The sequence below is a fragment of the Drosophila elegans genome, unplaced genomic scaffold, assembly GCF_018152505.1.
Source record: "Drosophila elegans isolate 14027-0461.03 unplaced genomic scaffold, ASM1815250v1 contig_149, whole genome shotgun sequence".
In the NCBI taxonomy this organism is placed as follows: Eukaryota; Metazoa; Arthropoda; class Insecta; order Diptera; family Drosophilidae; genus Drosophila; species Drosophila elegans.
In genome coordinates, this window is record NW_024545513.1 from 18399235 (window position 1) to 18627909 (window position 228675).

A 228675-nucleotide genomic window follows, 5' to 3' on the forward strand; every position below is an offset into this window, starting at 1 on the left:
CGTTCTGTGGTGTGCGGCTGCGTTGGCCTTCAGCGATCAATGCCATTTCGTTTGATTCCATTAAAGTGCGGCCCCATCTGAGTTTGAGCGTTTGAGTTCGAAATTGCCGACCCACTCTACGGAGCGTTCCGATGGCAGTTAGTTGGTCAGAAAGGGTTGGGGAACAGGGGCCCCGCTGGCGCAGGTGCGCCAGTTAACAGCTCCATTGACTACAGCCACATAATTTATCTTATTTTTAGCCAGCACCTGACATTCAGTCCCCATCTCCCAACTTTTTCGCTACCCCATGGTACACAAATTTTCAGGAAACGCTTTGGCATAACTTTGACTGGCTTATAAATGTCGAACGATTTATTTGCGGCTGTTTATCGGGGGAGGGAGGGGCAGGAGTTTAGCCGAGTTCGGGTTCGGGTTCAGGTACAGCCATTGCCATGGACTAACCAAGATTGGTTGACTACCCGCGAACGCTTCTCAGCCATCAAGTTGAGCGGATATATCGCTTTTAACCGGACAAAAGTGGGGCAAAAATAAAGGGGAAAGCGGTAAGCGGTGGGCGAAAAAATGACGTCGCTAACAAAGTGCTTCAAATTTGTTTACTACAAAAAGTGGATTGCTTTTCTGGCCAGCTTACAGGTATGTGGCCATGGCCAGGTAATTGGGCGTGGCCCACGCCCCCGCAACCGCCCAATACAGCAAGGGGGTGTGGTAAGTTTCGGCTGGCTTGGATGGGTCCATTGATAGCTTTTGTGGCTTTTCAACTTTGCCATCAAATGGAGTGCGAACAGAGCGCTGTTGACTCACCGACTTTGCGGTAACTTTAAGTGAGACAGACACCAGCCGTGAACTTTGGACTGAATGTGTATATTTTATGTGCTACCAGCATAACTTCATCTTAAGTCGACATGGAATTGGAATAGTTATTGGTCCACTGATTCATGGCAACTCAAGAAAACACAAGCAATGTCTACAAGACTGAGTTAAAAGGGTATAATCAAAGGTTATACAGTATAAACTTTTGGTATAATTAAGCAAAGTATCAAAACTTTAACTGGTTTTCTCTTATGCTTCTTTTAAGTCTTAATAAAAGGTTTATTCTGAAACTTGCGAAACACAAAGTTCAATAATAAAGTATTCAAAGCTGTTAGAACTTTTTAAAAAGTAAGCATTATTCAATTATAAATCCTTAAAGAATTTTCAGCTTGTTAAAATCTGCTAAGCAATTTGTTGTTCCTTGAATAATAAATGAGTATTTTTGTACAATTATGTTTATCAATATTTTATTGCATTATACTTTATTGGATTATCAATTATTATTAGCTTAAAGAAGATGAAACGCAAGTTTTCGTGTGTACGTCCCATAATTAAAATGAAACAATTTATATTCATAAATTAGGTGTTTAATTATACTTCCTCTCTCTCCACATGTCCATATAAAATCTAGTATTAATCAGACTTATGCTATCCAAAAAAAAAAAGGCTTAATTAGATACACTAGTTACTCGAAGTAATTCAAAAGCGTACACTGGACGCTGGTACAGTCGGGCAGTGACGTAAATAGCACACAGGATAACTTATAATCGTAGATGAACTCGCAAGTGGGGAAGCTGCAACAATATATTGTAAGCAAACGTGAAATTTCCGTAGGAATCGGAACAAAATAACAGGCGAGAGCAGGACTAACCTGACGGTGAAGAACCAGGTGCACTTAAAGTTGCACAATATGCCATAGGGCTTCTTCAGCTGCTCCTTTTTGTTGACCACGGTGTTCTGCAGATTGTAGCCATCGTAGCGGCGCCAGCAGTGGTTGATGTTGCCTGTAGAAAATCAAAAACTTATCACATAACATATAAACGACTATGGTTTCATTAAAGGACACAAAAAGCTAGCTTTAATATAGAGTACTAATTATAACTCAAAGTATTGGCAATCAGTTTTTACGGGATCATAGGTAAACACAAAACATACAATTTTAAATGCTGTTTTTGTTTTTTTTTTAGATTTTTCTTAATAGTCAACTATATGTTTGCATTTTTTTGCTCTTACTTTTAAGACTTTTTTTTTAAATTGTAAATGATCTCTGCTTTTAAAAAATAACATGTAATTTGTTCGAAAATTAAACTTCTTACAAAATGGAATAGCATAGCAAGTTCACTTTCAGTTTTTTAAAAACACTAATACTACTAAAAACACTTTCTAAGCTAAGATTAATTATTTTACTTTTTTTTGTTGATAGGTTAAAGTTTTCGTCTTAGTTAAATTCCTAATAAAATAGGAGCTTTTGTACATTTAGATTATTTACTTGGTACTATCGTTTTTTGTCTGCAGTTCGAGGTTCTAATTGAAGTCTTTTCTCGACACACTTTAGAGACAATTTTTCATGGACTTTAGATGAGTTTTCCTGATGTGAGATTGCATTTTTTTCACGTGTGTACTTACGGCGTATGTGGTGGCTGCCGCCGTGGTGATGAAAGTCGCGTCCCTCCAGCTGCCCCCCGTGCCCGTTGGTGGCCTCCACGCCCATGCCGCCCATGCCGCCTCTGCCTCCAAAGAGAAGGAGGTACCAGAGCACCAGCGAGCTGGCGATGAAGATGTAAGTCACTAATTTGGCCATTTCCGGGGCACACTATCCTTTCTATTCCTTCTTGGCCACTTTCCTTTTGCTATCTCCTCGATCTGCTCGGTATGTGTGAGTGTATATACGTGTGTGTGTGTGTTTAATGTGTGCGTGTGTGTGTGAATGTTCGTATCTGCGGATGTGCGGGTGTGCGGGTGTGCTATGGCTGTCGCTTTCGTTGCCGCTGCGAATGTCGCCCCTGCACTGAATACATTTTCTAAATAAAAATGCGAAATGTGAATTCGAGTGGTCGCTGGTCGCTGGCTGCTGGTCGCTGGCTGCTGGTCTCGCTAGTCTCGCAGTTCGGCGGTCCAACAAAGCACTGCCGATTTGCTCGATGGTCCGATTTGCTTTTGCCTTTGGCTTTGGCTTTGCCTTTGCTCCAGCTTCACAGCTCTCCAGTCCCCACTATGACATTTATTTTTGGATCTCTTCGGACATCGGCCGCACAAACTATTCAATTTGAGCGCCATTCCGCCATTCCGACATTTGCCTCCATTGCCTGCCTTCCTCTGTCTGTCACTCATTTCGCTAATTTAAATAATCAAATGCGAATTAGCTGCGGCCAAAGGGGGTGCCCACATGGCGACATGCCGAAATGCCCAAATGCCCAAATGTCCAAATACCCAAAAAAGGGGCTACGAACCCACCCATCCCACAATTTGTGACCACTTGTCCAAGTACCCATCCAACGCATGCAGTTGCGACTTTGGTGACCAGCGAGCAGACCGAACAAAGTGGGTGATTCGCGCTTTCGAGAAGACCTTGAGCTATCGATATTTAAGGTATTATCATTTCCATTTTCCAGGATAACAATCTGCTTCAAACATACAAAGCAGAGTTTTGCTAAAAATACTTACTAGCTTACGCTTATTTTGGTTTTATAAGAAAATTTAAAACATATTTAAACGTGTTTGATGGGTTCTGTGTCTTGGAATTACAAAAAAAATTTTGATTAAGAAGGCAAAATGGCAAAAAAAAACCGAAATTACAATTTATGATATACAACGCTTGTTAAAAATATGAAATTTTGAAAAATTGTATTTAATCTTAGAAATATGTTAATCTTTCATTAGATTAAAACGAATCACACATAAGAAAACTTTTATAAAAAATCTAAAGATTTAAATAAAGCTAATTTTATATATATTTTATATTTTATTTATTAAGTTTCCTTTTCTTCCAAAACATATTTATTATTAAGTGCACTTCTCGCAAGTAAAGACGTTTGTCGCTTTTCTATAAGCCAAAGCGCCTTATCATTTGTCTTTGTACCTTATTCGAATATCAGTTACCATTTTAAATTATATGTAATAGCATATGCATTGACATTGTCTTATTCATTACTTTATACATGGTGTACTGCCATTTCATATCACAGAGCTCAATAAATATTTAGAGCATTCAAACGACAAAGGAAATCTTTCTTCCGTTTCAATTACTTAGATGGTTTTCAGCTGCATTCACCTTTCTTGGGGCAATATCCCCTAGCCATTTTCCCCCTCGGTCCACCCATTGCACAATGAATGCTAGTCAAACCCGTTATAAATTAAAATTTTATTTAGCTGCAGTTGACAATTTATTTGCATTTCATTTGCCACAAAGGCGAACAGAAAAGGCACAGTATGCAGCAGTTAAGTTAGGTTCGAATTTTCATTACCCTTTCGTTTAGGTATAAAACCTCACAGTTTCTAAAAATGTATCAATATTTGATTTGAATTTTTCATACCCTTTTTAATAAGATGAGTTGAAGAAGTTGTTAATTGCATTTATATTTTATTTGATTCAATTAATCACATAATGTCAAAGGTTTTTTTTTTTCGAAAAACTACAACCCTCAGAAATTCGTTGTAAATACAATAATGACTTTAATGACTTTAAGATAATATTTTTGTTTAATTTTATGGCTTAATAAAAATTTAAAGTTTAATATCTTTTAAAATATTAATAATGATGTCCTTAGAAAAAAAGATAATAATTTCCAGTCTTAAAATGCATAGCTTTAAAAGTTTTGTGGCCGCTTAATTTAGTGCAAAATTTGAAAGAGGCCTGTTATGCTCAACCTGTTAAGAGGAAGCAGCGACAAAAAAGAAAGCGGCAAGGAAAGCCTTACATCATAAAGGGGAACACGAACAAGTGTCCACAGGGATTGGCGGCAGCCAAAGGAAGTGGGTGGTGGGCTGAGGGTGGTGTTTGGTGGGTGAAAAGGCGGTTCCTACAATGCGGTTATGGCACTGTGGTGTGTGGTGTGCGGTAGGTTAGTGGGTGGGTGGGTGGTTGGCTGGTTGCTGCATGCAGTGGGCCATCCATATGCCATGGAAAGTTGTAAGAAAATGCAATGAAACGAAATGAATGTCGCTGAATGAACGAATGAATGCATGCATAACTAACACGACACCAAATGAACGGAAAAGAAGGTCGAAGGGGAGTGGCAGTGGGAGTTCGCGGTGGGAAAACAGGAGTGGGAGCGACAAGTTACATGTTCCCATATCACCACATACTATATATCTGATATCCCTAGGTCGTCTGCCTGCTGTTTCTGTTTCTGACTGCCACCAAAATGGGAACTCCGATGGGGGCTGGCTGGTTGAATAGAACTGGCTGAACTGGCTGAATGAAGTGTTTGACAACACTTTAACTTGATTAAAAATTTAATAGCCAGCAGCATGGCAAACATTGTGCGAAGGAACCACTGTCGAAGAACTCGTCTCAATTGGATTTCACAAGTTGCCACAACATTTGTCTGCTCTTGTGTGCGGGTTAAGCTAACGAATGCATTTCATTAAGATTTGCCACTGAACTAGTTCCTTAAATGCGCAAATTGAGTGTGACCAATACATTCGTCGAATTTGTGATCCCCTTAATTGAAGAGTGCCGAAAAACGGCTTAATTTAAGTAAAAGATTTTATTTGGCTTTCTAACCAGCAGAGAATAAACCAAAAATGTTGACAAAGTGGCTAAGTAAAATTGCTTCTTTGGAACATCTGTCATAGGGAAATCTTTAATTAGAGCTAAACAATATTCAATTTATAAAAGAATATGCTAATTTTTAAGGTTTTCTGAAACTATAATGATAAAACAGAAAAATATTGTACGGTCAATATTATATAAAATATATAAAAAAAATTGTATTTTTAAAATTTCACTTAAACTAATAAGTTCTAAACAAATTTAACGAATGTTTAAGAAATATTAATCTTTGCTAAAACTTTACAAAGTATTTAAACAATATGGAAATTTTAATGTTTTCTGACACTATATTGATAGATATTGTACTTAAATCAGTTAAATCAGTTTAAAGCAGTCAAAAATAAAATATAAATTATTAAAAAAAAAGTAGGTTATTTTTTACGCTTCCCTTAAACGAATGAGTTCTAAATAAATTAAAAGAACTTTTGAACGAATTGTTCTTGCTAAAAAAAAATACAAAATAATTTACATTACATGAATGATTATTCTGTGGCATACTAAAATAGAATAGCTTGTATTTTGCCAGCCCTAGATTTACCGATTTGTGATACACTTCGCCTAGTTATCTCCGGATCCCATTTCGCCCCGTATCTGTCCCGCTTTTGCCATCAATTGTGCAAACATTCTAGAACAATTTGAGGCAGAGTAAAGTGCTGTAATGAAATGTGGCCGATAAACCGCCTGACCTCCGCCGATCTCGTCAGAATCGAGAATCAAGAATCAAGAGACGCGATGCCGTTCGGAGTGGCGTCTTCAATTAAATAGTAATACACAATAATCAACGGACCCGAAAACAAAAATACAAACGAACCCAATCGGTCGGTGACTCGACTGTTGAATACCCACTTAATGGTGGGTATTCCTAATGCTATATTTATTTTATAATAGTTTCATTAAATGTTCAAGGCATGCTCTTAGAATTTATCAAAGAAAGAGAATAATTGGGGATAGGGTATTTCGAGTACAAATAGACCTCATTGCAGGAAGGGCAATTATAATTCATATAATTTTATTTTTATTTAAAATGTAATCTTAAGCTTAAGGCCTACTGCTAAAATTTTATATACAAGATTTCAATTTGATTTAACTTATTTGGGAATCGTGCTCAAATAGACCATACTCCCCCAGTAATAGGTATGGCATAAAATCAATTGATATGAATCTTTCTTCGTCATTTCAGTGGAAACGGGACGGAGCTACGACTCACTCGGCAATCTCTATTGAGTATGTACTGTATGCGGAGTGGACAACAACGCAACAACGATCGGAGTCCGGGTCCAAGTCAGTCGAGTTTTGAACACGAACGCGGTCACAATGTCCACGGAGCGAAACTCAAGTCCGCTGATCCCATTGGTAATCGCAGGCACCCTGCTTTCGATTTTGTTCGGTCAGGTGAGCGGATATTCGGGCCTGATACCGCCGGATGCAGGTAAACGAATCCCCATCCATTTACCTACACTATATATACATATATACATGAATTTATTCAACATCCGGACCGAACAGCTAATCCGGGCAAATGTATTTACCGCGGAGACATCCTGGAGCTGGGCGTCAACAATAACAATGGCATTTCGCCCTGCCAGCAACTGACCTGCCACAAGGATGGCTCAATACTTATCGAGGGGTGAGTTCAGAAGTTTAGAGTGCCTTGACCCGGTCATTAAACCATTCTCAATGAAGTGTGAAAAAACTCATAGCAAAACATTCCTAACAAACAAATATGTTAAAGTACTGGTTTTCTGCATCAAAAAAGAGAAGATAAAATCGCATAAATTTTTTCGCAGCAATGTAAAAATTACTTGCAAATGACTATAACTAGTCAACAATCTTTTTGAATTAATAAATCCATGCATAAATGCATTTATTATATAAAGATCACCTTTTAATATCAGCTATTATTTCAAAATAATTGAAACCTTTTTATAGTGACGTTGGCATGGTATTCGAAGATGGAAATCAAAAATACGTTTTTCTTAGGTTTTTTGCTGGAAAACTAATCATTTTAAAAAGTTAAACATTACAACTATCAATAAATAGAAATTCAGAAATGCTTAATATAAGATTAAGATATATTGTTCCGTTTTGCAGATTTCTAATATACATATTTACATGTTTAGCTTAGGAAAACCTAGAAAATCGAATGGATAGACAATATTATTTTTAAACTAAAATTTATAAAGTAACCAAATGGTAAAGTTTGCTTAACAAAATGCAATATTTTTACATCTCCGTAGCTAATTTTCCTAGCTTGCTATCATAAAAAAACCAAAAGTTGCATATGTAAGCTCAGCAGCTGGGGCAACCCAAACACTTTACCCTGAAATATGCATTTTTTTTCTAATTTTTCCCGAATTAAACAGTTTTTGTTAGTTGTATTTCATGGCACTGAATCACTGATAAGACGAACGAACTAACGCACATCCAACGAAACGCCGAAGATGACGCGTTGTCAACCATTTGCCACTGCAACTGTGACTTGCCGCCAAGTTTCTAGTTTTACTTTCGAGTTCGCCAAGTAGCGCAGAAGATGAGACCGTAATTTCTAGGTCAAGCTAAAGAGCTGAGAGCTAAATGAATTTCGAGGGGGTGTCCCCGCCTCTGACATCCTTTCGTTTGCGGCTTTTCATTCGTGGGGAGAGGGGAGAGGTGGGTTGACTAAAAACTAAATTGAGGGAAACTAAAAGTTTTGCCCCAGATCTGGGATGGAATTTGCTCTTCAGGTCTTAAGTGTTTTTTCGGTAGCATATTTTCGCTATGACAAAGTTTTTAAGGCAACGAATTCCTTTGTTCAAAGTCAGTTGCAATCTTCGAAACTCAAAGGCTTTATTTCTCTTAATGTGGCACGTTTCCCATAGTCATAATCAGATGGATAACTTTAGTGTGTTCTCAACGTTTGGTCGGTTAAATCTTTATTTTCCTAATAAAAGGAAACATTAAAAACATTAATCATTAAAAAGAAATGAACATAAACCCAGTAAGACGATGAACAAACTGATGAGCAACTTAAATTTTCATTAAAATTAACATTTATTTCTTGTGCAGCTTTCTTTAAACATTAATTTTCATTTTATATATGAAAGAAAGGGCTTTCCTAAGCCATGAACTACCTACTTCCAGTCCTTCTATAAAACATTAAGTATAAAAACAAAGCAAACTACATAATTACAAAGCTAAAAACTTTCGTGATTCACGATAAAATTAAGCCGATTTTTTAGCTGACTTGACTGATTTTTCTTTCCTAAAAATAAACTGTCAACAAAACCTCTGCGTCTGCAAAAAAGTAATCATATATAATTAATTATATGTAAAGATTTATTTTATAAAGCATATATGATTGATATGTTTATGTTGAATTATATATAATATATTTTAATTAATTGACGTTTAATTAAGAATTGGTAGAATTTACTTCACTGCCATTGGTAATATGTAAAATTTAAGAGTGGCTTATTCTGATTAAGCCCTAAATCAGCCATATAACTATTTTAATGTTATTACGAAAAACGTTATAAAAAATATTCAATTTTTCTCCTGTTTTTATCCCTATATTAAAATTTAAATTTTCCTTGTTTTCTTTTTTAATTGCATTTTGATTTTGTTTGCTGAGTACATACATTCATCCCCTTAATCAGCTGGGCTTATGTGGACCTAATTTGCTTGTTGGTTGACTAGTAAATTAAAACAAGAAAAAAAGCAACCTTTATTCTTGATTAATTGGAATATTTAAATGATTTTTCATATTCCTTGCAGATGTGGTAAGCTGCGGATCGAGAACTGCAATCGCGGAGAACGCATATCCCCGGGCGAACCCTTTCCGGAGTGCTGCAAATTGAGATACAAGTGCAAGGAGATCGGGGTGGCGCCCTACTACATCGAGCGGAATGCGGCGGAGAAGGTCTAGGACTTACCCGGAATTAGCCACCGGAATGGACCCACCAAAGCCAAGGACGCCTTTAATCTCTCCTAGATGCAACCTAGAACGCATACATATGTATAATCATTAATTTGCTAATTTATTTGTTAACGAGTATTTCTCAATAGGCATTTGATTTGATTTTTTTTTTTTAAATTGGTGTTTTTTTGTGGGTGGCTTTCACGTATGCCTTTTAGCCAACTCGCTACTTGGCGCCGTTAGTGAAACTGTTCTGCGCCGGGCCAAAAGAAATTGTTTAATTACTGGGCCAACCCGCTCATAAACAGCAATTAAGGCGAAACACGCCCCTTAAGTGGTCCTCAAGTGGCAGCAATACCCGTAGCAGCAGCACTACACCGACAAAAATGCTACGAATATGTCAACGGTGTATCGGTTTTTTTTGAGTTCCCCAATTCATGATTTGGAATAGAGTAATTTAGAAAATATCTTTTTTATATTCTCACATTGTTATAATGCTTAGAAATTTTTGTAGGTCGCATGTTCCTTATCTTTATCTATTTAAGACAACTAATTTTTGTTTAACTGTAAATAGTTTAGCGCAGTCTCGGTGTGCCTTTTGAATATTAAAGTACCACGGATATTGATTGAATACTATTAGCTAGATTTGTTTAAGCAGACAGGTAATATTACACGAACAATTGTATTTATTATTTTTGTCGATATTCTCTATTTGCTAAAATGTTCTTAAATAGAAATTTAGATTTATATTTATAACAACTCTTTGACAATTTTTGATGACAGTTTATAATAAATATATATATATGATATAGCTTAAGTATTTTGCAAATTCTTTGCAAAACTACTTATCTTTTTGTTTTTTTTTTTCTAAAGAATCTATTTGATGTTAAGACAAATTTTCTTGCAGTGTAGCAACTGTTGCAGCAGAGGAGCAACAGTAAAACGCAGTTGCAGTTGTAAAAAGAAAGCGCCACCTTTTGTCGCGAAACGTTAATTAGTGCGAAATAATGAAGGAGCAAATGGCGGTGCAAGCTGTGTATGTGTGTGTGTGTGAGAGAGAAAGTACAAGCGAATGTCCTGACAACCACACATACGTAGATGCATACATGTAACTTCCCTCGAAAGCAATCAAGGTGAGCAAATTACTCAATTAGTTCGAAAGCTTCTAATGACCTCCTTGCTAGACAATTGATTAGAGCGAGGAGGTCTTAGTGCATGCCATCTCTTTTTATGCCCACTTTCTGTGGTGACCTAATTGAAATGTTCAACATTTCCATTTCTTGATAATTGCGACTTGAGGTTGAGCAATTTCTACTATTTACGTGACTCATATTTAACAAAGATTTTATCTGAATTAAATAAAAAAACTAAAACAAAACTTTTAGCCTGCGAATTTTAAAATCGGGAACCTTCTTTGAACAAACTATACCTTGTTCACTAAATATATGTACCTCAATTACAAATTAGTGAAATTAAACTATACAAAAATAATATTTCAGCCTGGCAATTCTAAGATCAAAACTAACTTACTTGATTAACTAAAACTGATAATAAGCCTTCTTGCAAATTTGAACAAAAATAGTATAAGATAAATGATTGTTTCGTTGTTTTTAACTTTAGTTCTGTACGAGTATCCCTATTAATAGACTATTATTATTTGTTGCCTATTTTGTTCCTTTTGCTCTAATTTTTACTAACAATGTGCTAAAAATATTTTCATTTTTCGGTACTAGTACATTAAATAATAATTTATATTTGCTTGGATGCTAGGATGTCAAATAAATAAAAAATAATACTTACTATTGATCTCTCAATACCCAACTTTTAAGAATATCAATTTTAAATTTCCCGAATCGCGGAAACTGCTAGAGAAATAATATATAAAGCATTCCCAGCAAGTGAGTGAAACGCATTGTTAAAATACTTGGAAATACTTTTGGGCGTTGGATTCCCTCAAGAAAAATCGGAAAGCAATTGCAACACATCCTGATGGCCCTCAAAGTTGCCCTCTTTTATTATTATTTTCGAACTGCTTGTGCGAGGGAATTTCTGGCGCGGTTGCCTCTCAATTTATTTCTGGCTCGTACTAGTTGACTCTTTTAATAACCAATTTGGCACAAAGTCGGTGGCAACTTGAGGGATATTAGCGTTGCCCGGGCCGGAGTTCGCAGTTCATACTCCGTGGTCCGTATTCCATATTCCGTAGTCCACAGTACGGAGCTGGGAGGAGTAAGAAGCAAGGGGCTTGAGCAAACTTTTCCCAGGTAGTTGTGGGTATCGGGAAATGGGAAAAAGGGGAAACGGGGAAAACGGGGAAATCGGGGGAAACAGGGAAAACGGGTCCAACTTAATGGAAAACGCACACGCTCACACATCCAAACATCCAAGCATCCGAGTAGATGGCTGACGAGGGAGAAGTGCGGCTTAGGTCTTGTATTATGAAAAGCTCATCTAATTTCAATCAATTGGGCTAGTCGAAGGGGGGCGGGCGAAATTTTAAATGGTGAGCTGGTGAGCTGGTAAGCTAAACTTTCAAGGTGTATGAAGCAAATCAAATGAAATCAAATCAAATCAAATCGAAACGAATCGAATCAAAATGAAGTTTAAAGCGACCCATTAAAGGTAAACATTTTTGACAAATATGAAGCTGACTCACATGCACCATCAACTGGCAAAAGCCGGGCCAAATCAGGACCTCCTGTTTCTCCCGAAAGAATCCTGCACTTGTCATAAAGCCGGAGCCAGCGAACCACTTAATCATATCAGCACAATAAGTCAACGGGGCGACGCTCCCGGGGGCCATAAAATTAAATCCTTGCCGCGCTCTAAAGCTCAAAGAGCACCTTGCAGCACAAAAAAAAAAAAAACGTTAAAAAAAGGTAAAAAAAAAAGGTAAAGGAAATAAAGCACAAAAAAAAATCTGCCATAATAATAAGCGAAATCAATGGCAAGTCACCTTGAAGCCAGTTCCCGCTTCACTGCGGGGAAATTTCCGGGGAGTGGGTGAAAGTTAAGGCACGCAAAAGGCAGTTACTGGAAAAAATAAACCAAGGAACCAACCTTTGTTGGCAAATAAAGCAGGCATTCAAACCAAATTCGCGGCCCCTCAAATGCTCTATAAAATAGAAGAAAAACAAAGGAAATACTAAAAAAAAATTGCTATTTTTAACAAAACTTTATGTTATTTATATACAAGTAAAGGTATCTTACCAAACACTACAACATTTTCAATACCCATTTAATATTTAATACCTTTCAGCAATGTAAATGCATGTTACCTACATTTTAAATTATAAAATAAAACTAATTAAATAAATATTTTATTAACTTGTTGTATTTAATAAGTTTTTTTTTCAAATAAAATGGGTTTGGCTATACATTTTTTCATTTAGTATTTAGTAAAAATAGTACGAAAACATTTTTAGTCAATTGCTTGTAATAGTTTTAAAAGAAATCAATTTCTTTGAACTTTTAACAGGTAGGTAACATTTTTAAAACAAAGACACTTGTGATTGAGATACAAATTTTTAAAAAATCATGTAACTTAGAGATAGGGTATTGGAAAAGGTAAAGCTGCTTATTCGCATATTAAAAATGGTTTATTTATGTTCCGTTCTTCGTGGGTTAACGAGAGCCTGGCAAGGTAATCGATTTATGTGCTGCTATTTACAATTTTTGATTTATCCACCGCATTTTGCTTTTCTGAGCTCAGGCTTTTGTGTAATGCGATGCGGGGGAGGAAAAGTTTGTCAAAACATTTGACAAATCTGCATGTTTGTAAATGCGTGGTTGCGGGTGTGGGTGTGGGTGTGCGTGTGGGTGTGTGTGTGTGTGTGCGTGTACATGTGGTAGGCACTGTGTGCGTGCGTGTGTTCAAGAAAGAAAGTTTGTCAGGTGGTTTAATTTTTTTTTATATTATATTTCGCTTTGGGGGTGGTGGCTCCTTTTTCTACGCTGATTAGTTAAAGGACGACCTTCAAGAACGGTACCCAAACTCAGCTCTATTTATAGCCCTTCCAAAACCCTCACATCCCCGATTCATAGTATCGTCAAACTTTTGCACCAACGCTCACATTTAATTTGATTGTATTTTCCCAGATGAAAGCCGCCCTAAAAGAAAACGCAAAGAAAAACGATGAAAACAAAAGCCGCCGAAGGAAACTTTTTCTGGCCAAGTCACATTAAAAACTCGGCAAATTCAATAAAATTAAGCATAGTCTTGAGTGGAATTAGATTGGGAATTACGAATGAAAACGAGCGCTGAGAAAAACGCCTGACCCTCGATATATGGAACTTAAGAAAAATCACTTTTAAGGGCTGCAACTTTAAAAATATTAAGCTATTTCTAATTTCATAAAGCTTAAGTTTTTAAGATTATCAAAATGCAAAACCCCAATAAACATACCATATCTGAATTTATTAAAAGTCAAACATTTTGAAAGCTTAAAATCTGTATATCAAAGCAAAAAAAATATATATTATGCCATATATAACAAAAAAAATTGATTATTTAGCTTAAGCAAAAAATATACATATAACATACTCAAAAAAAGTTTTTTTTTATTTCAGTTTTAATCAGTAATCCTTAACCTTAATGTTTACGGAGTTCGTTTCGAACTACTCATTTTTGGAATTCAGCATTACCATATGTTAAAAATAGAAAACAGTGACGTATTCGTAGGAAGGTCTTTCTGAAGTAATAATATATTGAAATATTACAAATAAATTAATTTGTTGCATAATCTATATGGCAATGGTTCCCCAAAACTTTCGTATTCGAAAATAGTTTCTTAACTCAAAATTGAATGCAAATGTGACATTACAATGGCTTACAAATTAAAGCTGGCTTAGATTAATCGGAAAACTAGTTAGTGGTTATAAATTTGACCACTTCGCTTGAGACATTTGTTGTGAAGATTGAGGAGGTCCCCTTTTAAAGCCGGGAGACGCCTTCGTTGGCATACAGTTGTTTATCCTTTAGCGGAATGGAATCCCCGCCGGGAGATTCCCGCAGCGAGAGATTCTCCGACTCTAGCTGCTCCTCTTCATACTTCTGATCCTTCTGCTCCTTCTCCTCCGGCGGCTCTCCATCGAATCGCACTCTAAACTCCGGCTTGGAGCTGCCGACCGAGTCCGTCGTACTGGATGCGGATGCCATTTGACTGCGCCGCAGATCGGTGCTGATGGCGTGGAGTGTGTTGTAGCAGCGCCGGAAACTGGGCCGCTCCCACGGATCCGTTCGCCAGCAAAGCAGCAGAAGTCCGTAACTAGAGAGGCATTCGTTCATATATTCATTAAAAATTTTACAACAAAATATGGGACATGTAAAAAATGGTTTAATTGTTTCAGTTTTCTCACAAACCAAATACATATAACTATTTTATTTGGACATTGAGCGAGCTTATATTAATTTACCTTTCAAAATGTATATATTTTGTAACCCCTTGTAATTATGGTATTGACTAAAAAGTTTTAATCTTGTGGCATTACGTTAACCACCTATAAATAAAATATAAGCCCTAAATATTTAGTTTTTTTTTTTTTTTTTGTAAAATATAACAAATTTGATTTGATAGACAAATATTTTTTTTCTGTAAGTGGTAACAGTGATACAATAAATTAAAAGAACCAAAACAGAAAAGGCAATTTAAGTACCAAAACTATATCCAGAAGTTAATTTTAATGTTTTGAAAATTGTAATATTAATTTTATACCAAGAAAATAAGATTTAACAAGTCTTAGCAGAAATAAATAGTGATAAATTGTGAGAAAAAGGCAGATATATTCTTAAAAAGAAGAAAACCTCATATCGTATGAAATGATTCAGTGTTTCAGTTGGCAACTTACAGCTTTTCCGGGCACATGGGCGGCTGATGGAGCCGTCCGCCCTCCTTCACGTGGGCCAGCACCTCGAAGTTGTTCCTCGCCGCATACGGCTGCTGCCCCAGCGTGAGGATCTCCCAGCACAGGACCCCGAAGGCCCACACGTCCGACTGCGTGGTGAACAGTCCGTCGACGAGGCTCTCCGGCGACATCCACCTCACGGGCAGCAGTCCCTCGCCCTCCTTCCGGTAGTAGTCGCTCTTGTAGATGTCCCGCGCCAGTCCAAAGTCCCCGATCTTCACCGTGCGCCGCCGATCCGTGCCGCCCGACGACTCCGTGACCAGACAGTTCCGACACGCAAGGTCGCGGTGCACGAAGTGCATGTCCTCCAAGTAGCTGCACCCGTTGGCCACGTCGATGCACATCGCCAGGAGCTCGGACAGCGAGAGGCCTGCGGTGGGTTGCGGTTCCTTTAAAAAAAATATATATGATATTATCATGAAAATTTAAACATTTTTACTGCGATTTCTTTAGTATATACTTTTTATCAAGAAAACTGTGCATTTTGCTTGATTTTTTGCAAAAAATTACCAAACATATATTTAAATAAATAAATAAATCGATTGTTAAGTTTATGACGAATTCAACGATGATATTACAAGTTTTGGTCATTATTTTCCAGGATTTTAAAACAAAAACATTGTTTTTTTTCTCTTTTAATTTGACAATCATTATCACATATGTTAAAAGAAGAACGTAAATAAATAAGTACAAAAATAAATAAATAAACAAACAAATAAATAAATTAAAAAACAAATAAATATATAAATAATAAAATAAATAAACAAATTAATAAATAAATAAATAAATTTAATGGGACTGCAGCGATATCCTACATTAAATACCACTAATACGAACTTAAATTACCTGAGTGCTGGTGGTCCGAGCGGCTCGTAGGTAGCTGAGCAGATCGCCGGCCTCCATGTGCTCCATGATCAGGGAGATGGACTCGGTGTCGAAGCAGATTCCCACCAGACAGACGATGTTCTCGTGCTTGAAGTTGCTCATCAGCTGAGCCTCCTGCAGCAGCTCAGCAAATTCACTCGCTCCCTTGCGCAGGCTCTAGAGGATTCGGATCGAGGGAGTCATTGATGGAATGATTGTATTTTCGGCCAAGATGACTCACCTTGATGGCCACCCGCTGCGGCTCCTCGGAGTGCTCCGTCTGCAGCTGACCCTCGTAGACCTCGCCAAAGGCTCCGCTGCCCAGGAAGCGCAGCAGCTTCAATTGGCTCCAATTGATCTGCGGCAGCAGGGCAATGTCCGCATCACTCAGCGTTGTGGAGAAGGCGCGATTCCGGGCGGCCATCAGTTGCTGTTGCGTCTGCAGGGTGGACAGATTGCTCCAAATGCTGGGACGGCTCTGCTGGAGCAGTTTCTTGGCTCGCAGGCGACGCTTCTGCACTGTTAGGGATGAAAAAGCGCATTCGAATATAGTAAAGTATAAATTAAACATAAGGCATTATATTGGAAAAAATTAGAAATTTGAAATTTAATTTAATTGAAATTGAAATTTAAAGTTTACTTTAATTTGTTTTTAGTTTAAAATTGGTAATTGCACTTTTGAGCACCGGGCGCTGTTGCATGCGCATCATTTTTAAGCTCCTTCATATTTAAATTAAGAATAAACTCATAATAATAAATGGAATTCATGCTAAAATAAGTAATATTGAAAAATATTAAATCTAATGTGCAAAATATTGGATTTTACCTAATTTATTAAGGTAATATGTTTTGAATTTTAACTCAATTTTTAGATATTAAAATCGAATTTGAATATAGTCAATTGCAATGAAAAAATAACAAAATTGAGCACAAATTACCTGAATTTACTATAAAAAAAAATGGAATAGACAAAATACACATAAATTTACTTAATACATATATTAAATACAATTCATATTAAATTTATGATTTAAGATTCAAATATTAAGATTACTTTTTGAAATATTAAAATCAAATCAAAATCAATTGAAATAACTAAAAACCGCAAAGAATGGAAATCAAATCGATTCAAGATAAAATACTTGTATTTACTACGTATTTTGTAGCAGTGTTGTGGCTCACCTTTGCGCACGAGAACCAGGGCGAGGACGCAGCTGGAGACGATGGCCGCCGGCGCAATGATGGCCAGGACCAGAGAGCCGCGCTTCTCCGGCGAGACGAAGGGCTCGGCCACCCGCTCGCTCTCCTCGCTGTACGGCCCCCAGCCGTGCTCCACACTGCGGGCCCGCACCCGGAACAGGAGCAGCCGGCTGGTGTGCAGACTCTTCACGATGCAGCTCAGCTCGGTGGTGTTGCAGAAGTCCAGCCACTGGTCCTCCACCACCGGCGGCTCCTCGGCCCATGGCAGCCGCTCAACGGATCCCCCGCTGTCCGCATTCGCATCCCCATCCCCATCCGCCCGCCTCCTCCTCCGTCGCCGTCGACGTCGACTCTTGCGCCGCGCCTGCAATGCCTCCAGATTGTATAGAGCAATGGCGGCTCCATTGCCCCTGGCCGCCGTCCAGGTCACCCGGAACACCTCCTCGGCGATGTGCTCCAGCTGCGGCCTGCCCGGCTGGCTGGGTGCATCGCCCAGCGTCTCGTACTCCTCGGCCGCACCGTGGTACAGTGGAGCCCCCGGCGTGGCCGCATACCCGACGAGCAGGCGGCACTGGTAGCGTGTCCTCGGCTGCAGTGGCTCCACCACCATGCGCGTATAGTTGCCAGCCACATTGCGACGCAGTTGCTCCGCCGACGAACGGCACTCCAGCAGCAGCGATCCCAGCGGATCGGTGGTGCCGGCCCAGGTGAGACTCAGCGAATAGGGTCCCAGTTCGAGGAGCTGTAGCTCCGGCAGATCAGCAAAGCTGCGCACATGCACCTGGCCACTGGCGTTGCTCTTGCTGGCCGTGGCATGGGCTTGCACCCAGAGGCGATAGCCTGATCCCGGCTTTATTCCCGCCAGGCGATGTGTGCCCGCCTTTTCCAGACGACGCTCCTGTGGCTCCTTCTTAAGGCCTCCATTCGGGGCATCCTCGCCATCCTCGCCATCCTCGCCATCCTGCTCCTGCTGCCAGTGCAGCATGTAGTAGACACTATTGCTGCGCAGCTGCTCCGGCGGCAGCCAGCTGACCTCCAGTTCGCGCGGACTCAGCACACGGACGCTAAAGTTACGGGGGGCGGAGGGCGTGGCCGAGGCAGTGGTCAGCTCCAGCGGTGGCATAACCAGACTGGCCAATCCCAGCCTCCTTTGGTAGTAGTTGCTGAGGCTGCCCTTCAAACGATACCGGGTAAAGGGCTGGAGTTCGGTGATGTTTAAGTCATCTCCGGCACTGAGCAGCCACTGGAACAGGGGCTCCTCGCTAGGGGATGATACCTCCACCTCCTCCTTATCGCTGGCCAAAGTGAGATTCAATTGATACCGTACCCCGGGCACGGGCAGTGTGCAATCCTCGTCACCCTTTGGCAATGGCAAGTGCAGCAGACATTGCCGCTCCTCGCAGACGGGCTCCGCTGGAGGAGATGCCATAGCCGGTGGCAGGATTAGGCACTTTTTGGCCGGATATGCCTGATAGTTGTGGGCCCGCAGCAGACGCACTTCGTCCGGCTCCAGTTCGACCATATACTCCAGCTGCTGACGGCGTCGTCCGTAGGCGCGTATGCTTACGTTCCTCAGGGCATACAGGTAGCCCGAATCCTGGGCCAGCTGTCCGGCCGCCGCGTCCTCGCCCAGCAGACTGAGCTGCGCCCGCAGGGCGCTGGCCGTGCACAGCTGGCGGGCCACATCGTAGACGCACAGTTTGCCCTGCTGATCCACCAGGTTGAGAGTCTCGGCACCGGGCTCCAAACTGCCGGCATACAGCCGGCTGATTGGCTGCACCGTGTGCAACTGCAGGGCGGAGCCATCGGTTAGATTCCGACCACTGAGGGAACCGTTGCGCGGTGCACCCTGGTCGTACTCCAGCCAGAGGAGAGTGCGTGCCTGGGGCAGGGCCACCAGATCGCGCAACAGACGACCCCGGGCGGTGCTCCACACACGTTGACCCTGCAGGATGCGGCCCTCGAAGTGGCACAGATCCAGGCGATGGATCACTGCCGCCTGTGCCGTTCCGCTGCCATCCAGTTCGGCCCAGTAGACGATGCGCTGCACCCAGTCGACGGTGAGGGCCAACACCTCGGCCCGCATGCGGGCCAATTTGGCGGGCGGCGAGCCGGGGACATGGGTCAGCAACTCCACATGCTCGTTGACCCACAGCAGACGCTGTTCGCCTTCGATGCCGACCAAATGCTCCACCGGACTGGCTGTGTGCACCAAACGGCGGCGACTGCGCGTGTCCAGATCCAGTTGGCCAATGAACTCGGCATTGGCGTAGAGTAGGCGTGGCACTGACTGCACCTCGGGCGCCACATGCAGGGCATGGCTGGCTGCCCCCGCAGCCGCTCCAGTGGCCGCCACCCGTGCCTCCACCTGAAAGTGATAGGTGTGGTCCGGCTGCAGTTGCTCCACTCGCGCCTCCAGGGCGCTCTGGTTGAGACGCATCTCTGCGTGCAGTTCGGTGCCCAGCCAGCAGCTGATGTGATACTCCAGGGCCTGCACCGGCACCGCCATCAGCACCTCCTGGCCGCCCTGGGTCTCCGGGGCATCCCAACGGAGCAGGGCACTCACATTGGCCTCCTCCTGCAGGGCGGTGGACAGGCGCTCCACAAAGACCCTGAGGCGACGTGGCTGCGTCGGTGCCGCCGGCGGGGTGGTGAGCTGCACCCTGGTGGTGGCACCACTGCGCCAGGCGGTGCGCGGCGTAATGCTGATCTTCAGACGCAGTTGGGCCTGCGGCAGTTGGGTCAATCGGGCATAGGGAGTGCTCAGATCCAGGGTCTGTATGCGTTGGCCAAACTCCAAGAGCAGGCGATAGGAGACACTGTGATTCCCGGACGTCGTCGAGGGCAGCCAGCGCACATGGAAGTCATCCCAGTGGCCATCGTCCAGGCGTATGCTGTCCGGGGCGACGGCCAGGGGTACGACACCCTCGTCTGGCGGCGGCACAGCCAGGCCATCGAGCAACTGGAGGGCAGAGGCTGGCGAGACTTCGGCCGGCGTCGGCAGCTCCATTACATCTTGGGGGGCAGTGAGGCGGACTAGGCGTGCCCGCCGGCCACTCCCCTCCAGCCAGAGGAGGGCGCCCAGGGGACGCAGCAGCTGCAGACTCAGTGGCACTGCCTGAAGGTCAGCTCCCACCTGGTGGAGCAACTGCAGTGAATCCCCGTCAGCTGGGCTCAATGGAGCACGATAGAGACGCAGGGCGGCAGCTCCGCTGACCAGCCAGTAGAGCTGATCCAGCTGGGTGTCCAGCAGGAAGGATGAAATGCTGCCCTCCAGTCCGTTGACGCGATAGTAGGTGACCTCCTCATCGGACGTGGCGCCATGCCGCACGAGATGCGACCCGGTGGCATAGTACAGGTGACCCTGGCGCGGATCGAGGGCCAGGGAACGGGCCTCGAAGATGGGCAACAGTTGGCGACTGCCCGACCAGGGATCCATGCGCACCACACACTTCCTGGCCAGATCCGTCCAGTAGATTCCGCCGCCCCGCCAATCGTAGGCAACGGCGCCCACATGCTGCACTGGCTCAGCCAGCGGACATCCACCCTGGCCGTGCCGCAGGCGGATGCAGTGCAGCCGCCCCCCGCCGCTCACATAGTAGGCCACGCTCTCGTTAATCCTGGTCAGGGGTCCGGCTGATGGCTCCAGTTGCTGCTCCTGCAGCACCTCCAGTCCCTCGCCCAGTTCGTTGGTGGTGCGCATAGGTCCTCCTCGTCCACTCAGCCAGCTCAGACGATGTGGTCCGAGGGGCCAGGTGCGGGCCGCCAGTGGAGCCGTCCACTCGCCCGGTTCCCCATCCACATCCACACCACTGGGCATGGCCCGCACCCGCAGCTGATAGAGATTGTCCGGCTGCAGACGCTGCAGCCCGAAGAATGGCCCGCGAATGTTGCGTATGCTGAAGGCACTTTGGCTGGCCACGTCCAGCACCTCCAGCTCATAGCTCCAGCTGCGAGCGGCGTCCTGCGATTGATAGGGATTGCGAGCGGGTTCCCGCCACGAGATCTTGGCCGCCTGGGCGCCCAGCTGGGCCTTAAGGCTGTGGGGCCGGCCTCCGCCCAGGGTCAGTGGCTGACCTCGAGGGTCGAGGAGTATGGCTGCCCAGCAGTCGGGCAATTGCCTCAGCGGCCACGTGCCACTCACTGAGGCCTGAGCCTCCTGTGACTCCTCCTCCTCCGGCACCAGCAACAGTTGGCTAGCCGTTGGCAGAAGCAGCGAGTGATCCACCAGGGCAAAGGTCTGCCAGGCAGCTGACGAGCCATCGGGATGCTGGGGCAGGGGAAGGTGCTGCCTGAACCCACCATCGTAGCTCAGCAGCAGGCACTTAGCTTCGTGCGGCAACATCAGGCGGATGAGGAAGTGCTGCGGCTGCACCACAAACCAGCCCGGCTGTCTGATCCTCACCAGACGATGGCGCATCCGGCCATGAAGGTCCTCACGCCACAGGGTCTCCTCGTCGCGCCAGAAGAGCCAGCCATTCAGGGCATCCACTTCAAGCTGCTCCACCGGCAGTTCGAGGGATTCACCCTCAACGGCAGCATCCACCGCTCCGCCCTCCAAATTCGTGCTGATGAACTGCCACTTGGATTTGGCCTGGCTGGGGTCCAACGATTCCACGGCCAGGTACAGGCGTTGGCGCAGCCAGTCGAAGCTCAGCCTCCGGGGTGTCATCCACTGGCCACTGGAGATGTTGGCCAGGTCCAGCGTCAGCTTTTGCACCGGACTCACCATCTGTCCCGAGTCAAATTTTAGGCTGCGATTTTGGGATTTAAGAAACATAACTAAATTAAATTAAATTAAAAAATAATTGTTCTTAACCATTAAATAATTTCAAAACTTTTGAGACTGTTAAGAACTTTCAGGATTAAGGGGGCATTCTGGTCAGGAAGCCTGAATTTTGGGCATTTCTTCAAATAAGGTAAAAAACAAAAATGAAAATTAAAAATTTCAAAAATTAATTTTTTAACATACATTTTTCTATATTTGTTTTTTATTTACATTTTGAGAATATAATAAAACAAAACTAAAAGAAAAAGAAAAAGAAAAAGAAAAAACAAAACAAAATTTCGAGAAAAACGCCTTTAAAGTTTAGGAAACAATTATACCTTTCTTCGAAAATAATTAGAATTTTGAACAGTCCGTTTATAATCATAATTTTGAAAGTCAAAACATTCAAAATATGCAAACAAAATAAATTTTTTTTAAATTTATAGAGCAGAATACCTCCTTAAGTTATGGCTATTGAATAAAACATTGTATAATAAATATTTAATTTCTCAAGTAAAAGGCATATTAATTGAGGTGAAAAATATTAAATTTTTCAAATATTAAAATCAATTATAAAAAATTTATTTATTTATTTAAATTGAATATAAAACACTTGCATTTACTACGTTTTTTGTACCAGTGTAGCCAAGACTCACTCGAATTTCCCCAGTTATAAGAATTTTACATAGCTCATAATATTTATTTAACCTTAAATAATAAGAACGCCGAAATATTGTGTAAGTTGATAACGATTTGAACTGAAACCAGCTTGCCCGCTGTACAATTTTGTAACATCTTTTCCATCCAGTATCCCTATTAATTCAGGTCTAACCTAACCGTTAGGTAATAGCCCTGGTATCGAAGCTGACAGGAGTTTTTAAGGATAAACTCAGCGCTCTCCACATCGACATAGGCATAGATGTCATAGTCGTCGCTACGGATGCAATTGTAGTCGAGTGGAGCTAACTGCCACGGTATCATGCTTATGACACACCACTTGCTGGTATTCAGTCCTGGGTTGTCATCCTCGAGAGTCTTGAAATAATAGGGGTAATACGGTTTGCTCACTAATGGCCAAAATAAAATGCATCGTATCGGATTGTTGCTATGCAGTGCGTCGACTTGGGCCATCAGATCCTCTGGATCATCCACATCCATGGGCTCCACAGCGTCGCCGGACATAACGAATACTGTTTGTTTACTTCAAATTGTAAGAGAAATTTCTACGAGAACAATTTCCTTTTTAGCAAATATGCTTGTGTAGCTTAAAGCGGAATATGATCGACATACTGCGCTAAGTTATTTTGTTTCTTTGACTGAGGGATCGCTTTAGAGACAAGGTAGTGAATCAATAGTCAATCTAAATATTTTTATAACCAACTTAATTGGTTAGAGAATAATTTCCAATATTTATTCCTAGAAGTCAAATTTTTCTCCAATATAATATGTTAATATACTGCATATTTTGTGAATAAAATATGACAAATCCAAATGGTGGTTTTCTGGCTGATTTTTGCAGAATTTTAAAAGCAAGAATCCGAACAATAATGGTTTTATTATCTCAGCTATTAACACTGGTAAAAAATGCGACGTAAATCCAAATATTTTGTAATCAATTTTAATTTATTTTGATTTGATTTTCAAATTAAGTTATATTTATATATGTATATATATTTTAGTTATATTAAATAGGAAAATATTAAAAATTTTTAATTTTTCACCCAGAGAAATATCACGATAATTCCCAAATACTTTCTTTGTGTTTTAAGTATGAAAAAATGTAGTTTAAAATTTAAAAAAAAAAATTAAATCTACAATGTTCCTATTTGATAAACCAATTAAATATGTTTATAATTACATTATAATGTTTTTAGTTTATTTTAAGTAAGTTTATATTTTGGAAAACAATGTTTCATTCAAATATTTTAATGTTTTATTTTACTATGTTTTCTCTGGGTGTATATAAAAGCTTTATAGCATGCTGAAATATTCACCAAAATGATGCTCATTACCTGCTCAATTCCCCATGGACGTTTAGCAGCCACAACTGCTGATCTCGCTGTGACCAGGCCACATCGGCCAGTTCCTCCTGGGACTGATAGATCATCGAGCTCTCACCGGCCGGTTCCAGGGACTGCCACATGACAGCCCTTCGTCCTGCCAGCAGGACACCCCCAGTCAGATCCTTTACAGGTCTATCACTTGGGGAGGCATGCGTTTCCACAAACCCCGTGGCCAGTGGACCCTCGCCCTGTTTGTTGATCATCGCCAGTTCCAGCGTGTAATTGGTTCCCGATTCCAAACGGGAGAAGATTAGGCTACCTCGTCCCGCAGGAACCAGCTGAAAGTAGGGAATTTCAGAACATTTGTGTACTAATTCTTTTACACTGGTAAAAAAAAAAACAATTAAAATATAGTTATTTTAAATATTAAAATTTCTTAAATTTTTAATTGTCTATATACGGAATAAGTTTTAATATATAAAAATCTTTTCTAAATTGAACTCAAATAATATGAATTTAAATCAAATAGGAACAATTTTAAAATCAATATACTCAAAATTTATTAAAATATTTTAATATTCAATCATGCAGTTAAATATGGATTGTATTTAATTTAATTAATTTATTTAATCAGTGTAGAGAACAACATTACAGTTTTATTTATATATCGCATAAATTTATAAAATAATAGATGGCTAACCTGCTCAGCTGTGAAGTTTCCTTGGGAGGATCTCATGGTCAGGCGGTATCCTTCGAGGGGTCCATTGGTGAATCGACCCGGATGCCAATGGACTGCCACGTGGGAGTCGTCCAGGCCCAACAAGTGTTCGATGACCGGGGCCGAGATGGGCGCGCCCTCGGGGGGCGTTTGGTAGGCGGGCGTGGCCGGGGAGTAGAGCACCTCGTCAGTGTTCTCGCCAAAAGGCAGCTCGAAACGGAACTGCAAAACGAAATAAAATTAAACGAAGCCTATCATTAGTAAATTATAATCATAGTTCCTTTTAGTTTCAAGGTATTTAAACTATCGACATTTCTAAAATAACCTTTTCTGCTTAAACGTTGTAATTTGAAGATTTAATTTTGTGGCCCATCAAAAGGTGTATTTTTTTTTGGGCTAAGGTCAATAAATGCACATCAAGGGCTTTACCTCTACAATTACTTAAAACAAGTACTAAAACTTTAAGGATACACATTTTTTTAAGTATTTATGTTCCTTACCTAAAGTATAAAAAACGTAAAAAATAACAAATTTTTGAATTACATTTTTTTTAATTTATCATTTTGAGGTCAATAGGTTTTTTGAAATTGCAGTTTTATAATTATAACATATTTTAAACGCTTTGGCAACTCTGGTTGTAGAAACCGTAAAAAAACAACGCAACAATATTATGCATATCATTTCAATTAACGAATCTCTAAGTTGCAGTGAAATTTTCATATTTTATTTTAACATAAGGTGGCGAAAAAAATATAAATTGAATTTAGTGGTATCAAGTTATTAATTTACCCAAGTGAGGTATAAGGTACCAAAAAATGTGCCTAGATACACCCCAACACTGCAGATGAGTGGCTTATATGTAGGCTGTATATGATTCCAAGGTAACTCCATTCACAACTTACCCTGTACTGGGTGTAGGGTATGAGGGACTCCAGTATCTCGCAGACGTAGTACTCATCGCAGTCATAGTCCGCCAGGTTGAACCAGGCACTAGCCACTGGTGCATCCTGCGAGCGATCCTGATCGTCCTGCTCGAGGTCCTGCTCGAGGTCCTGCTCCTCGCCGTGGTGGTCCACGTACTGGTACTGGATGTTGAAGGGTCGGCTGGCCAGGTACTGCTCCGGGAAGTGCATCGCCCAGCGGATGGTGAGCGGCATGGCCTGGCCGTCCGCCCGTGGAGCCCGCTCCAGCTGCGGCTGCGTCCGCTCCACCAGGTGACTGATGGCCAGTCGCTGCAGGTGCCAGTAGTCCCGCTGGGCCATTTCGCAGGACGAGATGCAGGGCATGTCGAACGGGTAGAACTGCAGCGACAACTGCGGACGACAACGGGTTAAAAGGGGGACACAACGGGGTCAGCGATTGGATGTGGATAGGGGTGATCTTTGACGGAGACGGATTAGGACTGGATGGGCTACTTACGCAGGCCTCCTGGCAGGACTCCAGCTCCTTGAGGGCGCGATACCACTGGGCACAGCCCTTGGTGCACTGTGAAAACGGAACAAAATATATACGTTTTCAATCTGTTTGAATTCAATTCATTTAATTTAGACATTGGTGAAGGAAGACATTTTTTGAGTTTACAATTTGAAAGAATATTATACATATATTATATAAAAAAAAATGCATAAGAATGAAGTCAAGAATACAAGTCAATTGATAATCTATTTATTTATAAAATGAAAAAAATATCACAGACCGATTTAAGACTTCAAACATTTTCTGATATACAAAAATAATGCACATATATAAATTTGTTTTAATTATAACTCGATTTTTATTTAAATGCGTAACATAACAATTTCCCAATTGTAAGTGTAGGCCACTTGTTCTTAATGAATAACACATTGAGCATTGTTCAATATAGATAACATGTCTATTATTCCGTAAATGCCACAAATTAAGAGCAACAAATATAGGTACATACATTTATAGTAAAGTGTAATAAACAGACGCTATTAAATTTATAACAATAAAAAAGTTTCCTCTGCTATTAAGCGGAATTCATTCTAAAAGCCATGTTTACATAAAAATGCAAAAATAATTATTGTCCTAAGGCATGGCAGATACAGTAACTTGTTTTATTTATATATTTTTAAATCATATTAAAGTAAAATAAAATTCTGGGTTGCAAAGATTAAGGCATCTTAATATTATTTATCACTTAATCTATTGATTTATTATAAAAACATATTTAAAGTATCCAAGAAAGAAAGGCCATTGTTTTGTAGAATATTTTAACTAAACAAACAAATTATGCAATTTTAAACTAATCTATGGATGTCGGATTTCCACTATGCTACCATGAAATATGCATATAAATTTTACTTCTGATAGAAAAGCCACCGCAAAGGCAACAAAAACTGTCTGATAACTACACTAACATGTTTTTCAATCCGAGCGCCATAAGTCAGTTACTTAAAAGTCTAACGTTACACATCTAACTAAAGTATAAATTCTTTTTTTTTTACTAGACTACTGCTCAGAAGCAATGCAAGCAGCTGGTAAAATTGATCGTAAAGTGTGAATTGGCCCGACTGGATAGTCCAGTCATGAGCAGCATGATGCAGGCAAGTAATCCGCTGAAGAAACGGACGGACAAGGAGCCCAGGACCAGGGCAGAGACCATCCGTAGGGAGCCCCTGAAGCTCCTGTTCGATGGCTTCATCAGTGGTCTGGAGAGGGAGAACGACTGGCAGCGGATAATGCACTTTGAGTTCGTGTCCAATTGACCCTGAATGTTCTGAGTGTACTGCCAACAGAAGTGGTTAGCCCGGAGCGAGCAAAGAGGTGTCGGGTTACCCCACATCGACCCACCACATATCCACATATCCCATATCCCATTTCACCACTGGCTCCCTGAAGTCTCTGACTTACCCGTGTTTTGTAGCACTTGTCGCTGTTGTCCGCCTTCTCGCACTGTATCCCATACTCGTCCAGAAACAGATCCTCCTGAAAAAAATCAAAAATGTGAAAGCCAATTAGTTTCGAGTTTTTTTTTTGTTTATTTTGGGCCCTTGGGAACGGAAGTTGCGGCAAGTTTGTATGGGAAAACAGTGCCGAATGAGACCACATTTATAACAATAGCAATGACAATATAAATGCGAATTCTGTGCCAATGCCAATGGCTCAATTATTTCGATCAATTATCATTGGGGAGCAGGGAAAGACTTCGGACTTCGCGCATAACATAAACATAGAAATATACTCTTGATTAAATGTGCTTTGTTTACATATACATATCTATCTATATATATATTTATATATATATATGTATATATATTGATATTATTTTTTGCATTGACATACGATTTTCGAGAATCGCTGATGCTGCATAAATTTGATAGAAACAAGTTTGCCACGTGAGCCATGGAGATCTCTTGAGAGCCGAAATCTATTTGCATACCCTTGACTTTGGCCTGCCAAGGGTTAAACGTACCGGCTCAAAACGGGGTCAACTAAGCAAAACTCAAAGATGATAGATGGAATGAAAAACAAAACTATTCGCAAGACATTAAAAAAACAAACTGGCCTGAGAAACCATTAAAAAAAGGCATTTTAAGATGATAGTTGGAATGAAAAAACAAACTGTTCGCAAGACATTAAAAAACAAACTGGCCTAAGAAACCATTAAAAAAAGGCATTTCAAAATTAATAAACTGGAACAGAAAACATATTTGTGCCCAAATTTTTTTGTAGCCTTTTAATAAAAAATTAATATACCAAGAAATACGTAAATAAAATTCGCAATTAAAATGAACTTATTGAATCATTATTTATTTCTTAATAATTTTATTTTGTAATGGTTTTAAATCTATGTATGTTTAAATAAGTTTGTATCAACAAATTCAACGTGACTAGCGCTACAAATATAAGTGTAAAAAATTTTATAAAAAGGCATCGCAAACATTATTAAAGTAAATTAAAAATGCCATTAAGTGTATCGTTTAAATTTCGTGTGAGAGAAAATTAATATCTACTTAAGCTTTGGCCCACAAAGTGCACAATCCGTTGAGTTGTTCCCCAAAAGAGAAAGCAAGCACTTAAAGTACAATTTAGCGCTTTTGGAGCTGCCCCCTGCACCAATTACAAACTCCTTAAAATGGCCAACTTTGTTAATTGTGTTGCTTCGGCTTGGCTTGCTAAATGGACTAGCAATTACCAAGGGATTTTCCCTCACGCACACGGATTTTCCGCATTCAACCAAACACACACATGCACACACACACACGAAAAGTATTTTTCTGGTGCTTGTACTTTCCTTTTTTTTTCGCACACGCGTCAATTTAATTTAGAATTCTACGTAATATAATATTAATTTAGCTTGATTGGCTTTTTTCACAAACAGAAATAGCTCTTGAGAACGAGAGTTCTCTCGTTCTGCACAAAAAAAAAGGGAAAGAGGGAAAGCTTCAGACCATGAGCGGATCTAAAGGGGATTAGAGGAGCGGGGGCTTAAGTCCCCCCCTTTTTTGGGATAAAAAGCGATAGAAAACAGTGGTATTTTAAAAGTATGTAACTAATCATTTGAATAAGAAACAAAAACCCCTTAAAATCAAATCCTGAATGCACCACTGCTCGAGACTAATTGGCATTGGGGGTTTTCATGTCGTCATTGCTCATCTTTTGTTGTACAATTTCTATTACATTAACTCGGAAACCTACCCACACACACACACACACACACACTGAAAGGTGGGCGGGACGGGGGGAAGGCCACCAGACTGGGTTGGTGTGTTATTGACACCATTATTGTGCCATTGTTGTTGCTGCCATCAGGCTCTGGAAAAGCAAGCCAAAGAAATTACACTTGTGCGCTGATGAACAGGCGGGCACACACAGCATCGCTTAAAATTATAGTACTTACAATTGAAGTACAAGTAAATGATATATTCAATAAGTCTGACAAGGGCTTAGAAACTAAACCACCTCAAGACTGCACTTTTCTTAACTGAACCAATCATTGTTTTCAAATTTTTTCATTTTTCAGTATCCATTAAAAATTGCTAATTAAATATGGGAAAATAACCTTGAAAAGTGATTTTACGAAATTAAGCAAAGTTTAATATTGGATAATTTTAAACTATATGCCACCCCCAATTATTTTAAAAGCTTTAGTTTGTTTTAAAACAAAGATAAATCAAGGATCAATAATTCAATAATTCAATCAACAAAACAAGAACATAAACAACTAAATAGATATTAATTGATTACAAAAATATGTATAGTACTTTGTATTATTCATTTGCAATAAATCTGCTCACCACAATGTTACAAAGTTTGCTCAAATTTTGTCGTTCCTCGAAACAGACTCTTATTAATTGGGCCTCGATTGTAGGACTACCTACACATAAATTGACTAAACATTTAGCTCACTCTCGAATTCAGCAAGGCAAAACATCTTAATAAAATTTCTTTTGTTCGCATTGGCGTTCTAGGTTATGCGAAATCCAGTTACCGGATGAGTATTGAGGTTTGGTCTAGTTTGGTCTGGAGAAGAATGACCAGCTGAAATGATTAGCTGGAGTTATAGTAACAACTCAAAATCTTAATTGAAATTTGGACTAAAACCTCAGTTTATAATTTGAAGTTGAGCTTGGCACAAATATGCAAATTAAAAAATAGTTTAATAATATTTTATTTAACAAAAAATGCATAAAAGATAATAAAATCGTTACCTTAACAGCAAATTTATCTTACAATATTTGTGTAAATGTATAACTAAATCACTGATACCTACATAAAAATATATGCAAGATGTGTTGTTGGAAAATGCACAAATAAATAAAGCTGTAGGCTTGAGGTTCAATCCGTTCCCATACTGTTGCGAGCAAATTAATAGGAATCCCAGATATCGCTCAGTTATCATTAATTTTAATTGGCGTTGGGCTGGTGTTACTCGAGTGTCGAATTGCGGATTACTAAAATGGCGCATTGCTAATGAATGAAGTGCAAGCCGAGCAACTGATTACCATGCAGCCTACTCCTATTACACACTCTCCAATAATATAGTAATTACTGTCCGTACATTTCGTACATTTGCACAGGGAAATATATGGATGCTGAAATGCCGACTCACTGCCACGCACATTAGCGTATACTAGTGCATTTCAGTAAATGAATCGAAATATTGTGGAACTTGACGTAATCACTATCCCAAGCCCATATTTTGTTATTTACAAAAATCATCTCTTATTTATCACCTGATATTAACGTTGGTAAAGGCTTAATATTCAATTATAAATTATTTTTCGGACCCACAGCGATATATTTGAAATCAGTATTATTTGCCTAGACCTTATATTGTTTGTAAACATTTATTTCGATATGATTGTCTATACGACCGAAAATAAACAAGCACCTCAAAATATGACACCAAACTGAAAATCGCTTCTGGTTTATTTTAGTTTTTCATATTAAGTTACCATTCTTGTAACAAGAAAAGTAATACCTCTCTATCTCTAGTAAATCTGAAGGAACGATGAAAAATAAATAAATTTCAATCGTTAATTTAACAAAGCATTCAGACAATTAAATCACGCTTTGGAAACCCATAGCATTTGTAATTATGTGCATAATTTAAGAGTATAAAGTTGCACTTGTATTTAACACCTCATATAGTAAAACACATCAATCCACCTGCAATTAAAACATGAACACGAACATGCATTATTAAGCTTTTTAATTAAACTCCCCAAAGGATTCAACCAGGAGCGCATTAATAATAAATGTTTATTTAAGAGGGAAATGAGTGAAATATAAAATTGAACTAAATTAAATATCGGGTGCCATGGTGTAGCTGTACAAACGGGCGACATCGCACAAATGCCAGTTAAACACACATAAACCCACTCAGAATGCAAATTGCAATAAAGCCGAGGAGCTGAGGTAACCCAAATAATGAGAAAGATTCTAATCCCGATCTGGTGAGCGAGTTGGTGCTAAATTGAAATGTCAACTCTGGCATGGCATTTCATCCACATTCACATCCACATCCACAATCGTGGGATGGATCCAAATCCACATTCACAACCACAACCACGCAATCACCGACTTGACGATCTTCAATTATACATATCATTTAATTAGCCGTTGCAGCGCGTGCAAGTGAGCGATTAACGGCCACTGAATGTGAATGCTCTAGAAATTCATTCAACCCAACTGAATAATCTGGCCAGTGAATGTCTGAAAAGAGTTGACCTTTTTTATTTTTACACATTTTTTGCTGTGGGCCACGTGACTTCGCCGCATTGCACTTGTTCAGATTGTTTTCTGATTATATCGTTGACATATGCAAAACTAGAAGAAAACATTACGTACTCCGAGTGTCGCTTTCTTTGCTGACAAATGATGGATGGACGTTGGAGTAGCCCTGAGGCATTGCCTGTTTTTGTTTCATATTTTGTGCAAATGCCACATATTTTGACACTGTCACGCAATAAGCAAAATAATACATCATAAAAACCGCCTGGGATATGGCAAAAAAAAATGGATAGTTAATATCAAACACATTTGAAATATTTTCATTTCAAAAATGTTGTTATTACTAAATTATGATTATAAAAGAGGTTGCCGACTCTAATGTTATGAATGTTTGCAAAAACACTATCAGCAGAAAAGATATTCTATTAATAACTTGAAAAGATAAGAAAATGTATTGATAAATAACAGAGATAAAGTTTTTTAAACGCAAATCTATTCTGTTTACTCTAAAAACTCTCACTCAAAGAAGACAAAAATATGGAATAAAGAAACTTAAATGAAGTCACTACAAAAATAAATATAACAACGCAAATAAAAAACTTTTTTAAGTAACAAACATATTTAAAATGATCAAAAATGCATATAAACAATTTAACAAAACTGTCCAAATTTTTGGACTGAACATCCTGACAAAATCTCTCCCTCACATAAAAACGTGGAAAAAAAATGATAATCATTTTGATGAAATTCCATACAAATTTATTCTTAATTCTAAGCATTTCACTTTCATATGTTTGCATGCAAGAAAAAAAATTACCGTTTCATAATATCAATAACACATTGTTAAATGGTAAAAATTTAAAGTATTTGTTGACCTGTGAGTAATTAATTTATACTAACTCTTCTTTTTTTATTGTTTTTTGTTTAATTTTATAAAAACTTTTCTTTGGGTTAGTTAAAATCCTAAAAAATTAATCATAATAGCTAACAAATACTCACCTCAACGATGCATCGCTGGACACAGTCACGAGTGACCCGTTCAAGGACTACCCGCTCGTCGACTCCATGATGCTCCTCTGGGGGATTCGGATTCGGATTCGGATCCGAAACTGGAGCCACGGAGGTCTGTGCCCTACTGCTGATGGCAATTCCCTCAACGATGCTCGGCGGTGCTGCTGCGGCGTGCTTGTGCCAGATGGCTACCTTCTCCACCACATCGCTGTCCAGTTTGGGCCGCAACAGGCCGATTTGGTCCTTCATGCCGGGTTCCGGACTCTGGTGCACCGAGTAGTTGTGCGATCGGCAGACATCGCAGCAGATGGAGAGGAGAATGAGCAGCAGGAGGTTGATGATCAGCACCGTGGATATGCCACCGTGACCATCCTGACCGCTGGTCAACTGGCGACCCAAACGGGCCAATTGCTGGCGAAGATCGAGTGTGCTGCTCTGCTGATGGACCACTATTTTGCTGGGTACGGCGGGTGCGGATTGTACATTGGCTGCCGGTTGATTTATGTGGGTGGTGGTCATCTTGGTGTTCACATTCACCGCGATCTTTACATTAAAGCTAATGTTCAGTCTCTTCATGGGACCTGCATTATTTTGCTGTTTGTTCTCCTGATCCGCCGATTGATCTACATTTTGATGCCAAAACATAGTCATTGAAGTCGAGAGTCGAAAGTTCTTATCGCGAACTACTCAATTACTGTTCTTTCTCCGTTCGAATTTACATTTTAGCGCCGCAATTGACTGAAAACGAAACTGAAACCAAAACATAAACAGAACCAAAGTCAGAAAAAGAAAGAGAGTAAAAGAGAAGGTGGAACAAAAACACACACAAATACTATAAAAAATCAAATCTCAAAGTCAAAAAACCAATTCATTGGGATATGTAAAGTTCATCAGGTAATTTTCATGTTATGTAAATTTAAAAAATAACACAGAACGAGAAAGGGACTAACAAAGTTTATTAAAAGTAACTTTCAAATACTCTATTCCTCACTTTTCTATTTTATAAGAAATGTAAATATACATGTACATGTAACATGAGAGATCGAAAATAATGGAAATTCATTTAAGAACTAAACTAAAATTTGTTCTAACTAAAAAAAAATATCATACATTCTACATACATGTTATATAATTAGTTTCCCTCAACTGATTTATACGAATTTTGTACATCTGTTTCATTTGAAATAATTGATTTATTAGGCATACAATTCGTCAGTTCGATATTTTAAACACAACTACAACAAATTCTGTCTAATAAATAAAAACGCAAGTACTGTAATTACAATGTGCGAATTTTGCCCTTACAAAATGCAATATGACAGTCATACTTGTCAAACCCCAAATCATAATAATTTAGATGATGAAATGTTACAAAGACTAGCAATTAGAAAATATTTTAATTTAATAGTTGCTTGCTTATACTATATGCATAAAATTAAGAACATATAAATTGGTATTTACTTAACATTTTGATAAGCACTACTTTGTAAACAAATTAATTTTTTATCTACGATGCATACGTTTTTAAAATCACTAAGAACTACAAAATACTTTCCCGAGCTGATATACCCAAACCAAAAAATTAGATAAATCGCAAACAACTCATTTCAAATGCGGACAGCTCAAAGGTTCAATGAACAATCGCAACGCCGATCGATAAGCCAACAATCCCGATGATCTCAAATTGTGTTTAGGGGAACTTCGCCCTCCACCAAAAAAAAAAAAAAAAAACACATCCAGTTCGCTGTTTCTCATACACAGGACATGGCCAGGGTCCAATTAATATTCAGTCTGCATAATCAGCTAGCCAAGCGACAAGTTTCAATTAACATGGCGTAATGCATGGCCAATAAGTCACGCCCCCTTTGTGGCCGCCCACAACAACTAAAACAACAGCTTGAAACAAGAATAACAAAAACAATAACCACAACCCACAACAAGGGGAGCGGCCATAACAAATTTATCCTCATTAAGATGCAAACACATTGGCCGGACGGAGAATAATCGACCGGAGTCTCTTTCGAAAACGGAAATCCCTTTCCCAGCCGCAAGTTCAACGCACACAGCGCACAAAAAATATTAGTTAATTGCACTTTAATTTCATATTTACCAGGCAACAACAACAACAACAACAACAGCACTGCTCACTATTAAAATGTTAATTAAATAGCTCGCCGAACAGACTAGACCGGAGAGAAGAAAAAAAAAAAAGACAAAAATAAATTGAAAATAAAATTGAATAAGCCGAGCGAAAATAGCGAAAACATGAAAGATCACAGCGGATTAATTGCATCAAAGTATGCAAATGCCGGCCAGCGGTTCACCATTAATTAGTTAACGTGGTTGGTGGGTGGTTCGAATGTATATTAAATATAATATAATATTAATCGACCACATTGGAAGTCAAAATGTCACCGGAGAGAAGCAAAGAAACCGGAGTGATTGAGCCCCTAAACTCTTCTCACCCACATTTCGTTCAGCTCGTTGTTGAAGTTGTTAAGCGCAGTTGACGCGGTTTAATTCAATTTATTGTTGATTTGAGCAGCTTAATTGCATTTTATTGTTGCATTTGTTGCCTCGACTTAACTACAGACACTTCACATTCACACACACACACACACTGCACATTGCACACGAGAAAAAAAATACGATCGATTCGGACGGATATGGCATTAAAATATTCAAATTTCATTTGTACTTTGGGTGTACTTTCTGTCAAACATTTGTCATCGTTGAGTGTGTTTAAGTGAATATATATATATTGTTTGAGGGAGAATAAGAGCGCATCGTAAACTCACTCGACGAAATGTCGCAGATATCTGAATATCTGATTATTTGAATATCTGAATATCTGAATATCTGAAAACAGAAACAGAAACAGAAACTGAGAATATGAGCGGCGACACGTAGTGCGCAGTGGCGCGATCGGAGCAGAACTGATTTGCCGGCGAGCGGCGGGCTTTAACCAAGCCCCCCAAGCTTGAACCGCGAACCGCGAACCTCGAAGCCCCAAGTCCAAGTCCAGTCCAGGCCGGTCCAACCCCCAGTTTGAGAATCGGAAACCGAATGCAACCGAAACAATACAAATGAAACCGAAACTGAAACCGAAACCGAAACCGAAACCGAAACCGTAACCGAGACGAGCTGTGAAAAAACCATGCGAACCCATTGATCTTCGGCGCTCTTTTTTTTCTTCTTTTGGTGACGCAGCCACGGTCACGATCACGTCATGGGCATGGGCAACCCCTGAAACTCTTTTTCTCTTTGGGTCAAAGTTCAACAATTAGTCAATTGGCATTAAACATTAAACACACTTATGAATAACCATTTTTACTTTTATATAAGATCCAAGCTCTATTTTAACTCTATAAATATATATGTTATACACATATATATTTATAACCGTTGTAGAGTAACGAATACAATATCGTTAAAAAGTATGTAAGAGGTAGAAGGAAGCGTTTCCGGCCCTATACTATACATAGTATATACTTGATCAGGATCAACAAATAACTTGAACTATAAAAGTCGAGATCTTGGAAACTATAAAAGCTAGAGATTAGGGATTTAAAATGTAGTTTTAGCTATGCCCAAGCAGTGCAAATTTATTTCAAAATGGGGCCACGCCCAAAAACACGATTATTTTCAGGGGCATATTTTTTCTTTTCTTCTAATTTTACATATGTTTAATTGTAAGAGTAAACTCCAAAAACTTTTAAACTGATTACATTTTTGATAAATCGAATTCGGTAATAGTTTATGAAATGAAGATTAAAAAAAAATCTGGGCCACGAATTAATTTTCGGTAACATAAATCTTCTTTTTATTTTTCCCACATATAAAACAATGTCGATTTTCTACCGTTGGCAAATCGACTTGCTTGTTCGCTTTTTGCAGTTATATGTCCCAATAAATTAACGTGATGGCAAATTTATTTAAATGGCTCAGCTGATTCACTATGAACACAATTAACTAGGCCCTAACATTACTTTTAAATTGATTATTGAAGCTAATTGATCACATGCAACAGTTGACGCTCACGAATAATTAAATTCAATCACGAATGAACCTCCACAAAAGAGAATATAAGTCTTCCAAAGCTTTTTGTGAAATAAATTCCTTGGAAAAATGATAAAAAAGTAAAAGCTTTAAACGCAGAAAGAATGAATACATTCTTAAACACTTGCTTATTTTAAGTAATTAATAATGAATTTAATGGATTAATCATACATGCTTGAATGACATTTTTCTCGGAATTAATTAATTAATACCTACTTCAAAACATATTTCACATTTACTATAATAGACCGAAATATTAAATTTCAGAGAAAAATGAGTATCTACATATATAAAATTTAATCAGGCGCATTTAATTATAATGACAACCTGCGAATATTTACTTCAAAATACAAAATAGGTCGAAAGCTTTTTGAATCAGCCAAAAGATCTTCATTTGTTTAAACTTGTTGAGCCAATAAATATGCAATATACCGAATTGCCAAGTATTTTAAACGCCAACAAAATATGCAACCTTTTTAAACACAAGTTTTTGCAAATGACGACTCACTCCGTCAAAGCTGGAACCTGTTTAAATTGGACCGAGAAAGGAATGGAATGTAAAGGGTTTCGTGACAGTCTCCGTTTCCGTTTCCGTTTCCGTTTCCGATTTGAAGTTCAAGTGGCGTGCTTACGGATTTTTCAGCCGGAAAAGATGTCCCACAGACATCCAAGATGCAATCGTGCGCGCATTTCTTTACAGAATTTCATCCGCGGTCGTCGAGGTCATCGAAATCGCTCTAATCGATTGAAAAATTCTAGAATTGATAAGACGACGCACTGATTAGCCACTTGGGATGAAATGAGGGCTTATCTCCCCCGGAGATTCTCAATGAATCCGCTTACCGGTTATGTGTTATACATTTAATTAGACAGCCGTCACAAGTGAATCAAATTGCCGTTTATTCGAAATCGGGAAAATCCCGGAAAAGTCTAATGAACTGTATGTTAAATGAATTTCAATCTGAGCACTGGCTTGTATAATGGATATTAACTTTATTAAAAACAAATTCAAACTGCTAATGATGATAACAAGTAACTCTTTTCTTTAAACAACTGTATGAGAACACAGTTTTTTCCCTGCGCTGGTAAAAATAATGTTTTTACTCAAACCGATAAGCTACCATCAAAATATACATAAGTAATATTAAAATTTGGCCATATTAATAAATTCGAACTAAAAGCACCTTGGGAATGCTTTATTTCTAGTTGTGAGTCATTCGTGCCCCAGTGCCCGACTGTCTGCATTATGGCTTTAATGGCATTGGATAATCGGCCGGAGCCAGCGGTGGAGCGATCCAAATCAAAACATAAACAAATTCTTAAAATTGAACTTTAAAATGCCAAAGCATGTAGAAATTTACAGCAGCGGTCGAATTAATAAAACCCTTTTAGGTTATTATTTATCAGCAATTAAATCATATCCGTATAATTCCATTAAATTTGTCTATATTTTTTTTTTAATTGTTGAAGACTAAAAATTTAAAATATAATTACAAATTATTCTTAACTAAAAAAATTAATTTTAATAATAAAGTTAAACATTTTCATTGAAAAAATAATATTTTTTCAATTGGAGCTATTTTTCTGAACACAGCTGTTCATGGGGGATATAAGTATTCAGGCTGATAGACAATAGGTCAGACGTCCATTCGTACTTCACACACACACACACACACACACTCACTGTGGGCCTATATTTGTTTCTTTTTGCATATTGCTATGAATCGTTGTTGTTGTTATTTTCTTAATTACCGCGAGGCGATAAGCACAGCATTGTAAAGTGCGTTTCATAGGTGTAAGCCCTATTATAATTTTAATATTATTAAAAAATTCTAAGTATTTACTGATAACATGAATGGTACTAAAAAAAACCAATGAACTTAATTTTTGAATGACTACCACTTTCTTGAAAGACATTTAAATTAATAGGATTTTTTTTATTAAAAATTAAATGAAACTAAGTAGATATACCTAAGTATATTGATGTAATTCTTCTTTTTTTTCGCATTTCTCACAGAAGGAAATGGCGATTTGAAAACACTTTAAAAAGTATTTAATTGTATGCCCCAAAAATCACGTCAATTTATTTCAGTTTGTAGATAAAAAAAAAATCTGAATGATCGTATAAATATCTATGAAACGCACTGTTAGTGGGCCAGTACGCATAAACATTCAGCAGATTCGAGTAAAAATTGTTACATTTATTGTAGAGAAAGCGCGCAAATGTCGTAAGTGTGTGATTTCATACAAATAAACACTGTACAATGTGTTTTTTAATATAAAAATGAAGAAAGATTAACTGCACGGACCTCAGTTGTGCGCCAAACTTTGCAAACGTCGGGCTACTTTTTTCTGCCGATCTGTTAATATATCGAAAATCCTCCAAAATGGAGTCACTCAACAAAGTGAAATATATAGTCCTGCTGACGTCATTGATCATTGCGGGAAGCCAAGCGGCATTGCCCTATCGCCGTAAGAAATGACTATTCTATTTTAGGACTAGTTTTTTAAATACATAATACATAATTTTACATTGACATTCATTTGTGGTTGCTGGAATAATGGTTGCTTTTCCCTTTGGCCAGCATATGTGTACGATCAGCAGTTCTGCATGGACACGCTGACGGGGCGGCAGCTTTACATAGGCGAGGTCTTCACGCGACAGGGCCAGTGCGTCCGTGTCCAGTGCCTGGAATCGCAGCAACTCTGGGAGGACAGGTGAGTTGAAAACATATCCTGCGAGTCAGAAAGCCACAAATTTAAATGTAAACCATTTTTGTAATGTTTTCGACGGGCCATACATACATATATCTTTGTCAAGAAAAGTCTGGACATAAATATATGACAAATGCCTAGAATTTTTTTTTTTAATTAATGAGATTTTGGGTTTTTACCAAAGGTTGTATTTTTATAGCCGGTAAGGATGTATTTAAAAAGTCAGACATCAATATATGACAAATGCCCAGTTCTTTTTTTTCAAAATAAGTGTTTTTAGGGTATTAAACCAAAGAATGTATCCGGTAAAAGGAGTTTATTTTTGACCCTATAAAGGTTTGTACTTTACTTTACTTTGTAAATCTGTGAATTTTGTTGCCACCGCAAATGGAAAAAATTCCTTTTTCTGTAGAAGCTGCAGTTTAACAGGTGTAGATTTATATCCTTAAAAATAAAGGTTGCGATAATTAGAGTGAATTTGGTATGATCGTTAAAAATAACCATAATTATTTGTGATTGATATGTTGTATCCCACAAAATTTAAAAAACATAGCATAAATGTTTTTCTACTACTCCCAGTTGCCAGGTGCCGAATCTGACTGAGGGTGATTGCCGACCAGTTGCGCCCCCGGGATCGAGTACGGAATATCCCCGCTGCTGCCCACTGTACGAGTGCAAGAGCTACGAGTCGTATGCCGGGGGAACCATGGAGAAGACCAACACATACGATCACTACGGAGCGCCGCGGGACTCCCGTATCACCGAGATGATAGTGATCGGACAGCGATCACCGGGTCCGTCGGAGCAGATTCCCGCAGCACCTGTGAAAAAATATCAGGTGTGAAAAGTGCCACGGAAATACCACTTAATGCCCACTGTGCTTCGCCTTGGTGTTGTGATTGTGTGAGCTTAGTTAGATTTAATACAGCTGTAATAGCTATGTTGGATGAATAAAACGAAAATTATTACAGAATAACCACTTATTAAGTATTTTTATTAAATAATAATAAATAATTTAAATTTTTGATTTTATTGAAATCAGGGTAACCATAACTCTTATTTTGACATTACATAACCGAATCGAGATTTAATAAGTCAACTACGATTTTACAATAAAATTTCTTCTGTAAAAAATTTTTAAACTGAAATGTGAAGTTTAAAACAATGTTTTTGGTGAATAGATATTTTTTAAGCGATTAAGCTCAGAACTGAGTTTTTTAAGGAAATAAAATCTACAATTTTTAAATTGTCGAAAATAGCGTATAAATATAGTATTTATTATGAATGAGAATTTGATAGCATGAATAGCATTTGAACTCAGCGCCCTATCGTTGCCCCTGTCGATTGTTGACAGCACTTATCGATATATTGCGTCACTCATCGATACTTTTTTCCCCGCACGCCAGCTGTCATCACTAAAACCGAATTGCTAGAAATTGCTACGAAACAACAAAGTATAAAAACGCATTAGCGGGAAACAGGCACAGTTATTTGGATAACACACAAAGGAAACAAGTAGAACAGCCCAAAATTCAAGCTAAATAGATAATCAGCCGAGGAGAATCAGTTGAAGTGCAACCGAATTTCATCACAACACCAGAATGTTGCTGCGTCTGGCACTTTCCGCCGCCCGTCCCGCCGGGAGCCTCAAAATCCTGGCCCAATCTCCGGCCCAGCTGCTCCGGCCCAATCCCAATCTCTCCGTGGTGCGCACCTACGCGCGCGGCCCAGTTCGCACCCGTGCTCCCGTGGAGCAGCAGCAGCTGAGGACTCCTTCGCTCAAGGAGAAGCTGATGGGACCACCGAGTGCCAATGGTAAGGTTATAGGTTGTCCGTTCTTGTGTAACCAATTCTAATCCCTCGCTGTCCGGATGTTTCAGCCTACTCCATGGGCAAGGGCGCTGCCGCCGGAGCAGCCGCCGTGGGACTGGGCGCCCTCTGCTACTACGGCGTGGGATTGGGCAAACACACCAGCATCGCCGACAATGCCATGTGAGTGGGTCTTGCATATGCAATGTTAACAGGCACCAGACCAAATAATAGTGCATATATTCAAGATGATGTCTTTCGAACCATTTTCATGAAATACCACAAAGCCTCAGATGCCGCAGTTTAAGTGGTAAAGATTTCATCCTATGGAAATATGTACATCTACATAGATGTGTTCTTTTAAAATATGATCATTTGCATGTCTTGCATGTACAGTGTCATAAAACATACATTCATGATAAAACTTTGTTTATGAAATACTACCAACATAATTCGAAACCATAGCTTTCATCAACTTTGGTCTATATGTATATGCACTCAAAACTTTACAAATTTTTTAATTTAATTTTTGTTAAGTCAATATGTTTTGCAAATCATTAGAAAGTTGGTTGATAAATGTTAACTTTAAATTTGTTATGGCTATTTATTTTTTTAATCTGCTATCCAATTTATTTGATAATTTCTTGAAATAGCTGTTTGTATCTGATACTAGACACATAAAATGTTGTTATATTGACAATTAATATTAACAGTTAACTGAAATAGTTTCCATTTCAGTCAAAACGTTGTTATATAAGCTCTTTATTTGATGTACATTGATATCTGTTTACTTTTCAAAATGCCTGAATTTAATTAAACCAAATTTTGAGGTCTTGCTAAAATTAATAGCGCTACCTAGATTCTAAATTGTCATAAAAAAATTGATTAAAATGATTAATTTATGGCATAAATACTATTTTCTCAAAACGATTTAGCTGCGTATTAAACAAAAGGATTATTAGATTTAGGTCTGTCGTAGTTTATACTTAAGAAGATAACATTTTTTGTAACTTTATACTTTATATTTACACTTTATATACACAACTTGGTCAACTGCAATCTTTGATCATTGTTAATCTTTCAATATGTCTAAATCCCAGCTTGTAAAACTGCAAAGCTTTTTGACTTTTTCGGTAATGCCATAAGCAGTATCTTAATTCACAAAAATAACTATAAATGTTAATTTATGGTATTCGCTTTTGTTTATGAAGAACAAGAAATCCATTTAAATTGTAAAAATGTCAAACTTACCATTTCCATCTTGCAGCATGTGGCCGCAGTATGTGAGGGATCGCATCCAGAGCACCTATGCCTTTTTCGGCGGCTCCTGCGTCCTGACCGCAGCCGCTGCTGCGGCCGTCTTCCGTTCGCACCGCCTGCTGGAGCTGGCCTCTCGTGGCGGCATTGTGGTGAGTCTCTCAAAACATCCTGTACATTCCACACCGGACACAACAGAACATAACGCAACCTTAACCCGAATAGGCGACCATTGCTTCGCTGGCGCTGGTCATCGGCAGCGGGGCGGTGGCCCGCTCCATTGAGTACCAGCCGGGCCTGGGGGCCAAACACCTCGCGTGGGCGGTGCACTGCGCCATCCTGGGCGCCGTTATCGCACCCCTCTGCTTCGTGGGCGGACCAATTCTCACGCGCGCCGCCCTCTACACGGGTGGCATTGTCGGTGGCCTGTCCACGATCGCCGCGTGTGCCCCCAGCGATAAGTTCCTGTTCATGGGCGGTCCACTGGCCATCGGCCTGGGCGTCGTCTTTGCCTCCTCGCTGGCCTCCATGTGGCTGCCGCCCACCACGGCGTTGGGCGCCGGTAAGTCTACAAATTAGTCGATAAATAAGCGAATTTCTAGTAGGGGTTTACCACCATTTTTGATTTCAAAATTTTGTTAACTAAAATGGGATGCCTCTTTTGGATGCTTAACTAACTTAAAGTACAATTTTTAACATTTCCTGTCGATATTTTTGAAAACTGACTCAAGAAATATTTTAAAACAATTTGTATATTTTTTAGGGACCTAAAAATAAGAATTTTTTTAAATTTACACATTTGTAATGATCCTAGAAAAGAATGCGTTACACCAAAATCATTTTTTTTGTGTCTAAACAATGCATACAAATAACAATGCAATGGTAAATCATTTTCTATATTCTTTAATGCAAATAAAGATTGATGAGTCATTTAAAAAAAAACAAAATTAAACACAAAAATAATGATTATTCAAGATTTTTATTTTATTGGACAAAGTAAAATTCAATTGTACTTCACTTCTGTTTTGTTAGATTTATCAAAATCGTTTCATAGCCTTGTAAAGAGATCACTTAGCTAGTAGCAAAGAATTCATATTAAAGACCAATTTTAAATTAAAATGCTTATAAAATATGTTATTTTAGATGATATATTGATAGTATAAAATAGCTTTTATAGCTTAAAATGTATAAAAATCTGCCAATTTTGGCTTTGCAAGTGGTGGTAACCCCTTAAACTTACTTTCCGCAGGTCTGGCCTCCATGTCCTTGTACGGTGGTCTCGTCCTGTTCAGCGGATTCCTGCTCTACGACACCCAGCGGATGGTGCGACGTGCTGAAGTTCATCCCCAGTATAGCTACACTCCCTTCGATCCCATCAACGCGTAAGTTAATAACTCGTTTTTGCCATGCTGAAATCCATTTAAATGTGCCAATTTCTTTCAGCTCAATGTCGATATATATGGACGTGCTGAACATATTCATCCGCATCGTCACTATTCTGAGTGGTGGTCAGCGCAGGAAGTGAGCACTGAACGATAACATGTGATGCAAGCATATATTGTATATTTATACTGTTGTTAAAATAAACCGACCGAGTTGATAAGCAGCATGTAAAACCTTGTGTTTTTCTAGCCAAATTTGTATTATGTTGGGCTAAACAAAGCTGGATTTTTGATTTTATTTGAAGTCCTATAAAATCATATATTCTGACTCTTCAGATTGAAAATAAAGACAAATTATTACAAAGCATATTTTTGTATATTATTTTTAAAGATAGTTTTGAATCAACCTTATTTGGAAAACACCTTTTCATGTAAATATATATATATATATTTTCATATAAATCCAAGTAAGGGGTATTTTAGTTTAATAAACAGTCCTTAAATATTGTACTTGGTTCTTAAATAAGACAAATATCATATATTTTCAAAAGTTGCCAGGTGTGAAAATGTCTTTTTCGTAATTATTGAGCTTTTAACCGATATTTACCATTATTAGAGCTGGAAAAGCTGTTATCGATAGCTGAAAGATAACATAGATAATAAGATACTAGTTAATAATTATTTTTAACTTGTTCATATGATAATTTGGCAAACTATTTTCTAATATTTAAACTTCGATGGCAGAAGAAATTTGTAACTGCGATTCATCGATAACATATCGATATTTCATGCAGCTTTTTTTTTTTGACAGGACCAAGCATATAAAATGCCAGGAATTATTTAAATTTTTCAAGTTGAGCAGCTTGGCAGTTGTAAATCAGTTGTCCAAGTTTTCCGCAATCCAAGTGGCTGTGAGGAAAGTGTCGCACCAATTGACCAAATCTAAACACTTGACAAACATTCTCCTGCCTTGAAAACACAGCTCACATTTTGGTAATAAATAATAATACAATATAACGAAAATAGTGCAAGTAGTTTATACAATATTGGTTAATTTTCAGGTTCAATTGATTGCCAGGAGGTATTCAAATAAATCTCGATTGCCGTTTCCACCTGAGACAGGTGAGTTTTCCTATGGGGATGTGTTGCAGGAGAATGAGGAGGAGGAGGTGGAGGTGGTGGCCAGACACATGGCCGCGCCCTTAAAGCCGGCAAATCGATTTCTTTATAACTCACTTTAAAACACAATAGATTAATCAACATTACTTACCCAAAACAGCTGCCATTGGAAGTCCAGCGCGAGGGGAACAGAAGCAGACAGGTCAACTGATTAGCAGGGCCAATCCTGGCCAGAAAACCGACATGGAGCGTCGCTACCTGAAGAATCCCTTTGCCGATTTCGCCGGCGGGGAGAACACACCGTTTGCCAGCGACGAGGAGCATCTGAAGAACCTGATCTGCACCTATGTGGACGCCATTCTGGAGCACTGTCATCCGAACAGCGATGAGGAGGACAACCGTGGCGATCTGTATGTGGGCAATGCGGGCATAGCCTTCATGTTCTGGAAGCTGAACAGCTGTGAGCAGACGCGCGATCTCTATCCGGCCCTGGAGCATGCGGCCGCCTTCATTCGGAACGCCAAGTCGAATGCCAAGCGGTACAAGAAGCGCTCTGCCGAACGCTACTCCTTTCTGTGCGGCAATGCCGGGATCTATGCCGTCTCTGCGGCCATCTCACAGGCGGTCAAGGACACCGAGGAGCTGTCCAACGATCTGGCCAACTTCAAGTCGGGCATCCCGTCCAGCAAGGAGTTCATGCACACCAAATACGGCTGCGACGAGGTGCTGGTGGGCCGGGCTGGCTATCTATCCGGTTGCTATTGGCTGAACGATGTGCTGCCCGAGAAGAAGATCACCGACGACGACCTGGTCTCCATTTGCCAACTGATCGTGACCAGCGGGCGGGAGTACAGCAAGCTGAACAATTCGCCATGCCCGCTGATGTACCAGTACCACGGTACGGAGTATCTGGGCGCCGCACACGGACTGTGTGCCATCCTGCACATGCTGTTGGACAGCCCCTGGTTCCGCACCATACCCATTTCGGCACCGGCTGCCGAGCTGCGTGACATTAAGCGCTCCATTGACTTCTTCCTGGAGCTGCAGGACGAGGATGGTAACTTTCCGGTGGCACTGGAGGATCTGCGCTCGGGACGGGACAAGCGCCTGGTGCACTGGTGCCATGGGGCACCCGGCGCCGTCTATGTGCTGGCCAAGGCCTATCTGATCTTCAAGGAGGATAAGTACCTGGTCTCGCTGCGCCGCTGTGCGGACCTGGTCTGGAAGAAGGGATTCCTGCGCAAGGGTCCGGGCATCTGTCACGGCGTGGCCGGCAATGGCTACGTCTTCCTGCTCCTCTTTCGGCTGACCAACGAGATGAAGTACCTGTACAGGGCGCACAAGTTCATGGAGCTGCTCACCGATGCGGAGTTCAAGTTGCGAGCCAGGACACCAGATCGTCCGCACAGTTTGTATGAGGGCGTGGCCGGCACTGTCTGCTTTCTGGTGGATCTCCTTGAGCCGGAGCAGGCATACTTCCCATTCATGGACGTATTTCACTAGGTGACAAGGACCAACACACACACACCCACACACACACACACCCACACAATGCTCAACAGCAGCAGCACCACCATGCGACTTTCAAATCAGGGAGAGTTACTCATCATTTCTAGTCACTTGTTTGCCGATTCTTCATTGTTGCCTTTGCATTAACGTTGGAGTGGAGGATGCTAGATGCTAGTTACTAGTGCTTAGCAGCTAGATCCAGTTGAAGTCCGATACCGCATGCAGGATTGTTTTTAGCCATTCTCATATCAAAATTCTCTGTGCTTTACGCTAAGCAATTAACTTAATACATTGATACTTATATACACAGACATATTACATATACATTATATTTATATACAATTTATATTATATATATATATATATACATATATTAATATATATATATATATATATATACATACTTGCGCTGACATCTATATACAGACAAAAACATAATACTTAAAATGCATAGTGTGCTTTATACCTACGAGTAATCCACGAAGAGCTCCAAATCTATTGTCAATGAGAATCAAATAAATCATTGTGCTATTTTATACAGATATGTACAATCCTGTGGCCACGTTCGATGGTTATACGGGTGAATACCCCAGAAACAAGGCTTTTATTTCATCCCTCTCGAGTTGACAGCTGTATGATGGATTGGGAATTCCATGGGGGAACTGCCATTGAAAGCAGAGAAATTATAGATGAAAAAAGGCACTTTCACTGATTAAAAAACTCAAATATTCACCTCATTGAAACGTAATACTTTTAACGTTTCAATGAATTCTTTATTTTGTATACGTTCTTTACTTAGTTTTCATAAAGATGAGATAATAAATGGAACCTTGAATTTTATTTAATAAAATAAGCAAACATCGGTTACATCCACTAAATTATATTTTCATTGTCTTAATTATCTATAAAGTAATTACCTAGAGTTTTAGTATTTATATATAAATATATATATTTACACTGGACAATATTTATTTTGATGGCATACAATAATTATATTAATAGTAATTTAGAAATGCTTTGGTTGTACATAGATAACATTTAAATATTATAAAATTAACGAAACAAAAACTTATATGACTATCACTACGATGGCCTTAAATATTGATGCAATTTTATATACATATTCTTATTTTATCATTTGTTCCGTTTAGTTATAGCTATTTGCTGGCTTATACAATTGTCAAAATAACTATTTAGAAACCTCATTTTGTGCAAATCAATAAAATTTCGTTGTTCATTTCACATTTTTTAATCGTGGCAAACCGCAAAACAGAATTATCTGTCATATCTGAAGTGCCTTGGCTATAGCCCAAGAACTGATTAAAATCTGGTTTATCAGCGCCTAACTCACCTGATATGATTCTATATCTATATCTTACTTCCATCTTTGATTAGCGACCTTTCAATGGGCTGTGCTGATTGCTTGATGGGTTTTCAAGTGAACCAACTCACCGATCGGTGAGACATAACTTTGGCCTTAAGTAATCCCTTGGCAATACTCATAATCTAAATGTAACCTTGAATCTTGAGTGCGTATAATGGGATTGGAAAAATCCAAAGGGGGGTGGAGTAGATACTATGATTATGGGATTGAAGTGGCGATAGAGGATATTGTGGCCATATAGCCCAAATCATATACCTAGATAGCGCAAGGATAAATGGGTTTCGTCTGCCGCTTAATTTGTTTTTGTGGTTAACCATCAGGTGTAATAAACCAAATCGGTCAGCGACTATATCTATATGGCTGAGCCAGAGCCAGAGCCATGAGGTGCCTCCGTCCAGGTCCCACGTTCATATATTTTGTGTGTGCCAGAACGTAATAAAAACACGCGGTTCGGATGCAGCTGGAGGATTAGGAGGAGGTTGGGGGCTCATGGCCCACTTGAACCCGTAAGTGGCAAGCATGTGTAACATGTGTCAGTGAGTGAGTATCACCGGAGTAGCACCCTCCGTATCCGTTTCCTCGTATCTCGGCCATACGGCTTATCGGCGATCAATGAGTGCATATCATTAAGTGCCCCATACACTGTACGTAGTTTATTCAACTTTGGGAGAAGTAAATGTGGAATAAACCTTGTTTCTAAAAATAATTTAAAAATTAAGTACTGCAACGCAGAGAAAAATCTGGTAAATTCAAATATTTTCACTTTGAATTAAAAAAAATATTTAAGCTTCAATTTAATTATTGGAAATTATTGGGTGTAGCTATAATAATTTCAAGCTAATTGCAAACTGTTTTGCACAATTTATGACTATAAATTAGCCAAAGCTCATATTTTAAAGTTTTAAAATTAGAGGTTCGCACACTTACAATGTGTAAGTGAAATAAATTAAAGCTTTTTCTATTTTTATTTACATGATGAAATCGTTACTCTGCATATTTTGACTATTTTGTAAATTGTTTGTTAAGCAAAGACAACATGACGTATGAGTAATATACATACAAGCCTTTCAATAGAATTCATTTATGTGATTACTGATCTCAATAAATATAGATACTGAGATTTAAGTTTTAATAAAATGTATTAATATATTTAAATATTAATTTTAAATTGCAATATTTTTTTAAACTGACTAAAAAGTTTTAAAGCAACAATATTTTACTCAAAAAGGCAATACATATTTACTTTCCAAAGCAAAAAGATTTGAAATATTTATAATTTATATTAAATTAAGAAAACAAAAAAGACAAAGTTTTAGAATTATACTTTTAAAGTGTGTTCATTGCATTGATTATTGTAATATATCATTTCTTCGTTGCATGAAAAATATTTGAAAATCTAATTTGGAACAATTATAGCATTAATTAGTCCTTAAATTTTTTTTGGAAACACTTCTCGAATCAATGGGCCGTATCCGGCGAATGCAGGCCGAGAATGAAGTACATTTTCGGCTTATCAGAGAGAGGGGCACCGTACCGTTGGCCAGATCTCCGATCTCAGGGCCCGAAATCGAAATCTAAAGCGAAACCCACACCGAAACCCATTCAGAATTCGCAGGCGTCGCATTGCTGGCGTTTTTGGCCATTCAGTTGCCTTATCGACGGCCATCGGGCTGGGTGTACTTACACCTGAATATACTTTTCATTGTTTTTTTTTTTGTCGCCCCCCCCCCGGTGAATATTAATTCGAAGTGCGGTTGGAGAAATGGCAGCCCGAATCGTTTGCTTGTTGTTGGCCGTGATTTTGGTGACGGTGGCACCTTTGGAGGCTGCCAAAAAGGAGGGCTTCCCCGTGTCCATCATTCACATTAACGACCTGCACGCTAGGTAAGGCGAAAAACCCCCGTAGCCTGAGCAACTACACAGAAGAACATTTTTTGTCTTTTTTGTTTTTTTTTTTATTAATCAAACAAAAACACCTCTAAGCGAGAAAATAAGTCGTGACGATCGCACCTTCAACATATAAAATAACTGATATCAAATTTTGTGACAAAAAATGAATAAGCATTCGACTAAATAAATATAATTTTCAATGTTTCCTTTCGGACCGCTTCATCCAGGTATTTTGCCTACACAGGAATTTTTTTATGTCAGCGTGACGAATGGGAATAAAATTTAAACTGTGTTAAAAAAGTGGACTATTTCACCAACCCAAGCCCCTTCTCCTCAACCAATCAATACTCCTAAATTAATATTAATATTATCGGGCCATCACAGCAAATTTTCAAATCTGCGGCTTTATAATAGTTGTCTTGGTGCCTTTCGTCACTACATGTTCTGTCGTCCATAGAGATATTGTTTTATTTAGAATCTGTCCTCCAATGGGATAAACACTAAATTTGAAGTAAGAAATAATACTCGACTTGATGAAATTCCGTATTAATTTGGTGTCTTACTGTGATACCCTTACGTAATAAAAACTTTACGTTGTTCAAAAATACAAGTGATACACGTTTGTTGTCCTCTGAGAATCTGAGAATTGTTACTTTCAATTTTTCACTGTGTAATCAAATTGAATCGAAACGGTTTATGGTCAAGACTGGGCCGTAAACCATGGCGTATCAGGCCCACATATTGATTCCGATTCCGATTTCGATCCTGATAACGATACATGGGCCACGAGGCCACACGAGCCCACTCCAGAGTTAATCCCCGCTTGCGATTTCTTTGATTCTCGATTGCCAACATGATCATGATCATGATCATCATTATCCGCAGGTTCGAGGCCACCGACACGTCAGGCGGAACGTGCGACGAGGGTGAGGAGTGCATCGGCGGATACCCGCGAACCGTTCACACCGTGAGGCGACTGCTCCGGGAGCAGGCGGAGCTCAATCCCATCTACATCAATGCTGGCGACAGCTTCCAGGGCACCCTCTGGTACAACATCGGTCGGTGGAACGTTACCCAACAGCTCCTGAACCTCCTGCCCGCCGACGCCATGGTAGGTGCTCCTCTTAGTCACCATGGCATAGTTTAAATATCAAATATTCTGAATATTAATTCAAAAGTTATTTCAATTAACATTAAAGTATATAATATCATATATATTATTTAATATTCAATTATTACAAATTATGTGGTACAAATTTGCTGCTATTTGTTTAAAATGCCTTAAATTAAGCAAATGAGTCATCCTGAATTTTAGAGACACGTAATTGAATTGACTTCAAGTAGAATGACTCGGTTAAGCTGATAATAAGCATTATTTTTATGATACTATTTATAAACAGATCGACCAAACAAACAGGTGCTGTGACATTGAATTCCCAACCTGAAAATGAAAAACATTGGATTTTGTGTAGCTTAATTTGTATTAGTTAATAAACATAATTTAATTGATTTTATATATAATGCAATGAAAAACAATATTTTCATCAACAATTTTTTGTTCATTCAATGCGCAATCTTGTGAGCAAATGTACTAAACTTATTCTTAACTTTGAGTCAGAACTAAGCAAATGTTTCGAAAACCATTTCAGACGCTGGGCAACCACGAATTCGACCACGGAGTGGAGGGCGTGGTGCCCTTCCTGGAGGCGGTGGACACCAACATGCTGGTGGCCAACATGGACTGCGCCCACGAGCCCACCATGGAGGGCAAGTACAACAAGTCGATGATCATCGAGCGGTCGGGTCGCAAGATTGGACTGATTGGCGTCATCCTGGAGACGACCTACGTGAGTAGAGATCCCTGAAAGCGGCACAATGACTTAACCATATGGTGCCCTCGACCAGGATCTGGCCAACACCGGCAAGGTGATCTTCCGCAACGAGAGCGACACCATCCGCGAGGAGGCACAACTGCTGAAGTCCCAGGGCGCCAACATAATCATCGTGGTCTCGCACTGCGGCTACGACGTGGACAAGGAGATCGCTGCCAATGCCGGCGACTGGATCGACGTCATCGTGGGCTCCCACTCGCACACCTTCCTCTACACGGGCACACCGCCGGGTCCGCACCGCCCCGTCGGCGACTACCCCACCGAGGTGGTCCACAGCTCCGGCCACCGCGTCCTCATCGTCCAGGCGTCCGCCTACGCCCGCTACGTGGGCAACCTGATCGTCTACTTCGACGACAACGGCGACGTGCTGGACTTCGAGGGCGACCCGCTCTACATGGACCACTCCGTGCCCGAAGGTCAGTACACAGAAAGAAATGGCAATGTTTCGAATCTATATTTTCATATCAAATCACAAAGGCAAAAAAGGTCATTCTCAAATAACACAATAGTCAAAAGATTAACAGAAAAATTGCAGTCCCTTTAATATTATTATTATTATTATATATTTTTTAACATTTACCCACATTTTAAGTATACCAAATTCAATAATATTAATACAATAAAATACAATAAAAATGTAATTTCTTAAACTACGTGATAAAAGTAATTTAAAAATACTGTTCAGTTAATTGCACCTTTTATTTTATAAATAATTATTAATTCACATTTTGAGCAAATCAAACTAAAAGTTCAAATTTATTATTTTTTAATCTAAAATTTCTGCGTGGGGTATTGTTTTGGCATAATCATTTGCTTAAAATTACTCAGCATTTCAAGTTGACACAATAATTTTTCACCAGTCACGCCCGATTAAGGCCAATAATAATAGTGCCTACAATTAACATACGTTTTCAAGTACATAAAAATAAGGCTATCAGTCAATAAATTTGTACCGAGGATTTTCCAATTTTATAGAACGAAAAATCTTATCCTTAACTGCTTTATAATTCTTAAGTGGTTATTATGCTGGCTTCTTTGTTTATGCGTTTGTGCCTATCTCAAATATATTTGTATTTAATTTTTTTTTTGTGTTTTATGTTTTTATTTGTTTACTTATGAGCTTGTTTTTTTTCTGTGTTATCCAAGTGAATGGCAAGGAGTGTACTTATAATATATAATACATATAATATGTTGTGATTATCGTTGTTTGTTTATTTATGTTGTTTAAAACCAAGCTTTTTAAACGTGTTTTATGTGAAAGTCCTTCGACAAAATTGTTTTACTGGAGTGTCTTGTGTGTTTGTGCGCAGATGAGGAGGTGCTGGAGGCCATGCAGCCGTGGAAGTTGATAATCGACGAAAAGGGCAAGGTGGTAGTGGGCAGCACGAAGGTGGACCTTACAAAGGACGACTGTGCCGCTGGAGAGTGTAACCTGGGCAACTACTTCTGCGACGCCATGGTGCACGCTGTGAGTTGGAATCCCTGCTCTAAAATTAGTTATAAGACAACACTTTACATCCCTTGTTTTAGTTTGTGGGAATGGCTCCATATGACCAGAAGGCCTGGACAAATGTCTCCGCCGGACTCATGAACATCGGAGGACTTCGCGTGCCGCTCCTAAGAGGCAGTGAGTGCAATAATAAATTATATTAAATTTTTTAGGCAGACACTTTTCCTTTTTTAGTTGATTTACAAGTCAAATCTTAAAGTAACAATCCAAATTTCTATTCATCTAAATTTTCAGTAACTTAAGCATTTATATATACAACATTCTTATGGATTAACTAGTTTTTTATATAAATTCCAAAATGTATAGTGCAATGGCAAAATGCTTAAAAAATTGTTTGGTTTTCAAGCTAAATTTTAATTAAAGACTAGTTTTGAGCCATTTACTTTTCAACTATACTGAGTTTTTTTATAATAAATAAAATAAAATATCCTTCAAAATGGTTAATTTTGACCACAAAAAAATATTCGACATTTTTTCATTAACAAGACTAGATTTCTAAGGATCAGCACTAAACGATGTAAACTGAAATGTAATCGGTTTTAATCACACCAATTTGCATACCTTCCACAGACCTCACCTATGCCCACATAGTCAGCATGTCGCCATTCGAGAACACGCTAGTGGCCTACAATCTGGCGGGCAGCAAAATAGTGGAGGCGATGGAGTGGGCCGTTGGCAAGGTGGACCTGGAGAACGGGGTCTCCGGATCGTACATCAATCTGCAGTTCTCGGGCATTCGGGTGAAGTACGATTACACCAAGCCAATCGGATCGCGAGTCGTCTCCGTGGCGATGCGTTGTGCGGACTGCGAGGTGCCCAAGTACGAGCCACTGGTATCCAACAAACTATATCGCCTCGTCTCGCCCAACTTCCTGCAGGCGGGCGGCGATGGATTCACCATGCTCGCCGAGGGCACAGACCTAGAGTACGTACAACCCAACTAATCTCAAGATCGTATGAGACCTAAAAATGTATTGCTTTAAATTCAAATATTCGACACTGGTTAAACAAAATGTGGTAAATCAAGCTCAAATATCAGCTTTTGCGGTTTAAAGTTATTTTAAATATGGAAAAATCCAAACCAAAAAAATTAAACCTTAATTTGACTATTCTTTGGATATCTAAAAATATATTTATATTTAATATATTATATTAAACCTTAATTAATTCATGTATTCGTTTTTAATCATTGAATTCATTTAAAACAAATAGGACCCAAATTTAAATCTAACATATTTTAGATTCATTAATAAATATTGTTATATATATAGTCTTACAATTTGCTATGCATTCGATTTAATATTATTATTAATTTATTTAATTAACTTAAATTTACTTTATGAAATTAACAAATTGGATTCAATATCCAGATATTTATTTTCATAATTTTCACAATTATATTCCTAGAAATTTCGATAGTTAAAAAAAAAAAAAGGTAATTCCACTTATTGTTATGTTTTGCTTGCAGGTGGGGAGTCACTGACTTGGATGCCCTGATCTCGTATGGCCAACACACCAATCCCATCTATCATGGTCGCGAGGGACGCATCACTGTGCTTAACTGATCACGGAATTCAAAATAGCTTTGTTCTGCCAATTTGTTGCATTTGTCCCCCAATAAACTTTCCACAAAAATTTGAAAACTTTCTTTTCTTTGGGTACACTAAGTTAATGTTACTAAAAAGATATTAATTACTTTATAATTATATTTTAGGAATTGGGTTCCCATGAATTTGGTTCTTGAAATCTGATTGAGTTGGTTATTGACATGATCTCGAGTCGGCCAAACTCTAAATTGAAAATTAAATTACATTTTACAAAATATTGCTTTAATCCTAATATTCTTCAAAGATGAAGACGTTCTGCGGGCTATGGTGCCGTGGCAAGATGTGATGGAGCCCCTAGCCAATCGAGTCGTGGGTCAGAGTAGGGTCTTCCTGGAGCAGAGCACCTGCAACCGTGGAGAGTGCAATCTGGGGAACTTCTTCACCGATGCCACTCTACATGCGGTAAGTGGGGATAGTTTGTGCGTATTTGTTAAACTAAATCCCCGCGAAAATCCCCAGTTCATCAAAGATGCATCGTACATTGATGGTAACTGGAGTAACGTGACCATGGCCCTGACATCGCCGGGAACCTTCCGAGTGCCCATTCCTGCTGGCAGTGAGTTTGAGCTACTTAAGTCTTTAAAGATATGTATATCATTAGTTTATGAATGGGAATCGATACTTGGTTAATAATCGCTGTTCGCATAGTAAAAGGAAAACGAGAAGAAAAGGTTTTCGACCATAAGAGTATTTAATATGAATATTAAAGGCTCTCGTTTCAACACATATCTTATGGAAATTATTTCATTAGCTGCCTGAATATAGACATTCGCGGAAATCCAAATTAAGTATTGATAATCAATTCAAAATTAAAAATAGGCTTTATAATTTCTACATTTCTAAATAATTATTAAGAGTGGGAGATTATTGGAAAATTTTGTAAGTAAAGTTAAAATATTTTTATAGAAGTATACTTTTTTAAAACTTCTATATTCTGTGATTAAAGGATTTAATTTGTAATTTTAGTTGTTTGAAGCTTATTTTCATTGCCCATCCTAGAGCTTCCATATGTTCAATTATATATATACTACCACTTACATTCAATTTTTCTTATTCCTTTTATCTTGCTGATATATGAGCTAATCAAATCATACAGAAGAATTCTGTACTTTAAACATACATATGTAATTGTAAAAGTTCATGTTACGATTAAACATAAGTTTAGAATTAATTTTTTTTAAATGTTATTAATTAATTTATTTATTCCTTACCACAGACATTACCTACAAGCAGTTGTTTGCCATGTGCCCTTGGCAGAATCGATTGATTGCCCTAACTCTTCGCGGAGAGCACATTCTGGAGCTGCTGGAAAACGGTGTGGCGTCCATGAATGCCAGCTCGCCTTCGCCATGGTCCTCCCGATTTATGCAGGTTTCCGGACTTCGAATCATCTTCGATCTCAGGGCCAGCGTTGGTCAGCGCGTCTCCAGTGTCCGAGTTCGCTGCTCCAAGTGCCAGGTGCCCGGCTACGTGCCACTCGATCTGAAGGAGAAGTACCGCGTGGTGGTCATGGACTACCTGGCGAGTGGCAAGAACGGCTTCAGTGTAATCAGCGACAATGCCGAGGATCTTGAGTAACTATTACACTTAAAGTACAATGGAATTTAAGCCCTGATTAACGAACTCACTTGTTTTCAGAGTGGGTCCTTTTGATTTGGACGCCTTAATGGACTACATGAGCGCAGTGGGACCGATTACCACTGGAATCGAGCATAGGATTCAGATTGTCAATACGTAACTTTGGTTCACCAATGTCCGTTGTTTCAGCAGTGTAAATGTGTAATATATTAAGGGGTATGGTATTAGCTAGCTTTTAATTAAAGCCATTACCATGTTTTTATTTTTAGGAAAACAATTGTTTTTTCCAAATAAAATCAAATTAATAAATAATTACTAAATATAATTTGTTTTAATGCAAGTAATGATAGCTGATAATTTATTTAACATTTTTCTTAATCGCCGTCGAAAAACCCCTACATCTAAAGGGAAAGCCCCTAATTTAAATTCAAACTATGGTGACTAAAGTGTGACCGTTCATGGACAGGCTCAAATTCCGTTCAATTATAATATATACCGAATGTACTAAGACGCCTATTGTTCCTTAATTGTTCTAAAACAATCGATAGTCACTTCATAGTTCGAAATTCAACATCGTCGTTTTTGTAATGGCAATGTTAAACCTTCGTTTACTAACAGAAATCTTAAGTCGTAATTTTCCGAACATAAATGTAAGGGCACTCTGTAAGGAAAACTATTATTTAACATTTCTGTTAGGAAATCGATGATGAGAGGTGGGGAACATCAATGTAACCGATGATTTGAAACATCGATGACTCGATTGTGGCATCGAAGTTTCTATCGACGTTCCCCCATCTCTACTGGCCATCTCTAAGTCACATTAAGGTTAGGATTGTGCGCACATTTCGAAGCGAGTGAAGTGAGCTTGTTGTTTTACATCAAATAGAATCGGAAGCATTCGTTTAACTGTCTTGTTAATATTTCGCAGTACCAGTTTAATTCACAGTAAGTTTTAATTGACTTCCAGCGCCTGCATATTTCCCGTTTTCCCACCTGCGGTTTAAGTTTGTGTGTGGGGTGTGTGCGTTTGTGTGTTTGGCGATTATATAAGAGGGGACAATCTGGCAGATAGCCGGCAAACCGTGTTTCCAGAAAGTTCTACTCATTGATTAATGGAAAGAGGATGATTTCTTCATCCTATTAACTTGTTAAATCTTAATTTCTCGTAATCACCTTAATGCACACACACAAACGCACTCTGGAAAGTAAAGTAAAAGTCCAATAGGAAAGCGCACATGTTTTCCACTGCTTGCCGGCAATCGAAAGCAATTTCACATTTATCAGGGGCATTGCATGTGCTGCCCTTCTCGGGAAAACTTCCCCTCGCCTTGGCCCATCTTGGGATTATTGAATAACAGTCCCTCCGATTTGGGTGTATCTATTTTTCCCTCGGCTGGTTACATAAATCGTTTCTTCTGGAATGCTCGGTGTTGAGATGCCTTTGTTGTTGCCACCGTCGTTCGTTCCAGCGGGAACTGGAAGGGGGCCTGGCCGGTACAGAGGAACCTCGTTGATAAAAAAATAAAGATGATTAGATCTCTAGAAAACAGTTTATAGAACATTAATTTTAATTTATTTATATTTCATAGCGCGACAAGTGAGTACTCAAGTACATTGAGTAAAACTAAATTTCATTTTATAAAACAAGATGTTTTGTTGTTATCTTGTAGTCTAGAAAAGTTCTTTCTTTTTTTATTTAAACAAAACTGCTTAAAAATTGGAAACATTTATTACATGAAAAATTTCATCATTATATCAGATAATTAAGCAGTTATGTATGTTCCCATGTTTACAATACCATTACTTGTATGTGCACGTTTTTTTTTGTTTTAAAGTTAAGTAATGTGTTTACACATATTAACCAAATTTAAGTGTGTGAATTTTGAATTTTGGAATATATAAACCTTTGAGTATGTAAATTTTAACTAAACTTATGTAATTTCCATAATTTTTTCTTTCTAAATTTATCTGTTTTAAAATATTTTCAATAGAACTTGCTTTAGTTAATCAATAATTTTTTAATAATATTTTTAAGAATACAAGTCTAAATGATTTATAAATTATTAAAAAAAAAAATTAGCTAACTCATTTCAAATTTCAAATAGTTTATGTAACTTTGTATAATTTTTATGAACAATTCAGTCTTTACAGCATTGCCAAGCTATTTTTAAACTAAATAGTAGCAGTTGAAATAATTGTCAAATATTTGAGAGCATTACAGCTAGCATTTTGGTAGAAGCAAGTACAATCCGTGTGTAAAACATCGATTTTTCCAAAAAGATTTTTACTTATTTTTTTCAAAAATTTTCCATTTAACAAAGACGAAGAGAATTTAGTTTCGTACTTTGACCCACTTAAAGCGCTTCCCTTGCTTATCAACTATCAACTGAAAAGGTACGGGGTAAACAAGACAAAGACACCAAATCTTTGCGGAACTCTTGGTCGGAGCACGTGCTCCGTGTCGGCCCACGATCCCAATCTGTTGAACCTGACTAATCCCTAATTTGCTTCTTACCCGCAGATGTTCCGTTTGCCTGTTTCGCTTGCTCGCACCTCCATCAGCCGCCAGCTGGCCATGCGCGGCTATGCCAAGGACGTGCGATTCGGTGCCGAGGTGCGCGCCATGATGCTGCAGGGCGTCGATGTGCTGGCCGATGCGGTGGCCGTGACCATGGGTCCCAAGGGCCGCAACGTGATCATCGAGCAGTCGTGGGGCTCGCCCAAGATCACCAAGGACGGCGTGACGGTGGCCAAGTCCATTGAGCTGAAGGACAAGTTCCAGAACATTGGCGCCAAGCTGGTCCAAGATGTGGCCAACAATACGAACGAGGAGGCTGGCGACGGCACCACCACCGCCACCGTTCTGGCGCGCGCCATTGCCAAGGAGGGCTTCGAGAAGATCTCGAAGGGCGCCAATCCCGTCGAGATTCGTCGCGGCGTCATGTTGGCCGTGGAGACGGTGAAGGACAACCTAAAGGCCATGTCGCGCACGGTGAAGACACCCGAGGAGATCGCCCAGGTGGCCACCATCTCGGCCAACGGCGATCTGGCCATCGGCAATCTGATCAGCGAGGCCATGAAGAAGGTGGGACGCGATGGCGTCATCACCGTCAAGGACGGCAAGACCCTCAACGACGAGCTGGAGGTGATCGAGGGCATGAAGTTCGATCGCGGCTACATCTCGCCCTACTTCATCAACTCGTCCAAGGGCGCCAAGGTGGAGTTCCAGGACGCCCTGCTCCTGCTGTCCGAGAAGAAGATCTCTTCGGTGCAGAGCATCATTCCCGCCCTGGAGCTGGCCAATGCGCAGCGCAAGCCGCTGGTAATCATTGCCGAGGACATCGATGGCGAGGCCCTCAGCACCCTGGTGGTGAACCGCCTGAAGATCGGCCTGCAGGTGGCCGCCGTGAAGGCTCCCGGATTCGGGGACAACCGCAAGAGCACCCTCACCGACATGGCCATCGCCTCCGGCGGCATTGTCTTCGGCGATGATGCCGATCTCGTTAAGCTGGAGGACGTGAAGGTCAGCGATTTGGGACAAGTGGGCGAGGTGGTGATCACCAAGGATGACACACTGCTGCTGAAGGGCAAGGGCAAGAAGGAGGATGTGCTGCGTCGCGCCACCCAGATCAAGGATCAGATCGAGGACACCACCTCGGAGTACGAGAAGGAGAAGCTGCAGGAGCGCTTGGCCCGTCTGGCCTCGGGCGTGGCCCTGCTCCGCGTCGGCGGCTCCAGCGAGGTGGAGGTCAACGAGAAGAAGGACCGCGTCCACGATGCTCTGAACGCCACCCGTGCCGCCGTCGAAGAGGGAATCGTTCCCGGAGGCGGCACCGCTCTGCTGCGCTGCATCGAGAAGCTGGACTCCGTGAAGACCTCCAACGAGGATCAGGTGAGAATCATTTTTTTTCCCCCACCTCCCCCTTTTTATACCTTTGCAGAGGGTATTATAATTTCAGTAAGAATTTAGCAACGACCCAATAAAGTATAAGTATATATCCTTGATCAGCATCACTGGGATATAGTTTGTCAGTCCTTCCGTCCGTAACGAAAGCATATAGCTCCCATAGGAACAATCGGGAAAAATAAATGAAAAATACTATATCTGTTCTTTTAAAATTTTTTTTTCTGTACTTCGAGTTATATTATTAGTTTAATATTTGCGAATTCCGATATAAATTACATTAAAATCGCCCGAAAAAAGCTCCCCTGGAAACAAAATATATATAAAAAAAACAAAATTATTTTCAACATTCGTAGTAATGGTTTTAAATTTCAGAATTACGCTTTTAATCTTATTAAAACCGAAAAACGATATCATAAATGAGCTTTTTAAGCATATACTCATATAATTCGAAATTGAAATATTTCAATGAGTATTTTAGTTTTGAATATAGCTGCAAGGGGGTATATAGTCTTTTTTCTTGATTAAACTATATTTTATTACAACTCGAATCGCCCACAGAACCTCGGCGTGGAGATTGTGCGTCGTGCGCTGCGCATGCCCTGCATGACGATCGCCAAGAATGCCGGCGTGGATGGCGCCATGGTGGTGGCCAAGGTGGAGACCCAGACCGGCGACTACGGCTACGATGCGCTGAAGGGCGAGTACGGCAACCTGATTGAGAAGGGCATCATCGACCCGACCAAGGTGGTGCGCACCGCCATCACCGACGCCTCCGGCGTGGCCTCGCTGCTGACCACCGCCGAGGCTGTGGTGACCGAGATCCCCAAGGAGGACGGAGCTCCTGGCATGCCCGGCATGGGTGGCATGGGCGGCATGGGAGGCATGGGCGGCATGGGTGGCATGATGTAAGCCAGCCAAAGCCCCAGCCCCATGAGACTTTGAAGCCAGCGTACTGTTTAAGTCATGATGCGGAGCACGGCGGCGCAGAGGAGGTCCAGCGAACGGAGCCCCAGTTGAGGCGAGACCCACCAATATCTCTTACATCGGTGCATCCAGAGCCAGGTTCACACTACACACTACACACCCACCACCACCAGCAGCACCTCTGTTTTGAGTCACATACACCACACACTCTAATCCTCTGATGAAATATGGTTTTGCTTCGCATTTATACTTTGGCAAATAGCAAACATGCCACACACAACAACAACAACAACACATAAACATAAACATCGGTCTGGATGTGAGCTCGCCGAGACTCCTGCGTTCGCTCCGCCCCGCGCCCCCGCTTCCATTATGTTCTACGTTTTTTTAACTATTCCTTAACTCTATTTTTTTTACATGTTATATATGTAAAGATACCGTTAGTTGTAAAATATAAAATAAAACAGAAGTTAAATTGAGGAAAAACACGCTATTTCTTTTCTTATGGCAGACTGAAATGTGGAATATAATATATAGCAATAAGTCCTGATCCTGATTCTGTATGCTGGTTAGATCGAAAAAACCTTTTCAATTCTCCTATGGCAGGTTGAATATTGGATATATATATATATATATATAAATATGTCCTGATCTTGATTCTGATATTTAATATATAATATCTCCTGATTCTGAGTCTTTATGCTGGTTAGAAATATCTCTAGATTCCTATTTTAACTGAAAAAATAGGTTTTAATTTTACTTTAAATAATGCCGCACACTCAAACAAAAACGTGAAATTTATAAGTTTATAACAAAAAAAATCAAAATACTTAATAAATGTTAATAAAGAAAAATATTGGCATCTTGAAATAGTTCAAAATCAACAATGATCGATACTGATTTATAAGAAAATAAAGGGATTGACAGTTTATAATGCCGCAATATATATTAAAATTAAACCTATAGTTTGTCCAATCAAAAAAAAAATCATAGTTTAAAATTATGATTAAGTTCCTTAACTTTAAAACTATTTCATTATTAAAAAGGATCAACTTTAGTTTAAAAATAAAAAACCAAATCATTTATTATATGATTTTGTATTTTAAAAACTTGGATGAAAGTTAGGATATACTTTATAGGGTTGAAAAGCTCATTTTCTTTGCCTTTTAAACATCTGAAATTGTAAAGATTATTTTTACCCTTAGCAATGGTTAAATATGCAAAATCATTAGTCAGCTGGTTTAATTGTTGTGCTCAAATTTATATTTGTTGCTTTTTCGCTTTTTTGTTTGTTTTGTTTATTAATTATAAATACATTTAATAAAAAAAAACCTAAATAATGTAACGCTTAGATGTTTAAAAGAAAAAGAAAAATATGTTGCATATACTCCGCATACGGTTAATGGGAACCAGAGGGCCAGGAGGCGTCTGTTCTATTCTGGTTTGGATTGGGTTGGCTCCAGCTTTAGCTTCAACTCCAGTTAATCCCCTCCTGGCGCTGGCCTTAACGATTAACGATGACACAATGGCAGTACGTATGTGATCGATGGCGTTGATGGATCGTCGGCTGCCCGCGCCGACGTCGCCCTCGAAGCCTATGGCTATGACTTGTCTGGCATGAGGATGGCATCCACCATCACCTCCTTCTCCTCCTCCTCCTCCTCCTGATGCAGATTCTCCGGGCGACGCTAGCACTTGCGCTTGGGCGTGCGCCGTTTGACACCGCTGGAGTTGTCCACCTTCTTGCTGCCCTTGGCAATGGCCAGCAGCTTCACTAGCTTCTTGTGCGAGTCGCCCACGATCCAGCCGTGCTTCTGGTACGGCTCGTTCTCCTCGAAGTGCTTGCCGGGCGGCGATGGCGAGGCGGCCTCCTCCGGCTGCAGTCGATCCAGTCGGTCCAGGCGATCCAGTCGATCTAGACTATCCAGTCGATCCCCATCCCTCTGCTCGCCGCCGGCTTCTCTGGCATTGGCCAATGCCTCGCCCTCATCCTCGTCGTCATCGAGGCGTCCGAACTCATCGTCGCTGGAGCTGCTCCAGTAGTAGAGTTGCTTTTCGCTTGCCGGTCGCTTTCTACGCGCCGGCGATTGACGATTCGTCTGGGATTTCCGCTTGGCCTTTAGGTTCTTGTTGCTGCTGCTGCTGTTGTTGTTGTTATTGGTGGTGTTGGTGTTGGTGGTGTTGGTGGTGGTGTTAGTGGTGGTGCTGCTGCTGCTGGTGGTGGCCACGGAGCTGCTCCTGGGATGCGGTTGCGTTTGCGTTTGCTGCGACGGCGGCGGCGGTGGCGGTGGCGGTAGCTGTTGTTGTGCATTGCCATAACGCGCCTTGTTCCTTTCTTTTTGGGCAGGAGCAGGTTCTAGTGGTGGCTCTATCTCTGGCCCAGCTTTTCCCCTGGGCTGCTGATGCTGCTGCTGCTGCCTAGAGCTGCGCGTCCTGGTCGGTGGCTCCACTTCCACTTCCACTTCCGCTTCCGCCGCTTCGTCCTCCTCCTCCTGCTCCTCCTCCCGCTGCTTTTGCTGTCCGCGCTTTTTCCTGTTGCTTGTGACCTTGGCCGCTGGCGCTCTACTCTTAACCGATGCCTTGGATTTACCCTTTGAATTGGTCGTGATCTGGTCTGGTGGCTGAGTATTGGCGGAGGCAACAGAGGGTGCAGGTGGCACTGCTGCTGGTTGCTGCTGCTGGTTCCTTTGCCTGGCCCGCGACTTTGGCTGCTCCACCACTTGCTCTGCCACTTGCACCACTGTCGCTGCCTTCTTCTCACCGCCGCGATTCTTGCGCTTGGCTGGAGCCGCTGCCGCTGCCACCTGTGCCGCCTGTGGCGTCTGTGCCTTCTTCGCGACCAGCGGTGGAGCGAGTGCCTCCGGCTGGGTGGTGACCTCACTGGTCTTGCGCTTGCGCCGCTGCTCCTGCTGCTCCTTTTGCTCGATCAACGCTATGATGTCCTTGGTGGACAGGAACTCCTCGTACTCATCGGAACTCCAGGTCTCCACCAGCTTCTTGGGTCGATTGGTGGCACAGCGGCGCTTGGACTTGCGCTGGCCCTCGTCGATCAGCTGCTCGATCTCCTCGTGGCTCATGCCAAGCTCCGATTGCAACTTGGTCAGATCCTTGCGTGGCTTGCGATTGGACGCGGCCGTTGAGGTGGCAGCTCCAGAGGCGCCCCCTCTAGATTTACCCTTGGCCTTGGCCGGCGTGGCTTTGTTGATGGTGGCAGCGCTCTTCTTGGCACTGTTCGCTGTGGCCACATTCTTCGGTTTTCTGCCCGGCGGCAGGGCACTGGGTGCTGGCATGGCCGCTGGTGCTGCCGGAGCAGCTGGTGCCGCCATGGGCTCTATCTGGTGGTGGTGGTGGTGCTGCTGATGCTGCTGATGCTGCTGCTGCTGGTGGTGATGATGATGATGCTGGTGATGCTGCTGATGCTGCTGATGGTGGTGATGATGTGCCTGCTGCTGCTGCTGCTGCTGATGCTGCTGATGCTGATGCTGCCTCTCCCAGCTTTCAGGGAGCAGAGAAGGCGGTGTGTCCATTTCCGAAGACTTGGCTGTTGGATGACCGCCACGCAACTCGTCGAAGATCTGGTCGAGATTGGCCTGGTTCTTGGGCAGCGCCTTGATCTTGGCCAGGCCCGCCGCCACACTGGGCCCGGGCAGCATAACCGCCGATGTGGCCATCACTGCCGTGGCCTTGGCGCTGCTGGCATGCTTGAATATGCGACCCATGATCAGCGACTTGTTCTCGAACGTTTTGGCTGTGGCCCGACTGGAACTGCTGCTGCTGCTCCGACTGCCACTTCTCGAATGCTCCGCCGCCGACGACGAGGACGAGGAGGACGATGAGCTGGAGGTTGACACGGCTGCTCGTCCTCCTACGCCAACTTCTGCTCCCTGGGTCAGCACCACTCGCCCGGTAGTTTGACCACCTCCACCGCCACCGCCACCGCCACCGCCATCGCCACCTCTGACCACTGATTCTGGGTCCGGTTCCACGTCGCCGTCGCAACTTAGGGTGCCGAAATCATAGTCATCCCGATCCGAGTAACTGGCCGTGGAGACGCTGTTGTTGTCCTGCTCCTGCAGCAGATTGACGCACGTCTTGGGCTTCTGGAACGTGATGGGCGCCTTCTCCTCGAGTCCAATGTTCTTGAACGGCCTGTCCGGAATGATGATCCGCCCGGAGACCGGCGGCAAAGTGGCCGAGCTGGCCACACCCGCCGCCGCCTTGATGATGGAGGCATGCATGATCGTCTTGGACGACGTGGAGCTCTGCTGCTGTGCTTCCAGCGGACCCGTTGGCGTCACCGTCGGCGTCACCGTCGTCGTCTGCTGGATGGCCATCTGCTGCATGGCATTGGGCGGCAGAGTGGCCGGCATTGCTGGAGCTGCTGCGGCGGTTGGAGCGGGCGGCAGATGGGGCAGGAAGTCGCCGCCGGGCTTCTCGCTGCCCAGCGCAATGTCCGCCAGCTCGGTCAGCTTGCACACACCCCGGCCGCCCGACTTGGCCAGCTCCAGCATGTCCAGCTGCATGTTCACGTTCTCGTAGCCCTTCATGGCCGCCTTCGTCTTGAAGCGGGACGTGGTGGTGGTGGCCGAGAACTGCGACACCGCCGAGTAGCTGGGCGACAGCCTGTTGTGGTTGCTGCAAGCAGAGAGGACAGAGGAGAGAGGAGAGAGGTGGGTCAATTACTAATCAGTCACCTGGTGTTGACAGTGTTGTGGTCATATAATCAAGGACAAGTTAAATATAGTCAAGGAATCAAATGTTTTATTTCATTTTTATATTATTAAGCATTTGGTTTGGGAAACATACAAAAAAAAATAGGGGTTGTATTGTGTTTAATTCTTTGTATTTTGCACATGTACCTCAACCTAAAGCTAATTAGTAATTTAAAAATAAAATTAATAGTGATTTGGAAAACATAAAATATTATCTTACAAAATATGGTTTCATTTTGTATTTAAATTTCAAAAAAAAAAAAAATAAATAGAATTAGATTGTTATTTACAAAATGTAAAGTAAAATATATAAATTATAATATTTGTTCTGTCCCAATAAAATTTATAATAGCAACTGATTATTTAGTAACTTTCTGCTTGTTTAATTCTTTTGATAAGAGCACTAAGGTCTAATTTTTTTATTCTTAATTATAAACTGTATATACGTAAAGTGAATCACTATAACATCAAAATCAAAAGAAATTCCTTTCGAAGGTGTCACAGAAATGAGTTTTTCGAAAGGTATTTAAAATTTGCAAAAGAAAGTTAAACATTCAAAGAAAAGCTTTTTTTTTCAATTTTGAATTTAAAAGGGTGTTTTTAATAGTGCAAAAATATGCAACAGTTAAAAAAAGAAGCGTTTTCGATCCTATAAACTACATTTATTTCTACAATATCATTTGTGTCATAATTAAAAAATGTTAAATTGGAAACATTAGATTTAAATGTTTTTTTTAAATTGTAGTTTATTTGCTTGCTAAATATGAGGTCATGGTTGGTTACAATATTACAAATACAAAATGTTTTTATTCATTATATATACAAATATTATAAACATGACCCCTTGTTTACCAAGCATTTAAACTTATATTTATATATCTATAAAAAGTTTACTAATTGTGCTTTTAATCGATTGGTTAAAATTTTGCATATACAATAACATTTAAAGAATATTTTATGTTATCTGTCGTTCTTTTTTTTTTAAATTTAGTAATTTTATAACTTAAGTATCTGTAAAAAAAAAGTTAAGGCAAATCCAAAAATGTGATTTATAAAATTGTGTTCGTTTTGTAAAATAACGACCCATTTGGCTGATTTGTTACCATTTTTTCCCTTAACATAATGGTTTCATATAACTTATTTTCAGTTACTTGCTTATAAATGGTCTCACTTACGTGGGCGTTGTGGTGGGCGTGACCGCGGGCGGGTTGCGGAACAGCTGTTGGATGACCGGCTGATGGCACACGGCAGGCACTGGCTGAGGACCAGGATGCGGATGCGGATGAGGATGCGGATGAGGATGAGAAGCAGGTGGCTCCGCAGGTGGCGGCGGCGAGGGAGATGGCGACGGCGATGCCGGCGGAGGCAGCGAGAGCGACGGTGAGGCAGGAGGTGGCAGCGATGGCGATGGCGAAGCTGGCGGAGGCAGCGATGAGGACCGGGATGGTGATGGCGAAGCTGGCGGCGGTGGCGGTTGCTTTCTGCCCGCCGTCACTATCACCGATGTGGTGGTGGCTGGACCGCCTACGCCTCCGCCCCCGCCCCCACACCCTCCTCCGCCGGTAAGGGGGCGTGGCGTCTCGGCACTCTTCAGGATGTTGCAGCACTCGTAGAAGAGACGCTCGTCGGGATTGAGATTGAGGCGAGAGGCGGTGGGCGGTGGCGCTGCCTGCGGACTGTGCTGGTTATCGTGCAGCCGCAGGCTGGCCTCAGTAATCACATGATGCACTTGCTCCTGCTGGTGCTGATGCTGCTCCTGCTCCCGCTCCCGCTCTCGCTGCAGCTGGATTCTCTCGTGCTCCTGAATCCGCTGCAGATCTCGTTCATGCTCCCTTTCCCGCTCCCGCTCCCTTTCCCTTTCCTGATGGGCCATTTGGTTGGGCAGCATCAGCACCGAGGCTCTCATCTGCTGCGGCGGAGGAGCTGCTGCCAAGTGGTGTTGTTGTTCCTCCTCCTGCCGCTGATGCTGATGCGGCTCCTCCCTCCTGTTGTTCTCCGCCAGCTGCCCATCATTCAGTTGGACATCCTGCTGCTGATGCTGCTGCTGCTGCTGTGGACTGGAGGGAGCCGTCTGCGACTGCAGGTACTCCTGGGCGGACAGCTTGGACACATGGGCCAGGGTCATGTTGTGCTTGGACAGCGAGGTGGCGGTGAAGAAGCTCTTGCCGCACAGCTGACAGCCGTACTTCTCGGCATCCAGTTCGCTGCGCTGCGTCCGCTTCTTGGGCCGCCGTGTGAGCAGAACGCTTCGGCGGCGTCTCCGCCGGCGCCCACGACCGCCACGTCCCAGATCCTGGGAGTAGCTGGTATACACACTCATCTCGTCGTCCAGGTCCATGTCCATCACCTCGGTGTTGGTGTTGTCGTCGCACATGGAGCCAAAGTTTGAGTGCTCGTCGTTCAGATTGGGCGCACTGCGCACACTCATCGAGGTGGGCGGGCGATAGTACTTGTCCTGGTCGTGATCCGGATCCCGATCCTGATCCTGGTCGGGATCCCCTTCGCCGTCGAACTCGTCGTGGGCAAACTCAAAGTCCTCGTTGGTGGTGGCCGACATGATCTTCTCGTTCACGTTCTTGGCAATCTCCGTGAGATAGTTGTCCTCCTCCTCGGCATTGTCGTTGTTGGTGGCCACATGCTGCTCCCTGACCAACTCGGACCTTTGCTGCTCCGACGCCTGCTCCTTGTGTATGTTCTTGTTCAGCCGTGGATCACGACTGAAGGTGGCTGGTATGTGCTCCTGTTTATCCTTATCCTTATCCTTGCCCTTCTCCTTGTCCTTCTCCTTGGAGTGCTGCTGTTGTTGCTGATCCCGGGCCACTGCGCCGCTGAGAATGCTGGGACGCAGAATGGAGCCGACTGGTGGCTGGCTGCCAACGGTGTTCCCCGGCTGTGACTGCGACTGCGACTCCTTGGCCTCGCGCGCCTCCTTGGCCTCGCGCGCCTCCTTGGCCAGCAGCTGCTTCTCGATGCCAATGGAGAAGGACTCCAGCGAGGATTTGAGCAGACTGATGTTCTCGTTGGTGGCCTTACCCGGGCCAGTTCCTCCTCCACCTCCACCTCCCCCGCCTCCTCCTCCTCCGCCAGCCTTGCCCCTTCGGTAGTAGCAACTCTGGCGACGCTTAGGCCTGCCGCGTCCTGGCGGATTTGGTGGTTCCGCCGCTTCCGTCTCCGTCGCCGAGGGTTCCTTCTTCGCCAGCTTGGCGGCCGCAGCGGAGGACGTGCCCAGGGCGGCATTGCGCTTGGTGCTGGACATCAGGAGCATCCCGGTGAGCAGCAGGTCCTCGCTCTTCTCATACGCCAGATTCTCCAGCTTCTTCAGGTTGTCCCTGCGTGCGTTGTCGATCTTGAAGCTCTCCAGCAGCTGATCGGCCACAATGGCCGCCAGTTCGTTCTTGCGCCGGCGACGTTGCTTCTTCTTGGCGGGCAGTTCCTCCTCCTCCTGTTGTTGCTGCTGCTGCTGCTGCTGCTGCTGCTGCTCCTCCTCCTCCTTCTTGGGCGGTGGCGCCGTAGACTCCTCCACTGGCGTTGCTGCTGCCGTCGTGGACAGGGGCTGCTCCGATTGCGCCAGACTGTGGAAGCCCGAGGAGGTGTTGTTGTTCAGGTTGCTGCTGTGCTCCTCCATCAGCGAGCTGCAGTTCGTCTCGGCCATTGTGCTGGGCGGAGGCGTGGCACTGCGATGTGGTGGCATCTGTGGCAAGGCGGGAGCCACTGAAATGACGGAGACGGGCACGGGCACAGGCACGGGAGCACAGGACTCGGCACATGTCTCTGGTTGGGCAATCATTTCTGGAACAGGAACAGCAACAGGAACAGGAAGAGGATCAGGATCAGGATCAGGAGATTCCGGAGACTGATGCTCCACTAATGGCGATGTTGCTGCAGCAGTGGTCACAGTAAGAGCTGCTTCCTTAGCACTCGTTAAGGGAACTGGAACTGGAACGGGTGCAGCTGGAGGAGGAACCGATGGAGGAACTGCAACTGGAAGAGAAACTGGTAATGTGGGCATCTCTCCCCTTGCATCACCGTTCACTGGCAGCGGGATAAACTGCTGCAATGGCGCCACCGGAAGAGTCTCCTCCAGGGCAAGCAAGGCGGAGCGACAGTCGATGGTGCGCGAGCGCATGGAGCGCTTCTTGGGCGTCAGATTCTTGGCAGGCACAGGCTGCAGAGCAGTAGTGGGTGTGGGAACAGAAGCAGCTGATGAAATAAGCACGGCGGGAAGAGGATTAACAGCCAAGGGCAATACCGCAGAGCTGGGCAGCGACAAGATGCAGTTGCTCGGCCTGGGCAGCGGTTCTAGCTCCAGTTTCTCCTTTTCCCTCTCCCTCTCCCTCTCTCTTTGTTCTCGTTGCCTCTCCCTCTCCTTGTCTTTCTTGGCCTGCTCCTCCTTCTCCTTCGCCTTTTCCTTCTCCTTTTCGTCCTCCTCGTCATCCGGCAAACTGGCTTGGACAGCCATAATGACCGAGTTGATGGCATCGTCGATATGGTTGTTGACCACCTCGTCCATGCGCGGACACACCTTGGCCTGGCCCTTGCCATGGTCCTTCTTGGAGCTGCCCGTTCCCTCCAGCGAGCGCTTCTTGCCGCCCGAACTCTTGACGGGATGCACGTGAGCATGGGTCGCGGTGGCCACCGATGTGGGCATGATGCTAACTGGCGGCGGAACACCGCTGGTGGGCACCACAACACCAGCAGCTGGATTGCCAGGATTGCGCACCTGCGGTATCTTGAGCAGATCCAGATTGGAGTAATAGTGCGAGGCCAGGGGCAGGGGCAGGGGCTGGCCGGGAATGGGAGGAGCAGCACCTGGCTGCTGTTGCGGTGGCATCGTTGCCGTCACCATTGGCGGCGGCGGCGGCACCGGCGATGCCTTTCTGCTCGACTTCTTGGACAGATCCAGCGGCTCCATGTCCATGTCCAAACCCATGAGGTTTCGGGCCTCAAAGCCACAGATCGTCTGCCGTCGGGCGGGCATTCCGCCCGAGCGATGATGCGGCAGTCCAACCAGGCCGGGATCGCCCGTGGTGCCAGTGAACAGCGGCTTTGGCAGCACTCCTCGCTGGCTGGTCAGGTTCAGCGGTTGATGATCCATAACGAACATGGTAGTGGGCGTGGGCGTCGGATTGGGATTCGGATTGGTAATGGTATTGGTATTGGTATTGCAATTGGGATTCCCTTGCAACTGCGGCATATAGAGTGGCATCTTGGGCAGCATGTTAACTGATCCCACCGCCAGTGAAGCGGGCATTCCCTGCATTCCTTGCATTCCCAGCGGCACAGCAACGGGCACAGGTGGCGCATTGGTGGCCAGCAGCGCCGGCGATGATGGCTCCATGGGAGGATACTGCTTGAGGGCGGCCAACGAGGCTGGCTTCGGTGGTGGGGCAGCCATCTGCTTGGCAGCCGCCTTGGTGGGCGTGCGCCTTGGAGGCGGAGGAGCAGGTGCAGCCACGGGCGGAGGATGAGCAGGTGCAATGACTGGCGGAGGCGGAGGAACAGGCGCAACGACTGGCGCAGGAGGTCCTGGCAAACTGTTGAACACAGGAGGCGGCAGGGCAGGAGCAGGAACTGGAGCAGAAGCTGGAGCAGGAGCTGGCGTCTCCACCAAAGTGGCAGGCGGAACTGCAGTCGGTGGAAGTGCAACAGCAAGCAAAGATCCTTCTGGTGCCTGCCTCAGTGGGAGCGACTCCAACGGGGGCTCTGGTGTGGCATCCATTTTGATGATTCGACGCGACACCGCTTTGCGTTTGGGCGTCTTTGGCTGCACTCGCTCCTTGTCGCCAGTTGGTGGTGGAACAGGTGTCTCCACCGGCTGCCTTGACCTCTCCACCTTCTCTGCCGCCTTCTCCTGCTCCACACTCCGACGCTCCATTTGCAGCGTTGCAGCAGGCGTTGGCACTTGCTCCGTCTTGAGCTTCTCCTCCAGTTTGCCCGTGAGCATGGCTATGCAGTCGCTGATCCGCTTGCTACGCTTCACACTCGAATTGGGCGTAGCCAGGCGAGTGGTGGCTCCAGCGGAGTAGGACGGCGGAGCAGCTGCCACAACAGCAGTAGCAGCAATAGCTGGCGGGGATTTGGTGGCCGGCGCCGGCGTTGTGGGCGGTGTGGGCATTAGCTGCTTGCTGGGAGTGGGCGATGCGGGCTCCGATTCCGGAACGGAGCAGGCGGGTGGAGCAGGTGTTGTGGCCTCCGGAAGGCTAAGTGCTGGTAACTCCAGCCGCAGCGATGGCTTCTCCTCAGCGGGAGACCTTGATGACTTGGCAGTGACTGTGGGTGTGGTGGGCAGCTTAACTGGCTCATCCTCCATTACAACTTCAGTTGGCGTTTCTGGCGGGGATTTGGCTTTGTCCAGCTTGGCCTTCTGTTGTTGCTGCTGTTGCTGCTGCTGTTGCTTCTGTTTGCGGCGACTGCGGTGCTGCTGGGCGGCAACAGCGGCCGCCGAGGAGCCGGTGGCCACCACCGATGATCGCGAGCGGGAGCGCGTGGTGCGCAGCATGTGCTGGTTGTAGATTCGCTTGGTGCTGCTGCGCTGCTGCTTGGACTTTGACTTGACCAGCGACTTGGCCATGGACTTGGCCATGGACTTGGCCTTGGCCTTCGCCTTGTTCTTCGCCTTGCGCTTGGCCTTGTTGTCCACGGGGAAGATCTTCTTGCAGATGCGCTTGGCGGGCAGGTTCTCCAGCATCTTGCGTATGGATTCAGCTGGAAATGGAACATTGACTTAATACATTTGCTTTGGAATTCAATCTATAGAGAGCACCACTCACCATCGCTGGGCCTTTGGCGCGGCGAGTTCTTCAACTTGGACGAACTGGAGCCGCTCTCCTCGCCCTCGGCCTCTGCCTCCGCCTCCGCCTCCCCGTCGCCATCTGCCTCGGCATCGCCCTCATCCACTTCTACTTCCGTCTCTAGCTTCTCCTTCTTGCGGGCGGACAGCTGCTTCAGCGGCTTCTTGGAGAAGGCGCGCCGCTTCTTGGTGCCGCAGTAGTAGCGATACTTGCGCTTCTTGGCCAGCGACCACACATAGTCGCCGGAGCAGTCCAGCATGTGGCGGTAGAGATCCATGAGGCCGCTACACTTGCGGCCGCACTTGGTGCAGCTGGAAGGAGCGGACGATGTCGTGGTCGTTGTGGACGATGTGCAGGTGGAGTGTGAATGCGAATGCGAATGCGAGTGGGAGGACATCACGGTTGGGGCGGTGGACATGAGGGTGGAGGCGGAGGATGAGCTGGGTGAGCACGAGGAGGTCGATCCCGATCCGGAGGCCGGCGATGGCTGCTGTTGCTCCAATCCCGAGAGCGGAGTGGGCGTGGACACCTCGTACGAGGAGCGCGAGGAGGCCGACGACGACCTGGTCTCCTCCTCCGGCTGCACACTGTTCCGCTCCTGCTCCTGCTTGGGCTGCTGCTGCTGCTGCTGCCCTGACCCGATCTGCGGCCACCGGATGCAGTTGCTCGAAGCGGCGGCGGCGGCGGCGGAGGTGGCGGCAAAACGACCCAGCGCCCGCTTGGGGATGAACAGATGGCGCAGCAGATTGCCGGCCAGCAGTTCTCGGCCCACCACCTCGTAGTGCGTGGCGTAGATGTGCGAGTGGCGGAAGGTTTTGTGCTCCTCCAGCGACTTGCGCTGGTCGAACTTGGCGCCGCAGCAGATGCACAGGTAGAGGCGTGGTCGCGCCCACTCGCCGCTGAGCACAACGGATCTTCGCTTTCTGTTCCTCAACCGCTCCTGTTCCTGTTCCTGTTCCCGTTCCCGGTCCTGATCCTGCTGCCTGTTCCGCTCCTCGGTTCTCGGCTGCAGTTGCAGCAGGGAGAGGAAACTCTCGTCGGCGAAACTCTGGGGCAGCAGATCATCACCCGGATGTGTGCTGTCCACACCCGAGGGATCGTCATCCTCGTCGTTCTCGCACTTAATCACCGCCTGCTCGTTCTGCTCGAGGATGATGTGCGGCAAAAGGCGTTGGTCCAGGATGAGATTGAGCTGCTCCAGCAGGCGGCGCTGCTGCTCCTGGTCGTGCTCCTCCGCCAGCGACAGGGAGAGATCGTGCTTCTGGCGCATCGTCAGCTGCGTCCACATGTCCAGCTTGGAGAGATCGCGCAGGCCCAGGTAATGGGGCTGCTTCAGCTTCTTCACCAGCCGCCCGCCCTCGTTGATCAGGGTGAACTTCTTCACGTAGTCCCACTTCCACTTCCAGCTGTGCTTGGTGTGCGGTCTCCGGCGGAACTTGGCCAGCGGCAGCAGTTCCCCCGTCCCGCCAAACTGCTCGGCGGTCAGCAGCGTGGGATAGGAGGCGCCGCCAGGACCCACCTGGCTGGGACCATGCAGCATGATGAGTTCCGAGGACGACGCCACCGATGATGATGCCGATGATGTTGGGGAGGTGAATAGACGACCGTCCAGGTGATTCTGTAGATTGTGACGCACATTGAACACCACATCCTTGTAGAACTTGTCGTCGAACACTGAGTTGGCGGCAGCCGCGGCGGTGGCGGCGGCGGCTGCTGACGATGACGAGGCGGAGGCGGAGGCAGAGGAGGAGGAGGATGAGGAGATGCAGGCCAAGCTGGCGGGCAGTCGAAAGACTGCATCCGGATTGACTGCATCCTGTGGCGATTGCAGAGCCTGACTGCCGGCCGGAATGGCTTGCTGCGACTGCAGCTGTTGCCGCTGCGCCGCCGCCCGACTGCTGCTCCGCGACTTACTGCCACTGCTGGGCGTGGCGGCCAGGGGCGGCGGTTCCTCCTCCTTGCGCTGGCCGCGATTCCGATGGCTGCTGGGTAGCCGGTTCTGGGTGAGACCCAGACGAAAGAGCACCGGCTCGTCGGCGCCCATCAATCCGGGCTTGGCGGCATGTCCATGGCCATGGGAAGCATGCCCATGGCCATGGGATCCATGGGCATCCTCCGGCAACGGATGCTGCTGCCGCTGGTGCGACGACAAATGATCCGCGTCCTGAAAGCGCAGGCGACACGGCTGGCAGCCAAAATACTTGTCCGCATGCTGCTCGCTCAGGTGCCGGAACAGTTGCTCCAGATGCTTGGCCGGCAGGCAGATCTGCGGTGGAGGCGTGGCCTGGCGCCGATTCGAGTGCTGGCCGCACCACTGGCAGCCGGGGAAGCCGCCGGAGGCGGCGGGATGGGAATTGGAGCTGGTGGAACGGCCGCTGCAGCGCCGCTCCTGCCGTTCGGTGTGGAACTTGTCCACATGCTTGGCCTGCAGCTTGCCGGAGGCGAACTTTCTATCACAGTACAGACACAGGACCTTCGTCGAGGAGTGACCCGCTGATCCCGCCAGCCCATCCCGCTCCCGTTCTCGCTCCCGTTCTCGCTCGCGTTCCCGCTCCTCCGTCAGCTGATGCAGCTTCTCCACCAGGCGGGGCAGCCGGTCCAGCGGCAGGCTGCAGATCAGGGAGATCGGTTCCTGCTCGTGCTCCGGCTCGGGCTCATCGTGCGGCTCTGGCTCCTCCTGCTCTACGTCCAACTCCTCCTGCCTGGCCTGCCGCTTCTTGCGCGGATTGGGGGCAGTGGCAGCGGGCGCTGGGGGCGTGGCCGGCGCTATTGCATTCTTGCCGTTGACCTGCTCCTCCGAGAGCTTAAAGCCACGGCGCAGGCCGAAACGCGACATGGTCTTCATGTGGAGGCTACTGGGTCGTCAAACAGTTCGTTGCACAAGTTCACTGCTTCGTCGGCACTCCTGCAAGCAGTGCGAAGAAGGCAATAACAAATTATTACTCTGCTTTCTTCCTTCTTCTTTTTGTTGACAAATAAACCACAAGAAGAAGCAGCGAAAAAACAAAAACTACTCACACACACACACACACACACAGGTGCATGCACACACACACACACACACACAAGCACACCTGCTCAATAGGAAATTATACAATAAACATTTTCGACTCCTCCTTGGGTTTTAAAATAACATTCTACCCACTTTCCACTCCACTTTGATTTATTTGTGAGTTTGTCTCTCTCCTGGTTTTCGTTTCGTTTGGTTTCGCTTCGATTCTGGTGTATTGCACTTTTCTGGCTGGGATTTGGGGGGATGCGGACCAGCCCAGGACCGGATCGGATCAACGGATTGCACGCGAATAGCCAACGCACGGCATTGCAGTTCATTTATCGAGTGGCTAGTGGCCAGTGGCTATATGGTGTGTGGTATTATTTTTTCTCCTTGTATATATTGCCTTTCCACCCTAACAACTGCGTTAGGAGGTATCTAACGTTTAGCCCAAATCGATGCGTGCGTACGGCGCAGAGGGGGCGACGACGGAGGGGGCGGGACGGGGGGCAGGACGACGACGACGATACTTTGTGGTACTCGTACTCGCACCCGTACTCGTACTCGTTCCCGTTCTGACACTAACGATGGCCAAACGATTTTTCGGCGGCGGCATTATCAGCCATCGATGTGCTATATAAACACTAATTCAATTTCACTGTCCTCCAGCTCATGTGTATATATTTGGTTCGTTCACACACACATAAAAAACACAGCAGCAGGAGCGCCCGAGTTAAATGTGTGTTTTTTTTTATGAGAAATCGAAATCGCGTCAAAATGGTCGGGTTTGCCAGTGTGTACACACTGTCTGCTGGGCCGTCGCAAGGGAAGTGATCGATAGTAATCGATAGGTTAATGGATAACTGCTTGTTGAAAGTCATGATTATGATTTTATAAACTGCTATTTTATTAATAATCCCATACCATCAAACAATTTAATTTAAATAAATACCAGAGCTACAAGTTTTTATTGGTTTTCAACGCGTCTAATTTTATTAGTTCAATTTTGTATTCCAGAGTTTCTTATTGTCAATACAAACTTGTATACAAAAAATAATACAAATTTAGCAAAATATACATTCTTTTAAATCAACCAGTGATACATTATGTAAGCCCTTGTAGGAAATGACACCATCGCCCAACATATTATTAATTTTTGGATCATCAGCTGCATAAAACAGTCGTTATTGGATTGTGCTACTTATTTTGGCCAGGTTAAAATTAAGTTTTGTACATTTTTCTATTCCTTGAGAATGTCCCAATACTGACAAAATTATATTTCTTTGCGCGGTTCGATTAGTAAATCTCCGATTCGTACGATAGTTTGCTTACGGCAATATACTTTCCGATAGGCAACTGCCGACTATCGACTGCAGCATGACAACCGGGAAGCGTTGCCACCTCGTTGCATTGCTGGCTTGTTTTTGACGAGTCATTTTCTCGTCTTGTCTTGCAACTAAACTAAACCAATTTAAAACTCACTGCTGGACGGAAACAATGCCGTACAACATGGACATACTGATGCCGGAGAAGGTGCGTAGTTGGGTGATTGACTGGGTAATATCCGTGCTAACATCTCCTTTCGCCAGCAGGACGAGCTGTCCGACATGAAGCCAAAAGATGCGCACAGTTCCCTAGACGAACTGGACATTGATGATCTGTATGTGCGCTACAAGGTAAGCAATGTGGTGCTCCCATCTAGCCAGCAGCCAGCTAATCCCCTTCACAATACCCTTCAGAAATTGCAAAAGACCCTGGAATTCATCGAGGTGCAGGAGGAGTACATCAAGGATGAGCAGCGTAACCTAAAGAAGGAGTACCTGCACGCCCAGGAGGAGGTGAAGCGCATCCAGTCCGTGCCGCTGGTCATTGGCCAGTTCCTGGAGGCCGTCGACCAGAACACAGGCATCGTGGGCTCCACCACCGGCTCCAACTACTACGTGCGCATCCTGTCCACCATCGACCGGGAGCTGTTGAAGCCCTCCGCCTCGGTGGCCCTGCACAAGCACAGCAACGCCCTGGTGGACGTACTGCCGCCGGAGGCGGACAGCTCCATCTCCATGCTGCAGCCGGACGAGAAGCCGGACGTGAGCTATGCGGACATCGGTGGCATGGACATGCAGAAGCAGGAGATCCGGGAGGCCGTCGAGCTGCCGCTGACCCACTTCGAGCTGTACAAGCAGATCGGCATCGATCCGCCGCGCGGCGTCCTCATGTACGGTCCGCCGGGATGCGGCAAGACCATGCTGGCCAAGGCGGTGGCCCATCACACCACGGCCTCGTTCATCCGCGTGGTCGGATCGGAGTTCGTGCAGAAGTATCTGGGCGAGGGGCCGCGCATGGTGCGCGACGTATTCCGGCTGGCCAAGGAGAACGCGCCGGCCATCATCTTCATTGACGAGATCGATGCCATTGCCACCAAGCGATTCGATGCCCAGACGGGCGCCGATCGCGAGGTGCAGCGCATCCTGCTCGAACTGCTCAACCAGATGGACGGCTTCGATCAGACCACCAACGTCAAGGTGATCATGGCCACCAACAGGGCGGACACCCTGGATCCGGCCCTGCTGCGTCCCGGTCGGCTGGACCGAAAGATCGAGTTCCCGCTGCCCGATCGCCGGCAGAAGCGTCTGGTCTTCTCCACCATCACCTCGAAGATGAACCTCAGCGAGGACGTCGATCTCGAGGAGTTTGTGGCGCGGCCGGACAAGATCTCCGGCGCCGACATCAATGCCATCTGCCAGGAGGCGGGCATGCACGCGGTACGCGAGAACCGCTACATCGTCCTGGCCAAGGACTTCGAGAAGGGCTACAAGAACAACATCAAGAAGGACGAGCAGGAGCATGAGTTCTACAAATAGATTAAGCCTTACCCCCCTTCCACCCAATGTCGCCCATACACAACACTCTCGTTTGTACTCCTAAAGTTATATCATTAATAAAAAAACAAAACAACTCGTATTCGTAATCCTGCCGGAATGCTTTAGTTTCTTGGAAATATTTACTTTTGCTTTACTCTATTTCCCTCAACTGTGCATGGGAGCTTTAATGTGTCAAGATTTCTTCTATAAGTCAGTTATTTCTTAGGTAAATTAATTAATTGAACTATAATACTCTAATACGACGAAGTTTTCAAATTTACTCATTTTTCAATTATAATATTTTTGCAAATACCTGTAAAGGGTGGTCGTTAAAAAATAACAATTATTTGAACTAAGTAGTTAATTATAATTACATTATTATTAATAAGAAAATAATCATAATTTTTAAGAAAAATAATTAAAAAATAAAATAATCAATATGGCTGTTATTTTTTTTGATTTGCCCTTTTAAGTGATTTGCTGTCCTTAATAAATAAATAGACCGCTTTAATTTAAGTAGAGGTAACTCTTTAATTTCAACTTGACTATAAGTTATAGTTCCAGTGACTTTAACTCTAATAAGGTTGTGATTTACTGGGTTTATATCTTACTTAAGATGGGCGAAAAGAAAAAAGATGGTTATATACTGCAAAGGTTATAAAAATATATCATACAAATTTTACTATATATAAAATTGAATATATTTATATTTAAGAGGAAAATGTCACATTTTTGTATTATTTTTTTATGAATTAATAAATGAATCTAAAAGCCAATGTTATATTATAGTATGACATTTAAAGAACAATGGTAATATTAAACAATAAGACAATGACAGCAATGAGCGTTTTGGAAAAAAGTTCAAATGCGTTGCCCATCATCATTTGAAATCAAAACTATATCGTTAGATAAGGTAGTTTGTATTTTTTTTTTTTAATTTAAATTTTTCACTCTTTAAAAAAATGTAAAAGCAAAATCCTCGGTTGTTTTCAAAAGAAATATGTTTATTTTGTATTGTAAAATAAATTATACATTAACATATAAAAAATAGTGTTCAATATCTCAAAACGAGAAAACAGCTTTTAAGTTTTGAACATTAATCCAATCTAACTTGTAATTTTGCTCTGATCCCTGCGAGATTTAGACAGCAATCTAGACATACATATTATGCATTCATTTAATGTTTTTCCCATACAAATTCAACAGAGGTCAGTTTTCACTTGAACCGATCTCCCATTGCATCCATAACCACCCAAAGACAAATCACATCATCACTTACTCAACAACAAAATAGACAAAAGCATTGTATTTGATTCGGTCAATTGGACATGCAAACAAGGAGCATTGGAAAGGAGACAGATGGAGAGGTGGACAGGCGGTGGTGCATGGATATGGAGGGGGCTACTTCATCAGCGAGTTGACCACAGCGTTCACATTGATGGCCTTGAGGTCGGCGTACGTCTGGCCGGTGCCCACGAACACGATTGGCTGGCCGGTGATGTAGGTCATCGAGATGGCGGCGCCCACCTTGTCGTCGATGGTGTCGAATTTGGTCAGCACGATGCCGTCGATGATGTGCGGGTTCTCGTTGGAGGAGTAGTCGGCCAGCGACTGGTTGAATTTGACCAGCTGGTCGACGGCCTCGTTGCCCACCAGTGCCTCGCCCACGAAGAGCACCAGGTCGGGATTGTTGACCTTGATCAGCTTGGATAGGGAGCGCATGAGCGGCTCGTTGTCCTGCATGCGACCGGCGGTGTCGACCAGGACCACGTCCACGCGCGTGTCGTGGGCGAACTTGATGGCCTCCATGGCAATGCCGGCGGCATCCTTGCCGTAGCCCTTCTCGTACAGCTGGACCATGGTGCGGCCATCGTGCTTGGCCGCCGGATGCAGTGCGTTCAGGTGGCGGGTGTGTGTGCGCAGCTGCTCCACGGCGCCGGCACGGAAGGTGTCACAGGCCGCGATCAGCACATTGAAGTCGTTCTCGATCAGCCAGAAGCAGATCTTCGCCAGATTGGTGGACTTGCCCACACCATTCACGCCGCAAAAGATTATCGTGTACGGTCGACCGTTGCGCTTCGACTCCAAGGCATCGCGAATGATGTCGATGCGGCGTTTCGGCGAGAGAATCCTCACCAGCGACTGGGTCAACGCCTCCTTCACCTGGCTGGCGATGCTGTCGAAGGTGCCCATCTGCTTGCCATCCAGACTGGTGGCCACCGAGTCGCACAGCTTGGCCGCTATCTCCGTGGCCACGTTCTTCGATATCAGATGGTCGCGCATCTTCTCCAGCGCCGGCTGCAGATCGGCCAGCGACATGGTCTTGGCGCCCACAATGCCTTTGAAGTAGGAGAGCAGGCCGCCGCGCTTGCTCTTCTTGGACTGCATCTGCTGCTGCTGCTCCTCCTCCTCGGAGGTGGACCCTTCGCCATCGTTCTCCACTTCGTCCTCACTCTCCACGTCCAGGTCGCGGATCACGCCCTGCATCGTGCCCACCAGCTGTCGCCATAAAAAGATAATGGTAAATAATAGTGGTTACAAAAACGTATTCAAAAATAAACAATAAATAAAATTAGAACTAGAAAAGCTATCTTCAAAATCCATAAATTCTTAAGTGTTTATGTAAATCTGATGGCCCAATTATTTCATAAATGTTGGTTTACAAAAGTATTCGGACATGAAGAAAGCTGTTTAACAAAATCCGTAAATTAAGGACAAAATTCTAACTTTAAGTTAATGAATAAGTTTTGGTCAAATTTTTATCTTTAAACTGGATAAAGGTAAATGGTGGTCTAGAAGCTTGTGTGAAAATAAAGGAAGTTTAAACTGGTTTTTAGAATAATGCTGCAATTGCCAACGAGTTTTTGTTATTTAATTTCCCCTAGCCATAATTTTTTAAATGATATTTAATTAACATTTTTAACAAAATATTAAAAAAACAAATATATTGGTAAATAAAAGAGAGGTCGAACTTGTGGTCTCTCGTTTTACTATAAAATATATAATAAATGTCACAACAAATAGAAATTTGGATTTCATAAAATAAAACTAATTAAAAATTTAAATATGTGTCGGCTAAGAAATAAAATATACAATTAAAAACATGGAAATTGGATATTTGCTTGTACAAATCAAATGCTGATTTCAGTCAAATTCGGTTGCCTGATGCAGAAACTTTAATTTTGACCAACTTGTTCCATTTCCCTTTGCATTTATTTAGGCCAATTAAGACAGTTGCTATTGTAGGACCTGGTCAAAAGGTCTGCTCCCCAAATAACATCGGTTTAGGGACAGAAATGGCCACTATTTTATCCCACTTTCCAGCCAACACTCACCTCGCTGTTAATGTTCTGGTACTGGACATCCTCGGGCGCATCCTTGGAGCGATCGAGCATGACGGCGTCCTTGGAGTTGCCGCCCAGGTCCCAGACACGTGGCTTCTTGCCGGCCTTCTCGGAGGCACTGGACTTGCTGGGCTTGGGATCACCGGGCGAGGTCTTCTTGGTGGGCGTGAGCTTCTCGCGCAGCTTGCGCCGATTCTCGCGGATGATGTCGTCCATGGAGGCGGGCGGCGGCGAGGATTGCTGCTTGGACGGCGGCTGGGCGCTCTCCTGGATGTTGACCCGCTTCTCCGACGGCTTCTTGTCGTCCTGGATCATCGAGGCGACGGTCTTCTTCGACTTTTGCGACTCATTGTAGGAGCGCATGGCCTTGGGAGCCTTCACCTGCTTGGCGGATGCCTCCTCGGCGGCACTGAGCACGCGTCGGTACTCGCGGTCGAAGTCATAGTCGCCGGCCAGTCGCTCAGCGGCGGGAATGCCGCCGAACTTGTCCTTGAAGGCCACCTGCATGTCGGAGAGGAAGCCATCCAGGTAGGTCAGCTTGATTACCTTCTGGAAAATGGCCGCGTAGACCAGGTCCAGTTCGTTGTCCAGCTTGAACTGGACGGCCAGGTTGTCCTCCTCGAAGTACTTGGCCTCTGTGTTGCGGTCCTGCGTTCAATGAAGTGAAGCATTACTACCCAGTCGATTGCAACTCATACAGAGCCACATGATTGGATGATCCTGTCCACACTCACCTCCAGGATAACGCCACGTATCAGACTGTTGATGCACGAGGCGAAGCTGCTACTGGACGCATTCGAGTGCCACAGCACCACGCCGCCCTTGGTGAATATCACCACAAAGTCCAACATTTTAGTAACGGATGCGGCAGTACAACGCGTCAAAGTTTATTGCATTTCATTTGCATCAAAACCGTTCCACGTCAAACTGGTGACCGCGCCGAAAAACGTTCGAAAATACCGAAATACCAAACAAATTAAATACCAGTTTCAGGAAATACTAACTATATACCGTTAAGTTTCTTTTCATACCTTCATTCAAATAAATTACAAATGTAATTCGTTCAAAATAACTAAAGGTAATACTATTTTTTTATAAATCGAACCGTAATTAATTCAATAATTACTATGCATGTTTTTTGTGCCCCATGGTATTTAAAATACCGTTAATTTAGGGAATTCCTCACTCAAATAAATTAAGAAAGTTAATCCAATCATACTTATTATTTCTCAATTAACCCGTACATAATTAAAACATTTGCTTATTGTCCATAAAGTATTTAAAATACCATAAGGCCAATCGATAGTTTATTGTGGATGACAAAAATAAATGAAATTAGAGATGGCAGTTTACGATACTTCAATTTCAATTATGGAAATTAAAGCGCACATTTTGAAATTTTAAGCTATTCATTTTGTTTTTGAGTTAATAAATAGATTTATAGATTTATTTTAGTTATCCAACAAGCGAAGTCCATTATGTACATTATTAAAAAGCATGGAAGAAAACAGAATTCGAAAACATGTTATTTTGTTTTCGAATTCTATTTTATTCTTAGCCTTTTAATAGGGATTTCCATTTTTCCCTTCAATGTGTATTTTAAGACATATATTTAAGGTTTTTTTTTTATTATTTTTTAAATTTCCCTTTGCTAGCTAGGATCACCAATAAATAAAAATACCTTGTTTTTGCTTTACACATCTTTAATGTTAAATTTAGTTGTGTATGTTCACGTTTTATTACAATATAATTTATTATTTATATTTAATAATACATTATTAGAGTTCAAGTCCTAACACTTTCATTATTTTATTTATACCGCATAGTATCGAAGCACTCATTCAGTTGGTTTTTCCATATTAACATTGTTTTAAAAACTCGCATTTGGTGGATTATAAAATTGTTATCATTCGTCTGCTTTGGGAGGGGGTATTTTTTATAGTGCTCTGAAGAAATGCAATAACAAAATGATTGGATAAATACTTTAGGAGAAGCACGTGAGTATGTTTTCAATTTCTTTCTTTATCTTTTTCTTTTTCGATTTTTGTTAAGTTTGCTTATTAGTTTTGTTTTGTGTTGTGTTTTTCTTTTGTTTCGTTTAAGGCTAAGTTACTATGTATTATGTATGTTCTCCGCTATTTGGAACCGATCGATCTGTGTTTCTTATCAACGCAGTACAAACAGTGTGTGGAAATCCATGATTTGGTTAAGTTTCGTTTGATTTGCTTTCGATAGTTTTTAGTCGTGTAAACGTAATTAAATATATGTAATAAATATTAGTACAAAATGAAATGCAAATCATCTTCAAATAATAATAGCAAAGACAGTTTGCACTTTAAATTCTTCACCGAAGTCGCTTAGATTGACACATAAAAAAAAATATAATGTAAATTATATATAGTATAGATCAGAGAAGAGCGAACGAAAGAAAAGGATTAAAAGTATCCAAAAACACTCGCTGGCTAAATATCTCTCAGGCAGAGACTGCAGTTCGGGGATCGCATAGGATAGTCATAATCAATTATAGTTACGGGGGAATACGTATGTAAATTGGATTTGGTGCAATAGTAATTGAATAAATTAATACAAATTAAATACAGTTTTGTGGCCTTTAAATAAATACAATGCGCGATTAGTTCGTAGTTGTAAAGTGTAATAGATAGATTTGTGCCGCGGCATGAACAAACTCTGGACGAGCATTTAAAACGACGAAAAATGAAGGGAACAAATCGCATAAGGTAATTATATTAAATGGAATCTCATATCATATTTAGAGTAAGTAGTAATTATAATATAGTAAATGTCTTTTTCTTTTACAAAAGTATAGTATCGACTGCGCAGAAATCATTATCATAATCATAATCATATAATCATAATCGAAAGAGAACCCAAACAAAGGTCATGGCCTGTTTTTTTTTAATGGGCTTTGCTATTATTTGTTATTGGTGTGTTGCTGTCATTGTAAATCTGTGTTCCCGTGCTTAGTTCATAAAGTATATATTTTAACAGACTTTCAACAGTGCGCCTCCTCGATTATGAATGTAGTTTAAAACTTAATAAAACCAGCGCGCAGCGTTATCGAGTTCGACAGAGAATTAAAGATAGGGGGCTGTGACAAGTCTTTCTTTTGTTTGTATCAATAATTGAACATTTAAGTTTCTTAGAACGGATGCAGAAATTTTTATTATTAATACGTTAGACGACGACATCATCGTTAAAAATGCCAAAGCAACCGGGATAATTGGACTTACACATGCTTTATGCTTTGTATATAATAACTTGGGTCCGTTCAAGTTTTTGTGTAGGAGTAACTCGCCACCAGCCACCTGACCCCCACGCCAAATCCTCCATGGCTGACGTTGGATACCAAACTGCGAGGGGGCCAAGAGCGAGGTTGCAACAAAAAAAATATAAAATTCTAGTGAGAGTGCATATTTTGCATTCAATAAACAATGATGGGAAGCCAAAGGGGAGGGGCGGGGGTTGTGTTAAAAAAGAAAGGGGTGAAAGTTGGGTGCGGGAAACTAACGCTTGCCGTTCGGCGAATTGAAACTGCACGAAAGCATCTCCTCCTTGGCCAACTTGGCGCGATACTCGGCCATCATGTCCCGGCACTGAATGGCGATCTCCAGCAGCTGCGAAAACATCGATTCGCCCCGTTTGCAGTACGAGTCCTGGTCGTAGTCCACATAGTTGGTCAGGTTGTACAGCGCCTTCGACTCGGAGAGGAATGTCTCCAGTGTGGCGTTTACGGTGCGGTGATACTCCACCACCATCTCCTCCGTCTGCTGCAGGTCGTCAATAGCCTGGTGCTGTACAATCAACTCATCGGACATCTCGTGTTCCTGCAGATAATAATGGATTAAGTCTTTTAATCGATAATCGCTCCGACAAGTATATATATTTAATTACAAATATATTGCATTTAATTGAATTATTCATGGAAGTTTTCTTTTTAATTTGTCAGTTTTCAAAACTAATAAAAAAAAAAACAATTTTGAAATGTCATTAAATAATGGTTAGATTTAAGAAAACAAAAAAACTTTTTTGTGTCTGGATACTTATGACATATGGACTGAATATAACAAACAATAACTGACCTCTACCATATCTTACAGTGACATGACAGAATTTAGCGATTTGTGGGCGTAATAACATTTTAAAAAAGCTCGAGCTGTGTGGGCGTTACTCGAATCTCTAATGTTTATAGTTTTCCAGATCTCGACGTTCATACGTAGGGACAAACATGCCTACATAACGACTCGGCTACTCTACGAGTAACGGGTATAAAAACAATCTAATGCTTCTTGTTAATACAAATGATTTATTTAGTCGACGCGAGGCCATTTCATCATCATTCGAGAAAGGCATAGACTTGAGTGAGATATCGAAACAATTAACGAGAGCATTCAGCTAATAACAAAATATAAAACATAGAGAATGCCATTTAGATCTTCGCAGAATACTAGAGTGACGGGACCATGTCCATCTTCGAGCGATTGGCATCGGGATTCACCGGACTCCGGACATGGGGCAAATGGGAGGCGTACTTCAACAGCAATTCATCGCAGTCCAAAGTGGAGAAGAGCGTCTGTGTGCGGGAGCGTTGGAGTTGTTGTCGCCTTTTGGACTCCTCTGTATCCTCGGCAAACTGTGGCGGCGGCGGCAGTGGCATCACATTCTCCATGGTGCCTTTCCCTTGGCGCATCTTCACCTCGTTAATCAGGGCTTCCATCTCACTGACGTTCAGCACATGACGTTCTCCTGCTGGCCGCAATTGCTTAAACTGCTCGGAATTCGGAAGTTCATTAACGTCATCATGCTTTTCAATAGCTGTCTCTGACGGCAAGGTCACATAGAAGAATTCGTAATTGCTTGGCTTTTTACCAATTTTCCCGTCGTCCTTTTCCTTTTTGGCACGATTATCTGGAGTCGGGGGACGCACCGACTGCTTGAGGTTCGCATTGGACGTCTCTACTTTCCCCTTCGATGAACTAGTCTTCTGCTTGGCATAAACGTTGTAGGTCTTCTTTGGTGGTTTTGCAATCTTGGGTTTGTTGCAGTTCCAGACGCGAGTAGATTCACTGTTCTGCGCCACATGATCGCCGCCTTTGGTCCGGATTGCAGTCTTGCTGGCTCCGGTGGCGTCACTGGCTCCTCCTTTTTTTTTTGGCTGCTCATCACAGCAGCAGGAGTCTTGCTGTAAACGGATTGCAGACCCCGAGCAGTGGTACTCTTTGCGATTTTGATCGTGTTGTGGCTATCACGAGCAGTTGGTATCGATTTGGACATTGTGTTTCGTCGTATGGTTTGACTTGTACGGAAAACTAAAATCTTAACCGAAAGGGTTGTGAACTGATATAGTTGTAAAGTAAAACGCAAAGCCTTCTTGTCAAGTATTTTGGCCTTCTTAACTTGGTAACTAAACTAAAGTAAAACGCAAAGCCTTCTTGTCAAGTATTTTGGCCTTCTTAACTCGGTAACTAAATAAAAAAAAAAAGCGAAAGTCTAACGATAGTTCATAATATGTTCACAAACGGATTTAGCTTAATTTAATCAAACACCATTTAAGGCTCGTATTATTGTCGAAACGGACTTAGTTCAGAGGACCTACCTACTAAGAAATATTTCTTAAAGTCTTAATAAAGCATTTATAACCCAGCGTTAAATATATATTAATTAGATAGCTATCGTCGACAGATTATTAATTTTTCATCGATTTAGGATCCAGCTTCGCTTGTTTTGTCCGTTTTTTAAGTATGGTTCATTTGCGTTATCGTTTGTTTGTGATATAATTATAAAACCGTTTCCTTATTTAGTTTTTAGCCTAAGATTTGTTAGCATTTGCTAAATTATATATGGAGGTATGTGGATATAGTACTCACACTCAGTGAACTCAGCATGGCCAGGTCCATGTTTCCAGCGTTTCCGTTCTTGTTGTTGTTGTTATTATTGTTGTGAATACTGGGGCCCGAGTGATGTGAGCCTGGAGCGCCGACACGTTGGTTGTGCGACTGGGAGGCCGGCGCATGCGTGTTCTGGTGCAGCTGGTGAGAGTGCGGATGCACCAGGTTGAGCTCCTCCTCCTCGTCGTCGTCCATGATCTCGATGGCCTCGCTGTCGCCACCAGGGCCGATTTCGGCGATATCCTTAACCACCAGCTCCTTGACACGATCCGCATAGCGCAGCGTGTTGAGCGTGTGCTCGCAGGAGCTCAGTCCCGGCGAGATCATGGCGATCATGCAGGTCTTGCTCTTCTCGCCAATGAACGAGTCGCGCAGCACCTGGGTCAGTTTGGAGACACGGAAGGGCAGGTGGGCCGACTGTTTGCCCAGCGCCCGGATGCACTCCTTGAGGGCCAGCAGCGATTTGTTGATCTCGGCACCCTCCATGCGTGTCTGTCGGTCGGCCGACGAGGTGTCCACCCCACGTTCATTGCCCGCCAGATCGATGAACGAGAATTTGCCGTGGATCTTGGTGGAGCCCATCGGTCGCAACACAATCTGGAAGACGGCATGCGAACGCGACGAGTTCGAGTTGGCCGACGTCTGGCCGGAGGTGCGGGCAGCATTGCCGTGCTGGATGAGCTTCAGCACCTCCTCGACACTGTCCACCACCTTCTCGGTGAGGCCGACCACCTGCACCTGCTGTTTGCCGTCCTCTAGGACGCGCAACTTTTGCTTATCGGCCAGAAGATCGAAGACCTGTTTGTCCAAGAAGGGGAAGATGGATGGATGGATGGATGGATGGATTAGTTCTGCGACTCAGAATGTATGCCGGCATTCCATACACACTCACCTTTCCGCTGTAGATCTCAAAGAAGCTGGCCGAAACGACTAGATTCATGGAGCGATAACGTGGCATATTTAAGGTCACAAAAACGTCCTTGGCCGCCATGGCATAGATGCCGTTCTTGCAGTCCTGCACCTTTCCGTTGAACTCGCCTCCCATGGTGTGCGTCTTGCCGGATCCTGTCTGGCCGTAGGCGAAGCACGTCGCCATTCCGCCCTCGAAAATGGTTTTGACCAACGGCTTGGCTGTGTATCTACGGGTGTGATGTGAAAGTTGTTTATTATTATTGAATTTAACGTTAACGTTAACGTTAACGAGCTCTAAAGCTTAAGTTAAAATTGGATGTGTAGTTGAACTTAAAACAAACACCAAAGATACTCACGATACACTGTATATTTGTGCTAGAAGCTATATCTTAAACAGTTATATCGTTTAAAGTTAAACATTATTAGCAAGTAACGTATAATCATGTTTATATTTTATCTGCATTGTTATGTTATCTGTATAAATAATATATGGTTTTATAAACCAAGCCAAGAACAATGTAAACTGTAAGTTTGAAAAGAAATCTAAATTCGACTGATCAAAGACCCCAGAAAAAGAAAAACCAATTTAAATCATATCCGGTTATTTAAAGTATTGGCGTATTGATAATGAGTATGATTCTGCTACAATCAGCTGTTGTTTCATTAGTTCGTTATCATAAACCTAAAGCAGGTATTAAGGTATTAATTCCGGCCATTACTCATGGGGTATACTTTAGCGTCCGTCGTGACGCAAACGGCTCGTTTTGAATGGCGTTACCAATTCCCGGTAGCCATATAATACACTAAACTAAAGCGCAAAAACAGGAAGGAGAAGTTGGGAAATTAGCGGGAGAAATGGGAAAGAGGAAATGGTAAATGGGGAAAGGGGAAAGGGGGACAGGCGAATAAACAGAGCCGCTTTAATTCAATTGAAGGCAAACGCAAACAATTACTAATGGACAAATGCTGGGCCAAAAGGCAGTTACTTTTCGAAATCTCTTTTGCTGGCAGAATAAATTGTTTAGAGAGTTCGAGTTCGAACGTAGATCGGCCAACGAGGGGAAGTGGAAGTGGCTGGCTTGCTGGCTAGCTGACTTGATGGCTTGCTGGCTTTTCAAGTTAGTCATACAATACAACGCAAACGAAAAAGTATAAAACAAACTTGGCTATTTCGGGAACGACCGCTTTCAGATGCATGCTTTTGTTGCCGTCTCTGTCGGTATGAGTCAATGAGTAGCTCCACCAGAGATGCGCAAGCGTTTTCCATTCACACCATCGCAAATGTTTTATTTTAAACAAATATTTGTGTAATTGGAATGTGAAAAGGTGCATGTTGAATCCTCAAGATTGCAATTTAAACAAACTAAGATATATTTAAAGCGGACCCTATCCTTTATGGGTATAATCAGGTTTAAATACCTCAAATTTATAGTGAGTGGAAATCGCTAGTTCAGAACGTGTCCCATTTTAAATAAATATTTACTTAATTGGGATAGGAATATTTGGAAATCAAACATAATCTAATATATATTAAAGCCTCTTTTAACATTATACAAATTAAATAAAAAATAATACAGATAAAAATACCATAAATACTATATTAGATTTCAGTTTAAATATGTTTTATTTTATTATTTTAAAGGCTTTAAGCAAACTCATGACGTATGCTATTAAATATTTGTAGATCTTTTTGTAAAAATAGCTATCTAACTAGTCTGCTAATTAGGTTTCAGTAATACAAAAAGTTTAAATAATGCATTCATATTTTAGCTTTCTACGTTGCCTAATTAAAAAAAAATAATAAAATAGTTAATTTATTTCGATCTATGCCAGTATTAAAAACACATTAGTGATGTTCAGTGATTGAAAAGATATTAGCAAAAAGCTGAGAATATTGACAGACAATGGAATGTAGAGACGCCATATAAAGAACATGACCCGATGTTTGTTTAATCGCGCTAATAATTCAGCGATGTAGCACTCTTAACTGTACGACAGCTGCAAATAGTTCTCAACAAAATCCTTTTATGCTCGGTGCCAAACAAACCGAAGCAAGCAAAGCTTGTACCAGCCATAAATGGTATGGTAAGAGGTTCTAAATAGAAATTCTACAATCTAGATGGTTGAAATACTCACTTGTATACCATGGCATTGTCGCACGTGTCGTTGAAGGCGTAGTCGAAGCGAAACTTGTGATTCTCCAGGAACTTGGTGAGGTCGACCTTGCTGCGCGGCTCGTGCACGATGAGCATGTCCTTGCGCGGCACCGATATGACGTCGATCTCCTTGCGATTGACCTCCTTGCGGCTGATGGGTCGCTTCCGCACGCACACGGTGATCTGGTGGTCATCGACGGCCTGGCCATCGAGCAGCGGCACGAACTCCAGTGTGCTCTGGTACTCGCGTATCATCTGCGCCGTCTCCCAGTTGGGATTGCCCGGATCCTGGTTCATCAGGGCCACCTTCTCCTCCTTCATCTCGGCCTGGCGAGCACGTCGCTTCTCGCGGTTCTCCTTCAGACGTTCCACCTCCTTTAGGGCATGCGATCGGCGAGCTCCTCCGCCGGCTCCTTGGGTTGTGTTGCTGGCCGGAGCAGCAGCCTGGGCTGCTGGAGCTGCTGCCGCTGCTGCCGCCCCTGGATTGGGCAATGTGTTGTTGGGCACTGCCGAGGCAATCCTCGTCTGCTGCTGGCCGATTGCAGCTTGCGAGTAGCGCGGTCGCTGCAACCCGGTGGTGGAGGAGGCTCCGCCGGCTGTGGTGTTCGAATTGCTATTCGTATTGGCGCTATTGCTGTTGCCCAGCGGATGCGGAATCGATTGGGTCTCCTGGATCTTGTTCAGCATGTTGCCGGTAATGGTCATGCGGCTGGTGAGATTGCCACCAATTGCCGATTGAGTGGGATTCCGCGAGAGGTTCATCGGGGCGGTGGCCTGTTTCTTGGGCTCCGGGGCGGCATGCTGCTCCACGGTGTCCTGCATCAGCTCCGGATTCAGCGTGAGTATGGCGTCCAGTTCCACCTCCTTGCCCTTGGTTTCGCCCCGCTCGTACCATTCGACTGTGATGCACTTGCCCGACTGATTGATCACCGCCACCACGGCCATGTGGACACGGCCGTCCGTGCGCTTGATCTTGACGCTCTGCCCCACCGTGATCATATCCATTTTGGGGTCGATGATCTTGTGTAAAGAAGGTCCGCTTTTACTGGAAGTCCTTTTAGTATGTGATTCTCCTTGCACTGCTTCACGGACCGCGACTGCTTGGCGGTTGGCGAGAAGTCCCGTTAGTCGTAGAACTACTTGTTTCTGTTTATATATTTGCAATGCAAAATATGTCTGAGGTAAAACAAAAATAAAAACAGAGAGTAAAAATATGTGTCACGCCGATAAGAATAATGTTCTATTCGAAACTAATTACTGAAATGAAATGGCAGCTCCCCACAGAATTTGAGGCAATAATGGCTAAATCGCAGGGAACTGCTTGTCGAGGTCGCCGACAGCGTCTGTTTCGTTTCTGGAGTATGTGTGCATGTGTGTTTGCGCTTGGTGGCCTACGCCAGTGTGTGTGTGTGTGTGCTCAAAACGAATTCAAATGCCAACTGTCGTTTTCGTTGCGTCTGGCAACGGTAAACAAAAAAAAAAAGTGCAGAAGGAACAGTAGGGAAATGGGGAAAAGTAATAGGGGAACGAGCGTAGGATCGTTGTTCTGCCAACCCAAATCCCGTTACTGTCGTTGTTGTGCGCCCATTTTGTGGGCAATCGGTCTCGGAACTGTGCAACACTGACAGCCGTGCGGCACACACATAGCGACACATATGCATCTGCGGCGGCCCTTTTGGACACAAAAAAAAACAACAATCTGCAGCATACGACAACTAATCAATGCTTCGGGCTCTTAATTAGATGCACAAAAAAAACACTCACAAACGATGCGAAATGGCGTTTGGCTTATCGTTTTACGTCATACACGGGGGCTCCTGCTCCCACACACACAGCATAACACTCAAACGCACACACCGATGCAGAAAACAGACGGTCGCGGAAATGTAATTTAGTTTTTCGCAATCTGCTAGCTTTTTCTCACCTTTGCTGCTGTCTTCCCAAACGCTACACTTCGTTCGCACTTTCCATTAAAAAAAACTTAAAGATTTATCGACCGATCACAACGAAATATCACAAAATCTATCCGAAATAGTTTTACAAGCGACCAGATGTCAGCAACACAGTTTTGTAGTTTCACAGTTTCTTCGCCATTGTTTTTTGCCACACTGTCATGACAATGGCACGCCGTTGCCCAGCACTGGACTGCAGGCCGGCCAGTGCTGGGAATCAGCCGTTGCGTTTGAAATGAGCAATTGAGAGTGAGTGAAAAGGTGAAAAAATTTATTTTGAAGCTGGAGTTGCCTTGGGTTAATGGCTTATAGGAGGCCCCCAAGTCCGACCACCACCCAATTGGGCAGTTTTTATGAGTTTACTAACCTTCGAGCATTAGCCAACACTAGTCGAGAGTAACGTCTCTAGAGGTCAGCTGTTTTTTGAATATCTTGCGCCTACAAAACATCTTAAGAAAAAATATTAAACAAAAGCATAAAACAGTTGTTGACCTCTTCCTGTAATTATAAATGCAAAGAAGGTAGAAACACCTTCGAAAAACCCCTTGCTCTACATACTATCGATAGCATGAAAACAATCGATTGTGTGCCAGAGCCGAACAATCAATTGTATCGATAGCTGGGTGCATTTGTTTGTGCGTAGAAAGTAAATTGGCGAAACGAAACGAAAAAGCGAGTAAAAGTTAGCAAACTGCCAAAGAACTCACGGGTTATTCGCTGGACATAGTCGCCATATCAAGGGATCAAAAAAAGGGAAAAGCCCATAGCCAAATCCACGCCACGCCATGGACATCATGGACATCCAGGCCGTCGAGTCCAAGCTGAGTGACGTCACGGTGACACCGATACCGCGCAGCCAGGTGCAGAATTTCTACAATTACCAACAGCAGCGGGAGCAGCGCGAGCAGCAGCCCCAGATCCAGATATCGGCCATCCACCACTCGCGTGGTGGTACCGGAGGCTCGGGCTCGGGATCCGCCTCCTCAGCCACGGACTACTCCACGGCGGGCAGCGGGGGCAAACGGGAGCGGGACCGTTCCGGCGCCAGCGACTACAGCAGCTCCGCCGGCAAACAGAGCTCCGCTGCTGCTGCCAATGCAGCAGCCGCCGCCGCTGCCGTCGCTGCCCTCCAGTACTCCCCGCAGTTCCTCCAGGCCCAGTTGGCCCTCCTGCAGCAGCAGTCCAACACCACGGCCACGCCGGCAGCAGCTGCTGCTGCGGCCCTCTCCCTGGCCAACATGTGCTCCTCCACGTCCAATGGCGGGCAAAGGAACTCCGTTGCCACAGCCTCAGCATCCTCCTCCAGCAATGGCCAGAGCATGGGCCTGAACCTGAGCTCCTCGCAGCTAAAGTACCCGCCACCCTCCACCTCGCCCGCGGTGGTGACCACCCAGACGTCGGCCAACATCACCACGCCGCTGACCTCCACGGCCAGTCTGCCGTCCGTGGGACCCGGCAACGGGCTAACCAAGTACGCCCAGCTGCTGGCCGTCATCGAGGAGATGGGTCGCGACATCAGACCCACCTACACGGGCTCGCGCAGCTCGACGGAGCGGCTCAAGCGTGGCATTGTCCATGCCCGCATCCTGGTGCGCGAGTGCCTCATGGAGACGGAGCGAGCGGCGCGCCAATGAGAGGAGGAGTCGCTGTCGCCGCAGCTGGCGTCGTTGGAGTGAAGAGGACTCCTCATCCGACGACTAGGTTAATTCCCCTCCCCGCACAGATAGGATGGGTCGAATTTACGGACCAGGCATCTAAGGAGCATTTAGAAATCTTTGCACGATTGTGAGCCAATTCCGCTTGAATATCATAGAACTAATGCTATTTTGTAAACTTCCCAATGGGAAAAGAGTCTGCTCAAGAAGAGCAGCCCCAATTGCTTTTCCTGAGCGCCTTTTTTTCTGTTCTTTGCTATGGCATTCCAAATTTGGTATAATGAATCGGTCCACACTTAGCTTGCTGAAACACACCAGCCTGGACAGATCTCAATGACAAACAAGAATTAATATTTTGATGAAATTTAAACCGTAATTCTAAAATACTTAACCATTACTACAACTTTTGGGAATGATTCATGCAGATAGCTTTAAATTGACTGAAATTATAATACCCTCTGCTAGGGTATATGACTATAAATAATTACACATTTCTTTGGTTAACACATCACAGAGATCAAATTGTCTGGTTCAGCTATGATTGCATTACATTTAACTTATCCAGCTGGTTGCAGCACATGTAACATGGAAAGATGCTCACAACGCTCCAAAGATTGCTCATAGATTATGCAAAACCCATCCTATCCCCCGAATATCCCCGTATTATGCATTAAAAGTAGCAATTTGTATTAACTTGTAAGTCTCCATCAACTTAATGGCCCTCGGGCCGCCGGACCATAGTTAAAGAATGTTTAGACTAGCTCAGGTTACAATCGGTTAAATCTACATTGCTAAAGCTGCAACACAAGTTATGATATACATATATTATTTCTCTTTACCACATGACTAACAATCTGTATCCGTAATTGTAATCGATTAAGACTAAGATGCACCTGCTGATCCCGTGTGCTTGTTGTCCCCCAAACTGTGTGTCTGCGTAGCGAACTGTGTGCGATTAGTCTTATCTAATGGGGACTTCTTAGGCGAAGGAAGAGGAGATCCGTCCACGGGCAGAATTTGAATATGAATATGAATATGAGTATGAGTATAAGTTCGCCACTGCCGGGATCTCCTCGTTATTTTAGAGAACTATACAAATTCATATATGTAGTTAAGCAGAGATATATGTATACATATATTTACTTGTTATGCAAGCAAACAATGTGCATGTCCAAGTGAATGGTGAATTAGTGGCAATTGACACGAGAATATTTATATATGTATACACATAGAACACAACTTGTATATTTACTATATGTATGAGCAAATACGACTAAGTTCAAGCCTGTATACCAAACCGAAATCGAAATAAATGCGCAATTTTGGTTTTTGTAAGCGATTTTCACGCCTTACTTTTCAGAGATTTTCCATTTTTTGTTTGTCATAGTTTATCATTACCCTTCTTAATTCAAAGGAACATAATTTTTGTTTTAAACTTTATTTCATAATTTCGGGTTTGTCAATATCAATTAAATTCAGCAGCTCGTTTCTAGCAGTTTATCAAACTCATAAACACCACGTAATTTAAGTTTATATACTTATTTTTACAAGGTTTAACAATCGTATTTAGGACAACATCCGGGATATGGCTTGCTCAAGTCACTCGTCAACAAGCAGGGTTTCAAAGAGGCTATGGTAGGGCATCTGGGTGAGACAATTAAGAAGTGGGTATAATGCGGATATATCTATACGATCCGGTGCAACTTACGTTAGGGCTGATAGTTTCCTGGGTCCTTGGCATTTGTACTGCATGCAACGACCTTCCGGACTGTATGTCTCTCCAGTTTTAAACTTCTGACCGCCGACCTCACAGTCCACTAAAAGGAATAAAAAACGCAGACAATCGAGATGGAGGTGGAGGTGGAGGAGCAGGTGACCTTCCAGGGGCCTTCTTACCGGCAAACACCAGGAGTGAGTGGGCGCCCAGCACCAGCAGGCAGAGTACGAACGTGACCGATTTCATATTTTTCAGCAAACTGATCCGAGTGTTGCCTCGCCGCCTGACTATATTTTGTTATTTGGTGTTTGGGGTGCGCCTGCGATTAGAATCATTAGATTGAAAGGTCAAGATCCCAGTGATCTCGCGATTGCGTCTCCGGGGTCCACGGGTGTATCAAAAAGGTGGAAAATTCTTGTTACAAACAGATCAAGACTTTAAACTGGCAAACACAGCTACAGTTCAACTTATAGCACGATTGGGTTAGCGTGTCAAAGTGTTTCGTTTTGTATTAAGCAATTTAATTCAAGAAAGATTCAGTACACCGAAATCTAATAGAAAAGTATACATTTGTGTTAATTTAGTTTTAAGTGTATTAAAACATTCAGAATTTATGTTAGGTAGTTACACAAAATTTCAAACTAATCTAGTACAAACTATTCAAGCTAAATCACTTAAAAACAAGAAAGAAAGCAAACTTCGGCAAGCCGAAGTTCATATACCCTTGCAGCTATTGCATGAATTAAATACTTTTGAAAACATTTAAATTATGATTTACTTGAGTATATGCTGAAAAACATTGAAACTATGATGATTTGCAGCTCAATTATTAGATAGTTATTTTATATATTTTTATTATTTCTATGGGAGCTATATGCTATAGACGTCCGATTTTGATAAAATTTAAAACATAATTCTGAAATAATTAAACATTGCTATATGTCGAAGAACTAAACAAAAAATTAAAAAACAGAAAAGTTATATTTTTTTTTCATTTATTTTTCCGATTGTTCCTATGGGAGCTATATGCTATAGTCGTCCGATTTTGATGAAATTTAAAACATAATTCTGAAATATTTAACCATTACTATATCTCGAAGAACGCAACAAAAAATTAAAAAACAGCAAAGTTATAATTTTTTTTCATTTATTTTTCCGATTGTTCCTATGGGAGCTATATGCTATAGTCGACCGATTTTGATGAAATTTAAACCGTAAATCGGAAATATTTAACCATTACTATATGTCGAAGAACTAAACAAAAAATTAAAAAACAGCAAAGTTATAATTTTTTTTCATTTATTTTTCTGATTGTTCCTATGGGAGCTATATGCTATAGTCGTCCGATCCGGCTCGTTCCGACTTATATACTACCTGCAATAGAAAGACAACTTTTGGGAAAGTTTCATGCAGATAGCTTTAAAACTGAGAGACTAGTTTGCATATAAACGGACGGACAGACGGACAGACGGACGGACAGACGGACAGACGGACGGACAGACGGACAGACGGACATGGCTAATCCGACTCTACTAGTGATGCTGATCAAGAATATATATACTTTATAGGGTCGGAAACGTCTCCTTCACTGCGTTGCAAGCTTCTGACTGAAATTATAATACCCTCTGCAAGGGTATAAATATATTATTTTTTCTTATATTTATTTTTCGAACATATATGTTATTTGTTTAAAAAGTTATACAGAACAAACTTTACTAAAAACACAGAAAAAAAAAGGAAAATATTTAAGAAAGACAAGGTTTCTAGTTCTATTTTAATTTTGATTAACTTAGGCAACATTTTTTAGAAGCTATGAATGATGGAAAATATATACACATTTTAAAACTATAAAACATTTATATATATTATATCATGTTTTATTTAGTATATTTACTATAAAAATCACGCAGAACTATTATTTTAAAGGGAACTGTAAGCACATATATCTAGAGCCCACTGGAACACTCTAGCTTGGGGCAGCAATCCGGATATTGGAGGTCATAGTTGCTGGCGGAGAAGTGGCAACCAGGTCCGGGATATGGCATTTTCTCGCAGCTGGAAGAGATTACGAGAGATTTAGCTATGTTTTTTCTTTGCCTGATTTTGAAGACTCACTGTCGAATCAATAGCAGGTAGTCGTCGGTGCACTCCAGTCGGATGCAGTAGCCATGTTGTCCGGCGGGCAGAAGGTAGCCGTGCAGCGGCACGGCCAAGTCCAGCTCCTTGTAGAGACAGTGCTCCGGAATGGTTGGGTGCTGCGTGTGACCCTGGTACTGGGTGCTGAAGCCATTGGCCGCCACCGATGAGACCATGAGGCAAGCCACGAAAGCCACGAAAGCCACGAACGGTGCTCCGGACATGGTTGCTTTTCTATTGTGGAATGGGATGACCCAGTAATGGAGGCATCTCTTATAAGGGGCTGGGGCCCATCCGACGGGGCCTGCCTTATCAGTTCGCTATCACCGCTTCCGTGCCCTGCGATTGATTCGCTTTCGATTGGATTGGCCCGGGTTTGCCTTGCTCTCGAGCTGGAAATGGAGGAAGTTAGGTGGCACCTAGACCTTATCGAGTCTGGGAATCCGGACCTCTTCAGGTGGCAATTAGGAAGTGGTAACTTTTAGTGTTTGATCACTGGAGGGATGTTAAAATAATAGTTATAGCTATCATACCAAGTGTGTCTTATCAATAACAATTTAGTTATCTGCTTTCCGCTTTTATACAAATAAACAATAAAATAATTCCAATAAATATTTATCACAACTGTTAAACAATTGGCGAATTACTTATTGTTTGGTTAGCATCCTAATCAATTTTAAGAGTGTAAAAAAATAAAACATTATTCTTTGCAAATATTTTTAGTTGTATTTTTTTATTTATTTAATATTGATAAAATTAAATAATTTTTCAATCATGTGTAGATTTTGTTATAGTCTAAGCTTTTGAAGGGAATCGTGGAATTGATAATCATAATTAACTGATCCCATAACTAACCATCAAAGTAAGAGGAAGATGATGCTTAGAAAAGCCATAATTACAAATTGTAGTGGAAACCGTGGTCTTCACTCTATCCAATCTATTCCAAATCAAATCACATGGTTTATCCCCCTTCCCGCGATTAGAATTAATTAATGCAAATACAGCCACAATGCACTTGCACTCGTGAGTCTCATCAAATTTGCATAAATGTATCTACGTAAAACGTACCCGGGTATCTTGTGGTGTGGGTACAGAGTACACAGAAAGAAAAAAGTGTATATTTATTAAGTATTAAATATAGTTAAGTAATTTAACATTTGATATCGGAGCAAATGGTTAAAACAAAAAAAAAACGGTTAAACTAAAATTTTTAGGCAATTTCTACACTTTTTGGGCTTTAAAATATAATAAAAGTTAAAAAAAATTATTTTATTTATTTTATACAAATTCGTTTGTAAAATGGAATTTTGTTTTAGATTCTAATTTTTTGGTTTTGAATAAATATTATTTACGATCCTTAAATTAAATTAAATATAAGTTATAAGCTGAGAACATTTTTTTTTGTGAGCTGTTATATTTGAACTTGGGTTTCGGGTAGAAGAGGAATTGACAATATATCTTAAAGAGTGAACAAAAAAGAAATATTTATCTGAGTATAACATCATTTGCAAATCAAAGCTAAATGATAATATGCTGCTTTATTTTCTGTGTATGTGGCCGAAATTTGACTTTACAAAAGAGTTACTTTGTGTGCTTTTTGATTACTTTTCGCGGCGCAGCAACCTTGCCACAGTTTTTCGAACCGTGTCACTAAACTGTCAGGGATTTCCATTCACCTCCCCCTTCACCCATTCCACAAGCCAATCGCAATCGCAATCGCGATCGCAATCCCCGCCAGATCTCACTCTCACTTTCAGGGCTGGCTTAATTAATTTAAACTAGAGCTAGAGCGGACGCCTTAAGTCGTCGTCAAACAAAAGCCACAGCGCAGATGCTATCTGCGTATGTGAATGATATTGTATGTACCATATGCTATACCCATGTATGTACATATGTGCTCACATACTGCACAATGTTTATTATTAATTTTATATAAAAGCAACAACAATTAATTGTAATTGACTCAGTCGCACGGTTAGCGTACAACAGCCAAGTCGGATTTGGACTTGGATTTGGATTGGGATTCGGAATCGAAATCGAAATCGGCTTTGGCATCGGAATCTCAGACACTTAATTTTCCCCCCATTTGTCGATTATGCGAAGAACCGGAGTTGCCTGTCTTTTGATGCTCCTGGGCATTTGTGGTGCAGCACGGGCGGATCTCACCTATCGCGGAAATGCGGTTCACCCAGGTGAGCGGCGGATATACGCGATATCTAATAGTTAAGAGTATGAAATTATCTCTGTTTAATCTAAAAGTTCAAGTTGAAAGGCGAAAACCCTATAGGTGTGATTTACAGCATTCATTAGCATGCCTCACAGAAATAACAATACAGGAAGATGAAAGAAAAAATTCACTGTACAACAGTGGGAATTGAACCCGTCATCCTATCACCAGTGACAGAATTTTTTTTATTATTATTGTGTTAATTATTCAATCCAAAAACTATTAATTCGTGTAAAATCGATAAGTTTTATTACATATTTCTCTTGAAACCTTTAAAATATATTAAATTAGTGCCAGAAAAGAAGAAATAGGAAAATTTAAAACTTAGTTGGAAATAGAATAATTGTAGCACTAAAGTTAAAATTAAAAAAGGAAAAATAAAGCATATTCATGACCACAAGCACACAACCACTTTCCTATTTTAATTAAATTGCTTTATTTATTTTATTTCTAATTTTTCGGCTTATAAAAAAATAAACAATATTTTATAATCATTTTTTTTTTTTTTTTGACATTCTAGCACTTTAAGAATAACTTATTATTTAATTTAAAAAAAAGGAACAAAATAGGAAACAACATTTGAGGAAATTATAATTGTCAAGCAATTTACTAATCTATCAATGAGTACTTAAAATGATTTCTTTTATTATTATTGTATCTCAATAAAACAAGCGGTTTCGTAAGTGAACATATATATATATATATATATGAATCTATGTATACATATATTTTATTTAATGGATTGTTACCAATTCCCCTAGATTATCCTGGGCAGTGTTACTATGAGGAACTCAACCAGGCTATTCCCAAAAAGCAGTCCTACAAACCGATCAATCGCGAAGGCTATTGCCAATCGATCTACTGCCGGCCCGATTATGTCCTAGAGATTGGCTAGTAAGTTTGTTTAAATTGTTAAAAAAGTATTTGTTAATAGTGATTACCTAATGATTTTATAATACAGCTGCGGTCGGCACAATTTGGTGCCCACGGACAAGTGCAAGATCGCCTCGGATATGAGACGCACCTTCCCCGACTGCTGTCCCAAACTGGTTTGCCAGGAGTCGGAGAGCAACTACATCTAGGCTGGATCTGGATGCTGTGGATGCTGTATTTAGCCCTTTAGTATAAGCTTCATTTGCCACGTGGCTTTTGGTGTTCAATTTATTGAATAGCTCTTCATTTAGTGACTGGATTGGTTGGTCAACGAGTTTTCTTAATATTTGTTTTTAAAATCTTTTGCGTTTATTTTTAAGTTTTTTTATGGATTTTGTTTTTTTTTTTAGAGATATGCCTTACATACATATACAAAAATTAAAAAAAAAAAAATATACATATACTTAAAAAAATAAAAAAATCTTTTATTTTTTATAAATATAACTGAATTATTTTTGACTTTACCTCATTTTCAGTTTGGAATAGGTGTTGTCATGTAAACAATCAGCCCAAATTGTCACAGGTACAATGTGGTGTAATATTTTATTCCATTTTGGTTACAAGATCCAAACATTTTTAATAAAGTTTCAATTGTAAGGTTTAATTTTCTAGGGAAACTAAAAAAACAATATCAAATTTCAATTTTTTTTTTATTCTATTCTTAAACGTTATCATATGGATTTAAAGCTTGAAAATGTTTTCTGAAATATGTACTTATCTGTAAATGAAATATTTTATGGTAGTGAGTGTTACTTACAGGGCATGTAATTATTGTTCCTAGATTTTAAAATATTGAAACTTTTGGGGAAACTACGCATTTGACCCCTCTCGGGCAATTAAACAATTAAAAGTGCCACCATAATCCCTCTCAATCAAGCTGAAAATGCAAATCACGGCTACTAATTTGCACACAAACACCAAGTGTGCTCAGAAACTATAAATAGGAAACAGGTTGGCCGGCGGTCGTTTTAGTCTCGTCTCCACATTCCGAAGATGCACAACAAGAGAACCGTATCCGTGTGGCTGGTGTTCTCTGCCGTGCTGGTGGCGCTCCTGCTACCGGAGGCACTACTGCCCACCGCCGATGCCGGTGAGCTGCCCATGGACCCCTTTGCCACTGTCCAAACTGGAATTTAAACCCAATTCACGATCCCATCACCCATCTCCCATCCCATTCCATTTTCAGTCAGCGAGCCCGTGTGCTCGTACCGCAACTCGGAGGATGAGACCATCTTCCTCAAGTACCTGCCGCTCCTGAGGCGCGGACAGGACTACGTGGACTTCGGGAAGGACGGCAAGTGCCTCAAGCGGGCCATCTGCACGGACACCTTCAAGACGATCGTGGAGGAGTGAGTATATTGGTTCTAAGCTGTTTAAATTCATATACAGCGCGGTAAAGTAAAGTGCTAAAAAATAAGACATACATTTACTTCTCTTTAAGTTTATCAGAATGCCTAACTTGCCCATAAACAAAATGAGGTTTAAAAAACATTGATATCAATTTAGCTTTACAAGAAAAATAAAAATTTCTTTAGTTTATCATATTAGCTCTACAAAAATGTAAAAAAACTGTTTTTCAAAAGTTGCTTCCAAACTATTTTTGATTGCTATATTCGAAAGCTTAAAAATTACTATTATTTTCAAAGTAAACAAATTGACATTGTAGTAATTTTTTAATTAAATGTTTGCAATCATTTCAATTTCAATTTTAAATTCATTTGGAAATTTGTACATATCAAATTGAAATACTGATATCAAAATGAATTTCATATTAATTGTTGTCTCTATTAACATAGAAATATAAAATATATTGTAAAGTAACTTTTAATCAAGATAAAATCCCTATTTTTTTAAAGCAACTGCTTCTGGGAGAATAGACCCATTTTTTAATGTCTTTTTTAGTTTCAAAAACATAATTGTAATATGTTGATATCAAATAAATAAATATTCATATGAATCGTTTTGCATACAAAATTTAAATGATCAACTTGTCAAATAATGTTGCTGTGAGGCAAATCAAATACTTACCAAGCTGACAATGGGTTTCCAAAGAGCATATATATTTACTTAACTCTATCACAATATCATTTCAGCTGCGCCCAACACAAAATCACGTGTGCCAACAAGGATCGCTTTACGGGCGTATTTCCCGGCTGCTGCCTCAAGTGTCCTTAAAACGGAGAAGTTCAGCTGCTTTAACGCTCCAAAAATAAAAAGCGAAAAATACATAAAACGAAATTCCAAATTGCTACTATGATTTGAATTTCAATATTTGGATAAGACTTTGTGCTTCATTCAAGTTTGGGGTGTTAAAATGCCTTCATTTTCGACAATGAGAAAGTGTTTGATATCCAACTTAAAGTTTTAAAAAAAATAATGTACATGATAATTATACAAAATACAAAAAAAAAATGCTACTATTTAAAGCAGGAAAGATGATTAAAGATGCACAAATTATCTAAGACCAATATAAAATTATTCAATGCCTATTTATGCCTGTAACAGTAACACACAGCAATAGGCGAAGTGATCTGCCAATTATACAGATGATTTTGCACGATATTTTCAAATGTAGCTTAATCGAATAATAATTAAAACATTCAACATACATTATATACTTTATGGAATCACAAGTTTTAATGCCCTTGAAGAGAAGGGTATGAAAATACCCTGATCCGCCGACTGATATTCCACTTTATTAGTCATTTCTGATTAGTTACAATTAACCAACTTTATAGCAAACCGAATTGTTTTAAATAGATTTTTTCACGTTTATTTTTTGTATTTCTTAAGTTTCTTAGATTAATAACATGTAGATGTGATTTCGGCGGCCTTCCTGTAATTTTCTGTTTTTTATTTATATTTTTTTGGGCTCAATTTTAGTTTTTACTTCCGTTGCGCTCTCGCTCGCTCCCGTGTGCACAGAGCATGCCGTCTCCTTCTTTTTAGCATGCACACCGTTGTTGTTGTTATTGTTGTTGTTGCAGTTGTGGAAAAGAACATAGCTGTTTGCAAGTTTTAAAAAAATACGTGTTTCGATTTTTTATTTTACTTGGTTTTCGGGTATGTTTTGTTTCGTTTCTCTACCATTAGAACAATTTCAATATCTGCCAAAAGCAAACGAAAATGAAACAAACAAAAAAAAAAATCATGTGTAACCGACTTATCAAAGAGTGGATCTAAAAATATATATACGATCGACGGCAGAAGGTCTGCAGGGCTTGCAGTTCTAGCAGGGCTGGCAAATTTGGTCGCTCGTTTACGTTTGCTAGCAATCCGATAGATAGATAGTATATAGTGAGTGGATAGTAGATGGTAGACTATTGCTGATGCTCCTATTCGGTAGTGGTTGCTGCTCCAGTTTTCTATTCTTTTGATCTCCCATTTTATCCTGTCATTTGCCAGTTATCCTGTTATCCTGTTGCACCGGCTCGTGACTGCGACTGTGTGTGTGTGTGTGTGTGATTCTGGTGTGTGTGTGTGTGTGTGTGTGCAAAGCCGGCCATCTCTCTCAGTTAACTATAAATAGGCTTATAGATCCTCGTCCTCGTCGGGCAGGGCGGTCGCCTGGGCCTCCTGCAAGTCCCGCTCGATCTGCGCCTGCCAATCCTTGTCCATCTTGACCTCGGGCGGCAGCAGGGCTGGCATGGCGACGAACTCCAGGTTGGGGTCACCAACCAGCTTGCGCGCCAGCCAAAGGAATGGTTTCTCGAAGTTGTAGTTCGATTTGGCAGAAATATCGTAATACTATACGGAAAAGAGGTGAACAATTTTAGTTTTTAGAGTTTCTAGAGATTAGAGGATAGACAAGTTGAACTTTACCAAACTATTACCACACATTATAACATCAGAAGGAGTTTTCGGAATGATATCGCGATATCACATACAGCCCAAATTAACTTAAAAAAAAAAACTTTGAGAGGGAAAGTCTTAGCTTGTTCATATATCCTATAAACATTGTATTTCTCTTGAGTTTTGGCTTCACTTAAAAGGAATTTTCGGAATTCTTATTTCTAATATAAAAATGCTACCTAGTAAATTGTCTTGAAAAGAAACAATCAAGCAAGCATTAACTTGTGAATCTATCTTGTGAATCTAAAACATATTGTATTTCTCTTGAGTTTCAGCTTCAGTTACTCGACATAAATGTGATGTTAGGTGAGGATGTTTCTTCGTAAATAAAGGTATCAAACGTACCAAAAATCATGATTAAATGCAGACTGTTTGGTAAAGTTCCCCTCGCTTTTCTGGCTTCTGGACCAAACACTCACCTGCAAGTTCTTCTTTCGGTGGAAGACGATGCTCTTCGCCTTCACCTTGCGGTCCTTGATGTCGACTTTGTTGCCACAGAGGACGATGGGGATGTTCTCGCAGACGCGGACCAGATCGCGATGCCAGTTGGGCACGTTCTTGTAGGTGACACGCGAGGTAACGTCGAACATGATGACGGCGCACTGGCCCTGGATGTAGTAGCCGTCGCGCAGGCCGCCGAACTTCTCCTGGCCGGCGGTGTCCCACACATTGAAACGGATGGCGCCACGATTGGTGTGGAAGATCAGCGGATGCACCTCCACGCCCAGTGTGGCCACGTATTTCTTCTCGAACTCGCCGGTCATGTGGCGCTTGACGAAGGTTGTCTTGCCGGTGCCGCCATCGCCGACCAGCACGCACTTGAATGTGGGGATATCCTGTCCTTCCTGAGCCATCCTGCTAAGCACTCTTCGCTTCTTTTACTTTTTGGACCTTTGACGTCGGAACAGTGGAGCTGTTTTTTGTGTAAAGTAATATTGATTGTAGTTGTTTGGCGTTAGTTGTCTTCTCAGTAGGTCTGTTAGGCTGCCAGCAAAGAAGCAGGAATGCAGGAAAACGGATGTTATTGGTTCGGCGAGCGCCAGGCGACTGACTATTGACTACTGACTACTGACTGCTGACTACGAGTCCTGCGAATCAAACGCCTAAAACGTGACGTACGAATGGAGTGTACAAAGGATGCGTCAAAGCCCGCCAAGGACAGCAAACAGCTGTTCGGAACAGAAGCGAATGAGCGAGAGCAGGACGACAAGAAAGGGAGAGCGACGCACGAATACTGCAGCTGCTGCTGCTCCTGCTCCTTCCTGCTGGGCCAAGGGATAAGGAGCAAGGGAGACGGCCACAGAGGCTCGGCTGCTGCCTGCGAATATGCAGGTAAAGGAAAATTCTTGGCGCACCAAATACCGGCAGCAACAACAGCAACAGCAACAACAGTAACAACAACAAGGACAACTGGCAAACAACAAATGTAGGGAGTTCGCAAGGATATTCGTTTCGTTGCAGACACAAATACCATGCGAAAACATTTTTTTTTTTTTTTTGACACACAAAAGAAACCCACAAAACTCGGCTAAGCTATCCGACCCATAATTGTCTTAGGTATACTAATTTAAATGCGGAAATACAGGGTAATGGTCGGAATCTGGAATCACAGACCAAAAAATAATTGTGACTAATGCAAAATACATTAGTTACAAAATTTGGCGCTACAATATTGAAAAAAAAATCATCAAAACTGATCAATTTGTTAATAAAAAGAAAATTAAAAATTAATTTCAAGAACAACACAAAACCCATAAACGTGCAACCTAATAGTTGTTTTAATAACATTGCCTAAGAATTCAAAAACACAACAAATTATATTATTATGTGCCGTAGATGCACGGTCAAAATAAGAAAATTAACAAAAAGTTATTAACAAATGGTAGTATGTTTGCCAAATGTTCAGCAATTCAATTTCCTGCACGTATCAATACCAATTGAAGTACATGTTGGATGTTTTAAATCTAAATTAATAAACAAGACCAAGGAATAAGGATAAATTGAAAGTAGGGTATTTCTGGACTTGGTTTCTCCATGATTAAATGTGAGCAAAGCCAAATTTTATGAGACCCTGAAAATGCCCAACGTGTGAGTCATAATTTGCTTATTTGTTTTTGCATATTTGTGATTTTCAGGATGTCCGGCAATTGCCAATATTGCGAAATTCCTGCGCCTGCGCAACTGTCGGCCAGTGCTGCCCATAAATGGCCGCAAAACAGGAAATAACGTCCACCAAACAGAGGGCGGCCTGTAACGCCGGCGGATTACAGCTATGTATATACATACATATGTATGTACATATACTGCTGTTGCAGTAGAAACCTGTGGACGCTGCAAAGCGCGCCAAAAAACGCCGCATGCGAGTGCACAGCCAGTCGCAATTCACGTGAAAAAAGCACATTCGCATTTAATTCTAAATAACAAATCGAATTCTAGCACACACACGCAGACAGACGCCGACGCCGACGTCGCTGCCGGCAGAAGAAGAAACATGAAGCAAATTTCATCGCATTTTTTTCTTTTTTTGCGATTCATGCCTAACCTCACAAAATGCGAATGGCATGGCAATCGGGGGGAGACCATTTGACTTCCAGGAAATATTACCAGTTTTCCAAGTTGGGACTGGGTGTCCTAGGTAATCCTGGCTGGGTTTGAGCCCAAGGATTGGGATTTGGTCTGGAACTTTTGGGAGCAGCACACGAGGCGGCACCACGTCGCTTGGATAGGGAAGGGAAGTCTCTAGAGTCTAGACCTTTTTTAGTGCAGCATGTGCGGCTTAGCCCGGCTTATTGGACGGGTGGAAACGGCAAGGCCAAAGAACGTAATTCCCAATTGAAAGCCAGATTTACCAAAATAAGCCACACAGTACCGCGAAGCGACGCCGTCGTCCATATTGCGGCCGCAGCCGCAGCCGGGTCAAAGGCGTCGAGGAAAGCACTTACACTCTAGCAACACCACCTTGTCACACACAAAACCCCTAAGGCCACGCACCACGCACCTTTTTCACAACATAAAGCACACATCGACTCGGGGTTTACTTACATGTTGCTGCTCAAATTTGCTCGCTCGAATTTCCTCGAAAATCAAAACTTTTTTTGCGAAGCGCAGTAGAGGTGGAGAAAGTTCGATGAAAACAGAGATATAGAGATGGAGAAACATTGATGGAAACATCGAAACATGTATCGATGTTTTTAAAAATGTTGTCAACATCGATGTTTTTTGGCGACCGATCGATCGATGTTTTTACCGCATCTCTAATGTAAGGAAAGCTCAAAAGTTATGTGGGTAAAATCAAGTTCTTAAATTATATTAATAAGTGTATTGAGATATTTTTAGATATTCTCCTAGTGGTGTCTTTTGTCACGGAGAAATTGTTTTTGTCTACCATTATAAGAATTCAAAAATCCAAAACACCTTTAATAATCGATTGTCCAACCGAAATGTTACATAACGGAAATATCGATAATATCGGTGTTACCATCTCTAACTGTTAAAATACATCGATTTCCCTCATAGATGTTCAAATTCACGACGTTGCTTGCGGTGTCACGACGCTCCTCTGCGTATCGATAAAATGTATCTTCCCATCTTTATGGCGGAGTATGTATCCGCTATTTGTGGAGTAAGTCCCCGCTATCGAATTTCTCGACTTACAACTCTGTTTTGTGAAAGCAGTTGTAGCCCTGGTATTTAAATGGCTGTGAAATTTTACAGCACTTTTGGCGCCAAATACAAATAATACCAGAATATTGTAAATATATACCTTTAAAATTTTTGTAAATATATATTTAACTGACGAAAAGCTAAGACTGGCCATGCATAAAATATAACTTTTTATACATTAAGAAATGTTTTTACTATTAATATAACAGCTATAAAACAGCCAACTATTATTTAATTTTAAAACTAAAATCCATTTTCTCAAACATTTATTAATTCAATTTTTTAAATTGACAGCAAGAGCAGTTTACCTAACATCTTGATATTAATAACACAAAGCCTGCGAAAACCAATTAAAGAGGTCACAATTGTAAAAAGATTAGCTTAATCCCAACGATTTCATTGTGAACATAGTGATTCAGTAGGCAATTGACTCAATCATAATATTGGGTCGATAACATAGGCAATATGCAAACTCGACAATTTTTTTTGCATCACACTTCGTTTATTTACTTTGCTATTTGCAGACGTGATGACGGTGTTATTGAATGCTGGCGTATTTGAAATATTTAACCGGTTTTTGCTCTCTCAACATTGCCTTAAAGGTTGATTGCACCACAAACTGTAAATAAATGCCACACCTGAGCACTGTGGGATATATTGTATACAAAAACGATTTAAATTACAGAGATTTTGCCATAAAATCCGACTTTATACGACCATTTCCACGTAGAATTATTCATATTTTAAGGTAATCATGTTTTCGGGAGCACCCAAATATCGTGGAAACGAACAATTGAACCCAAACACTTTTGCGCCTCTTTGGATGATTCATTTTGAAAACAAACAAACAAACAAAATTTCCAAGTACCTGATTCACCAAAAATTAAGATCAAGTCGTAGATATAACAGAAAAGAGAACACAAAGCAATTTTCGAGATTTTTCAAATAACAAATATACATATGTCAGAACAAAATGATTGAGATTTGAGATGTGATTTGATGGTAGGTAAGTTCCTGAAATTATAAGATCAGCTAAAAGAAATTGGCTTTGACCCACTGTGCCTGTAGATCATTTGCATACAAAAGGGGAAGAGTTGACAAACTGCTGGAGGCGGCGATAGAAGATTGCGGTTCCAGTCCCACGTCGACAAAGGTTTTCAGAGGCATCCGCATCTGAAGTGGGTCACAAAAGCGATCACCACAATGCGGCAGGAGGACGACCCATGAGATGAGATGCCCGCGCTGGCGACAATTGAAAGACATTGGGCTTTTTCTGGTTCTTTGTTTGTTTAGTTTCATTGATATTTTTGCCAAAAAGCTTTATTGTTGTACGGTAAATATGTATAAATAGTTTAGTGGTTGCTTGGTCAATGGCAACAATTGCCATCATCATCATCATCGTTATTTGTGTAGTGTACAGTATTGTGCGGGTGTATTGTATGAATATTGGGGACTGTATCTGTGTATATCTATTCTATATAGCTGCACATTTATGCCAAGTTTCAGTTTCGGTTTCATTTAATTGCCTTTTTCAGACAATTTTTGTTCCGCATGTTTATCTATAAAATGTTCCCGCTCTGCGCCATAAATTAATAGCGAGGAGGCGGCGGTGGAGAGGCACACACGCCTCCAAAAGCGAATTATTGATATATTCCTCATGAATGCCTGCCATACATTATATGAAAATTATCGTTAAAATACTCTTGATCTCGGGGGAAATCGTTCGAAATTCGCTTTTGAGGGCGAGGAGCAACTGACTAAGTGGGTTTTGCAGACTTCTTCTTCAATCGCTTTCGATTTAGTTTTAGTTACAGGTTTAGTTAACAACTGTTTGTATAAACACAGGGACTTAGCATCGATATATGGGCTAAAACTTATTGGCTATTCGTTGTGGGGTTACATGGATTCGAGCAAGGTTGGACAATTTGTCAGTCAAAATGTAAATATTATTTATATATAAATCGCTTAGCAAATGGGGTGTACAAAATATCTTTATATACAATAGTCAATAATTAGTATCAAAATTACAATCTATGTTGGTTTAAAGTTAAAAATGAAAATTTGAACCCTCGGACGGCACTATGTTGTCCATTTCTCAGATGTATTATTCCCGATTATTGCTAAAAAAAATAAAAGATTTTTCTTTTTTGTATGAATGTCGGGTTTTAAAATCTTGTTCCTGATATTATGGCAGGATATTCAAATCAACATAGTGCCCAGGACTTCAGATATTTCATTTTCTGATGAAAAAAAAAAAAAGTATTCGCTGCCTTTGTCTCAGTCATTCGATAATTTCGTATTCGATTCGTTGCTTCGCTCAAAAAGTACAAACTACATGCAAAAGAAAGCATAATATTTCCACGTCGATTATAATTATATACAATTAAACATATAAAAAAACACTCGACCGCTCTTTAGTACGGGGAGAATTACTTTTGGCCTGAACACTTTGGAAGTTCTACTACATAATACAATAGTTACACGCACGTTAAACGTGCAAGCGTAACTTGAGCAATAAATTAAGATTAGTTAATTACAAAAGAAAAAAAAAAAGGTTAATTATTTAAATAAAAATATAAAATAATAAGAAATAATAATTGTACTGCATTGTAGTTTCTGCGTTTTCAATACCTAAAATACGTGGGGGATGGGAATACATTTGAATTTGGCGCCACAAGCAGGATCAAGGACAACGGAACTGCTTGCCCTTTAAGTTTCAGTGAAGTGAGTGTGTCTGTGTACTGCTTTGCCGTTGTTTAATTAAGCGCGCTTTCTTTTCCACCATTTAACCTTGATCGATAAATATTGTTGAACTTTCGATGATCAATTTGATTGTTTGATTGTCATTGTGTGTGTGTGTGTGTGTCTGGGTGTAACGTTTCTGTTTATGCCTTGAAGTAAATAAATTTCGTTTGTTTACTTTAGACATAAGAAAACACACAGAAATGTTTCGATGAAAAACGATTATGCGGCAAACATAAAAATAGTTCCAGTCAGCACTGTTCTTTCAGTATTGTATTCCAGTCAAAAAAACAAAAATTATATTGGGAAATGGAAATGTCAAAAGCACAGACAAACTGGATGCAATGCAAGCAGTGTGTATCGAGTCAATGGAAGTCGAAGTTTACCAATCAGAATCAGCTAATTTAAATGTTTAACATCTATTTACATATGTGTTTGTGTGCGGTGGCTGCTGTTTTTCTCACACTTGAGATTTGAGTCGGAAAAAGCAGAGCAGCGATCTTAACTAAACAACAAAAGTGCCTCAACAGCAAATTCCTTGTGGTTGCCACACACATACACATGCACATGCACAGTGTCGATGCTTGTAAGTGAAAGAGCAACAATAGCTCTGCTTTGTTTTGTCTATTGTGAATTCCTGTTTGGCTGCACATTCCATTGCCAGCAGCAAGCATTTCGCAACACTGACCAGAGTGTCCAATTAGAACGTGTTAATGTGACCCGAACTGCTCTACCGTTATTCTGCTCTTACTACTTCTTTTTACTGCTTTTGCGCGTTGCTTTGCGTTGATGATGAATAAAAATAAAATAATACGTTCCTTTTGTGCTGGCTCAAATTGAAGTTGAATACTAGCAAGCTGGTAAGCTGGCAAACGGGCAAACGGGCGTACGGAGTACTTTTTGTTCCACAGCGGTTGTTGGCCGATTTCAAAATCACGCGCAAGACGCTTACACACACACACAACACACTCACTCACACAATTAGCTGGTCTGGTCAGCTCGCTTTTGTTGCTGCAATTGCGCAAGTGTGTGCCTCGTCTCGAAACTCCAGCTTTTGCTGCTTTTTTTTTTATACATTTTTTTTTCCTCTGCTGAGCTGCCCATTGCCATTATTACGCTCGTTCGGGGTCTGGACTTTTGTATCCGGGCCTGACTTTCGCATTGTCGCTCGTCTCAGTTGTCTGCAAAAAATATAAAACGAAAGAAAGGGGCACAAATAAGTACAAATTTATATATGGAACGTGTGCGTATGTAAGCACTAAAGTACAGTACAGTGCTCTCAAGATATTAGCACTAAAAAAAAGTGTTGGAAAGGGCTTAAGTAATAGGTTTTTGGGCCATGTACAGCATTAATGTAGCACAAAAGTTAAATTCTAACGATTGAAATAAACTTACTAACATACCCATGTTTGTCTTACATAATCAAGTATTTACGTTTAAAAAATAACTGAATTAGCTCTGAAAAATAGCTATTATTTTAACCACAATTGTAAGTGCATGACAACAGTTTCCTCCCTTTTACTTTCCCTCCCCGACGAGGAATCAGATGACGACCGACGTTGCAGGCACAAATTAAAAAAATAATGCCCTGCGTAAAATGTAAATGGGCCACAGTGCAATTATAACTTGAAAAAGTGCAGAACGCTCAAATTAAAAATTGCCGCTAAACTCAAATTAACGCAAAGCATGTGTGCGTGTGCGATCTGGAGATGGACATTTAGCATTCTTACAGAAAGTTTTCTTTTCATTTATTAATCTCTTTTTTTTTTTTTTTTTTTTTTTTTTGTTGCCAATTTGTGGAAAAGTCAACAGGAAGGAATTCATTATGATGCCAAGTGGCTCACCGCATGTACAGTAGAGAAAACTTCACATAATCATGGGAAAACTAAGAAGATAAAAGCTGACCTAGATAGAATATAAAATTTTGAAGTTTCGGAATTCTTTCCGTCGATTAGATAATCCACAACGAATCAGCTGTGGCTCATATTTCACTTTTTTATGGTTTAATTTCAGGGGAGGTATCGGTCACGTTCTGGGTTTTGCAAGCAAATAAGAATTATTGGACATTCACGGAAAACAAAAAAAAAAATGAGAACAAAATAAAATAAATTAGCCAAACGGAATTTTGTCGTAATTGAAAAATTCTTTGTAATTATATTAGTAATTATCCTGTGTAAACTCTCATGTCAAACATGTGAATCTAAGGCAATTATACGATTCTTTTTAATAGAATCATAAACGAAACAACTAAATTATCAAGTGCTGAAGGGGATAAAAGGTGTTACTCAAGCGTAGCCAAGCTATTAGTTCTCACTACAAGTTGGGCATAGCTTATTTTACGCTTTTTGATCATGAGCTCCCCATTTACACATCATGATTACTGATCCGCACAAGATAATCATACAAATTAGCTATTATAGAAAGTATACTTTTGGTGATCCCAAAAATTTGTGTAGGAGAACTGCTGTTTTCACTTCAAATTGGCAAGGAAAAAACTCTTTTCAGAGTATTAAAACTATAATTTGGAATGTCATATATTAAAGACTTTTGGGTTTGCTCAAACAATTGCTAAGAATGGCAATGTAAACTTAAAATTTGCCATGATTTGTTGTCTATGCAACAAATTCTCTCAGAAAGATAGTAAACTAGATACAAAGTTATCTAATAAATTGAGGAAATATCCGATGTTTTTTAACATCATTTTATAATAGTTTTAAAAACCTGAGTTTAAGACAGTTTATTTTCTTATTAAATTGATTTGTTTATCTATAGTTTGTCCTTACATTTTTGTTAAAAAAAAATAGTTTTTGTAATGATTACCTATTACAACCGCTGACTAAATCCTATAGCTGTGCAAAAATCAATCGCTTGACCACTGGCAAATGGTGAATTTAAGCAGCATTCACTGTACTCAACGGGCTGCGACCACTTGGCACTGATTTGAGGGCAGCAATAGCACGACGCACGCCGCACGACGCACGCCGGTAAATGCAATTTGTTCAGGGGGCCTGTGCATTGTGCATCTGTGCAATTTGGCTGACAAACGAAGCCCGTAGACCGCACATCGCAGATCGTAGAGATCGCAACTCCATTTCTGCAGCGGTGTGATGAGATGAGGATGAGGATGAGCGTGACGGGGACACGCTACTCTGGGATTATGCAGACGCACACAAATGGCACGGCAGCTGCACTACCAGTTGCAGTGTATTTTCAGAGCATTTTCAGTTGCCACATGCAGGTCACATCACAGACTGGTTTCCCCCTGTTGCCCCCTGCCCCCTGTTGCCCCCTGTCCGTGCCACTTATTGCGTGCGAGCCACGATTTAAGGGGCCAAATAAGTCGGTTGCGTAATCCCCGAAATGCGAATGGGCCCATGGGCCAAAAACCCAGTGTTTGTTTTGTTTTCTCTTTCGCTGGGCAAAACCTCGAAATCGGAATCGCAATGCGAATGGGAATGGGAATGGCAATCCAAATCGGACTCGGACTCGTACACGGACACGGACACACACTCATCATCACATCACATCACATCATATCTGTTTCCCGGGACCAAGACCGATGAAGGTTCCGAAAATAATGACGCGATCAGGGCCCAAAATAAAAGTAACAAACAAAATAACACGAGAGGTAGGAAATACAGTCGTACAACAATAACTTGTACCACCAGCTGCCATACACAATAAAAGGCTACACATTTTCTATGGACCTCAAATAAATTTGGATTACAAACTTGGGAATAAAATAAAACTTTTATTTTTATATTTTTACCATAAAATGAAAAAGAAATATATTAATTTTGTGCAAATGAAAATATAAATGTTGGTATTCGTTTCTTGATTTCTTAGAATATTTACTGAAATGGTTTAACTATAATGGTTTTAACCAAAGATCAATAGGAACAAAATATATTTATATATAGGTATAAAATTAGCATATTAACCACTATTTAACTAGGTTATATTTTAAGTTGTATGTAATAATTAGGCTCTATTATGATAAATGAATAAGTATTCTGTGTTTGTGGAAGACTTCTATTTTATTTTTGTTTTTAACATTGAACTAATCCTTCTATATATCTATCTATATACGACTTAATCCGATCAATAGAACAACTAAAATACTAATTCACAAATTTAATACTGTCCTGACGTATTCTATACATATAAAAAACATGAAAATGCACATTTAGTGGGTGGAATGGAAATCCAGATTGCAGAACTCCACTTTCCTTATCGTGTTGAGCTACGGTGTGTTTACGAATGATAGCAACAGTGCCGAGTTTTCACGGCTTTTTGTTTGCAAGTGCCGAAGCCCGACTGTAGTTGGCTTGGATTGTGTAGTTTTGGATGTGTCAAAACCACTTGAGAGGCAACAGCAATACCGGCAAACCAACAAACTAGCAAACTAACAGAGTAACATGGCAACAAGGGAAATTAAACAGATAGAAACACAAACAAGACAGCGATGAAGATGAAGATGAAGACGAAGACGAGACGATGCCGGTGCGCTTATCACACATTGCTGCTCGTCGTCGTCCAATTTAAACTCAATTTTCCCTTTTTGGATTCAGATACGGATGCCAATAATGCCCAGAAAGCAAACGTAAAACGTAAACGCAACGATCCGGACCCGGTTTTCCATTATCTCCGCTTGCGTGTGTGTCAAGGGTTGCGCTGATTACTTTATGGCCATGTGGAAATCGACAGGAAATCGGCCGACCCGGCGTCAGAGTTTTCCGATGAAAAACGAAAAACATACATATAACGGCACGGCACATTTTCGTCTTTATGGACATTCTCGAACTCAAGTACTAGTGCTACACGCGAAATCGTAAACTTGGCGCATGTTGTAAAGCATTTGGGAAATGGTCATGCAAATGGAACTGACCAACCGGATAGTCCTACTTGAAATTTTCCCAAAACCATAAAAACAGGACGGGACATTGTAGCGGAAAAAAAAAAACAACAAAAACAAAAAACGTTCCGGCGCCTATTGTGAAATCACTTCAGGTAGCCAGGAAATCTTCAAGTTTATCTGTGAATCTGGATGAAAATACGTCCGTCTGGGGCGTGAATGTCGATATATAAAGGGTGTTTTCCAAAGGACATGCCATGCTCCTGGGGTAACTAACCCTGTTGAAGCAAACTCCAAAGGTTTTGTTGGCTGATTTTCCCCCTAGAAACCCCGAAACCCTAGATTACCCTGGATAACCAAACTGGTTTTGGCTGTCAGCACTTGAATGCTGCATGATCTACACAGTGTTAAGCACAACACACACTCTTTTTCATGACAAATTCCGGATTTTCCATTTGCTTCCAAATCTTGTAAATACATCTTTGGTATTTAGGTTAAATAAATAAGTAAATAAGCAATTATCACACAAGTGAACCTCTAAGAGAGAGAGAGAGAAGTGAGAAAATTTCATTAAGCGGAAAACCCAGCTTATGATGTGTTGATCCATCCAATTATTCATAATTTCGTTGTTATATTTTGGTTCCATAAAGTCTAACGAACGAAAAGTATTGTGATTCTTTGAGAATATATACTTGATGTGAGCAATTTAATGTAAATTTAGGAATTATTGAATTTTAGGAGAAATATCTTTTATTAAAATTATACATAAAATTCTATGATTCCGATTTGTAGTTTAACAAAATAGTATGATTATAGTTTTGAAAACCTCTAAAGAGTTTTAATATTAGTTAAAACGCAAATATAAAACCGCCCTTACACTGATCTTTGTTATTAAATGAAAATGTTTCTGTTTTAATATGAATGCTGGGTGGTTGGTAGATTTAAACTAGTGATTAAAATAAATAACTATTGTAAGAAAGCGAGTATAAATTTGTAATAATCTATGATATCCAAATTCATTTAGATGAAATAATTGCTTTTGAGAGCTGTAACATTACCGCACCTGTACGTGTGCTTTGTAGGACTGAACTTTCCATGATGCATGGCATAAACCAACTCATTGAGACACTTGGCATTCCTGGCTACGGACCTGGAGCTCTTTAAAGCCGATAAGTCTATCAGTAAGTAGCGGGGTGTGTGTGTGTGTGTGTGTGTGTGTGTGTGTGTGTGTGCTTAAAGCCCTATTTCGTAAGCCACTTGGCAGGCAAAGCGCTTTGTTTGTTCTGGCAAACAGAGCTATCTGTGTGGAGCTGCACTCGCTATCGGGTGTTCAACTTACGTTTAGCAAACGGTTTCCATTTTAACGGCCGGAGTGGGGGGCATTGGTGGCTTCTCCGGCAAATCCTCCGGCCGTCCGCTGTCCGTGGCCGCATTGCAGGCTGGCATGGTGGCGGTGTTCTGGGTGATCTCCGTGCCGTTGGCCAGCGAGGGCAATCCCTGCGAACTGCTCGAGTGCTGCACTCCATTCGTGGTGTTGGTGATGTCGTGGCGCAAGCGCGGGCAGAAGATCCGGCGACAGGCGGTCCACACCTGCGGCTGGCAGCCCACCACAATGAAGATGAACACGCCCTGCAGGGCGTTGATGAGGTCGGTGAAGAACCAGGCGCCATGCGGTCCGCCCACCAGCCAGGACAGTATATCCGCTATCCAGGTGACGCCCATCACGACCACCAGCTTCAGACAGACGCGGCCCAGAGCGGACTTCTCCGTGGAGGACTTGACATCGTCCCGCTTCCACAGGCCGCAGGTCAGCTGGTGGGTGGTGGACACGAAGAGCGCTATATTGGCGCACAGCAGCAGTCCGATGGGTCCGTAGAAGTAGGCGAAAATGGAGAGATTGCGGTTGTCGTACCAGCAGTACAGTTGTCCGAATCCCGGCCGCAGCAGCGTCGTCTCCGGCAGCTGGTCCACACAGGCGGCCACAAAGGTGATCAGCAGCGGACCGCCCCAGGCGTACAGCGAGTAGAGGAACAGTCGCAGTGCCTCCTGGTTGCGCTCCAGCGAACTGGGTCGAAAGTCGCGGAATGTCCACCAGATATTGAAGCACATGGTGTTTAGCCAGAAGAAGGCGGCCAGAAAGAAGAACTGCATGGCGATGGCCAGCAGCAGGCAGCTCACACTTCCCGGCTGCAGGCTAGAGCTCAGCTCCTCGATGGCCAGCAGCACTTTGCCGAGCAGCAGGCAGGAGACATAGCAGATTTGGCAGCGCCAGTGCAAGGCATGATGCACGGCGGGCAGCAGAAAGCCGGCCACCAGAGTGGCGGCCAAAAAGAAAATGGACACAAGTATTCCGCCCGTGAGCACGGCCTTCTGCAGGTTCTGGCCATTGATCTCGTGTGGAGCAGCCCGTCCGGGTGATCCCGCCTGGCTGCCCAATCCTGCCTCGGCGCTGAACAAATGCTGACAGGCTATGATCTTCACCTCGCCCAGGCGCTGTGTGTGCTCCAGGCAGTATTGTTCGGCGCTAAGATTCTTGTGCGGCAGCTGCAGACCGGCCGTCTGCCGGTCCAGCCTGGCCTCCTGCCAATCCCCGGCTATGGAGTAGCCCCCCTCGAGAGGCCGGCGCATTCGGGCAGGCCGTAGCTGGTCAGGTAACTGCCCTCCGGTAGCTGCGGTGCCAGACGGAGCAACCCGTCCACCGGGTGACTGGGCTGCAGGTCACAGTTCTGCAGCTGGGTGTTGTAGCTGCCCCACTTGCCGCAGCACTTGCGCAGGCGCAGCGTGGGCTGCTCCTTCAGCAGGGCCGTGGGCTGGTGTCCGCCCAGATCCTCCAGAGCGTCGGCCGTGTGGTTGAGGCACACCAGAGCCACCTCCCAGTCGACGCAGTAGTCGTGCGGCCGGACCATCAGACCGCGCTCCCGCACATAAAGCGTGCCGTTGGGAAAGAGCATCACGTTGGCGCCGCGACTTCGGAACAGCTCCTGCGTCTGGTCCGGCCGGCAGGTGGGTCGGCTCTTGGGCAGGAACTTGAGGAAGCGTGGACTGGCGCCGTGGGGCTCGAAGAAACGCTGCTGCTGCACCAGATACACCATCGGCAGCCACAGGGCCTCGCTGCCGGCAATGCAGGCGCCACTGGTGCCATTTAGGTACTCCCCCGAATGGCAGCACTTGTTCAGCTTCACGGTGGGCGGCGGCGAGGGGCGTGGCTGGGACTCATCGCTGGCCAAATTCAGGGACACCGCCAGCAGCAGAAGAACGCCTGTGAGTAGGCCACGATCCATCGTGCTGCGTTTTTGTTTGTTTTTGTACGCTGCTGCCTAGCAAAAGATCTCTAGTTTCACAGGTTCTCCTCTTGTCGTCTTGGCCTCAATCTGCAATTTATGCGCTATGTACACATAGCTTATTCGTTTTTTTTTTTTTGCTTTTCTCGCTTTTCACGCCTTCCGTTTCGCCTCGTCGAGTAACACTTTTCGTCGCTTTTCTTTTCACTTTTCCTTTTTGTCAGCAGCCAGCGTAAACAAATGGAAAATGCAAGATTTCACCGCCGTTTTGGCTCACGTAAGTTGGCAAACAAACAAACAAAATCGGGGCGTCAATGGAAAATCGTCGAATCGGAATCCAAATCGCATAAATAAACACACCACAAATAGCGTTTGTTGTCAGTTATTCATATATGTATATCACAGTTTCATTAAACTCGTTGGTCAGACGGCAAATACCAATTTGTGTGATATTCCACCGATCTTTTCTGTCTAAATTTTCAGTCGTAAACGGCGCGCGTTGTAAAAAAAATAATGGGATCGCGATCGGGTTTTAAACGCGCAGCAGCCTTTTCCTCGCGTTTTTTTTTTTTAAATACTCTCGTTGACGAGGGAGGGGGAACTTTTATATGGGTCTGCGCCAGTGTGACCGTCGCGACGAGCCTACAAAATACCCAGGCGCCGTAGGGTCACACCACTATACTATCGTCTGTATGCCTGTCGATATTTTTAAAACATTTTATTTTATTTTCCATATAAATTTGTCATGCCTATTAAAAAAATTAAATAAATAAAAAGTCCGCTTTCGAAGCTTTTTCATTATATCCCATTTTGCTTTATTATAACTTAAACAGATAATCGTACTTATTTATATCATGTAGTTCATGTCTAATAGTTTTTAAACATAAATACAAATATAAATAATAAAGTCAAAGTTTTTTTCAAATCATAGAAATTAAAACAGTTCTTAGATTTTATCCTTACGGATAAACTTACGAAAAGTTGAAACGTCTGATCGGTTTTAAATTTTCAGGATCCATGTATTTTGGGGCGCTGTTTACGAAGAAATAGGTCAAAGTTTGCGACAAGACCGATTTCTCGGATAATAACGGAAATTATTATTTTTTTGTTTTTTGTCAATATGTCCTATCATAAATCCATTGAGATCTACGTATAATACACATTTCATATTAAGATATTGTCATTAGACAGATTGTAAATAAAAATTAAATTAAAAAAAAAACAAAAAAAAAAATTTTAAGTGACTTTTTTGCGTAAAGCTGATAGTTTACGAGAAAAATGCAGATAACGAAAAAAGTCACTCAACAAAAAATGTGTATTTCAAATAGACCTTGAACTTTTGTTTGGAAATGATTTTTGATAAAGGTCATACTTTGGAAAAAATTGTCAAAGAAAATCAGAAAAAAAAACAGTTTTTACCAATATTTTCTAAGAAATTGATGTTGTCGCAAACTTTGACCAATTTATTTGTAATCAGGAGCCCAAAGTACATGGATCCTGAAAATTTGGAAGTGAACGGGCGTTGGGGCTTTTCGGAAGTACAGCCCAATAAAGTAAAAAGTTTGAAAGCAAAAAAATAACATTTTCGAATTAAATTTATTTAAATGCTCTCAATAATTATTTTATTAGATATAAAATTGAATACAATGTAATTGAAATGTGGTAGGTTCTAGAACATTGAATAATAATTTTTCTTGTGCCTTTTTTCAAGTTTTTAATGTGTAAACAGTTTTGTGGGCATTGGTACTGGACCAAACAAAAGTGTTGAAAAACGGTGGAAGCAAAGGAATACCCCTTATGCGCCAGATCAGTGTGACAGTATTGCATTTCATTCGATAGATTGAAAGCAATCGATAACAGCAGTCCGCATTTTTTACTTGGTTTTCGCGTTTTTAGCAAATTAAAGCAGCAACATGTCGAAAGCCCATCCTCCAGAGCTGAAAAAGTGAGTGAAAATGGGCGCTAATCGTATAGTAGTGTATATATCATATGATGGAAACAATTTCAGGTACATGGACAAGCGGATGATGCTGAAACTGAACGGAGGACGCGCCGTGACCGGCATTTTGCGAGGTTTCGATCCCTTCATGAATGTGGTCCTGGACGACACGGTGGAGGAGTGCAAGGACAACACGAAGAACAACGTCGGAATGGTGGTAAGATGAGCTTCATTCAATCTAAATTTGGTTTCGTTAAATGCCTAAATGATTTCCCCTTCCGCCACCAGGTAATCCGCGGCAACAGCATCGTCATGGTGGAGGCTCTGGACAGGGTTTAGCACCCGCCTCGGAACTAGGATCGCCATCTGATCCCCTCAAGCACCTAAATCGTTAGCCGTAGTGTCTAGTCTTAAGGCTCGCGAACATTATTGCGCTGTACACCGTCAGAAAATAACACAAATTCGTAAATAAATAATGTTCTCGAGAGGAAATGTAGTTTCTCGCAATAATTTCTCTAATAGGTTTCCTGCTTTTCCCAACTATTTAAATAAATAAATAGTAACCAGCAAGCTTCAAACCTATAAATTAAAAGATGTTTTTAAGTAAACAATTTGAGAGCTATTTAGACTGAATGGCTAAGCTGCCAGGAAGACAATCATTCAGGATTGGCAAAACTTCTTTTTTTTAATTAGCATTTCCGTAGAGGTTTAATCTTCTTTTTCAATTTTGGGAAAACCGTTTAAAATTCTATAAATTTGGACGACTTATGCCATGTAACACTATAAATTACATGAAACAGGAATTATGGTCGTTATATACCGTTTCAGTTATTCCCGCAAAAATTACTATAGTAAGTTTTATTGTAAAATTGTGGATAACAATTTTAAACCAGAATACTATATGTACAATGTAGGATCCTAGAATTTTTCATACAAAAAGAAACCATCCCAATGCACATGTTGAATCTAACGTAAATCATACACTAGACATTGAACTAAACAGTTTGCAATAAACAAGCTTTATTAATAATAAAATAAGTGTCGGCTCAGAAATTTACAGCCATAATTTAACTAGCATACGTAATCAATACTCTTCTCTAATCCTATATCTCATTAATTCTGGTCTTTTATCTCACTATTTCATATAATTTTTTAGCAAAATTTCTGTTCTGTTCTGCAAATTCCGGAGAATGAAATATAATAATATACATATTTCATTTACAAAGACGGATTTGCATTGCAATGTATGAAATATAAATCTTTTTGGGTCGATTAAATGCTATATTCTGATTTCCTAGGCCACGTTTCTACACTCCTTGTCGGCATATTTATGATTGTACATACATAAGTAAGATCCTCTATGGAATATCTTTACAATTAGCTCATGTGGGCTTTTAAGCTGCCCGATCCCCGACGTCGTCGTAGTAGAGTTTTGCTGTACAATAATCTCTGATAAGTACTCGAGGCATTGGGATTCGAAAGTGGTGCCAATGAACTTGGTGCCCGTATTCTCAAGACAATTACCTCAGCCCACAAACCAGCTTCTAGAGTTGTAACCTTCTCAGCATTGCCATATTCTGCAGGGACCTCTCTGTGCCTAGCCTTAAACAACCTGATGCCCCCTTGGAAACTCAGCCAGCTTTTGTATAGCCGCAGTTCCTCGAATTCCAGATTGCCATTCGGTTCCAAAGCAATGTCGCTAAAAACCAGGAATGTCAGATTGGTTAACAGATTTCACGGTTTTAGAGCTCAAGAACCTCGCCTCCAAGACCAGCGCTATACCGACCTAATTGAGGCAATACACCGTGGTCCTTAAATAAACAACTCATTTTCTGTGCATTTTAAAGATCCATTAAATGCACAGCTGCAACAAAAGTATAATTTCGAGAAAGCAATCGCTATTGTAGTGAAGCAAATCGGGAAAAGTAAAAGCACTCACATTCAAAATTGCCTGGACACCCAAATTATTAGAAATTTCAGTTAAATGTTTGGTTTTACTTTATCAATTCTGCCGAGCAAACAAAACACTAAGTTAAAAATAAAAATCTGTTGTAGGTTGCAAACATGGTCTGCTTGGCAGGTTATAGGATAGACAAGTTGAGTCTTGCCCGATTGGTTTGCTATGTATTAGAAGACATGCAGAGTCCTGTTCTGCCCTTTTTGTTACATGTGCAAAGATAGACAGACAGCGAAACGAATGCGATTTGCAGACTTTTGTGAATTTGTTGGTTTTATTTTCTCATCTCTCTCGTGCAAACAAAAAAGCGCTTACAGTAGAAGTCCAAAAAATGCTATTTTAGAGTTCGAATGGGCGCCGTTCTCGCGATTTACTTGGAAATAACAAGGGGGCCGGTCTGCTTGGCGGCGTCGCGCTGCTTGACCACGATCTGGTTGGCAATGCGATCCAGATCCCGCTGGCCAATGGAGCTCAGCTTGCGGCCGCCGTCCGGGTGCTTCTCGACCAGGCGGGCGTGCTCCAAAGCCTGCAGGGCCTTGCGGGCACAACCGTCAGCGGCACGGCAGAAATGGGACGGATGGACGCCGTTGCGCTTGCGTCCTCCGTAGATCTTGGTGATCGAACCCACGCCGGCGGGACTGCGGTGATACAGGTGGCGCAGGATCGAGGCGCAGCGCACGTAGAACCAGTCGGGATCGTAGGGGGCCAGCTCCTTGAATTTGGCAGTCTTCACGATGTCCATCTGGTCGGGCACCTTCAACTTGCCAGTCCTAAATTTTTAATTTTTTGGGTGATAAACAAATCGGTTGTGAGGTTATGTGTGTTTGGAGTTTATGCCCTGTCTATGGCGAATACTCACTTCTTGAGGAAGACGGCGACCGCTTTGGTAACCGCGTGCTGGTCAATATCCTTCACTGTAACGCCTGGCATCTGCGGGGAAAATGAAAACGTTAAAACTTTGCCAAAAAAAACACGTTGTTCCCAGATTTGCGACTCTCTCTCACACACACACACACACACTCTCGCTCTGGCGCACACATACGCAGGGGCACAACAAAAACGCTTGTCTGGGGTTTTTCCCCTGGAAAATCACATTTCCCGGGCCTCAAGCCCGCCCACTTAATCAGCTGCCGCTTAACGATTGCTGTTTCATTTAGTTTAAACCAATCGGAACACAAAAAAAAAATAGTTATTCACTTGAAAAGAATTCGAGCACAACCTTTCTCGTTAAAGTCAACCGGAAAAAAGAACAAGGCGCGTGAAGTTGGCTGCGGTTATTAGGGCTGGCCTGGTGAATCGATATATCGCATGGTGGTTTGGCGTTGCCACTTGTCCGGCCTTTGGTATTTTTTAGCATTTTGGCCGAGCCCCGATTGGGTCACTCTGGAGCGCAAGCGTTGGTCACACAGCGCAGTGGCCACTGCGATATTTCACCTTCGATATGTAAACATACTGCCATCTCTACCCAGCACCAAAAAACCGAAAGAAGAAGTGCAACGCGCAGCGTCTAATTAAAACCAAATTGATCGATTTGGCCGCGGCCGAAACTGGACATTCGCAATTTGGGCGGTCAGCCGCCCCCGTCCCGTACCGCCCCGCCCCCCCGCCGCGCGTTTCCCGCTGCCATCGAACAGTGTCCGTCGGTGTGACGCACGTCGGTGTGTGTGTGTGTGTGCGGGCCTTGTTATTGTTGTTGTAGCTCTTGCTACGTTCGCCGTTCGCAGAGTGCGCTGGTGTGCGTGTGTGTGAGTGTGTGCAGAGAGGTATCGTTGGAATTAACAAAAAAAAAAAAAAATCAGAAAAAAAAAAAAAAAAACAAGATTGGAAAAAACCTAAAAGCCAAGAGAAACAAAGCTACTCTTTAGCCATCCATCCCCTTTTGGCCAGTTTGTGTGGTGTGCCACAAAGTGTTCACCCAACTGTTGCATGCCGTGGAATCCCACTGGCCCACTCCACTGTTTACCCACCAACACATCCTGGTCATCCTTGTGTGCTCCCTGCAAAGCGGCATTTTCCAGGGATTGATAGCAGTTCCTGTCCCTCCCCCTGCCCCTGCTCCTGCCCCACCCCTCTGGAAACACAAGCACCTGGGAACGCCCGGGTGCTCGACTGCGTCCGCATGTGGCGTTGGCGGCACTCCAGCACAAGAAGCCAGCGCCAAGTGCCAAGTGCCCATCCGCATTTGAATCCCATTCAGTGGCAGCGGTTTCACAGCACCAGCAGCAGCGGTAGTTAGCCAGAAAGCAAGCCACGCTCGTGACCTCATCGCCGGAACAACAATAACAACAATACCAAGAACAACAACAGCGCTTGACGCGTGCCTCCTCATTACCATTACCATTATCATTAACATTCCCACAGCCATAGAAGACCATCTCCTGGCAGGTAAATATACGTCTGCTTCAGCCAGCACTTCGTTAATCTTGGCATTTTTTCGCTTTTTAGGAGCAGCAGCTGACCACCAACCGAACACCAGGAAGCAAGCTGCAACTGCAACTGGTTATCATCTTGCATTTGCATGCCACCTGAACTAGAACCTGTGACCAGCCAGCGCAGCATGGATGTGGAACGAAGGCGCCGGTGAGTGATCTCGACGAGATCGACGAGATGGTGGCCCAAAAGCGACTGCTCCACTCAATTAATTGTCAACCGAATGGCGGCAGCATCGCATCGCATCGCATCGCACAGATACGTGCGATTTGTACAGACAGATTTGTGATTTGTTCAACTAGTAGGCAGCAGTTAGCAGGCTAGGAGCTAGCATCTAGCAGCTAGCAGCTAGCAGCCAGCAGCTAGCACTATTCAGCGCAAGCCAAACGGGCCAGACCAAAACAAATCAAAAAGTAATACACCGCCTGGCAAACACCTTCCATATCTCATGTTCAAAGCGACAGCGCGGCAATCAAATTGACAAGCGAGTGAACAAAACGGGGGGCGACTTTATAATAAATTTGCCATTTTCGCATTAAAATTTGTAACCAAACCAAACTGAAACGAACGCAGTAGCTGTTGCCGACGGCTCATGCCGTTTTGTCAGTTGCAGGCGTCGCGTTGCATTGGCTGCATCGTTTTGGGCCAAAAAAAAAAAAAAAAGTCAAGCTAACTGCAGGGATTAAGAGAAGAACAACCCGCAGCCACATTACCACATTGGACAGAAGCGACAGTATCGAGGGTATCGGCGGTATAGGGCATGTGGCCATGGCTAATGCCCGCCGCCCTCCATTCGAGGGAGCCGGAACGGTACGTTGCTCGTCCTGCTCCGTTTCCAAATTGCCAATGGCAAACAGCAAACAGCAGATTTGCAATTGCAATTTTCAAATTCCGTATACTGGCTAAAAAGAATTCCGTGGTCCGTGGCTTTCGACTATGCATATAAATTCTTTAATTTTATTACCCATCCACTCGGTATCTGTTGTAAGCACACATTAGCGTAAACGGAAAAGTATTTGCGTACTAACAAAGGCCAACAATTGCAATGCGCATTTGGTCATAAAAGCCAGCAGTTCCTTTGTGCTGGGCAAGTTAATTAGAATTAATAAGGTGTGCAAGAGATTCTGCAACGCAGATGCAGATGCTCCACTCAAGTCTCAAATATAAAGCATTCAATTGGTTAGCTGGACGAAACTAAAACAAAAAAAAAAAAAAGGCAACTGCTTTCCAGATCAAATTTGGCGACGTGTTGTATAAATTAAATTGAAAATTATATTGTCTATAGGTGACGATAATGTTGTCATCGTTGTTGCCGCGGTTATTATGTATTGTATTATTATTGTTGTTGTTGCTGCTCTTGTTGTTTTGGTTGTTCATAATTATGTTGTTGTTGTTGCCATTGCCGCTTTGGCCAAATCGAAATCAACAGCGGCAACGAAAATTCATCGCAGCATTTTTGAAAATTCCACTTTCCCAAGTTGTTTGCGTTTGCTATTGCTATTGGTATAGCTATTGCTATTGCTATTGCTATTACCCGCTGTTTAAACGTTTTGTTTTTGGCTTTTCTGTCATGCCGTAAGTGGCGATGATGAAATCACAACAATTCAAACACCTTTTAGTATCAATTTTTAGCGCCGACTGTCATCGGTGCTTGGCAGAGTTTAGCTCGCTTCGAATCCAATGGCTGACCGAGTCCAACTCCGACTCCTTCGACTCGTTGTTGAGTTTTGGGGCAGTGTAAATATTTGACTCTCAGCCAGCTAATTGCATATAAATGTCGATTTCTTTGGGACTGCAGCCATGCACCCTTTGGTTGGGAGTTGGTTGGCAGCTGGTTTCAAATCCCTTTGAAATGCCTTCAAAATGCGTAATCATCCAACCACTCGCCTATCCCCAATTTAATTGCCTTGTTCTTTCCCGAATAAGTAGTTTAATTCTTCCAGATTTTCCATTTTCAAAGCCATTTTTCCATGGTCCAGTAGTCTTGTACGCAAATACTTATTTGGCCTAATTAATGTAGCATCGCATTGCCTTTTTCCAAGTATTTCACATTGTTGGCACAAAATTGCCGGCAATAGAATTTATTTTTTAATAATTATTTGATTTCTTCGAATAGCCTTTTAAATACAATTATGTTTGTATGAAATAAATTATATCTCGTTTCATTTTATTTAAATTGAACAATATTTATAGATCGTATAAATATTTAATATTTTCATTTTTTAATGCCAATTATATTAATTATAAATAAGCAATTTAAAAGTCTTATTTCGTTAGATAACACATTTTCCATGTTTTTATTTTATTGTTCCTATCGTTAAATATGGCAGTCAATGAATAGTTCTTTGCAGTTATCGGAAATTTAAAATGTTTAAGTCATTTTTACTTACATCATTTGAAAGCCCATGCTTTATGATTAGAGAATAAAGCATTACAGTAAATATAGTATTACTATTACTATACTATATTACGCTTAAATGTTTATGATCACCATGTTCATTCATTTAAGTACAAAGCTGAGTGTTTTGATGTTAAATATTTATGAAACTTTGAATCTGAGTACATCCTTTGTGTAGCATTAGGTAATAATTTCTTTTTTCAATGACCCACTTAATGTTCTTGGAAGCCGTAATTAATTTGTTTTTAATATTAGTCTTGTCACACAAACAAGAGCACTATCTTCGCTTGGTTTTCTCTTGGCCACTTCACTGTCCATATTTGTGTGCATAAGTCTAGTTTTTTACATCGGTGTCAGCCCGAAGGTGGCTGAGGTACGGTGTACCATTCAAAAAACAATGCAGTTTGTAAACCGAGAGGAAAACAAAAAAAAAAAAGGCGGAATGCTCATCATCATGGCAGCTCCAGCGGCTCAAGTGGGCCATATCGACTGCAAGTTGCTGTCACTGGCCTGCACATGGCTTGCATTCCCATCCACAATTTATCAAAGTCAACAGAGTTGGGCGATAAAGTCAAGTCCTCCTCCTCCTTGTCTCCTTGTCGGCGGCTGCGGACTCCCCGCGTTTCCTGCCCGGAAGCTCTATTGGCTGCCAGGTTCTCAATGAAGCGCACTGTTCTAATTGCGATAACGCCTCACGCCTCTCACATATCACACATCACATATCACATACCACATAGCACATATATCAGATCTATGATCACAAATGTCCGGGCATGTGCCGCCCATTTGTCTGCCACCGAACCACCGGATTGGGCTAAATCTCCGGGGCATTCTGTGTCCACTCCTCTGACTCACCGCCACTCAAAACTCCATGCTCTGAAATCCCATGGAAATTTCGACAGCCTAGTTGTCACTGCTTTTTGTTTAGATTATCGATGCGCAACAGACAGTTGCGGTCAACTGTATAGCACTTAAAAAAATACATTCAATTAATTCAATTACGTTTTCTGCTTTTTGATAGAAAGGATCTTTAAGTTGTTTGTGCTTAAGTTTAATACAAAAACCATAAATTTTAAATTTTACTGAAATCACATAATTTTAGAAAAGCAATTAAATTCATTTTGAGTGGAAAAACCTATTATAATGCTGGGAGAAAATAGGTGAATTAAAATGCCAAAATTGTTTACTTCTAAGACCATGGCCAATTAAATTCACTGTAGCAGGGAATAATAACAAATCATTCATGTTGAGAATGTGCGAAGTTATTAAGGTCATTATTGGGACCGCAGCTGTAGGATTTTTTGGATGTGGGTACCGGGAAGTGGTGTTTATACGTCCATGAGTAATCTGCGCACTTTTCCCTCATAGTTCTTTTTATTTTTTTTTATTTTCCGTTTTGGTTCTTTTTCTTTTTTTTTGTTTGTTTGTTTATGCGAGCGATTTGCATGACGAGCAGCGGAAGAACAGTTGAACAATCAAACACTCATCGAAAGTAAACAATGAAACGAATCGCAGATGATTAATTTGGGTCGTACAATACCTGTAATTTCCTATTTGCAATATTTTTCCTATTTTTCATATTTTTCATATTATTCATATTTTTCCGCTTTATTTTTCGTTTTCCCTTCTCCAGGGCGAATACGCTCGAGCGCAAGATGCGCGATCCGACCAGCATCTGCAATGTGGACTGCCTGCTGGACACGGTTTCGGCTTTGGTCAGCGACTGTGACCACGATTCCCTGAGGCGGCTGAAGAACATCGAGCAGTATGCGGCCAAATGTGAGTTACACCAGGGCATACCACTTAACACACCGCATCACACACAGCATAACACACCGCCCAACTAAATCACTTTCACCTTGAATCGCAGATAAACCCCTGGCCCTGCAGATCAACCAGCTGCGGATGAACGTGGAGGACTTCGACTTCATCAAGCTCATCGGCGCCGGCGCCTTCGGAGAGGTGCAGCTGGTCCGGCACAAGTCCTCCAGCCAGGTGTACGCCATGAAGCGGCTGTCCAAGTTCGAGATGATGAAGCGACCGGACTCTGCCTTCTTTTGGGAGGAGCGCCACATCATGGCGCACGCCAACTCCGAGTGGATCGTTCAGCTGCACTTTGCCTTCCAGGTGAGCCATCATACCATACATTGCCCAATCCCAATGCAATCCCCTCAAGGGTTTCGTACCCTCAAACTATAAATGGAAAACAATTAAAATGTTATCTGACTAGTATTTTAAGCTATGGGCACTATAGTATTAACCATTGTTAATGAATCAGAATCAGAATTCTATTCAACATTTATGCCTTTTTTTGAGGGATTTTGGCATTGTGTACAAAAGTCTAAACCCATAAAGGCTAAACGCTATTTAACTTAATTTTAATTTAAAATTGTAACTACCTTGTTGTAAATACAAACTTCATTCTTTGGTTAAATTATAATAGCACTAGACTGTACTATATCAAAAACATATATTATTTGGTGTGTTTATCAACCATCAGGCGTATAAATATAATAATTTTAACTGTTTATAGTAATTCTTGCAACACAACAAAAATATTTCACTAAAAGTCGCCTTGTACCCTTTCTTCTATTAAGCCAGCTGGCTTTGCTTAATACTTTAAATCAATTTTTGTCTAGTAGTTCCACGACAACACAATTTAAAAGCAAAAAATAGTCATAAAATAAAATGTTGTGAAAAAACCTTCGCATAGCTGAAGAATATATGGTCATAATGTACCATATTAAAAAAGGTCCTGCACTTCTTGAGATTCTTAAATGCCTAATTTTGGAAATATAACCGAGATGGAGATCAGCGATGGTGCTGACAATTTGGCAAAACACAAAGTACAGTATAACTTCGGGCCGATGCCCCGGAATTTGTGGATTTTGATGAACTAAAGAAAATGTTCGAGTCTCTGGATGAACAGAAGGCGCATGGGAAGGATTTCCCCAGAGACCCGAAATACGTAATCGAGATATATTTACCTTTGGATAATTGCATTTGGTACTTTCCGTTTTAGCGGCTAGCGGTGCCGAGATGGTGTTGTTCAACGACCTGAACTTAATGAATGTTACCCTTTCTATCAACCAGGATAGGAGCATGGATAATCCTACACAGATTAGTGTTTTCACCACTCCTTCTTGTGTCCCTGTGGATTCTCCACCGCCGGTGGCAAGGCGTTTCGTTTCATAAGGAAATGCGTCGCGAACAGAAGTGAACTAGAGCTGTGGAAGCTTTAAATTTGGCGGAACAAAGATGCATGTGGGGTCATTTGGTTACCTGCCCGGAGCAAGGCGATGAAAACTTGGAGCCAGCCCAGCCAATTGTGCATCTCTCTCGTTCGCCTATAAGATTTACGACGGAGGAGATAGTACAAGTTGATCGCTTCAGAGCCGCCAAAAGGGAGCAAATCGAGGAGAGTCTTTTGGAAATGGCCAATGAATTGGAGGAGCAGGAGGGGGAGGACTATTAACCCATCGAGCCATGGACTCCAAATGAACCAGAACAGTCAGCCACCATGATGGAGCAGACCATTAAGATATATACCCACTGTCAAGCAACGGGACGAGCAGCGTCGTGCCAAACAACAAAAGGCCATAATGGAAGATCAGCCAGCTGAAGCTTGGCGTGATTACACAAACTCCCAGGGGACCAACAGCATGTTCTTGGCATCCTCTGTCGACGGGGAGAAATGCACCGGAGACCTCACTTGTTTCGAACAGCTCAACAACCAAAACCCCTTTAAAGTTCAAATCGTACCGCGTTATAGTATTAAACAATTGCTGGACCTCAAATCGCAATCTGAGGAACTTAAAGATCCCAATTTGTACTTCTGTCCCATTAAAGCTAATACCATTTTGTTCTCACACTTTATTTGCTTCGATTTTGTTTTCAAATTTCAATTTACCACAGTTATTTGTATTGTGTGCGTTAAAAAAACGGAAAATAAATACAAAATAATATTGAAAAATATAGGTAGGATTCGATTAGAAAGGACACCGAATCGTTTTCGTTTTTTTTTTTTATGTGCATATACTCCATATATATTTCCTATATACGAATTATGATAAAGATATACATTTAAACAGGCCTAATCATAATTTCAACATTACCAATCTCATGGTATTTTCCATTGAGCGAACTGAAATTGAAACTCATTTGATTAGAATGCCTTAATTAATGATAAAGTATGTTTACCATTTGCAACAGTTTTCGTACCACCAACCACCATTTCCATCGGAAGCACAATTTGTAATATAGCGGCCATTAAACTGGTCAAATGTGCTGAATTTCTGATTCACACTGTCGTGCAGTATGTCTTCGACTGAACCAGTGAACTTTCCCAGCGATTTTAGTTCGTAGAGTTCATTTTCGCTGCCAATCTGGAAATTATCGTAATGTGCGTAGCCAAAGCGTCCAGTAGTAAAATTGCCAAATTTAACAGAGAGTTCATATCGTTGGGCAGCAGTCAGTACGTAAAGTTTCTCCAGGCCGATGAAAAATTCACCAGCTATAGATCCGAATCCATACTTATATTCCAGCCAGTTTCGATTAAAGTTCACGGAGCCGTCATATCGTCTTTGAATGGTCATCCATCCACTTGCATTGCAGGGCACTTCGAATGTCTCAATGCCGCGCAACTTGAGTTTGTGGGTGGCATAAAGACCCGATCTGGGACAAGTTTCTCCCCTGTTGCACTCCCGTAGTTCATTGGTTACTGCAACCAATTGTCCCGAATCCGAACTTGCCCGATTTTCGAGGTCAGCAATTTGCTTGTCTTTTGATTCCACATCATGTTTAGCAGTTTGCAACTTACTCCGCAAGTCTTTAAGATCTTCTTTTAAAGTTTTTAGTTCTTCAGTGAGATTTTTGTTTTCATTGTTTTTTATATCAATGTTTTCATTCAAGTCTTCAATGGTTTTTGTCATCTCACCTATTTGGTAATCTTTACCTCTGAGCCGTTCTGTTTGGTTTCGATTGATTTGTGTTATTTCATTATTTTGTGCATTTATTAAATCGACATTTTGCTTGATATTGATATTCGCCGAATCTAGGCTGCTTTGCATATCTGTAATAGTTTTATTTAGTTCACTGATTTGGGCATCCTTAGCTTCGATTGTCTTATCAGTAAGTTTTGAGTGATTCATCAGTTCTTTATATTTTGAATCTACAATTTCTTTATTTTTTTTTAAGTTTTCAAGGGTTTGTGTTAATGTTTCACCTATTTCAGTGAGATTTTTTGTGTTACCATTAGCAATACCAAGTTTATCATTCAGGACTGCAATGGTTTTTGTCATCTCACCTATTTGGTAATCTTTACCTCTGAGCAGTTCTGTTTGGTTTCGCTTGATTTGTATTATTTCATTATTTTGTGCATTTATTAAATCGACATTCTGCTTGATATTGATATTCGCCAAATCTTGGCTGCTTTGCATATCTGTAATAGTTTTATTTAGTTCACTGATTTGGGCATCCTTAGCTTCGATTGTCTTATCAGTAAGTTTTGAGTGATTCACCAGATCTTTATATTTTGAATCTACAATTTCTTTATTTTTTTTTAAGTTTTCAAGGGTTTGTGTTAATGTTTCACCTATTTCAGTGAGATTTTTTATGTTACCTTTAGCAATACCAAGTTTATCATTCAGGACTGCAATGGTTTTTGTCATCTCACCTATTTGGTAATCATTTTCTTGGAGCAATTCTGTTTGGTTTTGCTTGATTTGTAGCAGCACTTGAATATTTTCATTTTTCTTTTCGATTTCTTCATTTGTGGAATTTCTTAAATCGTCAATCTGCCTTTGTAGCACTTTAATATTTTCCGTTTTGTCCAAGATTTCTATACTCTTTGAATCTAATAATTCTTCATTCCTTTCGATTTCGCCAGTTTTATTCTGAAGTAGAACCTTTTGATCCTCGATTTCTTTATCTTTTTGTTTGATTTGACTATCCCAAAATTTAATTATATTTGAAATGTCCTTGAGCCTTTCTTTATACTTCTCTATTGTTTTATTTTGTTCCAAAATTATTGCACTTTGATTATTTATATTATTTTCTTTTATTTCGATTTGAACATCACCAAGTCTTTTTTCAATCAGTAATTTATTAATAGTTTCGTTCATGGATTTTACTTCGACTCCTAGTTTATAGTTGTCCTTGAGGACCGGGGTGCATTCATTATTGGAATGAGAAGAAGATACTTCCTGCAAAACCAATGTCGACAGAAAAATGATTAAAAATTCCGACCTCATAATGTTGAATAATGTGCTGAGTGCCTCGTTGGCTCCTAACTAAACTAAGCTCAATGGCGAACCTTTAAGCAGTATATATAGCAAAAGCCCACTTGAGATAAGGGATGACAAAAATAATCTATTGTAGTATATAATATTTTCAGTGGAAGTTGTCATTGGTTTTCGCAACACAGAATTTAAGAACATAAAAAAGTGGACCCAGACCCCATACGATTGGGATTTAACAAGACAGCACAATATAGTAGCTATAGATTATCTCAGCTAATAAAGTTCCAAAAGTCGGGTCACTTGATTATAAAATTTCTCCGAATCAAAAAAAGGCATTGGCATTAAATTATGTTTCTATTTATTAGTGTTGAAGTAAACAGATTTATTATTTGTTAATATATTTTATGTGCTTCCAATCAGCCACAAAAATCAAAATGAAATCTATATTTCTCTCTCTGTATCCAATAAGACATTGGCATTTATTTATGTTTCTATTTGTTAGTGTTGCAGTAAACATATTTATTATTTTTTCGAATTTTAAAAGTGCCTCCAATCAGCCACTATATCCTAAGCCGTTTAGCCAATCTTAAACTTGTCACTAAACGAGTTTGCATTTCTCTCTGCATCAAATAAGGTATTATCATTAATTTATTTATTTATTGGTATTGTAGTGATGTAATATGTGTTTAAATTTTCTAAAAACAAAATGAATTGTGTATCCTAAGCCTTTTAGCCAATCTTAAATTTGCCACTAAATGAGTTTTTCTGTCTCTCTCTCTCTCGCTCTCTCTCTGTTTAGGATGCCAAATACCTGTACATGGTGATGGACTTCATGCCCGGCGGCGATATAGTGTCGCTGATGGGCGACTACGACATACCGGAGAAGTGGGCGATCTTCTACACGATGGAGGTGGTGCTGGCCCTGGACACCATACACAACATGGGCTTCGTGCACCGCGACGTGAAGCCGGACAACATGCTGCTCGATAGCTATGGCCACCTGAAGCTGGCCGACTTTGGTACCTGCATGCGGATGGGGGCGAATGGTCAGGTGGTTTCGAGCAATGCGGTGGGCACACCCGACTACATCAGTCCCGAGGTGCTGCAGTCGCAGGGCGTGGACAATGAGTATGGACGCGAGTGCGACTGGTGGTCGGTGGGCATATTCCTGTACGAGATGCTCTTCGGCGAGACACCGTTCTATGCGGACTCACTGGTGGGCACCTACGGCAAGATCATGGATCACAAGAACTCGCTCAGCTTTCCGCCCGAGGTGGAGATTAGCGAACAGGCCAAGGCCCTCATACGGGCCTTCCTCACCGATCGAACGCAGCGATTGGGCCGCTACGGCATCGAGGACATCAAGGCGCATCCGTTCTTTCGCAACGACACCTGGTCGTTCGACAACATACGCGAGAGTGTGCCGCCGGTGGTGCCGGAACTCTCCTCCGACGACGATACGCGCAATTTCGAGGACATCGAGCGGGACGAGAAGCCGGAGGAGGTGTTCCCCGTGCCCAAGGGCTTCGATGGCAACCACCTGCCCTTCATTGGTTTCACCTACACGGGCGACTATCAGCTGCTGTCCAGCGACACCGTGGATGCCGAGTCCAAGGAGGCCAGTGTGGCGAATAGCGGGGCGGCCAGCAATAATCACGGGCATGGTCATGGTCATGGGCCTGGGCACAACCATCGCCATCGGCCGTCGAACTCCAATGAGCTGAAGCGGCTGGAGGCGCTACTAGAGCGGGAACGTGGCCGATCGGAGGCACTGGAGCAGCAGGACGCGGGACTGCGGCAACAGATCGAGCTGATAACGAAACGGGAGGCGGAGCTGCAACGGATCGCGTCGGAGTATGAGAAGGATCTGGCATTGCGGCAGCACAACTACAAGGTGGCCATGCAGAAGGTGGAGCAGGAGATCGAGTTGCGCAAGAAGACGGAGGCGCTGCTCGTGGAGACGCAACGCAATCTGGAGAACGAACAGAAGACGCGGGCCCGCGACCTCAATATCAACGACAAGGTCATCTCGCTGGAGAAGCAACTGCTCGAGATGGAGCAGAGCTACAAGAGCGAAACGGAGCACACGCAAAAGCTGAAGAAGCACAATGCCGAGCTGGGCTTCACGGTCAAGTCGCAGGAGGAGAAGGTGCGCGACATGGTCGACATGATCGACACGCTGCAGAAGCACAAGGAGGAGCTGGGCCAGGAGAATGCCGAGCTGCAGGCCCTGGTCGTCCAGGAGAAGAATCTACGCTCGCAGCTCAAGGAGCTGCACAAGGAGGCCGAAAACAAAATGCAGACGCTGGCCAACGACATCGAACGGACGCTGGGGCGGGAGCAAAAGGCCCAGGAGGATAATCGGGCGTTGCTCGAGAAGATCAGCGATTTGGAGAAGGCCCACGCCGGCCTCGACTTCGAACTGAAGGCAGCCCAGGGCCGCTACCAGCAGGAGGTTAAGGCCCACCAGGAGACGGAGAAGTCACGACTCGTCTCGCGCGAGGAGGCCAATCTGCAGGAGGTCAAAGCGCTGCAGTCGAAGCTCAACGAGGAGAAGTCCGCCCGCATCAAGGCCGACCAGCATTCGCAGGAGAAGGAGCGCCAGTTGAGCATGCTCTCGGTGGACTATCGCCAGATCCAGCTGCGCCTGCAGAAGCTCGAGGGCGAGTGCCGCCAGGAGTCGGAGAAGGTGGCCGCTCTGCAGTCGCAGCTCGACCAGGAGCACAGCAAGCGCAATGCCCTGCTCTCGGAGCTCAGTCTGCACAGCTCGGAGGTGGCACATCTGCGCTCCCGCGAGAATCAACTGCAGAAGGAACTGTCCGCCCAGCGCGAGGCGAAACGGCGCTTCGAGGAGGATCTCACCCAGCTGAAGGGCAATCACCACGAGGCGTTGGCCAACAATCGGGAGCTACAGGCCCAACTGGAGGCCGAGCAGTGCTTCTCGCGGCTGTACAAGACGCAGGCGAACGAGAATCGCGAGGAGAGCGCCGAGCGGCTGGCCAAGATCGAGGATTTGGAAGAGGAGCGCGTATCGCTGAAGCATCAGGTGCAAGTGGCCGTTGCCCGTGCCGACTCTGAGGCCTTGGCCCGTTCCATTGCCGAGGAGACGGTGGCCGATCTCGAAAAGGAGAAGACCATCAAGGAGCTGGAACTGAAGGACTTTGTGATGAAGCACCGCAACGAGATCAATGCCAAGGAGGCGGCCCTGGCCACGCTCAAGGAGGCAGAGATCGAGCTGCACAAGAAGCTGTCCCAGAAGGGTGTCGAATGCGACGATCTCCTTCAGCAGCACAAGAAGCTACAGGAGGAGCTCACGCTGGTGAGGACCGGCAAGGACGAGGAGATCACCAAACTGCTGGACAAGTGCAAGAACGAGGTCCTGCTCAAACAGGTGGCGGTGAACAAGCTGGCCGAGGTGATGAACCGACGCGACTCCGACCTGCCCAGTAAGTTTGTACCGCTTTGCGTTCAGTTTCGTAGTTTCATAGTTTCGTACCGTTGCTAATTTCCATTTGGCATTCCAGAGCAAAAGAGCAAGGCCCGTTCCACCGCCGAGCTGCGCAAGAAGGAGAAGGAGATGCGACGACTGCAGCAGGAGCTCTCGCAGGAGCGCGACAAGTACAGTCAGCTGCTGTTGAAGCACCAGGACCTGCAGCAGCTGTGCGCCGAGGAGCAGCAGCTCAAGCAGAAGATGGTCATGGAGATCGATTGCAAGGCCACCGAGATCGAGCATCTGCAGAGCAAGCTGAACGAGACGGCGTCGCTCTCCTCGGCGGACAACGATCCCGAGGATAGCCAGGTGAGAGTCTTGTCCAGCGGCACACACGCAGAACACCACCACCCAGTACACCGAACTTGCCACTCACACCCAACACACCACATGCTCCTCCTCCACTCCTCTCTAGCACTCCTCTCTGCTCTCCCTCACACAGGACTCGGTCTTCGAGGGCTGGCTGAGTGTGCCCAACAAGCAGAATCGGCGACGTGGCCACGGCTGGAAGCGCCAGTACGTCATCGTCTCCTCGCGCAAGATCATCTTCTACAACTCGGACATTGACAAGCACAACACCACGGATGCCGTGCTCATCCTGGACCTCAGGTGCGTTTCAAGTACTTAGTTAGGTTAATTAGTTACCATATTACACAAAAATCTGTTTACGATGTGTGCATGCTGAGTGCGATAAGGCACTATCAAAAGTGCAATAACGCCTAAAAGACTTTGTTTTTTAAATATAAAAACTAGAAAAAAGAGTATAACAACTATGGTTGATAGGATACAAAATTGAATTTTATGTTTGATCGGGAACTTGTTGCAACTTTTTCAAAAACTCATTAAAAATAAAAATAATGGCAGTTTTTGTTTTTAAATATGAAGAAAGTAAAACAATATTTTCCAAATTATGGATTATATGAAAAGAAAAAAATATTGATTTTATTTCTGATCAGGAAGAGAATGCCACTTTTTAAGGAACAATTTAAAAAATATTTTATATTATAAAAGAGCTTCCTACTTTTTTGTAAATTAAAACTTTTTACTTATTTAAAGTGGACGTTATTGCACTTGTTGCCTTTAACCCATTTGAGATGCTATCGAATAGTAATTTAAATTATTGGGCCCTCTTTTCCCATATTATCTATCTAATATTTATTTTGTTTTCTGTTTTACAAATTGTAACAAAATAAATGCAAATATTTTTCGCTTTGTAAAAAACGATTTAAAAAAAAATTCATTTGTCTATTTTTTGAACTGGATTTAATAATTGAAATTTGATTTTAAATATATGTATAAATAAAATGCATTGTAAATCTAATAATTTTCACATTAATTCAAATACTTTAATACTAAATGATGCAATTCAAGGTGCTTTGTATTAAATATTATGATTTAATATTTAATATATAATTTTGAAATATTCTTTTTACTGTTCCATTTTATTGTCAGTGCATCTAAAATCATCTTAATCATTATTGTGTACCCACAGTAAGGTGTACCACGTCCGAAGCGTCACTCAGGGCGATGTCATACGCGCCGATGCCAAAGAGATTCCGCGCATCTTCCAGCTGCTGTACGCCGGCGAGGGTGCCTCCCATCGTCCCGATGAGCAGAGCCAGCTGGATGTGAGCGTGCTGCACGGCAACAGCAACGAGGAGCGCCCGGGCACCATTGTCCACAAAGGTAAAGCATTCCACCCACATAGAGCTTTGTTTGTGTTTTTCTATTTGCCTTGACCCATCTCCTTTTTTGCACAGGTCACGAGTTCGTCCACATCACCTACCACATGCCCACGGCCTGCGAGGTGTGCCCGAAGCCCTTGTGGCACATGTTCAAGCCGCCGGCGGCTTACGAATGCAAGAGGTCAGTATTTGGGATGGATTTGTGGAATATAAATATATATATATATCACTGCATCCAGCCACTATTAAATATTCACTTTAATTTAGTTCAATTCTGGCTCGTCGTCTGGTTCATTATCAGTTTCTTTAAATAGTTTAATTTTAGTTTGCAGAGCCAGAATTATGTATTGCCAAATATATTACTTACTTTTCCCTTTCTATTAAATTTTGTATTTCGAAAATTAATAAACGGACCATTGAATTTTTTGATCATAAAATTTCTTATTTTAAGAATTTGTTATTTTTGCACTTAGAATTCAAGGAATTTTGTTATTGCCATTTATATGATTTTCCCCTTGCTCATTCAAAAGTGTTAAGTAAATATATTTTCGATCGTTAATACCAGAGTAGTTGATAAGGTATGCGGAATAAAATACGAACAACATTTAAAATGTTATCAATGAGTTCATAAAAAATGACAGCGTTCAACATAACAAGCGATAATAAACGATGCTGTTTACGCTTATATACAGCAATAACCTTTTTAGATAATCTATCTAGCTAAAATTAAATTAAAATCAATGTTATTCCATCTATATTATTTTGTTGGTTCGTATTTCAATACTCATATTTTATTGCAATGTTCGTCCATTACTTTCCAAACTAGTATATGTATAGGCCGAATGCCACCAGATCGTATTGTGATTCCAGGAATTTGATTATTAAATTTAGTTTATTAATAGCAGATAAGATTTATTATTATCAAAACATTCATTTGATGTGTTGACTGTTCAATTATAATTTTTTTTTATTTACTTGATCTTTTGATTTAATTTGTATTTTTGCTCTTACTTTATAGTTGTTGTTTATTAAAATTCATTCATTCAATTCATTCACTTTTGAATTTAAAACACAAGCAATAATTTGAATCGGTTTTTTTTATAAGGTTGTATTCTCGGAATTAAGTATTAAAAATATTAACTAATCAAAACAGAGGAGCTGAAAACCATTTAATGGCTTTAAAGAAATCAAAATTGAAATGCTTTAATCTATGGTTTTTGTTTGTATGGTTTGTAAAGCATATTGACTAATCCCACTGCCCGTCCTCCGTTTCCAGATGCCGCAACAAGATTCACAAGGAGCATGTGGACAAGCACGACCCGCTGGCGCCCTGCAAGCTGAATCACGATCCGCGCAGTGCCCGGGACATGCTGCTCCTGGCGGCCACGCCCGAGGAGCAGTCGCTGTGGGTGGCACGCCTGCTGAAGCGTATCCAAAAGAGTGGATACAAGGCCAACTCGTCGAACAACAACAGCACTGACGGCAGCAAGATATCGCCCAGGTAAAGCAGGCTCAGGACCAAGTCCCCCCATTGACGTTGCTCGGAAGTTGGCCAGCAGGCGGTCAGAGTGTTTCCAATCCCCAATCCCCGATCCCCAATCCCCAATACCCACTAACTGATCTAAATTGTGTGAATCCCAGCACCAAAACCAACCAAAACCCCTAGAAAATCCACATGGCTTTGGTGTTCCCTCCCCCCTCGTATATCTGTGCGTGTGTCTCTAATCTCGATTGGTATTTCTCTTTCTCTCTCTCCCCCCACTGTCGCTGCTAACCACCATCAACTTATCATCATCATCATCATCATCGTCATTATCATTATCCTGAAAATCATCATCTAAATCATAATCCATTCATTCATCGCCTGTAACGAATTGGCAGCCAATCGACGCGCTCCTCCTACAAACCGTATGCGGTGAATGTGCAACGCTCTGCTACGCTGCCAGCAAACTCTTCGCTGAAATGAACGCCGAACGATCCAATTCAATCCGATCCCAGATGCCAGATGCCACATTTCAGATCCCAGATCCACAGGCACGGCATTTGCAGCTGGAGCTTCAGCCCCAACGAAACTAAAGCTAAATGCAAACTATTGATACACTGATACATTGATACAGAGAGTGCAACTTGAATGGCAACTGCAACTATTATCTTAAATTAACGCTCCAAAACATACATGCTACAGTAAATCAACAAATATTTTTTGAGTAATTTACAAGCTAAACTAATCTACAACTAAACTGTAACTAAAACTAAAACTTAAACTAAAACTAAAACAAAAACTAATACTAAAAACTGTATCTTAAAGAACATGTAAAGCCAATGCAACTCGTTTAACGCTTACCTAACATCAAACTGAATGTAGAACAGAAGTGGCAACGTCAAGCGGGTTTCAGATAAACCATGGATTTGTCGCGTCGTTGTACTTTTTATAGTATATATATAAATATAAATACGATATGGTATTCCATGGCTTGCTATTGTATTCTGTCACCGCGCTCAGCACAACGATGAGAGCTGTACTTAGTTAAGTGAATCGTATCCATGTCGCAGAAAGGGAGAACGTTTGAAGGAGTTTAAATCTTGATGCCTTGTAAGAACTTTTTTTTTTTCTCGATATATAAGCATAAACTTATATACATACTTGTTGTTGTTGTTGTTGTTGTGTAGCGAATACGATTGGCCAAACGTTGTTCTTAGAAAATAACAAATAATTGCAAATGAACACAGCTATACATTATATTCGTAGATATATAGAGATATATCATATCGTGTAAGCCACAAGCCAGCCAACAACAAAAACGAATCGAGCAACCGACAAACCAGAACTAAGTTAAAGCCACTTTACAAAGCTTTAACTTGTATTCCATTAAATGAGGACTCTTTTTTACATAAATATTATATAGATTTACGTGTACAAGAAGAAGATGTGAATGTCAATCAGTTACTTAAAAGGCAAACTAAATATACTGTCCTGTTTCAGTTTCCAGTTCCGATTCCAAATCGCTGTTTTAGCACTCGGAATAATTGCATTCGAAGTCGTTAGCTAAAATCATTTTGTCTCAGAGGCAAAAGCGAAAGTAAACGGTTCCAAATTGTATGTTTTCCCTTTGTAAAAGATTTGTTGCGAACCGGAAACGGAAACGGTAACGGAATAAAGTGTCTCTAGCCATGGACAGAGCGAAACATGAATCGAAACTAAACTAAACTAAACTAAACTAAAAATAAAGTAAAGAGTAAAGAGTAAAGTACACCTAACTATACGAAATGAAAGATGCGACACAGAGTTGTGTTCTAAAGGCTACGTCTAAGTATTAAATATCCAATATGTTCTAGTTGTAAGCTAAGCAAATTATTTATTTGTATCGGCAACGGAAACGAAAATGAAATCGAAATCGAAAACAAAAACAAAAACAAAAACAAAAACGAAAACATAAACGGCAGCAGCAGCTTAGCACTCTCCAATTTGTATGATTTGTATTCCATTAATGTTGATTTTACTTATGATTTCGAACCCGTTTTGTGTTTTGTAATTTGAGTAGTTTGTTTTTACAGATTGTGTACAGAGTGTGAGGCGCCAGCGAATCGCATTTAAAAGTAACGATAATAGCAACATTGCTGGCTTCAATTATCGGTAGTCGGTTATTGTTTATCGCTAATAGTCTATCGATAGGCGCAAAACAGCCGCAAAGTTCGGACTTTGATTTTGTAATCGAAGCGCTGCTTTCATTTTACTTTGTATTTTATTTGCACTATTATTATGATGATCATTCGTATTACGTTTATGTTTAATTGTACTCTTTAGTTTAACCGCGTCTGCAATTGCATTTGTCCTCGAATCTTATCGACTGGCATCCAAATGGCATTGCAAACGTTAAGCAAATAAAATGATAATGTGTATAAAATCAGTATTCATTTGGTTTTTTGTTCATCTTTGGTTTTTTCCTTTTGGTTTGGTTTGGTTGTATATCTATTCCCCCATATCAAAGATCTTCTAGAGCAGAATATAACGACGATGAGACTGTCTAACCGCCTTAATTGCCGTACGAGTACGGGCAAATCAACAGGTATCGGAAGCAATTTACAACCATATATAACGTATAACGATCTGTTTTTTGTAAAATGTATTTGAAAACTAGAGCTAAGAGTCCAACGGAAAGTCTGATCAAATGAAAATGAAAATGAACATGAAAACTTGAATATTGAACGTGAAACTGCCTTTTATTTGGGTCTCCCTATCGGGGGGCATTAATCTGGCCCCTAAATACGTGATACGTCGTGATGGGCATGGAAATGTGTCGGATCCATTTGCATGCCGATTTGCATTTGGATGGGATCTTAATCGAACTAGGAGGGAAATGGCAGCTGTCCCCTTGCATAATTGATTAATATTTTTAACAAGTTTCTGGCTTATGCTCTGCAGCATTGCGTTGTATCTTTATATCTTACATCTGCGGTTTCCCTCATTTTTATTTCAATTTATATATACATATATATTTATATTTTATTTGATTGTATTTGATGATTTCTTTTGGCATTTTGGCTGACATTTTGTAGTTCAAGGTGAGTTGGCCAGTTAATTAGCATGGCCCACAGCCCACAGTGCAGGCGACGCCCCGGATGCCAAAAAATCAACACCTGGCCGCAGAACATCTGCCAGAGTTCAAAGCGATCGTTAGCTGGGTGTGGAAGATTAATTAGCGCCCATCATCTTTGTCACACTATTAACCATCATTTAGCCATCACCCTTCAATCCGTCTGTGCCCTGCCCTGCCCTGCCCGACCATGCCCCGCCCCGCTCCTCATTCCGCCCCCGGGCCAATCAGTTCAAGGCCGCGACGAACCCACAAAATATATGCATAAATATGTCTGGCTCTTTATCTCTTTTTACAACTTTTTAATTTGGTGCCATCCTCCTATACCTTGAATTGGTTCAGGCCGTCTCACTTGGATATGGATTTCAGCTGCATTTTATGGCCAGAGTTGAGATTATTTGAATCTACTATTTTGGGGGCATTTAACGTTTTTAATATATGATTTTCTATTTGGGTAAGAAGCCATTCATTGTAATTTTAGTTTCAAAATTATTATACAGTATTATAAATAATTTTTTATAATATCATATACTCAAGGCGGGGTACTAATTGAAATCCTTAGATCTTAACTTCATTTATTTACTAACTAAATTTTTTAGCAAATTGTCAATTGTTGTAAAAATCATTGTGGTAGCCCTTATAAAAATTGTGAAATTTAGTCATAAAATTAGTTTTTTTCAAAATCGACCAACGACCACAAAACAAACTTACTACTATTGCGCTGGTAACTTTTACGTTGGATCCAGTTTTTTTTACTTATTTCCTATTTCTTAATTATACATTTTTGTTAACTAATTACACAATTTAATATTATTAACAAAAACTCTATGGTTTTAAGCAAAAGTTTTTGTGTTGGAAATAATATTTATTGGGATTTTTCTAGCTATGATAATATAGAGTATATGAAATACCTTTTATTTATAGAAAATTTTAAGTATTAAATGTTAAATGTTAGTTGCCTTTGGAAGAACATTTTTTTGAGGGTATTCAAATTTCGGTGGCAACTGGCTCATCTGATCCCCTACATGGTTTTTGTGTGTTTCCTTGGCTGATTTTTAATCACGAGCTAAGAGATTTACATGCGGGACAGATGTGACGGGGCATTGAGGATAGGGGATGGGTCGATCGATCGGGAATTACCAGATCGGCAAAGAGCCAAAACAACAATTGGCCTAAAATCAATAAATTAATTAATAAAATATACAAATTGCGAACGGCGGCCAGCGTCGCAGTCGACGTTGAGTTGGCTCGGTTCGGCTCAGCTCGACTCTACTTTACTCTACTCAACTCGGATTGGATTGGCTTGGATTGACTTGGCTTGGGTTGGGTTGGCTTGGCCTGACTTGGCGTGGATTGCAGTGGAGTGGAGTGGAGTGGAGTGGAGTGGAGTGGATTGGGTTCGAAAAACCTGTCATAACCAGAGCCCAGGCCGTGACAAATTGGCTCCGAAAAACCAGAAGTACTCCTGCAATTTTAGCTAGCATAGATCGACCGTCGAGGCGTATTGGCACACAGAAAAAAAGCAACAGCAACAGCAAATAATTTCATTTTGCATACCACTCTGATATGGTAATAATGGCAAATGGAGATTAATTTCATATTTATAAGCGATTGTGGTTTTTTCAGCAACGAAGGCTCTAAAAAGGAAGACCATAAATGAATTCAAATTACTGTTACTAAATAACAATAGATACGATAATGGGCAAGAGCGTAGAGCGAACAAAGTATTTTATTTTATATTAATATTTAAAAAAAAACGTTTTTGATTTTTATAGACTTTTTAGATTTGATAGTCTCGTATAAAGCTCAAGAATTCACGAGTTTAATTTGAAATCATTTAAGGTTAATTAAATTCAAACTTTTTGGTTTGTAAAATAAACGGATTCCTTTTAATCAAATTATCGTATGAATGGTTATTATATGATCATTATAATTTTCATAATAACATGGTACATGAGGTGTACATCCCATTAAACCAAGTTATTGGTTACAAATAAAAACTGATTTCTCTTGATTAAACATGATCTTGATCGTAAACATGAAAAGTGTCATACAAAGCTTAAGAATTCACGATTACAGTTTGACATATTCTTAGATAGAAGGTATGCAGGTAAGTATAATAACGCCGTATACATGTAAGGTGTCCTACGAAACTTAAGAATTCGCGAGGACAATTTGGCATAGTTTAAAATTGATAAGGTATGTTCATGCAATAAAACCAAGCATTTGGTTTGTTGATTAAACCATTATTATCCATGAACAGTGTCAAATGAAGCTTAAGAATTCGCGAATATATCATATCCTATCCCATCAAATCCGTTTCTTTCTGTGCAGCGGTAGAGCTTTTTAGCGAAGGCGGATGAGGAGGAGGAGGAGGAGGAGGAGGAGGAGGAGGAGGAGGAGGTGGAGTTGGGGGAGGGGGAGGGGGAGGAGGCGGTGACCACGGGCTGGCGGTGCAGGCGGTTTGGCTAGGGCGGTCTGAACCTGTTGGCTCGGCCGCTGCCGCTGCCGCAGTCTCCGTCGAAGTCTCCGTCGCTGCCACAAAATATTGGATGGCCGTAGGTTAACTGTGTGCACACGGCATAAGTAACGTTCAGTCTGCCTCTAGAAGTCGATCGTGATCGTGGCCAGTCAGTTCCGCTCGCTAGCAGAAAAGCCGAGACCGAGAGACCCGTGCCCCCCACCCCCTTAAAGCAAACAAGTGTTTTTTTTCTAGTTTAAGTTTAAAACGCGCGCGCTTCGAGTTCTTTTTTGTTGTTGGTCCAAAACCCTCGCATTAAAACCCACAAAACACACACATATTAAGACAAAATGAAGTACTTCAACATGTGAGTGATCTATAAATATATATATATAAATACCATTTATATTAATATTATTTTTTTTTTAAATATTATACTGTGATTGACACAAGGGGTACCATTTTTTTTTTGAGTGATTATATGAATATTGGAGTAAATGGAATGTTTATACAAATCCTTCAGGACTTTAAATGAATTATAAACATAAATTTGACTTTATATGATGGGATCTTGATACAAAACCATACAAAATATCATAGTTTTATTTAAAAAAATTATTATATAAATATAACCGTAAAGAATTTTCAATATATAATTTGTTGACAACTCCAAATACGAATGACTCCCAAATTTCACTGGGTTATTGCATTTTTTTTTCTAAGCTAAACTTAGTTGCTAACTGTCGAAATCGGTTAGGTTGCATGTTGCAGGTTGACTTGCAACCTTTTTGGGCCACGACCACATGCAGGTATAAGCTCGGCTTAATGCCAATTTGAACTTTAACACGCCGCCGCTCCAAACTGGAACTGAGCTGTTAAAAAGCGAAGCCGCAAATGCCAAAGTTTGGTCATCATGATGGCGATGATGATGATGATGATGATGATGATGATGATAGTGCCGAATGCGACTGATGAAGTTGTCACGGGATGTGAGGCTGGCATTTTGCCGGCAAAGAAATGGCAAAAGTTAACTTATAAGGCAATGGATCGAATGGGGAAGGGGAGGGGGTGGGGGAAGTGTTTCAAGGTCGTCTTACCCCACTCCCCCTGCTGCTCCCCCCGCTGCTCCACCACCTGGATTTCTGGACTTTCCGCAGCTGCAGCAAATTAAGTGTATTGGATTAATTACCAGACTGCTGCGGTTGTCTTATAAATTAACGGTTGCATTTTTAATGCGAGCTGACAGACAGACCGCACTCACAGCGCATATCTGCATGCATTTATCGCCGCATAAATGCAATACCACTCGGGTCGGCTGTGTGTAATATATACACCTGATACACCCAATACACCCATGTGTACAGCACACATTTATATGTGTGTTAATCGCTGCGTTGGATGCGGGAATTAATCACCAGAGAGGAGTGGAGGCGCCAGGCTGTCGGCAAAATCAGGACTTTCAGCTTGGCTTTGCTCCATTTCGATCAACTCGACTCGACTCGAGTCGACTCGTCCCGTCTCGCCGAATTATGCAATTTGTATTTAAATTAAATATAAATATACATATAAATTGAAATAAACAAAGACGCAGCAAGATTCAAGTTTCAAGGACTTTGAAGTCTCTCAAATTGGCAATATGTGTGTGAGTAATATGCACTTCATAGGCCAAAGCGAATTCAATGCGAACCGATTCGAGCCGAAACGAAATGAACAAAAACATAAACACCACTCTGGGCCAAATCAAAAGACTTAGGCAGCGAACTCGCCCGATTTGGCATGCAGCCAGCTACAGCAAATAATAAAACAACAAGAAAAATCAAATACAAAACCAAAACCAAAACACGTATTTGGCCAACTAACAACGACACAATGCACCGTTATTGAACCCACTTGCCTTAAGCCACTTGGCTTTTTTCGCCTTAATTTTAACAACCAACTCTCCACTCCACTTCAACCCAATCCAGCCCAAACGGCAGCAATAAAAGCAGTTACAATCAAATTGAATACGAATTTGAATCCGATTCGGTGTCGAATGTGCACGTTTTGCCTGTAATAAGTGACTACACCTATGCCAAAAGGGGCAGGTGATGGCATTTAAGGGGGCAAAGGGGTAGTTAACGCGTAATGAGGGCGCCAGGGCAATTAGAAAACGTGCATGCTTTAACTGGGGCAGGTGTGTTGCATTTGACGGGGAAATTGTCGAACCAATTGGAAACAATTCAAGCCACCAGCTCAAGATCAACACTTTGAGGAATGCCAAAGACGAATGCAAGCAAGCGACGATCATTGTTCGACTTTAAATGCTTTTCCTAAGGTTCACAAGACATTAATAGCATCAAGATACACTCTATAATAAACTTTAAAAATAGTAAGGTTCCTTGACATTGTAAAACACATAGGGTCGAGCAACTTAAGCCTTGGCAACAAGAATTTAGAAAATTTATTAAAGTTATAAGTCATAAGAATTTAAGATCTAATGTTGCATGTAAAATTCTGGTTGGAAAAATTTTTTATGGCAACTTAAAAAATTCCTAGATTTCCAAAAAGTACCTATTTTGTAAGTTTCTTTATTTAGAAATTCTTTAAGTTTTTGGCAGTGTTTATTAAAAAAATTGCCTTTAAAAAGTTTGCATTAAAAGCTTTTCTCAAAAAAAAGACTTTAGTGGCAAATACATTAAAATAGCGTTTAAAAATAAAAATATTTACAAACAAACTGTTATACTTTGAACTAAAACAACTCAGTTTTATTCGTTGTGTGTTTTAATAGTTTGTGTTAAATAGTATTTAAATGCAATTTAAACGACGTTCGTTAGCTCGATAGTTTCGCTGTTAAAAAGAAACGATATACATATTTAAAACTTAACTAAAAGCTAATGATAAAACTTCCGCTATTCAAATTTTTAAAAAATCTAAGTGTTCAAGGCGCATAAATGGCTTTAAGCTATTGGAGTTCCACTATGGTTTCCATTTCCATATCCGCAGTAGGCCCAATGACGCCATCCCATTAAATCGAACTAAAAGTCAAGAAAACCATGAGAAAACAAATTAAATAAATAAAACAAAAGCAGAACGACAGATAACAAAAGCGAAATGAAATAAAATAAATTAAAAGTCAAATCAATTTGTTGACCAAGCTCTCAAAGAGTATGATGATGAAGATGAGGCTGCATTAAATAAGTGGTTCCGCCTGCCCCCAAAACGGAATTCTCGCCAACGCGATGCTTATCATAAATTCGCAACTAATGTCGGCTTATATAACCGGCTGACTAGGCAGCTAGCTGGAACCGAAGACGCTACAGACGAGGCTTACAAACAAGCCCACGGCTAGAAATGTGCCCGCCTGAAGTTGGAGCTGAAGTTGAAGCCCGTGCAAAGTGTCTACTGTGTCTACCTGCCAGCCAGTCCATGGAATCATTGCGGGTGTGGGTGTGGGTGTGGGTCTGGGCCCAAACCCAGACTGGCATCGTCTGCGATCGTTCCCGTTGGCCAATCCAAGATGAAAACCGGTTGTGCAGAAGCTTCAGCCCTAGTCAAATGTCAAAAATCAACGTTTTAGGAGACACTTCTTTTGGGAATTTAAATGAAATCCCACACAGAGAGAAACAAAAGCGACATGTGCAGTCTTAAAACATGTACATCTAATTCTATACCCATAAAAAATATTTATTCACTTTCAAGTGAGATAATAATTTTCAGCGTAATAATTAAAGTGCTTTGATATTTAAATGACATACCTAAAATTTATTTACATATTAATTATTGCATTGTATTATCCATTTTGCAATTTATCATATCCAACGATACCAAATTCAGATATAAGTTAATACATTTTTTTGGAGTATAATGAAATTTTTTGTTTTTAATATTTATGAATTTTTTATATTTATACATACATATTTATCCCATTGAAATTCCATTGATTCCGCGAACTCTTGAGTTCCTGACCCATAATTGAATCTGGGTCAACTAGACATTCTAAAATTTCTTTGTATGAAAAAATTAGTTGAACATAACAGAAATTTAAACAGATTTTTAGTAATTAAAAAAAAAGGTTGCTCATTGTTATATTCAAAACGTGACCTATTAAAAATGCAAGACATATTGGAGAGGAGAAAAACATGGGCTTAGCTTAGACCCTTTGGAAATATTTCTGGGCACGCCCCTGAGCTTGGCCGTAAATTTAGGATGAGCTCGAGAGTTGGAGATGCCAGGCACGCACCCACAAATTGAGCCCACGCCTTTCACCTTTGCCAGTTGCATAATCCCCGCTTAACTGGGCCATCCACATTCATATTTACATATATCTATAGCCACATTCAAGCCAATTCATCCAATCAGCTGACCCCAAAGCAAATAAATCCCATCGGGAAAATGCAGCACTGAGAAATGCATTTATAAAATATAAATCAAATAAAATAATAATAAAATAAAAACGAACAATGAACAACGGTGTTGGCTAAAAATAAAACTTGGCTTGCGCATTTTACCGTTATTAGCCAACTGCCAACTGCAGTGTGAGCGCGCACTTAAATTTATTCTGGCGTGGTGCTGGCTGCCAACTGGTTTCCCACTTGGTTGTTGACTGCCTTTTGCATAAGCACCTGTTTCCTTTGGCCACTCAACCTCCCCCCTCTGTTCCCCCGTTGGTAGTCTACCTGCCCACCCCCTTTCCAACAACAAAACATTTCAACTTCAACGTCGTTGCCTAGGAAAGAATTTCAAAACGAGTTCGCTGCCTAAGTCTTTTGTTTTGCATAAAATATGAGCAATTGACTCACTGAAGCCGCCACCGTCGCCAGCGATAATTAAAAAAAAAAAAAAGAAAACTTAACTTAAACTTAAATACAACACAATAACAACAGCCATATAAGCTAAGCTTCAAAGCTGAAAACAAAAAACAGAGCAACAAAAACAAAAAAAAACAGAGCAACATTCATTCGCATTCGAATTCGACATTAAGGCGAAATCCATAACCAAATCGAAATCGAAAGTGAACAAACCCGTTTGCATGACCTTTACACATTAATATTTGTTAGCACATCTCCGTCCTCCGTCAGCGGAGCGATATAAAAAACTAACAAATCTTACAGGAAAACCGAATGACATTCAACGGGTGACTGTTTTTTTGTTTTTTTGTTTTTTTGTTTAATATCTATATGAGCTGTAGCTTCCGTTTAAATACATAATTATGCGTCTATACAATTCCAACGCTCATGCGACCTTATTTCTTTTTATGCATTTTAAAAAGCGTAAAATTATAATAAAATCAATAAAAAGTGCCCTGATTGGCATTAAATTGTCTGACAAAGTTTTCCAAACAAATACACAATCCCTTTATTTATTTAATTTTTTAGCAAACTTTTTACAAAAATGCACTTGTAAGAATTGTAAATTAAAAGAATATATGTTAGAAATTCCATTGGCAGAATTTATAGAAATTTATTAAAGTAGATGGAAATCATAAATTATTTGTTAAAACAAATCATTGTACATTTCTGTCAAGGTAAATAACCAAATAGTTTGTTTCAATTCTATATGTTATTCTTAAAATATATCCACTGTATTTGTAGAGGCGGGGACATATTAATGTACACAATATTTACGACTTCAGGTTGTGTATTGAATAACCCGTCCAACCAGACGACTAAAAAGATCGTTAGAGAGTTGGGTTCGAGCTGGAAGTCACGAGGATTAGATGCGTGGCTGGACAACCTTGCCCCGGGGATGCACCAGCTCCCCCTTTTACTGAATCCCGGCCAAAACCAGTGCACAGCGGGCCAATGTATCCATTCAGTGTCGATTTATTTAATTCAAGTCTGGAGAACATTGTAATTTTTTTTCAAATCGATTCCAAAGTCTGGAAATTTCATGTTTTTTCAGTCAGTACTGGTAATTTATAAAACGTTGATTCAATAACGTTCATTTGGCATATTTACGCCAATTAGCCAGAAATTATTTACGAAGAACTCTTTATCAGTATTAAAAAGGGGCGTTTGCAATTGCATGTTAATTTGCTGCTTTGCAATCCAAAAAATAACTTTAAATTATTTAGTATATAGTATTGCCATTTTTGATGTCTGGAAATCTTCAGGCTATGTGTGAAATATTTAGTTTGTTTCAGAAATATCTTGAAAACATTATTAGAAATAAGCACTAGAATGTGCTTACTTTTTTATCGTATAAATAAAACTGATTTATGTGCCAACTAAAAAAGTAAATATTGTTATTGTTATTATTATTTATATTATTATTATTTATCTTTATTCCACACTGCAGTTAATCGAAAAAAGCATCCTTAAACATGAGTTTAAAGGATTTGTCTCCCAAAAAATCTATCATGTTACTTGGCATTGGTTTTAAACCTCTGCCATTAATAATAAATTTGTAGCTGGCATTGGCGTTTGATAGAATCTTTTTTAATAAAAGTGTTGGGATATCCGCATCAAAACAGACGCTTTGTAATTAATTTGTTTTAAATAACAAAGCATAAAAGAAAAAACATAAAAGTTCGAATTAAAAATGTAATAAAAAACCAGTCTTTTTCTGCTGCTCAATAATTAAAAAAAAACCTTAGAATGACAATCAATTTAACTTTTAAGCAATTCTATGGCCTTTAGTATACACCTTCCTTAAATCTATGTATTTTAATTATTTTTATTCATTGCAAAGGTGAGAAACTAAAAAATGTCTCATATTTTTTATTAAATGCTGTTTAATTTTAATTAAAAGATTAAATATGTCTAAGATCTTAACAAAAAAACGTAAAGCTTAATTTTAATGAAAGTGTCTTGAAAATAAACTACAGACAGTCCTAGCGTTTAAGTATACAAAGCATACTTTTTTGTTTCAGTTCTTCACCGAAGAGTCTACAACTGTTTAAACATTAAGCCAGAAAAGTTTTATTCTGATACTTTCGTGGCATTAATTTAATACTCATTTTATTGATGACAATTTAAGAATAATGTAACAATAGTTTAGTTTATATGGACAATTTCTTCTGGGTATATTATAAATTTATTCAATGTTGATTTACATTACAGCTGCCTGCTCTTCATCGTCTGCGTAATGTGCTACGGCCTGGTGTCCGCCCAGGAGGAGGGTGGTCCGGCCGTGTCGCCGGCGAAGAGGATCGCCGCCCTGCGCCGTCCCGTCGGCAAGGCGGCCAAGGTGACCACCACGACGACACCGGCGCCGGCACCAGCGGATGCTGGCGCCGAGGGCGAGGAATACGACGAGGAGGCCGGCGAGCATGGCGACCATGGCGAGGAGGGCGACGAGGCCGCCTTCGCCAGCTCCACCACCACCACCACCACGGAGGCGCCCAAGAAGGTCGGCCCGGTGATCCGGCCGTTCCGCTCCAACGATGACTTCCTTAACTCGCTGAAGCGCCGCCAGGCGAACGCCAAGAAGCACCGCGCCGAAAAGGCCCCCAGTCCCAGCAAGCCGGCCAAGAAGAGCGACGAGTCGAACTCCGGCGAGCAGGAGGAGCAGCCGGCAGCCGCACCAGCACCCGCCCCCGCATCCAGTCCCGCCAAGGGATACAAGGGCAATTCGGCATGTAAGTTGGGACGGGATTTTACTTTACCTTACTTTTCCTTATCAATTTTTTTTTTATGCTTATTTAAAAAAAATACAATCTACTCTGTTGATATTCTTGAAGATTTATTTTTTTCAAATACTAATTAATATTCTTTTTTTTATTTTAAATAATTGATATTTCAACCCTTTCCAGTTTTTCCCATTTTTGATTTTTTAAACTTTTATTAAGGATAAAGGATATGCTTTTATTTAAATGACTATTTGTCGCCTTATAAATATACATTTTTTAAGTATAAAACTGCAATAACATAACATATGTATCGAGAGGGAAAAAGCTTTAGAAATCAGGAAATTTACTTTTAGGCCTCAATTCAACAAATTCTAAATAACACATATTTTTTTTATTTCCGTTGTCTAGTATTATTATTTATTTATTATTTTTTGTTAAATAATACATTTTACTATTATTCATTATCATTCATTATATACTTTAAGGTGCCAAATACATATTCGAGCCTTAAATCTAAAATTAAATAATTATAAAAAACAACATAATTACAATAAATATTATTATTAATAAAAAAATCAATTGAGATGTATTAACAGTCCACTTCATAAAAACTTGAAAGACAGTAATTTTTGTTTTAATTTAAGCACACATAATATATATAATACTTCCTAGAAATGTAATTTTTTTTGTTTGCGAATTGTGATAATGAAAATTGAACTAATTCGCTGACCCATGTCTTGTTTTTTCCAGTGAGCCGTCGCAAGCTGTCGAAGCCCGCCAAGGCGCAGCCCGTGGAGGCGTTGGAGGATGCCGCCGCCGAAGAATCTGAGCAGCAGCAAAAGGAGGAGACGAAGCCCAAGCGCCCCATCGGTGGTCGTCTGGCTCTGCGGAAGCGCAACTAAGCGGGAATCTCCAGTTCCGACCTATGAGTCCCATGATCCATGCCTCATCGTCCATGCCACAAATCCCAACACCTGCCCCCCCTTTCCCCCACCCCCCACCATCGAATCATATGGCTAGCTATGTGGCAGCCCGATCTGCCCTTTAGTTCTTAGTTCGCAATTGATTTTTTGTGTATGTAATATATTTGTAATTTTATGTTGTAAACAAAAACACGCGCACACACAACACTCACTCAATCACAACCACAACCACGCCCACGCCCATACCCACAACCACAACCACAATTACGCCCACAATCCAGAGCCAGCCCCATCCACCATGTCCGTGGATAAATACGCATGTATATTTCGCGAATATATAGGCGGTTATTTGCACGGGCACAATTATGTATTCTTCACAACCATCAATCAACCAATCAATCAATCAATCAATCAATCAACCAATAATAAAAACAACAAAATCGAATACTCTTCAACAGCTTTTATTAATTTAGTTGAAAAGGGTTAAATCGGGACCAGAATACAGAATTTAAAATGACAAAACTCTTTCAAGCAAAATTTCACATACCATTAGTGCACAAATTGCAGTAATAATATTTAATATTTTTATATTTACCACAATTAATCGCCAGAAAGTATGCAATAATTGCTTGCAACTTAAAAAATGTTTTTTTTATTAATGCAGAAGCATTAATACACAATGCATCCATGCTTTAAATCAATTCAGAAATACAATATAATATCAGTTATGTTTTATTTCGAGCCAAAAATCATGATGTATTTTAACCATAAATAGGTAATAACAACAGAATCGAACATTTTTGCATTTAAGTTTATTCATTAATTAATAATTACACGGGTTAAATCAAAAAAACAGAACAAAGCTAAAAGATCTAAAATATTTTTGAAATGGGGAATGTGTTGATAGATGTATATTTGTCTGGAGAGTTAACAACATTACACACGATTATGTATCAGATGCATTTACGTGGCGTCAATTGCAAAACGTTTAAAAAAATATTATGTCCAACTATCTCTGTCTCTTTCACTTTCCGTGCTCACGCATTCGTCCCATCTCTTTTCGATTCACGCCTTCGTTGTTTCGCTTTTCTTAGGGCTAGGTTTTGTTTTTATAAAAAATATATGTGTTTAAATATATATATATATATGGATAGAATTTTTAACATGATCTCTTAGCGCTACATACTATATATTCGAACAATGTTTATGGGCTTGTTAAAAAAAAAATTCAAACACACACGCACAAACTAATATTGACAAGAAGAGAGAGCAAAATGCAGAAAGTAGTATATGTATATATTATATATATGAATGTGTTTCAGGCTGATAAATGCTATATCGATTTCGATCCCAATCGGTTCTGGACTCGATTTTTGGAGGCGTGTGAAAGGCACATTGCGTTCTCTTCCGGAACTTCGAGTGGTTCGCTAGTGGGTCGCTAATGGGTAGTTGTGGGTGGTAGTGGGTGGTTGTGGGTAAGGTGTATAAGTGCAGTGGCTAAAATGTGGGTGTGCTGGCGGCTTATATGACTTTACAATGTTTCGAGGGGCTCTCAGGGTTAAGTACAGTTGCCGAAACTGAATGTTAATACTAGAGTTTGATAGATGGATGCCCGTTGTCTGCGGGGGATTCGTTTCAACCAGCCGAGGTTGAGGTGTCCTCCGAATATTTGGGGGCGGGGGTGGGGCTGTTTATCCATCATCTATGGATGGTGTCGCGCATTGCGCATCAGCGGCACCAGCAGCGACGGCGGTCCCGCCTGGCGCAGGAAGGGATGGGCCAACAGCTCGGCGGCGGTGGCTCGCTGCGCCGGATCCCGCACCAGCATCCGGTCGAGGAAGGACTGCAGGCGCGGCGATACCTTGTGGGCGTTCTTTAGGTTCGGCGGCTGCATATCCCGAATGCGACGCATCGCCTGCAGCGGCGGCTCGTTGAAGAAGGGCGGCTCTCCGTCCACCATCTCGATGACCATGATGCCCAGCGACCAGATGTCCACCTCCGGACCGTAGGGCAGGCGCGATATGACCTCCGGCGACATCCAGTACGGCGTGCCCACCAGACTCTTGCGCTTGGGCAGCTCCTGGGACACCTGGGCGCAGAATCCGAAGTCCGACAGCTTCACCCGTCCATCGGCGGCCAGCAGAATCGAGTCCGACTTGATGTCGCGATGTATGACACCCTGTTCGTCCAGATCGGAAGCATTTGAAAGCATCGTATGAGACGGCAGAGAAGGAAGGTAAATTGGTTAAAAGTTTTCATAGTTTTGCGGTTTTACCCCCCACCCATCCATTCCAAGCCCTTTCTCCCAGACACTTATCGCATTACACGAGCCAACGTGGGACAAAAATGCACAAAAGAAACCAGCGAAACCCTGTAACGCCCAAAACTTGCTACTTGCTCTTGGGAACGTGTATCCCACTTACCTACAAAATAAATACAATTGGTTCTAGCTTAAGAAATTGTAAAAAAAAAAATTTATTTTTTTCTATTTCAATTGGATGGATAAACTTTTGAATAAGTGATCTTTTGCCATTTTAAAAAAAAGTATTTTGCTATCTTATCATATTTTAACACTAAAAGTTGGCTTTTTTTGTAAACAATGAAATAAAAAAAGTATGATAAATGAGATAACTATAAAAGATCTAGGAAATCTAAAATGATTGATTTAAAATACAAATTTTAACGAAATATGCTAACTAGCTACTCCCTAAACTGAAAATGGCTATCGAAAATCACTGTCTGGCAACTAAATGCTTTGGGGTAGGGCATGCACGTGCGATTTCACTTGGCATTTTGGACGTGCAACGCGACCGGTCGCCCCACTGTGCGGCCGACGACTTTTGTTGGTGACAACATTTAGAAATTGAAACCAAAGCCATGCGAAAGCGGAGGGCGAAGAAAGCGCCACAAATGGCGAGGCAATGGCACAAAGAATCGCATGCCAGGGCTGCCAGAGTAGATTGCTTGTCCACTTTGGTCAGACGATAATGGTGAAGAGACCCCCAGAAGGGGGGAGGGGGGGAATGGAGACGAGGCAATGCTATGCTGGTCACGCACCTGTGAGTGCAAATAGGCCAAAGCCTTCAAGCACTGCTTGCAGACGGTGGCTATCTGCTCCTCGTCCATGCGCGAATGGGTGACGATGTCGGTGAGGGCGCCGCCCTCGAGGTATTCCATCACCACCCAGAGCTCATCGTTGACCAGAAAGCTGGAGTATGTCTCCACGATATTGGGATGATGGTAGTCGCGCATGATGACCACCTCATTGAAGAGCAGCTCGCGTCGCTGCTGTTTGCGCAGGTCCATCTTCTTCACGGCCACCTGGCGACCTGTCGCAAAACCAGAAAGGCAGTTCAATGTGTATGCCAGGCAAAGATTGAGCTTTTTATCCTTACCTGTGGACTTGTCTGTGGCTATGCACACAGTGCCCGTGGAGCCCTCGCCTATTTTGTTGAAATGATCGAGATTTTCGCGCGGATCTCCGGCGGAAACGACCATTTGCAGAGCAGCGCGGAACTGCTCGTGGGTCAGGCGTTGCTCCTGCTTGGGCTGTCCTGCCGCTCCACCGGCTCCTGCTCCTCCCGCCGCCGCCTGCTGGGCGGCACTGCTGGCACCGCCGCTCGAACTGGAGGCCCTCGAGGCCGACTTGGCCAGGTGCTGGTGCTGGTGCTGGTGTGGATGGGCATGCGGATGCAAGGGGTTTTGGTTCTGATCTCCGCCAGCCTGTTGTTTGGCCTGCTGATGCTGCTGCTGCTGCTGCTGGTTAGTGGGATACATGGGTGGATAGCTGGTGGTGCCGCTGTTGCCATTGTTCGTGTGCGAGTGATTGGAACGTGTGCCACTGGCCACCGAGCCCACCGGCGAAGTCTGCTGCTGCTGCTGGTGAATGGGCGGGGCCAGATTGCTGCGATACTGCTGCAGGTTGGTCTGATCCGTGCGCACGGCCAGCGGTCCAGTTGCTCCATTGGCGTGCGTGGCATAGAGCAGGGAGGGATGGGCACCGGGTGGCTTAAAGCCGCCACCGCCAGTGCCACTACTACTACCTCCGGCCGGGGGACCCTCCTCCTCCGGCACCGATGGCGGCACATTGGCCACCCGGCGCACACGCGGCGGACTGGAGCTCCTCAGCGAATTGGATCGGGCCACATGCGAGGTCTTGGGCAGGATTATGCCGCCCGACTCCATGGGCAGCATCATGCCGCCCGGGGTGTTGCCCATCATGGGATGCGAGCCGAGTGGTGGTGGGGCCATGGGATTGGCGCCCATGGTGGAGGAGCCCATCATCATGGTGCTGCTGCTATTTAGCGAGGTGGTGTCCGCCTTGTTGTTGTTGTGATGCGGACGCACAATGGTCTTCAGATCGAGGATCTCCGTGGGCGTGATCTCGGAGGGATCCACCAGGGGCAGCGGTCGATTGGAGGACTTGAGGATCTGGTTGTTGCCCACAATGGAGGCCCATTGCAGGGGCAGGCCAACGTATTTGTTTTCCCGCTTGTCGAAGCCCGTGTGCACACGATGCTCGAAATTGCTGGGCATCGAGATCAGCGGTTTCTTTTTCTTCTTCGAGAACATCTTCAGCGACGACTCGGATTTCCCGTGCTCCAAATTTCTGGCCTTTTACCGCCCTTTTTCTCTTTTTTTTTTTTTTGCTATTTTCTTTCTTTTTCTTATTCGCTCTCTTTTGTTTGACAATGGAAAATGCACAAACAACAAACGACGATGGCAACGGCAATTCCAGCAACAGCAACAACAACAACTTCTTCCCGATCTCACTCTCACACACACAGGCACATGCACGGACACGGGCACGCACACGCACACACACACATAGCAGCGGACGCGACTGGGAAACTGCTGCTGCTGCGATTGGTGTCCAAATCGAAATCACGAATCTTCATCCAAATGCGCCACCGATCCAGTTGCATTCCACGAATTTTCTTGATTGCCGCTTTTACTAGCTAAAATTAGCATTTTATTTTATTTGACGAGAAAATCAAATTTGCTGTAAAAACAGTGTGGCCAGTGTGGCTTTCTTTCAAAAAACTCGCATCGGTAGTGGGGCGACACCACAGGCAATTTGGAGTAGTGGTGGACTACCATCGATTCATTGATGTTTTCAAGAAACTGGTCTTGCTATCGACGTTCTTCCATCTCTTACTTTTCGATTGCTGTGGTGCATATATTCGCTACCTGTGGAGGGTGTCTCCACTTCCTGTGGATCACAAAGTCAAGTCACAACTGCAAAAGTAAATAGCAACAGCGACTTAACAGAATTCTGTTAATGTAATTTTAACGAAATCAAATTTTGTTATAATATATATGAATATATAAATACAAATATTTCTATTTTTTCTAAGAATAAATACTTGTAAACAATTTTTTTTTATATGTAATCCAGGGACCGTAATCTTTATAAGTTGTATTTTAAAAATCACAACATATCATTATTATTTTAAAGGAATATTATTAAATTAAAATTTTTAAAATCTGTGAAAAAAAGGCCTTTTTGTTTTAATTACAAGCAGCCTTTAAGTCTCCGCACCAAAACATTTTTCAAAGTGAGAAATGTACAGTCGAACTTAACAAAGAGGTTTTTATTAATTTTCTTACCAAGATAATAAAATAAAAAATGTTTTAATATGATTTAAATAAAATTAGTTACAATGATTAAATATTCATTTGCTTCTTTTAAATAATTACCATGTACTAAGCATACCAAGCCTCAAGCATTCTGTTAGTTTAATATTAGTTATGTTTATATCAGCAGAAATTGTTAAATTATTAAAAGCCTTATATTTTATTTTAAGTATAAATGTACGACCAACATCGTCATTAAGTCTTACACATCTACATGCTTTTATGCCCACCTCGAAATACTTACATCCTTCGAACTTTAATGCAATATTATAGGTTTTTAATGGTATTTAATTGATTTGGATGCCTTAGCCCCACATTCAAGTCAATCATCTTGGCAAAACAGCAAACAAAAACTAATAAATGTTTTTTTCATTGTTTTGTATGTAGGTACACAAGTTTATTCACTAATACATTAGTTTAATATTAATTTAGATAAAAAAAAACAAATGCATAACAAACATTTAACAGAGTTCCTTTTATTTTTTTTGCCTAAGCTTTTTCTGGTTTTTGTGTGTGTGTGTTTTTTTTTTACTTTTATTTTCTTTTTGTTTAACATCGATTTATTAGTTTACATCGAACCATATATGCATCTAAGTATGTATATATATGTGTAAATTGTACTTGGCTCACTTGCAATTCTAAGTGCACCGTGCTTGGCCAAAATCCATCAACTCATCCGGATTTATCTTTATCTTATAGCATAACAACATTAAACATCTATAAAAAGTGTTCGTACAGTAAATTTAATTTAACTATGCCACGCCCGCATGTGGGCGTGTGAATATTTCTTTTTTCTTTATATATATATATATATATATATATATATATATACATATATATATATATATATATATATATTAAGTTTATGTTTTAGTTATAGATTTACGGGTGTTTCCATTTGTGTAGTATGTGTGTGTATGTAGTTGGTAACAGTCTTTTATCACGTTTAGTTTGGGCTATGCGCGTTACGCACAACGTATGGTACATAGGTATATATACTATATATAGTTCTTTAAATGTATATTCCGATTTAGCCTAATAATTGTTTAAATCCTCCCATTTATGCTAATCCTCATTCTTCTTCGGTTTGTGCGACTGTCAGAGTTTGTTTCCTTTTCCCTTTCCGTTTCCGTTTTCGATTTCGATCTATGACGTACATATTACTCATTATGTTTGTTTAACATTATAAAGTTTATAGGAAAGTTGGGATCAATATTAAAAAATATCTATCTAAAAGAAATGAAAAAGGTTATTTTAAACAGAGCTGATACACACGAAGTGAATCCCGAAAGGGGAAACAGCTCCACTTTTCATATAGGACCGCTCTTAACATGAAGTTAAACACAAACAAACTGAACAAACAGAGTGTGCGTGTGTTTTTGTGGGCTGGGGCGTCTAAAGTATCTTTGTCTCAGGCTCACTCATAGTTTGGGGTTACAGGATATCCAAATATCCATGTCTGATCCGTATCTGTTCTGCAGTCAACCAGTTGGCTTAACCATCAGCTTAACCTTCAGTTAACCATTTATGGTTCTGCTTTCCTTTCGGCGACTTGAGCTGGCTGCCAGGACAGTAGTTATCACATCGATGAAACCCTTCAGTCGAGAGCTGATCTCTCTCTCTCTCTCTCTCTGCATCTCTTCCTCTTTAGTCCTGATCCTCATCCTGAACCTGCTGTTGCTGCTGCTGCTGCTGCTGCTCCTGATTTCGATCCGACTCGGAGGACTTCCGGGTGCTGACCTTATTTTGCAGCTGCACCTCGTACTCGCTCTTGATGTTCACATACAGTTCGCTTTGTTTCTGGTGTTCCTGCTGCAAAGGGATCCGAAAATATAAGCGTTAGCATTACCCATTCAATTGAATGTGAGTAAATGTCCTATTTGTATTCTCTTTATTTATTTGCTGATTTGAAACGATTTACGTTAAAGTGATTTACGTGGCACTCCCGAAAATAAAATATTGTATTTCAATCAAGAAGTAATCTGAATTTGCGTGATGTTAGCTTACCATGATCTCATCGAATCGCTGATTGGCGTCAGGCAATTCGTAGCGCTGCCCTTGTTCCCTCAAATTTCTGGCCACATTCAGTTGTTGGGTCAGATTTCGACCGATTTGGTCCAGAGATGTGTGTAGTACGTGCTCGATTTCTGCGGGGATATAAATCAATGCTTAAGTAATGTAAGAAAGCTAGAAATTCTCATAACCAGTAGGTAACCTGCAGTTAGGCAATATTTATTTAACTAGCATTACTAACATTTATTGAATCAGTTATTGGTAAATTAGATCGAATGAAAAAAAATGTTAAAAAAAGTATATCACCTGTATAATAGTTAACAATATAAATAAAAGAACTTAGTATTTATATTTTATAATTTAACCATCAGTCAAGAGCATTTACATTTGACAGTCAACTATGCAATAGTTGACCAAATTAATTCTTTAAATTATGTAAAATGTATTAGCCAACATTGAGTCATTACAATTTAACCAAATGTTACCCACTATTTAACCGGCAGTTTATAATGATTTGAATTTTGTATGGATCCAAACTTACCAGTGCTGGGTATAAAGCGCCGCTTGGCGACCTTCTCCTCGCTTTCCGCCAGAGCACTGCTGCTCCGCTTTAGGGTGGACCCAACGGCCTGGGGATCGGGCGTGAGTGGACCCTGACAGAAGTCACAGGGCGAATGGAACTCGGTGCAGGAGCAGCTGCCCACAGAGCTGGGCGACTTGACCGCCGATCCGTGGGCACCGCGCAGATGCTTGGCCGCCGTCACATTCACCACACTGATGCTCTTCGAGATCGAGGACTTCACGGAGGAGGCTTCGGGCGGGACCAGTGCCAGGGGCGGGGTCTTGGAGCTACCCTGTCCATGGGAGGCAAGTGCCGAGGAGCCGTGCTGGTGGTGATGATGATGCGAACGACTGTGCGGCGGATGATTGGTGGCATGGGGATCGCCGAACTCGGACGTGCTGCCCGCCACATCATCCGCATCGTCGTCATCCTCCTCATCGTCGTCCTCGTCCTCGACCTCGTCCTCCTCGTCCCCCTCATCGTCGGCCCCGGACTTTTGCAGATTCTGGATGAGCCGCAGCACCGCCTTCTCCAGCAGAGCCGGATGCTCCGAGGCCGGCACATCGACGGTCGACTGCGGTATCTGCGTGTTGATGATCACCGAGAACTTTTTCTTCATCTCCTGCACCCGCCGCTTGCCCTCCTCCTCGCTGAGCAGCGTGTTCACGCAGACGAAGGAGTGCACCTTGTTCGTCTCCTTGTCGATCTCCAGGTAGCCCTTCGACTGCAGGTAGATGATGTTCCCGTTGCGGGTGAACAGTCGGTAGGTGGACTCACCGTACGAACTATTGCAGTCGTACACTGCAAGAGATGGGGGATGGCAAATGGAAATCAGTGTACTGAGATTACCGCTTAAAGTAAGTGCATTTAAAAACAAAACTGAAAAGTTTAGTTTTAACAAGTGTGTCTTAAAAAACAAATCACAGACAGTATTAAAAAATATAAGTATTAATTTAAAACCAAACAATATAACTCCTATACTTTTTAGTTTAATTTCTACACCAAAAAGTCTTAAACTGTAGTCTAAGGCCTTACTTTTTTAGCTTTATTAATTTGAAACTCGTCTGGTCAAGAAATTTTGCATACCCAATAGTTTAAAATTCGTGTGACAATAGTTTAGATTCTTTAAGAATTTTTTTTGGATGTACACTCAGAAGAAAATTGGGAAACAAAATTTTGGGAAAAAAATTAATTAATTTATGGATTAATGGTCTTAACATGGCCTCAACGTTGAGTCTGTCATATAAATGACCTTAGGTAATTTTTTGGATCATTTTTCCTGTTTAGGAATTTGTTCCTAAAATCAAGGAACTTTGTTCTCTGAGTGTAGTAAATCCAAGTATTTCATATTCAATTTGTATATGTTTCACTTTGATTTTTCATGAAAATTTATGGTAATCTTAATTGAAATACATTTAAATTAAATCCTGAAATTTAATATGCATTTTAATAATTTAAATGTTAAATATATAAGCTTAGAACTAATAGATAGGTATTTATTTTATCTATTGCTCTTTTTTTTTCAGTGTATAGAATGGCAACTTACTCTGCCGCAGGGCCACGATCACCCAGCGCACATCGTCGTTGTGCATGAAGGTGAACGGACTGAGATTGCGCACCTCCTCCGTCATGTAACCGGCCACGATTCCTATCCGCTGGTCGCAGTCGATGATCCGGCCGTCGATCAGGTGGCGGGTGCGGTACTCCAGCGTGTTGGCATCGATCAGTCGACTGGCGATCTTCGGCGGACGGATGATTCGGGCGCGGGCTGTTAGAATCTAAAAGAGAGCACAAAGTTTTAAAGTGTCATCTAAAATATGGTAGTGATGTGAATGCAGTGAATCACACATATTAGAGCTTTCACCTATGTGCAAATTAAAAATTTACTTTTAAATACCGAAAAAACGACGTCCTAATTTTCATAGTATTTTTGAAGACTCATTTTTAAGCGATTTTAAATCTCTAAAAATTTTTAAGACATTCCTGATCAAAAATAGCATTTCATAGCATTCTTTTGGACACATTTGAAAGTAATTTTGAATCTCTTGAAATTTACACAGCGATCTAAAAATGTCTCTATATCTTTTACTCTTAAATGTGTCGAAAAAAAGTATGCGGTATATTTTTAATCCAGAACTTATTCTTATAAATTTTAAAAGGCAATCTTCTATTTTTTTAAGCTTAGGTCATCCCGAGAAATTTCAGTTTTCAAATATGGAAGGAAAACAAAAATAAGTGATGAAAAAATACCCCAAGGAAGTGATCAACAGAAACAGTTCTAAATTTTAAGGTGAAGCAGGGTTATAATAAAAAGTAAATGCAAGTAAAAGATCAGCAATAGAATTGAATTAAACAAATAATTAATTCCAAGCAGTGAATCAAGGGTGCAGTGAATTTACACAATGACAGTGTAGAAAAAACAGATATAGGTTTCGTTTTTTTTTTTTTTAATAAAAAAAAGTGAATAAAAGATGAAAACTCTCAAAAAGAAACTTAGGATCGACTTACGATATCATTGCCGCTGATCGTGTGCAGGGGAATGGCATCATCCCGACCGCGAGTCCTTCTGATCAGCTGTAGATTGGAACTAAAGGTATTGGATCGTACGCCCCGCGGAGCCTCGTCGCTGCGCCGAAAGCAGCCATCGATCTTGACCACTTCGTAGGCGGTGGGCTCCGACCGGGGACCAGCTCGAGCCAACCTGGAGATACAGATTTTGTGATTTAAATAATATATAAGTTAATGTGCTGGATGATTGGCACCCACCTCACGCGAAAGTTGCGTCTATCCTCGCGCAGCTTGCGATCGATGTAATCCTCCTCGGATTTGCTGCGCTGGCGGGGCTCACCCTCCACATCCGAGTCGCCATGGGCGTCGAAGAGGTTCTCCAGCTCGGTGGGGATCAGCTGCTGCTTGAGCATGTTCTGGTCCTCGGGATGGGTGATCTGCATGATGCTCTGGCCGTAGAGGTCCGTCTGGCAGTGGCCCAGGTGCTGCTCGACGCTGGACGAGATCAGCAGGATGTGGCCGTGGCAGGTGAGTGCAAGGAAGAAGCTGTCCAGCATGCTCATCAGCGTGTCCGTGACTTGGGGTCGCTGGTGCATCAGACTGTTGCCAAAGGCTAAAATCATTTATTCCTTGATTAGTTCTTAAAGTCAATAAGTGTTTTATGAAATATTGTACATTAAGTATCTACTATCAGATCAAAAAAACCATTGGGTGTGCCATACAAATCAATTGGGTTTTGAAAAGACTTAAAAATGTGTCTAAAAGTATGCAATGAAAAAGAATGGTCAATGGTCTTTCAATATGAATCCCACGGACTTTGGCGCTTTTACATATTGTTGCATACTTTTAGACACCTTTCTAAATATATTGCCCTGCGAGTATCTTTTCAGTGGCACTCCCAATTTGTATTTCTGTATATTCTTATTCTTACCATGCTTTAATCGCAATGCATGGGCGGCGAAACGCAAAACGGCTGTTTTGTCCACTCGACGCGGTGATTCTGCCACATGCGGCACCATCGTGGATAGTTCCTGGATGGATCCATTCAGCTTATCCCGTCGATTCTTTTCCGCTCGATTCCGTGCCTCCCGACCGCTGAAAATAAAATATTTGTTTTGAGTTGAGTTCATTAAAATTAATATAAATATATCCTAAGCATCTAAAACGTTCTAAGTTCCTAAAAGTAGATATTTAATTTGTTTATGTATTTGTGAAAATAAAATGCATTTTAACCTCTTTAAAGGGTAATATTTATCATAAAATATAAATAAAATAGTGCTATATTGCTAAAGAGTAGCGCTAAGAACTTTTGCAACAGCTTGCTAAAAAATATAAAAATGTTAATACGTCTTTCGACTAATAAAAAGCACAAGTAATTTCGCATTGGGGCAGGTAGTGCAGTTTGGCAACAACTCAGCAATAGTTTGCATCTATTATTGGAGAACCTTTTGCCGGCGGTGCACTGAACAAAAATGTCAGATTAATGTCGATAATAAACGTTTATTCCATACACAGCGAGCAGTGGTCGGTGTACACTTACAGATAGATACTGCATTGTGTACTGTGTGACGAACGATAAGCGATCGTTCGTTGGGGTAGTGCTTGCCGGCGGAAATGTGGTTTCGCGTGACGATGTGCTGATGATTTGGTGGAAGGAAGGTCATTATAAATGTTACCATTACAAAGCCAGCTGCTATCTGCTTCAGACTATGTTGCTTGCACTCGAAAGCTCGCCGGCGTCGCTTGTCCGCTTGTCCGTAAGTTGTCCGTTCTGTCCGTTTGTTCACATACTATTCCATATATTTTATACATGGCGCATGACCGGGCATTTGTTTGGCCGTTACGCAGTCGCAAAAGTATTACATATTGCCCAGGCTAGACTATGACAACAAAATATCCCCCGTCCGTCTCTATCAGTTTTGCATGGGTGGCGATTGCCGATTGGCGATTGGGGGAGGAACAATGCGATGGGGTGATCACGTTCTTTTTGGCGCCAAATGTCTTGAACGTTATTGTTATAGGGTATGCAATCTCTAAAAGTCAACACACCGAAAATGTAAAATTCTAATATTTTTTTATTATTTACTGGGGATCGAAGCATAAGAAAATATATTATAGCTTGGAATTTTTTACTAATCAAAAGTTGTAATCACCAATTAATATTTAAATTTAATTTAAATTTTCAAACTTAAATATTAAATTAAATATTAAATTTAAACGCTGTAGCTTTTGTATCAAACTCATTGAAATAATATTAAAAACAATAATTTATAAAAAATTGAAATTCGAACAAAAACTTATTAAGAACCTAGAAACAAACAAAAAATAGTTTTGCTGTGTAGAAAAATTCCGGAAAATATCCAGTTTAAAAATGAATGCAAATTGATGGCATTTGATGCATAATTTTGGGGCTAATTATTCCCTGTGTGCCCCTTACTGTCCGCTTTGGCTGCGTTCATGAGTAATTTATAGGGAAATGTGAGATCGCTGCATTCGATTAGCAATGGCTACCGCTGTCCGCCGCCACAATGTTGTTGTTTCGGCCCCCCCCTTTTTAAAAATACCACTTTCCACTCCCCACAATGCACACCCCACTCTCTACTGCCAACCCCTATCATCACCCCTCGAACTGATGTAATTTATTTTAAAACGCAATTGCAAAACAAGTTCGCAAAATACACACAGACACTGGCAAGTGCGAAACGAAGTGCAGGAGCAAATGCAACTGCAATTGCAATTGCATTGGCAAAAGTAACGCAAACAGCAGAAAAAAAAATGATGAAAAATCGGGAAAACAAAAAAAAAGGCCATCTCATGCATAAGGAAAGTGCGCAACAGCCAAGTAAACAAACTCAGACCAATACAACTGGTTGAAAAAAATATTATAAAGAAATTTATATTTTCCTCTTGATTCTTAAAAAAACACCAATTTATTGTACAAAATAAAACAAAAATTTTAGGTAAAAACCAAAAAATGTAATCTTTTGGGATATCAAAGAAATATAAAAGAAATAAAGATTAATTTAAGTAGTTTTTAAATTCGAAGGAAACATTAAAGTGTTGAAAAGGGCAAGTTTTAAATTGGCAATGCTAAAGACTGGAATTTAGTTGCATTTTTGCTTGTTAATGCATTGTTAATGCATTTACTGTAAAAATAGCTGAAATTGAACAATTTGATTAACAAGCGAATAAAAGTGCAGTAAACAAAACTTAATTGAGCCAGAAGAACTTTAATTAAGGTATAAATTGTGAAATACGTGAAGTACTTGAGATGTTTTGCAATTGCTATTTATAGGTAGCGAAGGAATCAAATTGGCAAATATAAATATAATGGCGAAATAAGGAATATGAAATAATCGTGAGTTGAAATTGGAATTTGTTTGTTTCTGGGTGTATTCAAGGGTATTATGTGGGTTCGATCGTTTGCCTTTGGCCAATGCAGCGAATCATTGGCCTTGATTCAGTTGGCGCAGTGCAGTGCTCCCTTGCACTTGATGTCATATTGTTGTCGCTGCAGTTGTTACCGCACTGCCGTCCAAGTTGCCACTTGAGCTGTCTACTTTTTAGCCAATTCCAAGTGCCATTTCGCTGGTGCATACTCGAACCATAATTCTTCTATATACATATGCACACATTTACCGGCTGGGTATATGTATGTGTATGTGTATATGATTGTTTGTTTACTCAACTTGTTGCATTCGCCGCTGAATGGAGAACCGAACTACACTCATAATATCAAAGCAAATGCTTGCTGATTGTGGGATAAATATAATTAAAAAATATAATTAATTTTTAAAAATGCCACCTCTTGTCAAAATTCAATTAATGCTCAGACTGCATCTGAATAAATTGTTGGCCAACACTGCGTATGAGTGATTTACCATATAAGCACCCTGCCCAAAATTCATCTCATTGTTTATATAGATTTACTTGAAATTTAACAAGCAAATATTTAGGAAAAACTTCATTTCATTTTTTCGAACAGAGTTTTTAAGATAAATAATTAAGTTAATTGTTTGATGTATTAAAACAGGGGCTTGGAATTTGGTAATATTCTTATTCGAAACTATTCCTCATTTTTTTTATAAATGTCACAAAACAAAAAAAAAATTATGATTTAGATTTTGATTTACTAAAAAATAAATAATTTATTGTCAGGGAAACACCCTTAATTGAATATATATTTTGTTTGTCTTTTTAGATTTGTGTGCTCCTTATTATTTTTCGTTTTATATTTATACAAAGGCTTACTATTTTTTGCAAGTGTACGGATCGCGTCTCCGTCGCTTCCGCAGTCTGTCTCTGTCTCGATTGCTGTTTGTTTGCTGCAGCTTACATTGTAAAGTATCGTATCGATAACTGCCGGCACCAACCACCCACCCACCCACCACCCGAGCAAAGTCCCTCCACCCACCCCCCTCCCATCGTTCAGCGGATGCAGTGCGACCTTGAAGTCGGTGCTAATGACGTATCGAAACGCATCGGATTATAAGGCCGAGAGTAACGGTACAGCAACGGCAAAAGCGAGCCGATCACACTGAAATATGGCCAAGTAAATAAGGAAACTAATTTCAGTGTTCTGCTTATGGTCCGTCAATCAAAATGGGCGGTTCGCGGGGGGCTGTAACGTACGTGGGATTGAGGGTGATTTTGGGTCAAAGGATGTGGGTGCGCTTGTGCAGCTATCCTGCAGCTCCAAAGAATGGCGATTATGCCGTATCGAGAATGCCAAATGAATGAATGAATGAATGAATGAATGTTTTTGTCCCGTCTCGGTGACCAAAAATAAATCCAGAAAATGTTGATAAAAATATATAGCATAGGCAACACCACCTACACCACCACCACCACCACCCACGGTCCAATCAAGTGGCATTCGGTGGTTTGGGGTGCTTAGTTGGTGCCACAAGTGGCACAAGATGATGCCTAATTGTGAGGAGCAATCTTCAATCAGGCCAGACACTCAGCTGGATGCTTGGATGATGGTCACCCGATGGGTGGCTGGGGGTGATAATTCTGAATAACGTCCAATTTGGACGACCTCCCATCGCGGTATGCTGCCCCCATTAACGCGGTGGGTGGGATCTTCGCTTTTCCAAGGGGGGTGGTGCACACAAACACCATCCGCTGATTTAATGTGAGCGTCTTGAGCTAACACATTCTCCCAGTTGCATAATTCAAAGCAAATATACGCGTTTATAAGCTTAAAGATCCAGATCTTGGATCACAAATGTAGAAAATGAAATATGTGTAGAAAGAAATAGTATAATATAAATATTAGCTTGCTGATTTTTTTGCAGCATCAGCTAATCAATGAAATAATTAATACGAATAGAAACTATTATAAATATTTAAGGAGTTAATGAGCTCTTACAGAAAAAAAAAGAACACAATTAACTGCTGTTTTAACTGTAAATCTGTATCTATAAACATATTCTATTTAAATAAAAACTAACGATAAGTAAACTCAACTAAAAGCAACTGTATGCTCCATCACTTCACTTCAAAAAATGTTTCAAATTTGTAAACAAAGCTATTTGAAAAGAATAAGGGGTTTCTTTAAAATTAAAGTATTTACCTATTTTGAAAACCATAAAACAAAGTTATTTAAAAAGAATAATGGGTTTCCTTAAAATTTATTATTAACTAAAATGCTTCAAATATTTAAACAGAGCCACAACAAAATATGACAGAGAAGTGAAGTTATTTTAAAAAGACTAATGGGCTTTTTTGCAATCTATGATTGGGTATTTGTGTAAATTATTTAGCTAATTTAAGGTAGCTTAAGAAGGTAATCATTTATGTAAGATTAGTATTTTTCAAACCGGAAAACAAAGCAATTAAACAAAAAATGGTTCGACTGATTGTGCTAAAAATGTTGCTTTGGTAAAACTCACCTATTCGAGAGCTGGAACATCTCCATCATGGTCTCGTGTGGATGTTGCAGGTGCGGATGTGGCGGATGATGCGGATGCTGCGGGTGGTGCGCGTGCGGATGTGGCTGCGAATATGGATGGTGCAGCCCATGTAGTTGGTGGGCCGAGTGTCCGGCGTAAGCACCCGTTCCTGGTCCGGGGCCACCTCCTCCTGGGCCACCTCCTCCTGGTCCACTTCCTCCTCCCGGTCCGTAGGCCATGTACCTGCCACCGGCTGTTCCGGCTCCTGCGCCGGATCCGCTCGAACCGTATGGCGCATTCGGATACCACATATTGGGATAGAAGCCGGGCGCTGCTCCATGGACCGGGGAATGTGCATACGGATGCAGGCGTCCGGAACTGTTTGCCCCCGATCCAGCCACTCCGCCACCTGGCATCGCAACGGGCAGCGGACTGCCCGGCGATCGGTAATTGAAGTGGTACACCGAACTGGGGGGCGGCCGGAGCATCAGATCGCAGCCGGATCCGGCGGTGGAGGGCGTGGGCGATTGATAGAAGCTATTCGCACCACTGCCACTCCCACTGGGCGCATAGTCGCTGCCCATTACCGAGCTCTCGTTCTCATCCGGATAGTTGTCCTCGAGGTCGAGATCGACGGCACGAGACACCGGCTCCAGCCGGATAACCGCATCCGCATCTGCATCAGCATCAGCATCTCCATCCGCATCGGCATCCACATCGGCAACTGGGTCCCAGGTCAAATCGTCCAATTGGCATTCATTTTTGCCCAGCACGAGCAGATCGCCACCGATCGCCGGCGGATCGTCGAAGTAGGGAATGTCTTGCTTGAGGTCCTCAATGTCCTGCATCTGGCTGCGACGACCTTGACCTTGAGCCTGACCTTGCCCATGACCTTGACTCTGACTCGTGGAGGAGTTCCTGCTGCGACTCGCACCCTCCATGTTCTTCAGCTGGAAGTGTACAAAGAGAGGAGGTCGGGAATTGTGAGTGATTGGATCGGCTGAGGAGATCATTGCATCATTGACAGCTGATAAGGAGCCCCCCAACTTGTAGTTGCCCAATAGATTATTTTCCCATTACATGGCCACTGCACTGCGAGAACAAATATTTTCCAAATGAGCATGAAAAATAACCTAATCCAAGCTTAAATCATTTTTTTAGATACTTGTGTTGGGTCAGGTAACAATCTCATTGATATATTCAACATGGCTTATGATTACAATATCTAAGTAAAACTTATTCGATTTCGAATATACACTGCAAATTTTATAATATTTAATTGAAAAATTATACATAACAAATAATAAAAACATGTTGAGTTGAGCTGTTGAGTTTATTAATGTAATTTTATCTCCTTTTTAAAAGTAATTTCTGTAATTTCATATCTTTAAGTTAATTAACAAATAGGTAATAAATTTTTTTGTTAAATTTAAAGGCAAATAGTAGCTAAATAATGGTTGATTTTCATTATTAATGATGATGATAATGAGAAATAATTTATATTTGTCAAATTAATTAATTTAAATTGTCAAAGATTATAAAATAAAAGCATAGGACATATAAAATACAAAAGATTCAAATATATTAATGGAAATTAATTTCCCTAATATGTGAAAAAGTTTACTTTATTAATTTTATATTTATTTAAATTGATTTACTACAGCAGTTTCTCGCTGTGCACATGAAAGGAAAGCCTTTTGTGTGCTCCATTTGCCTATGCCGGTTCTCAAATTATTATTTTGTTGAACGAGTAGTTTGAGAAATTAAAAATAGAATCAAATAGTGAACAAGAAACGGGCGCAATTGGACTCGACGATCCTGGGATTTTTTATGATCGAACTCGTAAAACGCTCAAAGCCATAAACGATTGTGAGTCATGGGCGGGGGAGAGGGGGTGTTGGTGGGGAGGGGGGGTTTTTTCGGTTGAATGACAAAAGCAGAAGTCAAAGAACAGACCGAAGATATTCGACGTTATTTATATGCGAATCTTGTCCAAGTGCTGCCTATAAATAATACCTACTGTATATACACCCATGGACCTGCTCGGATCACACACAAATATATGAATCTATTCAGGGCAGATCTTTGAACTATATTTACTCCCTCCGTTTCCTTTGGCAAACACACACATATATATTTCTTTCTTGCCTCTAATTCACATGACAAACGCCTTTGGCGATTGAGGGGATTGCGGGGAATTCTAGTCATAAATTTGCCCTGAATTTTTTTGCCCTCGAGCTGCCTGCTTATTTGTTTCCCTTGTAGGCAATTGAAGCTCTTTATATATATTAATAGGAACTTTCATTGCCGTGGGAGAAAGTGGTCAGTCCTTCAACAACCCACTTGGAATTTAGTTTAATATAGGTATTTATTATTTTAAGTCAATTAAGCTTCTTTTCTCATTTTATGAGTAATAAAATTGTTTTCTTAATGCATTGATTATAGTTTCTAAAAAAAAAAAATGATAATCTCTTAATTCATTTTACTAATATGTTCGTGGTAAATATAGATATTCCAAGAAATATGACAAAAACCAAGAAATTGGCGGTGAAATGGATTTTATGAATACTGATACGATTTTAATTCTTGCATTACAAGTATTTAATTCAGTTTACCTTACTACGCTGACTTTCAAAGCCCTTGGACTAGCAAAAATAGCCGTGGAACACGAAAAGAAAAAACAAAAATGATAAAACTACAAAATCAGATTATAATCAACAAGGAAGTCGACAGCCACTCGACAACTAAGTAATATGCAATCCAGGCATTTCTTTTTTCAGCTGTTATCATCGACATTTGGCGTAATATTTGCGCTACTTCTCTTTATTAGTTTATTTTGCTGTTGCACATTTTCCGCCTTTCCAAATTTGTTTTGTAATTGTTTTCGAGTGGCGGGTAAACAAGGGCCACAAAGACAACCGGAGGGGTTGGGTGGTTGAAATGTCAATTGCTGCCAAATCGTCAGACAGCGATGATGTCGCAGCGGGCAGCTGCCACTTTGCATGGCCGACTGTCGGTGCAATGGGGCGTATACGCAACGCGATGGAAACATGACAAGTGGGAGGCGAACAAAAAAAAATGGGGAATATGACATTTCTATCGATGCATTTATTTATAAGATTAATAAGACCTATAATTTGCCCTAACTATTTTAATATTTTAAAATGTTGGTCAAACGGGGCGTATACGCAACGTTATATTAACTTTGACTTATTTGACTTATACGCCCTACTATGTGTTATTATTATTTTATATATTAATTAGAAGTTTTAAAAATGCAAAAAAAAAAAAGTTACATGGTACATTTTTAGTGCAATTGTCCGCATAGTTTCAATTTTGTACTTCGTTGTATTATTTATTTGATTATTATCATTTTCAAAGCCCTATCATTAAAGTAATTGTAGAATAAAAATGTCAAGATAAGAGTTACTCGCTAATTGGCTATTTCTAACTTGATTTATGGTATTTAAAAGTGTATTCATAGATGGGAATGGCTTTAAACAAAAGCCCCTGATTTGGGGCTAGTTGTCTTGCCAAAAAATATGGTTTCCAAATACGCATATCGCTCTTAAATTCATAAACCATTTGGGCACACGACACACCTTCAAATCAATTGCCTACAAATCGATAAAGTTCTCAAAAGCCTCATGGGAATCCCAATTTCAATGGGGCGGGGAACTTCTCGAGTTCAACTCCATTAGGCCCTCGAGTAGCCATATAATTTTATATTTAATCGGGTTCATTTGGCCCAGTGTGCTGTGTGTGTGAGTGTAGGGCAATTATAATCTTCGTACAGATATTCAACATGAATATTGCTTTTGATAAGCCGCCGACCGTCGCTTGTTTGCTCTTCTCGATTGCTTTTCTACCAACAAGTTCCATGACCATGGCCAGACACCCACTAATTGTTGTTGAAATCGTTGGTGTTGGTGTTGGCGTTGTTGAATGGTAAATGTTGGCGTTACGAGTATTACTGATTAGACCCCGAGTGTTGAGGTCAAGTTTTGACAATTACTTCTTCAGTGGAGAATGTGATATCTACTTAATAGTATTAACTTTTTTTTTTACCTTTTTTTTGTGATATATAGTTGAGCTTACTTACATTCAATATTTTTGATTTTACTTCTACAAATTTCTAATATGTATTAGTAATTCTTTTTAAATAGTTATAGTTCTTAAGCCTACAATTGTTTTTATATGGTTTTTATGGCATCAGGAAGGTGTTACGTAGGTACCCAGTATAGACAACCATCAAGAGTTCTTATCATGTAGTAAATTTTGTAATGCCCACTGTACACATTTGTAATTCAACAATGTTGCATTGTTTGTGTGACTCACTTGAGGAATGACTTTATTTTAACAGATAATAACGATGGTAAACTATTATTCACTCAATAATAATAGTGCAGGCGATTGCAGTAACAAGTGAGCTGGCAAGGTTAAACCCTTTAGGTGGTATTTTTCTACAAATCGGATTACCTAGATTAGATTAAAACCTTAAAAATATGTAACTGTGTGAAGGACTGCTGCACATATATTTTTTCTATCTACAGAAATTTTATTAAGCTACTTTTAATATATCTATAAGATAAATCGTTAAAAACGAGTTCTTAATATTAAGGTTTTGTGCTAAAAAATACGTTGACAAATTTACAAAATCTTAAAAACCAAGATAAATAAAAAATAATAAATTATAAAGCAAAAATTTGTTTTTATTGTTTTTAATGAGGGCAAATTCACCTTTGACTTAATATTAATATTAGGTCATGAAATTTCTCAGCTAAATTTGTGTGTTTTATCTGCCAATGATTTTTTGAACTAAATATGTATGTATATATACGATTATCATGATTGGCTTAAAATACAGTATTTTTGTTTATGCGTTTGGTCTGCAGACATAAAATATAGATTATCACAACTTTTTTAGGGTTGCCACCTGCGTGATTGCAGCAGCGTAATGCCGTAAGCTTTCTCTGGACCCCATAAATCATGAAATTAAATATTTACGTCTAATGCTGGCCATAACAATAACAACAATAATAACAATCGAATAAAAGGAGAGGGCAAAAGGCAAGAGAAAAATCAATTTCACTTACATGTTTTGCGCTGTTTCTTGTTTTTCTGCATGAAGCTTTTCGCGCGCTCCCTCTTCGTTTCTCTCTCTCTCTCTCTCTCTCTCTTGCTCGCACTCTCTCTCACTTTTTCTTTGCTAAATCACTGGAACCTCCTCTCACTCGCACTCTTCTGAGCGGTTTGTTTATTTCTCTTCCCGTCTCGCTCTGTCTACTGGGTGCTGGTATTGGCGAATTATTTATTTTGTATTACTTTGTTTTGCTTCGTTGGTGTTCTTGCTGTCCTGCAGTTGCAATTTGCTTTGTTATCTTTGCCTTTATTTGTCGTTATTTTTCTTTGTGGTTCTTTGTACTTTACTTTGCAGAAAAAAACGCGAGAAAAAATAACAGTAAATAACAATATTACAATATTTTTTTTTTGCGTTAATTCAGTTCACTTGGTATTTTTTCGGTATTTTAATAGTCATACTCTCGCTTTGAAGCGTCTTTTTCTTTAGTATTTTTTCAAACATATTTTTCAACACACTTTTCGTATTTTTTTAAGTGGACGGGTTTTGGGAATTCAAGCTTAGGTTACATTCTCTTTAGTTTCCTTTCCGACTGCTTCTTGTTTTTTTTTCCTGATTATTTTGGTATATACATATTTGTGTATTTATTTCTCTTTAGTTGTTGATATCAATCAATATTTGTACAGCTGGAGGTATTTTGTTGTTTTTGTTTCACTTTGTGGTTGTAGCTTTAATTTGTGTTGCTGTTTTGTCATTCAGCTTCCAGCAAGTGTTCATTTGTAGTTGCTGAAAGAATGAAAAAGAAAATGAAGCGCTATGAAAAAACCTCTTTTTATGATGAATATTCTTAAAACAAAACATTTAAATACATTAGCTTAAGCATTTGATAAGAATGTGTTTAGCTAAATTTTATTGATCATTTTTTTTTTTGTTTTATTCAAGGGTATTTAAATTAAAATATTTTGTAAATACCATAAAGCGTATTGAAAACTTCGTTTCGCCTTCCCATTTAACTTTGTTCTTCACGTTTTTATAGCTCGATTCTGAATGTAATATTGTTTTTGCTGAGGCCGCTATTTGCGGCTGTTGTTTGCTAATTAAATGAATACTTTAATTTATATATTTGAATTTTTATTTCCCACTGCTGGTGAACGGACACAAAAAATGTTAATATTATTGTTGATCGGTTCTGTGCCGTCACCTGTTGCTTTGTTGCTCTGCAGCTGCCGCTAAATGCTTCTTAATTTTTTTTTGTTTTGTTTTTAACTTTTTGTTATCTCGTTGGCTTTGTGGCTTTTTTGTGAAAATGTAAACCGGTTAAAGCCGACCCAAAAGTTAGCACCACCAGGGTGGATTTGTGAGTTGCAAATTAAGGGAATTATTGAACCCGAGTTGAACCAACATTGCTGATATTTTACTTGACTTATTTTTTGCTGAATTCGTAATCAAAACCCATCAAAGCTGGCTGATTAATTGTTTTTGTTTCATTTATTTTTCCTAGCTTAAGCTATAGTTTGTAAACAAAATTGTAAACTAAAAAAAATATTTTTTTTTGTTTTTAATAAATTTCAAAAAGACTAAGATAATTATTTATCGGTTTTTAAGTAAACCATTTTTTTGTTAACATTTTTACTTGATACATTGATTCACTCAATGAAAAGTGTATAAAGTATATAAAACTATTTTTAAGTCGCTTTTGGTTTATACTTTGTGATAGACCAGAAAAATCCTTTTGAATTATTAATTCACTTTTCCCCATTTGCTCTAATCTAAAAATCCTTTAAATGAAATCTTGGCCAGTTTACATCCCTACCTTTCATATTTAGGTCTATTCTGATTCCTCCCAAACAGTATGTATACAATATATTTATTTGTGCGCATTCAACTCAAGTGTTGCCTGGAAGTCTAAATCAAATATACGTATAAGAAGATAAACTTCTTTGCGAGTGTCCCCACTTTTGCACAAAAGCTCACACAGACGGGCAAATACTGCGACGAAATTGTCTGTGTGTCTGTGTGTTTGTGTGGAGCAAGGACAACGGAATCTTGAGGCATTAGGATTCCTCCTGCTCTGCGGGGGGCGTTTTACGTAGGTGGGCGTGTGCACACGCACACACACACACACTCAGAAGAAGGTCCTTGCGTGCGTGTAGGTGAGCTACAGTAAACACAGTGGAGACGAGACTTTGAAGATATTGTAACACCATTTTTTTATACAATAGTTTAATAACGAAAGCATTTTTAAGTATATAATTCATGAACTTTTGTATCTGAAAATAACAAATGATTTATTTATCCATTTCATAAGTCTTGAATATGTATTTTTAAAAATTAGAGAAAAAGTTAAGTCTAAATATTTTGTTTCAAAAATTCATACAATTCGACTAAACAGCCTGCACAAACGCAAATTTAAAATTTGAATTCTTTATTTATATTTTTTGTTTGTTGTTCTTTGTTTTACACCCTTTTTGTGGTTAATTTCTGTAATTTTCCTTACGTGGTCTCCACTTTCTCTTGATTTCTCGTTTATTTGTCTTGGTATTCAGGGACATCGCAGGCACGCAGAAAATCTTTGCGAACATTTTACTGAGTTTCTTGTCACACGTACACACGCACCGCCCAACGAACCACCCACCATTTAGCTGCAGTGGCTCCGGTTTTAAAGCGGTATCTGTAAATGTATCTGGTTATGGGTCTGGGTCTGGGTCTGGATCTGGATTTGGATCTGGATCTGGGGTCCGAGTCTGGGGGTCTGGGTCAATCACCTACCAGCGGGTCGTAATTGCAAAAAAGCTCAAGGCACACACATAAATAACAAAAATAACAAAAAAATTAAGAATGTAATATAAAAACCTTTTCTGCTCACCGCTTTTTATTTTTTGCAAGTCGCTTTTTATTTGCATTTCAGCGACGCGACGCAACGCGACGCGACGTTGAGGCAAAAAAGTAAAACAAAAATAAATTCAAGTGCTCCGTCAAAATAAAGACGAAATATAACAAAAAAACGAGAACAGCAGAAATGGGCGGGCAAAAGGCGACAAGCTATTTGCCAGACAACAACGACAACGAACGATAATCAGAAGAATAAAACGCGAGAGAGCCTAAGGCAAACGACACACTGAAAGAGAGCCGGCGAGCGGTAACAAAATAAATAAATTATATAATTTGCTTTGACGTTTGGTCTACCGCCCCCTGACACCGCCCCACCCCGCCCACAGCCCACCGTCCCACCTTCCCACCATCGCCCCCTTTCATCAAACTTTCGGTTTGTTTACACTTGTAATAGTTAAAGTTACATCGAACAGACCGCGTTAGATTGGTTTTGAACCGCGGGGTGTATACGCAATATTACGTATACGTCTCGCTGCGCGCCATTGTATGGAAATCATTTATAAATAGAGCAACATAAAAAAGAAAAGGAAAAAATGCCTGCTAATAGATCATTAGAGAGGATCATTTTGCCAGTGGTGGGCGAATTTCTAAGTGAGGAATGACTTATGGTATTTACGATATGCCCTGGCAGCCCCTTTGATGTCGGGCACATTCTTAATATGATTATGAATGAACTGCATTGAATGAGGGACATATTTTCATTGCCTTATCATTTCAATAATATATATATATATATAAATATTTTTCTGATGTCGGATTATGCTTGTAAATATTAACTTGAACTTGACACTACCTCTAGGGTATGCGGTTACACAAAATACAAAGTACCTTTCCAGTCGGTTTAAAAACCACAGAAATTCAACACATTTTAATATGTTAACGTGAGTTGCTTCCAGCTTTTTTTTCTAGTTTCTATCTATTTTCCCCTTGATTTGTTCTATTATTACTCTGAACTTTTGTTTGTGTTCTAAAAATCCCCTTTACGATTATTTTTTTGAAGTTATATTTCCCAGGAAGAAGTCATTACAATGAAAATATTATATTTTTTATAAATTAAATTACAATTTTGATAGGTTCTTAAACTCTTAATATTGTAAATTATGAAATATTCTTAATTTATGAAAGTTTAACTCCCGTATTTTTAGTCGGGAACATATTTATGTGAGATAAGAATGCAATATGTTAGCCAGATGTAAGCGATAAGAATAGTTTGGAAAATTTTGCGCTATTTTCTGAGACTAAGACAAAACTAATTTCTTGTATTTTATTCTTATGACGATGATTTCTTTAGAATCAACTAACCAATAGCACACAAATGTTTGTTAATATATAAATATTTTGCATTTTAATTATTAAATAATTGAAACTTAATTATATTTGTACGGTTTTATGGTACAAAATATGAATTGCCTTTTTCAGCTGGCTAGATTCGGCTTAAAATTGTCTAAAGAGGGTCAGAAAAATCACTCTCTTTCCCACTTTCCCACCATGTAGCTGTCTCTCTTTCCCGTCCACTGGGCTTGTCTCAGCCGCTGCCGCCGTCGTTTCGACCTGGCCCAAAGCACATCAGGTGGTGGCTGGCATAAAGTTGTCGCAAAAACCAAAAATAGCTCAGCACTCGAGATGAAAGAGAGAAAGAAAGAAAGAGAGAGCAGCTGAAGAACGGGTGAAGGCTGAGAGGGAAAGATAGGGGAGGGAGGGGGAAGAATCGGAGCGGGAAGAACGTGGCCGTTGGAGCACGTTCTACAGAGATTCTCGAGTGCACTTTGCATAACATTCCATAACATGGGTAATGTAATCTTAGACTACGGAGGAACTACTCCTATTAGAACACTATAAACCATATCAGTTTTATTTTATTATTTGTTTGTATTTGTTTACTTACATCATTCTAAGACTATAAGGAAGCAAAACAGCAAAAACATTAATATGAAAACGTTAAAGTAATAACCACTCATATGTATAGTGCTATTAAAATTTAGTCACTGGTTTAAAAAGAAAAACAAATAAAATAGGGTAAACATAAAATGCGATTCTCACTGTCTGCCTCAATAAATAAAGAGCTATAGTGCTGTTTGTGTGTGTATTTCTAATCTCTATACGAAATAAAACTAGTTTGACCTATAAAAACTTTCAGGATGGGAAGATAATATAGTGTATAGTTTCGGTATATTATTGAAAGGTTATCTTGAAACATCGTATAAGTTAAGTAATCAATTTAAATATTACTAATAGTAACGTTAACAATAATAGTGTGCTATGGGGGTGAACCTTTTCTTCAAACATAGCAACTGGGCGTATGCGTAATGTTGATTCTTAAACATTGCGTATACGCCATGTGAACCGCAGTAAGCGAAACTGATCTAAGCGGAATTGATTTAATTAGCATAGCAGCCTAAGATGGCGTCAAGCTATCTCAGCTGTATGCGATCCAATCAGGCATGCTAAATTCGCCACCAATTAAGATTCGGTTTATCGATAAACTTGTGTTTTGGCAGTCCACATTCTTGGCGGTTCGATTTGATTGCCCTTAATTTATGGACGGATCGTTTCAATGTATTTTCATTTAAAATTCTATAATAAAAATATTACAAATTTGTATATTTTCTATTGTGTGAGTTAAGGGATTTTAAAAATTATTAATGCTCTTGCAGAATGTATCCAATTTGGTATTAGCAATCGAAAATATCAATTTAAGAATACAACAAAAATAGTGCTGTTCATTTTAGATGTTAGATGTACTTTTCTTCTTATATTTATTTTTTTTTATGTTTCTTTTTAAGGTTGTAGAAGATACTTGTTAGATGCTTATTATGGTCTTAGCCGTGAAGTAGCTTGCTTTTCAATTTTAAGGAGCATTTTTTGCATTGTACCAGACATATCAAATTTCGTTTCCCTGAACCAACCTTCGTATAATTAGGTTTGATTTGTCAAAAAATATGACATTTGAAATTGCGAAATTTAATATTTAATTTAATTTTTTCAGCTACCCAAGGAGCAGACGTCATTTTTCGGGGTCGCCAGCAATTTGCGGTCATTTTTATTGTCTAGGTTGGGTTATCAATTGCCGCTGCTTAGGTCCGCTTCTAGTACAAGTTCGGCTTTCCTTTTCCCGCAGCTTAGCACCTCTCTTTTTCGTGCCCCCCGCATAAAAAAAAAAATTTCCGTAGCGAGCTTTTGGTTCTCTCTCTGTGCTGCTTTCTACCGCTACCGTACCGCTTGGCCCGCTCAACGCTCAGCGCTCAGCTGAACGACCGCTCTTAGACGCGACGTCAGCAAAAAATTTCCTGAAGGCGACAAGCACAACAAATAATAGAAAAAATGTTTACATATACAAACTCATAAAAAAATTGAAAGACAAAAAAATGGTAAAACAATTAACCCTAAAAAACAAAAAACAATCGGCAAACTTACACATAAATAGAATTATGTATTATAAATATATTTTTTATATTTAACAAAAATATTTTGCGAACACCTATGTATTTAATATTAATTTAAAATTGCTCAGAGATTGTTAAATTATTAGCTTTTTTTTATAGTACACAACATTGAAATATTCACCTCTTTCGTCGCAATTGAAATGCCAACATTAGTTTGCGACGTAGAAATTAATTATCGAACATAAAAAAAAACAATAACAAAAACGAAAAACGAAAAAACTATAGGCGAAGTAACACCGAAAATAATAAAAAAAAGGCGCACACAAAAAAAACATCATCATCGGCAACAGCAAAGAAAACCTTGAGAGCAGCAACAGCAACACGGCCGCAAAAATAAAAAAAAAAAAATGGAAAAGAAAAAACCAAAAAAACATTTTTATTGATCGGAACTCGGAACTGGTAAATCATTGAAAAATTGTGCCCAAAAAATGTCTGATGTTATGCTGGTCCATTTGTAATTACTTTTTAGTGGTATTATCATCCAAAGCTTAATTCTAACTCGAATTTTGTGCTTAATGCCGGACAGTTCAAGGGAGGCTAAGGCCCCATCATAAAGTGCCCCCGCCATATAACATCCATGAATGTTCATCGGAATCCGTTGATCTCGGCTCACCCATTAAGCCGCCGATCTGGAATTTGCTTAGGCGATACGTTAATCACTGAGCTCCCTGCCAATATCACAATATCTATATTTTCCCCTTTTCGTTCTGTGGGTATTTTAAGGTCGATAGAATCGACTCTTGCGTTCTGGCTTGTTTTTTGTTTGATACAAAATTAAATAAACCGAAAAAAGAAACTGGAAATTCATTAATATGTTAATTTTTTTTGTCTTGCCTCATTGATTGTGTCGCTCTGACTGTGTGCTGGCTTTTAGAGTAGGTGTGTGTGTGTGTGTGTGTATGTGTGTGGCTGGGCGAGTGTTAATGTTGGCTAAGCAGATTTTCGGAAGATGACAAACACAGACAGTGGGAATGTTTTTTGTAAATCGAAACTTTTCCCAAGTCAACAAAAAATGAAGTGTCTCGGGTTTCGATCGCGCAAAAATGCGCGCACGCGCCGCTGATTTCAGCACAATGAGATAAGGGCTCGGTACACCATATACATATATACCAACTTGCGTTCAACAATCCACTAACAAGAGAACATCAACATCAGCACAACAAAACCAGAATACTGGCAACATAAAACCAAATTTGGTGATCTAATTGCAATAGAAGTACTTAAAGTTCTCAAATGCACCAACGAGAAACCCCAAATACTAGTACAACAATTTACCAACATTTTAAAGAGTTAACTTTGCAAAACAATGCAAAAACATTGTCATCAGCCCAACATAAAACCAACAACTGTACACCGAATTTAGTGATCTAGTTGCAACGGAAGTACTTAAAGTTCTCAAAAGCACCAACGAATAAACACCAAGTACTAGTTCAACAATTAACCAACATCAGTGTTTGAACACCCTTACATTGGCTTAAAAAAAAATGCAGCTCCAGCATCCGTACAATTTGTTTACCCAACATAGAGTACTTGATACACCAACAAGTTCAACAATACACCAACACCAACATTCATGACCAAAAAATTTCAAAAAAAAAAAGGCCCAAAGATGAATACTATTTTGTATGATTTCATTAAGGTCAGTGGCATCTACCTTCTTTTATAATATTTCTCGACCGCGTTGTTTGTTTGGTTGTTTCAATTCTTTATTATTTTTTTTTTTCGTTTTACACATGAGCACAAACACTGGCACTACACACAACATACACCCGAAAAAAAAGGGGCAGGGGGCAACACGAATATTGTTTGTTGCTTTTTGTTGTTGCTTCTTACTTGTATTATTATACGTTGTTTTTATTTTTTTTTATATGGGACTTTGGGGGGCACTGTTTGATATTCCAATTCCATTCGTTAGCGCGGCGCCATTTACGTTTCTCGAGCGTGTTCTTTGCATTTTAGCAGCGGCCCACGAAAAAGGCAAGAGCAAGAGAAGGAAACCGCTCGCACTCGCACTCGCATTGGTGGCACTGGCATTCGTGCTCACACGTACACAGCCAGAAACTCAAATAAAAATAAAAAAATAATAATAAATAAGAAACAGCGACGGCAGGCGAAGCAAGCGAACCGAACCGAACGGCGGGCCAAGCGAACGTCGCGACGCGTCCGTCCGAACCGCTACAGAAACAAAAATTAATTACATATATTGAAATCACAAACTAAACTAATCAGCCAGACCAGACCAGCGAGCGGCGAATCAGCTGCCCGAAAGCTGCCCGAAGCTGCCGCTCCCGCTGCCCAAAATAAAAGCTTATTCCGCTCCGACTCCGGAGTGAGAGGGACGGCGAAACGCCGAGCGGCAGCGGGAGCGAGCGAGAGGGCAGCAACAACCTGCGTTGAAAAGCTGACGAGACCTTGACTAAGGTTTCCGGCCGGGAAACCCTCGACGAGTTCATGCTCACCAAGTACACTGGCCGAAAATCCACAAAACAAAAACTAAATTTACGAGGAAAATATAATCTACATTTTAGTGAAACAACAGTGTCTGAAATCTCTAGAGATTTCAATTCACTCTTTCGGTCTTTACTGACCAAGGACATCCCATAACATAAGAAGAATTTTATTTATACAGAGCAAAGAGTACGTTCAATCCGACTCTAAGCAATAAGCTAGGTTTTTAAGGAACGGCAAACCATAATTGGCCCAAAAGGCCAACAGAACAGGTGCTCTTAATAAATCCCAACTAAAGCTTTTAAGGTATAATTGAAAATAAACTATTTTTTAAGTAACCCTGTGATTTGGAGGAGATTGAAAAAAATTGTTCTTCCAAATCTCGTTACAATTTTTTTTTTTTGATATAGTTGAAAATGACAATGCGATTTTAAAAATAACATGCATAAATTCAAATATAAATAGTTTAAGGCGAATATGTAATGTTAGTAAATATATAAATTCAGATAGACATTTTTTATTAAAATATAAAAATACTACAAAGGTTTTTTTCACAACTGGTTACGCCACAAAGATAACTTTTACAAACTCAATATGGCTTGGGCTTTGGGACTGTAAGGTAAAATACTTCCAAGCCAGTATGCTTAGTCACTAATAAGCCACTAATAAGACATATCAACTTCTTTCCCGTATTTTCTTGCAGTGTACAAGCACTGAGCGACTTGGCTCTCCTCTCTCGGTGAGCTTTTTCTTGGGGCAGAGACGCGACAGTTTGTCGCTGTTTAGTCTATGAACTTGGCGCTGGCGTCTTACACAATGCTGCCGCCGTCGCTGCTTCTCTACACCACTACACCACTGTAAACACCACCGCACAAGCACTCACACACACACACACAGAGGGGCACTCTCAAAAAAAAACAACACTCGCATTAAACTTTGGGAGGGGGGAGCGGACAATCGTGGGGATCCGGGCTCGACACTAACCTAGGAAGTGAAAACGGGGCTGAACCGCCTGGGAAACCTTTGGGAGGACACTCCGGCATAAGACTAGGGACTACGGAGGCGCCACTTGGCCAAATGGGCCGCTTCCAAATGGGCAACCTTCCACAACGCTTCCGAGCGCGAAGCGACGACGCGTCGTGGGACTTGGACAGATGCCGACCGACTGCCAGCGATGTGGCCCGGTCCGAAGCGCCCCAAAGTGCCCAAGACGTAGGATGAAGTGACGGTCGGACAGCCAGCCAGCCAGCCAGCAGCCAGGACGCTCAGACAGCTTTCAGATCGGAGCTTTTCAATCCACCCCCACCGCCGCCCTCCCTCCCATTGCCCCGAATTCACGAATTCCCGAAGAGCAACAGTAACGCACAGGAGTCGAAAGTGGCTGGGCGGACAGGGCGCATACGCAACATTCGAGGCGAGCGACGCAGCGCGTCAGTCATCTCGCTCGCACCGCAACAGTTGCAGTCACAAAAGTAGATCTCGCTATTAATTCATTTTACTTTCTTTTTTAAGGAGACAGATAATTTATTTTTCTTTAAAGAATATTATATTTCTGATATACAGAGGTGGTCATAAAGTTTTTTCACAATTTATATGCATATATTATTTGATTTCTGTAATTACTTTTGATCATCTCTGTATATTATTACCATAAAGCGCTTTTTAAATTAATGAAAAAGATTCTTTATTTAAATATTAAAATTTTTTATTAAAAAGTCACAAAATTGTTTGTAAAAGCTACATTTTTTTAATATTCAAACTAACATCGTTCTAAAACTAAGAAAACTTTTTTATTGAAGTAAGGACAAAGTATGGTTTTATAAATAATTAAATTTGTATTACATATATTAATGTTTAAAGAAAAAAAACATTTATCACATTATTTTTGTAAGTACAAGTTGATGTAAATATAAACAATCAAGTTCAAATTAAAATTATATTGGTACCAACATTAAGGAACGAATATTTGAAATTTTACTGTGAACATTTTTTTGGTATTACAACCTATGGACTCCAGATGCTAGAATCGCCGCCCCAGCTGTGTAACGCTGCACTCGGCGCTGCTTTGGTTTATGAGGTTTCTTCGGTTATCTTGTGATAACACAATCAAAACAATAAACGCAATAAGCGCAGGAGCTGAGTGGCAAGTGGCAAGTGGCAAGTACCGAGTGGCAGGTGGAGGCGAGTCCAACTAATCCCTGCCATTCGATATGCGACTCTTGAAGTGATTCCCCCGCGGAATCAATTGTTTAAACGATTGCAAATTTTCGATGTAGACCACTTTATCGCAGAACACAGGCATGTCAGTAGGCCAATTTTGATAAGGTTTAGTTAAGAATAAGAAATGTTATTACACGAAAATATAAATTAGTAATTTCTGGGGTCAAATATGTATATATATATTCATATAAAGAGTAACAAACATTAGCTAAACCCAAAAACAAACTCCACGGACAGCTACGATTCGCGCAGGATGTCGAGCTCTTCGGGCAGAGCGTAAATGCGCAGCTCCTTCTCGGTCATCACGTCCTGCAGATAGGGCAGATCCTGCGGCACATACTGGGCGCCGTCCATCAGCAGAGCCTTGTCCCAGGGACATTCGTCCATGGCGGTCAGCAGGCACTCCTTGCTGCGCTCGAAGCTGGTTCTGGTGTCGGACAGGCACTTCAGGTAGAGCCGCCAATAGAGCGAGTTCCTGCGCAGCAGGCGATACTGCTCCTCCTCGACGGCCGAGCGATTCCTGTTCGTTGGCAGGAACGTTTCGAACATGCTGAGCAAACGATTGCGCATCGCCGACTGCACATGGTCCGCCAGAGGCATCTGTTCGTCGTTGGCCTTGGCAAAGCGCCACCGGGCGGCGATGACCAAGTGCACCAGTGCGATGATGCGCGCCTGGGTGCGGATGAAAAGGGCGCGCTGTCGGTGCCACAGCATCGTCTTGAAGCCGGCCCAACACTGGAGCATCGTGAGATTGCGCGGAAACTCGCCCAGTCCACGCACAATCAGCTCCACCAGTTGCACAGTCTTTGGCCTTAGGTAGCGGCCGTTCTCCTTCTCATCCCGATGTCTCTGCACCTCAGCAGGTGGTGAGTGAGGCAACTGCAGCCGCAGGATCTGTATTTCCATGACCTGCTCCCTGAGAAAGCGTCGCCTTTCGCTGTTCTTGGCTGCCTCGGCACTGAGTTGGTGCTGCAGCAGCCCATCGCATGTCTTGTCCACGACCGAGCGATTGAGCAAACAGCGAGCGCGCAACAGGATGAGCAGTTTGTTGGCCAGGAAGTACTCTTCCAGGGGCATCTCATCGGGCAGCGAGTCCAGGGCCGTCACTTCCTCCTTCAAAAGCTCCAATCCACTCTGTAAACTCTCTTCAATCCCCGAGGCCGCCGCTTCAGGGGTCAGCGTATCGGCATGTCGCCCCAAACACACACAGCTGAGCAAGTGGAGTGCCTCATCCGAGCGACCGCATCGGATCAGCATCTCGGCACAAGCCAAGTAGGCATGCATCAAGTCCGGGCAGGTTAAATCGCAGCCCATCTGCGATCCCGTGGCGAAGATCTTCTTGAACAAGTTGAACACACGGTCTTCGTTATCGCTCCGTTCGAGACCCTCGAACTCGCACATGGCCAGTTCCGTGTAGAAACGTGAAATGTCACGATTCGCAGGCAACGACAACTGATTGCGAATCCGCAGGCGTGTCTCCTTCATATGGGTCTTAGTCAGCTTGCCCATGAGCTTGTGCAGCACGACGAGGAGTCGCTGGAATCGCAGCCACAGGAGCAGAAACACCATTCGCTTGCGCTCCTCCATCCTGAAGGCTTCGCTGCACTTGAGCAGCAGGCCGCTTATGGTATCCGCATACAGTTCGTGACCCACAAAGTGCGGCATAAAGCTGGGCGGCACGCAAATCTCCTTGGCCAAGTCCAACAGGGCCAGTTCGAAGCCAGCCATTTGGGTTGGGGCCACGGCATAGGAGTGCCTGTCCGCCAGCGCAGCGAAGAGCATCTCAATGGCCTCGGACTCGCCGAACTCATCGTTGCGTGGATGCAACTTGGCCGCCAGGCAAGCGCTCCGAACGAACGGCATTTTGGTCAGTTGAACCACCAGGAGCAGCAAGTGCAAACGGTTCTCTGGTGATTTCAAGGCATGTGCATACGGCACCACGTCGTCGCTGAAGATGCAGCGCTCTGTGTCCAGTCCACCAGCCAGTGCATCCGTCGTCGAGTGCGCCGACTGTGGATAGGGCAGGTAGCAATAGGCCTGACGCAGGCGCTCCACTCGCGTCCAGATCTCGAGCATCGGCATGCCGGAGCGCAGCACCATCTCCTCGTATTCGATCAAATGCCGTTCATTCGCCGCGCACGCCTCAAAGCAATCCACCGTCAATCCCGGGAAATTCAACTCCAGCGACAAGCGAAGGAGGGCAAACATCTTGTTTGCGTTGCCCGTTTGGCGCAGGAACAGCACGCAGTTGTGGAAGAGCTTCAGCATTATCCGATCCGTGTCCACGGTGGCCAATTCCCGGCTGTGCTCGTCGGTGTGGCCCACGTGCATCCTGCGCATGCAGTAAGCGTAAATCCGCAGCACAGCGGGCACATTGCAGCGCGCCATGTTGCCTTGGGTCACCATAATCAATGCCGTCCACAATGTGTATTCGAAGGGATTCCTCTCCAGCATCTTTGTGAAGCGGGCAGCGACCTAAGAATAAATATATATCATATATTACTTTTTTATGTTACTGAGATTGATTAAAGGAATTTGTCATTGACTTTGTGTTAAATTATACTAAATTAAGGTCGTTTTATGCGATTTGAGTAATACGATTTCGGTTTTATTATAATCGCCCAACTATATCATATATAAAAAATAAATTTATTGTAGGTTAAATTGTAGATTAATCTATAAAAAAAAGAGCAAAATCTGAGCAAATTGAATTGTTTTTAAAACACAATATTTAATACAAAAGTTTGTTTATATCCACAAGAGTATATCAACTTTGGCTTGCAGAGTTCGCTTTCTTTACTTCAAATTTAAAACAAGTTTATATATTTTTTAAAAACGCTCAGAATCAAATATAAAGCAGACTTTTTGGTGGTAAAGAAAGTTTGGGTTGATAATGGCAATGATAAACTTGGCAGCAAGTTGGAAACTTGGAAACTTTTTCTTTTAAATTATATGGGTAAAGACTATCTAGTAATATACTATAGTATAGTATATACATATAGTTATTAAGTGAAACTATTATCCCTAAAAGATAGTACAATGATAGTGCAGCTTTTACAGACTACATATGGTTTATTACTTAACCAATTCTTGGGTATGAAAGAATTCTAACCCATAAAGTTGGAATAAAAGCAAGCAAATAAATGCTAATAAAAAGCAATGATCTAGAGCCATGGATTACCTCACTGGCTTGATAGGTGGCGTTGGCCACGTCCGTGTAGAGCCGCAGGATCTGCTCATTGGACGGATGGTGCTCCAGGGCGGTTTCCAGGGTGTGCAGCTGGTGCTCCGCCACCGCCAGCCGATTGGCCTTGTCCAGATTGAGGCCCAGCAGGCGGTGCAGCTGCAGCCAGTGCTCCACCGTCTGCGGCTCCCGCTGGACGAGCACCTTGCTCTGGATGAGCTGCTCCTGGAGGCGGGCGACTTCCTCCACGGTGGGATTTGAATCGCAGGGCTGGTGATTGCTTCGGGTGTAACGACTGCTCTTCGCGGAAAACTTGTAGCGATCGCGATGAGTGTGGTCCTGATCCCGGAGCCGGGTCATCCGGGTCTTGTAACGTGGTCGCGTGGGTTTTGTCAGGGTGCTAAGGGTTCTATAGTTCGAGTTGCTCTTTTTGTCCACATAAAACTCATCGTTGGCATCGAATTCCAGTGGTTTTGCCTTCACCGAGTCCTTTGTTTTGGCCAGGATTTCGGGTGCTTCTTCGGTGGAGTCCTCCTCGCTGTCTGTAGAGCTGTCCGATATCGGTGCCTGCTTCGCTATGTAGTTCACATCTATATCTTTTTGAATGTAACTCTCGTTATTTTTCCAATCCGCGCTCGTTGTTCCCGCCTCTTTCGCTGGATTGTTCGTTTCTTTCGCTCCCACAACAGCTGAGGGCTGGCCAACGCCATAGGCGGGAAAGAGAGACATGATCAACAATTACTTAACTTATTTAACAAGAAATCTATTTGAATTCGGCTTGGTAAACACCAATTTTGTATTTTTGTTTTGTCTTGGCATTTGTTTTGATTGTGAAATATATCGATAGGCTCGAATAATCGATAATCATGGCGGTACCCAACAGGGACTTGGTTCGGAACTTTGGTAAATATAGCTTTGACTCAACCCTTCAATGAATACTCCCAATATTAAATATATAAATGCGAGCTACTTAAAATAATGTATATCTAGTATTCGGAATATAACTTATTTATTGGCTTAATAAGGAAGTTTTGGATATATGGCTAATTATGTAAGCATAAATATTATCTTATTGAAATATTTTGAAAAAAGCTCGCAATATATATCTTATTGTTTTAAATTTATATTTAAAACATATATTTCCTGCCTGTATATGTTAAAGTTAAAATGGTGTGAGTAATTTTTTACCGTCTGTGACTAATAGTTAAGCAAAAATGTTATAAATAAGTCTATTATAGTCATAGATCTTCAAACAAATGAAAAGGCGCACAAAAAATAAAAAAAACGGTGTTTTTCCAACGCATCAGCCATGTCTCCACTTCTGGAGACATTTTAGCGGAGTCGCCAACCATTTCGGGGTAGACAAATGCGGTTTTGAATATTTGGGCATGATTAACACTTTTCAGGATATCCCGCCCATCCACGAACCCCACAAAGCTATATCCATGTAGATGGATGAATAGCATCAAAAACGAAGTTATACGAAATGCAACCACATACAAACATATATATACAAACGCATGTATAATGTGTGTTGTTTACGTGTAAGAAACTTGTAAATTTCGTCCGATTTTTGGATTGACCTATTTAAATGACATTATTTTCGCATTATAATGAGGGGCGGGACTTTTCATTTTTGCCCCTATTTTAATAAAGTGTGGCTAAATTTTGCAATGTATTTGACAATTTATCTTAAAATAAATTTTTCAAATCATTTTTACAATATAACATTTTTTTATATAGAAATAATATGAAACATTAATTTCATTCAAAAACAAATTCTTTTAGAATATATCAGAAAATGTATATGTAAAACAGCCAATACAATTACATTTTATAATAAGAAAATCCGTATTTGCTCCGCAAAATTATTCGAAAAGAATCCTAGCTCAAGATTGTAAATGGGAAATGAGAAATAGCATATGTTGCAAATCCTCAGAACATATTTGTTAACAATTCGCTTAAAGCACTTATGCCACACATGATATCAGAGAATATAATGCTTAATGTCAGTCGATTTGCAGCTTAAGCTTTATGCATATATTGATAACGAGAGCTGAGGGGGGAATGGCAGTGATTTCAGCTAGACTTTTTCCGCTTTTCTGCGAAAGCTTCCCTTTTTGCATATATTTTTTCCTTTTTTATTTTTATACATCTTTGCCTTACTGTTTTTTTTTTTTTTTTTTTTTTTTTGAACATCTGAAAGACGCTGTAAAATGCGCTCGTTTACACCTCAAGTGGCAATCATTTTCCATCGCCCCCAGTGACGTTATCGTGGGGTTTCCTTGGCCACCCCCTTTCTCCGCCTTTCTCGCTAATCACCAGCAGTGAAGGGAAAGTCCTAAGAAAGGCGGGGAGAAAGCGGGAGAAAGCGGGAGAAAGCTGGCAAGAGAAGCGTTGACTGCTGCTGTTGTTGATGATGATGAAGTGCCAGCAGTGTGACAGTTACAGGATGAGACATAGACAGAGACAGACACAGCGGCGAAAGGGAGAGGGGTGATGTGTGTGTATGTGTGTGGCACAACAATGGCCGCCCACACCCCATATACACACATTTGTAATAATGGGTAAACAACAATACGAACAACAGCCCATGACAATGACAAGGCAAATAGCGAGGAAAACTTCGCAAATGTCAGCTGGCGGTTGTCTCTCATAATTCTCAACTCCCCCCCATTAGCTTTTCCAACCCACCGCACTTGCTTTTCCAACCCCTCGGAAAATTGAACAGTAATTACTTTAGGCTTTTTCGCAGCGGTAATGATATAAAAAAAAAGAAGAAAACGCGAGGGAAGAAAATTAAAAAGCAGACATTAAAATGAAAACAAATCTGGAGTCTAGCTTTAAAGTGCCAGACGGCTACAAAAGTTGCCAGCGGCAACTGAAAACTGATGAGGGGCGTGGGCAGATCCGTCTAGCATCTGTGCACTGAGAAAAATCAGAGCCAACGGATAATGGGTTCAATGAGCCTTCGAGCATAGTTAAAATAAAATACAATATAATATAACTTATATTTAGACTTAAAATTTGCATTATAAATAAGTATTTATGTTTAAAATATTAATGCAATATTAAATAAAGCTTGGCTGATAATTAATCAAATAAAATATGTATTTGTATTTAGTTATTTAGTTACTTTATCCCAAGTTTGGATCTCAATTTGTTACTGTTGATTTTATGAGTAATAGTCGGTAGTAATAAGTTTATAAGTTTAATATCAATTGCTTAGTTTTCTTTAATTATTATTATTTTTAAGCACCGTTTTTTTTTATACGAACGTTAAACATATGTATAATATAATATTATGTTCACTTCATTCAATAAAATGGTTATGGTTAATAAGCAAAATCATGCTGTAAATATTAAATGAACTTTGTTCATTATTTTTTTTTTGTATAAAAGTTTTTTTGAACAACAATGCCAAAAGTTGAATTCGATTTTTTATTTACTGTGTAGGGGTGTGTATATATCGCTTTATATTTACAGCTACTAAACTGTAATCGGGGCCACACACCGGAAGTTGAAATGACTTGAAAATTTATTGCATTTGGTGCACAACGTCGACGGCGACAACAGTGTTGTTGCTGCTGTTGGTGTTGCTGATGTTGTTGTTGTTGTTGCTGTTGCTGTTGCTGCTATAGGTGTTGCTGCTGGCGTAGTTGCTGGTGCTGCTGCTGTGCATTCAGCAGGCGAACGCTTGGATGCCTTTGGTGTTCCCATCGCCATGGCCATCGCATCGCCATCGTCAACGAAACGGAAGTGGCGCGGCAGTCAATTGGGAAGACAGGCCAGGACATGGCCGGAGGCATGGGGATCTGGACCCCCCACCCCACCCCTTTCAGGGGGAAGGAGTGGGCTCCAGAGCCGGCGATTGCGAAATTGAATAAGCCCACAGAACCCGATCCCCCGAGCTGAAACGAAACGCAGCGGAGCATTCGAAACAGGAACCAACTACATCACTGTGCAAAAAGATAACTTGGCAAGCAAAAATTATCTAGATTTTTATAACCAAGAAATAAAAATAAAAGATTGTAGGAATATAGAACTTAAAATTAAAATAAAGCTTACTATCATCTTATGTTTTTAAAACATTAAAATTGATTTTTTTGTTGTTGTTTTAGTCATAACAATTGAGATGTATTTTTAAAAACACATTAATAAAATATGCTTGGCTCTGTAAAGAATTGTCTGATTTTAAACGATAAAGAAATAAATTTATCAAAAAAAAATATAAAACAAATAATTCTGTATTAAATTAAATACAAATTTTAAAGAAAAACAATAATAATGTTAATAATTGTATTAACGAAAACCAAACAGAAAGTTTTAGCATTTTGTATGTTATTTGAAACAAAATTATATATACAATTTCAGTTTGTTTCATGTTTTCTTTAAACCAACTTAGTTTACTTGACAAGAAGTTAAGTGAGTTTTTCCCCAAGTGCCGATGCAGTCCCCAAACTCATCCTCATTCCTTTCGACACGAGTTTACGGCGATTTTTCCGTCACTGGTAGGACATTTTTCGCCAGGCATTCCCCGGAATTGGCTGCAATCGGGCCAAATGTCTCAAGCCGTGGCTGTCGGAGAATTCGGGACCGAGTGAGTGCATCCATCCTGCTCGCAGTTTACTGCTCATAAAAATCCATTAAATTATTCAAATTGCATAGGAAAAAAAAAAGATGGATTTGCCCGGACTTTTTCGGGCGATGACGTCTACACACAAGCGGAGATTTTCCCAGTTGAGCTTTTCATCGTACAGGTTTTCACTTTGGCCAGGTTTTGTGTGTTTGAGTTCAAGCCATTTCCCTCTCTATCTCATTTTTTTTTAGGTATTTTTCCGCGTTGGCTGCTTAAAATAAAAGACAGCCGGCGGTTGCAGCTGAATAAGAGGATGGATGGAGCACGAGTTTCGAGGATGAGGACGGGAATGGGAATGGGAATGGGGTTAGGGATAGGGCTGGAGCCCAGTGAGGCATGCATCGGGAGCAACAACAACGATGGCAGCCACATGGAGCGGGTGATTCGGAGGATTGGATGGAGTCCACATGCATCCACTTGACTGCCAGCTTAGGCCACACCACATCAGTTCCAGTTCCAGTTTCAGATCCGAACCTCGACTCGAACCCTAACCCTGCACTGAAAAAAACATTATTTGAATCTTTTCTAATAGAGCAAGTTCAGGGGTAAAATGCAAATTGGGAGAGAAAAACCATTAACATTGTCAGTTTAAGGAAAAAATTATAATTATAGTTTAACATAGAGGGTCTGAAAGCTTTACCACTTTGCCAAAGATTAAATCATATATGCAATTATATGTTATATCGATTAAATATATATAATACATAGTAATGAATGTGCTTTAAATAATAAATTAAATAATATTGCGAATTGTTTTCATATAAGTATGATATGTATAGTTTTTTTTGTCTAATTCAAAATGCTAATTTTGCCTTAAAAAACATAATTATAAACTGTTTCCTAATTATTTTTTGTCTGTGCCAGCCAAAACCAGCCTCAAACTCCAACTTGGACTCAAGCGCAAACCGACCAAACCAGATCCGACCGAGTCAGGCCAGAATAGCGCAGGTCAGGATGCTGGAGAATAGGGAAGGATGCGGCCGGGGACCAAGGAGGACCAAGGAGGACGTAGGGGAGCAAAAATGGGAGCAGGAGCAGAGGAGCTGCCATCGGCTTCACACTAAAATGTAGGCGGCTAGCGGCCTCTCCACGTGTGTTGGAAATTTTGCGGGCGGTGGTACCATGGAAATTGGGCGGAAAATTGCAGGGAAAATCTCGCTGGGCTTTAGTCTTTTGGGAAATGAAAATCACCTACGGTTAGACTTAACTTTGCATGGGTAGAGTTGGATTTAATCAAGATACATAATTATTAACACGGGTTTTATTTACAGATTTTATGTAGCTTATTTTATATACTAGGCATTATGAGATAGTTTACAAGATACAGATTTCAATATATTTAAAAGTTATATATATATTTAAAAGTTAAAAAAATTGTAACTAGTATTTGTAAGAAATATGTTTTCCATATACATAAGATATAAGATTAAAATATTATTTAAATACCGAACACATTTTAGAACGTTCATTATAAGCAATTATTTTTTTTTTTAATTTTACGTAAAAATGATTTGGTATAAATTTTTATCTGCTTTATAAATTCGACATCAAAAAATATGATTTGAATATGTTACAATTTTTGACAAATACATTGTTTAAATCATTAACAAAATATTGTAAATATTCATTAACAATAAATATATTCATCCTTTTTTTTTATATATTTATATGTATCTATGAAATAAAAAAACAAAATATTATGTATATATATACATTACAATTACAATTAAAATTAAAAATTAGTATTAAAGTATTATATATATTTTTTAAATAAAAACACAGCTTACTAAAACCCCTATTAAACAATTTTTTTGGCCATCAGATTTTTGTTGTTGTTAAAGATATCTTCCGTATATAAGTTTAGATCGAAATTTGAAATGTACTCCACAAATCTCTATTTTGAGCCACTGTTTCGGATGTAGGATGTGCTCTACCTCTAACAGTGTGTTAGCTATATGTGTGTGTGTGTGTTTTTCTGGTGTGTGTGTTTGGCATTCTATTCACAGTCTGGTTAGCCCAGCGGCATATCTAATTATTTGCCCACAGAGTCATCAGCAAAACGCTCCGCCCGCAATCCGCTCCTGCACCTCCTCTTGACTCCTTTGTGGCGCCTCATTATGCTGGAAAATGGGAAATGGGAAATGGAAAATGGAAAATATAGGAAACGGATTTCGCAGTTTGCCATCAGAGCTGCGGCTGCACACAGCCAAACACGAAATTTTTTAGTAATTACATATTTGCACTGTTATTACCTGCATCAGGCAAGCAAGCATTTCCCACCATCCCATCCGTTGGTTCACACTTTTTTGTCCTTTGTTTATCTGTTGGAGGCGCTCCTTTGCATTACATAATTACGCGAGTGTGAATATAAAAATGCGTAATGGATGCGGGTAGCCAGGGGTGCGGATGGAGGGGGACTTAAGGGGGCTTGCCTGCCAGGGGATGTGCTTTCAAGGGCAGAATCCCCGCCAGAAGTGTAGCATATGGCAAATGGTATTCGTGTGTTCATGTGTTCATGCCCGTGTCGAGCGTTGAATGTTGAATGCAAAGGCGAAAAACCAACACGACGTTGAAATTCTCAGGGGAGGGGCTAGCAAAAATGAGAGGGGAATTGATAAGGATGTAGGTTTCGGTTAAAAAAACATCTGCATGTCTCTGTTTTTCGACAAGATTAGCCAGCTAAAGGGAATAAGCTGAAGATACGCTGCGAATAAACAGCTGACTTCAAAAATATACACTCAATTAAGATTTTTTATTAACAAAGGGACACGTACAATTTTTTATATTTTTAATACGGTTTTCCCGTATTTTGGGAAATTTGCAAAAAATAAAGTTCAACTTTGGAGGATGTCAATTAATTAGAATCAATTGTTATGACATTGCCAAATTTGAGCATCAACTACAGGGGTTTTAATAAAAAATTCGAAACTTTATTGCATTTTTCAGAATTTTGTCTTTATAAATCATGTTTTGTCAATCATTTTTAGTTGTTACTTGTGAAAACATTTACTATCCTTAAAAAAAAAAAAAAATTTGTGCGAAATTCAGCCAATCAAAGCGGACTTTCATTATTTCGTCACTAAATGATCAAGAATACGAAAAATAATTAATTTTTTTTAACCCTCTGCCAAAAAAAGTCACATTTTCTAAGGGTTTTAATGTAACCATGTAAATAGGATGCACAGCCAAAAGACCGACTGCTTTTATTTACAAATTCTCTATTAAGTTATAGTTCATATCAGTTCAGTTTTTTTAAGGAAAGATCTGCTTTACCAATAATACAAATTTGATCTATTAATTTGATTTTAGACTAATTTATGTTAATTTGTTGCTGACGTCAAATTAAGTGTTTTACTTTGGGAAAGCACATGTCAAGAAAATGGACCCAAGTGTAGCTTAAATCTCCAGCAGCTTTCAGTTTGCTTTCAGATATGTGATATGTGTGCTGGATTCTGACTGTGAAGAGGACCCTTTTCCTTCAAATGGAGGCCACCTGGGCACACATGTGATGCTCATATTATCCTGGTCCAAGTGCGAGTGACTGCAGTATCGATAAAAGACCAATCCAACCGCTGCCCGGAGCAACGACTCGTTTCGTTTCGATTCGTTTCGTTTCATTTCGTTTTGGTTGGGTTTGGTTTGTGTTTGTGTTTGGATCGAAAAGTAGGCAGGCGGCATTTGAAAGACCCGGCTGAATCGTCAATTTCAATGTGGGCATCCTCCATCCTCAATCCTCCATCCTGCGACCACCATACCCTTTGGGCATTTGTAGAGGTGGAGCAGGCCGGGATTGGGACTGGGAATGGACGATTCAGTGGTCAGGTGGGTCAGTGGTCATGTTATCGTCCTGTCGCCGTTTGGCTTGTGACACGTGGATTGTCGAGAGATTTCGTTGGCGCTGCTGTTTGTTAGCTTATTGCAATCCTGTGCTTTCCACGTCGCATTCGTAAAACATTCACTTTCTCCCTGTTTCGGGATTACATGGGTTAATCTCATCAGCCGGGCTTAATTATAATATTAATTATAATATTAATATTAAAATGCGGTTACTTTGTAGGTCATTTAAAGTATTAGAGCTAAAGAGTTTGAACACGAGGGAAAGGAAATATATTTACAATTCTTTTGGAATGTTTAAATTGAATTGAGAGATGAATATATAATTGCTATTTAAGTCACCCAAGTAATTTTATTTATAATGCCGCTTGAATATCACATTTCATATGACGATTATTACATTATTTAGCAGCTTTACAGATAAATCAACCTATCAGCTTTAACAATTATTTATGGTGTGTCAGGCGGCTGGACTGAAACACAAATTTCAAATAAATTAATGTGAGTGTTTGTTTGCACGCAAATGGAATTACATAAATGCGAATGCGGCTGGAAAATGGCCGAAAGTGTCAATTAGTATTTGCAGATATGGATTTGACAGCACACTGGGGAGTTCGGTCGACTGGAGAACTACCTAAAATATATATTACATACTGTAATTAACTTATATAACATGGTAATAATTAAAATCATTCTTCAATTACCACTTAATATGTTATTTACGAACATTCGATGCCAACTTTCCCTGTTGAATAACTCATCTGTGTCTTATTTATGTAACTCCTTTGGCAGTCGAGTGTGAATGTGAATTCCCCAATCATCGCATTACGAAAGAATTCCAATGCGCAATTGTCAAGTGTCTGTTGTAATTAATACCGAGAATACGGTTGCGAACGCAATAAATAATCGATACACACTTAATACCTACCTTTTTATTTTTTTACTTATTTTTTTTTTTCATTTTTGCACCACATTGCCTTGACTCGATTTTAATTAATTTTTTATGAACTGCGTGTGTGCGTTGGTTAGTTGTAAATATATTCGACGGCTCCCCAGTTTCCGTTTCCTTTGTTGGCGAATTTCAGCCAAAGGAGCACAAAAGCTGGCGAATGATGAATGACTGCCAACTGAACATGTTTGAGTGGAGGAAAGTCGGCCGAGATGAGCCGAAAGATAGGGTCGGAAATGTACAATATAATCGAAACGATATCGGGCGAGGCACGCAATCCGTGGAAAAGAAAGGAGAACGTGGCCAAAAAGAGGTATTTTCCAATTTCAGTTGCAATTCACGGTGGTGGTGCTGTATTGCGAATTTAATTTACAGGTAAAAATATTGAATTTGGATTTTACAAATTTCTTTCTGAGTTTTAAATTCTTAAATACTTATAAAATTAATGGATATTATTGTGTTTTTATTTTGTTTTGAGCCTATAAATCAAATGATTGTTGCATACAAAAAATAAAATTGAGAATAAATTTGACTGTTTAATTAATGCTTTTTAAAGATACAACTTTCCATATCATTCGAACTTAAATACGATCATCTAAACCTAAAAATTAAAATGTTTGTACTAAAAAGTAATACATTGATCCTAAAATTAAGTTCCTATTTTAATTTGAAGAAAAAGTTGAAATTTACATGTACAAATATAAACTTTATATCATAGGCATTATTTCTAAAATATAAGTTTTAATTGATTGGGAAATTTTGTACTTAATACAAACGGATAGAAGGAAATCAAGAGTATTTTATATGTTTATTATGATCATGATCTGTAGGAAATACAAAAAACATAACCTTTCACAATTTTACGCTTAAAGATTACTTGCCTTATCTTCATATAAATTCGGGGTTTGTGGAGCTTCACTGTACGTGATTATTGATGGCAGCTCGGCTGACAGGCAACCGAAGGGAACGAGGAAACAAAGGAGCAAGTTTCGGGTTACCTGTACCAGGGATTAGGCATCTGACTCAGTCTCATCATCAGTCTCAGCTCCACCTCCTCACCATCCCCACATCCAGAGCCAGTCCTTCGGAACTTCAGGTCCAATCTCTGTTGCTGTTCGAGTATACTCTATGTCTCATCTTCCAGCTGTCATTCGCTCACTCATTCACCGAGAATTGATGGCATTTGCCTAAAATACTGATGACACGCACACACCCACTCACACACACATACACACACACACACCCACACACAGCCAGAGAACTTTTGTTGCATACTTAGTAGGGCAGGACAATGCGCCACTGATTGAATTGCATGTAAATTAACTTGCTGATCCGATTAGGGCCAAGTCGGGCCAACAACAAAAATAATATCCAATGCAGAGAGAACTATTTACACGGCGAGAAAACATCGAAAAAGTTTGTAAGCATTGGGTTTTGATTTTTAATCTAGGCTTATATTATTATTTTATGGTAAATATTTGTAAATATTTGTAAATATTTGTAAATAATTGTATATAGTCTAGGCCCATATCCCATATGTACCATATATACCCCATCCTCTAAACGACCGGTTATGTTCAGATGGCCCTGAACGATTCCGGCGACAATAAATAAAAAAAAAAAAAAAAAAAAAAGGTAATACATTTTTATTTATTTAATTTAAAGACTAATTTTATTTTATTTAGATCATTTTGAGGATTTTTTATTGTTAATGTTTATTTAGAACAATGAAAATTATAATTTATAATACTTAATAACGAATTTCAATTGGTGAAAATTAAGTGAGGTGATTTTTTTTTATTGAGATTTTTTCTTATTATCACACTCGTAAACCTAATTTGAAAAAAATACCTATTTTAAATGCCCTGAATTAAGCGCAAACCTGCTGAATTATTTATGAAATATACAGCAGATAAAGTCCCATTTTGCTCTGTGTTTGGCTAAAAAACCGCATGAATTGCCAGCAGGTAAATGGCGAACGAACTCCCACACAGACACAGATACGCATGAAGAAGCTAAGTACAGACACACACACACACACACACACACTCACAACAACCCACAGCTGCACACGGATACACACCCACACATGGCCACTCCGGGCAATTTCATTTGCCGCTCAGCTCCCACACAATTGAAATTTTTGTTGCATACTTTCAAGCAATTTGTTTGCAACTCAAGTTTCACCCCCAACTTCCACCTTCCCCCCTGAAAAAAAGCGAACACAAAAAAAATACATCCCGCTTTCCTCTTCACTAAAGATATATCCACAGAAGGCCCCCCACCATCCGTCCATTCCAAAAAACTTGGACTCGATTTATTTTGATGCACTTTTTATTTTTATATTTTTTTTTTCTATACCACCAAAGCTTGGCAGGGATTTTTAGGGCGGATTGGAAAAAACTTGTGCATACTTTTCGTGGCATATTTTCATTCTGCTCCTTGTTCGTTATGAAAGCGGAGCTTGGTTCAAAGAGCTGCGACCACAATTTTGCTCTATCCACCAGCTGCCATTCACCCTTCAGCGTTTTCCCTACCCACACCCCACCACTCATTCAAATCGAGGGGATATCTCTTGACCAACACCGCCATGAAAAAAAAAAAAAAAAAATCAAAACAAAAACAACAAACAACAAACAAAAACAAACAAAAACAAAAACCGAAGAAAGAGCGGGAAAAAACTGTAGACGAACTTATTTATTTTCATACTTAGAGCTTTGGTTTTGGCTTTGAGGAGATCTGGAGAAAAATACGTGAAATGCGCAAAAGGGAAATAAAATAAAAAGTGGCTGAAAATATTTAATTAAAAACAAGCTAAGAGGAACTTTTGGCAGTGAGCACACTTCCAGTATAAACCATTAAAGGGAGAACTGAATGAGCGAATCGATGGGGAGTGTCACATACAGTATTATTATTTATGCACATAATAATGTGGATACTGGTTGATTCATTATCATAATCGCCAATTCATAATCTTGGTGGGATAATAAAGACAGGGGAGCAAAAGAATTACTGACAAAGCCCTGGCTTCTTCCGAAATTTAATGAAATGTTTCGCAATCGCCTCCTTAAATCCATTTTCAATCCACTCCCACATAACGAGACATCCCTTTTGAGTCTGTGTGGATGCTTTCCCGACCAAAAACCACCCACTTTCGCCCACTCAGACTTAGGAATTGACTTTAATGGCGCATCGATGCTGTCAAACATTTGGGGCCAAAACCGAAAATACTGCAGAGACCTTCTTGACTTGAGATGACTTTTTATTAAAAGCACTGGACAAAGTTTAGTGTTTGCCAAATAAAGTAAAATTGTCATCTGATAGAAAACAACTATAAATATTGTAAGAGTTTTTATTTCTTTACACCCTTTCACTTACATTGCAAAAGTCTCTGGAAATACACTCAAAAGCATTGAGAATGGTAGTTTTCTTTGAGATATTGTTGTGGTTTCCAGTTGTTTATGGATAACATAAAACTAGAGACAGAATTGTAAAATTTTTCTATTAGGAAAATATTTTAACAATATTTAAATAAATTGATTCTTAGGGATTCATGACATTAAGTTTATTAAAGTTTTTAAATAATAAAATGTAATTAATAAGCTAACAAACAATTTGATTGACTCAATCTTGTTTTAAACCTTTTTCAAAATAATTACCATATTTATTTTAATATGGTTTAATGGATTCATGCCTTCAACTTGAATATGGAAAACCATGGGACGGATGGTGCACATGCTGAATATGGATAAATGCTGATAAACATAGCTTTTCCGGAGCTCACTCTTTGTTGTCCTTTCGACTTCACTTCATCCAATCCAATTGCTTATTCCTACTTCACTCATTTCTAAGGTTCTCCCGAGGACACTTTACCTCAATGTTCACCTACGGCTGCATCAATTATACGAATTGCGAATGTATAGAGTGTGCATGTTGGAGGGGATATAGTGACTGTTAGCTCCGGGATAGTCGCATAATCAGTGCCAAATGCTCTGGACACAGATGCGGACATTTGGACAACTCATGAAATTCATGAAGAAGCCCCTAAAATCTGAATGAACTTTTCCAGGCTTCACTGGCTTACGGTACATTTGAGCCCTGGCCAATCTGCCATTTTCTCTCGGAAAACTCAACTTAAGACACCCACACCAACACACCACCACACCATTTCACACTTCACGCAGGCAAATATCCGGGGCAAATGAGATGGAATTGTTTTGTTGTCTCGGGCATTTTCATGGCTTGATTTTCATTTTGTAGTTAACAAATTCATAAAACGAATTCCTTGTCCATGTTTTCATTCCATGGCTTCGTTTCCAAGCGGCTGACCGCACCAAACTCATTTCCAAGTCAGAAATTACACCGCCACAAAGGAGAAAAATCGGAAAAACAGGCAGTGTGTATCCCAAAAAAAAGAGGAGATAAATACAGTGCCACCGAACCAGAGGAGCCTCGGAACCTTTCCAAAAATATTATGCAGGTTTTATCCCATTTTTCAACCGCACCCCTCCCCAACCCTGTCTGCACAAAAATGGTTTAGCCAAACAAACAACTTAAAAAAAAAACGACAAAAAAAAAAAAACAAAAAGGGAAGACAAACAAAAAATGGTGACAGCGGTGATAACATACACACTCCCGAAAAAGCGCCCGCAAAAATGTGAAAAACACACACGAAAAAAAAGGGCATAAACCATTCTGCATTGAAGGAACAATGTGTTGGATTTTGTTTGTGTTTTTCGCTCGGGATGCAGAGGGCGTGAAGAACTCAAAGGGAAGTATAAACACGTCGGATGCCCTCTCCCCATTTCCATTGCCTGCTAAGCAGATTCTGATTCGAATCGACCTGATTCAATCACCGCATTCAAATTGAATCAAATCGAGCAGAGCTCCAGAATGTTGTTCCCAACCAAAATCCAATTATGAATGTGCAAAAAGGCAGTATTAGCTTGTGTCGATTGATTACAAATCGGTTATGCAGTAAATATAGATGCTGAAAAACATATTTAAATGTAATAGAGTCAGTAAATTATACCTTAAATGAATGGCATTTAATTTTTAATTTTTATTCCCAATTATGGCTCGTGTAATGAGCGTTAAAATCATTATAAATGATTTCAGTCCACATGTTCAAGTTCCCATGCACTGCGATCCATTTTGAAAAGTAGAGCAAAAGTTGTTGCAACTAAAATTGCTGACCACCTTTGTGTTGGGCCCTGTCCGTTTCCATTTCCATTGCCATGGGCGTGGGGATGTGGTCGGTACACAGGGGGGGAGGGGGGATGAGGTGAAACTTACGGCGCCGCCGACATCAGGAAAATTCCGGAAAATGCGGCACAGAGTGGCGGTGTGCCCGACGCAAAAGTTCGCTGAAATTGTGACACAATTTTTGACGAATGTCAAAAACTGAACCGTAACAAGTGGATGCACACAGCCGGGACGAAAGGCAAACAAACGACGACTGGGACGGGGGGTTGGGGGCCAAAAGGGGGGGGTCAGATGGGCGCATGGGGAGGGGGGGGTGGTGTTGGGTTAATGGAGGCAAGTGCCGTAAGCCCGCATCAACGCAAATGTCATTTGATGGATAAGTTTTGGGAGCACCAGCGCATCCCGGCGCCCAAAAACAGGGATAACTATGTTCCATATTTAATTATTCATGAGGCGGCAGAAGTGCCAGAGCGTCGTCCCTTTTGATTAATGAAGCAGCTGAGACAACATCAGCAATCAAATTAATTTCAGTTACATGAGCGGATTATAAAGAAACAACAAAAACAACAGGGATTTGTTTATTTAACGCTATCGACTCATGGATACCCTATAAAGCGCCATGTTGACATTCTAATCCGCAAAGAGTTATTTTGGACAGAGAAATAATAAATTTTGGTAGTTATTATACAAGCACAATATACGTTAATTTTGAAGGTTTAGGAACCTTCACACATTTCTAAAGCATTAAACTAAAAATATTTTGAAATTTAAATCATTCAAAATAATTCACATGCAGTAATATTTTTATAAACTTAAGCGTTATTCAGAAGAGAATTAAAAAAATGGTTACGTAAAGACTGTAGCACAATAAGAGTTAGATAGAACTTTTTTAAAAATTTCTTAAAATTAAAAGTAGTTTTAATGTTGGTTAAATAAAATATTTATTAACATGGTGAAGGTATTTGAAAAGCAAGTAACATATATTAAAGAAATTTTGCATAAATTTTGAACACCTCATTGATAGAATAATTCGTTTTTAACTAAATATTTCTGTGCAAGCGTAAGTCCCCCAGGAATCGCCAACCATTGTTACCACTTCGAAGATTTATGGCCCATTTATCGTGCATAACCCACAGCATACCCTCGACTTGGTCTGGGACATCTGACAAAACTAAACGGGGCAAAAAGCAGCTGGGTGGCGAGGGGGTGGCTGTGGGGACAGCAACAAATCGCTTTGGGGAGCAGAGGCAACAACGCGCAAACATTTTTCACAACTAAATGAAGTAATTTAAAATAATTATCAATGCTAATTTAATGAGGCCTGGGCCAAGGCGCCCGGCAGGATATACGTATTTTATTCTTTTTTTTTTAAGCTTTAGTTCGCATTCTTTTTTCAGCTTTGTTATTCCTTTTGCAAAAAGTTATCTTTGGGCGGGGGCTATTTTTAATTTATAGTTTTTTTTTTATACGTGGCTAGTTAGTGGGGAAAAAAAATCGTTGCAATTGAAATGCATGGCAGCGTGGGCGTGGCACTAAGTGGCAACGTTGAGCCACGTCTAGACGGCAAATGTATATGTACATACAAATTAGCCAAGTTAAATTGGCTGGGAGAAGGGCGGGCAAGGAGGGGGGAGGGGCTGTAGGGGGCGGGCTGACGAGAAATGCATTGGGAATCGTTTGCGTCGTCGACAAGTATGCAACATAAATTGTACAAGCCGCTAACGGTAATTGTTGCGCCGCCAACATGACGTATACGCGATATTTGCCTAGCTGCAAATGAGGCTGCCGTTTTCTCTCTCTCACACTACCGCTTCGTGTATGGGTGAGTGTGTGTGTGTGTTTGTTTGTGTGTGTGTGTGTGTGTGTGTGAGTGTGTGGGTGGTTGTGTGGGTGTACTTCCGTGCTCAAGCGCCTGGAAAATGCCGCTAACGATGACGTTAACGTTGGCTTTTACCGTTGCCATCAGCGTAACTTCTCCTCCTCTCTCTTCTCCTCCTTCTCCTCCTCCTCCACTTTTCAGTGCCCATTCCCCCTCCTTCTCTACGCCATTTTCGCTTCATCCTGGCCGCCTAAAAGCATGCAACAGCAATTTAAATTTTGTGCGCATTTCAATTTGCAAAATGGCGGAATACGCAAAACAACAAAAATGCAGCTCGGCAATTAAAACCGTTTGCGGTAAGCAGCAGGTAGAAAATAAGGCAGAATGAGCAGGAGAAAGCCAGTAAAGAAGATGCCAAAAGGCTGCAGAAAAGCAGCTAAATATAGTAACAAATTCGAGCAACATAAAAATTACACTTAAGGATACTAGAACTAGTGAATATATAGTCACAATTCCATATTAATACCAGTTAAATGGTTAATAAACTAATATTGCCAATAGAAAAGGAATATAGTGCAAAGCTATAGTTTTTTAAAAACCATAACTCAACTATAAACCGATGTAAAGTCGCTGAAATGTGAATTATTTTTGAATTAAGTCCAGCATTTGGTTTTAAAAGGCACATTTTCTATTTCTTTTCACCCTGGAGTAGTTCTTAAATTTATGTAAATAAATAAATACTTAATGATAGCTGAGTATTCAATTTCTGAATTGCCTATAACGATAATATACTTTACCAAGAAGATAGTAGAACAAAACAAAGCTTTCTTTTATTAAACTAATGTTAAAAGTGGTAAATAAGAACGAATCATTTAAGCTTTAATGCACAAGCAATAATTTGCGGATAAACAAACACTTTTGTTTCTTGTAGTTATATGAAACAACTTATTTTTGGGGAAACTCTGGAAGCTCTATCTCTAAAGTAGTATGTATCCGTATTTAAGTGCCATGTGAAATTCCCGTTGATTGAAACGTTTCGGCAACGCGTGGCACTTAAACTTTAATGCAATGGCAGCCATTGACCAAAGGGAAATACGCGGAGAATGGCGTAAAAGTAGGGAAAGAATATATTGGACTGCATTGCCGGAGAAAGGGCTGGAGAAAGGGCTGGAGAAAGGACTGGAGAAACTGGACAGCGGGCACAGCACGCACATTAAAAGTTCAAATGGTACAAAAATATAAAAATCCGCTTACGAAATTCTCAGTGCCAGAGACAAAAGGCGACTGCAAATAGCGCAAACAAGACTGCGGCAGTTAAAAGTGGAATAGCAGTGGGCAAAATAATGCGACCCCACGCAACGGTTTCGAGTTCGTAGTTTCGAGGGCACAGTGCCATGAAACCACCCCCCAGCACCCTTTTTTTTTAAGCCCCAACTGTTTACACCATTACTACATACCATTTACTTTGCTCTGATCGATAACCATTCGCTTTGCCCTTCAGTTGGCCATTATCTGTGCACCAGCGTATCAACTAAGCTAAAATACAATTATAATAAGCGCTTTAATTAGGGGTTTACACATTTTATTTAATGATTATTTTTTTTTTAGCAATTTAAATGTTATATTTACTTGGGTCAGTGAAGCAATTTGAAAAAAATAGAAGAGATAAAGCGTAATATTATAGGTAACAATTAAAAGAATAGACTTGAGTTTTATTATTTGTTAAAGTTGTACTTTAGTATGTTATTAACGTATTAACGCATTTGCCAAAAATGGTTTAAAAGTTAATTTAAATTAATGTTTAATTAAAACACTATATTATCGATATGATCTAATTAAAGGCCAAAATAAAGGCCAGGTTTTATCCATTTAAAAGCGACATTTCCGCTTGGAGCTCCAAAAAAGTGATGATTAAATTTTTAAGAGAACCCACTGATAAATCGTTTGGATGTCGGGCAACTAGAAAATCTCGACGGGATTGCATATCTGAATGAAATACTTGGCCTAGGGTCAAACTGACCTTCATCCAAAAGTTCCGTACACATGCACAAATGTGGGGCGAAATGTTATGCCAAACTAATTACTTGCTAAAAGCGCAAACAAAAGCCACCAAACAAAAAAAAAAAAAACAATGACAACAAAAGGGGCGAGTGGGGGCGGTTGACAGGGGCTTTTATCTCCGATCGCACACTTGACGACCTCTGACCCCCCTCTTGTGCTTCGTTCCAGGCATTTGTGTGCGACTTGTCCAAACAAAGGCATGGCTTTAACAATGGGGGCTACAACGGAAACAGGCTGGCAAAACACTCGAGAGCCAATCAATGCAAAATTTGTCCCAAAGTCAACTTGCGTAATAAATAGAGGGCGTGGTCACGCCCACTGCACTAGGAGGGTGTTAGCCTGATGCAAGGCTTAATTAGCCCTTTCACCTCCCCTGATATGAAAGTGTTCGAGAAAGTTCTGGACATTTTTAAGCTGCAGCAGCAGCAAGAAACCTTTAAGCTGTCAACTAAAGTTTTTGGCATTGTATTTATGTATAGTACAAAGTACAGCGATTCCAATTTGCTCTTTACGTAAGCTGCATGGTCAAAAGCCGATTAACGCTTAATTAAGTTGCGCCATAAATACTTAATGGTAATGCCAATTGCCCGAAAGGGATGTTTCATTTAATAGAGTGGCGCTTAATTTAGTTACCTTAAAAGCATACTTATTAAACTGTATAACCCAATCGTCAGTTTAAATTATACATTTTGAAATCTAGTAAAAGTTTATAGCAAACAAATTTTGAAATGGTTACTCATGTAACTAGTTTTTGAATGCTTGATAACAGGTAAGGATTTTTAATCGCGAAATCATGTTGCGTTGTTTATAAGGTACACATATTAAATATAACATATAAAAGCTTAAAATGCTTAAAAACATAATTAAATGCTGTATGTTAGGAAAACATTTGTTCTAGCGATCTGTGCCCCTAAGCACTGTAATTTTTATATAATATTTTTGAAATTGTTTTAAAATAAATTATGTAAGCCTTAACTTTAACTTTACCATTCCTTTACATTTTTGTTTTTAAAGGCTTGCTGTAAAATGTATTGAAGAGCATTCTGTTTTAAAAGCAACCCAATCGGCACTCAACATTGGAATTGAAAAGCCGCAAAAGCGTCCAGTTTTTTATGGCCAGGGCGGCCTAAAAGCTGTTAAAACGGTTAACGAATTGCCGGAGCTGCAACATCTGGCGAGGCAGCTGGCTGCAGCTTAGTACCTGATTAGGTGAGCTTCAGGAGTCATCCTTGAGCCAAGGATGCCTCGATGCCGGGATGGTGGAATGATGGGATGGTGGGAGGTCAGGGCCGCATTGAAGGCGAAACTCGAGTGGGATTCGGGGTATTTTGCAGTTCGATGCCCGGAGCTGTTTCTGTAGCTTCTAGCTGAGCAGGGCTCAGTTGGAGGAGCATGGAGCATGGAGCATGGAGCATGGAGCATGGAGTATAGAGCATGGAGCAAGGACCAAGGACACTGCCATTGTCCCCGGCTCCTTATCGAAATCCAGTGCTGTCACTTGTCGGGCACTTCACGGCAGCCAGTGATCTCCCTTGAGTGTGCTGAACATACGCTTCTTATGTGTGCACCACCATCCCTTTCCTCCGTCTGTGTTTGTTTATCCTCCGCTTCCACCTCCACCTCCACTTCCGCCTCTGACCCCTGACCCCTGACCTCCAGGGGCTGCTGAAGCTGAGGCTTATACAACCACTCAGTGACACAAATAAAAGTAAACATGATAAAACCATTGAAACTTTTTCCATTTTCACTTTTGAGTGTGTTTGTATTTTCGCTTCACTCTGCTTTTGTCTGTTTTCAACACACACACACACACACACACATACACACACCCCAATGGATGGCTGCATCCGTGTGCGAGTTAATCTCAAGTGCAGCCGAGAGCTAAATATTTACCATTGGCGTTGACTCTGCGCCTCAGCAGCCGCAAACTCGCAAACACATGGCCAAAGCCATAGCCATTAAAACCCCAACTGACCAGAACCACCCACTACTTTCTCCGCTCCACTCCACTCGACCCCTTTCACCGCTGTTGACTTCTCGCTTATCATCGATGGCGCTGAGGTCTGTCCATCCAAACATGCATTCAAATGACCCGCACTTACCATCTAAATCCACCCCATCTCCCTCCCACCCACTTTTCTGCCCCATGTTTACGCTTAACTAACAAGCCAAGTTAAAAGTTATCTGGCTGCAAGCCAGGACTTTCCCCGTCCTTTTTTATACCTCCCCCCCTCCCTCCCTCCATTTCTTTCCCTTTCGCATTTGCCATTCAAAAGAGTCCGGTTTGTGGTGCATAAATTGTTTATGTTGGCAACCCTGGGCCGGGATTCGAATTGTTGTTGGATCTTCGATGCTGGTTTCCAGCAAGTTGGCCAACAGCAAGCCGGGCCAGAACAAAAGGTAAACGGCCAGAACATATTTGTGTCAGTCGTTGAACTTGTGTCTGTGTGAGTTGAACTCTCCCAGCGAGCTGCATTCACAAGTCAATCGCACGGTCATGTCCGCAGATTGTACGTCTTCGTGGACATTTTGTTCAAGTTTTTCAGTTCTGAATCATTGTTTTTCTACAGCTTTATTAAATAACTTGGTACAACATATTCAGCTATATATACAACCGCTATAGTCAACATTTTTTTGAAGCTCCTTTACCAGTACTACAACAACTCAACACTAATTTACAATAATCTTCAAGGCACACATATTAAACGTATTTTTCAAAACCATTGCAATATAAAGGCTAGGTAAAAGGATTAATAATATTTTTCACTACTCTTATGACCTATAGAAGTAAATCCACCAGAAGTTTTCAATAGCCTAGTGTTTTCACAGCTCTGTCAGTGTTAGAAAACCAATGTAAATGCGCTTTGGAAGTCGTAAAGTTAAGGATGAGTTCCAGTAAGTAGACAAGTAAATATTCCGCATTCTGACAGATTTCACTGCTGCATCAACTGTTTCTGCTTCGGGCAAAAGGCAACACCAAGTTAAACCACCAAGCCACGAAACTCGTGAATATTTAAAGGGCAGGCTTCAATATTTCAGCATCGCTCAACCTTGACAGCATTATGAAGTGAGTGCGACTGCAGTTGGGTGGTTTATGGATGGTGGCAGGTGGTGGTGACAGGTGGCAGGTGGCAGGTTGCTGGTGGCAAATGGCAGGTGTGGGTGGCAATATGAAACGCTTGGCTGGAGAGCTGAGCAGAGCAGAGCAGAGCAGAGCGTTGCAACTGATGCTGGAAACAACCGAGGCGTGTAACCGAGTCAATGGAGACACTCCCACTTTCCTTCCTTTTCTCTTCTTCTTCACTTGGGCGGCATGTGCAACTGTCAAATCTTCCATGAAAATATAACTCACTTGCCGGTCCAATGAGGCGGCTCATTATGAACCGGATCCGGATCCGGATATGGACACGGTTATGGCTATGGCTATGGACGAATGGAGGCAACGGGACCCAAAACGAAGGCTGAGGTAGGTGGCCCATTGTTGGCCCAAAACTGCACGTAACGGTGTATTAATTAAGCATCGACCGATGGCTCTGTGGGTTTTGGAAACGCCATGACATAAGAGTGGAACATTTTTGTGTTTAACATGGGTTCAATGAACATGCAGAATGCCAAAGGACACGGACAAAAATGCAGCTTCGGTTTTTATTTAAAAGAATGGGAAAAAATAATTATATTTTGCTAAATTGGTCAAGAAATTTTAATTCGATTGGTCTTCACAGCTGAAAGTATTAATTTTTGTTTTTAATTTTTGCAAAAATATCATCATTATCAAAAATACGATAAAATTAATATTTCAAAATTGACTGAGGATAAAATTACCGTTTTGACCAAGTTACAACAAATCACAAAAAATACATAATACATCGTTAAAATTTACTGATTAAAATGTAAAAACTGTTAAAATTTTCGGAAAAAATCATGACACCTTTTAAAAAATGACAAAATTTGGTTAAAAATATAATTTTTTAAAATCGACTGTTAGTAGTTGAAATGTCGTATAATACCTTGTAAAATTTCCGATCGAAAGACATTCACTGCTGAAAATGTTTATCTTTACCAATTTTTTGCAATAAATCATAAAAAAAGCCAACGTTTTTTTTATTAAAAGAAATTTGGTTGCTTAAATACTAACCCTTGCCTTAAATAGCGATCTAAATTCGCTGAAGACATATTTAGGTAATATTTGGTTATCATTTACTTAGGCAAATAATTTTGTGTAAGCCCTTGGAGATATTCTATCCAATTCTTCGCTTTTAAAGAATTGTAAAGTCACCAGGAAAGACATGTGGGGTCTGGGCAAACATCAAAATACATTTTTTCTGCTGACTTTTCTTTTTTCCTTCGATCCTGGAGAGCAGGAGTCAATGCTCTCGCCTGGGGCCAGCTATCAATCAGGGGTTAAGCGCGAAATGGGGAGTGGGTTAAGGGGGGAAAACTCGCTGCTGCTTGACAATCATTTACCGAACAGCTTTTGGCTTTCACTTTTCACACATCCCGCAATTAATTTCCGTTTGATTGTTTGTCTCTGTCCGGGCTTCTTGGTTCAAAAACCTCGCGCACCAGAATCCTATTTGCTTTCCACACAGCGAATGCGATTTAATTGCTTTGGGGCTCCTGTTGGCTCGACTTAAGCTTAGCTCTGGCGCTTTGTCCGCATTTACCCCTCATTTCTCCCGCATTTCCCGGGCTGCACTTTCCGCCGTAAATAAAGAGCTAAGCGCAGACAAGAGGGTGAGGAATTGCAGGTGGAAATCGGATGTCAGATGGCGGATGGCGGATGGCAGTGGATGCTGCCATGTTAATAACTTTGCTGTGAAAGTTTTATTTGCTCGGTTCATTTGCTGCTGGCAAACGCACAACATAATATGCCACATTCATAAGCACCAGAGTTGCCAGGGATGTCAAAGCCCTGAAAAAATTGCCTCTGCATTGTTTTTTATTACATGTAATATTAAAGTCAACGTTATTACACTTTTCTCAGTAATATTCATAAGTAATGAAGTTGGCCAGAGGCTAAAAAATGTTTATAAAGTTTTATTAAAATGTAACTTTGTCTACTTTGTGATGATTGTCTTTTGCAAACTCACACTTTAAAATAATGAGTTTTGTTTGATCATATTGTTACATACATGTCTTGCCATAATAAACCGAATAATGTATTTTTGTAAGTTGTATATTTTTAATTAAACGAACTAAAATTTATTAAATTAACACAAATATAAAATAACTAGTCGTTAGAAAAAATTTTTTTTTGGTCCATTATAATTTAACATTGGTTAGTTGGCTTTGGATAGAATGTCAGGTAGCTGACAGGGAATATGCGATATTATTAGTGAAATCGTCTAGGTAGTCAGCACACACAATCGACACATTCATACACACACACACCGTTTGAACAAAAAAAATATACATAGAGCAAAACAGAAAAAAAAAAATAATCAAACGGATGAAAAATCATATCTAGTACTAGTATCACGCTAATCAAAGAGTTATCTGCCGCGCATCGTGCATCAGATCCTTAGATCGGCTGAACCGATCCTTTTATCAGCACACCACTGCACCAGACTCAGACCCCTTTCGATTGCACAGACAGAGCGCAAAATTCGTTGGTTCAAAGTTCAAGGCTCGCAGAGGATCGCAGAGGATCGCAGAGGACTGACACCTTCGAAATTGAAGGCCAACCGGGCAAGAAGGCCGTTTAGCCAAGTGCAGCCCCAAAGAGAGAGTCCCAGTTCCAGGCCACGTCGACAGCTGCTTCCAGCCCCATTTCCTTTCCACTTTTGATAGTTTTGTACACAGGTAAGTGATTATGGACACCGCCAAAGATATTGAGAATTGTGTTCCTAAGCACTAATTTTTTTTTTTCTATTGAAGATTATGGTCATGTTTGAATTTATACATTATAGTTTTATATGTATCGGAAACTGTGCGATTTATCGTCTAAAGGCGAGATTTTAATATATATGTGATAATATATATTTTTAAAAAATTTTAAATCAATGCGTTTCAAAAACGCTGCTTAAAAGTTTTTCTTTAAAAATGCCGTTGTAATGACTTATTTTATTTTAAACATTTAAATATTTGCTTTTCGCTTGAATTCCCCTAAAATAGATTGTAAAACAAATTATATTAAAGAAAATATTTTTTCCTGTCTTACAAAATAGTCAAAATCGTTTTTATTATTTAAACCACATTTGTTTTGGTGCCTTTATTGTAATAATTATAGTTTTAATAAATTCAATCAGCCGCTATAATGGCCATAAATTTTAGATTTAATACGAAACATACTTAACATTGCACTTAAATTTAAATTTAATATATTTTATTAGTTTTGTTTACGTCTGCGGCAGGTAAAGGATGGTCATCAATCTGAATCCGGCCACCAGCGGCAACATTATCGACGTGAACGGAAACGGGGGCGGAAACGGTAGCGGAAACGGAAATGGGAGTGGAAACGGAAGTGGAATTGGAAGTGGAAACGGCGGCGGCACCACCAGCAACGTGATGGGCATCATCAGTCACGCGGAATTCGACGGGATCATCTATCTGCATGTGGTGTGCGCCGGCGACTCGAACGCCAAGTGGATCACTTTTGACGAGGCGATGGCCTACTGCCCCACCGGCGTGGTGGCCTACATGAAACTGCAGATCGCCGAGTTGTATGGCGTGCCGATGGACGTGGTCTTCCTGCAATCTTGAGGATTGTCGAGAGGATTACAAGGGACCTCACACCTGGAAACTGGGCTAGATTTTCGAGAAGAATCGCTGGCAAATGGAAAATGACTGAATTTCAAGGGACCTCACACCTGGAAAATGGACTAGATTCTCCAGCAGAATCGCTGGCGAATGGCAAATGTCATTTGAACTTTTGGCACTGTTGACGAAATCAACCGGTTATGTCATAGAAATGTAATTACTCCTGCAGCCTGATCTTCAGCAAGAACAAAACCAAATTTCAAGTTCTCTTGCGCTATGCAATTTTCCCCAAATGCAGCAATTGTTACAGAAAGTATAGAAGTACCAACCAAGGAGACCTTTCCGAAAGATGTATTAACTTTCGGTTCGATAAACACTGATTGAACTTCCTGGAGTGGAGGACTTATACTTTTTGGCATGGCTCTAGAATAATTCATAAATTTCGCCTTTAAGTAATGTATCAAACGCTCAAAATATTTCATAAAAATCTCAAATAATGATTGTCAAAACTATAATCTTTGGCTTATTATTTTACTGATTTAATCTATTTGGATATGGGGAAATGAAGTGTAGGGAGTTTAAAACAATTGAAAAACAAAACAAATCTAGGCTCCATTTGTTTGATTATTTCCTATATCTTAGTATGATTAAATTTTCACTATTTTTCTGACATTTTACTTAGTTTCTTTGCTAAGGTTTTGTTACCTAGCTCGCAAGTTTAGAATACAAGTTATTTTAATGCAACATCAACTTTCTCAGCTTAAAAGTTGGATCAGTTATTTAAATAGCAAAAATCTGCAAGGAACTAAGGCAGTATTCATAATACAAAAAAAAAAAAAAAATAAAATCCTCCAAGTTTCCGGCAATCGCAGGATTCATTTACCTTGGCCACTGACCAACTCACGTGCCCCTGTGGCATTTGTCAGCCGAGGGGAGGAAGAAGATGGATGGGCTGAGCGGATGTTTAAGGAGACTTTGCCACGCAGCCATAGGCAGCCACACGGCGTATGCGTAATGCGGCCAGCCCACAGAATTTGGGCATTTCAATTGCAAATTAGCCGAAAGCCAACGTCAACGCCCCCTCTTCGGTAGTGTGCCTCGGGTTTTGGCCGTCTCCCGTCTTCTTTTGGCCCACCTCTCGCTGGGCAATTTGAATGATTTATGTTGATTGCGTATAATTGCATGTTGTGTCCTTGTCCGCCCCCGTTTTGTGCCCAGGTGCGCTTCCAGCCGGCCGCGTGACAAATTCCCGTCGCCACCTGGTCGCCAGTCCGCCTTTCACCGAACCGAACCTCAGACATTCTGCGGCGCATTGTTGCCGCCGCTTTTATGACGCTCCATCTGTCAGCGGCTTGTTGGTGACACACCGCCAGTAGGAAAAAGGAAAAAGGCAAAAGGAGGATGGAACACAGCTAAACAGGACCTTATCTAATTACGCGCCCAAAAGCACGCAACACAAAAATGCCAACCAACGACCAACTTGTCTTTTGCGGCACGACGCTTCATTTTTCTAATGCCAGCTGGAAAGGGAAAATCCGTGGCGAAGGGAAAAGGGCAAAGCAGAAGGAAACTGCGGTGGGTCAGGATCTCTGTGTGTTTGTGTGAATGTGTGAATGTGTGTGTGTGTGAGTGTGTGGAGTATAGTATGGCTGACTTTTGCCAAATGGCAGGCGCTGGCGCATTTATTTCGCTTGTAAACGAGCGCAATTTGCAATTTGAGCGCGTCCGCTTCGCGTGTAGCCTCCTCTACTTTCTCCTCCACTTTCTCCCCCTTTCTCCAAATACACCCATAAGCAAAAACGGGTGTGGGTTGTCCTTCCTGTCAGCCATTTGCAATTGAATATTTATTTGCATTGCCCCGGGCTTTCGTGTCGGGTGTGGCGCAACTAAAAAATTATTACGCATACGCAGCGTTGTCAGCGGAAAAAAAGAGAAAAAAAACGAACGAATCAAATCATATTTAATGAAAAGGCGCAGCTTATTTTAGTAATTAGGTAAAGTGTGACCGATTTATTTTTGTGTTTTATTTAAAGGTCAACGAACTTTAATTTGACTAATAATAATAATAATTTGAAATTATTATATAGTATAATACATTTATTGCTACCTATGTTCTCATTTAGTTTTTACGCTAATGCACTCCTAATTAAAGATTTTTTGGTGTTTTTATAGGTTAACGAAATTTAAATGAGATTGTATGTGTTTGGTTGCACTTTGAAAATTTTTATTTAGGTATGATATATTTCTTTCAATATATATATTATGTATATAAGTTCTTATTTAGTTATTACACTTCTGCAGTGCCATTTTTAATTGAAAATTAGCCGGCTAAAATTCTTAAGTAATTTGTTTAGCCAATAATTATTTTAAAAATATGTATTTTTATACCTTGAAAAATTTGTATCATAAGGCATTAAATTATGATATGATTGCTTAATGGAATGGATTTTTACAGTTAACATAACTAAAAATTATCTGTGATATCTTAATTCAAATATGTTTAACCAACTAGCTAAATTTGTGATGACACTTAAAGAACTCAAATGGAATTGATCCCGTCCAACTTCCTGTGTCCTGGTCACACCAATTACGTGCCAACCAGCAGCTATGCTAAACTGGGCCAGTTGGAAGTGGTGCAGCATCACTGAAGCATCACCGAACCACCGTGGCCGATGCAAAAAGGCAAGCTAATAAAATGTACTTTATGCTCGAACGTGCGTTGACTGTGTAAGCGGCCAACGAATCGCTCTTAAAGTGGGGGAGAAAGCGGAGAAAGTGGAGAAAGTGGGGCTGCCATATCTCTTGTTTCGCTCGCATCGCGCGGCTGCCTAATTATAATTTTGCATTCTGCTGCCGCATGCAAAATTCATGAACGACAAAAGTGCGCAGAGTGCCGAATCCTGAATCCTCGAATCCTCGAATGTCATTTTGCTCATTTCTGTCCACCGATGCAAACATAAAACTTGACAACATCCAAAGGAGGGGGGGGTTGGGGGTTTTCCGAAGAGGGTCAGAGGTTGATCAAGGCGAACACATCAGCGTTAAGCGTTTTATGGCCAGAATGTGCGTTACGTTCGGACCGTTCCCTCGGTTTTTGCGCTGATTCGCCCAACTTCGCAGTGCCACATCCACTTCCACTTCCACTTCCACTTCCGTTGGATGGCTGCCTTTTCCATGGCCATTTCTGCAAATGTTGCAAATCTTCGCGAAAAACTTGTCGTAAAAATATTTCCATCAGCCAAAATAAAGCAGGAACGAGCGTCGGATGAAGATGAAGCTGCAAGGAGCCCAACGAGCAGGACTTTTGGGGCAACACATTTTCAGGGGGGTTGGGGCAGATAAGCGTAGTGGAGCCCGCCAACGTTCGCAATGAAGCAATGAAACTGGCAATAAACAAATGGCACAAACGGCAACGGATGTGCAAAAAGGAAACAAAAACAAGCAAAAAGCGCTGGCAAAAACACACGAATTGAATTGCCAACGTAAGAGGGTAACGAAAAGGCAATTACCCTGCATAAAACCTAATGATATGGTTTTCTATTTAATATGTTTATTATGATTAAGTTAGTTGTCATGTCAAAAAGAAAATGTTGTATTGAATATCAAATTGTTATTGCCTATTTTAATTAAATGATTTTATTTGTGACTTTAATTTTCTTTCTTTTCATATGTATGTCTAAAAAGCCAACGTTAGTTGAAATGTTTGAATTACATTAAATGAGTTTAGTTTTTATTTTTGACTTATTTACCAAATATTAGTTTTATTCTTGCAATAACCAAACCAAACGGTTTTGGGCTTTCACCGAACAAAAGTAACAATTTTAGGTGATGAACATTACGTTTTCACATCTTAACCATTATAATTTCAGGGCTTCCGTTGGATCTCAAAAAGTGTAGCCCGATGCGTTGGCAAAATTCAGGGCAAAGCACCCAACAGCAAGAGTATATAAAAAGTGAAGCTCCAGCAGTGATGGCGCAAAATGCCACCGGAAGACGACGTCGCGGCGCCAAAAGCAGCGCATTTTCAGAGGCGCCTTGGGAGGGGTGGGGGGAACTCCAAAGGGGGTGGGGGTAATTGGGGGTGGCGGCGAATTTATGAAGCATAAGCTGCATAAACATTAAGATTACATAAACGTCGACGGGAATCCTTTGGCAGGACAACGACGCTCGGCAGCGATGAAGACGAAGATGAAGATGAAGAGAACCCAGCGGAAGTACCCCCAAAACGAGTAGGTAAACAGGGGCTGAGGTGGAATTAAGGGGGGGCTTAAAAGGGGCTTCAAACAGGACACCGAGGTGGCACAACAAACGACGCTTGCAACATTTTAAGTGTCGATAATTTCGTAGTGAAACTGCCAACTTCAAGGCGTTGCCACGCTTAAGTCTCATGCATATGCATTAACGCAGACAGAGACGGCCATAGTCCAAGCGAAAGAGACAGGACTAGGGCCATAGAGCGAGAGCGATAGATCGCATGCATTTAAACATTTTGCCTTGCAACGGCGGCATTTGCATTTCTCGAGCAGGGCCAGGCCAAATTAAATAAATGTAAATTTTGGCCCGCACACGGTGAGCATTTGAATCGGAATGGAAATCGGCCAGAGAACCAGGAGGTATATTTAAACCAATGCCTTGAAAGAATAAGACTAGCCTTGGTCTATAGATAGTACAATATCAGAGAAGTATATATGCAAAAATGTTTAGTTACTATTAGGACTAGATGTCCTTCGATAAAAATGTTCTACGATTAAAACTAATGCCTTGTCCGATGGCTCCAAGGAATTCTCAGCGAATCAATTGAACACTGGTCTTTGTGTGTGTTCAGCAATACTGAAATACTGAAATACCGACCCACTTTCGCTGTGCACTGTGCACTGTGCACGATGAACATGTGTTCTGTTTTTCAAAGACCTCGGGTAAAGCGAGAAAAAGTGAGAAAAAGCAGAGGTAACCCTCCAGTGAAATCAGGGAATGCAATACGATGTGTAATGGCCTTGGGTGGTTTTTGGTTTTTGGGATGCTGGGCGGTGGTTGTTGGGTGTTGGGTAGTGTACGGTGGAATGAGCAGCGTCAGTTGCTACGTGATTTGTTTGCCAAATTGTGGCAAATGTGCGAATGTATCTGCAACTCAATTAGTGCAGAAGTAGCGAACCTTCTCTCTCCCATATTCTCCTTTGGTTTATTGAGTTTGCATGACCCTAATTTAAAGATGATTTAAAATTCCCGCAGCGAAATTAACCAAACATCGGGGAAATACGTGGGAGTTATCAGGAGGAAAGGTCGGGAGGGGAGTTTGGGTGTGGATTTATTACCGACTGGCATTGGACGCTAATGCGGCGCATTTATCATGGACATAGCGACTGCGATGGAGACGACGACGATGGCATGGCGACTACGATGGCGACGCAGCGCTAATGGTCGCCACTTGGCCAACATAAATTATGCTTAATCAGGAGGCAAACACCAGCACTTGGTGGGGGAATCCTTAAATCGGAACAATAAGCAGATACATGGCCATTGGCCAATCATCAGATACAGATCCAAGCCGGAAAGAAGCGAGAGTTCAATTAAAAAGGATGCCATGAGGAATGCCATTGGGGTTTCTACAACTGGATAAAGCGAAGAGGCTTCTCTCTTGACTCTTCTCAGTCAATAGGGATTTTACCTTCAGGAAATCAGCCCATAAATATTTGACTTCAGAAAATATTTATGTGCGAATTGGCAAAGACTAGTTTTGAGAACATATTTTCATCACTTAAAAAAATACGTTAATGTTAAGGTGTGTCTTTTTTAAAGTCAATATTGCTTCCAAATACGGCAAATAATAAATAAATTAAAAACTTACTAAAAAATTGAATGGAATACATTTGCAATCAAATTCTTTCCCTGAGTAAAAGAAAGATTTTACAAAAACTGGATTACATTTTTAATGGCACAAAAAAAAAATATTTTACTTTTAATGTGAAAACCACATTCCAACTTTGTAAGCACAATTAGGTTATTTGGCCATTTCATGTTTTTAGCCATGATTTTAAGGGCTATTTGTAGGATCATCGAACAAACAAAAAAAAAATGTGTTTTACTAAACTTAAAGCTAGCTTAACTTAATCATAGCTTAGTTTTAATACAAAAGTTTTGAAATAAAATTCCCTAAAAATTCAGATTCCTTTTAAGCTCTTTATCTACACAGGCGTGCTAAAGAAGAAAATTGCAAAAAAATGTATTTATTTGTCGAATTCTTAAACATTTTTTCGTCGCAAAATTTGATATTAGAAGTTTAGTGGTTTCAAAGTACGATCGTCAATTTATTTTGATTTTATTGTTTCTAAAACAAACATAAACGTGAAGATGTTTTACCTTTCCAACTTAATTTTCACTCCCTCTTTTTCAGGTGGAAAATATCGCATACTTTTCAATTACTGGCCTACGGACTTATGCCACACAAATAGCAAATAGCAAATAGCAGTCCACCCCATTGACAACACGAGCAGGAGTCCGCAATATACTTGACTGGGTTAGGCATTAGTTTGACTTTGGCTGATTGACCAAACCGAGCCAAATCAAATCGAAGCCATTGAAGGATGTGAAATGTGGCATTCACATCCTGCAAATACCGCCGCCGGCAGAGAAATCCCCGCGGCTGCCATCAAATCATGTCAATCAAGAGCAGCAGAAAACACTTTAGCCTCGGCCAAGACAAGACAAGACTGGATGGCGACAGACGATGCTGGGGGGTGTGGGTGCGCTTTAAGGGGCCTTCAAGGGCTTTGGGGGGTTAAAAGGGGTCGAGTGGGGGCGGAACATTAAACTAAGCTGGCAGCCAAATGGCAAACTAAGTGACGAAGCCTGCGCGAGCCATTAAGAGCATTCGTGCCCTTACATTTCGCCACGACAAGTACACAACCAAAATCGAGTTGGGTAAGGACTACACTGAAACATGTTGCATTTTTGCCTTGAACTAACATTAATCTTCGCAAACATTCATTTTTTAGATACATTACCAATTAAGCAGATAAATTGAAATCCACATTTATCATTTCAAAGCTGAAATAAAACTTGTTTCTTTTTAAATAGTCTTTAAAAATTGTAAATAAAATTAAACAAAATTACTTAGCACGAAAACTAATTTGAACAGTGAGCTCAATTATTTTGACCATAAAAAACATAATTTACCGTTTTAAAAAAAGTTAAAAGTGAAGTGGAAAATAGGGTGTGTGTACAAAAATGTTGGTTAAAGTTCTCTGTTTTGAAAGAAATTTTGTAAGCATACATACTGAGCGTCAGAAAGATTAGATTATCTTTTAAATGGTTTCACGCAAATATTAAATATTATCTAATTTGATAAAAACATAGGAATTACAAATTAAGTAAGAGAGGAACAATTACAATACTTTTTTCTTTAATTTCATTTATAATTATTCGTTTGTTTTTTATAATAAATAAAATATCTTAATCCACTTTTCTTTGTATTAATTTAAAGAGATTTTTTGTTGTATGTTGGTATTGCCGTGTAGCAATGTGCCACGCCCAGCAGCAACTTACAAACGCCTTTGTTTGCTGCAAAGTATGCAACACAAAATAACATACAACCAGGCTAAATTGCTTGCCGCCTGATGCGAGTACAAATGATATCATTTCCACTGGGCGTGGCCATCTGTCATGTATGTCGCCTTTCAAGAACGTAGCGATGCATTTGGTTTGAGGGAGGGTGTGGGGGATGGGAATGTAAAAGGGGGAGGTGCCCCAAGTGGGTGGTGTCGGCGGAAGTGTGAAAAAACTTCAGCGGAAGACAGCCAACGGCAAATGGCTAAGGCAGCGATTTGAAAGAGATCCACACAAAGGGGTGAAAACAGTGGAAAGGCAAAGAAAGGAAATGTTAACAGCGGAAAAGCTCAACTGCAAAAGAATGGAAAATATGCGAAGAAAGTGGTGAAGAGGAAGAAAGTTTCGGAATGCAGTCAGCGAATTTTCAAAGTGCTTGAACAATGCAAGAAAGCACTACTACAAAAGCACGTTGCCAGTATTGAAGATGTATAGATTCCTGGAAAATACATAATATTATTAAATAAAAATAAAAAAAAAATTGAGACATTTTTGTACGCGCTATAAAACGTATTCGAAATGATGTTCATTTATGTAGGACTATTTACTATTAATATATTGTTTCGTTTTTTGTTGCATAGTATAAATGCGTTACAAATTCAAATTAAAATAATTAAATGGTTGCATTTTCTTAACTGGATGTTTTTCTCACGAGAAAATTTGTTGGCTTATACATTTTGCTTCAAATGCTTAGACTAATGAGGTTTATTACATATCATATGTATGTAAATATTTATTAAATGCAATTTTGAAAAGGTATTCCAATCATTTTTGGCTCCCCACCTGGCGATATTGGTTCATAGCTTTTGCCGAAAGCAAAAACTAATCCCGGAACGCACTTCGATATCCGGTCCTCTGATAGATGAAAAATGAATAAATATACCCAAAGCCAGGACAGTTTGGGGGTAATAGTTCAGTCCAGTCCAGTCCAGTTTACTCCTCTCCGGACACTTTCCCTACTGACACACCCTGAATGTCCTGGGTGTCCTGGGTGTCCTCGGTGTCCTGGGTGTCCTCGGTGTCCTCGGTGTCCTGGGTGTCCTGGGTGTCCTCGGTGTCCACCGGATTTAAGCGGGGTCCTTTGGACGTGTCGCCCCCCGGGGGCCGCTTTCATTGGGCAATTTATGGACGCGTTTTGGCCTTTTGCCGGAGTTTGTTCGGGTTTTGTTTGCGTTATCTTCGCGCAGCTTGCCAAAGCAAGGCAGTTCGGGCAAAAAATGAAATAATAGCCATACCCTAACCGAACCGCCGCCGATCTCCCAGGTGCATATTTACGCTACACCAATATACTCGGGCATCAGCAATCTGTGCAAGCTATATTATTCTCTTACTTTTTCGCTAGAGCAAGTTGCTTATTTATTTATGAGTTGTCGAATTGTTCTACTGGAAAGTGATTTATTTTTATTGTTAGAGCACAGACAGTTTTGGAATATTTCTGTTGAAAACATATTTATTTGATTTATTTAAATGTTGACGAAAAATACCGAGCCCCTTGTGAATTTAGCATAAGCTTTTCCTAAATTTCTCTAACAACCCATATAATTTTTTTTACAAAATTTGACTTTCGTTGTTTGGCTTCAAAATATATTAGTAAACTGGAAAACTTTTTCATTTATTCGAGGAGCCATTCAAATTTAAAAGTGCATCTCATAATTTAGCAACTTTTTAATAACAACTTACACTTGCATTTATACAAGCAAAACGAAAGTTAAGTTTAAAGCGAAACTTGACAAGCTGCAGTTAATTTACATCAGACTAATACCATTTGTGGCTCAATCGAACTTGCTTTGCAACGGCCTCAGGGCAAAAGTTTTAATGGCGCAGAACTTGTTCTCGTGGCAAGCTCTAAAATTGTATGGATTTAATATCCTGAAAGATCCGATCTTCATATCCTTGCCCCAGGGCATTCGAGCTTCGTTCATCTGGATTTTTTCGCAGTCGAGCTACTTTGTTTTTGCCTGTTTTTTTTTTTTTTTTTTGGTGAATTCCTGGAAACAAAGTAATTTATAGCTGGGAATTTTGTGCGCCGCTGCCAAGGCAACAAAGTGGAATTGGCGATGGGTAACAGCACGAGAGAATGAACAGGAATCGGAGAAATGTGGAGAAACGAGGAGAAATGAGGAGAAAGATGAAAAGAGAAATGGGAGAGAGGAGAATGGAGAATGGTGCAGGAGAAATAGGGAGGGCACGTAAATTGCGGATGACAGTTGAGGCGATGTCGCAGAGGGCGCGTTTTAATTACGACAGATTTATTTATTGCGCATACGACGCGTTGCCCGCCGGCTAAAGGTACTGTGGGACTGCACCTCCGCATCACGGCACTGAAAAGTGCAGCAGCTAATTTGCAATGAACGTCAGCTGGCTGGCCTTCGGTACCCAACGCACCCAACTCACCTGGCCATATCCAAGGCGATAAATTGTCATTAAAATGAGACCGGCAAAGGAGCTGCTCCTGCTTTTGCTCCTGCTCCTGCTGTTCCTGCGAAAAGCTGGCTGGAACCGAAGCTTGTTAGCGGGCCAAACGCTAAAAGTGTAATTAAAATTTAATTGCTTGCCGGTAAAGTGAACGGTGACGCAGATGACTATGCCTGGCATATCGGCTTAATCATCGTCCTTTCTGGATTCTCACTTCAATTCAGCCAGAGACACATATTCTTGTGAATTCGCAAAGACTTCTGAATCATTGATACACCCAAATATAGGTATTGTGTGTCTGGCCCAACGGACATATAATCAATAAAACAATTTCATTCTCTTCTTAATGTCCTTTTTATTCACTTATTGAAAACGAATGTTAATATTTATTTGTTCACTCAAAAAATTCATAATTATTGTATTGTAAAACAATTTCTATCGTTATCTTCATATTCATCTCATTAATTCTCAACAGAATACATTAAAGCCAGCATTTTCATTGACAGAATAATACATTTTGTACAAATGTATAAGCTTCTTATTATTTTCGCATAAAATACAATTTTGTTAAATTTACAAAGCTAGCCGAATATTTGTGGTTTACTTTTGTGTTATATTTACCTAATACGAAAAATTGTAAATTAAAAATTAATTAAAAAAATGTATGATTTATGATTTACTTTTAAAACACCAATTAATCTAGGTAAAAGTTACACCGTTCCCACCAATGTTCAAGTGCCACTAAAACTTCTTAGCTTTTCGAATCACAAAAGAAACCTTTTAGAAGACAGCTTAGGGGAGAAGTAAGAAGGAAAGTTGCCAAAAATCTATTGGCGGCGATGAAGACATACCGAATAGCATGGACGGCCAGCGGGAAAAGACAAGAGGCTATGTAAACATGGCAAATAAAATTTAATAAAATTTAATGAAATTTGATGAAACAAATCAAAAGCAAATTGTAAATAGCTCACGGCACTCGTTGGCCTAACCAAAAACGAAGATAAACTGGGTGAACAACCAGAGTCGAGAAATTGCACACCCTCTAATCGGAAAATGGAGAAAATTGAGGGGAGAATATGGTCGGAAACTTTATCGATCGCCACCTGGTGGCCTGTAACCAGATAATAGCAGTTTTGGGTTATTGTTCTGGTTGAAACAAATCTCAATAATTGTGCCCTGGAGTTGTAAACGCCATCGCACCGTTTCCCAAAAATGTTATATATGTACAATGTACACATATATATATACGTGCGATTATTTCATATTGAACACACATAGGTGGACACACATACACACACACACACACAACTCACCCTCTCAAATGACCGATAAATTGATTTATGTGCTTGTTTGTCAGTTGAACTGCAACTTGTGCATAAATTTCAAATTGCCAATGCCACTGCCTACCACATGCGGTGCCACGCCCACGCTCACGCCCATTACGCCCACATCACCAGCACCAGCATCAGGACTAGCACCATCACCACCCACATGCCACACTCCACCACACACACATGCAGACACAC

General features: G+C 41.0%; 27 protein-coding genes across 31 annotated transcripts; 14 read left to right on the plus strand and 13 right to left on the minus strand.

Moving 5' to 3' along the window:
- Positions 1 to 1372: 1372 nt before the first annotated feature.
- Positions 1373 to 3003, minus strand: LOC108143959. The gene is made up of 3 exons (XM_017268559.2): positions 2437 to 3003; positions 1682 to 1814; positions 1373 to 1604 (listed from the first exon to the last, which is right to left on the minus strand). The coding sequence occupies exons 1-3, from the start codon at positions 2609 to 2611 to the stop codon at positions 1496 to 1498; spliced, it is 417 nt and encodes a 138-aa protein (XP_017124048.1). The 5' UTR covers positions 2612 to 3003; the 3' UTR covers positions 1373 to 1495.
- A 3810-nt stretch (positions 3004 to 6813) lies between these two features.
- On the plus strand, positions 6814 to 10288 carry LOC108145144. The gene is made up of 3 exons (XM_017270362.2): positions 6814 to 7013; positions 7091 to 7211; positions 9338 to 10288. Exons 1-3 carry the CDS (start codon positions 6899 to 6901, stop codon positions 9486 to 9488), a joined length of 387 nt encoding a protein of 128 aa, XP_017125851.1. The 5' UTR covers positions 6814 to 6898; the 3' UTR covers positions 9489 to 10288.
- A 3593-nt stretch (positions 10289 to 13881) lies between these two features.
- Positions 13882 to 36085, minus strand: LOC108144579 (protein sevenless). The gene is made up of 12 exons (XM_017269575.2): positions 35946 to 36085; positions 33136 to 33897; positions 27811 to 27885; positions 26356 to 26421; positions 25839 to 26249; positions 24919 to 25158; positions 24228 to 24556; positions 17430 to 22201; positions 16489 to 16766; positions 16230 to 16424; positions 15327 to 15772; positions 13882 to 14746 (listed from the first exon to the last, which is right to left on the minus strand). The coding sequence occupies exons 2-12, from the start codon at positions 33796 to 33798 to the stop codon at positions 14413 to 14415; spliced, it is 7809 nt and encodes a 2602-aa protein (XP_017125064.1). The 5' UTR covers positions 33799 to 33897; positions 35946 to 36085; the 3' UTR covers positions 13882 to 14412.
- A 3417-nt stretch (positions 36086 to 39502) lies between these two features.
- LOC108143866 lies at positions 39503 to 40897 on the plus strand. The gene is made up of 3 exons (XM_017268435.2): positions 39503 to 39678; positions 39792 to 39924; positions 40501 to 40897. Exons 1-3 carry the CDS (start codon positions 39594 to 39596, stop codon positions 40763 to 40765), a joined length of 483 nt encoding a protein of 160 aa, XP_017123924.1. The 5' UTR covers positions 39503 to 39593; the 3' UTR covers positions 40766 to 40897.
- A 434-nt stretch (positions 40898 to 41331) lies between these two features.
- On the plus strand, positions 41332 to 44603 carry LOC108145025 (growth hormone-inducible transmembrane protein). The gene is made up of 6 exons (XM_017270210.1): positions 41332 to 41736; positions 41802 to 41913; positions 42998 to 43139; positions 43213 to 43549; positions 44237 to 44369; positions 44431 to 44603. The coding sequence occupies exons 1-6, from the start codon at positions 41523 to 41525 to the stop codon at positions 44510 to 44512; spliced, it is 1020 nt and encodes a 339-aa protein (XP_017125699.1). The 5' UTR covers positions 41332 to 41522; the 3' UTR covers positions 44513 to 44603.
- Positions 44604 to 45170: 567 nt separating this feature from the next.
- On the plus strand, positions 45171 to 47593 carry LOC108145019 (lanC-like protein 3 homolog). Its single transcript, XM_017270196.2, has 3 exons — positions 45171 to 45362; positions 45431 to 45491; positions 45649 to 47593. The coding sequence occupies exon 3, from the start codon at positions 45732 to 45734 to the stop codon at positions 46989 to 46991; it is 1260 nt and encodes a 419-aa protein (XP_017125685.1). The 5' UTR covers positions 45171 to 45362; positions 45431 to 45491; positions 45649 to 45731; the 3' UTR covers positions 46992 to 47593.
- A 2403-nt stretch (positions 47594 to 49996) lies between these two features.
- LOC108144973 (apyrase) lies at positions 49997 to 57037 on the plus strand. 2 transcript variants are annotated; one of them, XM_017270133.2, is made up of 8 exons: positions 49997 to 50265; positions 51157 to 51382; positions 51921 to 52118; positions 52177 to 52579; positions 55525 to 55682; positions 55740 to 55836; positions 56497 to 56854; positions 56919 to 57037. In XM_017270133.2, the coding sequence occupies exons 1-8, from the start codon at positions 50144 to 50146 to the stop codon at positions 57016 to 57018; spliced, it is 1662 nt and encodes a 553-aa protein (XP_017125622.1). In that variant the 5' UTR covers positions 49997 to 50143; the 3' UTR covers positions 57019 to 57037. The 2 variants fall into 2 exon arrangements, with proteins under 2 accessions (XP_017125622.1, XP_017125615.1); XM_017270126.2 differs by lacking the exons at positions 55525 to 55682; positions 55740 to 55836; positions 56497 to 56854; positions 56919 to 57037 and adding exons at positions 53474 to 53631; positions 53694 to 53790; positions 54244 to 54598; positions 55142 to 55316 and having other exon boundaries at positions 50016 to 50265.
- A 623-nt stretch (positions 57038 to 57660) lies between these two features.
- LOC108144774 (heat shock protein 60A) lies at positions 57661 to 61885 on the plus strand. Its single transcript, XM_017269887.2, has 3 exons — positions 57661 to 57803; positions 59380 to 60750; positions 61324 to 61885. The coding sequence occupies exons 2-3, from the start codon at positions 59380 to 59382 to the stop codon at positions 61672 to 61674; spliced, it is 1722 nt and encodes a 573-aa protein (XP_017125376.2). The 5' UTR covers positions 57661 to 57803; the 3' UTR covers positions 61675 to 61885.
- A 1008-nt stretch (positions 61886 to 62893) lies between these two features.
- On the minus strand, positions 62894 to 76975 carry LOC108144430. 2 transcript variants are annotated; one of them, XM_041710862.1, is made up of 5 exons: positions 76338 to 76975; positions 75301 to 76097; positions 73172 to 75264; positions 67577 to 73106; positions 62894 to 66324 (listed from the first exon to the last, which is right to left on the minus strand). In XM_041710862.1, exons 2-5 carry the CDS (start codon positions 76035 to 76037, stop codon positions 63378 to 63380), a joined length of 11307 nt encoding a protein of 3768 aa, XP_041566796.1. In that variant the 5' UTR covers positions 76038 to 76097; positions 76338 to 76975; the 3' UTR covers positions 62894 to 63377. The 2 variants fall into 2 exon arrangements, with proteins under 2 accessions (XP_041566796.1, XP_017124795.1); XM_017269306.2 differs by having other exon boundaries at positions 73172 to 76097.
- Positions 76976 to 77581: 606 nt separating this feature from the next.
- Positions 77582 to 79145, plus strand: LOC108145098 (26S proteasome regulatory subunit 6B). Its single transcript, XM_017270293.2, has 3 exons — positions 77582 to 77717; positions 77777 to 77860; positions 77924 to 79145. Exons 1-3 carry the CDS (start codon positions 77682 to 77684, stop codon positions 79043 to 79045), a joined length of 1242 nt encoding a protein of 413 aa, XP_017125782.1. The 5' UTR covers positions 77582 to 77681; the 3' UTR covers positions 79046 to 79145.
- A 1175-nt stretch (positions 79146 to 80320) lies between these two features.
- On the minus strand, positions 80321 to 83335 carry LOC108144926 (signal recognition particle receptor subunit alpha homolog). The gene is made up of 3 exons (XM_017270095.2): positions 83124 to 83335; positions 82381 to 83037; positions 80321 to 81544 (listed from the first exon to the last, which is right to left on the minus strand). The coding sequence occupies exons 1-3, from the start codon at positions 83238 to 83240 to the stop codon at positions 80447 to 80449; spliced, it is 1872 nt and encodes a 623-aa protein (XP_017125584.1). The 5' UTR covers positions 83241 to 83335; the 3' UTR covers positions 80321 to 80446.
- A 739-nt stretch (positions 83336 to 84074) lies between these two features.
- On the minus strand, positions 84075 to 93469 carry LOC108144601 (kinesin-like protein Klp10A). Its single transcript, XM_017269614.2, has 5 exons — positions 93288 to 93469; positions 91344 to 92539; positions 89188 to 89434; positions 88275 to 89093; positions 84075 to 86234 (listed from the first exon to the last, which is right to left on the minus strand). The coding sequence occupies exons 2-5, from the start codon at positions 92366 to 92368 to the stop codon at positions 85914 to 85916; spliced, it is 2412 nt and encodes an 803-aa protein (XP_017125103.1). The 5' UTR covers positions 92369 to 92539; positions 93288 to 93469; the 3' UTR covers positions 84075 to 85913.
- A 441-nt stretch (positions 93470 to 93910) lies between these two features.
- On the plus strand, positions 93911 to 95068 carry LOC108144906 (spidroin-2). The gene has a single exon (XM_017270071.2). It carries the CDS (start codon positions 94101 to 94103, stop codon positions 94947 to 94949), a length of 849 nt encoding a protein of 282 aa, XP_017125560.1. The 5' UTR covers positions 93911 to 94100; the 3' UTR covers positions 94950 to 95068.
- A 1324-nt stretch (positions 95069 to 96392) lies between these two features.
- On the minus strand, positions 96393 to 96987 carry LOC108144915. Its single transcript, XM_017270082.1, has 3 exons — positions 96867 to 96987; positions 96679 to 96787; positions 96393 to 96614 (listed from the first exon to the last, which is right to left on the minus strand). Exons 1-3 carry the CDS (start codon positions 96931 to 96933, stop codon positions 96524 to 96526), a joined length of 267 nt encoding a protein of 88 aa, XP_017125571.1. The 5' UTR covers positions 96934 to 96987; the 3' UTR covers positions 96393 to 96523.
- Positions 96988 to 98542: 1555 nt separating this feature from the next.
- On the minus strand, positions 98543 to 99062 carry LOC108143900. Its single transcript, XM_017268478.2, has 2 exons — positions 98803 to 99062; positions 98543 to 98742 (listed from the first exon to the last, which is right to left on the minus strand). Exons 1-2 carry the CDS (start codon positions 99045 to 99047, stop codon positions 98634 to 98636), a joined length of 354 nt encoding a protein of 117 aa, XP_017123967.1. The 5' UTR covers positions 99048 to 99062; the 3' UTR covers positions 98543 to 98633.
- A 1710-nt stretch (positions 99063 to 100772) lies between these two features.
- LOC108143974 lies at positions 100773 to 102339 on the plus strand. Its single transcript, XM_017268584.2, has 3 exons — positions 100773 to 101015; positions 101812 to 101944; positions 102012 to 102339. The coding sequence occupies exons 1-3, from the start codon at positions 100919 to 100921 to the stop codon at positions 102130 to 102132; spliced, it is 351 nt and encodes a 116-aa protein (XP_017124073.1). The 5' UTR covers positions 100773 to 100918; the 3' UTR covers positions 102133 to 102339.
- A 603-nt stretch (positions 102340 to 102942) lies between these two features.
- LOC108144731 lies at positions 102943 to 104591 on the plus strand. The gene is made up of 3 exons (XM_017269831.2): positions 102943 to 103073; positions 103170 to 103332; positions 104077 to 104591. Exons 1-3 carry the CDS (start codon positions 102977 to 102979, stop codon positions 104156 to 104158), a joined length of 342 nt encoding a protein of 113 aa, XP_017125320.1. The 5' UTR covers positions 102943 to 102976; the 3' UTR covers positions 104159 to 104591.
- A 139-nt stretch (positions 104592 to 104730) lies between these two features.
- LOC108144721 (GTP-binding nuclear protein Ran) lies at positions 104731 to 109005 on the minus strand. The gene is made up of 3 exons (XM_017269820.2): positions 108878 to 109005; positions 106255 to 106748; positions 104731 to 105730 (listed from the first exon to the last, which is right to left on the minus strand). The coding sequence occupies exons 2-3, from the start codon at positions 106687 to 106689 to the stop codon at positions 105515 to 105517; spliced, it is 651 nt and encodes a 216-aa protein (XP_017125309.1). The 5' UTR covers positions 106690 to 106748; positions 108878 to 109005; the 3' UTR covers positions 104731 to 105514.
- A 1761-nt stretch (positions 109006 to 110766) lies between these two features.
- LOC108144708 (probable G-protein coupled receptor Mth-like 1) lies at positions 110767 to 120954 on the minus strand. Its single transcript, XM_017269805.2, is given in 3 exon segments — positions 110767 to 113421; positions 118435 to 119719; positions 119722 to 120954. Coding segments are annotated over 2 exon segments (1938 nt in total). The 5' UTR covers positions 120377 to 120954; the 3' UTR covers positions 110767 to 113421; positions 118435 to 118436.
- A 1236-nt stretch (positions 120955 to 122190) lies between these two features.
- Positions 122191 to 122807, plus strand: LOC108143919 (probable small nuclear ribonucleoprotein G). The gene is made up of 3 exons (XM_017268502.2): positions 122191 to 122321; positions 122385 to 122532; positions 122604 to 122807. Exons 1-3 carry the CDS (start codon positions 122290 to 122292, stop codon positions 122652 to 122654), a joined length of 231 nt encoding a protein of 76 aa, XP_017123991.1. The 5' UTR covers positions 122191 to 122289; the 3' UTR covers positions 122655 to 122807.
- Positions 122808 to 124527: 1720 nt separating this feature from the next.
- Positions 124528 to 125554, minus strand: LOC108143822 (40S ribosomal protein S19a). Its single transcript, XM_017268363.2, has 3 exons — positions 125492 to 125554; positions 125132 to 125202; positions 124528 to 125042 (listed from the first exon to the last, which is right to left on the minus strand). The coding sequence occupies exons 2-3, from the start codon at positions 125200 to 125202 to the stop codon at positions 124643 to 124645; spliced, it is 471 nt and encodes a 156-aa protein (XP_017123852.1). The 5' UTR covers positions 125492 to 125554; the 3' UTR covers positions 124528 to 124642.
- Positions 125555 to 125688: 134 nt separating this feature from the next.
- On the plus strand, positions 125689 to 144425 carry LOC108144416 (rho-associated protein kinase 1). Of its 2 annotated transcripts, none has more exons than XM_017269269.2 (11): positions 125689 to 126657; positions 126718 to 126852; positions 130734 to 130879; positions 130971 to 131227; positions 136139 to 138785; positions 138864 to 139138; positions 139245 to 139438; positions 140322 to 140515; positions 140590 to 140695; positions 141791 to 142015; positions 142396 to 144425. In XM_017269269.2, the coding sequence occupies exons 2-11, from the start codon at positions 126791 to 126793 to the stop codon at positions 142478 to 142480; spliced, it is 4191 nt and encodes a 1396-aa protein (XP_017124758.1). In that variant the 5' UTR covers positions 125689 to 126657; positions 126718 to 126790; the 3' UTR covers positions 142481 to 144425. The 2 variants fall into 2 exon arrangements, with proteins under 2 accessions (XP_017124758.1, XP_017124767.1); XM_017269278.2 differs by having other exon boundaries at positions 139272 to 139438.
- LOC108144426 (angiopoietin-2-like) lies at positions 133151 to 135401 on the minus strand. Its single transcript, XM_017269291.2, has 2 exons — positions 133301 to 135401; positions 133151 to 133244 (listed from the first exon to the last, which is right to left on the minus strand). The coding sequence occupies exons 1-2, from the start codon at positions 135349 to 135351 to the stop codon at positions 133184 to 133186; spliced, it is 2112 nt and encodes a 703-aa protein (XP_017124780.1). The 5' UTR covers positions 135352 to 135401; the 3' UTR covers positions 133151 to 133183.
- A 3275-nt stretch (positions 144426 to 147700) lies between the features above and the next one.
- LOC108144593 (nucleolar protein dao-5) lies at positions 147701 to 156487 on the plus strand. The gene is made up of 3 exons (XM_017269601.2): positions 147701 to 147937; positions 154611 to 155128; positions 155870 to 156487. The coding sequence occupies exons 1-3, from the start codon at positions 147921 to 147923 to the stop codon at positions 156019 to 156021; spliced, it is 687 nt and encodes a 228-aa protein (XP_017125090.1). The 5' UTR covers positions 147701 to 147920; the 3' UTR covers positions 156022 to 156487.
- A 451-nt stretch (positions 156488 to 156938) lies between these two features.
- On the minus strand, positions 156939 to 186287 carry LOC108144545. Its single transcript, XM_017269519.2, has 13 exons — positions 185729 to 186287; positions 177756 to 178525; positions 172660 to 173609; positions 167694 to 167857; positions 167021 to 167375; positions 166763 to 166955; positions 165801 to 166032; positions 164234 to 165055; positions 163687 to 163826; positions 163330 to 163491; positions 159438 to 160659; positions 159100 to 159371; positions 156939 to 158221 (listed from the first exon to the last, which is right to left on the minus strand). Exons 3-13 carry the CDS (start codon positions 173598 to 173600, stop codon positions 157745 to 157747), a joined length of 4980 nt encoding a protein of 1659 aa, XP_017125008.2. The 5' UTR covers positions 173601 to 173609; positions 177756 to 178525; positions 185729 to 186287; the 3' UTR covers positions 156939 to 157744.
- Positions 186288 to 188900: 2613 nt separating this feature from the next.
- On the minus strand, positions 188901 to 192746 carry LOC108144995. The gene is made up of 2 exons (XM_017270159.2): positions 191924 to 192746; positions 188901 to 191217 (listed from the first exon to the last, which is right to left on the minus strand). The coding sequence occupies exons 1-2, from the start codon at positions 192653 to 192655 to the stop codon at positions 188980 to 188982; spliced, it is 2970 nt and encodes a 989-aa protein (XP_017125648.1). The 5' UTR covers positions 192656 to 192746; the 3' UTR covers positions 188901 to 188979.
- Positions 192747 to 215775: 23029 nt separating this feature from the next.
- On the plus strand, positions 215776 to 217647 carry LOC108143927 (insoluble matrix shell protein 4). Of its 2 annotated transcripts, none has more exons than XM_017268514.2 (2): positions 215776 to 216235; positions 216766 to 217647. In XM_017268514.2, the coding sequence occupies exon 2, from the start codon at positions 216794 to 216796 to the stop codon at positions 217133 to 217135; it is 342 nt and encodes a 113-aa protein (XP_017124003.1). In that variant the 5' UTR covers positions 215776 to 216235; positions 216766 to 216793; the 3' UTR covers positions 217136 to 217647. The 2 variants fall into 2 exon arrangements, with proteins under 2 accessions (XP_017124003.1, XP_017124011.1); XM_017268522.2 differs by having other exon boundaries at positions 216787 to 217647.
- The last annotated feature ends 11028 nt before the right edge of the window (positions 217648 to 228675 follow it).

Coding starts and splice junctions, on each gene's coding strand:
- LOC108143959 (XM_017268559.2), bottom strand. CDS start 2,611: ATGGCCAAATTAGTGACTTACATCTTCATCGCCAGCTCGCTGGTGCTC. Junction 1,815..2,436: donor CGGCAGCCACCACATACGCC/GTAAGTACACAC, acceptor GATTTTCTACAG/GCAACATCAACCACTGCTGG. Junction 1,605..1,681: donor ACCTGGTTCTTCACCGTCAG/GTTAGTCCTGCT, acceptor ATATTGTTGCAG/CTTCCCCACTTGCGAGTTCA.
- LOC108145144 (XM_017270362.2), top strand. CDS start 6,899: ATGTCCACGGAGCGAAACTCAAGTCCGCTGATCCCATTGGTAATCGCA. Junction 7,014..7,090: donor CCTGATACCGCCGGATGCAG/GTAAACGAATCC, acceptor CGGACCGAACAG/CTAATCCGGGCAAATGTATT. Junction 7,212..9,337: donor GGCTCAATACTTATCGAGGG/GTGAGTTCAGAA, acceptor TATTCCTTGCAG/ATGTGGTAAGCTGCGGATCG.
- LOC108144579 (XM_017269575.2), bottom strand. CDS start 33,798: ATGACTATGTTTTGGCATCAAAATGTAGATCAATCGGCGGATCAGGAG. Junction 26,422..27,810: donor ACAAGTGCTACAAAACACGG/GTAAGTCAGAGA, acceptor CCGTTTTCACAG/TGCACCAAGGGCTGTGCCCA. Junction 24,557..24,918: donor GAAACTTCACAGCTGAGCAG/GTTAGCCATCTA, acceptor CCCTACTTTCAG/CTGGTTCCTGCGGGACGAGG.
- LOC108143866 (XM_017268435.2), top strand. CDS start 39,594: ATGGAGTCACTCAACAAAGTGAAATATATAGTCCTGCTGACGTCATTG. Junction 39,679..39,791: donor AGCGGCATTGCCCTATCGCC/GTAAGAAATGAC, acceptor CCCTTTGGCCAG/CATATGTGTACGATCAGCAG. Junction 39,925..40,500: donor CAGCAACTCTGGGAGGACAG/GTGAGTTGAAAA, acceptor TACTACTCCCAG/TTGCCAGGTGCCGAATCTGA.
- LOC108145025 (XM_017270210.1), top strand. CDS start 41,523: ATGTTGCTGCGTCTGGCACTTTCCGCCGCCCGTCCCGCCGGGAGCCTC. Junction 41,737..41,801: donor GGGACCACCGAGTGCCAATG/GTAAGGTTATAG, acceptor CGGATGTTTCAG/CCTACTCCATGGGCAAGGGC. Junction 41,914..42,997: donor AGCATCGCCGACAATGCCAT/GTGAGTGGGTCT, acceptor TCCATCTTGCAG/CATGTGGCCGCAGTATGTGA.
- LOC108145019 (XM_017270196.2), top strand. CDS start 45,732: ATGGAGCGTCGCTACCTGAAGAATCCCTTTGCCGATTTCGCCGGCGGG.
- LOC108144973 (XM_017270133.2), top strand. CDS start 50,144: ATGGCAGCCCGAATCGTTTGCTTGTTGTTGGCCGTGATTTTGGTGACG. Junction 52,580..55,524: donor GGACCACTCCGTGCCCGAAG/GTCAGTACACAG, acceptor TATTCTTCAAAG/ATGAAGACGTTCTGCGGGCT. Junction 56,855..56,918: donor GACAATGCCGAGGATCTTGA/GTAACTATTACA, acceptor ACTTGTTTTCAG/AGTGGGTCCTTTTGATTTGG.
- LOC108144774 (XM_017269887.2), top strand. CDS start 59,380: ATGTTCCGTTTGCCTGTTTCGCTTGCTCGCACCTCCATCAGCCGCCAG. Junction 60,751..61,323: donor AGACCTCCAACGAGGATCAG/GTGAGAATCATT, acceptor AATCGCCCACAG/AACCTCGGCGTGGAGATTGT.
- LOC108144430 (XM_017269306.2), bottom strand. CDS start 76,037: ATGAAGACCATGTCGCGTTTCGGCCTGCGCCGTGGCTTTAAGCTCTCG. Junction 73,107..73,171: donor GCGCCAAAGGCCCAGCGATG/GTGAGTGGTGCT, acceptor TTCCATTTCCAG/CTGAATCCATACGCAAGATG. Junction 66,325..67,576: donor ACGCCCACCACAACGCCCAC/GTAAGTGAGACC, acceptor CTCTGCTTGCAG/CAACCACAACAGGCTGTCGC.
- LOC108145098 (XM_017270293.2), top strand. CDS start 77,682: ATGCCGTACAACATGGACATACTGATGCCGGAGAAG. Junction 77,718..77,776: donor ACATACTGATGCCGGAGAAG/GTGCGTAGTTGG, acceptor TTTCGCCAGCAG/GACGAGCTGTCCGACATGAA. Junction 77,861..77,923: donor ATCTGTATGTGCGCTACAAG/GTAAGCAATGTG, acceptor AATACCCTTCAG/AAATTGCAAAAGACCCTGGA.
- LOC108144926 (XM_017270095.2), bottom strand. CDS start 83,240: ATGTTGGACTTTGTGGTGATATTCACCAAGGGCGGCGTGGTGCTGTGG. Junction 83,038..83,123: donor TACGTGGCGTTATCCTGGAG/GTGAGTGTGGAC, acceptor CATTGAACGCAG/GACCGCAACACAGAGGCCAA. Junction 81,545..82,380: donor ACCAGAACATTAACAGCGAG/GTGAGTGTTGGC, acceptor TTATGGCGACAG/CTGGTGGGCACGATGCAGGG.
- LOC108144601 (XM_017269614.2), bottom strand. CDS start 92,368: ATGGATATGATCACGGTGGGGCAGAGCGTCAAGATCAAGCGCACGGAC. Junction 89,094..89,187: donor TTGAGATCTACAGCGGAAAG/GTGAGTGTGTAT, acceptor TTGGACAAACAG/GTCTTCGATCTTCTGGCCGA. Junction 86,235..88,274: donor CCATGCTGAGTTCACTGAGT/GTGAGTACTATA, acceptor TATTATCTGCAG/GAACACGAGATGTCCGATGA.
- LOC108144906 (XM_017270071.2), top strand. CDS start 94,101: ATGGACATCATGGACATCCAGGCCGTCGAGTCCAAGCTGAGTGACGTC.
- LOC108144915 (XM_017270082.1), bottom strand. CDS start 96,933: ATGAAATCGGTCACGTTCGTACTCTGCCTGCTGGTGCTGGGCGCCCAC. Junction 96,788..96,866: donor CTCACTCCTGGTGTTTGCCG/GTAAGAAGGCCC, acceptor TATTCCTTTTAG/TGGACTGTGAGGTCGGCGGT. Junction 96,615..96,678: donor AGGAAACTATCAGCCCTAAC/GTAAGTTGCACC, acceptor TGTCTCACCCAG/ATGCCCTACCATAGCCTCTT.
- LOC108143900 (XM_017268478.2), bottom strand. CDS start 99,047: ATGTCCGGAGCACCGTTCGTGGCTTTCGTGGCTTTCGTGGCTTGCCTC. Junction 98,743..98,802: donor TACCTGCTATTGATTCGACA/GTGAGTCTTCAA, acceptor AATCTCTTCCAG/CTGCGAGAAAATGCCATATC.
- LOC108143974 (XM_017268584.2), top strand. CDS start 100,919: ATGCGAAGAACCGGAGTTGCCTGTCTTTTGATGCTCCTGGGCATTTGT. Junction 101,016..101,811: donor CGGAAATGCGGTTCACCCAG/GTGAGCGGCGGA, acceptor CAATTCCCCTAG/ATTATCCTGGGCAGTGTTAC. Junction 101,945..102,011: donor TATGTCCTAGAGATTGGCTA/GTAAGTTTGTTT, acceptor TTTATAATACAG/CTGCGGTCGGCACAATTTGG.
- LOC108144731 (XM_017269831.2), top strand. CDS start 102,977: ATGCACAACAAGAGAACCGTATCCGTGTGGCTGGTGTTCTCTGCCGTG. Junction 103,074..103,169: donor ACTGCCCACCGCCGATGCCG/GTGAGCTGCCCA, acceptor TTCCATTTTCAG/TCAGCGAGCCCGTGTGCTCG. Junction 103,333..104,076: donor TTCAAGACGATCGTGGAGGA/GTGAGTATATTG, acceptor ATATCATTTCAG/CTGCGCCCAACACAAAATCA.
- LOC108144721 (XM_017269820.2), bottom strand. CDS start 106,689: ATGGCTCAGGAAGGACAGGATATCCCCACATTCAAGTGCGTGCTGGTC. Junction 105,731..106,254: donor ACCGAAAGAAGAACTTGCAG/GTGAGTGTTTGG, acceptor TTTTCCGTATAG/TATTACGATATTTCTGCCAA.
- LOC108143919 (XM_017268502.2), top strand. CDS start 122,290: ATGTCGAAAGCCCATCCTCCAGAGCTGAAAAA. Junction 122,322..122,384: donor CATCCTCCAGAGCTGAAAAA/GTGAGTGAAAAT, acceptor AAACAATTTCAG/GTACATGGACAAGCGGATGA. Junction 122,533..122,603: donor AGAACAACGTCGGAATGGTG/GTAAGATGAGCT, acceptor TTCCGCCACCAG/GTAATCCGCGGCAACAGCAT.
- LOC108143822 (XM_017268363.2), bottom strand. CDS start 125,202: ATGCCAGGCGTTACAGTGAAGGATATTGACCAGCACGCGGTTACCAAA. Junction 125,043..125,131: donor GTCGCCGTCTTCCTCAAGAA/GTGAGTATTCGC, acceptor TTAAAAATTTAG/GACTGGCAAGTTGAAGGTGC.
- LOC108144416 (XM_017269269.2), top strand. CDS start 126,791: ATGCCACCTGAACTAGAACCTGTGACCAGCCAGCGCAGCATGGATGTG. Junction 131,228..136,138: donor AGCTGCACTTTGCCTTCCAG/GTGAGCCATCAT, acceptor CTCTCTGTTTAG/GATGCCAAATACCTGTACAT. Junction 140,516..140,589: donor GGGCACCATTGTCCACAAAG/GTAAAGCATTCC, acceptor TTTTTTGCACAG/GTCACGAGTTCGTCCACATC.
- LOC108144426 (XM_017269291.2), bottom strand. CDS start 135,351: ATGAGGTCGGAATTTTTAATCATTTTTCTGTCGACATTGGTTTTGCAG. Junction 133,245..133,300: donor TACGAAAACTGTTGCAAATG/GTAAACATACTT, acceptor TTTCAATTTCAG/TTCGCTCAATGGAAAATACC.
- LOC108144593 (XM_017269601.2), top strand. Junction 155,129..155,869: donor ATACAAGGGCAATTCGGCAT/GTAAGTTGGGAC, acceptor TGTTTTTTCCAG/TGAGCCGTCGCAAGCTGTCG.
- LOC108144545 (XM_017269519.2), bottom strand. CDS start 173,600: ATGGAGGGTGCGAGTCGCAGCAGGAACTCCTCCACGAGTCAGAGTCAA. Junction 159,372..159,437: donor AGCCACAGACAAGTCCACAG/GTAAGGATAAAA, acceptor GTTTTGCGACAG/GTCGCCAGGTGGCCGTGAAG. Junction 158,222..159,099: donor TGGCCTATTTGCACTCACAG/GTGCGTGACCAG, acceptor CTGGACGAACAG/GGTGTCATACATCGCGACAT.
- LOC108144995 (XM_017270159.2), bottom strand. CDS start 192,655: ATGTCTCTCTTTCCCGCCTATGGCGTTGGCCAGCCCTCAGCTGTTGTG. Junction 191,218..191,923: donor CCACCTATCAAGCCAGTGAG/GTAATCCATGGC, acceptor ATTTATTCTTAG/GTCGCTGCCCGCTTCACAAA.
- LOC108143927 (XM_017268514.2), top strand. CDS start 216,794: ATGGTCATCAATCTGAATCCGGCCACCAGCGGCAACATTATCGACGTG.